The 288358-nt window shown below is 34.8% G+C and overlaps 1 protein-coding gene, 1 non-coding gene and 1 pseudogene across 4 annotated transcripts; 2 read left to right on the plus strand and 1 right to left on the minus strand.

Moving 5' to 3' along the window:
- Window positions 1–84116: 84116 nt before the first annotated feature.
- On the minus strand, window positions 84117–84226 carry LOC141510571 (U6 spliceosomal RNA). Its single transcript, XR_012475033.1, has one exon. It is a non-coding gene; the product is annotated as a U6 spliceosomal RNA (small nuclear RNA).
- An 8352-nt stretch (window positions 84227–92578) lies between these two features.
- On the plus strand, window positions 92579–217336 carry PRKX (protein kinase cAMP-dependent X-linked catalytic subunit). 3 transcript variants are annotated; one of them, XM_074213617.1, is made up of 10 exons: window positions 92579–93050; window positions 152954–153122; window positions 169331–169594; window positions 191439–191558; window positions 198853–198948; window positions 204208–204265; window positions 205395–205490; window positions 207668–207745; window positions 209245–209394; window positions 211484–217336. In XM_074213617.1, exons 1-9 carry the CDS (start codon window positions 92594–92596, stop codon window positions 209368–209370), a joined length of 1464 nt encoding a protein of 487 aa, XP_074069718.1. In that variant the 5' UTR covers window positions 92579–92593; the 3' UTR covers window positions 209371–209394; window positions 211484–217336. The 3 variants fall into 3 exon arrangements, with proteins under 3 accessions (XP_074069718.1, XP_074069717.1, XP_074069719.1); XM_074213616.1 differs by having other exon boundaries at window positions 211552–217335; XM_074213618.1 differs by lacking the exon at window positions 205395–205490 and having other exon boundaries at window positions 211552–217334.
- Window positions 217337–251505: 34169 nt separating this feature from the next.
- LOC141519856 (peptidyl-prolyl cis-trans isomerase A pseudogene) lies at window positions 251506–252257 on the plus strand (annotated as a pseudogene).
- The last annotated feature ends 36101 nt before the right edge of the window (window positions 252258–288358 follow it).

The following is a 288358-nucleotide window of genomic DNA, read 5'->3' on the forward strand; positions in this document are numbered from 1 at the left end:
AATTAAAAAAAATAATAGTAATAATTGTAGGTATGGCCAGGTGGCGCAATGGACAAAGCACCAGCCCTGGAGCCACAAGCACCCGAACCCATATACAGCCTCGTAAACCCAACAATCACCCAGCCTTGTAACATGCAAGCCACCAGATCCCCACTGCCCTGCAAAAACCAAAAATAAGAAAAAAAAAGACCCAAAATAAAATAAAATAGTAGTAATAGTAGGGGTGGCTGGGTGGTGGACAAAGCATTGGCCCTCGAGGAAGGAGCACCTGGGTCCAAATCCGGCCCCAGAAACCCAAAGATCACCCTGCTATGTGACCCCAGGCAAGCCACCCAGCCCCACTTGCCCTGCAACCTCCCCCAAATAATAATAACAAAAAATGTGCTTCAGTCTTTGTTCCAACACCACCAACTCTGTCATGGGTGGATCACACTCTTTACGATAAGTCCATCATAAAAGTTACTTCCATATTTTTCCAACGTAGCCATTGCTGATTGCTACTCCCTCCTTTCTTATTTCTCCACTACCATGTACTCTATTTTCTCTCTCCTTCACTCTGACTCTGCTGTAGGGTCGCTGAGTGGCACAGCAGACAAATCCCTGGTCCTGGGGCCAAGAAGCCCTGAACCCCCATACCACCCCTTAGGCCCAGAATCCACCTGGCCCTATGGTCCTAGGCAGGCCTTCAAATCCCAGCCCCTTGCAAGAAGTAAAAAAGAAAATGTGTTATATCTGACCACTCTCCCCCCATGGTCCATCCTCTCCTCCTTTATTCACATCCCCACCCCTTCCCCCTGCTCCCCCCTCCTTCTCCATTGAGTATATTTGCTGTTTCCTCTCCTAGCCATCTCTGATGAGAGCAAAGGTTCCCTCATTCCCCCTTGCCTCCCCCTTCCATATCATTGCAATAGCTCATTGTAATAAAAAAAAAAAACTTATGTGAAATATCTTGGACTATTCCCCCTCTCCTTTTTCTTTCTCCCATTCCATTTCCCTTTTTTCTATTGACTACATTTTTACACCATATTTTATCTTCAAATTCAGCTTTCTCCTGTTCTTCAATTATAAAAGCTCCCTCTACCTGCTCTATTAACTGAGAAGGTTCATATTAGTATTATCAGTGTCATTTTTCTATGCAGGAATACATGCAGTTCATCCTCATTAAGTCCCTCATATTTCCCCCCTCTCCTCCAATCTCCATGCTTCACCTGAGTCCTGTATCTGAACATCAAACCTTCTGTTCAGCTCTGGCCATTCCAAAAGGAACCTTTGAAATTCCTCTGGTTCATTGAAAGTCCATCTTTTTCCCTGGAAGAGGACATTCAGCCTTGCTGGGTAGTTCATTCTTGGCTCTTTTGCCTTCCAGTATATTGTATTCCAAGCCCTATGAGCTTCCAATGTAGTTGCTGCTAAGTCCTGTGTGATCCTGACTGCAGCTCCATGATATTTGAACTGTGCCCTTCTGGCTGCTTGTAATATTTTCTCTTTGACTTGGGAGTTCTGGAACTTGGCTATAATATTCCTAGGGGTTGGTTTTTCGGGATCTCTTTCTCTGGGGGATCGGTGGATTCTCTCCATTTCTATTTTGCCCTCTGCTTCTAGAATATCAGGGCAATTTTCCTGTAGTAATTCTTTGAAAATGATGTCAAGGCTCTTTTCCTGATCATGACTTTCAGGTATTCCAATAATTTTTAAATTATCTTTCCTTAAGTCTGTTTTCCATATCAGTTGTTTATTCAATGAGACATTTCACATTTTCTTCTAATTTTTCATTTTTTTTTTTGGTTTTGAAGTATTGTTTCCTGATTTCTGGTAAATTCATCAATCTCCCTGAATTCTATTCTTTGTCTGAAGGATTTGTTCTCCTCAGAGAGTTTTCTTATCTCTTTTTCCATCTGGCCAATTTTGCTTTTTAAGGCATTCTTCTCCTCAATAACTTTTTGAACTGTTTTATCCATTTGACCTAAGCTGGTTTTTAGCATGCTATTTTCTTCAGCATTTTTTTGGATTTCTTTGACTAAGCTGCTGACTTCATTTTCATGTTTTTCCTGCATCTCTCCTTTCTTTTCCTAGTTTTTCTTCCAACTCCCTCATTTGATTTTCAAAGTCCTTTTTGAGCTCTGTCATAGCCTGAGCCCAATTTCTGTTTTTCTTGGAGTCTTTAGATGCAGGAGCTTGTGCTTCCTCATCTTCAGACTGAGTATTTTGATCCTTCTTGGGCTCATTTGCAAAATATTTCTCAGTAGTCTTCCTCTTATTTCTCTGCCTGCTCATTTTCCCTGCCTGGTCCTGGTTTGGGGGTACTTCCTGAGCTTTTGGGACACTCCCACAAGGGTCTCAGTGTGTGAGGCTCTGTACTCCTTCCTGGTCTGTAAATGATCATATGCACCCCCCTCTGCCAAGGGGCTGAGGTGGGGGGGGGGGGGCCTGTTGTTCAATGGCGGGGGGGGGGGGGGGCTAGACTGTGATCAGGATCTGAATGTGGTCAGGGCCCCAGAGTCCTGTTGCAGAGGCAGAGGACAGAGCTCTCTAGTCTCTCTCTCTTCACTCCCCTCCCTCAGCTCAATGGGCTCATGCCCTGGGCGCTCCTGCTTATTGGTTCCGCCTGCTTCTGCTTCCAGGTCTGGGCTGCCGAAAGACCAGGCTTCTGGCTGTGTGCCCTGAGGGCTGGGCTCCATGTGCTCACTCTAGCATAGGTCCCCCGCTGTTCCCCCACTTTGTGCCTGGTGCTACCTGGGGTGCAGCTCAGGAGACTCCCCCGCTACTGCGAGCCCCAGCTCCCAGCACCCTGGGGCTGCCTCCTGGAGACTGAAGTTCTTTCTCTCTGGTGGGCCACCCCTCTGGCAGGCCGCCCCTCCGACCCAGGGAGCAGAGCCTTTCTGCTGTTTTCCGGGTTACCTTGAGTAGGAGAACTGCCTTACTGGGTCCCTTTGTACGTTCTGTCTCTCGAAAGTTTAGTTAGAGTCCTTAGTTTATGAGTTTTATCAGAGAGCTCCTAAGACTCGAACCCTTCTTGTGGCCATCTTGGCTCCACCCCTCATGCTCCCTCTCTGTGAGTCATCCAAACACATCTTTTCAGATCCAAAGAATAGGCAATCCTACTTTGCCCAGAAAAAAAAAAGGTGTCCTTCATTTTCAAAGAAGATCACAACATCATGGAGGTGATACCATGACAAGTACATGAATTAGATTTGAGTGAGGGGGTGCTATGATGAATCACTTGCCTCACTTTCTCCTCCAGAGTCATCTGAGTCAAGACAACTGGAGATGGCCCTGGATGCAAGGCAATCAGGGTTAAGTGACTTGCCCAAGGTCAGGCAGCTAGGAAAAGTTAAGTGTCTGAGACTGGATTTGAACTCCTGTCTTCCTTCCAAGGTCAGTGCTCTATCTACTGTGTCACCAAGCTGCCACACAGAGAAAGATACTACCAAGAACAGCACCAATTTAGTAAATAAAACAAATTATAAAATTTTATTGAGAATGAGGGATACTATGATCAATACTAACTCATAAAAAGTCAGAGACAGAAAGTATAGGTTCATGCTATAGTCAACAAAATATTAAATGTTGAGTGATCAAATTAAAACAGGGAAGGATGATAAATTCATGCAAAAAATCTCAGATCATAATATTAATGAAAAAATAGTCTTTTAGAAAATAACAATAACTACTGACCTCTATCTCTGCAAACTCTTTGAGAGAATAATTGATATTGACATTGAAAGTATGATTGATAGAAGTATGAAAATCAATAGATAGGCATTTACAAATGGTAGTCTCTACTAGAATACTTAACAGTCAAAGCAAATTTGATTGTAATGAATAACTATTTTTAAGAGTATTTGATTTGTCTCATATGCATATATGAAAAATATTTTGATTGCTATTTAGACATAACAACAGATATATTTGCAGAAAATTGCATAGCTAATAAAATCTGTCAACACCATTTCTATAAAGTGGTAGAAAGTGACAGTGTGGACAGACCTGGCAAAATGAGTCTTAAGATTAAATTAATTTGTGCATGAAACCAAAAAAATTTTTGAGAACCCCTCTGACTATTCATTTTAAATAAAAAATAAAATAAGGAAATGAATGAAGACATTTATTTTCCTGAGCAGTAAAGGATAGAGAGGAAAAAGTGAATCCTTTATATATGGTAAGGTCCTCCAGATTTTGCTATTTACATGACATTATATTAATTGCATCAAATTCCAGAACATTTCAGAGGTTAAATAAGATTCAACATACCTCCAAGAAGTTTAACCTAAACATATATAGTGGATAAAAACTGTGTATTGTCCAGACCCCAATATGCAGTTCAAAGGACAATCCAGTGAAGAGGTACAAGGTGATAGTAACAAGCTGAAACACACTACTAATGGATAGGAGAAAAAACATAAAGAAACTCTCAGAGAAGATAGTGGTGTAGAGGCAAGAATTCCCAGAAGCTCTCTTCCAAAATACTCCAAATGGCTAAAAATTAGGACTCTAACCAAATTCTAGAGTGGCAGAATCCACAGAAAGATTGAGTGAAACAATTTTCCAGCTCAAGACAACTTGGAAGATCCACGGGCAGAGTTTGTCCCATTGGGACTGGAAGGGGCCACAGTACAGGACAGGTCATGCCATGCCAAAGCAAACAAGTTCCAGCCTTCCAGGAACATCCTGCAGGGTTCCTGGGTCCCTAAGGGCACCTGGGTCCGTGGCAACAGACACAGTTTCCAGACCTCTCAGCCCAGGAATCACCAAGGAAAACTTGGAAGGTCAGACAGACCAGAATGAACACAGAGCCCAGGCTAGCACAGCCCTCCCAGTCAGGAATTGGAAACAGGCCTGTGGAGCCACTCCACCAATTGCTTCCTGAGCATCAGCCCACAGACAGTAAGGGAGTAGGGGCACACTGTCGAGGTCTCTCCACTATCCCTAGGATAAGACTCTATTGTTTTGCCCATACTCAGATACTACCATAGTGAAGCAGGGACCCTCCTCACAGTTCTAGGACATAGGGGAATGTTTGTGGTCGTCCACAGACCAGAGCACAGGCCAAGAGAACAGTCAGAACCCTCATAAGATCTTGAAGGAATTAAGGTCCCTGGATCCCCAAAATATTCAGAAACTTGAGAAATACATTAAAACCAGATCAAAGCCTGGGAAAATGAGTAAACAACAGAAGAAAAAGAATTTGACCATAGATAATTACTTTGGTCCCATGAAGGATCAAAACACACATTCAGAAGATGATAAAGTCAGAGCTTCTGCATCCAAAGCCTCCAAGAAAAACAGGAATTGGTCTCAGGCTATGGAAGAGTTCAAAAAGATTCTGAAAATCAAGAAAGAGAGGTAGAGAAAAATTGGGAAGAGAAATTAGAGTGATGCAGAAAAATCACAAAAACCAAATCAGCAGCTTTGGTGAAGAAGATACAAAAAATACTGAAGAAAACATGTTAAAAACCAATTTAGATCAAATGGGAAACACAGTTCAAATGGTCAAGGAGGAGAAGAATGCCTTATAAAAGAATTGACTAGATGGAAAAGAAAAGTTCTCTGGAGAAAATAACTCCTTCAGATATAGAATAGAGTTAAGGAAAGCTGATAACTGTGAAAAATCAAGAAACAATAAAATAAAACTAAAAGAATGAAAAACTAGAAGAAAATGGGAAATTTCTCATTGGAAAAACAATCGACCTGGAAAACAGATACAGGAGAGATAATTTTAAAATTATGGGGTCTAGATTTCATTTTAAGAGAAATTCTCCAGGAAAATTACTTTTATATCTTAGAAGCAGAGGGTAGTAAATGACTATAGTAATCTACTGTTTGACAAATCCAAAGGCATTAGCTTCTGGGATAAGAACCCACTATTTGACAAAAACTGTTGGGAAAACTAGAAAATAGTAAGGCAAAAAACTGGGCATAGACCCATATCTCAACACTATACCAAAATAAGGTCAAAATGGGTACAAAATTTAGACATAAAGAGGGACATCATAGATAAATTAATAGACCAAGAAATACTCATCTATCAGATCTATGGAAAGGGGATAAATTTATGATCAAGTAAGAAATAGAGTATAATATAAATTGAAAAATGGATGATTTTGACTATTACATTAAAAAGTTTATGCACAAATAAAATCAGCTGTCAAAATTAGTAGGAAAACAGAAAACTGAGAAACAATTTGTACAGGTAGTGATTCTGATAAAGATCTCAATTCTAAAATATATAGAGAATTGCATCAAATGTATATGGTTACAAGTCATTCCTCAATTGATAAATGAGCAAAGGATATAAATAGACAGTTTTCAAATGAAGAAATTAAAGCTATATATAATCATATGAAAAAATTTTTCCAAATCATTGATTAGAGAAATACAAATTAAAACAATTATGAAGTATCACCTCACACCTATCAGACTGGCTAAACTGACAGAAAGGGAAAATGATCAATGTTGGAGAGGTTGTGGGAGGATTGGGACATTGATGCATTGCTGGAGGAGTTGTGAATGGATCCAACCTTTCAGGAGGGTAATATGAAACTATGCCCAAAGAGTAAAAAAACTATTCATACCCTTTGACCCAGAAATTCCAATTCTTTGTCTATATCTAGAAAAAAAATCATTAAAAAGGGGGGAAAGTCTCACATGTACCAAAATATTTATAGCAGTTTTTTTTTTTTGTAGTGGAACAATTGGAAATTGAGGGGATGCCCATCCATTGAGGAATGGTTGAACAAGTTATGGTATATGAATATCAAGGAATACTATTGTTCTATAAGTAACCATAAATGGTTGGACTCTAGAGAAGCATGGAATTAATTACAGGATCTGATACTGAGAGAAGGGAGCAGAACCAAGAGAATATTCTACACAGATGATCAACCTTGATGGATGCAGCTCCTCTCAGCAGTTCAGAGAGCTAGGACAACCCTATTAGATGGGCTATGGACCATACTATCCCCATCCAGAGCAAGAAAAGCAAAATGAGGCAGCTAGGTAGCACAGTAAATAGAGCACTTGCCCTGGAGTCAGGAAGACCTGAGTTCAAATCTTGTCTCAGACACATAATAATTACCTAGATGCATGACCTTGGGAAAGTCACTTAACCCCACTGCCTTATAAAAACTTAAAGAAAGAAAAACAAAACAAAATTTAAAAATATCCTTTAGAATCTGAACACTACATTCACTTTTTTAAAAAAATTCTGTTATGTATTTCTTTCCCTTAATCCTAATTCCTCATACTGAAAATGACTTCTGTAAACATGTTTAACACAAATGTGTATGTACAATATTCACCTGACTGCTCACTGTTGAGGGGAGGGGGAGTGGGAAGGGAAAATGGAAGAAAATGATGTAACTTAAAAATATGCATAGGTATATAGATGAATGTTGAAAAACTTTCATAATATGTATCTGGAAAAATAAATTATCAATTTAAAAAGAATTACATAAAAAAAGAAAATCATTCAGAGAGGAAGCAATATACACACTCAATAGGGTATAGGAAATCTATCTCAGCCTAGAGGGAAAAGCAGAGGAAAGGGATGGGAAAAGGGGATAGAGGGAGGGGAGGGGAGATGTAGGTGACAGAAGAGAGGGAAGATCATGGAGAAGTTAGTTGATACAACACACTTTTGAGGAGGGACACAGTGAAAGGAGAGAGAGAGAGAGAATAGAATAAATGGGAGTGGGGAGGAATAGGATAGAGGGAAATACACTCAGCAATAGCAACCATGGGGAAAAAATATTGAAGTAACTTCTCTGATGAACTTATGATAAAGAATGCAATCCACCAAAGACAGAGCTGATAGTATCTGAACACTTTTGTTTTCTCTAATTTTCACTTTATTTTTCTTGAGGTTTCTCTAGCTTTGTGGGGGAGAGGAATTATATTTATTTTTAAAAGACTTTTGTAGTAATGTGAAAATTAACAAATTTTTTTTAAAAAGAATATCATCAAGAGCAGCTAGGTGGCGCAGTGGATAGAGAACCAGCCCTGGAGTCAGGAGTACCTGAGTTCAAATGCGGCCTCAGACACTTAATAATTACTTAGCTGTGTGGCCTTGGGCAAACCACTTAATCCATTGTCTTGCAAAAACCTAAAAAAAAAAAATCAGAGATGTAGGACCAGTAAAGCAGAAGGCCAGACATTTAATAAGAGTGAGGGACAGTCCACAGGCTCCTTTAGTATATACACACAAAGTCAAGGGATAAAAATTATGCATGGGCAAATGAAGATTGAAAAGGAAGATGGGCTGTATTATCTTTCAAAATCTATATATTATTTTCTACTGGATCTATACCATGAGAGATTATGAAAAAGAGTAAGATTATCACTTGTACAAAAAGATTCATAGCAGTCTTGTTTGTGGTGGCAAAGCATTGGAAATTAAGTGAATGTCCTTCAATTGGGGATTGGCTTAGCAAACTGTGGTATATGCATGTGATGGAACACTATTGTTCTATTAGAAATCAGGAGGGATGGAAATTCAGGGAAACCTGGAAGGATTTGCATGAACTGATGCTGAGTGAGATGAGCAGAACCAGATAAACATTTTACACCCTAACAGCAACATGGAGGTGATGGTCAGCCTTAATGGACTTGCTCATTCCAACAGTGCAACAATCAGGGACAATGGGGGGGGCGGGGTTTGTGATGGAGAATATCATATGTATCCAGAAAAAGAATTGAGGCATTTGAACAAAGACCAAAGACTTTTAATTAAAAAAAAAAACTTCTTATTATGTAACTTTGCTATCTCTTATAATTTATGTTTCTACCTAAAAGATATGATTTCTCTCTCATCACATTCAACTTAGATCAATGTCTACCATGGAAACAATGTAAAGACTAACACACTGCCTTCTGTGGGGGGTGGGGGGGGAGGGAAGCAAGATTAGGGGGAAAATTGTAAAATTAAAATAAATAAAATCCTTTTAAAAACTATATAGTATTTTAAAGATCTTAAGCTTTTCTCTGAAAAAAACTATTTTTAATATCAATATTCTTATGATGATATTGTATGTCTGTAAGTATTCCAGTCAATAATGAATTTAAGTAATATATCACCCAAGACGATGAAGAGGTATATAGTTGTCATGAACAGCATCTAGAGGAAGAAGTCCAGTATATTCAGCTTATTCTCTATAAAGATTTATGGTAAAAACATACACAGACATGGGTATAGGAGAGAAGGAAAAGGGAACAAGCATTTTTTTAATTTATGTATTTTTCCAATTATATGCAATTATAGTTTTCAACAATTAATTTTTTTGTAAGATTTTGAGTTTCACATTTTTCTCCCTCCCTCCCTTTCCCTACCCCTTCCCCTTGACAGATAGCAATCTAATATTGGTTATACATATATGACTATGTTAATATATTTATATATCAATCATGTGAAAGAAGAATCAGAACAAAAAAGAGAAAAAACATGAAAGGGGAAAAAATCATAAAACATAACACAATTTTAAAATTGAAAATAGCAAATTTTGGTCTGCATTCAGACTCCATAGCTCCCACTCAGGATATGGATAGTATTTTCCATCACAAGTCCTTTAGGATTGTCTTTGATTATTTACTGTGGAGATGAGTAAATCCACCACAGTTGATCATCCCACAAACACACACACAATGAACATTGAACAACACAATGTTGCTTTAAATGTATTCAATGCAACAAGCATTTATTTGGCCTCTACTATGTTCACATATAAGTTCTTTATTAATCACTTAATTTTCACAACTGCAATCTACAAAGCACAACCCTTCAAGGTAGGATATTATTATTCCCATTCTACAATTAGGATATGATTATTCCCATTCTACAGTTGAGTAAAATGAAGCAGACAGAAGTTAAATGACCTGCCCAGATCAAATGTGTCATATAGGTTATAAGTCACATTTGAACTCATGTCTTCCTAATTTAAGGTTCAGGGTTCTACCCACTGCACCATCTTGGAAATCAAAATATAACACAAGTTATGCTATTTTTTTGAAGCACATTTAATAGATAAGAAAACAGGAGAAGAAGTTAAAAGTAACTATAAAACACTCTGCACAAATCCCTATCAGAAGCCGGACTAGAAGGCATGAATTTTTCATCAGTTCATAACACATAGACTCAAATTAAACTATTCAATCTTTAAACTGAACCTCACTTTATCATGCCTGTCCTCAGATTTACTTTCCACTGCTTCACAGAAGTGGCCTTGATAGACTTATTAGCTATGCAATTTTCTGCATATATCTGCACCCCCTTCCACCCCCCATGCCATCTCTCCATATAGCAGTATATTGTTTCAATGATTAATGTTGCCTGCTTTGAAGTTGATTGGGGAAGGTAGGGTAATTTTACATGTTTCAGTCTTCATCTATGAATATACAGCATCATTTCCTGGACTCTATTAGTCCTCTTGCTAATTTTGACATTAGAAAAGAGGCCCAGAAAAATAGTTTCAATCAATAAATGTTGGGGATGGGGTAAAATGAGAAGTATCTTGTTCTTATTTGAAATATAATTTCACTTTTGAAATGTCTATCAAATGAAAAATGAAATTCAATTTATTTTAAATAAGAAGATGCTTCTCAGTTTACTTCATCCTAAATTGATGGAAAATTGTTTTTCTAAACCTCTTTCCTAAAGTCAAGATTAGATAAAGTCTTTTTTAAGTTTCCAAGAATCTTATTTGAGGAAATACTGAGAACAATATCCCCAGTGGCATCTCAGTACTTTCAGTTTCAAATAGGACTCAAACCAAAAAATTAGACAAAATAAGGAAAGGGAACATTTTATTAAAAAGTTATAACTTTACAAAATGGGCTTTTTTCCAGTTTGGCTTTAATTTGGAAGAAAATAATTAAAATACAGTTTTATTGTATGTTGAAGTTTGACATTTGAGGAACAGGTTATTTTACAGGAGAAAATAATTGAATTCAAAAGTAAAGTAACACCACAAGATAAATAAGACTCTAAACTTTGAAGAAATCCCAGTGTTAATCTCAGGACAATTATGAAATAAGGAAAATATTATGAAGGAGTGAAAAGGAAAAAGATTGGGCATTTTGTCTTAGAATGGGTCTAGAGACCCACAAGCCCAGTGGGTGTTTGCATAAAGCATAAATCACTATATTTAAAACATGTTTTCTTTTGCTTATATCTTATGTTTCTCCTCTTTCTGGCTTCACATGTCTGCCTATAGCACAGCCATTCTTCCAGATTCCTCTATTCATTGACTTGAAGCTACCTTCAATTCTTCTCTTTCCCTTACTTCTCTCAGTCAATTTCATTATTAAATACTGTTGTTTTTTTCCCACCTCTGCCATATCATTCACATTTTTTCTCTCTCCTCTAAACCTATTGCCATCACACTCAAACCCTCTGTTTTCATAGCTTTTTTAATTATCTCCCCATTAACAAACAGGTACTTATTAAATGCCTACTTTGATTCAAGCAATTGTTGATTTGAAGTAAAGACTGGAGATGAATAAAGAGATCTGTGAGTGATTTGCAAGGAGATGGGAACTGATAAGATTATCCCTATTAATTCGTTTTTCATATTATTCCCAGAATAAACACTCATATTTATAGACTGCTCACAGCATCCTTCTGTTCAATAATCTTGAGGTCTATATTGCTTTTCAAATCCTGCTCAAAATCTTCTGCCTGGCATTCAAGATCCTTCCCAATCCAACATCACTTATGATGACTCCATTTTTTTCTGAAGATACCTAGGCCAAAATCAAATTCTGAGGTTCCCAAAGGAAATAATGAATTGATGGTGCATACAAAAGGGAAAGAGAGATATGCACAAAATTCTGTAGCTAATTAAGTCCCTGAAATAGTGGAAAGTCAAATTTTGAATAAGCATGACAAAGTGAGGTTTAATTTAAAATTGAATAGTTTGAAATGAATACATCTATCACAACCTGGGAAAAAATTTATGTCTTCAATTCCTGATTCCCTTATTATTAAGTGTTCTTCAAAGAATAGCAAAACTTAGATTGTTTTTATTTATGTATAATGTATTTTTGATTACTTCAGTGACCAAGAGAAAAATCTATCCATATTTCCTCATACCTTATCCAAGTTTTACCATAGCTCCTCCTCTACTCCTAAAGTACTAGAGTTCTTCCTTTAAATCTCTTGACTTTGTCCATAAACCAAAGGAGAATACAAACTGTCCTTTGATGATCCCTTACTACATGACTGGCCCGCAACCTTTTCTGATACTTCATCAGAATATCATTTTTTTTAGGTTTTTTGCAAGGCAAATGGGGTTAAGCGGCTTGCCCAAGGCCACACAGCTAGGTAATTATTAAATGTCTGAGACCAGATTTGAACCCAGGTACTCCTGATCCCAAGGATGGTGCTTTATCCACTGTGCCACCTAGCTGCCCCCAGAATATCATTTTTGATGACATTCTTTATCCTACTTCTCCTATATGTATATATAAACATTGGTAATGTTTCAGCACCAGCTCATAGGAGTGGATCAAGCCAGGACATGACATTTGATCAGAGCCTTTGATGAATCAAGACATTCTTTTTTTTTTTTGGTACTTAAAGATTTTATTTATTTTGAGTTTCACAATTTTCCCCTTATCTTACTTCCCTCCCCCTACCCTCCCCCGAAGGCAACTTGCCAGTCTTTACATTGTTTCCATGCTATACATTGATCCAAATTGAATGTGATGAGAGAGAAATCATATTCTTAAGGAAGAAATATAAAGTATAAGAGATAGTAAGATCAGACAATAAAATATCAGGGTTTTTTTTCTAAATAGTCCTTGGACTGCATTCAAACTCCACAATTCTTTCTCTGGATACAGATGGTATTCTCCATTGCAGACAGCCCCAAATTGTCCCTGATTGTTGCGCTGATGGAATGAGCAAGTCCATCAAGGTTGATCATCACCCCCTTGTTGCTATGAGGGTGTACAATGTTTTTCTGGTTCTGCTCATCTCATTCAGCATCAGTTCATGTAAATCCCTCCAGGCTTCCCTGAATTCCCATTTCTCCTGGTTTCTAATAGAACAATAGTGTCCCAAGACATATATATACCACAGTTTGCTAAGCCATTCCCCAATTGAAGGACATTTACTTTATTCCCAATTCTTTACCACCACAAACAGGGCTACTATGAATATTTTTTTGTACAAATGATGTTTTTACCCTTTTTCATAATCTCTTCAATGTATAGACCCAGTAGTGGTATTGCTGCATCAAAGGGTATGCACATTTTTTGTTGCCCTTTGGGCATAGTTCCAAATTTCTCTCCAAAAAGGTTTGATGAGTTCACAGCTCCACCAACAATGTAATAGTGTCCCAGATTTCCCCCAACCCTTCCAACAACAATCATTATCCTTTCTGGTCATATTGGCCAGTCTGAGAGGAGTGAGGTGGTACCTCAGAGAAGTTTTAATGAAGCAAGAGATTCTAAGAGGCATAGGGTGACTCTGGAGGAGAACTCTAATGGAAATACAAGGCATCCCAAGGATTCAGTTCTTATTATATTCAATGCATCAGATTCACTTTGCAAATCTTTTTATCAGTTGAATCCTTTTAAGGAAGCAAAGCATGTTTCACTGGCCTATATCCTCTGGGCTGATCCACCAATCATGGACAGCCTATCCATTACTTTAGATGCAAATGACAAATATATATCTTGCCTAGTATCATCACTCCTAATTTCCCCCAGTCCTACTCTATAACTCATCATTTATTCTCTAGTTCATCACATGGTGACCTTTGGAATCTTTGCCCTATTGCCCCAACTTCTCAAAATTTTTTATCTCTTCTTCTTCCTTCTCTAACAGAAGCCTGCATCTTCACTAAGAATATCACCATGATTATTTGAGGAAGAAACATTATGAATAAATAACTGTATAAGAGAACTAGGATAAAGAACATCATCAAAAATGATATTCTAATGAAGTATCAGAAAAGGTTGTGGGCCATTCATGTAGTGAGGGACCATCAAAGGACAGTTTGTGCTCTCCTTTGCTATAGGAACAAAGTCAAGAGATCTAAAGGAAGAACTCTAGTACTTTAGGACCAAGGAGGATCTATGGTTAGACTTGGATAAAGTATGTGTTGGCTTCGTTTGGTATTAAGTTCTTCTCTGAAGATCCCCACCTCCATCTCCAGTTTATTTTTGTTTTGGCTTTTGGAACTTAGAAATTAAAGTAATTATTGAGTGAGTGAAATGAAACAGGGTATAAGAAGAATAGAAGTAGAACAGTGAGCAGTGAGAAATATTTCTTAATTCTTTGCAGAAGAGCAAGAATGAAGAGCATACAATCTTTAGAGAAGGCACAGGTGAATTTTAATCATTGGAAAGAGTACCCACATCAATAAAATAAAAATACATCAAAATAATAGAGCATTGAAGGTGAAAGGAAAGCCATTATAATGTTGATTCTTAGATTTGATTACATATATATATATATATATATATATATATATATATATAGAGAGAGAGAGAGAGAGAGAGAGAGAGAGAGAGAGAGAGAGAGAGAAAATTTGAGTATCAGACTGTGGAAGGTAATACTCTGAATATATTACTATGTAGAGACATTGTAGATCCTGAGTTCCAGGGGAAAATCCCAAGATGACTAATCTCTGCAAGATGTTAAGTGTCTAATGGAAATAACTTGGTGCCTCCCATTAATCTTTGTATTGGGGAATGGAGGAAAAGCTGGCCCATCAACTCAGTTCCTGAATAACAACCAAGTAGTAGCTGAGATTTGCTTTTACATGTGTGTCTGTTCAATTCAAAAATTTAATATGAAGTTATTGAGCATCACATCTCTAGTAGGCATTGAGCTGGATGCTGGGTATATCTACAAAGACAATAAAACAAATTCTATTCAAGGATCTTGCTTTAGGGAAGAAGGGACAGGATAAATACAAAGTAATCTGACAGGGCTGGGGAGAGCACCAATAATGAAGAAAGGCTAAAGAAATTACAGTCATCCGTTCCACACTGGGACTTTCCCTATCCCACTTTTGATATACCATAGGTCAACATAAGGAATTAAATGTGAATTTGGGGGTAGTTTTGCTAAAGTCGCACATAACACGTAATCAGCAGACATTTGAAATGAACTTTAAAAATTCAGAAATGCATAAATTATGTGTTTGGTATTATACAATATCATCATATTTTATCTTTTAATACCATAATAATTCAGACGTCTTCTCTGGTATGAAGAGGGGGGCCAAAAAATTCTACATGGACTCTACAGATTGCACGGGAAACTGGGAGCCCAAACCATGCAATGTGGAGGGGATAGCTGATGTCTCATGGGAGATATGTACCTGATCTGTGGCAGCCTACAGATTATACAAAGCAGAGGTGAAGGAAGACAGGCTTGGGAGATAGCATGCATAAATGAATGCATAGGGCAGGAAAGGGAGCTTTCTCTTGTGCAGAGAACTGCAAGTTTGTGAAGAATCTCAGTGTCTTGCCAAGTCAATTCTAGAGGAGGTATAGCTACCAATGTTGGCTTTATAAGTTGAGGGACAATTTGGCTAAAACATAGAGTATGTTAGAGGAAATGATGCAAAATGCTTCTGGAACAAACTGAAGTCAGATTTGGAAAGACTTTAAATACAAGTATAAATACTAGAGGCAAAAGGGGATACTAGAGTTTCTTGAGTAGGTTCATGTCAATCTATCCCATAGCAAATATTTCAAAACATTTTATTCTTTGCTCTCCTCATCAACTGCATCTCTAGCTCTAACATTTACATAGTATGACCTTTGCCTCCTACTTGCTACTCCATTGAGAAGATAGAGAGCACTATACATTAACTGTTTTGGACTCTTTAAACCTTTTCTTCCTCATCACTCCTCTTTCCCTATGGTTCAAAATGCTAGGCAAGCATTAATTCTTTGTGCAATTCATATATCCTTCTCCCTTTGTATATTTAATGAGATTTACTTCACTAAAGTAATAGAGAGATGAAAAGACTGGTTATTAAAATGCAGGATTCTTTTCAAACCACGCATCTCCTGTAACCAAAGGAAGTCTTCTATGTTGATTATAATAGGGTCTAAACAAAAAATAATAGAAAATGAAAAATGAAAGGCTTGATTTGTGTTGAGTTGATAATATCCATTAAAGAAACAATGAAAAGATTCATAATAGCTATGTTAACTAACACAAGTAGCTGGTAGCCATTCATCTCAATTTCTATGGCCCTCATTGTGCAAGATTTAACCACTAGCTAAATGAGTAAAAGAAACTCCTCCCAATCCCCTGTCAACTGTATTATGGGGACCAGTTTAAAAACCAGGGAAAATGACAAAGTAATTTACACTGAATATTAGGGCTCCATTGAAGCATACATCAAAGTAAAATAATGGAAAGCCACTAAAGTACAGAAAATAGTGTGGCAAAAACATTATGTGACTATCATATTTTTACTGCCTTCCGGGGTTTTGAAGAATTTCTTATGTAAGCATGTTTATGTAAGTCATTCTAAGGTCTCAGGAAACTGTTTTCTGGATCTAGATGCAGAAAGAAATCTGACCTGGAAATGACTATTTTAAAATATTAATATAGACCCAAGTTTCTTTCATGAGTTTCCAGAGGGAATAGGTATTAAGTTCTTTCATTTACCTTGTTAGCAAACAAGTTTCATTCCATTCTAGGTAGCTCATTTCATGTGTCTCCCCACAACCAAATCTGAAAAAAATATTAGTTTAATTCAGGACTATCTCCCTCTTCTTCAATGACTTTTAAAACAACTAAGACTTTCATTGAATTTTTAACTAGATTTACCAAATCAAATAGTTTCTATAGACACACCCACTAAGTCAGTTTTATGATATTTGTTTCTCTGTTTGTGGGAAATTAATTATCTTCCTAGAGATAAATGATAAGTAAAAGGAATTTTCTTTGACAAAGAAGTGCAAAATTATGGAACAACAGAGGATAGCATTAAAACAGAGACCAAATCATTATGTATTCTAACTGATCAGGACACTGAACTTTTGGGTTATTGAACTATCAACAGATAACTGTTCGAACATCTAGGCTGTTTTCTCTATTTGCCTCTACCATTTGAAATCCTATCCAACCTTCAAAATAAAGTTAAAATGTCACTTCTTCCATGAATCCAAATCTGATTCCCTTGCCAAAAGTGATCTCTAACTCCCCTGGACTCTAAGAATACTGTCTCAGTACTAGACCACAAGTTTCTTGAAGGCAGTGGGATCCACTATGTCTTATTTCTCATTGCATCTTATTAACAGTGCCTTGCATATAGGAAATGGCTACTAAGTGTTTATTAAATGGTCAGATTCAGTCAAGGGAAAGACCAAGAGGAAAAACAAAATGATCCTTTAAAAAGTATATTTTGGGGGGGGGGGGCAGCTAGGTGGTGCAGTGGATCGAACACTGGCCTTGGAGTCAGGAGTACCTGAGTTCAAATCCAGCCTCAGACACATAATAATTACCTAGCTGTGTGGCCTTGGGCAAGCCACTTAACCCCATTGCCTTGCAAAAACTAAAAAAAAAAAAGTATATTTTTACCTTCTCCAGATCTAGAAGATTCTTAAGAAGTCATCTAGTCCAAAGACTACATTTTATGGACAAAGGGAAGAGAAATTAAGCGCAAGATCATACAACCTCAGAAAAAAGACAAGAACCCAAGTCTCATGATTTAAATTCAGTTGTTGTCCACTTATACTGCTGTCATTAAATGGTTCCTTGAGATTATGAAATGTTTAGGGGTTTTTTTCCCTTTCAAATATTTAAAAACATTATTCCAAGAAGTACATAAGTTTCACCATAATGCCAAAAGTGTCATTGATATAAAAACATTTTTGAAAACCTGCTTTAAAAGATCTCCAACACTTTCTTAAATACAGTCAGATTATCATCCTGCCCACCATTCCTAAAAAGCGACAAAGAAGTGGAATGCCTTCTTTAAAGAAGTCAACTAACCTAAATATTGTTGATTTGATATGTAACTTTTCAAGATTCCCCAAGTACTTTTAGTCTAGTTCTATTTACTTTAAATTATACTGAAGATATTACATGGCCCTCTATTTCTGTTTATGAAAATGTTTTATGTAACAGTGCTCATATTACAGTGAACTATCATATTGCTTCATTTTTTTCTCAACCATGTCAAAAATTAATCAGTATGTAAGGAAAGAAAGGATATTAACCAAAAAAATCAAGTCATAAATAAGAAAAACAGTGTGTGTTAAATTGGGGGAGAGCTGCTGTTTAGAAGATAGAATATCAGCTCATTAAAAATACATGGAAGTCTTTCTGATGCTTGGTGAAGTATGATCATACAGTCACTAGCATTTTGTGTTTTGGGATCTTTCTGTCTTTTTAGACTCACTCCCATTTCAGAAAAGTTTTCCTGGAATTTCTCTCCATGTATTCAAGATGAACCATTCCAGGAATTATATTAAATATTTATTTTTATTTATTTTTTTCATCCACATGTATATATATATATATATATATATATATATATATATATATTTAAATTACACAATTTCCTTCCACCCTCTGTTCCCACCCCCTCCCTCAGTGGTGAACAGTCAGGTTATCATTGTACATACATATTTTTGATAAACATGCTTACAGATTACTCATTTTTGATATGAGAATTAGGATTAAGGGAAAGAAAATTTTTAGGAAGTGTCCATCAGATTCTGAAGGGTGTCTTTTTTGTGCTGCTTTGTTTTTCTTCCTCTGGATTAAGATAACATAGTCCATTGTCTAATCTAGTCCTAGCTCTCTGAACTACTGAGAGGAGTTGCTTCCATCAAAATTGATCATCTCACAATGTTGTTAATGTGCACATTGTTCTCTTGGTTCTGCTCCCTTCACTCAGCATCAGATCCCATAACTCATTCCATACTTCTCTAGAATCCAACCATTCATAATTTTTTATAGAACAATAGTAATCCATAATATTCATGTACCATAACTTGGTTAGCCATTCCCCAATTGATGGGTATCCCCTCAATTTCCAATTCTTTGCCATTACAAAAAGAGATGCTATGAATATTTTGAAACAGGTAGGATTTATCCCTCTTTTTGATTTGCTCTGGATATAGGCCTAGAATTGGAATTTCTGGGTCAAAGGGAATGAACATTTTTATTGTTCTTTGTGCATAGTTTATATATTGCTCTCCAGAATTGTTGGATCCATTCACAACTCCACCAGCAATGCATCAATGTCCTAATCCTCCCACAACCTCTCCAACATTGATCATTTTCCCTTTTGCTCATCTTGGCCAATCTGATAGGTGTTTTAGTTTGCATTTTTGAATCAATAATGATTTGAAGCATTTTTCATATGATTATGTATAGCTTTAATTTCTTCATTGAAAAACTATATGTTCATATCCTTTGATCCCTTATCAACTAGGGAATGACTTGTAACCTTACAAATTTGATGCAATTGTCCCTATATTTCAGAAATGAGACCCTTATCAGAACTCCTAACTGTGAAGATTACTTCTTAGCTTTCTTCTTTCCTTCTAATTTTGGCAGCATTGATTTTATTAGTGCAATTTTTTTTAAATTAATATAGTCAAAATCATTCATTTTCATTATTCTTTTTTGGCCATGAATTTAACCCCTTTCCATAGATCTGATAGATAATTTCTTTGTCTATTAATTTATCTGTGGTATTGTCCTTTATGTGTACCCATTTTGACCTTATTTTGGTTAGATCTACGCTTAGTTTTTGATATACTATTTTCTAGTTTTCCCAACAATTCCTATTCCAGAAATTAATGTCTTTGGGTTTGTCAAACAGCAGATTGCTATAGTATTTACTGTGGTTTCTTTTGAACCCATCCTAATCCACTGATTCATTACTCTTATTTCTTAACCAGTACCAGACAGTTTTGATGATTGTTACATTATAGTATAGTTTTAGATCTGGTAGAGCTAGGCTACTTCCTTTATATTTTTTTCCCATCTGTCTCCTTGTCATTCTTTGTCTTTTCTTGCTCCAGATGAAGTTTGTTATTATTTTTTTCTAGCTCGGTAAAGTAGTTATTTTGTAGTTTGATTAGTATGGCACTGAATAAGTAATTTAATTTGGGAAGAATTGTCATTTTTATTATATTAGCTTGACCTGACCATGAGTAATTGACATATTTCCAGTTATTTAAATGTGACTTTATTTGGGTGAAGAATGTTTTATAATTGTGTGAATTTGTGTGAGTTTGTCTTGGGAGGTAGATTCCCAAGTATTTAATGCCATCTATAATTGCTTTAAATGGCATTTCTCTTTCTATTTCTTGCTCTTATATAGAACTATATAGAAATGCTGATGATTATATTAGTTATTTATTATTAGTATTAATTATATTAAATATTAGATTATGTTAAATTACATTGATCATATTAAAATATTAGATTATATTGAATTATATTAAATATTGAATTATATTAAATATTAGAATTAGATTTTTGTATCTTATCACATTTTATCAAGTACAAATCAAATGCATATATGCACTGAACAACTTTCTGAGAAAAGCTTGATGATGTTTGTCCTTCATTCTCAAAGAGGACCATGACATTGGGGAGGTGATAACATGACGTGTATGTGAATTAGATTTGAGTAAGGGGTGCTGTGCTATTTCACCAGTCTCACTTTCTTCTCCAGAGCCATCTGGGTCCAGTGGTCAGGTGTAAATCAGGATGATCTTGGATGCAAGGCAGTCGGGGTTAAGTGTCTTACCCAAGGTCACACAGCTAATAAGTCTCTGAGACTGGATTTGAACTAAGGTCCTTCTGAATCCAAGACTAGTGCTCTATCCACTGTATCACCTAGCTGGCTAAAGTAAAGTTTAATACTTGAAAGAAAGGAAGGACTATGATACCCTGGGCCCACTTTTCTTCTTCAAATAATCTCATGAGTTCAGATAATTATTATATAGACAACTTATAAATCTACTTATAATCTGTCTCTTGAATGCCAAACAATCAACCAGAACCAATCAATAAACATTTGGCAAGAACTGCCCTATTCTGCCCTATTCTTTGTTATTGTTCAGATGTTTTAGTTGGGTTCACCTCTTCACAACCCCATTTGGAGTTTTCTTGGCAAAGATACTGGAAAGATTTGCCATTTCTTTCTCCAACTTATTTTACAAAGAGGGAACTGAGACAAACAAGGCTAAATGACTTACCCAGGGTAACACAGCTGGTAAATATCTGAGGCCACATTTGAACTCAAGTCTTCCTGACTCCAGATTAATACATCCATTAAACCACCTAGCTGTCTCCAGTTCTATTCTTGGTGCTAGGGGATTCAGAGCCAAAAGTAAAACAATTTCTGCCTTTAAGAAGCCTGAATTCAACTAAGGAATAACATGAAATTTATTTTTTCTTTTTTATAATTTTAATGTTTTATTCATTTTCTTTTGTAGTCTGCTGTGCACTTTTTTCTCCCTCCCTCCTTCTCCACCCTGCTGTCCTTCTCCCCACAACCCATTCATTTTCTAAGTCTTGTTGATTCTCTGAAGTAAGAAACAAACCTGGCTCTTCCTAACTCCAAGTTCAGTGTTTTATTACTATGATGATAGTTGACATCCCCATCATTATAAAAGCTCCCACTTATTTTGAGATTTGAAAAGTATTTTAAATATATCACCTCATTTTATTTCCTTTTTTTTAGGTTTTTGCAAGGCAAATGGGGTTAACTGGCTTGCCCAAGGCCACATAGCTAGATAGCTATTAAGTGTCTGAGGTCGGATTTGAACTCAGGTACTCCTGACCAGGGCCAGTGCTCTATCCACTGTGCCATCTAGCTGCTCCCCACCTCATTTTATTTTCATAACACCCTATGAAGAAGGAAATAGTATTAACCCTATTTGTAGATAAAGTAACTGAAGTTCAGAGGGTAATTTCCCTGGGGTCACACAACTGGTTAGGGTCTGAGGGAGAATTTGAATCCAGGTCTAACAATTTAATAGTTAGACAAATGACCTGAAAGCAAACATTGCAGTAATCATAACTTCTTAATTTAGAACATTCACTTGTCTTACACACAAGAAGATTCAAAAATATTGATAAAAACATTGTTGTAAGTAAAAATGGATTGGATTAATCTCTCTGTATATTCTTTTAACAGTGTATTTCACCCTATTTCCTCTGACTACCTTCCCTTTCCAGAAAAGATTTGACATTTCTATCCTTTTGTCTTCTGTTTCAGACATTCTGACTATCAACTTTTCAATAGGAAGACTATGGATTTTTATTAACTGGATTTCATTTTAAATATGCCTTCTGTAGACAATTTTTTAAAACCAAGGAGCATGCTATAGCCAGTTTGATATACAGACACACTGTTAAATTTTCAGTGTGGTTATTGCCTCAGAAATTTCAAAAACTACAAATCAGGTCTTCCTTTATTATTATTTATTTTTTTATTATAATTATTGATTTTTTAGACTTAAGAGCATGATGGAAATAAACATGAATAACATAGATTAAATTTAAAAATATGTCTTCAAAATATTTTTCTTCCCCCTTTGGAAAGCCAATTGTTAAAATTCTATCTCAGATTGCTGAGTGTCCAAGTAAAGCTATATCAGTCAATGTGCTTACACAGTGAGAAATGTATTTTGAGCTAGGTAAACGTTTCTATGCTTCTAAACCATATTCTATATTCTGCTAATTAAGGTCCATTCTGCTGATCTCTACTTTCCTGACATCATCTTAAGTCTATACTTACTCCATTTATACAGCTATAAATATAGAATGTAAATGTTAATGATTGGAAAGATAATCAAAAATCAAAATGGGGAAAAAATTTCTCTGATAATACTCTCTAAAATTCACAAGTCACTCATTTACAAACAACTGAATATCACTATAATTATCATGCAATTGTAGGGTGACATTAGGAATTCCTCTCTTATTGAAGAAGATGCTTCTCTTATCTAAAAAACTGCCAATTACACAATAATTAGACTGGGAATTGTATAGCTATTATGACTCATTGCATGGCGACTATAATTATAGTAACTATTTAAATCTGTATTAATAATCATATAATTGCTTGGAAGTTGCTTAAATAAATTGAATGATGTTTGATGCCTCCAAAATATAGATTCCAAATAAATTATACACTGAGAAAAAGAGAATCTTTTGTATATGTATATATGTATATAGGATCTGAAAAAGAGGTTTTTTAAAAACAAGCAATTTATACCAAGGCAGGAAAAAGCATAAAATAATTATTAATCAATCAACTTGAACTTATTAAATACCTGCTATTTGCCAGGCACTTTGTTTGGAGTGACAGAGAAAGGCAAAAACAATCTCAGCCTAAAATAACTCACACTTTACCAGACCACACAACATGTTAGATATAAATGATACCTGCAGAGTTGAAGGAATGCCAAACATATTAATAATCCCTTTCCTGGTCAAAGTTGGTAAAAGATAATGACTAAATTATACCTCAGTACTTCAAAAGAATCATGATTTATTGATTCATTTTCCACCAATTCAGATCATAACTGTTCCTTGATTTTTTTTTAATTTTTTCATTTTTTGCAAGGCAACAGGATTAAGTGACTTCCCCAAGGTCACACAGTTAGGTAATTATTAAGTGTCTGAGGTCACATTTGAACTCAGGTTCTCCTGACTCCAGGGTTGGTGCTCTATACAATACGCCCCAGTAGCTGCCCCCTACCTACCCCCAGCTACCCGCTAGCTGCCCCTTGTTCCTTGATTTTGTAGACAGTTTTCATGAAATCCTGCAGCCAAAGAAATGAATCACTTGGTGGCTAATCTTTAGGTAACAATCATCTTCTTCCCATTTAGCCTGATTTTAAGACATCAGACAGTCTGAACCTGTGCTTAAAGCTTTTCTGAGTAGAACCTGATAGAATTTGTACTCCACTGAAAACTTTTCAGATACAATACTCTATCAGCAATGATACTAAAGCACATGTCTAACAACATTATTCCCCTGCTATATAGATTTTGCTAGCTCCCAATTATTTGTAGGATAAAAATCAAACTCCTCTGTTTAGCCCTTTACAATCTAGCTCCAGCCTGTATTTCTAGGTTTATTATACAATGCCTCCTTTCTTGAACTCTATGGTTCATCCAAATTGATCTTTCTGTTGTTCCTCACATTGGTATTCATAACATCATTTCCAAAGGTTGTCCCCATCCCTGGAATGCTCTCCCTCCTTATTGCTTTTAGAATTTCTAGTTTCCCTCAAAGTTCAACTCAAGGATCATCTTATACAGGAAGACTTTCATGATTCTTCCAGCTAGTAGGGATGGCCTCTCTACTTCAATCATTCAGACAAATTTGCATCTACACACATATTAATATATGTAAATATGTGATTATATATATATATGGATATATGTGTATGTGTAAATGCATATGTGTCTATATGCATACCTATGCATATAGACACACATATGTATATATCAGTAAATAGAATATTATGTTTAGTTATGTTTAGTTACATTTAGTTATCAACAAAAAAAATTTTATGTGCAAAGGAAAACGAAAAAATTTATCAAAATGCAAGCTTCTGTTACATATAGGTTGTTTTTAAGGTAAATTAAATTTAACAAGGTAGTAAGAAATTGTATTCCCTGCTTTACTTCTTTCTGTTTTCCTCCCCACCTTTTAACAATGTTTTACTGATTACCTATTATGCATCTCTGCCACTACTCACTAACCCTCTTTCCCCATATAAGACCTTTCTTGTAACATGTAATATAGTAAAGCAAATAATGCTTTTCTCATTAGAAAACAAAGTCCTTGGTAATTGGGACTATTTGATTTTTTTAAATTTTATGCCCAGTATTTAGTTTATCATCTGGCACTTAATAAATGCTTGTTTTTGATTGTTTGAATGATCAACCACATAACAAAAAACTTTGACAAAATATATCTGGGGAATATTCCTGAAATAATTAGTACAAATTATACACTATAAAACTTAACCCTTCTTCTATTCCCACCAAACCAAATATAATGAAAGAATATTTTATCAACATTGCTTTTTGTCTTTTAAAAAATTGTTAGGAACTGCAAATCTCTCCAAATATATATAAGTGGGGTGGGAGAAATAAGAAATCAACAGCTAAAGATCAGTCATTTTGCTTCACAAATTCACAGAATGTTACAGGTAGAATGGTGAAGTAGGTCATACAAAGTCACAGGGTAAATAAGTGGCACCTACTATGTCAAGATTACTGTTCTTATCCTGAAGATGCAAAACTAAAAATAAGTGCTGCAGGAATGAAGCAATTCTAATCTAAAACAAGATAGAACAAGAGTCCATTTGAGAAAATACTAGAAAATGCCATGAAATGTCCATGAGGAGTGGGGGGAGCAGCTAGGTGGCACAGTGGATAGAGAACTAACCCTGGAGTCAGAAGGACCTGAGCTCATATGTGACCTCAGACACTTGATACTAGCTGTGAGACCTTGGGCAGATCATTTAATCCTCACAAAAAATAAAAACAAAAACAAAAAAGAAAACAAAAAATATCTATATGGGCAACAAAGTGGCACAGTGGATAGAATGACTTCAAATGTAGCTTCAGATACTTACTAGTTGTGTGACAAGTCTCTTCACCTGCTATGCTTTGGTTTCCTCATCTGTGAAATGAGCTAGAGAAGGAAATGGCAAACTTCTCCAAAATCTGTGGAGAAAACTCCAAATGCAATCACAAAGAGTCAGATATGACTGAAAACAACTGAATAAAGAATGTTCAGGAAAGAATGCTTATTTGTAACTAGCATATCTGAAAAAACTTTACAAAAGAAACTCAAATAAGATGTGAGCTGACTTTTGAGAATGAGTTTTTAACTGATAGAGATGAAAGGAAGACATTTTTAGGCAGAGGAACTGGTGTAAAGGCACAAATAATAGAGGCAGGGTAGAATCTGTATAATCAGCTTGCTGTAACAGAGGCATTGTAATATATAACAAAGTTGGATGTTGAGTTTTAGGACCCAGGTCCAAACGTTAACTGCTTCTTAGCCTGAGGAATCTTGATCAAGCTTTTGGGTCTCACTTCCTTCTTCTATAAGATGAGGTGCATGGTTTATGAAGTCTGCTTCCATCTTTAAGTACTATGTGATAGTGACTATTGTGCAATAATGTTGATTAGATAGGGCAGCACATTCCTTTGCAGGGAAGAACTTTGGATAGTAGACCTAGAGCTAGATGAGACCTTAGACATCATTTAGACCAATACCCTCATATTACAGAAAATTAAGACCCAGATTGTCCAAGTCATATAGGTAGTAACAGAAGCAGATCTCATTGTAACTTGACATCCTATATTCTTTCCATTATGTAACACCACCTCATAGTAACCATTGCCAGAGTTCCCTTAAAAGACTCCAGGCTAGAAAACAAAATGTCACTACTGTGGTTTCTTTCTTAAATTGCAAAGTCCTAGATTATTATTGGACTGGTGATATTTCTTGAAGAAATACCTTGACACCTTCTATATACAATATTTCTTTTGAAATTAGAGTTCCACATAAATTGGAATAATAAAAACAACTCATATTAAAATGGAATTTTACAAAACAATTCTGAAAACAAACAGTAATACTTGTGAACTAGGAAATACCTCTCCATTTTGCAGGGGAGGAAATTTGGTAACAAGACAAAGCGAGTGACTATCAAAGTCAAAACTTGAAGGAAGATATTGCAAGTTCATGACTTCTTCCACCATACCCACACTGCCATTCAAACTTGGTCCAGGAACAGTAATCACATTGTTTCATTTTGATAATTTTAAAGACCTTTATAGCTATCCTTCAAAATAATGAGATTTGGGTGGCTGGGTGGTACAGTGGATAGAACACCAGCTCTGGAGTCAGGAGTACCTGAGTTCAAATCTGACCTCAGGCCTTGGACAAGCCACTTAACCCCATTTGCCTTGCAAAAAAACTATAATAATAATAATAATAATAATGAGATTAAATTCAAATTCATTTCTGAATTCATTCATTACCTATATATGCATGTACATATATGTATATACATGTATGTATGCATATATATGTATATGGATGTATATAAAAAACAGAGGCAGTATGGTATAATAGATAGATAATGGTTTAAATTGAAAGTCTGACACATACTAGCTATGTGACCCTGAGCACATCATATAACCTCTCAACAATCTGCGCAGGGAATCTAAGGGAATATAAGACTACAAATTTCAGATAAGATGTTAAAGAGTATCAGTAGAGGGACTTGAAAGTTCTCTATGCTAAAGAAATCACAGATTTTCCTCCTTATTTCCTATATGCTGAGCACCTCAGTTCTACTTGGGGGCAGTGAAGAGTCTATACAAAGTAAAGGGCATTGACCTTCCACTTGAGGAGATACTTTCTTCTGGTCAAAGAGTTTCCACTATTTCTGTAGTGAGAACAAAAGGGAATAGAACAGATTAAAAGACCTATTTGACAGACTATTTGTGGTGGCAAGGATCAAACTTCTACCCGTAGAGGAGAATATTAGCCAAAATAAAGATTACTCCACCAAGTGTAAAGTATTTCTGCTTTGAGCCAAACATTTATTAAGAATCCAAATGTTTTCTCCCAGGGACATTTTTAATAACTACCTTAACTTTTCATTTATAGAACTATGATTTAGGCTTATGAAAAAGCATGTAATTAAAAAGAAAGCAACAGGACTATACTATCTTTTGTCCTGTCTCATACAAGGATCACTGCTCTGATTCTAAAAATATTACCAGAAACATCTCAAAACTAACCATAGTTCACAGTGACATATAAGCAGCAGATACAGTTTTCTTTTTGAAAATCTCTCTGTTTCTATATCTCTTTTTTCTCTTTCTGCCAGTGTCTTTAAAACCAAGTATAAGAAAATGCTATGAAATGTCCATGTGGGCAGTGAAGTGGCACAATGGATAGAATGCTGGGCCAGAAGTTAGGAAGACTCATTTTCCTGACTACATACCTGGCTTCTCTCTCTCTCTCTCTCTCTCTCTCTCTCTCTCTCTCTCTCTCTCTCTCTCTCTCCTACATAGACAACCATAACCTTTATTTTTGTGTGTTTCTATTTTGGTGGTTTCTAAGCACCATTTTTCTGCTTAAGCTCAATTGTCATATTATAAATATATATATATATTCAATTATATATTTTAATTTATTATTGTATTCAATGTATGAATGTATATCTTGGGTTATTAGTGTATGTGATATTACAGCGGCTATATAAGACATGGAATTGCACCTTTCTTATTTCCCATTTGGCTTCCTTGCTTCCAATCTCTTCCATCTAGAATCCATCCTCCAACCAACTTATTGATATTCCCAGATCTCAATCTAAGCACATTATTCTGCTACTGATAGAAAATAAAGTCTTCTGTTTGACCTTTTAAGACATTCATAATCTGGCTTTCTCAGCTGGTTATCTATTACTCCCCTTCACATTTTCTGTACCTAATTGATGTTCCCTATGTAAAATCATTCCAACCTTCGTACCTTTGAATAAGTCTATCTACCATTCCTAAAAAGGTTCTTATCTCACCCACACTTCTTGGAACTCCCAATTGTTATCAAGGCTCAGCTAATGGTTTTTACTTCAAGAAGTGTTTCCTGATTCTCCTAGTTATCAGTGCCTTTTTAATCCTTTATGCTAATATTATATATGTATATATATGTGTGTGTGTGTGTGTGTGTGTGTGTGTGTGTGTGTGTGTATGTCTTGTATTACACAACTGTGAACATCTTGTACCCCCTACTATAAACTGCATAAAGGTAGCAATGGCCTCATATTTTTATTTGTATTTCTACTGCCTAGAAAAGTGCTTGATACAATTATTTGATTAGATCAAATAATTTATTGAAGAGAGAAGGAGTAGATTGGCATTTCTTCAACCTTTCTGTTTCATTCACTCCCTTGGCAGTCTAGTGAAACATAGGAAACATTCCTCAGAATAATGTTTGTAGCTTAGAGTCATAATTGAAGGCAATACTAAATTAATGGAAAGAAATAATAAAATTTGTCCAACAAAGTTAATAGATCCTCTAAAATCTCAAGTTAAGATCCCCTGGAGTAAATTTTTTCAAGATCACATGCTTTTTTTGATTCAAAATTTTAAATCATTTAAATACTTTTTGTCATATCATTAACTAGATATATACTACTTATTGGTTAGGTATAGTAGTGGACAGTGACCTGAACTTAGAATAAGGAAGAGCTGAATTTGAATTCTTCCTCAGATATTAATTCTATGACCTTGAGCAAGTCATTTCACTTCTTTCTCATCCTCAGTTTTATCATCTGTAAAATGGAGATTAAAATAGCACCAACTTCACAGGTTGCTCTGAGGATCAAATAAGATGAAATGTATAAAGAACTTTAGTGCTAAATAAATTCTATTATCATTATCATTGTTATTATTATTATCATCATGATGACTATTATTTCTTTCAAGACATGCATGTCATAAATCCCGTTCAAATAGTCAGGGCACATTATACCACTGCCTATCATTCAGACATAAATTTAAAGTTCCTCCATTTAGTGATTATGGGCTTGTGGTTTTTCTAGGCATAGTTTTTTGCAATACGTCTCTTTGTGAATAGCCAGTAGAATACATTTTTAAATAGATAGCAATAGCTAGGAAAGAGATATAGGTATCAGGAATAAAGAGGAAAGGTAAGTAATTTATAAATACAGAAATAGAATCCACAGACTTGAACTTGTGCTCCCCAAAAAGTATATGGAGTACAAGGAAAGATGGGAGGGGAAAAGTATAAAAGTGAGAGGGTATCAGTGACTTAAAAGGAAAATTTACAATATTTGAACCTGAATAGAACTTTTGCTTGCAGACATCAAGGTACAAAGTAGTGAAGGGAGCTAAATTGCGATTGTAACTTTGTTGCATCAAATATAGACTGAGATGTATTCTTTCCTATTATAACACTAAGGTGTTTTTGATATTAAGCAAAATTTGGAAAAAAACTGAATAATCACTTTAAATAGAATAGTTATACTAATAACAACAATAACAAATATATCAACAGAAACAGTAGATAATTGGAGTGAGGCATATTGGCATACCTTGTCTTGCTTGGACAGCATTTGTAGTACAGTTTCAACTCCTTGAAGGTCAAGACTGTCTTTTGCCTCTTTTTTGTATCCTTACAGTTTACCACAGTATGGTTAATAATTTTTAAATTGATTTTAAGGGATCTTAATAAGCTGAAGAACAACTGAAGTAGAACAGCTAGGATGGTAAAGAACTTGAGGATATCTAAAATAGAAAGGGGTAAATTTAGGGGAAACTGGGAGCATTGGCTTCCTTCTTGTTTTTGAAGAGCTATCATGGGAAAGAGATTTTTATTACACATATTCAGCCCCAGAGGGTAGAATTAGATGCTATAGGTAGAAATTGAAAAAAAAAAGAAAATAAAGTTGAGTTTTTCATAAGGGAAAACTTTTACTAATAGAACTCTCTAAAAAGTGACATCAATTGCCTTGGGAAATAAGAGGCTGGAGACTTCAGGGGTGGGACCAAGATGGTGGGGTGAAGCTGACAAGCTCCAGAGCATTTCCCTACCAAAGATACATGAAACTTCTACTCTGACATTCACACCTCAGATCTCACCAAGAAAAAGAGAAGACTCAAAGATATTTTCAACTGCAGACATCATGGAGGATTTCACTGAAGGTCTGTCTCTTTGGGGGAAAAGGAGAAGTAAAGTCCAGGGGGTGGGAGAGCGGGAAAGCCAGCAGGAGGCTTTTAGCCACAATGCAATCCTTATCTCAACACCTTAATAACAACAAAGGTCCCAGCAACTGGATAGCAAGCCAGCAGGGAGGATCCCAAACCCAAACAAAGTCTGAACTCTGAAAACACTGGGACAAAAAGGACTGGGTTGGAAACAATAGCCTATTAAGTCAGAACCTGGACATAAAGCAGCGGGGACTTCGAAAACCTCTGCAAATGCAAAGCCTGGACTGCATAGGCAACATCTTGGCCAACAATAAGCCAGGTATCAGACACACCAGCCCCAGGAAAATAAAAGCTTGGTTCTATACTCCATATACCCCAGGAGCAGAACTACAACAACAAAGATGAGCAAAAAAGCTAAAAGAGCTCTCACTATAGAAAAATACCTCACATTGGACTCAAATACAAAAGCTCATCAGAGACTTAAAAAAGAATTTAAAAACCACGGGAGAGAGAAAGAAGAAACATGGAAAAAAGAAATGAAAGTCATGCAGGAAAATTGTGAAAAGCTGACCAGAGGATTCAACACCTTTAATAAGGAAATACAAAAGATAATTGAAGAAAATAAAATCCTAAAAACTAGAATTGAACAGTTAGAAACCAATGAATCTACAAGACTACAAGATTCCATCAAACAAAATAAAAAGTCTGAAAAAACTGAAGAAAATATAAAGTAACTTCTAGGGAAAACAAATGACCTGGAAAACAGATCCAGAAAAGACAATTTATGAATCATTGAACTACTAGAAAGCCTGGATCAACAAAAGAACTGGAAAACATCTTGCAGGAAAATAAGAGACTTACCCTCCCTGGGAGGTCTTCAAACAGAGGTTGGTTGACTACTTCTTGGGTATAATTGCAGGGTAGATTTTTGTTCATGTATAGTCTGTCCAGCCTCATTGATATTCCTTCCAACTCTAAAGTTTTATGGTTCTGAAATGAGGTAAGGATCCAGATTAGAAAATAACAGCAGAAAAAGTGAGTTTATCTAGATGTTACTGAAAAATTCCAAAAGTATGGAGCTGAAATCTTACAGATATTCTTTGACAACTTAAATTTTTCAAAATTATATCATCTCAATGACCCTATTTTGTTTGTTATAGTCTTCTGGATTTAATAGCCAATGCCATGGATTTTCATTTAAATTAACTTTTCCCCTCACTTTGGGGCATGAAAATTATATTGAATCAAGAAGACCAATATATCCTTTAGGAGACAGATGCTATATAACACCAGTATAGAATCATAACTGCTCATATTTATGAAGTGCTTTGTAATTTACAAAGTTTTGTGTATTTTTGGAAAAATTACAAAGTAATTTACAAATTCACAAAAAAATCACACAAACACTGGAGATTAGAAAGGGAAAGTTTTCTTTTAATTATTCCTAGCCCTCTTCCCCCACTTAACAGATAAAGAAACTGAAGCTTGGACAGCTCAAGTGATTTGCCCACAGTCATACCACCTGTAAAATGCAGGAATTGGAACTTGAACCCAAAACTTCTAATTCCAAATCTTTTGATAATTTCTTTTGTTGAATCACAGATTTGTAGATCTACAAGTTGAAGGGTCTGAGAGGCCATCAATACAGATGAACAAACTTAAATATAGAGATTTCTCAATGATACATATTATTTTTAATTTTTTAAATATAATTTTATTTTATAGGTGACAAATATTTTTCTGCATTCACCAAGATTTAAGAATCTTAGGAATAAGAAAATCTCAATAAAACTGATACTTTTCTTCCCTATTTTTATTTTTGACCTTGAAAGATGAGCAGAACTTATATATTTATTTAGATTTTATTTTTCAATTATATATGAAGATAGTTTTAAATATTATTTTTATAAAGTTTTCTCCCTCCAATTCTTTCCTCCAACCTAAGATAGCAAGTAATCTGATATGGGTTATACATATAAAAGTATATTACACACATTTCCATATTAGTTATGCTATGAAAGAAGAATCAGAACAAAAAGGAAAACCTCAAGAAAAAAGTGAAATGATTTTTTTTAAAAAGTGAAAATAGTATGCTTTGATCTGCATTCAGATTACTTAATTCTTTTCTCTGGATGTGCATGGCATTTTCCATTATAATTCTTTTAGAATTGTCTTTGTTGTATTGTTAAGAAGAGCTAAGTCTATCACAGTTGAACATCATACAATGCTGTTGCTACTGTAGACAATATTTTCCTGGGTCTATTCACTTCACTCAGCATCAATTCATGTAAGTCTTTCCAGGTTTTTCTGAAATCTGCCTGCTCATCATTTCTCATAGAACAATAATATTCCAATATAATCATATACTACAACTTGTTCAGTCATTTTCCAACTGATGGGCATATCCTCAATTTCCATATCCAATTTCCACAAAAAGAGCTACAATGAATTTTTTTGTACATGTGGGTCTTTTTTTTCCCTTTTTTATGACCTCATTGGGATATCTACCTAGTCATAGTATTTCTGAATCAAAGGGTGTGCACAGTTTTATTTATGCCCTTTGGGCATAATGCCAATTGTTCTCTAGAATAGTTGTATCAGTATTGAGACAGATTTTAAGAGTTGAGATTTGGACACAAGTTCAATGACTCCAAGTTCAATACCCTTTAGTTCTATTTATTTATATATAGATATAATATAGATAATAGTGTATATATATATATATATATATATATATATATATATATATATTACATTATCCAATTTGAAAATGCATCTTGGTCCCACTATATTTCTTATTTTCATATATTTGAGAAATCTAAGAGTTCTACAAGACATTAAATTGTATTCCATGAAATTTAGCCAGTCCATTAGCATAGAAAAAAATTCATAAAAATACAAAATAAAGGATAACAGTATAGCTGCTAATTTGTGAGTGGTACTTTCAAGACCACTGACAGGATGATCAGAGTAAAACCCTGACAGGAAATACAATGGGAAGAAAATGGAGCAGATCTACTATCTTCTAGAGATAAGTAATAATAGAGTAGTCTTTCCCTCTCCCTCTCCTTCCCTTTCCCCCTATTAGTTGACCTTCAGTGATTTCATGCCAGAAATAGAAAGAGATGAAATTTTAGCACATGAATGGGGTGATGCAGATATTTGGGAAGAGGATGAGTTTTTAAGTACCATTCAAATCCCTCTACCTAGGAAGTTTTACCTAGTTTACTCTTGGGAACTGAAAGTATTGCAATCCCAACCTTCATCTGGCAATCAGCAATTCAAGATGGACTCTTTCTTCCTAAAAAACTCTGATTTGATCACATCTTAATAGCAAGATGACTAATAATTTGTAAATGCCACTTCAACCATCAACCAAAGACCCATCTCTGAATGGTGTTCATGATGATGGCAAGACATTACTCATGATGTAGACACCACTGTCCTCCTTCCCAACAGTTTCATCTCTGTTGCAGTGCTAGAGATGGTAAAGATAATGTTATAAAAAGAAAGAGGTTAAAAATGTATAGCTATATACATATATGTGTGTGTACATATAAACACATACATTTACATGTATATTTCAGTCAGGAAGATTTTTGTTTCTACTTCCACCCTTAACCTCTATGGACCTTGGTTTCCTACCACATAAAATAGAGATGATGATAAAACTTTCCTCACAAAATTGGTATGATATATGAATATGTGTGATAGGTATACATATACATATACATGCATATATGTATACATATGTACATATATGCATATATCCACTTGATCATCACACAGGTCCTGTGAAGTAGATACTGTGATCATCCCCATTTTATGTGTGGAGTAATTAAGAATTACGGAGAAGAAATGTATGGGGAAGTATCTATATAAATGCACACATGTGTATTCATATGTATATATAGAATATAAATGTATATAGTTTTACCAACTTTAAACTGCTATATAAACCTGAGTTATGACTACATATGATTCTGTGTTTATGTGGAAGAGAAAGTAGGAACCCTGGTTAAAAAATGATAGTATGAACTGGATTGTCAGAAGTCTGGATATAAAAAAAAATGAATGGGTCTATGTGATTTGGTCTAGACAGAGAATCCAGTGCAAGAATAAAATACCTAACTTATTCAGGGAACTAGATGAAGAAACAGAAAGAGGAGATGAAGGACTGGGAAGAATTTTATTAAAGTGATCCATTTCATTCTTGTTGAAAACATTTAACTGCTTAGTGTTTTGTAAAATGAGGGATATATGTTTTGATAATTGATATTCATTCTAATATCAACTATGGGTGGTAATGATGGATAGGTATAATATAAATATTTAAAAGGCATATAACATCAGCAGACCATATTTTACAAAATCCCTATGAATGCTTCATTCTTTCAGCCGCCTGACAAAATAGCTAAACAGTAGCAAAACTAGATTAGCTGAATTTCTTCTGAATAATTTATAATTTATAATAGAGAAAACTGGTAAAAAAAAAATCAAAGCAATAACCAGAGACCCAGCAGTAAAGAATGAAAAGAGGAAAAAATTATTCCAAGATGGAAAAAAGTTAATGAATTATCATGAATTGATTGAAGTAGCCTTGAGTTAGCTACTTACCTACCTAGCCACAATGGGCAACAACTTGTTTTTTGTTGAAATGAAATGAAAATTCAACATCCATGAACTTAATGACTTGCACATTCTTGACAGGAGAGAAAAACAAGTCAACAATAGTGGGTAGATATTTTAAAAAATATTTATTTTAATGCCAACTTATATAAACTAACTAGTAAACTTGCTTATTACATATTTTGCAATGAAAAGTGCTAAATTATCATAGATTGGCATCAAAATGCTGAGGGTACTTGTATTGTAAGAAGTCATCTGGAAATCATTTAAACTCTGTCATGGGAAACCATTTCTAAATGGACTTTCTTTAAATGTTGGACTAGCCTGGGAAATCTCTCAGAAGTGCAAATCAGGAACTTTTCCAATGTTCAGTGGTCATTATAATGTCCTGAAGTGACCCTGTTGTTGAGGCAATACTTTTTGAGGGAAAAGGGAAATAAGGGAGGTGACTATACAGGATTCCAATCTGGGAAAGGTGTTGGTATTTTCAATTGGGCAGGTGGCATCAATGATCACTAAAGCTGCAATTAAGAACCCCCAGTAAGTGGATCTTATCAACTCCATGCCTTTATAATTCAGTTGCTTCATTTTCCTATCACATAACCAGTAAAACTTGAAATTGAATGGTGGGTGGACAACCCAGATGCTATGCTATGTCTCTTGGGAGTTGCCAGATGTCAGACCAACTTTTATGTTGCTAATTCAAATTTTAAGCTAAGAGAAGGCTACTTGCATTTAAAAAAATAATAATGATATGGACAGGCATTGGATTGGAGTATTGTTTCCCCTTTATAAATCTAACTTGCTATAGTTCCCACATTTATTCTCTCTTTTCTCTTCTAATCCCCTTTTACACTACTGCCTAAATAATGTGTATAAATCTGATCATGTCATTTCTTTTCTCAGAAATCTTCAATAGTTCCTATTCTTCACAGTATTTTATCTACAGTTTAAATTTCTAGCTCCTTTGTATTCAGTGCTCTTCACAATCTGGCACCATCCTACTTTTCCAGCTTCATTTCATATTACTCCCCTCCTCACACACAGAGGCCAAACAATGCCTTCCACCTCCAACATTCTCATGTCTGCTATCATAGACTCTTTTTATTACTATAAAAATTGCATTTTCTTGCTTACTTTAATACTGTCAGTGCTTAAAATGGAAGTATTGCTTTGCAATCTGGAATTTTACAAATGAAGTGGCTAAAATGTCCATTCTCCTTGACTCAGAAATGGCTAAACTATACCAAATCACTGTCAAAAATACAAGTTTTCATATATACCAAAATATTTATGGTAGTACTCTTTGCATCAAAAAAAGAGTTGGAAAGACTATAACAAAAATGTAGAGGAATACCACTGTGATATAAAAAATGAAGAAATGTGATTAATTCAAAAAAGCATAGAAAAATTATCATGAACTGATACAGATTGAAATAAGGAGAGTCAGAAAAAATGCACAATGATTATAACAATGTAAATAGAGCAAATACAAAACAATTGCATTTGAATGTTGCAAAAATATAAAACAACCTACTTGACTCTAAAGAAGTAATGCAAAAATATATCTTCCCTCCTCCTTCTTCACAGAAGTAAAGGATATACTGGCAAGAAACATTACATATGATATCATATTTCTTTATCTATTACTTGATTTTCTCAATTTTTCTTTTTCTTCTTTTTTAAAAAATATTTTTAGAAGAGATGTTATGGGAAGGGGAGATACAGGAAGAAATTTGTGTGACCAAATCTATTAAAAATAGGTACTATTTTTGTTTTTTATGAAGTAAAATAATGTTAGTCCTTAAACATGAACACTAATGGCCTAAAAAGATGAGCTATTAATTAACCCTAATGGAATATTCAAATAAATCACTCTATTTCTAAATATACAGAGTCCTGGGGGATCCCCCTCCAATCCTCCCACCTATCTTCATTCCCCGTTTAGTAACAGAGAAATAGTTAACACAACAGTACTACTTTTAATCATGAGTATTTATGAAAATGATAGTATTCCAACTTTGGTCTCCTACAACTTAACTGCTAGCTTCCAGTTATAGATATCAGTATTAAGCCAGAGTCAATCTTTCATCATCCTTTCACTAAGATGGATTGGGTATTTGATTATTTCATTAATTTAGGAAGCATTAGAAAACTTATTTCAAAATATATTATTTTATTTTACTTTTGCTGAGTATTCATCTACTTGGTTTGTTTCCTCTTTCAAAATATAGATATTCCTAGTAGAGTTAAAACATTAAGCTAGTTATTGATCGTTTTCACTTTTTTAGTTGATCAGATTACTTTTTTTTTAAGGTTTTTGCAAGGCTAAGTGTCTGAGACTGGATTTGAAGCCAGGTACTCCTGACTCCAGGGCCAGTGCTTTATCCACTGCACCACCTAGCCACCCCAATCAGATTACTTTTCTCCAAACTGGTGAGACTCTCAAATGAAAATAGCAGGTGATGGAATATAGGTTAGAAGATCAGATTAGGGCAGGAAAAAAAGAGATGAGTTCCCAATGTGATAGCACTGATTCTGGAAGACAGGTCTAAAAGGACATGGTGTTGGAGGAAGGAGTATGGATATTCAGACAGTTCCATGAAGATACTGAGTTTTGGGGGAGTGGGAAAGCAAGGAAATTCTAGTAATGGGATGCAGAAAGAAAAAATTATGAGTTCCAAAGACAATATTTGCCTCCTTCACAATTTTTCTTAACTTCCAAACAGCCCCCTCCACTCTCCACTGAACAAAAGAGAAGAAAAATACACCAACTAAATTTGGGTAATTTTTCTCTATGTTTTGAGAAATAGAAGATTTGGGGCTCAATTTGGCTCTTTTAAAAATCAAGAAGATATAGAACTTGACTCAGTAACTATTGAGTATAATATATGTTTCAGTAATGTGTTATAATAATACTTATTACTTTGTAATAGGATGCATTTGGGACAGCTAGGTGGTGCAATGAATACTGCACTGGCCATGGAGTCAGGAGAACCTGAGTTCAAATCAGGTTTCAGACACCTAATAATTACTTAGTTGTGTGAACTTGGGCAAGTAACTTAACCCCATTGCATTGAAAAAACCATAAAAAAAGATGAATTAGGATGAAAAATGCAAAAAGGGAAAGAGGGAAGTAGAGAAAAAAGAAAGAGTTTACAGGAAAAGAATAAGAGAAAGGGAAAGAAATAAAGAAAAAATACAGATGAGGGAAAGAGAAAAGAGGCAGAAAAAGGGGGGTTGAAGGAGCTAGATGTGAACTCTTTTTATCTTTAAACCATCAAAGACTGTATTCTATGTAAGAAGACCATAGCAGCAGACCAAGACAAAATTATGGTTTGTGACTCTGGCCAAAAATCTAGTATTGTATTTTTGTGGATTAAAAGATATCAACCCGAGAGTGAGATACAGCCCTCAGGTCAGAAGTTCCCTATTCCTCCTTCAACCCAGCTTACTTCAAACTTGTCTACAATGCAAGGTTATGGATCAGTGCTGTTCATGTGAAGAAAGAAATCAACAAGCCTTTGTTCTTTCAGAATTCCTATGCTGACTTGGTATTCTGACTTCCCAAACTTGCATTGTTTATATTCTTGTTTTTGTTTTTGTTTTTTTCTCTTTGGCATAGACCCCAACTTCATATTTTGACCTTTGTCTTCCATTATCCATCTCCTGGACTCTGACCCTGGCATGAAATTTGAGCTCTAATTCCCTTCCTGTTTAAGACACTTAACCCTTTGTCTTCTGGTTTTGACTTTATCTTTATCCTGCCCCTGAATCTACTACATTGTCTAGACTCCTGATGCTGGCTCTCAACTTGATTGGCTGCCAGTTCATCTACCTCTCTTCTGTTTGCCTAAAATTGTCATTGCTTACTGCTCTAGTTAGTATTGACAAAAGTCAAATAAATGCCAATGGTTGTGAGTGAGCCCTTTATGTAAGACCATTGATTTATGGCTTATAGGAACTTATCTGCTATTTAGTAGAATTTACTCATTCAAAGATGAGTAACTGAGACTTAATGAAGTTATGTGCCTACAGTCACATAGGTAATAAGCAACAAAACTGAGATGAAAAACTAATCCTCTGATTCCAAATTCAGTGTGCCTTTTATTGCACCATACCTTTGACAAACCTCTAATTAAAATAAAGGGGATTGTGTTGTCAAACAAGCAAATATATGAGCTTTCAGATAGATTGTTGGGAGAGAAAGATGTTATTTAAATGATCATATTGAATACAAAGTTCAAAAACTGCTGAGTCAATCAATATATTGTGACTAAAGCCATCTCCATCATTGGTCTTTATTTGTTGTAAATGATGAGGTATTTATCTGATTGTAAGCAAAGTTTGTCATCTAATCCCCCAACAGATTCTAAATTCCTTAAAGACACAGATTATTTTTTGGTTTTTGGTTTGTTTGTTTTTTTTGGTTTTGTATCCCAGTCTATTTATAAAGATTGGTACACCAAAACTATCTAATCAAACACTGTCAAATTAAATTTGACATATATACACACAGACAAATAATTTTGATGTGTGCTTATATGTATGTATGTTTATACAGGCAAAAAAACTTCTACATAGGCTAAAAAAGTCATATATTGAGAGTATGCACAATGGTTTTACCTTTTGGAAAATAAAAAATTCTCACAGAAAGTTGTTATGACTTTCTGAGTCACTCTTAGAAAGAACGTGAGTTTGGACAGCTTACATAATACCATGTTCACTAGGGCATTCCATGATATTTGCTGATCATTGGAAACTGCATGAATCATTTTTGTGGTAAGTCAACATATAATCACTCCATCATAGATAAGGAAGTTGAAATTCAGGGACATTGAGACTAGCCCAAAGTTACATAAAAAGTGAGTAATGAAGTAAATAATAAAACGTTATGGCTTCTGAATCTCTGAGTTTTTTTTAAGTAAGTATCAGAAGGACAGCTAGGTGGTGCAGTGGATATAGTACCGGTCCTGGAGTCAGGAGGGCCTGAGTTCAAATTTAGCCTCAGACACTTAATAATGGCCTAGTTGGGGGCAAGTCACTTAATCCCATTGCCTTGCCAAAAAAAAAAAACTGTCAGAAACTCAGTCCTTGAGGCTTTGCTATCCAATTCTGGACATTTGAACCTATTTCCCCATAGTCTAAGAATCAACATTCTGAGATCAATTCTGACTTTTGGTGGGGAATAAATAAAACAATCATATTTCATGAGGTTCTTAACTAAATATTTAGTTCTATTCCTTTAAAATACATTAAATGCCACTGTTGTGCATAATCATTTCTCTTTGTGACCTTCTTACTTCTCCTTCTCACCCCCACCCCAAAGACATTCTGTGTCTGTTCCTGATCTTCCAAATTTATCATTTATAGTAATAAGATCTTTAGATTTAATGTTGCATTTAGAGTTCATTTTTTATGAACAATTATTGATATTATTGTAATCACTGTGTATTTTTGTTGTAATACTTCTATGGGTATCACTTTGAATAAACCTCAATTTTTTCCTGAATTCTTCATAATGCAGCATTCATCAGAGTCAATGTACTTTAAAAGACTAGAAAGCTGGCCTTGATCAAGGAACATCTGAGTTCAAGTCCAGATTCTGACACATCCTGACTTTGTGTGCTCTAGGTAAGTTGTAATTTCTCTGTATTCTAGGTAACTAAGACCATAAGTTGACAAAAAGCAATCAACTTTCATTGCTAGAGGGAATTCCCTTACCTAAGGGGCAGCTAGATGCCTCAGTGGATAGAGTATCATGCCTGGCATCAGGAGGACTTAAGTTCAAATCTGACCTCAGAAATTTACTAATTCTGTGACCTTTGGTAAGTCACTTAACCCTATTTGCTCATCTGTAAAATGAGTTGTAGAAGGAAATTTCAAGGGGCAGAGCCAAGATGGTGGCATGAAGGCAACATTTCCCAGGAATTCCTTCCCCCCAAAACTCCAAAAGCCAACAAATTATGACTCTAGCCAAAATTTAGAGGGGCAGAACCCACAAAAAGACTGAGTGATACATTTTCCCAGTCCAAGATAACTTAGAAGTTCTGTGGGAAAGGTATGTTTCACCAGGACCAGGAGTTGGAAAAAGCCCGGTCGCAGCACAGCCCTGGAACAGCTTGAAGTGGTGGGGTAAAAATTCTGCTACACCAGAATGAGTGTGGAATGAGGGAGCACCAGCTGCAGAACCTGTAGTGAGAATCTGGAGATGTCAGTCTGCATGACCAGAACACAGCACATAGATCATAGGGGGATCAGGGAAAACTGCAGAGGTTTCTCTGCTCTCCCTTGGCATGGGACTCTGCTGTTTGCCCACACTCAGATCTGGGTTGCTGTTTGGGCTTCCATGCTAGGTATCCAAGCAGGACCCCTCCTTACAGCTCCAGGGCAAAGGGAAGTGTGGTGGTCATCTACATATCAAAGCACAGGCAAGAGAGCATAAGACCTTGGAGGAATAAAGGTCCCAGGGGGAGGGTCCCAAAAAAAAAACCCAAAGCCTTGGAAGTGTTGTAAATTAATCTTGGGCTGAGGAAACAAGTAAACAACAGAAAAAGAAAAATCTGACCATAGAGAATTACTTAGTCCCATGGAACATCAAAATCTATACTCAGATGATAACAAAATTGAAGCTTCTGTATCCAAAACCTCCAAGATAAATAGAAAATGGGCTCAGATTATGGATGAGCTCAAAAAAGATTTTGCAAAGCAATTAAGGGAGATGGAGGAAAAATTGGGAGGAGAAATGAGAGCGATGCAAAAATATCATGAAAATTAAATCAACAGCTTGGTGAAGGAAATATAAAAAAATACTGAAGAAAATAATATGTTAAAAACAACTTTAGGCCTAATGGAAAAAAGCAAAACAAAAAGCAAATGATGAGAAGAATGCCTTAAAAGGCAGAATTGGTAAGCTAGAAAAGGAGATAAAAAAAGCTCCCTGAAGAAAATAACTCCTTCAAAAGCAGAATGGAATTAAAGGAAACTGATGACTTTTCAAGAAATCAGGAAGAAATAAAGCTCTTCCAAAAAAGCCAAAAATTACAAGAAAATGTGAATTATCTCATTGGAAAAACAACTGACCTTGAAAATAGATCCAGAAGAAATAATTTAAAAATTATTGGGCTACCTGAAAGACATGACCAGTAAAAGAGCCTAGACTTCATTTTTCAAGAAATAATATGGCAAAATTGCCCTGAGATCCTAGAAGCAGAGGGTAAAATAGAAATTGAGGGAAATCACTAATCACCTCCTGAAAGAGATTCCCAAAGAAAAACTTCCAGGAATATTATAGCCAAATGCCAAAATTCCCAAATCAAAGAGAAAATTCTAAAAGCTGCCAGAAACAAACAATTCAACTACTGAGGCTCCATAGTCAGTATTACACAGGATCTGGCAACATCTACATTAAGGGCTCATAGGGATTGGAATATGATATTCTGGAAGGCAAAAGATCTCGGTTTACAAGTGGGAATCAACTACCCAGCAAAACTGAACATCCTCTTTCAGGGCAAAAGATGGACTTTCAGTGAAACTGGAGAGTTTCAAACTTTCCTATTGAAACAATCAGAGCTGAACAGAAAGTTTGATTTCCAAGTACAGGACTCTGGTGAACCATAGAGGGGGTGGATGAGAAAGACTAACTATGAAGAACTTAATGATATTGAACTGTTTGTATTCCTGCATGGGAAGAAGATAGTTATAACTCATATGAACTTTCTCATTTATAAGAGCTGTTAGAAGGAGCATATATAGACAGGACACAGGAAGGAGCAGAATATATTGGTATAATATAGTAAAAAAAATGGAGTCAATGGGTGATAAGGAAAGTACTAGGAGGAAGGGGAAAGGACATGAAGAAGAAGAAGCTAAGAAATTTCACATTACAAGTCAAGACAAATCTTTTTTCAATGGTGTGGAAAGGGGGAAGGCAAGGGGGAATGAGTGAGCCTTCATTCTCATCAGAAATGGCTCTGAGAAGAAATAACATACACACTTAATAGGGTGAGGAAATCAATCTTTCCCTAGAGAAAAATGAGAAGAAAGGGATGGGGAAAATGGGGAATGGGGGGAGGTAAGGGGTAAATAGGTGATAGAAGAGAGGGAAGATTGAGGGAAAGGGTAGTCAGATACAACACACTTTTTGGACAGGGCAAGGATGAAAGGAGAGAAAGAGAGAGAGAAATAGAATAAATTACAGTGGAGAGGAAAAGAGTGGAGGTACAGCTAGTAATAGCAACTGTGGGAAAAATATTGAAGCAACTTCTCTGGTGGACTTATGATAAAGAAAGCAACTCACCCCAGAGATAGAGCCATTGGAATCTGAACACAGACTGAAGTACATTTTTTTCATCTCTCTCAGTATTCTTGAGGTTTCTCATCTTCTTGGGGGGGAAGGGGGTTTATGTTTACTCTTATAACAAAATTATTGTAATAATAGTAATAATAAAGTTCACTTGCAAAAAAATAAATAACTATGTAATATGTAATATGTTTTTTTTAAAAAAGAAGGAAATTACAAACCACTCCAGTATCTTTATGAAAAACAAACAAAAACCAAAGAGATCCTGAAGAGTCAGGCACAACTGAAACTTCTAAAGAACAAACCTCACCTAGTAGTTCTCTTTTCCACTGCTCTAGTTCCTAACCCTATCATTTGTTACAGTGCAATAATATTCCAACTACATTGATAGACTATATTTTCCCAAACATTCCCTAATTAATGGACACTACTTTGTTTCCAGTTTGGTGGCAGGGGTGGGGGGAGGATGTAAGGGACATTAAACCACAAAAGTTGATGCCATGAATATTTTGATACATGGGAGACTTTCCTTTTTGGGGGTTTAATTTCACTTGAGTGTATGCCAACATCCATCTTACTTTCTTGGACTACTAGATCCCCTTATAGACTCCCCAGTGACAATTTTTGGACTCCTTTACTTCATTTATTCTGCTACTTACATGTTTATTCTGCCCCAGTCTCTTGTCTGATCTACCATGGTTTCTTTTTCTATCTATGCTATTTGTCTTTTCTGTCACTGACCAGTGGCATTCAATGTACTCACTTGCCCTGCACACACACCAAAAGTCACTATAAGTTAGATGCTCACAGATTGGAACTGTAACTTTCTGAATATGTATGTCATTAACTTTAAAGAAAAGTTGTTTAGATTTTTCAATAAACAGAAGAACAATTTGAAACTAACCCAAAAGGATATAAAACAAACCCTTTGATACAGCACTACTACTACTGTCTGTATCCCAAATACATCACAAATAAGGGGGGGGAAAACTAATATATATGAAAAATATTCACAGAAGCTCTTTTTGTAGTGGCAAAGAATTAAAACTTCAGGGGACGCCTGAATGGAGAATGACTAACAAGTTGTGGTATATTAGTCATGTCGTGAAAGAAGAAACAAAACAAAAGGAGGGAAAACTAGGAAAAAAAAACAAAGAAAGTGAAAATAGTATGCTTTGATCTGTATTCAAACTCTATTAGTTCTTTCTCTGGATGTGAATAGCATTTTTCTATCATGAGTCCTTTGGAATTGGTTTAGATAATTATATTCCTGAGAAGAACTAAGTCGATCATGATTGATCATCATACAATGTTGTTATTACTGTATGCAATTTTCTCCTAGTTCTGCAAAATGCTTCAGTGGATAGAGCACTGGGTCTAGAATCAAGAAGATTTGCATTTAAATCCTACCTCAGGAATTTACTAGTTCTATGACCCTGAGCAAGTCACTTAATCTACTAGAGAAGGAAATGGCAAGCCACTCCAATATCTTTGTCGAGAAAATCCCATGGCCAGAGTTGGACAGAACTGAACTGGTTCTGTGCTAGGCCCCTGGAACATAAAAGAAAGAAAAAATCCCTGTCCTTTATCTCAAGGAGTTTGCATGCTAATGAGGGAGACAACATATAAAAAATTATGTATTAACAAGATATATGTAGAATAGATCAGAGGAAAGATATGAAGCGTAGGGAGTACTGAGGGAAATATTTCCTACAAAAAGATTTGAGCTGAATGATAAAGGAGATACAGAGAACAGGGAGAATATTTGAAACATAAGGAATAGTCAGTATAATAGCAGAGTCTGGAGATGGAGTAGTTCTTACAAGGAGTGGCGATTAGCAGTGTAGCTTGTTTGTAGAGTACATAGATAGGAATAAAGTAGAAGAAACTTGGAAAGGTAGGAAGGTGTATGTATCAAGGGCTTTAAATGCTAAAAAGAAGCTTTTTTTATTTTTGATCCTCGAAGTAATATAGAACCAGTAAAGTTCACTGAAAAGGAGAGTGATGTGTCAGATCTGAGTTTTAGGGAAATAAACATTTTGATATTGAGCTGGAATTGGAAGAGACTTAAGGCAGAGAAATCAATCAGAAGACTCTTGCAGTAGTCCAGGCAAGATAAGATTTTGCAACTGAGGATTTGAGGAAGACCATCAAGGTTGGGAACCTGGATAATTGGGAGAATGGCAATATCCTGAAATAGTAATAGAAAACTAGAAAAGAGAATTTGGCAGTGGGATTCTGTTTTGGACATTGAGATGAAATTCTATGAGATGAGGACTGAAAAAAAGCACATTAGATTTAGCAATGAGATGATTGGTATCTGTACAGAGGAAAATAGGTCAAATAATAAGGTTGGAAGAAATACTTCAGAGAGTGTTTAGAAGAAAGTGAAAGGAGAGGTGGAGGCATTAAGTTTACATGACTTTTTCAAAGAGTTTAGATGAGAAAAGGAAGAGACATAGAAGGAGAAGAAGCAGAGATGGTTGGATCAATCAAGAATTTTTTTTAAAGGATGAAAGAGACATGAGAATCTTTGGAGGTATCCAAAAGAAGAAAAAAGAATTTAGGGAAATGTTGAAGATTAGATATAGAAGGAGTGTTGAATTCAATAGAAATCTTTTGGAGAAGAGGGCGAAGAGATAGGATCAAGGGTACATGTAGTGGGATTTGCTTTGGTCATATCTTCATCAGAAATAGGAGTGAAGGGAAGATAATGGAGAAAAGGTCTAAGTGATATGAGATGAGGTAGGGGTGGAAAAGTTCTTCTCAAATGTCCTCAATTTTATCGTTGAACTATGAGATTCTTATCTAAGAAGGTAGAGTGAAGGATGCATTGGGAGGTTAGTTCAAAAAATGTTTAATTAGCCACTATGGTAAATAAAATAACCTATTTAATTTCGTTGTTGTTCAGTCATGTCCAACTCTTTGTGATTTCGTGGGCCATAGACTGCCAATGCTGTCCATAAGATTTTCTTAGCAAAATTACTGAAGTGATTTGTCATTTCTTCTTCAGGAGATTAAAGTAAATGGAGGCTAGGTGTCTTGCCCAGTACCTCACAACTAGTATGTGTCTGAGACCACTTTTGAACTCAGGTCTTCCTGATTCCAGACCCAGAACTCTATCCACTAAGCACCTACTTGCAAATTAATTAGGGAGAGATTAAAAAGATTGTCTTGTTGCAATGATACCTAATTAATATAGTTAATATACCCAGGAACAGAGTAGGCACTTAAAAATACTTTTTTATTGACTAATATATATTTCTAATAAACCCAATAAGCAGTTTCAGATTTTTCTATAGCTCCATTCTAAAGTATATCCATTGACATGGCCTTATGGAATTTAATTCAACCAATGGCTTTTTGAGTACTGAGGATACAAAATCAAAATATGTCCTTACGGTTACATTCTACTCAGAGGAAAATGTTTATAAGGACAAGTCACTATCAGACATGCTAAGTAAATACAAAGTGATTGGTGAGGGTCTTATATAGGAATTAATACTTGAACTAAGCCTTGAAAGATGAAAAAGTTTCAAAGAAAGGGAGGTGAAAAAAATAGCATTCCAGGTAGCTTATTTCAAGGTGATAAAAAAGGTGAAAAAAATGCCATGTTCAGAAAACATCAGGGAGGCGAATCTACCTCAAGGAGGAATAATGTTAAATCATTTGATAAATCATAGAGTCAAACCAGGTTGTGAAGGATTTTTAAGGTTGAACAGCAAAGACATCTGCATTTTATTCTATAGATAATCTTGAGTCACTGAAATTCTGTGAGCAGGGAAAAGAGATGTTTAAACCTGTATTTCATCTATATCAATTTGCTAGCCCATGTTGAATCTCAGAGAGGAGAGACTAGAGGTAATGAGCACCTTCACTAGCATGGAGGCTGTGTGAATGGACAGGAGGAGGCATTTCTAAATATTGATTAACTATTAGAGAAGAATCTTAGTATAAACATCATTATCTATATATTAAGTGTGTAAGGAGCAGGGAAGAATGAAAAAGATAAAACAGAAATTCATATGATAATTTTATTATAAATTTAAAAGAAATAAGTTGTACATAATAGATTTGCAGTGTAAAATTTTAAAAGAAAATTATAAAATACAATTGAAGATGAACATTATTTGCCTAATTATTTTTTTCTTTAAAATAACTGCAGTATGCTTCCTATTCCATTGAAACTGAAATTATAATAAAGCATCCTTCAAGAAGATAAATTTGATTTAGCTTGGTAGAATATGTTTGGAGAACTAGCTAAAATTAAAAGAACATACTGATAATATGACTTTTTAAGACATCTAAATTTGTACATTATGTAATCTTTTTTAATTTCAGAAAGGTTTTATTTATTTTGAGTTTTACAATTCCCCCATCTTCCTTCCCTCCCCACCACAGAAGGCAATTTGTTAAACTTTACATCAATCCCTTAATATGCATTGATCTACGTTGAACATGATGAGTGATTATGTAATCTTAAAAATTTGGTAACTTATAATAACCAAATTCCAACTTAATAGTTCAAAAATATATATCCCTAACTTAACTGAATATCTAGGTTTTCAAAATGCTCATTCAGCAAATTCAATCATTGAGCATTTACTATTTGCAAGACTTTGTGGCAGTTAGAAAGAAGTAATAACATGGTCCTTGCTCTCAAAGAGTTTCCTGAAGTGTATTTTTTTTTTGTATGAAACAAGTCCTGTCTTCCCACTAACCTGAATCATAAAATCGAACATGAATTTCTAGGGGGGGGATGCTCCCCATAGAATAAATTTCAGAAAGGTTTAGGTGTATTACTTCCTGTCAAAAACTAAAAAGAGCAGTATCTTAAACAAGAAATATTACTTATTGACAGTCAATTTTATTTTTCATTCAATTTGACATGTTTATTAAATTTTTAAGTGCCTTCAAGGAGTTTATGCTTTAGTAGGAGGAGATAATGATCATAGGACATACAAACACAAATATGCATATGCACAAGCCCCCAAGTGCTATAATACAAGTTACATGAATAATAGGGATCAGATAAAATAACATGAAAGATTCAAAAAAGGGAATTATTTCATGTTGGAGCAGAGAAATATTGCAGTTCTGCCAATATTTCTTAGGAATCAGGACTTGGGCCAAAAAAAAAATACTTCTACACAACACAAGCAGGTTAAAAGCAAGCTATTTATTAGGCAAAGGATAGAAGTTAAGAATAGGTGTAGTACCAGACATGCAGTAATCCCTAAGAATAATGATTCTTGAATTCTGGGAAATAAAAGCACAAGATATGATCGGAATATTTGCCTACCAGGTGCTTGCCAGACATTGCTTCAAAACAGTAACTGTCCAGATGGTAGACTCAAGGAAATGACCATAAGTATCAGGTTTTTATGAGTAACATAAGTTTGCCAAAAATCATGAATCGTATACCAATGTGTTTGTAATGTCAAGGAATACTTCAGTGGGAGTAAAATATTGCAGCATGACCAATTGTGGGTAAGCAATTAAACCCAGCCAAAGAGTGCTGAAGAATTAGACACTTTCTAATTAGGGAAATACTAGAATAAAAAAAAAACACAGAAAGAAATAATTCCAGGAATATATTACTGGTTGTTGTTTATTCTTTTTTTTCCCAAGAGGACCAATGACAGGATATCTTGACTTGCACAAATTTTTCAACTTAACTCTCTGTTCCAGAGTTATTGAAGTCCAAAGACAAGACAAAAATCAGGATGACAGGTAATGTCCTAGAATACGGTAGCTAGCCTTGACATCTTTGATGTCTGACCAGAACTTCACAGTGTCTGTTTCAGCCTTCATGGCTTTTGAAACAAATTGTTTGGAACAAATTGTTCCAGTGGAAGACATCATATGCTTGGAGTAGATCCCCCTGCCCCCAACTCACTAGTGAGTTTGGGGCCTGTTTGTTACCTTCAACCTGATTTAGTAAGATGTGTGGAGTGTATGTGCATTCAAGGAGGGCAAGTATCTCTGGTGTGAGGGTCTGCCAAATCCTTTTCAGGATTGCTCATTCACCTTTGGTGTCCACCTGAGCCTTAATACTGCCTGTGGCTCCAAGAAGCTTTAGGATGCATATTCCAGTAAAGTCATATCCCAGGAAAACTACCTAGTATATTGAGGTACACATTACAAAATGAAAAATGTTAAAAATTAATCTTGGGGGCAACTAGGTAGTGCAGTGGATAGAGTAATGGCCCTGGAGTCAGGAGGACCTGAGTTCAAATGTGACCTCAGACACTTAATAATTGCCTAGCTGCGTGACCTTGGGCAAATCACTTAACCCCATGATCTTAAATAAATAAAAAATTTTAAAGATCAATCTCATAGGCTTTCATGGCCCTGATAGCTAAGACTTATGGCCCACTATAGGGGTCTTTTTGGAGAAGGTTTCATGACAGAGGCATTACAGCTAGTAGTCCCCAAATGCAAAGGAGAATTTGTGTAGCTATGTGGTAGATTTCAGGATCGGACACAAGGAACAGAATACATACATGCAAAAGATATTGAAGAGGGTAGAACTGTTCTGGGTGTTGAACAACTATCTACTTTTCATGGAGCATAGAGTACTTGAAGGGGAAACTGTGAAATTCAACTGAGAAGGTAGATTGAAGCCAGAGTCTTCTATTACTTATCTCTAATAGTCATCCATCACTCTCTCTCTCTCTCTCTCTCTCTCTCTCTCTCTCTCTCTCTCTCTCTCTCTCTCTCTCGTAAGCCCTCAGTCTCCACTGGTTCTCTGCCTGAAGATAAGCTCAGGTTTCAACAAATGTGAAACAAAACCAAAAACAAAACAAGTACCCTTCCCTTGACTCTCCTCACTAACACAATTATAATACAACTAAACTATTTCACTCTTTCCCTTTCCTCTAAATTTCTTCAAAAGGTTGTCTGTAGCTTCAGTGGTCCTTTATACTCAAAAGCCACTCTCTCCCTGAAATTTTAATTTTTATCTGTATCAATTAATTCTCGAATTATCATGCAATACTTTATATTCGAGCTACCAGAATTAGTTTCTTATTCTTCTTTTAGACTATAGTTTCTTTGAAGCAGAGGCATTGCCTTTAAATTCTCCCACAGCTCATACTTTTCACACTAGCTAATGACCCTTTATAATATCTAACTGAGGAGGGAAAAGTCAGTAGATATTAAATTTAAATCTGCCTCCAATTCAAATGTTAAAAAAAAACACCTAAATAACTTCTATGTACAAAGAATTCTGTTATGCTCTGTAATGGAGGGTCAAAATTAAATCACACAATGTTTCTGCCTTCCAGATGCATATAATGGAATATTGGAGATGACAAACACAGAAATTAGAATGTGAATTAGAATGTGAGTTCCTTTGACCTTTCTTTATATCACCAGCATTTAGCCTAGATTATAATTTATACTAACTGGCATATTGTATAGGAAGCCTGGCCTGAAGGGAGGAAGATCTGAGTTCAATTAGGACTCATACTCTTACTAGCTGTTTGACTCTGGGCAAGTTACTTAATCCCTTTTTGCCTTTAGTTTCCTCATAATAGCACCCAGCTCCCAATATTTTTGTAAGGCTCAAATTAAAAAATAATTGTAAAGGGATTAGCACAGTGCATGGCACATTGTAAGTGCTACATAAATATTATTATAAATAATAATTATTATTCAGATGTAATCCATATAGAAATAGAATATATTTGTTAATTGTATTTAATTAATGCATAAATATTAAACACACTGTATATAATTTTATATTATATTGTAATAATTTATATATAAATTATATTAAAATTATTAAAATATACATTTAATAAGTATACAATGATGGACAGATGAGAAGTAGCTAAGATAACCACAAGTTGCAATAATTGTTCAGAGAAAGAAAATAACTTTTCTGTCTTGAGAAATAAAAGGGGATTTTATGGAATTGGTCATTTTTGATGTAGATCTTAAAAGTTAGTTATCAATAGACAGAGTGATAACATTTCAAATTAATCAACTAGGAAGTATCTATTAAATACATAATTTGATTTAACAACTATGTAGGGAACCACATGAGTGAAGAAACAGAATTAGAAAAGGGAAGGACATATTCATGGGAAACTTTGGCTAAAAGAGAATATCAAGTAGAGTGGTATATAATAAGCCTTCAGTGGAAGATTGATTAATGACTGCAGAAAGAATTGAACACCATGTTCAGGAGAAATATTTATTCAATAGACATTGATAGGATCTGATTAGAGGAATGACTTAACTATATATGTACATAAGGAAGATTAATCAAGTTTATGGCATTCTTAGTATAATTTTTAAGGTGGAGGAGGGTGTGGGTGGGCACCCTTTAGGAAGTTATTGCAATGGTGCAGTCACCCTAAATTAGGATGATAGAGATATTAGATAGTTAAAAGAAAAAAAAAAGATGATGAGGGAGTTGGAAACTGTCATATATCAGTTGAATTAATTTGGAGGTATTTAGCCTGGAGAAAACTTGAGATGTGATAGATACCTTTAAATATTTCAAAGGTTGTCATATCTAAATGAAATCAATTAATCAATGAGTATTTATTAATAAGTTCTGAGTTAAGCACTGGGGACACAAAGAAAAACTGTCCCTGTCTTAAAGAAGCTTGTCATTTAGTTGTGTAAGACTACACAAACACAGACTTCAGGCCTCTTCTATCCTCCACTGTGAGAAACCCTCATTGTTTTCATGATTCTATCTTGTAATCCTCAGTCATTCCTTTTTCTTTTTACCTTCAATCTTTCCCAAAATCAGGATCTTTTCCAATGAGTTCTGCCTTCTCTTTATGTGATCAAAGTATTTAAGATTCAACAGTATTTGAGCTTCCAGTGAATAGTCTGAATTAATTTCTTTAAGTATTGACTGATTTAATCTCCTCACTGTTCAAGGGACTCTGAAGTCTTCTACAGCACCACAATTCAAAAGCATAGATTCTGTTGTGTCCATCTTCCTTAAAGGACAACTTTCACAGCCATATACTGGCATTGAAAAAAACATAGCTTTGACCACATGACTTTGTCACTATGTTGCTGTCTCTGCTTTTTTATTATTATGGTGTCCGGATTTGCTATAGTTTTCCTTGCAAGGTAAAAGTATCTTTTTATCAGATGAGTACAGTCACCATCTGCAGTGATCTTTGAACCCAGGAATATAAAATCTGGCATGGTTTCCATTTCTTCTCCTTTTATTTTCCAGGAAATGATGGGATTATATTGCCAAGATTTTAGGATTTTTGATTAATTTTTTTGATGTTGACAAGACAGTTTTTACATTCTCCTCTTTCACCTTTGCCAAGAAGCTACTTAATTCCTTTTTATTTTTCTGCCATCAGAACTTACATTCTAATAAGAGAAGACTAGTACATAAATAGGTACAACTGGGAACATACAACATAAATTCAGAGGAGTTAGAAATAATCTTGAAGGGGAAAGTGTGAGAAAGTGGAAAGACAAGGAAAGGCTTCCTGTAAAACAGGGACAGGGAAAATCAGTCCAATTAACAAAATCATTTCATCTTGTGCTATCCTGGTAACTGTAGGTAGGACTCAAAATTCGATAAATCTAGAAGATTTTTAGGGGTGAATTAATTAAATGTTTGAACAATTTTTAAGTTCATAATTTTGTATTACCTGCAAATGATGTCATAAATACCCAAATGGCCCTTGGCAGAACAAAAGGTGCCCCACCCCTACTGTAAAAGGTAATGTCTGGGGATAGCTAGTGGATAGAGCACTGGCCCTGGAGTCAAGAGGACCTGAGTTCAAATGTGGCCTCAGACACATAATAATTACCTAGTTGTGTGACCTTGGGCAAGTCCCTTAACTCCATTGTCTTGCAAAAAATCAAAACCAACAAACAAAAAAAGTAATGTCTGAGCTACCTTTGAAGTCAGGGAATTTGGGTGAGAAGGGAAATTATTCCAAGCACAGGGAACAATTAAGACAAAACACTGGACACAGGAGAATGAGAATTGTGTCTGAGGAATGTCAAGTAGATCATTATAGTCTTTACTGTTAAGTGTGTGGAGGGAGAAATGTATAAGAAGAAAAGAAGGCTAGGAAAAGGGCAGGTTATGAAGGACTTTGAAAGTCAGAGAGGCTAATATTTGTTTTAGGTAGCCATTGGAATCTTCTGAATGGGGAGTGATAGTAGTGATGAAAAATTATTTTGGTTTAGATTCAGTTTAGAAAATTATTTTGCCATCTGTATGGAGAATGCATTAGAGCCAGAAGAGATTTGTGGTAAGGAGGTCAAAGTAGAAAAATATTGCAATAGTCCAAGTGAAAGGTGATGAGGGTCTAAACTAGTTTGTTGAATGTGTTAAGAGGAGAGAAAGATGGCATATATCAGAGATGTTGTGGAGGAAGAAATAATAAGATTTGACTTTTGCTTAGTATCAGAGGGCAGAGGTAAAAAGTCATGTTGTAGAATGGCAAAATTAGGTTTAGTGCATTGAAAAACTAGGAGTATTGCAGAGTAAAAAGGATACAGCAGATTCCTTATTGTTGGCTATCCTTTAGTGGATGCTGGATGATCCCTTCTCAGGGATGATGGTGAGGAGATTTCTGTTAAGGCATAAATTGATTACAAGACCTCTGAGATTGCTTCCTAATGAAATTCTATGATTCTGTACAATGAATTGCGAACTTTTTGAATTTGGAAGATGAGGAAAAGAATCAGAAACCATGATGTAAAGATCTGGAGCATCAGTGACAATATAAACATGGAAATCTAGAGGAAGAGAAGATTCTGTGGGAAACATTATAAGTTCACTTATAACTATTTAACTGTGGACTTGAGATGTTAGTAAGACCCTCATTTGGAGAAGCTCAGGTAATAATTAGACATGTTGGTATGTAACTTAGAAGAAGAGTTAGTTTTTCAGGGCCATAGGTTCTATAAAAGGTAAAAATATATAAAATAAATATAAGGAAATAAAAGATATTATAAGTGCCATAAAAAATAAAGTTGAATGAAAAATAGAGAAATTATATAAATTACTATTTAAAAGCAAAAATAAAATTCAATTATGAGTAGGCAACCAGATTGCAAGGGCTCATGCTTTCCCAACTCCATAAAGGATGTGATACTCTGCTTTTCTACTATTTTTTAAGAATTTCTAGTATATATTCCTGTGGATATATTCCCTCTCCACCACCAGTAGGATCCAACCACTCTGAAAGCAGGTACTGTTTGTTTTTTCCTTCTTTGAATCCCTTAAATATTATCTAGCACATATTATAGGAGGCAATTAAAAGATACTTGTTAATGGAATTACTGAATAGTAATTTTTCATGAATACGAATCATTTGGATGAAAAACACAAATCCTCAGAAGGAACAAGAAAAATTTAAGTCACCAAGGCATGTATATTTTTTTTTAGGTTTTTGCAAGGCAAATGGGGTTAAGTGGCTTGCCCAAGGCCACACAGCTAGGTAATTATTAAGTGTCTGAAACCGGATTTTAAGTGTCTGAGACCAGGTACTCCTGACTCCAGGGCCTGTGCTTTATCCGCTGCACCACCTAGCCGCTGCCGGCATGTGTATTTTTTGCAGCAAATGGTACTGTCAGCTAAGTGATATGATGATCAGAGTGCTGATCTTGCATTCAGAAGTCCTCAGTTCAAATACTACATCTGATACCTCCTACTTGTGTAATCCCATGCAAGTTGCTTATCTTCAAAATACCTACCACACAGTGTTGTTATTAAGATCAAATGACCTATTAGATGTGAACTACTTTGCAAACCTAAAAATGCGAAAGTTATTATTAGTCTATGAATATTCACTCAGATATTACAATCTGATATTGGTCTGATATTCTTCACTACTTTCTGCTTATGTGAGTCTGAAGGAATTAAATCATCATTTAAAAAGTGTTTAATGAATTTTAAAATTTACTTTTGAAACATGAGAGCTGGAAGCAAACAAATCTTTCAAATACTATACTGAAGAAATTCTGACAAGGATGGAAAGTGTACTAATTGACATTAGTAATGAAAACTTGAGTCTTTATAAATAAATAAATATAGTCATCCCAAAAATGTCCATTTAAATTGTTATATGAGTTGCATGTTTGTTTACCCTCACCAATATAACCAATATATAACCATTAGACAGCATTAGTCTTTTCACTTGTCAGAAGCTGTCAGTTTTAGATGGTGTTTTAGCATGGTAGAGTGTTATGAATGGCGTGCTGCTGGAATAGCAGAAAGTCATTTCACATCCAGTAAAATCAATGTAACATGTAAGAAAATAAGCAGAATTTGATTTCTCTGTGCTAGCTTTTTTTTGGCTAAATGCTGATACTGTAGAGTTGTATGTACAAAGTGAAAATAGCTGTTATTTTCTCCCTCATTTGCTACACTTCAAAGAAAATTGTTTGAATCATAAGCATCTTTTCAAATGGAACATCTAAAATATATCTTTAAGCATGAAAGATTTGAACTATTTTACATTCTCTAGAACTTTTTATTCCATTTAAATATTCAAAATGTTCTGGGCTCATGTACATGTGGAAATTTTACTCTTTCTATGTCTATGTATTTATTTTATTTTTTGCTGTACTTAGGATTTCATTGGCTAGGGACATCCTGAAGAGGAAATTCCTCTGCTAACAGCATCACTTTAGCCTTTAAGATATAGTATAATGAAAAGGTAAAGTGAATAGCCAGAATCACACAGCCAATATGAAGAAGTGAAACTTGAATCCAGAACTTCATGATTCCAAGTCCAGCTTTCTATTTACTTTATACAGACTCTCTTTTTCTTGCTAAGTACATTGTATATGTATATTTATGCATACATATATATATTGTCATCTTCCTCCTAGTTACATCATTTTAGCAGTTAATACTTCGCCACATACCAAAAATTAGAAGCTGGGTGGATTTGGAAGAGCACAGGATTTGAAATCAGAAAACTTGAGCTCTAATCCTGTCCCTTTATGACCTTTGATAAATCACTAAGCTTCTCTTTGTTAAGTCACTAAGCTTCTCTTTGTTAAATCACTAAACTTCTGTAATTCTCAGTTCCTTATCAGCATAATGAGTTGTACTAGATGAACTCTAAAGTCTCTTCTACATCTAAATCCATACTCTCACCACTCAAATACATATTTTATTATAAAAATCCTTCAATTATTAATAATTTGTTGCCATTGACCTAATAACAATTCCAAAAGTTTTTCAAACTCATGGAAGGCAACAAATTGCCATTTTACTGTTCTCTTCTTTATCATGTCCTAAATTCCCTAATTTAAAGATCAATCTCCATGGGAGAGAAAATTCAAAGTAATAACTTAATAGTCTTCTCTTTTTTTGTTATTATCATCACATCCAACCCAGATAATATTTCTCTTCTTTGATCCTTATGTTATTCCCAACCTAGCCAATCATACACACACACACACACACACACACACACACACACACACACACACACACATAACTTTGTTGGTATATATAAAAGGCAGTCTTCTGTTTTCCTGAAAAAGTTGTTAGGACTACCAGGGATGGTATCCCTGACCCTTTGGAAATTGGATTGACCAACTTCTTCCCTGTTTTCTAATCTCTGTATATGTGTTTTTAAGTGTATGGTATAGTTTCATATAGTTTACTATAGTATAGTATAGTATAGTATAGTATAGTATAGTATAGTATAGTATAGTATAGTATAGTGTAGTGTAGTGTAGTGTAGTATAGTGTAGTATAATGTAGTAAAGAGTAGCTAAGTGATACAATGGATAGAGTGAAGGGCCTTGAGTCAGAAAGATTCATCTTCCTGAGTTTAAACCTGCCCTCATACATTTAATTAGCAAGTCATTTAACCCTAAACAAGTCATTTAACTCCATTTGCCTCAGTTTCCTTATCTGTAAAATGATATCAAGAAGGAAACAGCAAACCACTCTAGTATCTTTGCCAAGAAAACCCCAAATGAGATCACAAAATGTCAAACATGACTGAAACAACTGAACAATGTATGATACAAGAGTAATAGCCTTAAATTAACCAACTCTTGTTTTCAGAGAAGCCTTAGTTCTTTAATGATTAAAAAGAGGAGGGAAAAACAATAATAAGTCTCTTGTGAAGTGTCTCATTGATTAACATGGATATTTTAAAGAAAAAATGTCAAAGTCTGTCATCTCTTTTAAACACATTAAAAGGGAATCTATTTAAGACACATTTTGTTACTATGTATCTGCAAAGTTTAATTAGGACAAAGTAGAAAAATGCATTTGGAAGAGATTGAGAAAAAATAAATATTTAAAACATCTTTTTTTATGGTGGGAAAGAGAGAGGAAGGTTCAGACCTGTGATTTCATCAATTTGGGAAACTTCTGATATGGAATTCCCTTCATCGGTGCAAATGAGCAATTAATCTGTAATCTTAAGGAAATGAGAAGTCACATAACTTTATCTGGCATGTCATAAACTATACCTTGTTAGGGAAAAGCAGTACTTGAACCCTAGTCCTTCTGATTCTAAGGCTAGCCTTCTATAGTGTAGTGTAGTATAGCATAAGATAACAGCATAGCACAGCATAGCATAGCATAGCATAGCATAGTATAGTATAGTTTAGTATAGTATAGTATAATATAGAAAGAAGAAACAGTTTAGCTAAGTAATTTAAATTAATTGTGCCTCTTCCTAGAAATCATGACTTATTTATTTCAGGTTTAATCTTATGAGATTAAGGAATCAGACAATGCTTCAAAACTGACAAAAGAAGTTGAGATTCAGAAAAGTTTTTTGATTTGCCTAAGTTCACATAGCTAATTAAAACAAAGTCATGAGGAGTAACCACGTTTCTTGACTCTCACATTAGTGAGATTTCTTCCAGATGCACCTCTAAATCATAAATATATTAGTCTTTTAATGACTATATGATACTTAGAAAAGTTACTGGGTGGCACAGTGAATAGAGTTCTGGGTCTATACTTAGGCAGACTTCTCTACCTGAGTTCATATCTGGATTCAGACACTTAACTAGCTGTGTGACCCTGGAGCAGTCACTTAATCCTCTTTGCTTCAGTTTCATCATCTGCAAAATGAGTTGGAGAAAAAAATGACAAACCACTTCATTATCTTTGCCAGGAAAATCCCAAATAGAGTCACAAAGAGTCAGTCAGACACAACTGAAAACAACCAAAAATACTAAGAAACATGATAGTATTTTTATAATGGTAAAATAAAGTAGTAATAACAGTAATATTTAAAACTTATCCACCACAAAAAAAAAATTAGTGTGGGATGGTAATCTACTCCTCAGGACAGGGGTCTAGAGAACTGAATTATATTATGGACTAGGTTACTTAATTGTTCTGTGATCATGATTAAGTCATTTCCTCACCTTAAGTCTCATTTTCTCTATCTATTAAATAAGAAAACCACAAGATGATTTTAAAGTTTCCTTACAGCTTTAATGTACTATGATTCCATACCAATCTTGATTTATTCTTTATATTCCTTTCTAAATATTTTTGAATAAGCAAATATTTAGAATGCCTTTGTTGTATGGAAAATTAGAGCAGTATATACATATTAAATTAGTTCTCAAATTGCTTGTATATATACAAGCAATTTGAGAACTAATTTAAAACACATTTAAGTCATTTAACCTCTCATTTCATTAAGCGGTAAAATCAATAGATTATATATATAAATTGCTTTCCTAAATCAGTAGAAAGAAATTCTATACCAGAGATACTTAAATTGATAAAATCACAGGTCTGAATGATTTCCCCTCCTCCCATAAAAAGCTGTGTCTTAATATATTTCAGATTCTTCTCATCAGTCTCTTTCAAATGCCTTTTTCTCGTTGGTAAATTCCATTTTACAGATATATGATATGAAAATGTGTATTATATTGATTTCACTTTGTACAAAAATAATTCATTCATTGTCATGATTGTCATTTTAATGCCATCCTACTTCTTTGTACAATAATCCAAGTTGCTTGAAAAAAGTAACTTTTAAGTGTAGAAAATGTAAGCTTTAGACTGTAAAGTTTAGAGTATTTCAAAATTACTTTAGAGTATTTTAAACTATGTAAAATGTCTTTTTTTAATCAAAGTAGGAAAAAAGTTTGTTATAAATTACTTCCTTTCTTCCTCCCAGTCATATATGTATGAAGCATGGGAAAGTTTTACTCTGCATTAATGCTTTTCTGATATACCTAAAGAGAGTAGATCTGTATCACATGAATGTGTCATTTTTCTATAAAGAAAACAAAGACAAATGATAGTTTTTAGTTTTATTCCATCTGTTCTTTTTTTTTTTAGTTTCATGGATGTCTTTTTTCTGCTCATCACAATCATTTCTCAATATCCTTACCCCTCCTCCCTTTCCCTACACACCCTAGTCCTCTGTGGTAAGCAAAAAAAAAAAAGTTAAGCAATATATTTATTCTACATATTAGGGTTTTTTAAAACCAATTTAGCACTTTTATCAAAAGTACTTGACAGAGACATTCTAACATCAAATGAAGAACTGAAAATCATTCCTCAAAATTGTTTCATGTAAGTTTTTAAACCCCTTCAATTCATCAACAAGCACGTTCCAGGCACTATGCTAAGAACTGGTTATACAAAGAAAAGCAAATCTTCCAGCCTCAAGAAGCATGCATTTTAATGAAAGAGACATCTAAATAACTAAATATGTTTAAAAAATACATACACACACATAGAGATGAAAGATTGTAGTTAGATAGTATATACAGAGAGAAACAGAGATAAAGAAAAGGAAAGGGGGGGGGGGATGAGGGAAAAGAGAGAATCAGACCAGAAAAAAGAGAGGGAGTAGATGGTGTAATCTCAGACAGATAGGTACTAGCAACCGGAGATACTGAAAAGGTTTCCTGAAGAAGGTAGAGTTTGAGCTGAGTCTTGAGAGAAGCCGTGGGAAAAAAGGGGGTAGTCATGAGGGGATAGAGCATTACAACTCTGTGCAAAGACACAGAGATGGAAGCTGAAATGTCATATATTTGAGGAGGTAAAACTAAATTGTGTGGAATACTATAATTCAAAGACTATGATCATTTTTGTATTTTCATTTCTCCACATTTTCTGCAAAAAAAGAAAAAATACATTCCTTGCTACCAGTTTTCTGATAATGAGTCTCACAATTTAGCTAGTTGGTTCCCTGAAGAACTGGCAGTCTATTTGAGGAATTCGCCACTTGGTAGATGATACTGGAAAAGGCTGCAACTTGGAAGAACCTACCAGAACATCCACTCTCCTGGAATAGGAGCTGACAACACAGAATCATCATCATACCATCATGCGGCCTCCAAGTAGGGCCTTCATGCAAACAGATCTGTAGAAATTCCATTTCACTGTCTGACACCTTAAGCATCAAGGTTGAGAAGAATAATAGTGAGGTGGAAAAGGTTCTGGATTTAGAATCTAAAGAGCTCCAATTATTTTACAAATTTCCATTCCTAAAACTTTCTTTTAGAATACATACCTGCAAAGTATATACTAACTCAGAATGATATGTTGATACCTTGACTCTAAATTGATGTAGTACTTAGGTCATTTTGAGATATGAAAAAAACTAAAAGAGCACTTGGCAACCTTCCAAAGCAACAGCAGGGAGACCAAGAGGGATTTCTCTATGGATAGGACTATCAGCATTGTTCGAGGGTAGTGGTGGAGGCAAGAAATAGAAAGATGAAATGCATGTGGAAATACAATTTTGCTGGTAAGGTAATAATTCGATGATAATGCAAAGAATTCTAAAAGTTTGAAAACCAGACATCACTGCTTCAGAAAAGAACCTTTAAAAAGGTTAGGAGGCAGGTCTTTACTCTCATTAACTGATTCTATTCAGTACAACAGAATATTTTGTTGGAGATTTGGAATATTAAATTTAAAGGTGGAAGAACTTTAGAGATCATTTTGTTCAACATCCTCATGGTTTATGTACTGGAGGTTTAATTGACTTTATAGGAGATCACCTAAAGGACTGTGCATCTGACTTCCCTGGAATCTTACAGGGAACCAGGGGACATGATGACTCAGCATTTGGGCATGTAGGAAATGAGGCGTTTCCTGGCTGTTTCTGGCCATGTGGTAATTTAGGACTAAAGAACGTAGGCACTTAGAAATGATGAAGCAATTCCTTTATTGGCTGCTGAGTCAAATGAACCAATGACTCATTGGTTCTTTTAAAATAAGATTTTGGTGAACCCAAAGACTTTAACATAAATCCAATATTTAAATAATTTGTCTCTGGGGAACCTCACGGGGTTTTTAATGAGCTGAAGAGGGTGAGAAAAAACAAAAGAACCTAGTCTCCCTTTCCCTCTCTCCTAATTGGAGATCAAACTTCCACAGTCCTGAACTCAATTATTCAGGCATACCTCATTTTATTGTGCTTCACTTTATTGTGCTTTCACAGATTTCTTCTTCTTCTTCTTCTTCTTCTTCTTCTTCTTATCAAATTGAAAGTTTACATCTATTCTGCAGTTGAGCAAGTCCACCATTGCCATTTTCAAACAGCGTATGTATCATGGAACTGTGTTACATTTTGGCAATCCTTACAATATTTCAAACTTTTTCATTATTATTATATGATGTTTCTATTGTTTTGGGTGCTTCAAACCATATCATATAAGACTTGATATATGTTCTGTGAATTCTGACAACTCCACCAATCTGCCTTTCCCCATCTCTCTTTCCCTTTCCTTGATCCTCCCTAATGTGAGACCCAACAATACTGAAATTAGATCACCCTGCAATGACCTCTAAATGATCAAGTGAAAGGAAGAGTCAAATTTCATTATTGTTTTAAGAAATTGACACAGTCGGGGGCGGCTGGGTGGAATAGTAGATAAAGCACTGGCCTTGGAGTCAGGAGTACCTGGGTTCAAATCCAGTCTCAGACACTTAATAATTACCTAGCTGTGTGGCCTTGGGCAAGCCACTTAACTCCATTTGCCTTGCCAAAAAAAAAAAAGAAATTGACACAGTCACCCCAACCTTCAGTAGCCATCATCCTGATCAGTCAGTAGCCATCAACACTGAGGCAAGACCCTCTACCAAACAAAAAGATTTCAACTCACTAAAGACTCAGATGATGGTTAGAATTGTTTAGCAACAAAATATTTTTAATCAAGGTATATACTATTGCACACTTAATAGACTAAAGTGTAAACATAACTTTTATAGATACTGGGAAACCAAAAAATTCTTGTAACTCATTTTATTGCAATATTCATTTTATTGCAGTGTTCAGTTACTGAACCTACAGTATCTCTAAGGGATGCTTCTATCATATTCCTAGATGCAGAATAGTGGAGAAGGGAGGAGGTACACTACCTTAATCCCTGGTAGGTGCAGCATTAAGTACTATGACATTTTTAAAAGGAAACATATGAAGTGTTTTGCCAAGTTCACATTGATAGTATTCAAACCCCCTATCTGTCAATTTTATATGCAGTACTTTTTCTATTAAAGAGAATAGGAAAACTGTAAAGGATGATTCAAAAATTTTAATGCCCTTTTATATTATTAAAGTTGAAAGCTGTTTGTGCTACTAAAACTTAAAACTACACTAAGAATTTGGGGCACCAAATTTTTTTTCTCAAAAAAAAGATTTGCTTTCCTTGCATGGAGGAAGGAGGGAATATTACTAAGTCTGAAATGTTAAATGTGTTTTCCCTGTTATCCTGCTATTGTTAATAGTTATGTAGCAGCCTCTTTGGTACCAATATGTCTCCACATTCATAAAAACAGAGGCTTAAACATTGCATGTGATCATCCAAGTTCAATTCTAAGCATGCAAATTATATTTATTTATTCATTCATTCTTTCATGTGAAATGAATGTTTTTATTTGTTGTGGGTATGAAGCCACAAAATTCAGGATCAGAATTGAAGAGTAAATGGCTCCAGAATTTTCCCAGGGATTTAAGAAGCATGCTGGGTAATTTTATTACCTCTCCAAAAATTACAGTTCTGGATGAAACCAGAAAATAAAATGGTAGGGGGGAAAAAAGAAAAACAGATACTTCAATGCAAAAGTAAAAAAATTTATTTTGATCAAAACATTTGGAAGGATCTTTTATTTATTCCTTTGCATATATCTTCAAGAATATTGTTATTTGTGATAAAAATATGACAGATTATTTTAGATTTTATAAGACATTAAATTTCAACTGGAGTCATATTTAACAAAGTATATTACACGCATAAACACAATCCTGAGTGTTTTTTAATCTTTAACACATTATAAATGAAATATATATTCTTATAAAGAAACCATGACATTTCTGTAATCTTCTTTAATATGATTTCACAGCGCCTTATGCAGATCCCAGGTATGTGAAGTAATACTATGAAATTTTCAAGAAAGAAATATCACTTTATTTTACTTAAATATACTTCTCTAATTCTATATCTTTAAAATGATACATAAATAACTTTTGAGAAAAAGAAATGACATTTATTTTAGCTCAAAAGAATTATTTTATGCTTAGATATATAAATAATTTAATCACAGGCACTGAATTTCAGAACTTAAAAGGGTTGCTGAGATCAAGGGGAGAGAAGAGGTTTTTAATCTTTTCAGATACCTATATCCTTTGGCTTTTAGTAATTTTACCATATCTTATATTTAATATGAAAGAAAATATATTCTAGAATGTATCATGAATATACATATAAAACAAATTAGTTAATATTTTATAAATAATAATTTATTTAGTACATAATAAAATTCCTTAATATTATAAAGTTGAAGGGAAGCTAGGTTGCACTGTGGATAGAGCACCGACCCCAAAGTCAGGAGTACATGAATTCAGATCTGGCCTCAGACACTTAATAATTGCCTAGCTGTGTGGCTTTGGGCAAGTCACTTAACCCCATTGCCTTTCAAAAACCAAAAACAAAATTATAAAGTTGTTCTGTCCAGTCCACAATATTTTCTCTAACACTACTTTCAGACTATTTCATTAGGAATACATATATATAAATATAAATATAAACCTCAACAAGCTTCTTGTGTTCCCTCTAGTTAGGTATAGGTATATGTATATGTGTATGTATATGCATGTGTATATGTATATGTATGTGTATGTGTATGTGTATACGTATACGTAAATGTGTATGTGTATGTGTATGCGTGTGTGCATGTGTGTATATTTATATGTATATGTATGTGTGTATGTGTATATGTATATGTGTATATGTATATATATATCAGATTTGGATCCCTTGATCTATTTCAGATATGTATATGTATGTGTGTATGTGTATGTGTATGTGTATATGTATATGTGTATGTGTATGTGTATATGTGTATATGTATATGTATATCAGATTTGGATCCCTTGATCTATTTCAGATAATTAACCTTATTTGTATATTTTATTTGAATTCTGTAATTTTTCTCTTCAAAAGTATTTATTTTGGAAAAAAAACACACCAAAAAAACCCAACCCTTCAGAATCTGATGAACTCTTTATAAAAATTATCTCTTATGTATTTCTTTCCCTTAATCCTAATTCCTCATACTGAAAATAGATAATCTGTAAATATGTTTATCAAATATGTATGTACATTGCTAACCTGATTGTTCACTGATGATGGGAAAGGGGTGGGAAGGAAGGGTGGCAGGAAATTTTGTAACTTAAAAATATCCATGTGCATATGGATCAAAATAAATAAATAAATAAATGAATAAATAATTTTAAAAGTATTTATTTTTCTCCCTTCTTCCTATTGAACAACAAAATGAAAGAAAGAAAACCCCTTATAAATATGCATAGTGAGGCAAATCTGGTTCCCAGAAATGTATGTCTCATTCTGCATCTTGAGAACATCAGCTCTCTCTCTCAGGAGATGGGTAATATCAGTTGAGGACAAACCCCAAAATGCAAAAAAAAATTTTATAAAGAAATTCAGCTGGAAAAAGGTATGACTCTCTCTTGAATCTCCATTAAATTTTACATTTTATAGAGTCCAAATAAGGATGCATACTAAATGGCCTGCATATACAAAGGTTGCTTGAGATGGACATCAACAGGTAAATATAAATAGTAAATAAAACTTGGGGAACACTAAAACACAAACATTTTGAGTGGACTGAAGACAAGACCTGGGTATTATCTAAATATTCCTTATAGTGTTCACTAACTTCCCTGGAGGGTCTCTGAAATCAACATAACCTAGACAATTTTATCACACAAAATTAGATTCAAACAATGTTAAGAAATAATATATAATAAAATATTTCCCCCATAGAAGCATTAATCACCTTCAATCCACTGGATTTTGGTTCGTCAATGCGGTGATACTAATCACAAAACCTTGAAAGTTGCTTTTCTTTGAAATGATGTTTTTATTGTATAAGCTGCATTCCTATTTTTGATCATTTTATTCTGCATCAATTCATATAAGTCCTTTCAGTTTTCTCTGAAACTATTTGACATTTTTTTCATTGCACAATAATATTTTATATACAAATATTTCAAAATCCATTTAGTCATTTTCCAATATGTGGGTATCTCCTCTCTTTCCAGTTTAGTGTTAGTTTAGGGCAGCTAGTAGGTAGAGTACCAGCCCTGAAGTCAAGAGTACTGAAGTTCAAATCTAGCCTCAGACTCTTACTAGCTGTGTGACCTGGGCCAAGTTACTTAACCTGGATTGCCTTGAATCCAGTGTCATCTCCAATCATTCTGACTCATATCTGGCCACTGCACCCAGGTGGCTCTAGAGGAGAAAGTGAGGCAGGTGACTTAGCACAGCACCCCCTCACTCAAATCTAATTCGCGTGCATGTATGAATAACCTCCCCTGATGTCACGGTCCTCTTCAAGAATGAAGAACAAACATCATCATCAAGCTTTGCTCAGAAAGTCACTTCACCCTAATTGTTTCATATCCAGGGCCATCTCCAGTCATTCTGATTCAGAATTGGCCACTGGATCCAGATAGCTCTGGAGGAGATAGTGAGACAGCTGATATAGTACAGCATCCCCTCACTCAAATCCAATTCATGTGTATGGCATAGCATCACCTCCCTCTTCTTCAAGAACTAATATTTTGAACACCATCAAGGTTACTGCAAAAAATTTCTATGAATATTCTTATACATATTGATCTTTATTCTCTTTCGTTGTTTTCTTTATGCTATAGGTAGGGTTATGATGGTAAATGTTTCTCTCAAAAATCTGGTTCAGGTTGGTTCTAGCACACCCCTAGGTAAGCCTAGTAGGGATATTAGTGTGTAAAAAGATATGCATAGAATGGCATTACTATGAACAGTGTAATTGTTTTCCTACAGCATCTCCAACAATTTTCATTTTCCTTGTTCCCCTTTACCTTTACAGATAAGGCTCTGAAAGCCAAAGAGACAACAATTTGATTAAAGTCACTAAACCAGCTTTTGAAAGAAGAACTAAGACTTGAATTACTGAGAATATTTAAAGTTGTGTCAACTTTAATTTTCAGTTATATTAGTGAAGTGTGCTATGCTCCAAAATTATTGCTGAATTCTTTATAGAAATTCTGGAGTGTCCAGAGATTTCTAAGTGGTATGTAAATTGAAAAAGAAAATGTCAGTACTTTGTATCCCAAACAGGTTATGATACTTTTCTTTGAACTGACCCTTTTTTATGGCATAGGATTAACTGGACTACCTTGTCTGTCCTCAAAGAACCTTAATTAGGAAAATATTAGTTCCCTAATTTAAAAAAAAATCAAAGCTTTACCTTGATTATCAATGGTTGAGTCTGGCTCCTAATTAGTTTTCATGTACAGGAGTTAAGGTCTTGTCAGAAGAGCCACCTTTCTCCATAATATTTAGTTGTGACCAAAGACACCAGTCCAATCTTTTTATATTCTCTCTCCTTTGAACTCCTATACTGAAGTGTAGCAGAAAATGGTAACCTGAAGGAGAAGCACACTGTCAGCAGTCTGTGCTTACCTAAATGACTTTGAGAGTGATGCATTCTTGGACCTCTGATCCTTTGATGGCTTTTTTTTGCCTTTGTTTCCTTTTTCCTGAGCATAGGATAGAATCTAAAAATTCCTAAGAGGTTCCAAGAAATCTAGAGTATCTGAGTTCAATTTTTCAGATATCAGCCTCCTAGCAGAATTTAGGGATCCTCAACAGAGGATTATCCTTCAAGTTGAAGAACTAAAGTCCTGTTATAGGAAGGCAAGAGATCTATCTGGACTTTGTTGACCCTACTGTGGTCATGAACTGCTCAGATTTTGTAGCTCTGAGGTGAAGACTATTTGCTCAGCAGATTTCAAAAGTATATTTACCTTCCAAAGGAAATCTAATGGGAAATTTGAGTGCTTAATGTTCCTGTATCTCATGGACCCTTTTGAAATAATACAGTAAGTTCCAAGCTATTAAAACTTAAATGTACTTAACAAAACTTAACGTTTTATATAAATATTAACTGTTAATATTTTCTGTGATGGATAAAATGAAAATAGTTCCATAACTGCACTTTCTGTGTGGAGTGAATTAAATCTTACTTGTGCTCATTTAGACTCATTGAGTGCCTATACAGGATTTATAGAGATATTTTTTCCACTTTGAGGGAAATCTAAATTTTTGTTATAATATCTAAACCTTTGTTAAAAGATTCCCACTAAGATTCTTGAGTGGAAGCAAGAGAAAGAAAAGCAAGAAAAAAAAAGTGATCCTTGAATCCAAGCTAACAAATATGAGCCCAGAGTCCTGGGGGAGGGGGGCAGCAGAAAGGGTCCTGGGATTAAGTTGAGGAAGGACATCCGTTTTCTTGTTTTCACTGTGATTTGACCTAATAATCTGATTTCTCCCTTCTTCATGAACAGTGGTGACTACACCTGTGTGTGACTGAGGTGAAGTGAAAAAGTAGGTAATGAAAATTGAGTAGATTGAGAAACTGAGAAGTCAGGATATTTGAAGGAACACCAATATAAATCTAAGTTATCTCAGTATGAGGATAGAATTGGAATTGAAAGGGATATTTCAAACCAAATCCTGAACTCTCTGAGAAAGGAGGGCAAAATATCCTGGAGATTCATAGATAGAGGCCATCAGGAACTGAATTGTCTGATAAATTTGGATAGAGTACACCTCAACTTGAAAAAGTTGCTGAATGACAGCAGTACAAAGAGAGTATGGAAGTAGTATTAGGAAGGAAAGATTATTCTGAAAGTTCCATTAGGACCAGAATGTATGGAAGAAAGTGTAACAAATACCAGAAAGGATAGCCAGGGATACAGTCTCATCTCAATGAAGCCAGATCTCAAGGAATACCACATCATGGAAGGATCAGAGGAAAAGGTCTAAAGTGGAAGAGCTTGCTAATGATTATTAAGATCCTTGATTCTTAATTTTATTATCTTTAAAGTATATGTGTACTATTTATTCATAGAGTTGTAGAGAAAGCAGTCTATGGATCTTTTAGTATTATAAGAATATCATATAGTATAAAACTTACCAGTTTAATGATATAAATCCACTAAATAGGATGAGGAGTTAGGTAGGGCTACATCAAATTTAGGAAACTTGTACTTTACTTCCAACAACTTGTCTTCAAAGTCATAAAAGTTCATTTTTAACAAGATTTTCTGATCATATCATATACACATAAATACCAAGGAATTAGATTCACAATTGACACTGAACCAACAGCAATAATTATTTTATATAATGAGAGTAAGTAGACTAAAGAAATGTTTAAATTGAAAAGAAAATCATGTAATAGGAATAAAAGCTAATAGAGAGGTACCTGATTAAGCATTATTATCTACAAAATATTAAAAGAGGTACAGTGAATAGAGCACTGGCCCTGGAGTCAGGAGGACCTGCATTCAAATTTGGCCTCAGACACTTAATAATTACCTAGCTATATGACCTTGAGCAAGTCACTTAATCCCATCTTGGGATGAGAAAGCATAAAAGGATTGCTGTCTGGCGTGGCAGAAGTATTAAGTTTGGTGAGTTCATGAACCTATTGAAGAGTTAAAAAAAGGCTTTTCTTGCTCTAAATTGATTTATTTTCTAATGTTTCTCCTTGCTCTAGTATTCTATGTATAAAACATCATTATTCTTTGCTCCTTTAAAAATGTAAGGATTCTAAAACCTGACCCTCAAAGTCCATGACTTCTAACATAATGTATAAAGCCATAGTAGTACTCAAGAAATCAATTCTGTAAAAAAATATAGATTATGTACATTATACTTCTTCCCAACATTGAGTTGTCCTGTCAAAGTCTGAATGACTTAATGTGCAAAGTGTATTGAGGGTTTTTCAGCACTGTTAGCACTGAAAGAAACTTAGGAATTGTGTAGTCCTATGCTTTGTTACTGTGTGTGTATGTGTGTGTTTGTGATAGGTTCCTTTGTTACTCTGATGATCAGATCTGCTGGTGCGTTTGCTTACCTCAGGTCTCTTCTCATTTCAACTCCTACCCAGTTCTCCAAGATTCATCTACAAAAACTGACTTTACTAAAGTGCAGTTTCAACCATGTTATGCCCTACTGAATAAACTCCAATGGGCCCTTATTACCTCCAGGGTCAAGTAGAAAATCCTATTTGATGGTCTAAGTCTTTTGTAACCTAGTCCTTTCCTGCCTTTCTAATCTTTTTTATACTTTACTTCCAACAACTTGTCCATGATGCAATGACACTGATCTCCTGGTTGTTCCTTGTAGAAGTCACGCTGTCTCTAAGTTCTGGGGATTTCCTCTGACTGTCCCCCATGTCTGGAAGGACAATTTAGAATTTACTTATTAATTCCACCTACTGACTTCTCTGGTTTTCTTTAATTCCCAACTAAAAAGTCATCTTTTACAGGAAGCTTTCTCCAACCTTCTTAATTCTAGTGCCTTCCCTTTGTTAACTACTTTCTATTTATCCTCAATATTGTTTCTGTATATTTGTTTGTTGTCTCTCCATTAGATTGTAAACTCCTCAAGGGAACAATCCTTCTTTGTCTTTCTTTGCTGCCACAATGCTAAAACTCATTGCCTGATATAAAGTAAGTAATTTATACACATTTATTGATTGATTTTTGAAGCCTATGAATACCTTCTCAGAATGATATTTTTAAAGACATAAAATAAAATAGATTATCAAGAAACTCAATGATATGGAAATATCATTGTCAAAATATTAAAAAATAAATTCATAAACTCCCTAAAATCAGCCAATGGACACCAGATTAAGAACCTTGATTCTAGTCTCTTTTTTATAGATAAGAAACTAAGGTCAAAAGAAGTGAAATAATTTCTTGAGGTTTTACAAGTTAGTGGCAAAGTTTGAATTAGAACCCAGATGTTCTGACATAAAATCTAATATTCTTTCAGTATTCATTATAATTCTTTCAATGTAGTTTTCTGAACTATATCTGAGATTCCTTACAATTCTGATATTATAAGATTCTCTGAGATTCTAAATTAACATTCTTATATTTATTCTGGTTGAATTCTTAGAAGACCAGAAAACCATTAATAATCTCCTCCTACATTCTATAATTCCACTCCTGCATTGTACTTTTCATCCCCATTCTCTGTTTAAAAGCATGCCACCAAGAGTCATGTGCAGATGACAAGGTTTAATTTTAAGATTCTCAAGAGGATTTTGCTTTGGGGTTTTCATAAAGAAGGAACTTAGTAAGATTCTAATTCTTACATTAGACTATATGGTTTTTAACAATATTTATTATTGATTCCTCATGCATTTCCAACCAGAAGTCAAATAGAGAAACATATTTTGCTACTCTAGAATTAAAACACATCTCAGCTATGCCCTGGAACCAGAAGGGTAGGAGCCCCTCTTTTGGTAGGGAACATAAAAGCAAATTGGGCAGATTTCAGGTAAAAGGATAGGTTATATCTGGTTGATAGTTTCTCAAGTTTAACTTAGACTTTCCTCAAAGTACATCGAAAGTTTCATGTGAAATGTTAGGCTATGTCTATTTTCTGGAATAGATTAACTTAATGATGCATAGTTTTCATGGATGATTCAATTTAGAATTTACTTATTAATCTTGTAGATTCTATTAATTGGGTGGGGCTGCTGAGGAGATGAAAACAGAATTCAAATAACTGTAGCCAATTTTGTAGTAGTTTTAGAAGAAAGAAACTTCATAAACTATCAGGATTATTAAGTACTTAGAAATAGTTTAAAAATTAAGGAAGTATCATGAAATCTTTCCTGGAAATCTTTTTTAAAAATGAGAAACTATTCTACTTGAATGGTTCAAGTACAGATCTGCCTGGAGAAAGGAATCTGGACTAGATGACCTCTTAAATTCCATTCTGCAAGCTTGCCAATTATCTAGATACACACACACACACACACACACACACACACACACACACACACACACACACAAATAGATTTAAAGCATGCTTAGATAACAGAACACAAATATTTGTTTAACTGTTTGATGAGCAATGAGAGAAACAAGAAAACAAAGAACAAAAGAGAATAGAAGGAAGAGTGATGCAACTAGTTGACTTAATGGATAAATAGCAGGTTAAATCTGGAGTTGTTCTTTCAAAAAAAGAAAATAGAAAGAAAAAAGACAGAGGGTCATGAAGGTCCATACCTTGTATTAGGAGGGACAAGAAAGGTATGAGGTTATTGAGGGAACATATAAACATAAGTACAGTTATAGGAGGAAGATAGGATAGAGGGAAAGTAGTACTCATTTATCATTTTTGAAAGTTCTTGTTCTGGAACAATAGAATATTCAGGATGTCATAAAACTTTTTATTTTTTTCCCCATCTGAGTATAGGCTCTCCTTCCCATCTTCTGCAAATGCTCCTTAAGTCTAAAGCCAGAATCATCTTCTCAAAATCTTTCAACTATTGAATAACTTAAAAACGCCTTTGTACAGCATTCAAGGTCTCCACACTTTGGTTCGAGTCGATGAATTCAAATCTTTCAGTTTCCTTTCATCCTAGTCTCTCTATGTGATTTCTTCTTTCACTACTCTATGTTTCTTTTAAACAAGCCTAGTCACTACACCACCATAATGTCTCTCATTTTCCCATCCTCATACTTTTAGCTCATACATTTGGGGAGCCTTGAACTCAAATAGAGACCCAGAATCTCATTAGCTATTTGACCCTAGTCAAGTCACTTAACCTGTCTACTTCAGTTTCCTCTTTTATAAAATAGGAGATGCTTATAATATCATCTCTCAGGACTGTTGTGAGGATCATATGAGATCATATTTGTAAATCATTAAAGAAATGCTAGTTATTATTATTAGACTGAATAACATGAAACAGGCAGACAAAGACAAGATTCAACTGGGACCCCAAAATACCACTCTGGAGAAATCACAACTCTCCAGTTAATCTTGTTCAATTAGAGAGGATTGATTTAACAAGAGATGACTTTAGGAAGAGTCCAAAGCCTTACCTCATGAATAGAAATGAGACTATGAGAGTTGATAATCATTATTATTTATATCCAGTTTCCATGGATGGGCATTTTCTTCTTTAGGATAGAAACTGGTGAACTCATTTGATAAAATTCAGGTAGATAACAATATTATTATTTTTCTAAAATTTAATTTTTATCATGTGCCTCAAAAAAACCTCAAAAACCTCCAATGATTCTACATCATCTATAAAATTAACTCCTAAATGATTTGCTTGGCATTTTGCTCTTTGGATTTAATTCCACTTAATCTAAACAATTTTGTCTGCTTCCACTCTCCCAAATAATACCTATGTTCTAGTCAGATTGTTCCCTTAATTCTCCCCCAGGAGAGATCTGCGGATCTTTGTGTCTTTACTCCTGAGGTTTCTTTGTTTTAGAGCATAGAGAATTTCTCCTAACCCCTTCCCCTCTCCCATCCCAAACACAGGTACCTCTCTTGATTTGTCAAGGCAAATACTACCCTTCCTTCTGTGTCTAATTCAAGCTATACAGTACTGAACTTTCTTGATTCTGGCCTCAGGCATTTATTAACTGTAAGTCTCTGGGCAAATCATTTAACCTCTCAGGGTTTCAGATTACTCATCTGTGAAATTAGTGGGTTAATATGATATCCTCTAAAGTCCCTTCTAACTCTAAAATTTATGATTCTATGATTGTTTCCTGGTTACTATGACTAATAAGACTTTCTTCCTTCTCTAGAGCCCTACAGTGGACTTGGAGCCAGAAGCTTTGGATTCTGATCCCAGAAATGGTCAATTACTAATTGTTTGAATTTGAATAAATTATATCAGTTCTCTAAACCTTGGTGATCCTTTGTGGAAAATAAAAATAAAAAATACATACTCTGTTTATTTAATGGAATTGCTCAAAAGCTCAAAACAGAAAACAAATCAACCAACTAATACTTATTAAGTGTCTACTACCTCCCAAGAACTGTGCTAGGTTGGTCTTAGGGACACAAGTACAGAGAATGAATAATCTCTAATCTCAATAAATTTACATTCTAATGGGTAAGACAACAAGTACAAATAAAAATACATATAATATAAAATGTAAGGCTAATAAATACATGCACATACACAAAGTCTTTTGGGAAAGATGAAAGTCAATATGCATTTATTAAGTGCCTAAGCAATAAAGTGGAAAAATAAAAGTTTCTTGTAAAAAGTTAAATCTTAGCTGGGATTTAAAGAAAACCAAGGAGGCCAGGAGACAGATGAAGAGGGAAAGAATTCTGTCCATGAAGGACAGTCAGAGAAAATACATTATAGTCCAGAAATAGAGCATCTTGTTCAAAAAACAGAAATGAGACCAATGTCATTGGATCATAGGGTACATGGAGAGGAGTAAGGGAGAAGACTAGAATGGTAGGAAGGGACAAAGTTATGAAAGCCTTGGAGATATGGTTTCAATCCTAGATAATTTCTAACTCAAGTTCTGTCTTTGCATCATAGAGTTCACAGATCATAAACCAGCACAAATTTTCCAAGTATTAAGTGAGTCTGAATAGAACAACCAGCCAAACAACTAATTTGGATATTTCAAGGTACATTTTTTAAAAAATCAATTACTCTGGGAATTTAGAAAAAATCCACCCACTATATCTATCAAGTAAGGATAATACTGGCTGTCTCATTCTGGGGTGTTTGGATAGGTAACTAAAATAATATAAGAGAAATGCTTTGATATCTTTAAGGAGATTAAAAATTTTATGAGACAAATTTAATATTCATGGTCATAACAAAAAAATCTTTAAATATTAGAACATTCTTTAGAAGAAGTGAAATGTTTATTTTTAAAGAAAAATAAATATTTTCTATTAAATGAAATGAATACTTTATATCTCTTTTTAATATGATAATTTCAAACTAGGAAATAATAATCCTCATTAATCAAGTCCTTTCCTTTCAAGTTTGGCACAAGTTTACAAAATTTTATTTCCTTCTTTCAGCCAGCAAATACTTGATCTTCCTGCCAAGCAAAGAGATATGGCAGCCAAGGGTAACACTAATTTATAATATGAATTTGCTTGTAAGATCTTATTTAGGAGTGTGGCAAAAGATTGTAAGCAACATAGTTTCATAAAACAGAGAGAAGTATTGGAGGGGAAAAAATGGATTTGCATGATAGAAATGGTTCTACAATGCTATGACCTGGAAGTTATATAATGAAGGAGAAAGAAATGAAATGAAATAAAATGAAATTCAGAAAAGATAAATGTAAATTCTTATACTTAGTTTACATTTAGATTTTTATTTTTAAAAAATGAACTTCACAAATATAAGATGGGAGAGGCATGACTAAATAGAAAATTTTAGTTCACTGTCGGTTCAACATAAGTCAACAGTGTCTGTTTATTTAGTCATGCCTCTCCCATCTTATATTTGTGAAGTTCATTTTTAAAAAATAAAAATGTGATCTTGATCTGGTAATAATAATTTATTGTGGGATGCAACATATGGAAGCATTGAATCAACTCTCTTTGAGGGAAGTACAGAAGTACACAAGTCTAATGAGTTCGTACAAGTCAGACACTGTGCTAATACTATACAAATACTAACAAAAGAGTCTCAAGAAGCTTATATTCTAATAGGGAAGGCAATATACAAAAGGCTAAAGATGGTGTAAGGGGGGAAAATGAGATGGTACTGGAAGTGGGGTATGGTCCAGAAGTCAGGAACAGGGTCTCTCCAAAAAGTGTGATGATGAATGGTGATCAATGTACAATCCAAGTCATTTATGGGGCAAGTATTTACTTCCTACAAACAGAAGAATAACAAAAAAATTCACACATATAGTCAAGAATTCAATAACTTAAAATAAGAAAATTGTTATATTTTCTCACATTTACAGAAACATAAAAAAATAATGAAAGTATTAAGTCCTATTAGAGGCAGCCAGAAGGTTGAGACACTGAAACATCCTCAGAATATCATGTAGTTACCAAGCCATTGATCAGGTATTGTATCATTACTACTACTACTACTACTACTACTACTACTACTACTACTAGAACTACTAGTAGAACTACTACTACTACTACTACTACTACTACTACTACTACTACTACTACTACTACTACCACTACTACTACTACCATTACTACATTTCTCCTTGATTCTGTTTTCTGGCCAATCAGACCAGGATTTGACTCCTCCTTTAGTTGGTGATTTCATCCCTAGTACAGAAGCATTCCCTGCTACCAGTCTTTTTTGTCTCCTCTGGACTTCTTAGATTCACAAATTGACTTTCAAGATCAATCCTCAATTATCTAAGGAAAGAACAAGCATAGAAGATGCAGTTCAAAAACCACAGATTTGCCTAGACAGTTTGCTCTTCTCCTAATCCCAGCCCCTTTCACAATAAGAGGGAAGGAATCATTCCCTTTTTGAAAGGTTACTGCATCATTAGTACTTTTAACTACATGATCTGAAGGGGGTTTCTTTGTCATATTTAATTGCTAAGCTTCCTCAACTCAGAATCATGATAGGTCAGAAGCTTCTGATATAACTGAGGAAAAAGGAAGAAATAGTCTCCTTGTAGGTGGTAAAGTGGATAGACTCACATTCCTGGGTTCAAATTCAGAGTCAAATGTATGATGCTAAGCAATTTATTTTAACACTGTTTGCTTCCATTTCCTCATCTATAAAATGAATTGGAAAAGGAAGTGGAAAACCACTTTGCTATCTTTGTCACAATTCAAATAGGGTTATGAAGATTTGAACACAACTGAAAAATGACTTAAGTCCCTTTCATGGAAAGATCAGTTGAAGGAACTGAAGATGTTTAATCTGGAGAAGACTTAGGGGTACATGATAGCAGTGTCCAGAATTTGAAGGGTTGCCATATGGAAAGAAGAATCAATCTTTTTCTGTTTGGTATCAAAAGGAGAACCAGAAATGGGCAAATGTAATCTTGATATCTGGGAAAGGTAGCCAGGAATTAGAATTGCACAAGGAGGTACTGTTATAGGTGTTAAGATCTCAATGACCCCTTATGAGGTATGTTCAAATGACAGTTGCTTTGGGGTGGGGGGGAATGTGCTGTTGAGCTCCCTTCCATTTCTAAAATTCTGTGTTTTGGTGAAATCAACCAAGTATGGTTGTTGATAGGGCAAAAATGTAATTGTGGCAATTCATGTTTACATTCCATTCCATAAGCATTTAGTAAGTATCTCCTGTTTTCTAGGCACTAGGGAGACAAAGACAGTGACTCATGTATCAGAAAACTGAAGAGAATAGATAACTACATGGTGAAAAGACAGAGATAACAGCAATTTCTGATGCTGTAGTCTATAGATATGCCATTTTTCCTTTTTTCTTATGCTGACTTATAGCTCAATGTTACCATCTCTAGTCTATATAAAAATATTTGCTTTTTATAAAATATAAGCACAATATTTCACTTGCTCATAGAGTTTTCTCCAATATGTAGTTTTCTTTAAAGAGCTAATGGGGATACAAACATTTTTCAAATTATTATATTTTCAAGTTTACCTTAAAAAATTACACTGCATTTTCATTTTTCTAGAGAGGGATTCCCATCTTGCAGAAAGACTACAGTTTAAAATCGTGTCACTTAATTTAAGAGACCAAGATAAGTAACCTGTATATTTGTTGTCTTGTTTAGTTAAGGCACTATTAACAAGTTTTTAGTTGGAAGAAAATAAGCAAAAGGTTTAAGCCCTGGGCTAATAGAGTCTTTTTTTTAACTTTTAACTACTCTTCATCCTTTCTTCCTTTGTATATGCAGAACTGAGAGAAGATGGCATATAGTAAGCACTTAATAAATTAGCCCAGGGACTTAGATTAGTTAGGTTAATGTAATTAGTACTAGTCTTCCTTAAATCCCACTTCCTCTTATTCCTGACCTGTTGCACTAAAGTTAGTTTATAACTTAAATCCTGTTACTACTCCACTACATCCTGAGTTTAACAATTCTTAGGGTCAAAGGATTTTAGATCTGTAAGGAGTTCACCTAGTCCAATCCTTAAGTTTTTCAGTTAAGTGAATTGAAGGGACAGATGAAGTAATTTGTGTGAGGTCCCACAGGATTTAAATAGCAGAGCTAGATTCACAATTAAGATTTTTGGTTTTTTATTCCAAATTCAGTGCTCTCAGCTATTATAACACACTATCCTAAAACTTCTGATTATGGTTTCTGGTTCAAGATAGAACATGCAGAAAACAGAGTAAGTATCATGGACAATCAAGTGGATTCATTAATTTAGAATTTTAAAAAAAAAGGATAAAGAAGCATATTAATAGATAATCTTAACCTGCCAGAAAGTCAGCTTAATCATTTATGATATAAGTCAATCATTCATATCTAAGGAGATATGCAGAGTAAAACAAGTGGGATTTAGGGTGTCTTTCAAAACACAAAGCAGATGAGTAAATGGTGAAAGTAACAGCTAGAACAAGTCTCAGTGCACTTTATCAAGTCTTACGTATATAAGACAGGTTACATAGTATTCAGAAGATGAAACCATGAGAAGTTTATGAGATTTATGCCAGTATACATAAGGAGCAGAAGTCAGAGGGGAAAGAAGAAAAAGAGAACGAATATAACCCGTTGCAGGTTTAGAGAGAGATAGAGAAGAAGCTATCAGGTATTCAAAGTTTCTAAGTAGAGGGAAGGAAAGTGACTCATTGTTTGGACAATCCTTTAGGCCCTGAGTGGAGAGCTGGCTTTCCTCACTTCACACCAGCAGTTCTGATCATCAATTTTTTTTAAGCTAGAAAATAAAGAATTTTTCCCCAGAGAATTTTATGCTGATCTAGTTTTTCAGAATGTGATTGAGGTTCCAGATAATCTAACAGAAACTGTAAAACCTCATAATTTTTGCTGAATTTTTATATTATAACCTGCTTTATAATGACCTCGTTTACAAAAATGAAAGATTTTTCAGGGTCATGGAATGGTCAAAGAAATCCAAGTTTATGAAACTCAGTCAACAAGTCAACCTTTTAAATTTCTTTGAAATCAGTCATTTTAAAATCCTCTTTAATTTTCATACTTGTCCTTTAACTTTATCTTACGCACCAGTCAACAACTGCAATCTTGTGTCTAAATCTGGTATAAAGTGATTTTAATTCCTCAAGTTAATATTGTGTTCAGTGATATTTTTGTAAGAGCCCTACTAAAACTATTTCCATGTCAGGAAGGTTATTTTTAATTCTATGATTAACTTCTGTGGAGCTTGCATCATTTTCTTCTACTCAATATCTAGCCAGCAAAATAAAATGCTATGCATCACAATAAAAAGATAGTCATTAATTTGACTAGAATCATAGATTTACAACTGGAAGAGACATTTATAGGTCATCCAGTCTAGACCTGTGATTTCCTGTGTAAGGAATTCTCTCTACTGTTAAAGGTCATAGGATCATAGATTTAGACATAAAAGGATCTTATAAGTCATCTAGTCCAATTGTCTCACTTTACAGATGACAAGATGAGGTCCAATGGGATTAAGCAATTTGCACTTAATAACGAGGTAATATATGACTGAACCAAAATTCAAATCCATCTTCCCTGACTCCAAAATGCAGGACACTTTCTGTTTTATGGAGCTGTGTCCTCTTCTCTTATCATTTTATGACAAAAATCAGTCACAAAAAGTTACATAATTAGCCCAAGGTCACACATATGCTAGCATCCATGCTGAGATTTGAATCTAGAATTTATGACTTCTACTCTAACATTTTTGGGGGGAAGGGTGAGGGGGGGAAAAGGTGCTGTTTGCCCAACCTGTCTAAGAAGCTTCATTATTTGATCTTTTTAAAAAGGAACTGCTATAAATTCTTTCCCTTGGGAAAAGTTTGGGGCTTGACTGGGGTCTCTTATCTGTTAGTAATCTGGTGAAGGGTGCTCTCATTTTTGGGGCAGTACTATAGGATATCCAATTATTTTAAGGATTCTAACCATAGGTAATTAGATATTACTAAATTTTAAGTGCCCATGTAGATTCTGGGGCACTGAGGTTTTCAATATTGAAAATAATGCTTCTTAGACTATAGTTTTTTAAGAAACTATTTCTTTACACCAATTTTCCAAAGTCCATCTAGGAAGAGAGAAAAGAGCTGAGGATATGGAATCTGATGACTTGAATGTTCTCAATAAGCACTAAATATTAATAATAAGAACTAAGCACTCTGCTGAGCCCTAGGGATGTAAAGGAAAGCAAAAGGCAGTCCCTGATTTCAAAGACAGTCTAATGAAGAAGAAAAACTAAAACAACTCTGGACAAAAAAGTTATATACAGGAAAAACTGAAGATAATCTCAGAGGAAAGGCATTAGTATTAAGAAGGATCAGAAAAGGATTTTTTTTTGTATAAAGTAAGATTTTTAAGCTGGGATTTGAAGGAAGCCAGGTAAGAAAGGGAAAGACGTGAAATGGGAGAATATTCCAGGCACTGGTAGATTCTTGTGAAATGCATGGAATCCAGAGATGGAGTGTCTTATTCAAGGAAAATGTCAAGTGTCACTGGATCACAGAGTATATGGTGATAGAAATATAAAGTGTAAGCAAAAAACACCAAGAAGAGGATTTTATATTTGATCCTAAAGGCAATAGGGAGCCAAAGGAGCTGACTGAATAGGGCAGTGATATATCAGATTAGTCTTTAGGAAGATTAATTTTACAGATGAGTGGAAGACAGACTAGAATGGAGAGAGACTAGTCAGGAATTCCAACTAGCAGGCTACTGAAATTATCCAGGTGTGAAGTGAGGAAAGTCAACTCTCCACTTGGTGCCTCAGTTTCCTTATCTGTAAAATGAGAGAGTAGAATTAGATGTCTTCTAAGGTCCCTTTCAATTTTAAATCTATGATTCTGTGAATTTATGAAAAACCAGTTTGATTGGGTACTGATTTTTTTCCTTAATTAGGTACTGTTATTTTTCCTTATACTGGAAGTGTATAAATTTCTTCCGATAATGCCATATTAGGAAAAAACAAACAAATAAGCCAGCAGTACTTAAAAACATAGATAAAATGGAAAGTAAGGCAATACAGATTTATTTAGTTTTAGATGTCCTTAGATATGTCTGAATATATGTGGAGATTTTGACTTATCCAGGCAAGCACATAAAGGCAAAACTTTTCTTCATTTTTGCCAGAAAGGTATTCAAGGAATATTTTTTTTTTTTTTTGCTGCTTTTCTCATGTATAAAATGAGAGGAATTAGATTACCTCTGAGATCCTTTGCAATTTGAAATCTATGATCTTATGATCCAACAAAGATATCATGGTTCAGTTTTACTGGGTTCTGAAATAATGTTTGTTTGGTTTTTCTCAAGGAATCATACTCTAGAATTGTCTAAATTTCTGCTGATTACCCCATGTTGAGAAAAGCAAACAAATAAACAGACAAACCACTTAGTACAAAGATAAAATAGTTGGGTGAAGTATTACAGATTTATTTAGCATCTGGTGACTATAATAATCTTTGAATATATTTGGAAATTTTACTTTCCCATGGACAGAATACACATACCACACACACACACACACACACACACACACACACACACACACACACACACACACGTTTCCATTTTGTTGTTATACAGACATTTCAGTAGTGTTCAATTCTTTGTGACTCAATTTGGCATCTTCTTGGCAATGATACAGAAATGGCTTGAGAATTCCTTCTCCAGCTCATTTTATAGATAAAGAAACTGAGGCAAAGAGGGTTAAGTGACTGCCACTGAGTGACACAGCTGGTAAGTGCTTGAGGCTGGATTTGAACCTAGGTCTTCCTGAATCCAGGCTCTGCACTCTATCCACTATGTGTGTGTGTGTGTGTGTGTGTGTGTGTGTGTGTGTGTGTGTGTGTGTGTGTGTGTGGATATAACACATACACACATACACACAAAAGCTATTACTTTTCTCTTGTTTGTGTCAGATAAGTCCCTGAAAAACACTTCCATGCCTTATATTAAAAAGAACCATATCTGCAGATTAGATTTGTGATACCTTGAATTTTTAAATATAAATCACTAATGACCTAAAACTATTATCCAAAGAAAACTGTTTTCTTATCTCTACTTTCTAATGCTGATAAGATTTCATGCTTTGAATACAATTTTTAAAAGAATTCTTTGTTCTTTGTACTTGCCAGTCTCTTCTGGCTGATGCAAGGACCTGAACGATCATGTTACACATCATAGGTATGTGTACATACCTCTCATGCAACTTGTTCACATGTCATAGACACATAAGACACTCAGTTTTCCCTTCACAGAATCACTGAATTTCATCTTATCTACCCTCAGGCATGTTATCTGACCAAGAATCTCCTTTATAGCAGCTCCAATAAATAATCATCCAGTCTTTGCTTTAAGACTTCATGGGGGGGGGGGGCAGCTAGGTGGTGCATTGGATAGAGCACTGGCCCTGGAGTCAGGGGGACCTGAGTTCAAATCCTGCTTCAGACACTTAATAATTACCTAACTGTGTGACACTGGGCTAGTCACTTAACCCCACTGCCTTGCCAAAAAAAAAAAAAGACTTCATGAGGGCAAAGTAGTCTATATCAGTTATGGGGATATTTCTAATTATTATAGGACCTCAGAGTCTGTAGGGTCTTCTAAATCAGTTTGCACTCACTCAAGAGTGTCCTCTATGATGTCCCCAACAAGGAATGACCCAGGCTTTACTTAGCATCAAAGAATCATAGATTTGGATCTAGATGGGACAACATGATTTGCTGGAGGATGCAGCATATAAAAAAAGACCAGTAGTAGTCAAGTAGGGACAAATAAAATATTTAGAAAAAGCGTTCTACAATTAATAGTTGTAGAACTTTTCTTAAAGTAATTTCCACACAACTTGGAGAGCTGGGTTCAAATCTTTTTACTGCTCCTGTTAGTTACTCTTTATGTGACCCTGAGCAAACCCACTTATTCTCTGACCCTTGGGAGTGAAAGCATAAATAGCCTCATTTTACTGCTATGGAAACTGACTCAAAGGAGCATTAATGACTTGCTCAAGGTCACTCAAGTAGTGTTCTTTTCACTATTTTATAGGTCCTGGGCAATGTTTCAGGGCAGTCAAAGTGCTTGTCCTGAATATACCAAGACAATTGTTTCTTTGCTCTCTTTAATTTATTCCTTTTTATTCTTTTGATATATTCCTTGGGACATATTTAGTATAATCAAGGCATTCACTCTACTATCTGTTTGGGTTATTTTAGGATGTTTTATCCTGCAAATTATTTAGAACTCTACCACAAGCTATTAGCTTCCAAGGCATTCATTCTTGGGATCTTTAGAAACCTCCACATCTGAAATCTTCAGCTGGTACAGAACACAGACACTTATGTAATAAGTTAATTGTAGATTCTGGTGGATCATAGGTCACAGTAGCAGATTTGTATTGCTGTTTTTTTTCCTGAGAATCAAGTTATCGATTTTTTTTTTTTGTGCATAAGAGATAGTTATCTGTACTGAGAACATACGGAGCCAATAACAATTAAAAGAAAGCGTAGCAAGGCTAATAGTAATGGTTGACATTTAAGGAAGTTAGATGGCACAGTGGATAGAGAACAGGACTTGAATTCCGAAGTTTGAATTCAGCCTCTGACACTTACTAGCCGTGTGACCTTGGGCAAGTTACTTAATCATGATTGCCTTGCATCCAGGGCCATCTCCAGTTGTCCTGATTCATATCTGGCTACTGAACCCAGGCTGGTTCTGGAGGAGAAAGTGAGGCTGGTGACTTAGTACATGTAGCACCTCCTCACTCAAGTCAAATTCATGTGCTTGTCATGGTATCACCTCCCTGATGTCATGGTCTTCTTTGAAAATGCAGAACAAATATTAATGACTGACATTTATAATAATATTTTATAGACATTAACTTGAAAAGACATGTATTGAAAAAGAACTGGATTTGGAATCAGAGAACAAAAGCTAAAATCCAGGTTCTACTACTTAGTAATTTACCTTGGGCAAATCCAATTTATTTATTTTTTCTCTGTCATACAAGGCAGAAAGATGGCACAGTGGCTAGAGAGTCGAACCTGGAGACTGGAAGAACTGAGTTCAAATTTGCTTCATGAATTTGCATAACATCCTTGGGCAGAGGCCATGCTAATCTCTGTATCATTCTAATTTTAGTATATGTGCTGTCAAAGTGAACACTTCAAATCTGACCTCAGATTTTTCCTAGCTGTATGACCTTGGGTAACTACTGTCTGTCCCAGTTTCCTCAATTGAAAAATGGGAATTGTAATAGCACCTATCTCACAGGCTTGCTGTGAGGATCAAATGATATATTTGCAAAAGCATTTGGCATAGACCCTGGTTAGTAGGTGCTTAATAAATCCCTTTCCCTTCATTTTTTAAAACGTGAAAAGTTGACAAGACGATCACCATTACCTCTTCCTGTTCTAAATCTAATGATACTTATAAGAATCCTAAGAGATAGGGAACATAAATATCATTAGGTCCATTTTAAATATAAGGAAATTGAGATTGAGAGAAATAAATATTTTGATCACATTCATATAGTTAGAAAGTACTAAATCTAAGACTCTATCTAGGTTAGGTTCAATGATGAACCAGTGCTTTCTCCTCTATATCATATGAGAATTGGTCCTTTGAGTGGGTCAATAATTTTCTTTAGAATATTATTGACTTAGGTTTATGACTTTTGACACTTAGTGGTTTAAAACTAGACTGGTTTATTTTTCCTCTGTTTATTTTTGTGTATTTTCTTTCTCTTTTGCATCTTGAGGCATTTCTCCAATGAGAATGTTCTTGTAAATTCTAAAAATAAACAAATAGTCATTAGTGGTGTGAGAGTTGCATACAGCCCATAATTTTTCATCCCACTTGGGTTGGTCTAATTATACCTAAGAGGCCATAAAAATAAGAGTGCTGGGAGATCTTTAACTCCACAGCATCCAGAGTCCATAAATTGTTGAAATTGATTATTTCAGCATGAATCAGACTGATGCATGTAAGAAAGAATGATAGCAACAATAAAAAAAAATCATCACTCAGTAATTGTCCAACTTGCCTACAGTTGGTGTTGAGTTCTTTATTTTAGATTGTAAGAATTGTTTCGATATGGCAAATTCTACCTCCTCCTGCCAGTAACAACATACTCACTCAGGTATAACATGATACTATTTTTTTTTGTTTTTAGTTCTTCTCTAATGCACTTGTAAACTAGTTTTCTAAGCATATTAACTTTCTTCTTCAAATAGGAACCATAAGGTCAGCTTCCATGCCTTATCTAAATTTTGTATCTCTCCCAAGAAAATAAAAAATTATGATATATGCAGTAGGTGCTTAATAAATGCCTCTTGAACAAAATTGTTGAATACAATTAAATGGAAAAAGCCCTAGCTAATGATGCTGATGGTATATAATGTCATGTAAAGATAGATGCCATGGGAGCATTACTGAATCATTTAATCAGTATAGATATATATTTGTGTTTGAGTGTTTTTTTGCATCAGAAATTATAAATTTCTACTTCTTCATCCTAACTCCCTGGTCTAATCCCTGTTGTGACCATTAGTGCATATTTTTCCAGACAACTAAACTAACCAAACACTGACATGTACTAGCTGTTAATTAGGATTGACTTTAATTAATTCTTTTTAAAGCATGGAATATATGAATTTATTGAGCTCACATATTTATATAAACATCAAGGATTTCAAACAAGCTTAATGAACACAAAAAATTAGACAAATATTCATTAAAAGGAAAAAAATGCACAACTCCTAGGCACTATGTAAAATTTCAAAGGCAAGATAGGAGTGGGAATGGTTATTAAATTCAAGGAGAAAGAAATGAAATGAAAACGTGTAATTAAAATAGTTTTTATTTATATTATTGTTCAGTCATTTTAATTGAGTCATGACACCATTTGGGATTTTCTTGGCAAAGATATTGGAATGATTTCCTCTTCAGCTCATTTTGCAAATGAGGAAACTGAGGCAAGCAGGGCTAAATTATTTACCCAGGGTCATATGACTGGTAATTATCTGAGGCCAGTTTTGAACTTAGAAAAATGAGTCTCCAGATCTAGCACTCTATGACCTAGCTGCCAAGGCTTTATAACATATTTTACCTTCATTATCTCCTTGATTATCATCACATCCCTATAAAATAGGCAATACAAGTGCTTTTTTAGTATAAGTTCTGGAGATGGGGGAAACTAGCTCAAAAGCACTGTGGCATCATAAATGGTTAGGGATTTAGAGGAGATATCTAAGGGCATCTAGATCTAATGACTCAGGAAAAATTCTAATCTTCACTGTAGCTCAGGCTTCATTTCCAATCTATTACTATATTGTCTTTTTTACCTTTGTGACATCTCTTGTATATAGCCTTTCTCTACTTCCATAAGACTCCACCATAGTGTAGGTCCTGCATTAGACTACTGGAATAGCCTTCTAAATGCTCTCCCTATCTCAAGTGTCTTTCCACTCCAACTTATTTCTCACCTTACTAAACTGTCAAAATCATTACCCTAAAATTCAGGTCTGACCACATCACTCTCCTGCCTATTAAACTCCAATGGCTCTATATTAACTTCAGGCACAAATATAAAATCCTGTTTGGCATTTAAAGCCTTTTACAAACTTGGTTTAATCCTCCCTTTCCATTCCTCTTGTAGCTACTCTCTATTTATTCTTCAGGCTAGTTTATACTGGTCTATTTAGCTGTTGCTCAGTCACAATACCATCTTCTGACTTCTTTTTCAGTAGCAGTCTCTCCATTTCTGGAATATTCTCACACTTTTCCTTTGCTCCTTGGCTTCCTTCTAGACTCAGATAAAATCCCACCTTCTACAGAAGAACCTTTGAGGTTTCCTTCAACGTTAATGCCATCCCTTTGAGATTACCTTCCATAAAAATGGTGTGTGTTTGTGTGTGTGTGTGTGTGTGTGTGTGTGTGTATTTGTATGTGTGCATGTGTCTTGAGAATGATATTTGGGGGGAAAATTTTAAAAAGAGGAAACAGTCTTAGGATTTACTGAGAAAATTAACAGCTACTAAACTACTAATACGTTGAAGGACTGCATGGTCCTCTGGGGGTCAAAATTGAACATTTACATCTGGGGGTTGAACATGGAAATTCTTTGATTAAAGAGATGAGCTTACAGGGAATTATCAATGGGACCTTTGATTTGTCTGGTGGAGGGAATGGGCATGCTCCTTGGTATACCTGGAGGATGAATGCCAATGATTAAGGATAAACAGGTTGACACAGGTTCCTGTGGGACAGATTATTTGTTTAACCCCAATCCACTTCTTTTCAAGTCAACTACCTTACTTCCATACTGACCTTAGGGTCATTCTTGACTCCTCAGTCTTACTTGAACCATATAACCAATCAATTGCCAATTCTTTTTGTTTTTAACTATGCAATTTTTTCATTTTTTTTCTATACACTTAGTCACAACCCTAGTTCACCCCAAAGACATGAATCTGAAGCTTTAATTTAGAAAATCTCTGATTGATCATTGACTATAAGGGTTTTAAATAAATTAATGAATTATTGATCTTTTTTTAACATGTTTTTGAACTTTTACACAGCTAGCTCAATTGATATTTTGTTAAGAAAGTATGATTGGGGGCAGTTAGGCAGCACAGTGGATAGAGCACTAGCCCTGGAGTCAGGATAACCTGAGTTTAAATCCAGTATCAGATACTTAATAATTAATCTAGCTGTGTGACCTTGGGCAAGTCACTTAACCCCATTGCCTTGCAAAAAATAAAAATTTAAAATAAAATTTAAAAAAGGAAGTGTGATAGACAAGAAACATGCAGTTCCTTTCCTTCCCTCCCCAAACAACTTTCACATCAGTCTTCTTTCCAGTCTCCATATGCACACGCACACACACACACACACACAGCAATTATAAAGAATACAAGATGCATTTTCAAGGAATTGGGAGTTAGCTAATACAAGTACTATGGTATGTGAGCATATGTTGTTTTGTGTATAAATTCATGAGAAAGGAGTTCTATTTTTTTCATATAACTAGAACATGCTGGGTCATCATCAATTCATAAGTATAAAGTTCTATTTAAAGAATTTATCATTAATTTCTGTATTTTTATACAGGTTATCATATAAATATAAATATATATATATAAACATGAGGGTACTTTAAATATTTTAGGTCATGATGACAATTGTAACACCAAGTTTTAACTAATTACGCTCCGATTATTTAGAGTATTGTAACATTAATTATAAAAGTAAACAGACCTTCGTACTTTCACATTTGGTGACTTGAGAGATTTTATATGCCTTGATTTCATCAATAGAAAATATTTCTTGAGATTTCTAGTTGCCTACAAGGTGTGTGTGTATATATGTGTATATATATATGTGTATATATATATATATATATATATATATATATATATATACACATCAACAGGAATGAATCAAAATGAAATTGGTATTTATCAACAAGAATATGTAAATCAAAGAACTAGGAAGTTAATTTTTTTTGTCATATATTATGTTTAGGGAAGATATTTTATTTGATCTTAGTATTTTAAGAGAAAAGTTGAATACTGGAAATGATCCAGACAAATGGATTAAAATGTTTGGGAAATAACACTTATGAACAAAAGTTAAGAGAAATTTAGACCAAGCTTAAGATTCAAAGAAAGTGGTATAAGTGGAAAGATTATTTGATTTGGAGTCAGAAATTCAGCATTTGAAACTTGTCTTTGTCAACTATTGTATGATCATGAATAAGTCTTTCCACTTCTCTTTGGTAAATTTTTTTCTTTTGGAAAATGAGGATATTAAATCAAATATCCTCTAAGGTTCTTTCCACCTCTAAATCTATAATTATTTAATTTTAGTGAAGATTAGGTTTCTATTCTACTAAAGATAGAATTTTGAAATTTACTGAAATTGCATCAAGAAAGTCTAAGTTTGTCAAAAGGAAGATTTCTCATATAGGATAGATGACAAGTTACACATTCCTGCATATCTTCAAAAATTAGAAATGTAGTTATATAATTTATGTCATTGTCTTTTCATCTAATCTGTATCTATCCTGTGTGTCCCTAGTTATTTACATATTGTTTCCCTCATAACAATGTGACCCTGAGAACAGTTTTTGTCTTTCTTTATATCCCCTGTGTCTACCACACAAGAAATATTGTTAATCTGGACTCAGACATTTGATATTTACTAGTTGTGTGAACTTGGACAAGTCACTTAACCCCATTGCCTCACAAACAACCAAAAAAAAAATTACTGAATGAAAATGTTCAGGCCACATCTCTTCTCTTATGGTGTTCTAGGTAGAATCATTTAGTTTCAGACTTTTCTACATTTGTGTACATAGTTAGATCCATCCTTGACAATTGAACCAGTCTCAACACAGCCCTTGCTCCAGCATCTATTCTAATTACTCACCTAATTCCCATCTAATTATCCACTAAAATCACTCTTCTTCTTCTCAAAAAATCTTTAAAGATGCAATCTTTCTTTTTATTAAATTCATGTTTCTTTGTTTGGCATTTAAAGCTCCCCAAAATATAGCTCTCTACCTTAGCCTGTTACATTATGCTACTCCTTGCTATGAATCTTTCTCTGCAAAGTAGATTATTTTGGAATGTTTTTTCCTGCCTCCTTTCCTCCTGTCCCCATGTCAATAGTATCATTACCCACCCTCTTCTATTGAATTGGGTCCTTTTTTTTTTGCCCAGCTTCACTTAGCACTTTATTTTTCATCTGTCTAATATACTTTACACATATTAATTTACTTATGTATATATGCCTTTTTCTACTAAAATATTGCCCTTAGAGATTTTAGGCATCCAATAAAAGTTGAATTGAATTTGTTGAATGAGGGCATGGACCAAGTTTTACTTAAACTTTTTATCTCCTCTCTTACTATTCTTTGTACCCAAGAGAGAGTTAAGAAGTTTTTTGCAGAATCATTTGTGGAACATGCTGAAATATGTGACACTGAACAAATAGCAGAATATTTCCAAAATCTGTTATCTTTAGTTCAGCAAAATGTAAAATGGGATCCACTGAGAAAGTTTTTAAATTATTTTTTTATATCTAGTGACATATAAAATAGATGTTGTTTTATGTATGATTTATGTTGCTTTTTTTAGAGGAAAAAAGTTAAGCATTCAGTCTTCAGCTATTACTGTAAATATTTTTTTAACTTTGTAATAACTAGTTATAAAGGCAGAAAGGAAAATTGAATGTTATTTACAATAATTTTAAAATATTTAAAATCTTATAATGTGAATATCAAAAATATTTAATGATTTCTTGGGATGAAGGCTGTTTTGTAAAGATACTCTAGCATATAGTTACAATTAACCTAAAAGTATACCATCCTAAGGTAAAGCAGAGGAGATTAAAGAGGGGAAGGAAATCCCTTTCATGCACAGGGCATGCTCAAATCTGAAGGCCTTTCTGTGGTAACTTCCCACCTTACTAAATACAGTTCAAGACAATTGTTAAGTAAAATATAAAACTTTGATTGCACAAAATGATCACATATTCAATTTGTTGACAATTTAAATTTATAATGGGTAAAACAATATCTATGCCAAGCTAAGTGGCTTTAGGAAGGTTTATTCTTATGCCAAATTGTCTTGGAAAACAACAATTTTTGACATTCTTCCTTATCTATCCCCCCCACCCCCAATTCTTCCACTCAGAAAAAAAATCAGACTAGGAACTAATGTGCCAGCTCAAGTATGGGTCTAAGGAATAAAAGTATTTTCTCTAGTCCATATAAAATAATTAACAAGCAGTGTACATTTTTTAAATATATTGTTAAACTTGAAGGTAGTCACCTTGCCATCCAAAAAAAGAAATGAGAAAAAAAATGACTTGCTGCCCATGAGGCATTACTTGATTAGATCAGCTAAATTTTCATCACTTAAACAGCATGCAGCAGGTGTGAATGTGCACATACGTGCCTCGTGGATCTGTTCACATATACACATATGCCTTATCGATCTATCAATCTATCATAAATAGTCTGTCAGAAGATCCAATCTAAAAACTGTCAGAAATGGGGAATATTCCTGTCCCAAAGAAATGAAACAGGTACTCTCTGGCCAGGAGTTCTTAACTGTTTTGGTGTATGTATTGTGGACTCCTGCGGCAGTCTGGTGAAGCACAAGAACCCCTCCTCAGATTTTTATTCTTAAAATAATGGAAGGAAATGCTAAATTTGAATCGGAGGTGAGTGAAAATAAAAATCATTTATTTTTCCATCCAAGTTCACGGAGCCCGTGCGTTCCCTGGACTCGGGGTTTAAGAATTCCTGCTTCGGAGAAAGAAATGATTTTTTTTCCCCTAAAACGTGGCCAGGAAAAGAAAATTACTTTATTTTATGCCATAGATGACAGAGTTCTAACCCACTCAAGGAACTCGACTCTCCCGTGGACCAACCGGCGCCGGTTCCGAAAAGCGCGATGAACCCCTAATTGTGTAAGCCTGAGAGCGTGGATGACACGTGGAAAGGAGAGCCGTGTGCGCGGATCCACGATGCGCGAAACTCCCGTGGAGGGTTTCGGTCTTGCTCTTCCCCACCCTTCACTTCCCCTTCAGTGCGGTCCCGGTGCCTGGCCGCCCCTCCCCGCCCCGGCCCCCTTCTGGATCCCAGGCGCTCGCAGCGCACCTCCGGCCGGCCGGCGGGAAGGGAAGCGCCGCACCTGGAAGAGTCAGCAGTCCAGTGAGCCCCTACCAAAACCCGCTCGGGACCCGGCTCGGGGAGCCTGGGAGTGACAGACCACACCCCTTCCCGGGTCAGTCCTAGTCTTTCAATTGGCTGATAGCGTTCCCTTCTCTCCCTCCTCCCCGGGAAGAGAGCGCCAATTGTGAAGCGGAGATGGGAAGGGAGCGACTAGAGCGCCGCTTCCCATTGGCCGCCGCCGCCGTCGCTCACGACTCCCGACTCCTTCCTTGTTGTCCGGGACGTGCTTGTCTTTTGAATTTGGAGCTGAGGGGAGGAGGCCGCCTCTGAGTGCGCGAGGCCGGCGCTCCCCCGGCGCGTTGCAGGAAGGTGTCTCGGGAACTTGGCTCGCAAAGTCCCCGTCCTGCGCCCCGCGCCCCGCGCCCCGCGCCCCGCGCCGGCCTGCCCTGAAAGCCCGGCCGCTTCAGTGAAAAGATAGTCTGTGGGGAGGGCGGGAAGCGGCAAAGCCCTCTGCCCCGGCCAGGCCCTCCCTTTGCCGGCCACTTTCGGGGCTCGGGGGCTCCCGGCGCGGGGCCCGCGCTTCGAGCCGCAGCCGCAGCCGCCCGGGACTCGCCTCCTGCGGCTGCTGCACGGCCGCGCGGCCCCCGAGACCCCTAGTGTCACCTCCTCCTCCTCCTCCCTCCGCCACTGTGGGGCGGCCCCGGGCCGGCTGCGGGGAGGAGCGAGCCTGCGGGCCACGGGCCGGGCCGCCCAGGGCCCCCGCGGCCGCCCGCGGCCTCTTCTGGTCCGTCCGCGGCCGAGGGCGGAGGGTTACTGAGAGCGGGACGGAGAAAGTTTGTGCGTGTATGTGCGTGCGTGTGTACGCGCCCGCGTGTCCGTGTGGTGTGCGCGCGCCTCCCCTCCCCCCCCGCGCCCGCCGGGCGGCGGGGGGGCGGGAAGCCGGCCGCGCCCCCTCCATCATCCCTCTTCCCACCCTTCCCCCAGATGTGCTGAGAGGCACCAGGAGGGAGGAGGAGGAGGAGGAGGAGAAGCGGGAGGACCCGGCTCCTGCCTGGCGCGAGCCGACTCTGCCCATCCTACCACCCATGGAGGCTGCGGGGTCCTCGGCCGAGGTCGGGGCAGGAAACGGGGGCAGCGAAGCGAGTCCTCCTCCTCCTCCTCCCCCCCCGCCCCCGCCCCCGCCGGGGCCGCCGGGGCCCGGGGACTCGGAGCCCGCCCGCTGCTCCAGCCCCGCGGCGGGCCCGGGCGCGCCGGAGCTGCCCGCCTACAAGCTGCAGGACTTCGACACGCTGGCCACCGTGGGTGAGTCTCCCTCCCCGGGGCGCGGGCCCCCCGGGCGCCCGATTCAGACAAAGGCTCGGGGTGCGCGGAGCCGCGCCGCCCCCGGCTCACCTGCCCGCGCCCGCTCCTCCCCGGGCGGGGGGCATCGCGTTCGCGCCGCCGGCCCCCGCGAACTCAGTGGGCCGAGGCCCGGCCCTTCCCGAACCGGCGTCCGCTCGCAGTAAACTTGCTTTTGTTTTGTTTTGTTCTGCCTGGTGACAAACTCGGGTGAGCACCCTCGCGCTGCCCTAATGTGCCAGCATGCCTGGTAGAGGCGTGGGCACGCCAGAGAGTCAGCTGCATGCACCAACACTTTTTAAACTCATCTCCGTATTATAGTGAAGAGGTGAGAAACTTGTAAGTTTTGAAAATGCTAAGCCGAAAGGGCCGGGTGGCACACCCTTTTATTTTAGGTTTTTTTTTTTTCCTTTGCCAGCCAGTGGGGTGAAGCGGCTTGCCCAAGGCCACACAGACAGGTAATTAGGAAGTGTCTGAGGCCGGATTTGAACTCGGGTACTCCTGACTTCCGCGCCCCCTAGCCGCCCCTACACCCTTTCTTTTTTTTTCTTTTTTTGAAGGGGCATTACACCCCGACTAACATGTCCTGGACTCTCCCGTCAGCTTGTTTATATTAGCCTGCTCTTATTTGTGCTTGGTATTTTGTTTATGCCCCGACTGTGTAGCACGGTATCGGCAGCTCATTTCTTTTTCGGAGAAGATTTTGACCCTTTGAAAACATTTTCAGTCATGCACCTAGGCTAATTCCAAACCATGTACACAAGTTTATTGTATCCCTCATGATGCTCGTTTTTTGCTGAGGTGACTGGCCCAAGATGTTGATAGATACAAGTAATTTATCGTTGCTAGCAACTCTTCTCAATCTAATCTTGAACAATGTAGAATGACAGGATTTTAGAGATCACCTTGTCCCATGCCTTTTATTTTTCAGAGGAGGAGTCTGCAATGAATAGAAAGATTGTGACTTGCCCCAAATCACACGCAAGCTAGTCAATAGCAGAGCCCGGACTAGAATTCATAATATCAGATTGTCACATCAGCATTACTATACCATCCTTCCAGAGAGCTAAATGATAAATCAGTTTGGAAGATATTAGACAAGGCTGAAAGATACTCATAAAAATGGTCATTTAGGGTTCCAGGTTTGAGGGCAGATCTTTGAACAGGATGTGTTCTATTGTTCTATTGTGCTAAGAGACAGAAAAAAGTTGCATGTATCCAAAAACTAGTGCTGGTGGCAGCTCAGATTTTTTCTTCAGTTTGCTTTCCTCCAAGCTGATTGAAAATATGAACGACAGTTTGCGTGGATGAACAAGACAGCTCTGTGGATTTGTAAGTACAGGGCTCAGAGGATAGAAGGACTTATGAGCAGAAGTCAGAGATAAAGGTCTCTGAGTGATTAGTTAAGGGAGCATTGAAAGCATTAAAATGTAACATTAGAGCTACAAGAAATCTTAAGAATCATCTGGGTTTTTTTTTTTGTATTTGGAAAAATACTCAGAAATGTGGATTATGAGCCCAACAGTTCACTCAGTAGTGGTGGAGCTGAGGATCAGAACCCAAGTCTCGTAATACCTGCTTCAGTGAGCTTTGCCACTATTCCACCGTCCTTTTTATTGTAGCTGTTTTAAGGTGCAATGAGGCTGAACCAGGGTGATGTGGGTTGCAGAGTTAATGTATTCTGTCCATGATATGTAATCACGTGGTGTAGAACAGGAATAAGTCAGCAGAAATGTACCCTGAAGAAGGATTTGTGTTTGGAACCCTTTGAAACACTAGGGGCATCTCTTCTACTTGTGTATAGGCTAGCATTCTCCTCCACCTTCCAGCTTTTGCTTAGCTATCTGTACATATGTAGTTTTTGTCCAGTAAGGCATATACTCTTTGGGGTCAAAGATTTTTGATTTTTGTTTTTGTATTCCTAACACAAACCCGACATATAGCAAGGGCTTAATAAATGCTTGTTGAATTATGTTGAGTAGCATAAATACTTTTATTTTAAAACTTGGGTTAAGTTTGATATGAAGGTTAATGATTCAGGAGAATCTTGTACAAAATCTTGGCAGTTATTGGAGGTGAAGGTTAGAGACTGACTTAAAAGTGGGCTTCAGAGTGCTTAGAATACTCATTTCATACACATAATAACCAAGCTTAGAAGAGTATTTGAAGTGTGTGTGTGTGTGTGTGTGTGTGTATATATATATATATATATATATGAATATATAAAATAAACATCAGTTGACTTTCTTGTCTTTTTTGGTCCAGGAAAACAACATTTCCTAAACAAATTTCCTCTTTCAAATGTTTCCTTCTCGCTTACTTAAAACTTTCCCTGTTTTAAAAATATTTTGGTCACATAAGATATACTTAAGTGAAATAATGAATCACTATCAAGTATATTTTATCTAAAATTGTAAACTATCTTAAGTACTATTTCAGGAAGTTAGCTGAATTGTAAATCAGTATTAGACTAAGACAAAATAACTCCTAATTTAAGTTACAGAAAAACAGAGGTCATAGAATGCTGGAATCAGAAAAAACAAAACAAAAGTCAGAGGTTGTAAATCATTCGATTCAACCCATATTGGGAAAGCTTTTCTCCATAATCCCTGGCAAATGATTATCCACCTACCTTCTTGAAGCTCTCCAGTGATAGAGAGCCCATAATCTTCTGTAGTAGTCTATTTTAACTAGTGCCAATTTAATAGACACTGTTTACATTTTGAGCCACATTCTCTGTCCTCCTCCTTGCACCCAATTCTCATAAGTTTTTCCCTCAGGGGTTAGGCAAAATAACTCAAATTCAATTTCCCTGTGACCGCTTTTTAGATTAGTCTCTCTGAATCTTATTCTATATGCTAAACATCTTCAGTTCCTTCGATTATTCTATAGGCATGATCTCCAGTTCTCTCACCAACTTAGTCACCCTCCTCTACATATGTTCCACTTTGTTAATGGTCTTTGAAGTCCATTGACCAGTTTTCTAACATGAATTCATTTTAGTGAACCTAGTTTCCTTAGGCAATTTATGGTTATAGGGATTGGCCTATGACTTTGAATAGGTTAAATGGTTTGCTAAAGCCAAGATGTGTCAGTTTGCTCTTGAGCCCTGGTCATCCTAGTTCTAAGGTCAGTTCTCTACTGTTTCGTTTGAATTATTATTATGGTCTTTGAGTCCTTTTCTGTGTCTTCTTATTGTCTTATTTTTTTACTGGTACTTTAAGATTAGTATTCATTTTATGTTCATAGGATCAGAGGTGTACTGTGTATAGTGAATAGAGAAACTCTGACTAATAGCTGGTGTGAGGATGGAGATTTAAACACTGACTCCAACTGGTCTTTTTTTTCCCCCATTATTTGTATCACACCTGCCTCCTAAGGGTAGGCTTATTATAGAATTTCTGAAGACTTGAAGGATCGGTGGAATTTGTTTAGGCAAACAGATAGGCATTGCTTGGAAGAGAACAGCATGAGTCAGGTACCAGAGTCAAGATTAAGTATGTTATATGTAGAGGTTGAAGTCTGCCTTTTAACACATACTGTCTTATGTGTTAAAGTGTGCCTATTTGACCCTGGGCAAAGCCCTTAATCTCCCATTGGTAAATGTTTGAATGCTTTAAGTTTTAGAGAAGGTGGGCATCTGCTTTGATAGATGGAATTTCCTTGCCTGGAAGATCCCTTTACTAATGAAATCCCTATAGCATCATAGCTCTGGGGTCTTTATCCTAGAAGCCATCTATCTAGTAATTACTATCTCTGTTTTACAGATGAAGGAATTAAGGTCTAGGGAAGATGACTGCCTTGTCCAAGATCATGCAGGGATTGAATTTTGAATTGGGATTTGAACTTCAGAATCCAGATTGCCTGCTTTTATTCTCTATGTCCTTTCTCACATAGACTAAAATTCTTGAGGCGAGCTAGACACTGAATTATTTATATTTTTTATATTTACTGAACATAATTTTTCATAATCAATACTTTTAAAATTGATTTTTGAGAGTTATTGGCACACAGAAGGGAAGTGGCATAAAAAGTGTCATTAGACTTGTGTGTCTGGAAAATAGCTGGGATAAATGTAATTCAGAAGATTACTGGTCACTTTGTGTGTAATATTTATGTGATAGCAGAAATCTAAGAGGAAGATTGGTTAGCTCTCTCTTGTGCCATCCCATTCTCACCTCTCTCCCTGTCCCCTAACCCTCCCACCCTCAGCTTTAGAGGATATAGGTGAGAGAATCACAGAATGAAAAAGTTCAATCGAGTTGCTCCCTGACTGTTGGAAGAAATGCCCACAATGAGGAGATCACAGATTCATCCAAGTATTGAAACCACAGTTTACCTTGGCACAGCTAGTCACACAGATCTGCCAGTGGTAAATTTTGTTTGTTTTTTGTTTTCTTTCTGCTTCATTAGTCAGCCAGGCTAGAAGGTAGAATTACTAAAGGAGCTAAAGATAGCATTAAGGTTAGAAAAGGTTACTTGTAACTCTTCACTGACATCTCAGTCTCCATTCCCACATCTTTTCAGTTAGATAGAACATAAAATGGAATTTTCTCTTATGTGGTTCCTTGCAATTTTTGTGAGCTGAAGCAAAAAATTTTATATGTGTATATATAAACAATTATCTATCACATATATATATAATATATAAAACACAATATAAATATAATAAATGTTTATTGATTTCTCTACATGGTTGCTATTTTGTTTTTGTGGTAATGGCTGCTACCTTAAGCTAAGCTCATATACAAAAAAAATAGTTAAGAGCAGACTGAAAATTTTCACAACCTTGGCTTCAAGGTACTTAAAGTTTGGAGGGGGAAAACATCACACTTATGGACTCAGGATTTTGATACCAAACCAGTGCCTTTTTTCTGCTTTATCATTCTTCAGGCATATGCTTTTTTTTTTTTTTTTTTTTTAGGTTTTTACAAGGCAGTGGGGTTAAGTGGCTTGCTCAAGGGCACACGGCTAGGTAACTATTAAGTGTCTGAGACCGGATTTGAACCCAGGTACTCCTGACTCCAGGGCTGGTGTTTTATCCACTGTGCCACCTAGCTGCCCTAGGCATATGCTTTTTACATCGCACTTAGGGACTTAGGATTTTGATACCAAACCAGTGCCTTTTTTCTGCTTTATCATTCTTCAGGCATATGCTTTTTAAATCAATCCCTCCTCAATCTTCAATAAATTGTACTATTTGCTTATAGAGTATAGATTTGTTATTTCTAGTTTTGAGTTGAAAAAAGGTAATTTTTATTTTTTTAATACATGGTGTCTCTTTGCTTTGCCATATGTGCAGATTTAGTTGTGTAGGATAGGAAAGATGTTTGTATGTTTGTGATTTTTGAGAGTTTTAAAGGCAAATATTTTGCTCCCAAAGATCCTACCATTGGAGAATCACTTCTTTTGTTGTGAATATTTTGTTCATTTATCAGCTTGTTTTTAAAAGGTATACTTTTCTGGCCAGGTGATACCAATACTTAATGTTTTGGAGTGAATTAATCAAGAATTTATTACACAATTACTATATACCACATCTCTGAAATACCAACTCAGAATTAAAGCAATCCCTGCCATTAGTTAAAAAAAGCCTATGTTCTGTCTAGAGTGACATGCACATATTTAACTATATATCAAATATATATATATATATATATATATATATATATATATATATATATGATTTTTTTGGGGGGGGAAGACACTAGCCATGGACAAGTGGCATCTGCTCTGTATTTTGAAGATACCAGAGATTTTAAGTTCAAAGAAGGGAGAGCCCCTTCCAGGCTGGGAGATAGTATAGGCAGATACATAGGGATAGGGGTTTGGGTGTTCTGTGTGATAATCAATAATCAACAAAAAAGTCAGTTCAGTCACACTGTAAAATTTAGGAAGGAGTGTAATGTATAATCTTAGAAAGACTTGGGTATTTTTTTCTTTCTTGGAAGGAATCAGGATAGTGCAAAACATAAGCTGGATGATTGACAGTGGGAAGGAGAGTTCCAAATGCTATATGAGTAAAGGGAGATAGCATGGTTTAATAGGGAAGAGTTTTAGATTTAAAGGATTTGGGTTTTTGGTACTTTATTATTTGACAGTTTATGGCAGACACTTACCTTTCTAAGTCTCAGTTTGCTCATTTTTAAGGTTTTGGACGAAATGACTTAAAGTTCCTCCAGCTCTAAATTAATGAGGAGTTTTGATTATTGCCTTCAAGATACTTACTAGTTTAGATAAAGACCTCAATACAAGGGACCAATATAATGGAGCCAAGGAAGTCAGGTGGCTAATTTAGGAGGGTATGATATTTTAGATTTGGGGAATGACATGAATAAAGACACAAAATTGGGAATGAGAATGTTATGTTTATGGGAACAAACCTATATGACTAAAGAAGATCATTCATATTGGAGAGCAATTGCATTAAACTGGACGGAACCTAAGAGGTCATCTAGGTCATTAGTGTCAAACGCAAATAAAAATGATTTCTCAGGTCTGCATATTGATATAGAAAAATCACAAATTTAATATCTATGTTGTATTGTACTTTAGTTTATTTTATTAAACATTTTCCAAATTACATTTTAATCTGGTTCAGGACACTCTTGGGAATTTTGCTGGCCAAATTTGATATCTCTGATATAATACACAAACTCCTCATTTTGTAGATGGCAGAACAGAGGGGAAAGGATATTAAATGACTGAGTTTTTTTGTTTTTTATTCTAGGTTCTCCATCAACAGGGCCTCCCATAGACTGTGAATTTTGGAGGGAAGTACAGTCAGAATCAGAAAAATAGATGCTAATAGTAGTTATAGTATTTCAGATTTTAGAGCTGGAAAAGACCTTAGGTAATTTACTACTGTAACAGCTTACATTTTGTAGATGTGGAAACTCAAGCACAAAGAGTACTATATTTCCAAGGTGTAAAAGCTTGTCTGGAACCAAATTCTTCTAACTCATCTAGGTGGTTTAGTAAAGGTAAGCATTCTGGGCCTGGACTCAAGAAAACCTGAATTCAAATATGACTTCAATACTTTATTAGTTGTGTGACCCTAGGCAAGTCACTTAACCTCTGTCTTCTCCAATTTCTTTAACTGTAAAACTGGATCCGTAATAGGATCTATCTCCCATGGTTGTTATGAAGATCAAACAAGATGATAATAATAATAATAATAATAAAACACTTGGCACTGTGCCAGATAAGCACAATATTTAATACATGCTTATTCCTTCCTTCCCCTCTGCAAGTTCAGCACACTTATTCATATACTGTATTTTTAGGGAAATGTTGTCTTTCTGTTTTAAAGTGTATAAAGGACCAAACTGTTAGTCTTTTAGAGGTGGGAGCATTTGCATTCATGAATAATTGATATTATACTTATATTAGTGGTAAATTTGCAACAAAAAAGTTTGCATTGACAGCCTTTCTGACATACTTAAAAATAGTTCTTTTTTATAGTTTAACAATCCTGCCTTACACATTTGTTTTGGTTTAATTCTTTTATTATCAAATAAATTGAATTTGAAGTTCATCTTGGCACTAATCAAAATTATTATAATTTCCCAATAATGACTTTAAATTTTTGAAGTTTTATTTTATGTGTGTATACATATATATATATATATATATATAATCAGCTGACATATCAGTGTGTGTCATAGAAAAGAGACAAGTTCAATTTTGCTGTAGCTATTCATTGCTTATGTAACATTAATTTATCGCAACATATAACCTCATCTATGTCTTTTTTCCTTGTCTGTTAAATTAGGGAGTTGAATCTGATATAATGAACTATGATACCAGTTTGGCTATAAAGCTTTTGATATCAATATAGCCTTTGATCTGAGATAGGATTTCAAAATATTTTTACGTAAATTATCTATTTGATGATTGGATATTTGGTGTAATAATGTAAGCTGGCTTTGCCTCTTACACAAACTATATTGTCCCCCTCAAAACTTTGATATTTTTAATTCTGAAGCAACTACTGATTTATATTGTTATGTTGTTACTCCCCAAAACAAATCAAAATGTTATTTGGTGCAAGTATATGTAGGTTATGTGTGTGTGTGTGTGAATATATGAATGTACATATTTATGTATATCTCCATAATGTTATAAAATGATTATATACCTAAGAGGTGTTAACTGCTTAGAGCTTAACTTTTTGTTTAGTCTGGTGGTTTTCCAGATGATGAAATATTAAGATAGCTGATGTTATATGAATGGATATCTAATTGAGTTTTCTACTACTTATATCTAATATATATTAGTACAACAGAAACAGAGACCTTAGAATATTTAGGCAAAATGGAAGACTCAAAAAATAGAAACCCAGCAGTTTTAATGTTACAATTTCCTCTTCCTTCCTCTTTTCTTGTTTCCATTCCTACTCAAAGGGAAGATGGAGAAAATAAGTAAGAGAAAAGGGAAATGCTATTTTCAAAAGGAATTTTAAAATGGAAAATAGTTGCTTAAGATGATAGTGAGATCTTCACAATCAAAATCCTTCTTCTCCCCCCCACTCCCAACTTCTTTTGCTTGGAGAGCATGCCCCTAGTATGAAACTCAGAATGTGTTTTCCCATTGAAACAGTGGTATCAATGATGGTTAGATACTAATAAGACCTTCTACTAATGATATTCTATAAATTAAGTTGATGAATTATAACAACATGCTTGGTTTTTGGAAACTATCAATACAAATAAAAATTGCACGTTTCAATCGGATATCCTAGAGCACAAACTTCCTTCCCCCATTTGCTGGGATGCTCGTTCTTGTCCCCTTAGAGAAAGTAAGGTGGTTTGTGGTTTTTCCTTTGCTCACACTTAGGAGGGACCTCTGCTTTTCTCAGGACTATCACCTACCAGGTATCTTGATGGTCTTGGTTGGCCAGGGCTCATCTTTCACTCCTACTATGTGAACCTTGGTAAAATGTTCTTTCCCTAAGCCAAGCCTGGACTCTGACCCAGTTTTGAGAACTAGTATTTTGAGAGAATGCCATTCCTGCCTTTATAGTAGACTCCACTTAAGGTGACCCAGTGCTGTAGGAGCTGGCATCTGTATTATTTTTAGTATACTTAAGAATGGAGGAATAAAAGGAAGACCATGCTACAAGTGAAGAATGTAGTAGTGAGGCTTTTGTGAACTAGCCTAGTAACCAAACCATATAATAATGGAGTTTTGCATCCATTTTCCTTAAAAAGTTAAAAACTTGCTTATAAATTGGGAGTTACCTTTATATTAAGTCAAGCCAGCAAGCATTTATTATTTACCTGCTTTGTTCAAAAATAATTCTTTTACTGTATTTTACCTCTAAAGTTTCATAGACAGGGAAGAAAGTTGACTTTATTATATTAAACTATTTAATTACTTTTTTGCAAATTGAATAGTAAATACTGGTATAGATCAATCTTCTCTCTTTCTATTTCTCTTTATTTGGTTGTATATGTTCTCTTATAGTTTCTGTTAGCTTCTAATCACTGAATCCTGGTCATTGAATCCAGTCTCTACCCTAAGCATGAACTTGTTCCACAGTATCCATCTACTGGGGTATTATGGAGAAGTGTGGAGATTTTAAAGTTAGAGTACTGCACTTGGACTTACGTGACCTCAGGCAAATCATTTCTTTCCTCTGGAGTGTACTTTTTTCATCTGTATGAGGGAGTTGAACTGGATGACCTCTGAGGTTCCTTCTAGCTATTAATTTGTGATCCTATGAGTGCAGACTATCATCACCTACTTTTGGTTATATACCTGCAGTAAGAAGGGATTTACTACCTATCAAGGTAGCCCATTCCATTTTGTCCTTATAACTTTTATGGAAAGGGAGAGAAAAAATGTCCCTTGTACATATCCTATGCCATTTTTTTTAATGGTCTTAGGTCCTTTTGGCTCACTATCTTTGGAAAGTGGAGTCTGTTTCAAATTGCTGAAGAATATTGTAGAAGGTAGTATTTGTGCCACATATCCAATTATCTCTGTCCTCATCTTCCAATCTTTTCTTTCTCTTCAAATTCATTCATTATATTGACTTAGAAGTTTCTTTCTCTAGAAGTGGTTAGGTGGTGCAGTGGATAGAGCACCGGCCCTGGAGTCAGGAGTCCCTGAGTTCAAATGCGGCCTGAGACACTTAATTACCTAGCTGTGTGGCCTTGGGCAAGCCACTTGAATCCCATTTGCCTTGCAAAAAAAAACAAAAAAAAGTTTCTTTCTCTTCCATTCACTGATTACTTTCACTTTTCTATTCAAGTGGCAGAACAGATGCTCCTAGACTTTTAAGTCTTTTGTTTTTGGAGAACGTCTAGTAATTATTCAGATACTAAGTTTATTTTCTTGAGGGAGGAAAAAAAATCTTAAAGTGAAACTGATTTCTTAATTTCCTGAGGTGTGGTTAGAATTGCAATTCTGAAGTGCTAATATTCTATTCAGAACCAAATTTAACTATGATACTAACATGAAACTTTGGCATGTTGTTGTATGAGAGCTGTATTGTCATTGTGGGTAGATGGTTGATCCTCCTGAAGTAATGAAAACTTGGGTTCAACTCCTGTCTCTGACACATACTAGTTCTGTGACCACTGGTAAAATCACTTAACTTTTTACTTAGTTTCCAAACCACTTAACTTCCCTGGTAGCTCTCCAATACCTTTTTAAGAGGAGTTATTGATCTATACCAATTTCCACATTGGGAATTATTTAAAGAAATTTTCTTTTCAGGGAGCAATTTTTTTTAACACAGAAATCATAGTAGTAGTGCTGGTTAATAATATTTGAAAATAGGTTTTGATTGGTATCTTCTGTTTTGTACATCATCATAGTTTATCCTAAATGTCTCTTCCCCTCCCAGAGAACTACCCCAGGAAAGAAACAATTTTTTTTTTGAGGAGGGGAAAAAAAATCAACATAGTTGTCATTAAAAAAGTCTTTGCAATATGGAACACCTGTGAGCCTTTCGCCTCCTGGAAGGGATGAGTGACTTCTCATATCTCTTCAATTGAGTCCTGCTTGGTTTTTATACTTTGGTTATATTCACTTTTATTTTTGTGGTGTATAGTTCTTTCATTCATATTGTTGTAATTACTAGGTATATTGTTTTCTTGCCTCTGTTTATTTCACTTTGCATCAGTTCATATAGATCTTTCTATCTTTGTGTTCAACAATACATTATTTCTTGCTGCACAATAATATTTCATTATATTCACGTACCACAGTTTATTTAGCTAATCCCCAGTTGACTTTGTTTTCAAATTTTATGTAAGTTAAAAAATGGTAGAATAAATATTTTGGTTGCATATGGGGACTTTCTTTTTACTTAAAATTACTTTGGAGCATAAGCCCAATAATGGAGTTTCTGTTTCAAAGAGCTTTCAAATATTTTAAATAAAGTAGTCATTTTATTTGCATAATTTCAATACAGATTGCTTTCTAAAATGATCATACCATTTCATAGCTCTACCAAAAGTGAATTATTGGACCTATCATTCTACTTTCCCTCCAATATTTATTATTACATTTTTGTCATTTTTTTCTAATTTGCAGGGTGTGAAATGAAACCTCAGTATTGTTTGGATTTGTATCTTTTTATTATTAAAGTATTCTTTCAAATGTTTATGAATACTTTGCTCTATTGAGCAAAGTTCCTATCCTTTGACCACTTATGTATTGGAGAATGGCTATTGGTCATATCTATGTACACACATATCTTTCTATAATATATACACATATAGGCATCTATACTCATGAATTGATTGTATGCATTTTTTGGATTCTAAACCTTCTCAGAAGAATTTGATATAAGAATTTTCCTCCCTTGTGTTCCTTCTTATCTTAGATCCATTAATCTTGGCTTTTTAGTTTCAAGTAATTGAAATTATTTATTTTATCTTATGCAATTGCATCTGTTTCTCACTTGGTTAAGATCTCTTGCCCATAACTCTGCAAAGCAAAAGATATGTTTTTAGTATAATTTTTTTAATAACATGTTTCATTTAAGGTCACATTATCTACCCACAATGCATTGCTGCATGTGATGTGTAAGATATTGGTCAAATCCTAATTTCTGTTTGACAGCTTTCTAACAATTTTTGTCATATAAACAGTGGGTTATTGAATTCATTTTGTTTTTGATTCTCCCTTTTCTATTCTGTTCCATACTTTGTGTATTTTTTAACCAAAACAAGCTGATTTTGGCGACATCTGCTTGGTCATATAATTTGAGATCTGGAAGTACTTTTCCTTTCTTGTTCCTATGTCTTTATATCATTTCTCTTGATATCCCAGGTCTTTAGTATTTCTAAATGAATTTTATTATTATTTTATTAAGTACTATAAAGTATTATCTGGGTATTTTTATTAGTATGGCACTAAAATGCAAATTAATTTGGATAGTATATTATATTGATATAGATTCACCATGAGCACTGCATTATTTTTCTAGCTATTTAAGTTGTTCTTTATTTCTTCAAGGAAAATGTTGTAATTGAACTTATACAAGTCTTTTTTGTGCTCTGATAGTCGATCCCCACAAATGATGTGTATTTTCTAACTATTTGGAGTGAGATTTTCCTCCTATTGCTTCTCTTGTTTTTGTTGCTGTATAGAAATGTTGCTAATTTTTGAGGAATTGTTATGTAGCTTAAAACTTTGCTGAAATTTGTCTTGACTAGTAGTATCTTTGCTGATTCCCTAAAAATTTTCAAGAAAACCATCAATCACATCATAAGCAAATAGGATAGATTTATAAGCTTTTCTTTACCTAATTTTATTCCTTTAATTTATTCTTCTGGTCTTATTGCTATTGCTAGTATATCCAGAACTATATCAAAAATAGTGGGAGAGTGGGCATCCTTCCTTTACTATTGTATTTCTTGGAAAAGGTTCTAGTCTATCTCCATTGTATACAATGTTTACTTTTGGTTTTAGCTACTTTTTATAGTTTAAAAAAAAGGTCCCTTTTCCCCCCTGTCCTTTGTAAGGTTTTAGCATGAAAGTTTTGTACTTTGTCAAAGCCTTCTTGTTTGGTTATGTAGTTTTGGATATTTTGATTTTTAATAAGATTGGTTATGTTGTTTCCTTGCATTCTTGGTAGAAATCTTGTTTATAATGAATGATTTTTTTTTGGATAAATCTCTATTGCCTGTTTGACAAGTTATAATTTAATGCTTTTGAGTAAGTGTTCATTAATGGTAGTGGCCTATAATTTTGTTTTTCTCTTTTCTCTTTCCCTACTTTGGGTATTAGTATTATATTTGTCTCATAAATAGGGGCTTTCTCAATTTTTGAGAATAATTTGTGAAGTAGTGGTACTAATTGTTCTCTAAAAATTTGATAAAATTCTCCAGGGAGCCTCTATGGATGTGTTGCCCCCCCCCCCCAATAGTTTCTATAAAGATAGATTTATTTCTCTTTGCTGAGATTGGGTTAAGAGCTGTAGTTGGTCTTCTGGACTGGGTTGTGGATCTGGGTTTTGCTGCAAGCCCCTACAGGTGTTTCTAGTTTGTGTGTCTGCTAAGTGAAGCCTTGCTGCTAGTAGTGTGGGATGTGGAGGAGAACTACTGAGTGTATTGAGGGGTCAGTGAGCACCAATTCATTGTGGGTTTTTTTTTAATTCTTTGAAGGATTCTGGGTGTTTTAGAACAGGGAGACAGCTGAAGTTATTTTATCTTTGCATAATTACTATTTTGGAAAGGTTTGAGAGGTGTAGGGTAATAGAAAATATCTAGTTTTGCAACTTGTTCAGATTAATCCCTCTTTTTTAAAATTACTGTGGTAGATTTCATAAAATTTTGCAATTTCAGAACTGGACAGATCCTTGGAGATCATCAGTCTGACTATTTAATCTTATGAATGAAGAAACAGACTCAGGAAAGTTGTGGGTTGCTCAATAATTAATTGCTAGTTAGTGAAAGAACCTGAATAAAAATTTAGGTCTTTTGAAAAAAGCCTTCCCAGTCAGTTTTAGTTTTTCCAGTTTACCATATTGTAGAGCCAATACTATTTGTGTTGTTGTTGATTATTAAAGATTTAGAGATTGCAGACTGAAAAGGCAAAGGATTTTGAAACTCTCTGGGATGTTAAAACTACTCAGAATTTTATTATGGCAAAATATTGTTACAAAGTTCATTGGCCAAAATTAGTAAGAAAAGCAGTAAGCACCCTGAGGACAGACCAGGTGAGAGAGAGAGAGAGAGAGAGAGAGAGAGAGAGAGAGAGAGAGAGAGAGAACGAGAACACAGGAGAGAAAGAAAAGGACAAGCAACCAAGTGACTTCATGTGGATTAAGGAAGATCAAGAGAAAGACCCTTCCTTCTGGATGGGAGCCCAGAAGAAGTAAGAGCTGGGAGGGGTGATGCTTCCTATTAAATTACCCTTCTATGGTAGGTTGGACAGAGGTTGGCTTTTGGAGAATGGTCTTATACCTTGGACTAGGTGTCTTCCAATGGCAAGCTACCTGCTGGCCCTTCCTATCCCAAGGTGCTCGACTCCCAAGTTCAACATGTCATTTCCTGTTGCTCCATATTTAGGCCAAGGTTAAAATGAAGGGGGGAAATGGGGGACAAGATACAAAACAACTGGGTCAAGGGGCAACAGGATACATTCAGCAATCAAAGTCAGTTTACATCTCAAGGGCAAACAGCCTTCCACAAGTACAAGATTTTAACATCATTAAGGCTAACTTATAATTCTCTACATCATTTCCCTGCATCAGTATGTTGTCTAATTACCATACAAGAATGTTTTAATTTGGGGTGGCTAGGTGGCACAGTGGATAAAGCACCGGCCCTGGAGTCAGGAGTCCCTGGGTTCAAATATAGTCTCAAACACTTAATAATTACCTAGCTGTGTGGCCTTGGGCAAGCCACTTAACTCCATTTGCCTTGCAAAAACCTAACAAAAAAAAGTTTTAATTTTAATTAATTTAATGTTTTAATTTAATTTCATACAAGAATATTTTAAAGGTGTTGCTCTAAAATCTCATGCCGAGATTTTGAGCAGTATTATTCACTTACCATATATTAGTATCTTTGTGGATAATACTTTTTTGACCACCTTCCCCCCATTTTTTGATTAATCAATCACTGGCACTATTAAGAGCAAACTATTAATTCCTGGTTCTTTCATCCCATTGTCTTCAACTCTACCCTACCCATACTCCACTCAAGCCCTTGCCCACTCTTGGAATTCTCATTATATATTAAACAAACTAACCTTCATTCTGGATCACTGTTTCTTATATTCCTTCCATCTACTAGCTGTTTTTGAGACCTGGCTCCATGCTGCTGAAACTGCATCCCTAGTTCTTTTCTCTAGCACTTCACTCAAAACCCTTTTCTGGTCCTGGAGAAGGTACTTTTTTGTCCCCACTGCCACTTCTAGATCTTCCTTTTCTGAAATCACTTCCCATTTCTCTTCTTTGGAAGTTTATAGTATTAAAAATTTTCCACCAAATCTAATGCCTTATTGTGTCAAAGATCCCAAGTCATTTTCCTTCTTTCTCTAGAAGTTTAACACCTTGACTTGTCCTTTCTCCCTCTATCCTCAACTCTTATACTAGAGAATGTCAATATCTATATTTATGGCTCCTTCAAATTTTCTAATCTTCTTCAGTCTCCTTATCATACCACTCTCTCTCTTCAGTCATACACAGGGAGAATCACACCCTAGACTTTACTCACTAAAGTTCTACTTCCTTAATTAAATAATAAGGGTAACAATCAAAACATTTCCAAATATTACTCAGTATGACTAACATCTTGTTATTCCTTCTTGCCCCGCATCTATGATCCTTCATCTTTTCCTATAATCAGTTCTTATCTGAATATATAATTTACATATATCTCTGCTTTAACTATAATTTCCTCCTTTTCTAATCTTGACCTTTACTATCTTCTCTTAAGTTCCTTGTCCCTTTTGCCCTATGATTTACTAGTCTATTGCTAAATCACAGCTGTGGATTACTACTACATTCACCTCTTCAACTTCTACTGACATGTGGACTGGAGAATATAACCATGCAGAATGACTATTAAATTGTAAATTTAACTATCCTAGCTCAGATGTGCCCTCACTGCAATATGACAATCTTTTTATTCTTTAGTTGATACCCTATCTCACTTGGATACTTGGACCTATTCTAGACCTTCTCATCCCATACTGCTATCCCTGTCTTACTTTCTCTCAGCTGAGGGCCTGGCCATTTAAAATGAGCCCCTTTGTTTCTTCTTTAGCAAAACCCCTAGACATCCCCACCCACCCTTAGGCTTGTTGTCTAGGTCAGCATTTCCTTGTGCCCTTTATCCCTTCTGCTCCTATTGTCTTTGTCACTTTGCAGCCTCATTCCCTTTGTCTCTCAAATCTTCCACCTTTTACTAGTTTCTTTTCCATGTCCTTAAAACTTACACAAGATCCAGTCATCTTTACTCAGCTTGACTTCCAGGGAAAAAATAACAACAAAATCCTAGCTCCACTTTCTTTATTCTCACTCTTCAACCTTTTCTGGCATCTTTTAATTCTGGGCATCTAATCCTTATTATTCAACTAACAGCTGTATTTGGTATCCTTGAGCAGATTCTCCTGGATACTCTTTTTCCCTCTGGGTTTTAGTGATAATATGCTTTCCTATTTCTCTGCCCTAACAGTCCTCTCTCATTCTCCTTTGTTGGCTTACATATTTTGTTCCTCATAACTGTGGATGTTTCTTAAATCCATTAAGCCCCACCTCTTCTCTTTCTTATCTTAATGACATCATCACCTCCTGGAAGTCTTATCATCTCAATGCAGATGACCTCTAGATCTGTATAACAAACATTTTTGTCAAGGCCAGGTCCCAATCTACTGAATGTTTTTCCTAATTTGAGGGTAGTACCCTTAAATTTGGTCTACCCTCCCAAATATATCTTCTCCCAGAGGCCTACCATGGCACTAGACCCTTAGCCATAATCTTGAAAAACATTAGTATTACTCATTTGATAATTACAAAGAATTTGAAACTATTGTCTCTAAAAGGCTTCTGTTTAAGCTTCATTTTAACTAGAAAAGAGAAAGGTTTTGTATCCTTTTCTCTTTAGAATTGTCAGATCCTCTATTTGTTACCAGCAAGGGTATAATCTGGCATATAAGTGACATAATAAGTCTCATTTTGGGATAGAGTGGGGCATGGTTACAAAACCTTATGTGATCATAGAGAGAGTGGGGTGCTTAAGTTGTACACCTCAGTCAGAACCTTGGAACTTCAGATAACGATAATATCAGGAAAATTGCCTGGAAATGAATTCACTGTAGAATTAGATATTGGGGTTGAAGTACTAGAAAACAGAATTTTCAATCTTGTCTGAAGCTGGACTTGTAGAAAGACATTTATAATGGTTAGCAGTTTATTAGGAGAAAGTTAGTTTTAAAAAAAAAACAACTTCCCTCCCCCCAAAACCCCCAAACTCAAACTTTTTAGCTCACTAACAATATACTTGAGTATGAGTCTCAGATTCTTAAATATTAAGATTTTGAGAGAGCTGATCTGGAGTTGCAAGAGCCTAACATTCTTGGGGTAGGAAAATATTACTCCTTCTGACTCTGAAATAATTGAGAACAACTTTGTCTTTCTTCTCCTTATAATTTCATTGCAACACAGTTGTGGTACCACCCCCTTTTGATTATTTGATGATCCAGTGTGTTAGAGATGACTGTGATTTGAACTTGATTGCCTTTTGTCCCTTTTCCTGAGTCATAATTTTTCTTTCCATGATTGTTCTAAGGATAGATAACTCTATTGTACACAACCCCTTTCTCTAGAGTACTCAACACTTCCAGACACACTTCAAGCAGTTGTGCCCATCTGCTACAGAACAGCTGTTAGCAGCAAGTGTTGGGAAAATAAGGCAGCTGTCACCTGTTCTTGAGTTCTCTATTTTTGTAATGCACTCCATTTGAACTACTCTGAGAATTAAAAGCCTACTTTCTTTGAAGTATAGAAGTGAATGAAAATTGAAATTAAAAAGTAAATAGTAAAGTTTGTGTAGGGATCAAAAGTGAAATCTTGATTCAATACTCCTTGAAACACCCTATGATTGTGATTTATCTTCTTTCATTTTGTGGTTCAGTAAAGTTCATTCTTTCCTGACCTCTGTGTGTGGTATGCAGAGTGTTACCACTTCCAAATAAATATCAAATATCAAATCATGCATATAACCTTTAAATGCCAAGTTAAGGGATTTGTATTTCATCTTAGGTAGTCACTGAAACATAATATTTCATCAATATTTGTTCTCCTTCCTGTGATAAAGTTCACAATCCCATCATACTTTATCCTTTGTGACTCTTTTCCATGTCCTCCCATAAATCTTCCACAGGCCATCCTTATAACATTTTGAAGACCCTCCTTCTAAGCCTCATGATTTATGGGTACTAGTGCAGTACAGCAACTATCAATTCATTATGCTTTTTCTAGACATCTGCAGTGTGACAGATAAATAGACAACAGGGTGCTGCATAGCTAAAGACAAAAGTTGAATAGTCTCTTGCTCATCATACCCCTAATTTCTACTGGGTTGGCGGAGCCCTATGCACACATTCAAGTAAATACAAAGTAATTTGCAATGGGATGTGGGTGGGGATGTAGCAGGGATTAAATTGAGTTTGAATTGAGTTTTTGGACTAGGGATTACAAGAAATGAAGGTATGGTAGAGGTGGGAGGTGGAATGAAATGTGTGGAATTGCAAGTAGACCATTTTGATTGGAAAATAGAAAATTTTAGGTAGATTAAGGTGAGACCTTTAAATATCAAGTTAAGGGAGTTGTATTTCATCTTATAGGCAATAGGGGGTCACTGAAACATCCTCTGATATAAGAATATCAGTCTTGTAAAAGATAAATTGGAGAGGGAGAGACTTGGATTGAGAGACTAGGAGATGGATCACCTAGAGGGATAGAACTATGGTGGTGATGGTGAGAGTGAAGAGGAGATAAAGAGATTTGTAGAGGTAGAGCCAAGACCCAGAAGTTGACTAGATAGATATGAAATGTAAGAGAAAGTGGAGAATGTGATTCTTGGGTTTGGAACCCAGGGGACTGGAAACTTGGTGCCTTTATCAGACAAAGAAGTTAGAAAGATGGGTAGCTTTTGTGGGGAGAAGAATGAATATTGTTTTGGATGTGTTGAGTTAGGACATCCAGGTTGGGTATATGAGGCTATATGGGACTAGTGCTTGGAAGAGAACTGAGAGCTATGTAGATTTTAGAATCATCTGCCTAGAGCTTAAAGTTGAACTCATGGAAACTAATGAGATCATCAAGAGGGAATATAAAAGAAAAGAGAGCTCAGAATCTTTTTTTGTATACATCCATGCAAAAAGGTTTAGACATAGATGATGGATGATACAGAGAAAGCATGATTGAATATGAAAGAGGAAAACAAATTGAGACTGGTCTCATGAAAACTCAAAGAAGAAAGAATTAAGGAAAAGTAGGTGGTTAGTAGTGTTAGAGTCTATAAAGAGATCAATTAGATAACCTATTTAGTAATTAAGAGATTTGGTAACTAACTTGAGAGAGACCAGTTTGGAAACCAGATTGCCAGGATTTGAGAAGTGAGTAGGAAGTGAAGAAGTGAAGGTAGGGAGTGTATATTATTTTTTTTTTCCTAAGAGTTTGACAGTGAAGGAGAGTAGCTATGAGGTGATTGTAGGAAAGAGGATGGCAGGGATGAATGAAGATTTTTTTTTAAAAGGAGATGCAGGCATTTTTATTGGTAGTAGGAAAAATCCAGTGGATAAAAAGAAGGATGAGGGTAGGGAAGGAAATGATTGAAGGGAACATGCTGCCAGAAGAAGAGTTTAAATGGGACTAAGGGAATAAGTTAAACGAGTGAACCTCAACAAGGACAAGTATCATTTCTTCTTCCAAGGTTGACAAAAAGTAGAAGAGACTTGAGAGGGGGATATAATGAGTTCTGAGATATAAAATTGATAAATAGAGAAATTCCATAACAGATCACCTCAATTTTCTCATGACGTATGACATGGGTTCTTCTGCAAAGAGCCAGTGGAACAATGGTGAGTGTAAGAATTTAGTATATGGCAAAAAAAAAGTGCTTTATTAATATTTTTTTGTTTGACTTAATGATTTGAGGAGAAAAAAGGAATTGAAATGGATGCTTTGGAAGTTAAATAGGGAGTTAAGGGAAAAGAGGAAGGATTATGGTTCAGTGGTTCTGGCCCCTTTTGGAGATCATAGATCAAATTTGTAGTGGACTCACTAGCAGGGTTGTATGACTTCCTTCAGATACATTAGTAGTGGTAAGATCTAAAACACTAGGTGGAGGTATCCATCTGTAATTCTTTACTCTTGTTCTATGTTCTATGGAAATATGCCTGTGTATGTCCACTATTTGCCATTTCATTGTCCTTTTTGTTCTCTAGAGATTGTGATATTCTAGATTTCATCCCAGAAATTGTTTGAAAATGATTTTGTTTTAAGGAAACTTTAGAGTGAAAGAATTCATTCATTTTTTTTAGTTTTTGCAAGGCATTGGGGTTAAGTGGCTTGCCCAAAGGCCACACAACTAGGTAATTATTAAGTGTCTGAGGCCAGATCTGAGCTCAGGTACTCCTGACTCCAGGGCCAGCGCTCTATCCACTGTGCCACCTAGCCGCCCCATTATTCATGTCTTTCAAATGTAAGTAAACTTACTTCCTTATTTCTGGTCTCAATTAACACACACTTTTTAATATTCTTAAATTATCTGCATTAAATATAACTTGTTTTTGTTCATGGATAAAAAAACTTTATGTCCCTCAATATTGCTTTCAGGGAGTCATTGAGAATAAGTGAATATACACTAGAATAATTGTCAAAAAAATCTGACTTCTATTTCTTTTCTCCATTTAGAAATCCTGTCACCATGGGCAAAATACTGAATGTCTTTCAACATTAATTTTCTTTTTTGTTTAAAATAGGAATGATAACTTCTCTAAGTATTTCTTAGAATCATTTTAAGTATCATGTACAATTGCTGTTTAAATACGATAATTTTTCCTGTCTGAATACAGTATTCCATTTTTAAGTATCCCATATTTAAGTAATAACAGAATTCTGTTTCCTCCCTCACCTTTTTCCCATTTAGAGAAAGAGATGGAATGCATTAGAAGAAAAATCTTTCCTGTTCATGAGCAGTATGTTGATAATAGAAAGAATACTAGATTTGGAGGTAGGAGAGATTTAGATTCAATGTATATAACTGAGTAACTCACTTCATATGTCTGAGGCTCTATTTACTCAGGTTGAAAAACAAAGGTAAGGATAGTTATACCATCACATTAGATAATGTGTTTTAAAGCACTTTGAAATTCAGAAAGTCTCAATACGTTTCTCTTTCTTTGATTTTAGATTATTATTAGCACTATACTTGCACTATCAACTGTGATTAGAATTTGGCTTTGATTCATAAATGCAGCTAAGATAGAGAAAAATAGATTTTTCCAGGAAAGCAGGAATTGAAGGGGGGGGGAGAAAGCTAATAAGATGTTCGTCATTTGAATTAAACTGTGAGGTTTTTTTTTAAATCTCCTTTGCTGGATCTTCTTCCAAATCATCCCTTCTAACTGTAGATGTTCCTCAGGATTCTCTCCTGGACCCTTTTTCTCTTCTCCCTCTATACTATTTCATCTAAGCAATCTCATCAGATCCCATTAATTTAACCACCATCTCAATGTTGATGATTTCTTTAATACACCTATTCAGATCTAATTTTTCTGCTGACCTCTGGTTTCACATTTCCAGTAGCCTTTCAAATATTTCAAACTTGGTGTCCAGTAGACATCTTAAACTCATACATGACTGAACTCTACCTCATTATATTCTCTCCTGTTCCTAATTTACCCCTTATTAGAGAAGACAACACTATCCAACCAATCCATCAAATTCACAATCCAGAGGGCATTTTTGACTCCTCAAGATCTCTCCCCCTCCATATACAATCTATTTCTAAGCTTGTCAACATCTCTCAAATATGCCCTTTTCTCTGTCACTGCCTTCACTCTATCACCTCACACCTGCCCTGTTGTAATAGCTTGCTGGGGGTTTGGGGGGAGGGTCTGCCTGCCTTAGGTCCCTCTCAAATTCAACTTCCATCTGCCATTCAGTCACCAAAGTGGTTTTCCTAAAGAGTAGATTCAACCATGCCACCTTCTATACCTTTTCACATACTTTTCAATCCAATGACACTGACTTCTTTGATGTTTCTTTGAACAAGTCATTCCATTTCTTAGTTCCCAGCATTTTCTTAGGATGCCCCCCAAGTCTGGAATGCTCTCCTTCCTCATCTCTACTTTCTAGACTTACTTTAAGCCTAGGAAGACAGTAAGCATAGGAAACTTTTTCCAACTCTTCTCAATTCTAGGGTAAAGACCTTAATTATTTTGTATTTAGTTTGTTGTTTTCCCCATTAGATTGATTGTGAGTTCTTTGAGGGGCAGGGATTATTGTTTACTTTTTTTTTTAAATCCAGTGTTTAGCACAGACACAGAGTAATCAGTAAATGGCTGAGTTTGAAGTAACTGTATTTTGATAGTTGAGTTATATAGTATCTTAGGGAAAATGGAGAAAGAAGGAAGCTAGGAAGAGTTATTGTTGGTTACCAAATGGTATTCTTGCTCCAGGATAGCTCTTATTGTTCTTTTTGGTTTGGAATAGGAATGGGAAAATAATCCAAATTATATTTATAATCCAAATTATAATTTAAAGTGCTGAGTTCTGGAGGAAACTTTAGAGAACTTAATATCACTATTATTTTTGTAACTGAAGAAACAGGTAGTACATAGTAGATCCAGAATTCAGATTTGCATACCTGACTCCTCGATATCTAGTGTCTTTTAACACTTAGGAATCTGTAGTATCTTTGGTACTTAAATTTCTTAAGTCAGTTCTTCATGAATTAGGGAAGTAACTCTTCCCAGTCATTTTGTTTCCTCAGTGATGGAATCTAAAGAAGTGTTGTGTCCAAATTTAGAGAGCTTTGGATTAGAGAACTGAAAAAAAAATCTACTTATAATAATGAAAATAGTGGTATAAAAGAGATACTGACAAGATGGAAAAAATGTGATGACCTAAAATGTCATAAGACTTTAAGGGTTCAGAATAATAATTTGTTATCATATATATATATATATATATATATATATATGTATGTATGTATATGTCCCATAATAGTCATAAAATTAGTGAGGGGTGAATAACAGACTATAGAAGTGGCCTTGAATGTTTTACTTTGTCTCTAGGAATGTGTTGAGAAGAAAATTGGCTTTCTGGAGATAATGGAGACCAAAGTACCACATCCTCCACCACTGCCTTAGCTGTCAACTTGAATAACTTTCACCTTCTAACAGAATCACTTTCTGTCTAAGTATATTATTAGCAGTTCAGAAGCTTGATAGACAGTTACGGAAATTCTGAATACTTTGTGAAGAAATAAAAATAGGAATCCAGTCCAACACAATAAGAACTTAGTAAGCATCTACTTGTGATTTATTTCTTCAGTAATGTACAATGTCTTTAACATGTCTTCATTTATTTTAGAGTATCTTTTACACTTGATGCTTCAGGTGGTGGTGATTTTACAAAGTAATGAGCCTGAAGAAATCAGTCTTCCTGTTTGTGATCTCTAGGGTCTTTATCACTTGCTTTAATTAGATACCCCTACATGGATATCTAATCCATAAATTTCCTTTTTAATAATACAAATCTACATTTGTCAAGACTGTGTGTAATGCTTATAACTTGTTAGCCGTAATGAATTTTCCATTTGAAAATCTTTTTGCCCCCATTACATAGTACCTAGTTCTCAGTATTTGTTGACTAATTGTTTGATACTTGAAACAATAGTTTAGAGAGAGGCACTTGCAAGGAGTACAGATTTAAAGTCATTGGAGCAGGATTGGAGACCTTCCTCACTCAAGATCCTTCTGTAACAAGATCTAAAGTTTTTCATACTATAATGTTATCTAAATAGTTCTCCTATCTTTGCTCTTTTTTAAATTCATATAAGTCATTCACTTTCTCCTGAGATCTATACATATAATCATTTTTATGGCACAATAATATCCCATTACATTTATATACCATAATTTGTTTAGTCTTTTACTGGTAGGAGGTCCTCATTCCCACCCTTCCCCTAAATTTCAAGCTTTTTGGCAACTACAAAAAATGTTGCTACAGATATTTTTTCCTTACAGGTCCTTTTCCTCTTTGATATTGTTGGATACTAGGATTGCCTAATACTGGTAGTTTAATATATATGGGGGAAAAAAGGTTATTGACAGTTTTATATACCTTTTTGGAAGTAATTGCTTTCTATAATGCCTATATTCATTCATAGTTCCTTCATTAGTATACTTGTTTTCCTGTAGCCTTTCCAATATTTATCATTTTCAATTCAATAAATATTTATTAAGTTTTTTGTTTTTATTACATATTATTTATTATACCATGCTAAGCACTAGGGATTTTTTTTTTAAGTACTGGGAATTAAAAAAAAGAAATAAGGAAGTTCATGCCTTTAAGGAGTCTATAATTTGGAGGAAGATAACATGCAAAAAGGAGTGGGGGGATGGGCAAGTTTGAGTTATCCACTTGAGGGCAGGGCATCTTTCAAATCAAGCAAAGCTGCAGATGGAAAGTCAAGAGCTGACAGGAGGGTCCAGATATGGCCTTATATAAAGGAAAGCTTTGGGAAGAGTTTAGTGTTCCACCATCCAACTCTCTTGTAAGAAAGGAAAGGGGACTAAGGGAGTTGGGAAAGTAGTGAGTATTCAAAACTGAGTTAAACCTCAGTAAGATGAGGTTTCTGGTGATCAGATTATCCTGATTCCTTGGAGTTCAGACCAAGTAGTGTACATTTTTGGCCGGTCTGAGAGTGAGGTGGAACCTGAAAGAGGCTTTAATTTTCAATGTTTTATTAATGATTCAGAGCACTGTTTGTGTTTTTTGACTTTATTTTTTTGGGAATCACTCTTAATCTAATCAATTTGAATCAATTCTTCTGTGGAATAAACTTGCCTTTTTGCCTTGCTAATTGAATGAATGAATGAATGAATCATTTGTTAAAGACTTAATATATGCAAAAAAACTTTTAAGTGTTGGAGATAGGAGTAGAAAAATAAGATAGTCCCTGTGTTCAGGAACTGACATTCTTGTGAGACAACATATATAGAAGATTTCAGCTGTAAGTTTGATGGAAAGGTCCCATGGTCCTTGGTGTGTAGCAGCAAAACTGATGGTAATGACTCTTCTATAATGTCATTTTTTCACTGATAAAGTCACATGAGTTTCTGATGATGAACCTTTTTAATAATGCAAGGACTTTAGTAGCAAGAATTTCTAAAGCTTCCCAGGATGAAAGCTGAGGACTGTGTGCCAGAAGAATTGCTTGTTCCTTTTTTCTGTCACTTTCAGTTTTATTGATGTGTTTTGGTTTTACATTTACTATATTTATACATGATTCTCACTTTGTGAGAAGGCTCTATAAAGCCAATAATACAGTGACCTTGCTTGAAAGTACATGCAAAACTTCACATCTTTATCACTTCTCTATTTTCTCTTCCTCAAGCCATCTAAAAAAGAAAAAAAATCTGATAATAACTATGATTAGTCAAGCAAAACAATTTCATCTAATGCCTGTATACAAAAATATGTCTTATTCTGACTCTAAATCTATTGCCTCTCTGTAGTGGATAGCATGTTTAATAATTGGTCCTTGGAAATCATGAATATTAATTATATTGATTGTCTCTTCATCAGGCTCTGAGGATATAGTGGTCAAAGTGGTAAGGGTAGTTTGATTTGTCCAGAACATGCTGTCTTCTGTCTTTCTCTGGAGACCTTAATTGCTTTGGTGACTGTCTTGCCTTCACTTTGGGTAGTAGGAATTGCTTCCTTGGCTTTGAGGGCTAGATTGGGGGCAGGATTGGTGGTTGGGGTATTGCTGCCATTTTGGGGGGTACCAGTTTTCATTCAATCATGTCAGCTTTTCATGTCGTATTTGGGATTTTTTAGCAAAGATACTGGGGTGGTTTGCCATTTCCTTCTCCAGTAGATTAGGGCAAGCAAAGGTTGAATGATTTTCCCAGAGTCACACTATTAGTGAGTGTCTGAAGCCAATTTTTGAACTCAAATCTTCCTGACTCCAGGTCCAGGGCTCTATCCATTGAGCCACCTAGCTGCCTGTGGGGCTGCTCCAATGTCATATTTCAATTATTTAGAATTGGACAGTAGTTGCTGGTAATGAGAGGACTATGGACCCCTTCTCCACAATGATTTCTCTTCTCCAGGGGTGCTGTGGAATTGGACTGGAAACAAGTCCAGTGATTTAGGAGATACTGCTGTTCTATTAGGGTCTGAGGTATAATTGTCAAGATGTTTGTAGTGGTGATTTGACTTGACCTGGAGCATGATACTTTATGTCCAACATCAGAGGGGGAAAGCAGCCAATCACATCATTTGAGTGAGATTTTCCTGTAGAAACTCAGGGTTCTAACTGATTACATGATGACAGGTGGGTGGATGACCTGTTTCAGTGGTTAACAGATTGCCCTACTGTGTTTGTTGTTCTTTTGTGAAGTTGGTTCATTGCACCTGTTTTGGAATTGTCTGTGGGTATGCTGCTCTAGTATTGGAGGCATTGTAGTCTATAGCAGTATGAGGTATTAGCATACTGCCCCAGTCTTGAAGGTTTTTGGTTCTTGGTATATTACTCTGATTGAGGAGATAGGACCCCTGCTCTCATACAGTGATTTGAAAGAATCTTATTGAGAGCAGCAAGGTTACAAAAGCATATCCTCAGTAGAATTATCATTTAATTTCCAGATTCTTCCTGCTGGGGTTGAGACCATTTCTTTTTTTTTTTTTGCAAGGCAAATGGGGTTAAGTGACTTGCCCAAGGCCACACAGCTAGGTAATTATTAAGTGTCTGAGGCCGGATTTGAACTCAGGTACTCCTGACTCCAGGGCCGGTGCTCTATCCACTCCACTACTTAGCCGCCCCTGGTTGAGACCATTTCATGTAGGTAGTTATTCAGTTTTTGTTGGCCATGATTCCAGCTTTGGGTTTTCCCAAAGTTTCAAAGCTTCCCTTTGGTCTAGTTAGGAGATGTCAAATAAAGATCTGCTATTTTCAATTTTGTCTGATTCTTCTCTAAAGCAGCTTTAACAGCCTTGGACACCTTCAGAGTTTGAAAGTTATTGTGGTGTGTATTTTTGAACTTGCAGACAGTCTTAGTTTGTATCTTGCTCCTGACATTCACTAATTAGTTATGTGACCACAGAAAAGTCATTTAGCTTCTTGGAGCCTGTTTTTTTTTTTAAATCAGTGGGATAAAAATACCTGGGAAACTTACAGGGTAGTTATGGGAGTTCATTTAGGCTATGTATGTGAAAAGCATTGCAAAAGGTTTTTTTATGCATTAGTTTTTTGTGGTTTTTTTTCTGTTACACTTAGGATTAACCTTTTTATTACTATTATTTAGCCTGGGACGTGTACATGCTTCCTATTCTTCCTGTGTTGCTGTTTCTCCCCCCCCCCCCCAATAGTTTGTAAACATACTGTTTTGAGCAAAGGTTACATCTCGTGTTTCCTTTGTAACCCATCAGAGTTCCCAATGTACTATTAGGCCTATTCCTTGTGACTGCAGCATAAATGTTCTGCATAAGTTAACAAGAAAAGACATCCAACTATATCCTTTTCCTTTAAGAAGTTTCAGAATTAAAAGATGTTTCATTAAATGGTATGCTTTCAAATTGGCTAATTTTCCACACTTTAAAGATAATTCAGGTTAGTACCAAAAACCAGATCAATGAGGGCTGAAATTAAAAGACTAATATTAAAATCAGCTGAAAAGTATCATGTTTTATTTGTTACAAAGGCCACTTGATGTGATGAAGAGTAAGTACTGAGCTTGGAGTCAAGGAATTCTGAATTTGAATTCTGCCTCTTATTTTCCATGTAAAATGAGAATGATTACCTCATAAGACTATTGTGAGAGTGAAAAAAGTGTTTCAGAAACCTTAAAAATGCTTTATAAATGTTATTATTTTTTAGGGATATCATAGTTCTGATTGGTTGAGGAAATTATATTTAAATTAAAATTAAAATTGAAGAGTCTTGGGAAATAATCCAGTCTACTCCCTTAATTATATAGATGAGGAAGCAGTTTCAGAATGGGTAACTTTATACATAATAGCTAATATTTGTATACTATTATAAGCGTATCATGAACTCTTTGCCTTATAGACATATGCAAAAGTGAATCCATGATCTCTATCTACCCCACCTAAATATTCTTCCTCTCTTCCCCATTTCTTAATTTTTAAGAAAGAATTAAGGGTATAACCATTCTCCCAGTCACCTGTTGTCATTGACTCCTCATCCAATCTGTTGTTAAGTCCAATTATTTCTATTTTCATAATATCTCTGGAATATACCTTCTTCCCTCCTTGGACACAACTACAACCTCTGGCGCAAGACCTTATCACCTCATTTCTGAAATATTGCAATAGTATGCTGTTGGCTCTTTCTGCCTCACATCTATTGCTGTTGTAGACTGTCCTTCACTAAGCATAAGATTCTTACACTGCAAATCTGACCATCCCACCCCCCCATTTATTTAATTCCAGGAACTATTTTTTGTCTCCAGGCTCAGGGTTTTTAAAACCTTTTGTACCTTTTCACTCATTTTTCCCCTTCTTCACCTCTACTTTTCTATCCAGTGACACTGATCTTGCTGTTCTTCATACTTAACTTGAGATGTTCAACTTTTTCACTTCTATCCTCCATGACTGGAACTCTTGCCTTGTCTTCACTTTCTGTCTTCCTTCAAATCTAAGCTAACTTTCTAAAGTTTTTCCTGATCCTCCTTAATGGTAGTACTTTCCATTTGATTATTATTTCTAATTTATTCTGTATATATCTTGTTTGTAAATAGTGATTAGTTTGTTGTATCTCCCATTAGATTGTAATCTTGAGGACAGAAACTACCTTTTACTTTTTTCCTTGTATTCCTAAGGCTCAGTACATAGTAGGAACTTAATAAATGCTAACTTGCTTGATTTGTCAAGCATTTAATGATCACAACAGCCCCGTGACGTAGTTATTATTATTGTTATACTCATTTAATGCTTTTTTTTTTAATTTAAGGCAATTGGGGTTAAGTGACTTACCCAAGATCACATAGTTAAGCAATTATTAAGTGTCTGAGGTCAAATTTGAACACCTGACTCTAGGGTCAGTGCTCTATCCACTACAGCACTTAGATGCCCCCTCATTTAATACTTTTGTTTATTAGAAGGGAGATCTGACTTATAAAAGTCAGATATTTCTAACTTTGTTGAAATAAGGAAATTCACTCATTCCTCAAACCCCCACCTCTCCAAAAAAGAAAAACAAATAATAATCTGGCATCAACCATTCCAGACTAATTTCATATTATTCTACCTCATGCACTCTGCATTTCAGCCAACTGATCTACATGACTTTTTGCAAAGATGAGATTCTTGCTTTAGTTTGTGCCTTTACACTCAAGAAGATTCCTCTTTCTCCTTGCCAAAGCCTTATAGAATCTCAAACTCCCATCAAACCTCAGAAACTCCTCCCCCTGAAGTTTGGGGACTTTTCCTAATTATTGATTATTATTCTCTTTCCTGCCAAAATTATTATTGCGTTTACTTTGTATTAATTTTTACTATCTGGGTACATATTCTTTTCCTCTAGGAGAATGTATACTCAATGAGAACAGGGATTCTTTTTATTTATTTAGACTTCTATCTCCAAGAGCTAAAATAGTGCCTAATAAAGAGTTACTTAGTGCTTGGTGAATTAAATTGATTACCTAAGAAAAAACTTAGGCCCAAGTCTAGTTCTGGCTTTTTTTACTCATTTGTGAGTTTTGTCGAATTATATTACCTCTTATAAGCCTGTTTCCTTGTATATAAAATGAGGTTTGGACTGTTTGATTGGATGAGGTCCCTTCTTCCCCTAAATTTTGTGATTTCATTTTAATTAGAGGGAATGAAGGCTATAAGCAAATAGACAGAAGGAAGGGACAGGATTAAAATAAGGTTTCTTAATCTTTTTTTTTGTGTGTGTGTGTCATGGATTCCTTGGTAGTCTGTTAATGTGTAGGTAACCTCTTCTTAAATAATATTTTTAAATGTATAAAATAAAATGTAAAGGATGATAAATACACTGAAATACAGTTATCAGAACATATTCTTTTAAATTCATATACTTCAGAAGAAACAGTTTGCTAAAAAAATCCAATTCTTAGTCATATCCCAGAGTGCTTGAGAATTGGGTCATATCTTTCTTCTACATGAGTGATCCTTTTTCCATGTGTCCCAATGAGGCTGGATGGTACCAGTATATAGAGTGCCCAACCTGGAGTTAGGAAAATCTGAGTTGAAATGACTTCAGACACTTAACTAGCTGTGTGACCCTGGGCAAGTCTAAAAAATGGGGTAATGACATCACTTACTTCCCAGGGCTGTTCTAAGTATCAAATGAGATCAATATTCTTCAATGTTGTTCATGGATCACACCCACTTAATTGGCACTATATAATTGCTTATTCCCTCTCCCAATAAAGCAAATCTACACATGCCAACAGAAATTAAATATCTTTTAAAATGTGAATTTCCATGTCCTGATAGTGGATTAAATATACTTTGGGACTGGTACAGATACAGAAGTGAGTAAAGTGCTTGGTGTGTCACTCTTCACCTGATGATTGAGCATCTGCCTCTGACCCTGTTCTGATCAGCACTTATATTGGAGACTTGGCTAGAGACATGAATTGGGGAAGTTCCCTGCCTCTGGAGATTATGAGGCAGAGGCAGAATGATAAATCATGACTTCTTGTTTCTGTAAAATCTTGGATTAGATTTATCTACCTTCTAATTCCAGGGTTCTGTTAGGCAACATTTAGAAGTATTTTTAGAAAAGCCAGTATGTGTATGAGTCAGTTATAATGTGTTTGCATAAATTTTTAAAAATTAAAATCAACTGATAGTTTTTTTAAAAAGAGAGTGTAAAGGAGTTCCTCCAGAGTGGATTTGAGTGAAATGACTGATGGTAAATCAACAAAACTGATGGAAAATATAAATGAGCGGAAATCTCAGTTACAGACCTAGTCACCTAACTATTCAGAAGTGTTGGATAAATCCACCAGAAGAGATTCATAAAAAAAAAATTGACTCTATAAAGATTCACATATTACTCAGGGAAAACGTTAACATCAGAGGAGTATAGGTAGAATATATCAATGGTTCCCTGACCATAGAGTCATAGATTTAGAAAAGGAAAGAACCTCTAGTCAAAACCTTTCATTTTATATAGATAAGGAAACTAAGCCCCATGGAGGGTAGTCAAAAATCATTGGAGGCAATATTTGAATGCAGATCCCCTGACTCCAGAGCCAGTGCTTTTCATTCTTCTACACTATTATTTTGTTTTGCCTTATTTGCCAGGAACCCCAGATGCTCTTTACCATACCTTTGAATCTGTTCCCAAGTGCATCTCTAGTTTGTGCTAAGTGTCTAAACAGGAAACCTTTGAAATGGAATAAACTTTTCAAACTGTGAGGGATGGAACTGGTTTAATCAAAAGATCTCTTTCTATTATATAATTCTTTCACCATTGTCCCTTTCTGTCTCATGTAGTTAGTGGTAATGACTTCTTACAATGGTAATTTGATATTCCAGTATCTTACATCATTTACTTTAAGATCTGTAATTACCCTGTGCAAATACATACATTCACATAGAGCCCTGTAATGTAGATTGATATAGAGACCATTTCCTTTAAAATATTTGCACTATTCTTAGCATACTGTAAATAGGTGCTTAAGATTTAGTGTTGCTTGGCATCAAACATATGAATGTAGATTTAGTATTTGTATAATATTTGGGATAAAGTAAAATAATTTTACATACAATAAGCCCTACAACTTTAAAATATTTTATTATGTATTATGTCCTTTGATTACAGTGTGTTCCCTTTTTATTACAATCCCTTGATTTTCTACTAAGTTCACAAGATTGTGTTCAACATTGTTTCATTTTTCATCTTTAAAACACAATTTTGTCACATTAGTTAATAAGCATGTCCTTGAATAGTTCATTTTCTCCCAAGTCTAGCTTTGATTCTAGTCCCTAAGTATTTGGAATTTAAATTGGGGAATTCCCAGGTCATCGAAGCATGTTCCATATCTTGATGTCTGGGATGGCCTAACCTTTTGAGATGTAAAGCATAGTGCAAGGTCATATTGAATTATTTCATGTTCATTTGAGAATTTTTATAATATGGAACCAATGACCACATTTTATACAATTTAACTCTGAATAATGTGAATTCAAATATATTCAACACTTCATGGAATTCATTATTTACACTAATCAGGACCCAAATGTAGATAACTCCATATCAAGATCTGATCTGAACATTCTTTTTTATTTTCTCAAGAATAAGCGTCTTTCACAGAAAGTTAAAAATTGTACCATATCCCTCTTTGAAAGCTAGTCACTGAGACCTAGTTTCTTTTCTTGCATGTGGCTTTGGAATAGTTAAAATATCAAAGTAAAAACAAGACAGGTCACAATTATGGGTTCTGGAAAATTTTTAGACTTTGCATTGGGGTATGCTTAATGTTAGATATGTCTCAAAAAATAAAGAGAAAAAGATGTGGTGGTATGTTTAGTAAGCAAAATATCTGGGGTCTAATTCATTAACTAGGCTAAATATTCAAGTTCAGTACCACATTGTGATTTAAAATATTTTGTTCTAAAATTCATTTTAAAAACTAAAAGGTAACTGTCAGTTACAAAATCTCTGGAAACAGGAACATTTGTTTTACTTTCAGAATGAAAACACAAGAGGTTTACTTGAAGTAAATTCATTTTGCAGATATGAGCTTTGCATTTTAAAAAAAACTGAAATACCTGACTGATTAGTGTTTTTAATTTTCTGTTTTATGATACAATATGAATTGTATCTTAAAGCATAATCAAAAGGATATTAAATAATTTACAAATACATTTCATGAAACTATATTATCATTTGAGGATTAAAAAATTATTTTTGCTTGAATGAAAAGCAAGAAACTTAGATTATGAAGTAAATATATATATATATATAATATTTCTTTGTTACATTTTGCTTTTCATGATTTTCTACATATATGAATGTGAATGGGAGCAGCTCAGAATAGACTAATAATAAGTTATCTCCCAGCATTTTTTTATCTTTAAGAAAGATTTTATTTATTTTGAGTTTTACAATTATCCCCTATTCTTGCTTCCCTCTCCCCCAACCCCCCACAGAAGGTAATCTGCTAGTCTTTACATTTCCATGGTATACATTGATTCAAGTTGAATATAAGAGAGAAATCATATCTTTAAGGAAGAAAAATAAAGTATAAGAAATAGCAAAATTATATAAGATAATGGGTTTTTTTTCTGAAATTGAAGTCTTTGATCTTTGTTCAAACTCCACAATTCTTTCTCTGAATACATATTTTATCCTCCATTGCAGAAACCCCAAAATTGTCCGTTTGTTGCACTGATGGAATGAACAAGTCCATTAAGGTAGATCATCACTCCCATGTTGCTGTTAGGGTATACAGTGTTTTTTCTGGTTCTGCTCATCTTGCTCAGCATCAGTTCAGGAAAATCCTTCCATGCTTCCCTGAAATCCCATCGCTCCTGGTTTCTAATACAACAATAGTGTTCCATGACATACATATACCACAGTTTGTTAAGCCATTCCCCAATTGAAGGACATTCACTCATTTTCCAATTCTTTGCCACCACAAACAGGGCTGCTTTGAATATTTTTGTACAAGTAATGTTTTTACCCTTTTTCATCATCTCTTCAGGGTATAGACCCAGTAGTGGTATTGCTAGATCAAGGGGTATGCACATTTTTGTTGCCTTTTGGGTGTAATTCCAAATTGCTCTCCAAAAAGATTGGATGAGCTCCACCAATAATATATTTGTGTCCCAGATTTCCTACATCCCTTCTAACATTGTTTGTTGCCCTTTCTGGGCATATTGACCAATCTGAGAGGTGTGAGGTGGTACCTCAGAGGTGCTTTAATTTGCATTTCTCTAATAAGTAGTGATTTAGAGCAGTTTTTCACGTAACTATGGATCACTTTGATTTCCTCATCTGTAAATTGCCTTTGCATGTCCTTTGACCATTTGTCAATTGGAAAATGGCTTGTATTTTTGAAAATTTGACTCAGTTTTCTATATATTTTAGAAATGAGTCCTTTGTCAGAAGTACTAGTTGTAAAAATTGTTTCCCAGTTTACTACATTTCTTTTGATCTTGGTCATAGTGGTTTTGTCTGTGCAAAAGCTTTTTAATTTAATGTAATCAAAATTATCTAGTTTGTTCTCTATCTCTTCCCTGGTCATAAACTGCTTCTCTTTCCATAGATCTGAGAGGTAGTCTACTCCTTGATCATCTAGTTTGCTTATAATTTTGTTCTTTATGTCTAAATCCTGTATCCCTTTTGAGCTTATCTTAGTATGGGGTGTTCCCAGCAATTTCAAGACTTCTCTTTAAAAGCTTATTGTTGGGGCAGCTAGGTGGCACAGTGGACAGAGCACTGACCCTGGAGTCAGGAGGATCTGAGTTCAAATCTGGTTTCAGACACCTTGGGCAAGTCACTTAACCCCATTGCCTTAATTAAAAAACATTTTAATTAAAAAAGAATAAATTAAACTAAATTAAAAATTAAAAAGTTTATTTTTATAAGACTACTTATTTCTTGGTATCAGTATTAAGTGATATAGAAATTCCATTTATATGATCCTACAAAGAATTTCTGCCCACTGTTGTAAAACTTTTCTTGTTCATGTCTTTCAAAAAATTTATCATAAAGGTATAACACAATGCAAAGATCCTGAAAGGATCAAGAGCTGAAATTTATCTTAGAAATGAGCTAATTGGGGCGGCTAGGTGGCATAGTGGATAAAGCAGCAGCCCTGGAGTCAGGAGTACCTGGGTTCAAATCCTGTCTCAGACACTTAATAATTACCTAGCTGTGTGGCTTTGGGCAAGCCACTTTAACCCCATTTGCCTTGCAAAAACCTAAAAAAAAAAAGTTTCTCTTTTTTTATTTCTTCTTTGAAGACCTCTGAGTTACAGGTTTCTCAAAATATGCCTTTTTTTTAAGATCAGATATCTTTGTATTCTTTTACTTTTTCCTTTTCAGACTTAAAAAACCACTTTCCCCTTTTCCTTCTTCCTGGTGGCCATCTCTATATTTTTCTTTTTAAAATTTTACGTTCGGACAGTATGATGTGTAAAGATATATTGAAGCAACTTAGTAATTACTTAGCCTAAAGAAGATAAAAATTGTGTGAGGAGCAAATGATATGAGTAAGACACAAAGCATTATCTGTGAGCTGTCTATATGTATTTGAAGGACTCTGACTTGAAAAAGAAATGAAATATTCTGGGTGTGTGTGTGTGTGTAGGATTTACTTATTGAAGAAACAAAATCCACTCTTTTTAATAACAAGATTGTGCTCCATGGAACAGAATAGAAGTCCATGTCATAGAATTCTAATCTCTGAAAAATTTAAGCTGAGTATCACTCAGGAGCCAGCAAAGAGGTGCATTATGAATATGAGCAAGTGGCAAGACATAACAATAAATTGCAATATAAGAAAACTAGAGTAAAGAACATCATCCAGAAAATGTAGGGAGGAGACAAAAGTGGTGGGACTAGCATTTTCCACTGAATCAAGAAAGTAGAAATTCCAGACCCCCATGGATTATACCTCAATGTGAATTCATGAATTGAACCAAAAGGGGGGGGTTATGCAGGATGAGCAACAAGAAGATAGGTTATAATAACTATCATTGAATAGTCCATCATAGACTTTGAATTTTGGGGCATTTGTTAGTGAAAAAACTTTTGAAGTACAGAATCAAATGCAGTCTCTCTTTGGGACTGCCCTTTGTGACCAGGTCAACATGGCTGCCATATTGTTTTTTACATAGGACTTGCCATTTCCATTTCTGTGCCTTTGGCCTGACTACCTCTCTTTCCCTATGTCTGAAATGCACTTTCACCTTCCCTTTGCCTCTTAGCATCTTCCATTTCTTCCATGTGTTAGCTTAAATGCCAGTCTACCCTAGACCTTTCCTTTCTTCAACTGCTGTGACCCTCATCAAAGTAATTACCTTTATTATTTTTGCTATAACTATACTGCCTCACTTCCTCAAATCTTTAGTGTATTGTATCTGTCTGTAAGCTGTAGACAGCTGTTTATAAAGTTTGGTGTTTGTATGTTTATGTATTTATAGATAGAAAGGTCAGGAACTACCCAGCCTTCTAAATTAATAAATGTTTATCTTGTGTCACTGGGGTGTAGGGCACAGAGCTGTTGTTTTTTTTGAGGGGATATTAATAAATGGATGTTGATCCCTACTCTGAAATCATTATACTTAGGTCACTGAATAAATTTTTGCTCAGTAGTTTTTACTGGTAGTTTAATTTTTATTAGTAGTTTGTTAGTTACTTAGGAGAAAGTTATAAAAGTGAAAAGAGATCTTGGCTAATGTTATCTGCTGTGCATTGGTGAGGACTAAATAAAAAAATGGATTAAGACTATCAAGAAAGATGCATATTTTCATGCTGTTAGAAGAAAGGATAAACTACATATTTGTAAAATTGTGAAATAAAAGACATTCCTTTGTTAGAAATTATCAATGAAATAAAGAGCTTTACTGCATTTCACATGTATCCCTGAAAAAAAAGTTTAAAAAGCATGTTGTCACTAAAAATTTATAACATGTTTTTTCATCTTTCCTTTAATCCTTAGCACAGCCAATTTAGTTATATGTGTCATGTCTGTGTTATTATAATTTTATCTGTCCTGATAAAATAGATCTTTTTAATTTGTTGCTAAGGCTGAGTTGCTTTGGGAACCAGAGTACAGTACTTAAAAGTGCACTCATGCTTTGATTATACATTTTAGTACTCTTTAAAACAATGGCATGGAATTTGGACATTCAAGGAGGATATATTGTACTATATACCATGCTTTCTATTTTTAGTTAATTCTATGGCTTCTCAAGAATCAGTCCATTTGCTCCAGAGCTGAAATGTTAAGAATGGAAATAAAGTTTTGGAAACTCTTAATCACTTCCCTTTCTTCCTTAGATTTATTTTATATTTAGCTTTATTATTTATTAACAAAATTTATTTTCTTTCTCATACATTTCCTCACCCCTCACCGGAAAAGTAAAACTTCCTAACAAATATCCATAGTCAAAACAAGTAAATTCTTTCGTTGGCCATGCCATTCTGTATTTTGAGCCTGTAATCTCTTAGTATGCTTCATCTTAGGTCCTTCAGTGTCATAGTTTGCCATTGCATTGATCCACCTTCAAAATTATTTTTTTCCTGAAGTTATTGTATAAATTGTTTTCCTGTTTCTGCTTCTTTAACTCTTCAGCTTCCTTAAATTTAAAAGATAATTGGAAGTTATCAGACAATTTGCTTTTCTTTATACTTAAGTATTCCCATCTGTAATCTGCAAAGGTTGAATTTCTAATAATAATAATAATAATAATAATAATAATAATAATAATAATAATTTCTTATAATAGGGGTTTTTATCTCTAAGAACTCTTTAAATTTTGACATCCTCTATGATTTTAATTTTGGATTTTGGCATGACCTGAAATGCATTGGGTTTTTAAAACATTTTTTTCTTTATTTAAGGCAGTGGGGTTAAGTGACTTGCCCAAGGTCACACAGACAATTATTAAGTGTCTGAGGTTGAATTTGAACTCAGGTCCTCCTGACTCCAGAGCTGGTACTCTTATCCATTACACCACCTAGCTGCCTTAAAATGCATTGTTGATTGCATAGTCATTGCTTATGTTAAGTCGCCCCCCCCCCCCCATTGGGTTTTATGTTCCTTAAGGTCAGGGGAACTGTCTTTTCTCTTTTTTTATATCCAGAGATTAGTACAGGACCTGGCACATTTTTTGTGTTTGTGGAGGAGCAGATAGATGGCACAGTGGATAGAGTGCCATCCCTGAATTCAGGAGACTTATCTTTGTGAGTTCAAATGTGGCCTCAGACTAAATAGCTTTGTGACCCTGGACAAGTCATTTCACCCTGTTTGCCTCAATGCCTGATCTGTAAAATAATTTCCAAGTATCTTTGCCAAGAAAACTTCAAATATTGTCATGAAGAGTCAGACATAAGTATCTCATAAGCATTTAATAAATGTTTGAATTGTATTGAACATTTACTCAGCACTTCTAATTGTCCCAGGTAAATCTTTAAGACTGAAAGTTATATGTCTCTGTGTGTGTGTGTGTGTGTGTACATGCACACACATACACACACATATACATTTTGCTGACTTACTTCAGTGGACGAAAAATATTCACCAGAAGACAAACTGAAACACCAGTTTCCCATATCACTTCAATCACAGATCTGGACCAGAAACAAAAAACAAAACAAAACCCAATATTACCTATAAACAGTGTAGAAAAGAGAGGGAAGCCCTTTCCCACTGCCATAAACACCTGATGAATTTTTGTATGAAGGAATGATTTCTTTTTGACATTCCTGTTAACATATCTTAGATATTATCTAGTCCATTTCCTGCATTTTAGAGGTGAAACAATAAGACCAGAGATTTAATGACCTTCTCTACTTAGAGGGGAAAAAATGTTTAGATAAATTGTTCAGATATACAGGATACATACAAAGAATCTTGAAAATGGAAATTTTATAATCATTTTGTTTTGATGATTTAAAAAATAGTTTAGTTTGTAACATAAGGGATTGACATATTAGGTCACTCCTCTGTAGGTATCATGCTTATGAGCAAAATTGCCCAGAGTAACTTAATGATAGAAATGAACATATGTATTAAATTATAATTTATTTTAAATAAAACTTTAGAGACATGATTTCCTAATGAGTGTGAAGAACCATTACTTGGATGCTAGATGTTTCCAGTTAGTAAACTTTAATTCCAAGTTTAATTTTTCATTAATTTCTTTTTCCACATGAGATGTTTATACTTGAGAAAGGCAACATGGAATGAATCATTTATTATACTTTACTGGCTAGGCTTACAGCATCCATGGCAGATGGGATGCCATGTTGCCTTAAGCTTTAAGTACATACTTACTACTGATATAAACTACACAATTAATGCTTCATAATTTTCTTGTAGAGTATTATGAAATCTTTAGCCTATATTTCACTTTTCTATATTTTCAATGACCTTTAGGGAATTTTGGTATAATAAATAGAATTTTTTTCTTCCAATCTTATGTCTTTAAACAACATCATGAGGTGCTTTGCTTTATATAGTTACCCCTTTTTGTCCCTTTCCAAAGTATATGTGATGAAATAAAAATGTTTTTCAGGGGCAAGGCAAGATGAACAAGATGCGCTGAAAAAGAAAGTTTAGAAAGCACTTTGTCAGTAAAAATTTACAACATGTCTTTTCACCTTTACTTTAATCCTATGAAAAAAAAATGACAAAACAACCATTGCCCACAAATGTTAGCCTTCTTTATTGTGATCACTTTTCTTGTTTCTCCTTCTCAATCAGTAATTAAATACTTAAATACACTTACCAAGTCCTAGACACTCTCAATGCAGAGTGGAAAAAATTGGATAGCCCTTATGCCCAAGGACCTTATATACTACCAGGAGAGACAGCATATACACCTGTAATTAAATACTTATAAAATAAATACCAGGGAATTCAGGAGGGTCAGGTACTAGCAGCTATGGGGATCAGGAAGGACTGCAGGATGTGAGTAGAGGTCAGGAAGGAGTCTGAGAGTCTATGGAAAGGAATAGTGATTGAGATGGAATGTAGAATATGGGGGCAGTGAAAAGGCCATATAGCTTAGCAGTGACTTACAGAAAGGGAAGAAGGGAGGGGAGTTAGGAATAAAATTATTATTAATCAGGAATAAATTTATTATGTATCTATTGTGTGCCAGGTGCTTTGCTCAACCCTTTACAAGTATTATTTCATTTGATGCTCACAATAAAATCTGGAGGTACATCTGTTACGATCACTAATTTACAGATGAGGAAACTGAAGCACAAGTTAGGGGTCACACAGCTATTATGATTTTAACTTAAGACTTAGTGACTCCAGGCTTACCCTGGAGTCTATCCATTAAGCCAAATAATTGCCACCTCCCTGGGGAATAATGTATAATACAAAAAATATAAATTGTAGTCATATTCTCTTTCCAAGTTTTCCTCTTGTGCTCCATAAAGGGCCTTATGATTTTTGGAATGCTGTTAACATCAATTCTTAGCACTGGATAATTCAAATTCCTTATCAATGAGGAAGCTTGGGCTTATAGTAGTTAAGTGATTTGTCCAGGGTCATCTGAAAAAGCCATTTTACTAATGTGAATATATCCCTCTGCTTAGAATATCTTTACTATTTGTAAATAATTCATGTAGGCAGGAGACTTGAAGGATTAAAAAGTGTTAGATGAATATTTAAATTGTATCATGTTCTTTGTTTCTTTGAAAGGTGACTAATTTATAATTCTTTTGTGAAGTTATGAGCTATTAAGTCAGTTACTTTTAATGAGGACCAATATTGCTGGCATTATTATTAGGGAAAAGATGATTTTGGAGGGCATAAATGTGTAGTTAAACTTATTAATTTTCATCATAGTATTCATAAAGTATCCTATACGTAGTATCTTTTTGTCACAATTGCTCGTTGGCTCACATGTGCTTATTATGGACATGGACTTATCAATACTTAATTTCATATTTTAAGTTATTTGATTGGACATTTTGCTTTTATTGAAGACCTATGCATATTCTTGAAAAAAGTTCATTGAGATCTATTCTTTCAACCATTAAAGAGAGAAAATAATACTATTATTCAGAGGAGAGATGGGGCTGATTACATTTGGGAGTTGTCACAGACCTGAGAGATGCTTTCACTTTTAGAACATGGGAACAAAATGAATTCTGACTTTGCATGTTTTGTGAAATTTGTTATAATCAGTTATCTAGGATGCAACATTTAATGTAGGTTTGCATGGAGCGCAAGTTTCAAATTCTTCTAGATAATTAGAAGTCTTCCAGAGAAAGTTGTGCAACTAACAACTGTGCTAAGCAATAATCATCTTATTTGATCCTCACAACCACCCTGAGAGGTAGGTGCTATTATTAACATTTTATGGATGAAGGAACTGAGGCAATGGTTAAATGACTTGCCCAGGGTTACCCCGGCTAGTAAGTGTCTGAGGTGGAATTTGGATTGTGGTCTTCCCAGTTCTAAATGTAGTATTCTATCCATGTGCCACATAGCTATTTATCTGAGGGGAATACAAATTGAATACATTTTATTCATTTGCTTATGTTTATTGAGGGTATATAATAAAATAGTTTAATAATTATATATGAAACATGCAAATAATACAAATAAAATTTAAAAAGCTAAATGGTGGTAAAAATTATAAAAATTTTTATATAAAATGTTGATAAACATTAAAATTATTTTTAAGTATTAGGATAATATACTTCCTGGGTTTTTACTTTTAAGAGTTTGAAAATTCCTTAAGGTTGAAATAATTTGAGAAAGCATAAACATTTAAGATGATTTCAGGGAAAAAAATCTAGTCAGTGTATTGTAATATTTATTTTCTACTTTACAGTTTACAAAGTACTTACACATTATCTGATTTTATTTTTACACCGTGACATAAATATAATTGAATAAACAAACTTTTTTAGTTAATTTTTTTCCCTTGGAAAATCATTATTTCCTCACAGTTAGGATATAGAAAATGGCCATAATTAGGCTTTGGCATGTTCTTTTCTTTTCTTTTTTTCTTTTTTCCTTTTTTCTTTTCTCTCTCTCTCTCTCTTTTTTTTTTCCGCAAAGCAGTGGCATAAGTGACTTGCCAAAGTTCACACATCTAGGTAATTATTAAGAATCCGGGGCTGAATTTGAACTCAGGTCCTGCTGACTCCAAGACTGGTGCTCTATCTACTGTGCCACCTAGCTGCCTTCAGTTATTTTCTTTGAGGAAGAGAGGATGGAAGCTACATTTTTCTGGATCTTGTCTCTTCCAGTCTTCTCCTTTTATAAATGAGAAAGCTGCCTTAGGGAGGTTAAGTGACTTGCCCAGAGGCACTTAGGTAGGATGCATCCTGATTTTGCAACTGATTGTACGTTGGTCAATTATTTAAATCAGTCATTTTGATTTTTTTGAAAATATATACATATCTATATTTAAATATAACTATCATCAGAACAATGTGATCATTGTCTCCTAGATCATTGTTTAATTTTTTATAAGTCCACCACTTTTTAAATGATATTAAAGAAATACTGCGTAATTACATGGAATTTGTTAGTGATATGTTTCTAAAATAAACTTGGGAAAAATTTATTCATTTATTCTTAGTAGTTTGTTTCAGTAAGAGTACCTACCAGTGTGGTAGAAAGGCTTAAATTTAAGTCCAATTTTTGTGAAACTCGGAAAGAAAATTATTTGTAGAAGAACATTGCATAAGAAACTTTCATTTATTTTTTTTGAACTTATATTTGCCTTGATTTATATCTCTGTATCACTATAAATGTGTTGTCAGTATCAGATTTGTGATTTCATTTCTGTAATGAACTTCTTGGGAGGAAACTATATCATTGGAGACCTCTATAATTTTATTTATAATTCTTTTTAATTTATAGTCTTGTATTTGGGGGGCACTGAGAGATTACATGGCCTTTCCTGAATTACACAACCAGTTTATTTCAGAGATTAAATTGGAATCTAGATCTTTCCACCTGAGTCTTTCTAGCAACTACATCATATTACCTCTTAATTACCTTAAGTTATTAAATCTTTTTGGGAAGAAGTGTCACCATTTATTGGCAAGAATGTCTAGGAGATTTAGTGCATAGATATGTTTTCACTCTTCTAAAATGTGTTAAATTGCTATTCTAATTGAGACTTGGATGGTGATTTTTTTCCTTTTGCCCATCTTCTTAAAATATCTTTTCCCCCTGTTGTCAAACTAGACGTGTGTGTGATACAAATATACTTGTACTTGCATACATGTTCATGTATGTGTTCTGTACCTATACATATATAGTAGATATATATATATATATATATATATAGACGTATTCCTAATAATGTCATTTAAGCAAACTTGTCTTTAGACACTTGTGTGCTGAATAAAATCTATTCTAGCAATTCCCCAATTCTTTTTCTTTTCTGAGGACTTGAGCTTAGAGTAATCTTGCTAGTGTTTACAGTTGCTAGCATGTTTTTATGAACAATAAGGGCTGTTTGTTTGACTCTAAACCTTTCTGCCCTTAGTCCTTCCTTGGAATAATAGGAATCAGGAGTATTTTCTCCAAGATTAGTTGTCTTGTGGTCTTCCCTGGGAAAGCCATCATTATTTCTAAATAGTGTACTATAAGCCTCATTGTGAGGATGATTGAATCACAGGGATGTTTGCTTGGCTGCTTGAAATATTCTGCATGTGTAACATTATTAACTTATTAATATGTCAAGGAATACATAAGTTCTGGAAGTTGTTCTAGCATTTGTATTGAAAAACATAAATTTAGTCTAATATATATCAGGGAATAATTGGAGCACAGAATTTTGCATGATTTTTCCATGCATAGAGAAAAACTCCACCATGGTGACAGAGTGTACATGAGAGAGGTAATTGGGGTGATCTCTGTGGGTTGAGCAGGGCACTGCCAGCATCTGTTGGGTTCTATAGGAAAAAGCTGTCACCAATTGGGATGTAGTGTTTCAGGGGTTCTTGACAGGGTGAGTGAGAGCTGATGGGGGTGAGAACTGTCATAATACTCAAGTGAAAGAGGTTGGGGTCTGGGAAGATAGGGGGACCCAATGTGTCTCCCACCTTAAAAAAGACACTACTATTAAGTGGCTTCTTGGACTCTTGCCAACCTCTAACCCTCTGCCCTGGGAATGGCAGACCTGAGGTGTCCTGGGCACCTGCCTGTAGAGAGAGAGACAGACAGAAAGACTGTGTGTGTGTGCGTGTCTGTGTGCACCTGTGTGTGTCTGTGTCTGTGTGTCTGTGTGTGTATGTCTGTGGGTCTGTCTGTGTGTGTGGGTCTGTCTGTGTGGGTGTGTCTGCACTTTAGTGATGATGGTGACAGTTACAGTATCAGAATTTAAAGACCAGTTGTCACTGCACCACATTATGTTTTACATCTATTTGCAAAAAAAATACATATTGAAGGGGAAGACAACATATTTCATGGACTATACTGAGTTTTTCCAGTATTCTCTTTTGTGTTATATGTTTTAAAAGTTTTAATTAAAAATATTGATTTTCTTACATTATTGCCACTACTTACATTACTTGTATGTGTGCATACCTAATATTATTAGTCTATTTACTATGTAATATATAGGTAAATAGATGTCTGGAATGAAATTCTGGGATTTTGTTTTTTGGGGAGTTTCTTTAATCTTTTCCCTCTTGCATACTTCCTTTCTTCCTCTGGGGGAAGGAAGAGTTGAGGCTTAGAAGAATATTAAAATTGGAGTCAGGTTGATCTAGGTTCAAGATGAAACCTGTAGTACTTACTTAAGTGTTATCAGGAAATGCAATTGTGCAATTGAGATGACTTGCATGTGGTCAGTTCTGCTAAATCTATGTGTATGTTGTTTTTACTGCAAAATGTGTGTGTATATACACACACACACACACACACACACACATATATATACAAGTAAAATGTATTAAAAAATACTACAGAGTTATGGGGAAAATGGGATTGTTGCGCAATGCTCAAAAGCTTTGATGGCACAATTTTTATATAAGTTAAATGATGGTTAAGACAACATAAATACTACAATAAATAGTGACTCTAAGGCCTCAGATTGCTACTTGGCCTTGAGCCCTGGGCTGTAGCAGCAGTTGGATAGGCCAGGATGGAGGGAGTGGGGGAGTGGAGATGGTTCAGATCAACCATTCTCTACTCCTAGCTCTTACTGCACCAAAAGATATAATAATAAATATGACACTTCAAGGATAAAGGGAATGGGCATCTAAAGGATCTAAGCTTGTGAGTTAATGTAAATTGATGCATTGTTTCTAGTAAAAGAAGTTTCATCAAAGCAATCTTAAAATTTGCATTATACTTGACATATTCCCTTCTTTATCAATCACATTGGAACAAATTCAAACTTTAGAAACATTCTGTACTATTTTTAAAACATGCTATATATAGGTGCTGTATATAGGCCATATAGATTCTTTTATTTTGTGTGTGTGTGTGTGTGTGTGTGTGTGTGTGTGTAGACACACATATGCATATTATTGACAGGGGCTATGCTGTCATAAAGATCTTACTGTGAGAAACTTCTTTAAGTAGTACAGATTAGCATCTTCCCTGCAACCTGCAGACTTAGAGAGGCACTTGGGCTCTTAGAAGTTGCCCAGAATCATGTATCTGTCTTCCACATTTTTATGTGAACTTGGCAAGCTTCTCAGAATAATGTTTTTAAATACATAAAATGAATAGGTACACAAAGAACCAATTTTTTTAAGTTTACCAAACCGAGATTAAAACTAATACAAAATGGTATTTTTCACACACACACATACGCGCGCGCGCGCGCGCACTCATATGCACATACACATAGAGAAAGACACCTACACATAGACACACAAAAATCCCCCAAGAAGATGGTGAACATTCTTGCCTGGAGGGTGGGACCAGTTTCTTTTTTATTATTTGTCATCTTTCCCATCCCCCAATTCATTTAAAACTGTGCCATGTGTATAGATTTTGTTTTCAAGTGTATAAATTTTGCTTTTGTTTTGGGGGTCCTGGTACTATAGTAATTTTTTTCCTTCTTTGAACCATTTCCAATGAGAATGAAGGCTTATTCATTCCCTTTCACCTTTCCCCCTTCCACTCCATTGCAAAAGCTTCTTCATGACTCCTTAACATAAAATATCCTAACCCATTCTACCTCTCCTTTACCTTGTCCATTCCTTTTTGCCCATTGACTTCATCTTTATAATAGATATATTGTAACTTCATATTCAGCTCTCTACTGTGCTTTGTCTATATATACTCCTTCTAACTGCTCTAATTAAATGAGGAGGTTCATATAAGTTACCAGTATTATCTTCCCATACAGGAATATAAACAGCTCATCATCATTAAATCCCTCATAATTTGCCCTTTCCATGAACCCTCTCTGTGCTTTACCTGAGTCCTATTGTTGGAGATCAAACTTTCTGTTCAACTCTGATTGTTTCAACAGGAAAGTTTGGACATCCCCTGTTTCCTTGAATCTCCATCTTTTCCCCTGAAAGAGGATGTTCAGTTTTGCTGGGTAAATGTAAGGTAGAGACTGAGCCTGGGAAGAAGCAAAATTTTTTGAAATTGTCAAACTCGGGGGGAATGAGGTAAGGTTTAGAAGGAGAAATGTATAGGAGATTGATTTCTAAACTTTCTTTTTCCTTTTTCTTTTTGCTTCTAGCTGAGAGTTTCCATTAAAACAGCTTTTCCCTGCTTTTCTATCTTGTTTTTTATGTATTTTTTCCAGCTGTTGTACTTCATACCAGATAAACTCAAAATTATAGGTAGTCATTTTTGGCAAAATCAGCTTGTTTACAGATTAGTCATATAATCATATTGCTGTGTTAAGGGACCTGATCATATGATGAATTTCCCAGGGTAAAGTGCTGATATGCTGCAATGCATCAATAACCACTTCTGAACTGTTTTTTCTATTTAGTTAGCTTGGTAAATGTATCAGCTAAGTTGTGAACAGAAATAGAAAAACTGAATCTATAGCTCTTAAACTGTATTTTAATTAAAAAAATTCAAGCATTAATAAAGTCAAAACTTCAGCTGAGAGAAAAAAATAAAAGCTACTTTTTTCCTACTTTTTTAAACTAAGAAAAAAACCAGAAATGATTCAATGAATGAGGCAAATATTAAGTAGATTTCTATATTATTGTCAGGGAAACTTAAAATATATTTTTTTATTTATGTGCCATTTTCTCCTCCTAAGTAGTGAGCTTCTTAAGAGCAGGCAGGGACATTATCTCTTAATCTTCATGTAGTGGAGTCACATCATAGTGTCATTTTATTTATTTTCATTCAACTCTAGGAGCTTGGCAAAAAAAATAGGAAAGTGAGGAAAAAATTAGGTGGATATTCTGATTGCACATGTCATTTTATTCAAATATTATGTTATAGTAATAATGGCTAGTCTTTAAGATTTGTGAAACATTGTATATATGTCATCTCATTTAATTTTCAAAACAGGTACTGTCACTCCCATTTTACAGATTAAGGACATTGAGGCCAATGGTGGTAACACTTTGTCAAAGGTGATACAGCTAGTCTGATACAGGATTCAAACTTTGGTCTTGATGACTTCAATTCTATCACTCTCTAAACTCTATTCTATTACCTAGCTATCCAACCAGTCTTAGGTTCTTTGGTCTCTAATGTTCTTTGGTCTCTAATGTGTCATCATTAAAGCACATCTTGGATTTTTATTTTTGCTTTTTTTCCCCCACATTTCTTCATCAGTTCTTCATTTGATAATGTATATTTCCTTTCAAGAGAAGACCATAACTGTGTTGTAATATGGTAAACTATTGTGGGCTAGAAAATTTGATTAAAATAATCTAGGCTTTAGGGTGGCTAGGTGGCGCAGTGGATAGAGCACCGGCCCTGGAGTCAGGAGTACCTGAGTTCTCAAATTCAGACTCAGACATTTAATAATTACCTAGCTGTGTGGCCTTGGGCAAGTCACTTAATCCCATTGCCTTGCAAAAACTAAAAAACAAAACCAATAATCTAGGTTTTTTTTCTTTCCCTCTATTGTTTCTGATCAGACTACTTCAGTGAATTAATGAATTTCATTTCGTTTGCAAAGTAGAAATGTGATTTCATTTCAAGAAAATGCTTAAAAGTAATATTACTTAACATTTTTCATCTTGGCTTAAGATTTACAATAAATATTATTTGTCAGTTTAAACCATTGTAAAACAGTTTGCCTAGCTTATTGTTGTAGCCATGCCATTTGCAGGATTTTGTTTTCTTCTCATCAATTTGTTTTTCCATGACAAATTTAAAGGTTTTCATTAGAGATTTTTTTTTGTATGGTTGTGGAGCAGGGTATATAGATAGCTATGTTTGATATAATATGAAAGTATAGAATATACTGGCAGCAGGAGAGGTAAGATATTTGGAAAAAAAGTGAAAGCTGGCCAAATTCCCCCTTGGCCTTATTTAGTGGGAGTTGCTACTCCTGGATTTCATATCTGTCACTCCCTTTCTGTGTTGGACATCAAGGGTGGGTACTAAGCAGTCTAATCTCCCTCAGTGGACTTCTGTAGTCACTGTTTCTCAGATTGAACACATTTATAAATGGTTGACATGCTCTTACCCACATCAGATTCTGCCAATTCTAGTGATCACAAGCCCCATACTTTCACAGTACAAACCTTGGCCTCTTTCCTCTCCCCTCTCCCCCCCTCCCCCATGCCAACTCCCTTACTCCCACCCCTTTTCAGATTTCCCCCTCTGTGCTCCCTGAAATGCCTTCCTTGTAGCTGACACACTGACAGTCACTTTTATAACCCGGATCCCATCTGATACCAAAGTCTTCCTGGCCTCCCTTTCTAGTACAGTTTGTACTTAATCCCTATTTTTTATTAACTACTGTATTGGTTCACTTGGAATGCACTCCATTGCCATTTTCAAACTCTTTACCACCACTTCTCAATAATCTTTCTTCATTTGAAGTTCATTCAGTCCATATTCATCACAGAATCAAGATTTTTGGTAAGTCTTAAAAAAAACTAATTCCCACAACCTTCTTCTTTTCTTAGTGGGTTCCAGATCTGACTACTACTTCCTTTCTCTCCTTTCTAATTTTTGATATTCCTTAAAAACTCTATCCTCTGCTCTTACAGTGATGATCACACTCTTGATCTTACTATCCCCTTCCATCAGGAACTCTGAAATTTTTTTATCTGATCATAATTTTTTGTCATTTCACTTTTTTCCTCCTGCCTTATGACTTCCAATACTTTTATTCCTCAAATCTTTCCTAAGTAATCACTCCTGCTCTCTTCCCTTTCCCATCTATCCAGTCCACTCTGTTCTACAGTATTGTGTATATGTTTGATGACTTTATCCCTTGATCTGTTTTTTTAGTCATGCCCTGACACAGCCCAATTTTGGATTAATTCTATTTCTTCTTCTTCTAGAATATGAGCTCCTTGAGGGCAGGGACTGGTTTTACTTATTCTTGGTCCTTAGCTCTGGTACATAATAAACACTTGATATTCATTGACTTGAGGGTAAGGACAAGATAACAATTTTAGCAGGGATGAGAGCTGAAAAAATTAGTGAAATTCAAAAAATTGTGCTGATTGACAGTCAGATGATACATTAGATGAGTGTTAAGCCTAGAGTCTGGAAGATTTGAATTCCAATCCTATCTCTCACATTTTACTAGCTGTGTTATTCTAGGCAAGTCACTTTACAAGTCTCAGTTTTCTCATTTGTAAAATGGTGATCATAATAGTTCTTTTCACATAGGATTATTGTAAAAATCAAATGAGATAACATATAAAAGGGATTTCTAAATTTTAGAACATTAGACTTGGAGTCAGTAGAGATATGATTAATTCTTATTTCTGGTACTCTGCTCTTGGTCTTAACTCCCTTAACCTCCCTAAGCCCCAATTTCTTCATTTGTAAACTAATTTGAATCTTATTTACACTGTCTATCTCAGGGTGCTCTTTAAATATGAACCAATATTATCCATTTATGTTTCTACACAAGAAGTCAATGGGTATGTCTACATAAAAATTAAATTTGTATCTCATATAGTTTATAGAATCTTCAATCTTAAAAGAGAGTAAGAAGTATTCTCCAGCAGAATGAAAGATAAGACCCAAGAATACAAATCCTCCAAGGTAAAGAGGCAAAGATATCTCTCTCCCACCATACCCTTATAGTGGTTAGCATCAAATCTATTTGTGTGAGGCTACATGAATTTTTAAATTCAATTTTTAAATTTTATATTATTAGTATAAGTATAGCTTTTAGGAAAAAATATGGGTTTTGGGAGTTGAATACAAATGAAATTTTTAAAAATCTAATAAACTTATGACTTGAAAGGAGACTAAGAGGAAATGAGTTTAGTCTCTTCTTGGTCACTTTTGACCATAGACAAGTCATTTAATTTCTCTGGATCTAATTTTCTGCAGAATGAGAGATTAGATGCTAAGGTCCTTCTAGCTCTAGCTCTTCATTTAAAAACTCATTTCTAAGTCGATAGATCATTTTTTGATGAAGTCATATATTCTTGAATTGTGGGCATATTAGTTGTGACCATAGAATTATTTCACTGATGCAGATCTCTGCTTCATTTTCATAGTTTAATGAATTCTAATAAGATCAGTACTTCCATGGAGGTAGATGGACACTTAGTCCTGGGATAGCCCAGTTAATCCACAATCTTACTTAACCACTTGTTTTGTAGTAAGCACTTCTTCAGCCACCTTGGATAGAAAGACAACTCCCTGCCCTCAAGGAGTTAACATTTTTTATTAGAGGAGATTATTTTTCCCTTAGGATTGTGATTGGATCTGTGATTTCTTTGGTATGGAAAATTTCCTGCTGTGGAAACTCCCTCTACAAAAGCAAGGTAGAACATTTTTTGCTAGCTAGAAAGTTGTCTGGAACACTTAAGATGAAATACAGGATGTTTAATATCATCTGTATATACTTGTAAGAGAGGCAGCATAGCCGATCTTGACTTTAAAATGTTAGGTGATTAAGTGGCAGTTGAGGAGAGTGCTAGGCTTGGAGTCAGGAAGAGTCATCTTTTTGAGTTTAAATCTAGTCTCAGACACTAGCTATGTGACTGTAGGCAAGTCACTTTTCTCTGTTTGCTTCAGTTTCCTCGTCTGTAAAATGAGCTGGAGAAGAAAAAGAAAAACTGCTACATGTAGTATCTTTGCCAAGAAAACTCCAAGTGGGGGCTGCATAGAATTAGGCATAACTAGGAAAAGTACCAAAAACAAACTATATTGAATGCCTCCTGGGCCTAAGGGGATAGAGAAGATCCCAAGTCAATAAATTATTAGGTAGAATAATGGTCCTGAATCAGAGATAGTAAAGAAAAACTTCTCTGTATTGTGCCAGAGAGAGAGAGAGAGAGAGAGAGAGAGAGAGAGAGAGAGAGAGTGTAAATTGTACACAAATTTTTTCAAGAACAGAACAGGTGGATTTGGACATTGAAAAAACTTTTTGTGTTCATCAAATTTCCTGCTATCATGGTTGTAATTCTCTAGATTCTAACCTCTTCTCCCTCTTCACATAGTTTATTTGTCTCTATTCTTACAGGTTGCTTACTTAGTTACTGCTCTGGTATGGATTAGTGCAATAATTTCCTAATTGGTCTTCTTATCTCAAGGCTGGGGAAACCTACTGAGACTAAATATTTTTCAGAGATGTTCCTTGGTAGAAAATCCCTATACAGATAATCAAGAGTTTATAATACATATTTAATTATGAGACTGTATTTCAAGATGATCAAATCTGCAAAAGAATACTTTTTAAATTAAGGAGATTTTTTTTAACTCTTTACATATTTGTTTCCAGCAGTAAATAACTTAGCACATTCCTTGTTCAAAAAAAGACTAAGAGAATTCAGTCTAATGTTGACAAACCTGATTATGGCCTTACATTCTACAATCCAAGAAGCAACCCTATTTTTATAGGAAGAGGGAGGGAAAGAGACCATAGTCTCTTCCTTGTGTCAAGTTCAAATATATGTTTTCAAAATTCAGTTTAAGTCCTGTCTTCTTAATCATCTCAATCTACATTGCTTTTCCCAGTCTCTGGATTCCTATGGTACTTGTCTTACAGGTGATGTTGAATGCAACAACACATTTTTATAAGCCACATATAATTATAAATTCAGGAACTGGAAATAATCTCAGAGCTAATCCTATTCAGTTCCCTCATTTTATAGATGAGGAAACTGAGACTCATCCTAGTCAAATGCTTTGTCCAGGCTTATAAATGTTCCAAATAGTAGAGCTGGTATTTAAAATGAGTCCCCTGACCTCCAATTAAATGCTCCTTCTTCTGGATTGAATCTTAAATATGATCACAAGTAGACAAAATTATAATGTTTTGTGGAGAAGTTATTAGGCATTGACATATGAGCAGCATATTATTTCATAATATGTCTGTCACCTTATTAGACTTGAGGGCCCTTGAGATCAACATCTGTTGTGCCATGTTTACCACTTTTTGGTTTAAGACACAACACCTTGTTTTTTTCCTCCCTCTTTTTCCTCATTTCTTCTCCCTCAACAGTTCTTGCCCAGTTCTTTGAGATGGGTGCTAGTTTGTTGAGAAAGGAACAGGTGGGTCATTGCTTGGGCAAATGTGTTCAACAACTTAATGGCTTCTTCAGTTGATCACTCTTTTACCTACCATGTTTATTATTGGCATTCATGTAGTCTGGAGCAGTCCACAGACATATAAAAGTGTTAGTAGGTTCAATGATAGAGACTCAACCGTTTTCCTTCTTTGGTAGCCACTCATTTAGGAGAAATAAGGTTCTTATGACTTAGTATTCCTTTCTTAGAGTTCTTTGCCAAGTAAAATGTAGAGGTCACTGGGTGGGTCACCAAAGGGGATTAGCAACAATTGAGCCCTAGTTGTTTCTGTAAACAAGATTTCTTTTTTTAACCCCAGTGGCTAACACTTCCAAATGGAATTCTCAGCAGGGATATAATGAGTAGTAGTCATTTGCCGCCCCCTGACTATAAGGTTATTTTCATCTCAGTGATTATGTTGCCTTAAAAACTGGCTTCAGAAATCTTGGCAATCTGCAGAAATGCTTTTCTTTTCCTTTCCATAACAAACTTCATTTTACCTTTGGCAAATTAGTTTCAAGAATAGGGATGGATGACCTGACAAAAATCTACTTCTAATATCCCTCCCATTTAATAACAACTTTCTCTTTATTTCCAAAGTGACTATTCTTGTTGAACATAGTAACATTCAGTAAGAATTAGGCTTATTATCTTGCTATATTTCCCTATTTAGAAAGGTGAGCATTACTTGATTCCCACCAAGGAAACCTTATTTTAAAAGTTTGCTGTGATTCTTTGATGGAATCTGTGTGAGCAACTTCTAAGAAAAGAAACTCCCTTTACTGGTTCAGATGACTTACATCCACAGTTAACAGAGAGTTGTATAAAGCTGTAAGAGATTAAGTGACTTGCCCACAGTCACATAGCCATTAGATATCAGAGATAGAACTTGAATCTTTAGCAAAGGGCAGGCCCTCTAGCCTCTAAAGCAGTAGTGTCAAATTCAAGTAGCAAAGGGAACCACCAGTCCATATACAAGAACCCCTCACTGTCCATACATTGATTTAGTTTAACATGTGATGTAATTTTTGTTTTATCTTTTTATTTATTTTGTTAAATAGTTCTCAGTTATATTTTTATCAAGTTCAGAGTTTTATTTGGCACCTTTGCTCTGTATACTTCTTTGCATGCATGTCATTTCAAATGCCTTGGACAGTACAATAATATTTCAGATATATATGATACATATCACATATCATTCATTCACTTGAGGTACTTGAATAGGAAAAGAACAATGGGTAGAATCAAATAATTTTGGATTTGGAAATTATCTCAATGGTTATCTATTTCATTGGTGTTTACTTGAACAGGAAACACTGTTTATAGCAGCTCTGACAAGTGTTTATTTAATGTCCTTGTAAGAAGAACCTGCTACTTCTTAAGGCAGCCCATTATACTTTATGATAGCTGTAATTGGTAGTGAGTTTTTCCTCTATATCTCTCTCTACTTTTTTCCTTTGGGGCCAGACAAAGCAAATTTAATTCTGCTTTTCCTTAATTTAATTAAAAATCAAACTCTGCTCCCCTCTAAAAAAGAGCCCTACATCCCCAAACCCTACAAACAATTTTTGTCCCCTTTATACATTTTCAGTGTCCTAAGTATCTCTAGTGTTTTATATATCACAATCTCTACAACCTCTCATTGATTTACTTATCCTACTTTGAACATATTCTAGTATATCAATATAACTTCTTAGAACTGAACAGACTAGTCCAGGTAGAGTCAGAATAGTGGTACTATCGTTTTCTTTTTTTATATATCATCTGTGGTTGTATTAGTTTTTTAGGCTGCTTTTTGTCATACTCTTTACTGATACTGATACTATAGCACTAAAAAATGTTTTCAGATTCACTTATCTAGACCATACGCTTTTTTCTGCATATTTTCAATTTTTTTCCCCCTCAAACTTTAAAGCATATGGTCTTCATTTGTACTTTTTTCAATTTACTAAATTTAGCATCATTTCAACCTGGTGAGAGCTCTTTATGTTCAGATTCTCTTGCCTAGGTTGTTAGTAAATATGTTGACCACAGACACATTATTGGGACACTCCCTTAGTTTTCCTTCAGGTTGGTAGCTATTAGCCAAAGATAAAACAGTGATTTTTTTTATGCAACTAACTATATTATATCTAACTCCAAACCCTATAACTCCAGGCTTCTTGATCATTTTTGTGTTTTGGACCTTTCTGAAGTTAGGGAAGCCCCTTTCTCAGAATAATATTTGTAAAGGAATAAAGTAAAATACATGAAATTAAAAAGAAAACCAAAGATAAGTGAAAATAAAGTTGCAATTTTTTCCCCATCAAATTCACAGAACTCCTAAAAACTATTCATTGACCCTCAGGTTAAAAACAGCCCCTCTTTCTTAAATTGGACAGAATTTCATTCTTGAAAACATAGCATCCTGCCTTCCTTGAAATACAACTTCCTAGCTATGTTGAATTTTATGTTATATGTGCCTACAGATTTTTTTTCCCTTGAAGTCTTAGAACCCTGTTGCATTCAAATCTAGGACACAAGTATTTCTTAGACCCAGATTATGTAGAAATTATTGAGCTTTAATGTAATTTTTATTTAGAATTACTCTTTTGGAAAAAGACCATACATGTGGATAAACTTCTCCATTTAACAAGTATTGGGACATATTTCAGAAATCTTTCCAACAAAGCTTCATGTATTAACTCCTAATGTTTTCAATGCTATTAGGAACCTTAAAATCTAACTGGATTGAGAGTACAGATGTACTTGACTGTTAGAGAACGGTCTGTGTGTGTGTGTGTGTGTGTGTGTATGTGTTAGAGGGGTGGGACTGGAGGGCTAATGTAGGAATGAGTTGTCTCCTTGCTTTAGACTTACCTGAATTTCAGCATAGATGAAACTAATTGAAAAAAAAAAGGAAAAACTCAGGAGGCCCAAGATAGGAGTCATTAAAAGAGCTGGTCCTGTGACTTCGGTGTCTGGCTGAAGTTAAAAGCCTTCTAAAAGTAGGATTTGAGCACTTATTTTAATAGCTCATGGGGACAACCCTCTCATTGTTAGAAAACCTGCACTTCTGGCTGGAGCCAGGGGAATTAAAGTGTAATTCCTTGTAGATATGCTAATCTTTGTGCTGATTGTTGGGAGAAGACTATTAAGGTTGGAAAATGCCAACAGGGTCTGATTTCTCTAGTACCTAGGTGGTTTGGTAAGTCTAAGTGTGAGAAGGTAAGGGTATCCCAAAGCTTTAAAGCCATCTATGCATTCAAAAGCTGTTGGGCCCAATTTTTTTTTCAGTATATTAAGTAACTTGTCATTTGTGATGTGACAGAAGAAGTAAAGGATTTGGGGTCTGGAATCCTGGATTTAAATTTACCAGTTCAGCTATAAATTTAACCTGTGACTTGAAACAAGTCAGTTCCTTCTCTGGGTCTCATTGTCTTCCTTTTCAAATACCACAAGCATTCTTTCTGTTTATGGAAGAGATTATGAGAAGCAAGAAGTGAAGGGAATAGACACTGAAAGAAGATACTTAAAAAATATTTCTCCTCTTCTTTTGATTTGCTTTTTCAATTGTTAAAATTAAATCAAAAGTTCTTTTCTTAGAATAAATATCTGTATTATAAGTAACTTTTCATTGCTCATTTAAACAAATTGCATGTGGTAACAGGTTGATTCCTATGATGGTTGAGAATACCCTAAATTTTCTTTATTAAATAATTTATTTTGTTAAAAAATGCACCAATTTCATATGACATCATGAACAAAAATCTTTGATAAATCAGAAGTATCAGAATCACAGAATCTTAGTAGGAAGGATTGGAAGGTTCTGTAGTCTAGATTTTTAGTAAGATATAACTATTTCCAATTGAAGATTGGAAGTCCTCATTAATAGAGGACTCACTTTAAAAACAATAAAAAGAAGAATTTTTCAAGCTCCAAGTATTGACCTAGACATGGGTGATTCAAAGACCGAAGGGAGGTAATCAATTCCTTCTCTCTACAAGAAGATTATATTTTGCTTGGAAGACACTGTATGTTCACTGTAAAGTAAATGTAAACTCTGTACACAGTGATGGGAGAGATAACTGGTAACAAGGAATGATCTCAGTAACCTTCTTCAAAGGGTTGGCACTTGAACTGAACCTGAAAAGCAGGTGTAAAGGGTGGGAGCCTTCCAGGCAAGGGATGCAGACAGTGCAGAAGCCCAGTAGTAGGGGTAGATAAAAAGTTATATATGATAAAGCAGCTTGGCTATTTCGATATAGTATTTCATCACTTTCTGTAGCCAGATTTGTCAAGGGGCTTCCCTAACTTCAAAAAAGGTCCAGAACACAAAAATGATCAAGAACTCCTGAGTTGGGTTTGGAGTTAGATATAATATAGTTAGTTGCATAACAAGACACAAAAATCACTGTTTTATCTTTGGTTAATGTCCACCAACCTGAAGGAAAACTAGGGGAGTGTCCCAATAATATGTTTGTGGTCATCTTATTTGATGTCTAACAACCTAGGCAATAGAATCTGAACTAAGAGCAATGGAAACCCACTAAAGTTTCTTTAGTTAAGAGAAATGACAGGTTCAGACCTGTGCTTTAGAAACGTTAATTTAATGGAACAGATGTCTAGAAGGGAAGGGAAACAAATTCAGGGAAACTAAATTGGAGGATGATGAAATAGACCAGGAAAGAGATGACAAAGGTTTGGACACAGTGGTTATATTGTGAACAAAGTCAAAGAGATTCTACAAATGCTGAGACAGGAAACTTGAAAAACTTGGCAAATTATTGAATATGAGAGAAGAAAGATAGTGAAAAGTCAAATTTAGTTGCTAGACTGAGAACTTTGATGATAACTGGAATAACTGCACCATAGAATTAGGGAAGTTAAAAGGAGGGTTAACTTTTTTTTGGGGGGGGGGGAGATAGAAAGGATAATGAATTCTTTTTTGGACATGTTTAATTTGAGATGCTTATGGGACATTTAAGTGATGACATCAGACTGCTGGAGAGGTGGTATCATAGATTTAGACTTGGAAAGATCTTAGAAGTCTCATAGGCCAATTCTTTAATTTTACAAATGTGGTAGAGTGGTTTGAACATGGCTGCATTCAGTTGATCTCATGACTGAATGTTTTTTGCTGCAACACACTGAATTCAGGAGACATGTGAGGGCTAGATGTGTAAATATGGGGAATCATTTTCATAGAAATGACATTTCTATTAATGGTAACTGAAAAAGTTACAAGGAAAGTATAGATTGGAGTGAGAATCATAGTGTGTATACCCCCACATAGTAGACAGATGTGAATAATGAACCTTTATAGGAGTTTAAGAAGGTGCAGTCTTGACAAACTGGAAGAAAATTGTGAGATAACAATATCAATGAAGACCTAGGCAAGATAGTATCCAGTAACAGGAGGTGGTTAACAGTGTGGAGATAACAAGAAGGATGAAGCCTGAGAAAGCATTGCATTTATTAAGAAAGAGTTGAGCAGTGGTGCTGATAGCTATTTTTCTTTTTTTTCTTTTTTTCTTTTTTGCAAGGCAAATGGGGTTAAGTGGCTTGCCCAAGGCCACACAGCTAGGTAAGTATTAAGTGTCTGAGACCGCATTTGAACCCAGGTACTCCTGACTCCAGGGCCTGCTTTATCCACTAGCCGTCCCTCTGATAGCTATTTTTCAAGGACTTGTGAAGAGAGTAGAAGTTGAGAAAATAGGGTTAATGAGTTTGGACAGCTTCTGTGTTCTCTTAAGTCATTCAGGTTTTGGATACTGTATTTCTTTTTCTTTCTTTTCTTTTTTTTTTTTTTTTTTTAGGCTTTTGTAAGGCAAAAGGGGTTAAGTGGCTTGCCCAAGGCCACACAGCTAGGTAATTATTAAGGTCTCCAGATTCCTGTCTGGTGCTTTATCGACTACTCCACCTAGCTGCCCCAGGATACTGTATTTCCTAGGAAGCTTTTTCTCAATTCAAAGCTAAATTTACTTCATTACAGCTTCTACCCATTGTTCCTGGTTCTTCTCCTTCAAGCAAGCAAGACACATTTAAGCCTTCATTCATGACAGCCCAGCAAGTAACTTGAAGGCATTTGTCATATCCAACTTTCTTTTCCTTCTAACTTCATTCCCACCCACTCTTCTTTTTCCTCCATGTATTCAATACCTTTCACCATCCTGTTTTAAGTCAAATTTCCTTTTGAATATTCTCCTAATTATCATTATTTTTTCTTAAATGATGTCAATCATAATTAGACACTTCAGATATTGTCTGAGTAGGACAGAGTAAAAATGGACTATCATCCTTTGTATCCTGGAAGTGTGTCTCTGTTAATGCAACTAAAAATATATTTTGTTTTTGTTGTTATTGTTGTTGTTGCTGTTGCTATACCACTTTGGTGAGTTTGCATTCCACTGAAATGACAAATATCTTTTTTAGACAAACTAGTCTAACTATTCTATTGTTGACCTTGTCAATGCAAGTTTTGAACTTAACTTACCATTTGTCTCTCTTAAGATTCTCTTTTTAATACATTCATTTTAGTGTTCTTTTTGTGAATCCTTACTGTCATTTATTTCTGTTAGTGGTCTTTCTCATGTTTGCATCATCAGCAAAATTGGAAAGCTTGCTATCTGTGCCTTCAGAAGATCTATTTATAAAAACAATACAAAGTTAAGAACAGATCCTTTGAATACTCTTCTAGATACCTTTTTCCTAGATGAAACGGGTATTAATATCTACTCTTGAAATTTAGTCATTCAACTAGTGCTGAATACATCTATAGTGCACAAGCTCTTGACTTTGGAAGACAATGGATGACCTAGAGTATGTCACTTAAACTTCTTTTTATTAGTTTTCTCCTAAGCAAAATTAAAGAATTGGATTTGGTTACTTTTAAGGGCCTTTTCTGACTTTAAATCGGTCTTTTCTGACTTTAAATCTTTGATACCATGGCCCTACCATATCATCTCATCATATCTTTTCCACACAAATTAGTTTATGAGGAGTTTCAATACCATGTCTCATTGTGTTTATTTTTAAAGGTTAGGAAAATAGTGACTGTTAAAGATAATTTTTGAAAGGAATATGGTATAAATATTATTTCACTTTTTTAGGGTTTTTTATGTTGTTATGATCAGTTTGAAAAATGGGTGACCCAAAATAGTACTTCGCTATATTTTTTTGAAAATTTCAGTTGAACACTAATACTTTCTCAAAGAACTTTTATAGTGATTTTTAAAAAAGTAGATCCTGAATTTAGATAGTAATGATAGATTTCTTACTTAGATTTCATCAACTCACTTCTCACGAATGTGAAAAACTTTACTGATTTTTGCAATTTTTTTCCCTTAAATTTCTAGGCACAGGTACCTTTGGACGGGTTCACCTAGTGAAAGAAAGAACAGCCAAACATTATTTTGCATTGAAAGTAATGAGCATTCCAGATGTCATTCGGCTAAAACAAGAGCAACATGTGCACAATGAAAAGTCAGTTCTGAAGGAAGTAAACCATCCATTTCTGATCAGATTGTAAGTTTTTTTTTCTTTTAGGAGTTCTGTTTGTGTTTTCACCTGTTAATTGTAAATGTAAAAAAATCGATAGTACAGCTGTGAATATTGAATATTGACTCTAATAATAATCACTGAAATAAAATCAACTCCTAGTTATGAATACAGATCTTCAGAGGCCAGATCCCATATACTGATTGGTTACTGCAGACTGGGGTCATATTTCTGTTTTTAAAAGCAGCGAGAGGGAATTTACTTCCTTCTGCATTGGATTTCATTAAAATGACAATATGTTCAAACTAACAAGAAAAGACTTAACTAATTATCTGGTTCATCCCCATTATCAAACAAATAAGTTGACATGCTCCAAGTCACATGGTAAGTTAGTAGCAAAGCAGCTTGGACTGACTCCTGGTCCAGTTCTCACCATACTTACACAATGACTCCTGCAAAAGAATTATTTAAAAAAAATTTTTTTTACTTATTTAAGTAATGGGGTTAAGTGACTTGTCCACACAGCTATGTAATATGAGGCCGCATATTCACTGTGCCACCTAGCTGCTCCTTGCAAATGAATTATATGCATTTTATAGCTATATTCTTTTTGGCTTGTTTCTGCAGCTGGTGATTAATTGAGAGCCATGACTTGACTCCTTGATGTGAGTTTCTGAATTTTCTGGGATATCTGTTGTCTTTATTAATGCTTACTTCTGCTGGCACAGATAATCAAGAATTAATGTGACTAGGCTATATAGTACTTTTCCTCCAAGGAGTTATATGCTGCGTGTTTATTAGGTATGTAAGCGAGGATGGAATCCCCATTTTGAGTCATGGAAACTGGAGCACTGAGTGCTTAAGGGAATTGCCCAAACTCACTCATCAGTTTCTGGATTCCCATTAGACCTTTGTTCTTAAGCATGTCTGGGTTACAGAGAAATTATTGCATCAAAAATTTCCATCAGAAATTAAAGATTCACATTTTGTAGTATTAACATAAAATAACTACTTTTAGAAAGGTCTGCTTTATGCTTGTTAGCTCTACTTTTAAATCACTTAATGTAAAGGATTCTTAAGTCTTCTATATGACATTTCCATTTACTAACCCTTTTGTATAAGAATGTCCATATTATACCTAGGAGTTTGTTGTCTTTATTAGTACTTGCTCTGAAAAAGGGTTATATTTAAAAATTGTTTTGCAGATAAGTGATTTGGTTCTTTTTTTAATTTATTTTTATTAAAGATATTATTTGAGTTTTACAATTTTCCCCCAATCTTGCTTCCCTCCTCCCCCCCTCCCCCCCCACAGAAAGCACTCTGTCAGTCTTTACTTTGTTTCCATGTTGTACCTTGATCCAAATTGGGTGTGATGAGAGAGAAATCTTATCCCTAAAGAGAAGAGAAGTCTAGTAACAAGATCAGACAATAAGTTATCTGTTTTTTTCTAAATTAAAGGGAATAGTCCTTGCACTTTGTTCAAACTCCACAGCTCCTTATCTGGATACAGATGATACTCTCCTTTGCAGACAGCCAAAAATTGTTCCCAATTGTTGCGCTGATGGAATGAGCAAATCCTTCAAGGTTGAACATCACTCCCATGTTGCTGTTAGGGTGTACAGTGTTTTTCTGGTTCTGCTCAGCTCACTCAGCATCAGTTCATGCAAATCCCTCCAGGTTTCCCTGAAATCCCGTCCCTCTTGGTGTCTAATAGAACAATAGTGTTCCATGACATACATATACCACAGTTTGCTAAGCCATTCCCCAATTGAAGGACATTTACTTGATTTCCAATTCTTTGCCACCACAAACAGGGCTGCTATAAATATTTTTGTACAAGTAATGTTTTTACCCTTTTTCCTCATCTCTTCAGGGTATAGACCCAGTAGTGGTATTGCTGGGTCAAAGGGTATGCACATTTTTGTTGCCCTTTGGGCATAATTCCAAATAGCTCTCCAGAGGGGTTGGATGAGTTCACAGCTCCACTAACAGTGTAATAGTGTCCCAGATTTCCCACATCCCTCCCAACAATGATCATTATCCTTCCTGGTCATACTGGCCAATCTGAGAGGTGTGAGGTGGCACCTCAGAGAAGCTTTAATTTGCATTTCTCTAATAATTAATGATTTAGAGCATTTTTTCATATGGCTATGGATTACTTTGATCTTCTCATCTGTAAATTGCCTTTGCATATCCTTTGACCATTTGTCAATTGGGGAATGGCTTTTTGTTTTAAAAATACGACTCAGTTCTCTGTATATTTTAGAAATGAGTCCTTTGTCAGAATCATTGGTTGTAAAGATTGTTTCCCATTTTACTACATTTCTTTTGATCTTGGTTACATTGGTTTTATCTGTGCAAAAGCTTTTTAATTTAATGTAATCGAAATCATCTAATTGGTTTTTGATTTGGTTCTTGAAATGCATTTTTACCCAGAAACATAAAAAAATAGAAAATAATTTTTAAGTTCCAAGACTTGCCTATAAAGTGTTATTTAACCCATGATGTAGTTAAATTTCTAGTATTAATAATGAAAAAGTGAGGATAATGTTTTGGAATATTCATAATTAACTTAAAAGACAAAATAGGAATTTAAATAAGATTTTTAAAAAAAATTTTCCCTTTGGCACTGTGGGAAAAGCAAATTTAATTAAAAGAGGAAACAGTAGATTGTGTCTTTTGTAGAAATTCTGAAATGGGCTAATGGACACTGTCAGGAGTTTTAGAGGTTGATGTTACTAAATGATTTTTATAGTTGATTCCATTTCAAAATGCATTATTTTCTTTTATTTCCTTGATAATTACATGCTGCTACATTTAGCCTGAATTAAGAGACTTTGTTTAGTTTGTTTTTAAAAGAAATCTTCCTCTTTTCCCAGGTATAGCACATTAAAAGTTGAAAGAGAAAAAAAGAACCAGAATGGAGTTAAAACAAATGTGTGTGTGTGTTTGTGGGGCTGGGATAGATTTCACTGAACTTTAAATCATGATTATGGAGGAAAAACATCATGTAGTGCTGCAGAAAGGAGAAAGGGAAGAGGAATTGGTCATGTTAGTAACCACTAGGATATAATTTCTATACAGAGGGAGAATAGTTAAGCTTAAGAGTCCTCAGTGGGAGTGAAGAGATAAGGGTATGTATTACAATTGGTTTTTAATAATAATAATAATAATAATATTTTTTGTCCTTCATTGTCCCTTGACATCAGGGAGGTGAAGTCATGACAAGCACATGAATTGGATTTGAGTGAGGAGTTGCTTTGCTCAGTCACTAGCCCCACTTTCCCCTCTAGAGCCATCTGGGTCCAGTGGTCAGATATGAATCAGACTGACAGCTTGTAATAGTAAAGTTTCTGAGGTTGAATTTGAACTCCCATGCTCCTGACTCTTAAGACCAGTGCTCTAGCCACTGTACCATCTTGTCTACTTCCCCCTTGTTTTTTTTAGGATCAAAGATATAGCTAGAAAATATCTGAAAGGCCATTTAGCCCCCATGTTTTACAGATAATGAAACTGAGGCCCAGCCAAGTGACCATATAGATCACTTTTCTTTGAACCCAGGTGCTTATGCTTCAATATTCTTTGTACAATATCAGATTTTTCTGTTACATTCTTTTTACAAAATATGTGCTTATAGTTGTGATAATTCCTAATTACTTCTGTTTTGGAGCAGTGGAATTTAATGTTTGATTATAGTGTTAAAGTCAGCTGATGAGTGTGGAAGAACACCAGGAAGTAATGGGTTTAATCTCCATCTACTTTAAGAGAACATTTCACACTATTAGAAAACTGGCTAAACTTTTTCTACTTTGAGAAAATCTAAGGGGAATTTGTTTGAAAATGAGAAAAAAAATGTTTTTGGAAATATCCAGGGAAATCTTAGCATCAGAAGAAAACATTTAAGCACTGATGACAAAACTTTTTTTAAGTGATGAATCATCTCTTGATTTCACTTTACTGATTTTGATGAGTATAAATATATAAAAGCAAGCATTTTATTCCGTCATTCACTTCAGAAATGAAATGGGTTGCATTAATATTTAAAAATAGTTCTTTAGTATTTGTCATCATAGGTTATGTTGGAATCTAATTTAGAGATTTATAATGAAACATGATTTTCTGAATAAGTTTTTTAAAAAAACCTCGTATATTTTAAATTTTCATGTAGTTGCTGAAAGCAGTTAAATACTGAAAGTTTACTATAATATAATTTTTTAAAATCAAGTTTTATTGATTACTTGAAAAAATCAGCCATTCCTTACCCATATTATGTATTCATCCAATTTCATGAGCTATCCTTGTAGATATGGAAAATAATTAAGCCAAAAACAAAATAGAAGACAAAAAACAAACAAAAAACCTGACATGTTTCTCCCTATATATCCACCATTCCATACTAATAATTCCTTTACTCTCCAACAAAAGGAGGGAATTACATTTATTTTTCAACTGTGGAGCTACCATTGGCTATGATACACACATTTTAGTGTTCTTCTTAACACCATTATAGTTGCTGTTCATGTTGCTTTTTTTTTTCTCTAGAGGGGAAAGTGGGGCTAGTGACTGAGCAAAGCAACTCCTCACTCAAATCCAATTCATGTGCTTGTCATGACTTCACCTCCCTGATGTCAAGGGACAATGAAGGACAAAAAATATTATTATTATTATTGTTATTATTATTATTATTATTATTATTATTATTATTAATTTTTTCTTTTTTACCTGAATCATGATTCCATATTATCAATTGCCTATTGAACATTTCAAAATAGATGTCCTGGAGGCATTTCAAATATAACTATAAGAGAGGGTAGTATTTTCCCCCCATAATCTTCCTTCTTCTAAATTTCTGCAGGAATGCTGAAGGCACCACTATCCTTTCCTTCTCTTAGGTTATTAAATTCAGCCTTGTCCTTGACTCTTAACCTGTCTTGCCCTGACATTTCCATCCAGTTACTTGCCAGGTCTTGCCTTCTCTTCCTCCACATCATTTCTACCATTCAACTATATCTCTTATTCACACAACTACCAACCTTAGTTCAGGCCCTCATCACCTGTCACCTTGTTTATTGTCTCCTAAAAGGTCTCTAACATAAAGTTTCTCCCTATTCCATTCCATGCTGCTTAAGTGATTTTCTTTCAATATAGATCTTACAATGTCACTCCCCTTCTCAATCAACTTTAGTGGTTTCCTGTTTCCTCTTGAATAAAAGAGCAAACACCTCTTTTTAGCTTTTAAAGTTCTTCAGAACCTGCCAGCTTTGTTGAACATTACTGTGAAATTACAAATTGCTCCTCCTCCTCCTCCTTCCAGGTTTAGTGATTTTGCAAAATGGTCCTCTTTTTGTTCCTTCCATACTATGGTCTATCACATTTCTCCATGTACTCACCTTCTGCCCATCCCTGGTATGTGCTTTTTCCTCAACTCTGCTTAGTAGATAAATGAAATCTTTCCTCTTCTTCACCAAATGTTTAGCACCCTCTCTCCCAATCTACCTTGTATTTTACTACTTTATATTGTGTGTCTACTCTGTTAGAATATAAGCTCATTGGGTGCAGCTTGGTGGCACAGTGGATAGAATATCAGCCCTGGAGTCAGGAGGACCTGAGTTCAAATTCGGGTTTAATAATTGCCAGGCTGTGTGACCTTGGGCAAGTCACAATCCTATTGCCTTAAGTAAAAAAAAAATTTAAGAATATAAGCTCATTGAGAACAGATTATAAGCACATAGTAATTAATCATAACTCCTCAAATGATGGGAACCCACTATTCCAGGACTGTTATTTTAAAAATTTATGTTACTTATTTTGCTTCCACAATGCTGCTTTTGATAATTTTGACATTCTTGGGGTTGTTGTCTTAGACCTTATTAAGGCTTATATTTAGAAGTTTGTGATTATTTGAATAGTTTATTGATTTTTGTTCCATATAAGTTGCTTTCTAGAATGGTGAAACCGATTCATAGTTCCACTAACTGTATTAGAAGCCACAACTTCACCACTGTTGATTAGTTATATTTTTTGCCATCTTTTTTTTTTTTGCTATTTAACTTTTATGTTGTTTTTGGTTTATTTATTTTATATTACAATAATCTTGTTGTGATAGTAAACATAACCCCCCCCCCCCAAGATGAGAAACCTCAAGAATAGTGAGAGGGAAAAAAATGTACTTCAGTCTATGTTCAAATTCCAAAGGTTCTGTCTCTGGGATGAATTGTCTTTATCATGAGTCCACCAAAGAAGTTGCTTTGATATTTTTCCCACAGTCATTATTACTGGCTATGTTTCCCTCCACTGTATTCTTCTCATTTATTCTATTCTCTCTTCTTTCACCCTGTCCTTGTTCAAAAGGGTATTGTATCTGAGTACCCTCCCCCATGATAGTCCCTCTCTTCTATTACCTATTCTCACATTCCTCCTTATCCCATCCCTTTTCTCTAGGATAAGATAGATTTCTATACTCTATTAAGTGTGTATGTTATTTCTTCTCTGAGTCATTTCTGATGAGAATGAAGGCTCACTCATTCCCCCTCACCTTCCCTGTTCCACTCCTTTGAAAAAGCTTTTTATTGACTCTTATGTGAAATTTATTAGCCCTTTCTTCCTCTTCTTTCTCTTCCTCCCGGTACTTTCCTTTATCACCCATTGACTCCATCTTTTTATTATACCATTATATTCAGCTCCTTCCTATGCCTTGTCTATATATGCTCTTTCTAACTGCTCTTATTAATGAGAAAGTTATGAATTATCAGTATCTTCTTCCCATGCAGGAATACAAACAGATCAACATCATTAAGATCCTCATAATTAGTCCTTCTCATCCACCCCTCTATGGTTCACCTGAGTCTTGTACTTGGAGATCAAACTTTCTGTTCAGCTCTGGTTGTCTCAGTAGGAAAGTTTGAAAGTCCCCTGTTTCATTGAAAGTCCATTTTTTTCCCTGAAAGAGCATGTTCAGTTTTTGATGGCTAGTTAATTCTCAGTTGTAGACTAAGATGTTTTGCCTTTCCAAAGTTCATATTATAAACCCTACAAGCCTTTAATGTAGATTCTGCCAGATCCTGTGTAATCCTGACTGTAGAGCCATAGTAGTTGAATTGTTTGTTTCTGGCAGCTTTTAGTATTTTCTCTTTGACTTGGAAGTTTTGAAATCTTGCCATAATATTCCTGGAAGTTTTTCTTTTGGGATCTCTTTCAGGAGGTGATTGGTGAATTCCCTCAATTTCTATTTTACCCTCTGCTTCTAGGATCTCAGGGCAGTTTTGCTGTATTATTTCTTGAGAAATGAAGTCTAGGATCTTTTCCTGGTCATGACTTTGAGGTAGCCCAATCATTTTTAAATTATCTCTCCTGGATCTGTTTTTGAGGTTGGTTGTTTTTTCAATGAGATATTTCACATTTTCTCCTACTTTTTTTTTTGGAATAGTTTTATTTCTTCCTGATTTCTCATAAAGTCATCAGCTTCCTTTAGTTCTGTTCTGTGTTTGAAGGAGTTCTTTTCTTCAGAGAGCTTTTTTTAATCTCCTTTTCCAGCCAGCCAATTCTGCTTTTTAAGGTATTCTTCTCATTTGCCTTTTGATTTGCTTTTTTCCATTTGATCTAAACTGGTTTTTAACATTATTTTCATCAGGTTTTTTTTTTGTATTTCTTTCACCAAGCTGTTGATTTGGTTTTCATGATTTATCTACATTGCTTTCATTTCTCCTTCCAATTTTCCCTCTACTTCCCTTAATTGCTTTTCAGAAATTTTTTTTTTGAGCTCATCCATAACCTGAGCCCATTTTCTATTTCTCTTGAGGATTTTTGGATACAGAAGCTTCGAGTTTGTCATCTTCTGAATCTTCCATGGGACCAAAGTAATTTTCTATGGTCAGATTCTTCTTTTTGTTTTGTTTGTTCATTTCCTCAGCTTATGACTGATTTACCCCACTTCTAAGGCTTTGGGGAGTTAAAGGGATCTTAATTCCTCCAAGGTCTTATGAGAGCCTCTGACTGCTCTCTTGCCTGTGCTTTGGTATGTGGATGGCCATAAGCCCTCCCCTCTTTCCTAAAGCTGTGAGGAGGGTCCCTGCTCGGCTATGGTGGTGTTGTGGGGGCCCAGACTGTAACCTGGATCTGAGTGTGGGCAAAGAGCTGAGTCCTGCCCCAGGGAGAGCAGAGAGACTTCTGCAGTCTCCCCCTACCCCCTTCTCATCTGTGGACTGTGCTCTGGAGGTGCAGGCTAGCTTTCCCAATTCCTGCTGCAGGTTCTCGCTGCAGGGCTGCTCTGAGGCCAGCACTCATTCCATACTCACTCTGGTGTGGCAGAGCTGTTTCCAGTGATCACTAACCCAGGAGTGGAAACCACCCCCTCTGCCATGGACCCAGGCACCCCCAGAGATCTAGGCTGTGCTCACTGTGGTTTTTTCCCAACCCCCGGTGCTGGTGAAACACTCCTTTCCCATGGAACTTCTAAGATGTCTTGGACTGGGAAATTGTATCACTTAGTCTGTGGGGTTGCCCCTCTAAATTTTGGCCAGAGTCATAATTTGATGGCTTTTAGAGTTTTTGGGGGGAAGAGTTTCCAGAAATTCCTGCCTTCATGCCACCATCTTGGCTCTACCCTTCCATCTATCTTTTGCCATCTTTGACAATTCTCTGAGTATCAGTATCATTTGTTTTGTTTAGCATTTTCCTTAGTAGTGCTTTGAAACAGCTTTCAAGTGATTGTTGTTGTTTTGCAATTTTTTTGAGAACTTCTTTTCCTTTGACCACTTCTCCACTGGGGAATGATTGACCTATTGGTATTTTATAAGGATGTGACACAAATATCTATCTTGGAAAATAAGTTCTTATCAAAGATAATTGACAAAAATATTTTCCCTTTTAACAGTTCTGTGCAAAAACTTTAATTCCTTTTGTTCTTCCTTTCAGCATGAAAGATGATGAGTACAGTTCCTACCCCACACCTCTCCTACCTTTTTGCAGAGAAAGGGTTTTGGGAGCTGAACTCTGGAAATTGAACCTGAAGCTAACACAGCAATTGATGCTTTGAAAGTCTCCTTTTTGAGGAGGAATTATATATGTCTTTGTAGGTCTTTGTAAGAGACTTCTTTATCATGTAAATTTTAACTTGAATGTTAGCTAGCAGCAGAAAGAGTAATGCAATAGAGGAGTTGTAACATCAATAGGAGTATGTGTTTTAAAAATATTAACTTGTTTATCAGATCTCTATTTCAAAATGATCTTGACATGTTTATTGGATTTAGATTTCACTCTGTACTCAATTGTAAAAATTTGTACTTTGTAAAGTATGTGCATCAGTCTTTGAGTTGTATATTGAGTTGTATAAAGAACTTTGGGTGAGAGGAAATTACTGAATCATGGTAGATTAACATAAATTTAAAAGGTAACATGCTCATTTTATAGATTAGTAAACTGAAAAAGATAAAGTGACATGCCTAACATCACACATATGAATGGGAAGTATTGATATTTGTACTAAGATTTTCCTAAATCAAAGTAAGATTTATTATCCTGATATTTAAGGATGAAAAAGGGATTTTTCTTCAATGATTTGATTAGCAAGCAAATATGTAAAAGATAGCTCTGGGATGGCGAAGTGAATACAGGAGAAAATGTAAGCAATGTAAAAAACAATTAAAATAATAAATAAAAACAGGCTAATGAATAGTTAAAATGTTAAAAGTTAAGATGTTTAATTTAATATTTTTATTACCATAGAGTGTCACAATAGGTCTGTTAACCTAGATAGCATTTGATGATAGTGGTATTTCTTGTTCAAAAGATCTACATGATTTTATAAAAATGAAACTACAAATTGGAAATAAGTTTTTTGATGTTTGTCAAGATTCACAAGAAATGTCCAAATAAAAGATGTTAATTTTTATAGTTTTGTTGCAGAAATTAAGTGCTTAGCAAGCATATCATTCAAATTTGGAAAATTATAATCCAAGTTTAGTTTTTATAAGACCTTTTTTTCTAGGTGAAAACCAGTGTATTTTTAAAATTTGTCACCCCACCCTTCCTAAAGCATATGCATCTGTTGGATTTTGTTGTGGTTTGTTTTTCTCTTCCCCTTCTCTGATCTCTCTTCCTGTCTCTGAGCTTAGCCTTAAAAAAGTGTCTCAAAAGTTCCTCTACTCCTGCAAAAGTTCAGAGGCCTTCTCCTCAGACCTTCTCTTATCACTTATTCTCAGGTCTAGAATAGAATTTCCATCATGTCATTTGCTGTATTGTATTATTAAAGACTTTTAAAAAAAAGCTTTGTTCTGTGAAATGATTTAATTATTTTACATAAACTTGATCATAGGACATCAAGGATTTGAAGGAAGAAAGAAGTAAAGTCAGCTACACTTTGCAGAGGGTCAAGGGAAGACAACTTGACATTGGCAACTATCCTTGGGATATGCTTTAAGCTACTAAAGAATTTTGCAAGGAAGAAAATTTTCTTATCCTTTCCAATAATGTCTTATCATTTTGAGGAAGGGAGGACTTCTTATTCTGTTCTTAATTTGTTTTTTCTTGGCTGAAATCCACTTCAAATTCTGATTTGATTGACACATAGCCAGTTCTAACAGGAAGTAGTACTAAAGCTTTATTTCTTATAGAAAGATTTGTTTTAGAAAAATGAAAATTTGTTATTTTCAAGCAACTTTATTCTCCATGAAAATGTGCACACTTTGTAGATGAGAGAGATGTGAGGAAGAGAGCATTTTATTTATTGCTTTTATGGGAGATAGGAAAGAAAATTCTCCCAAGTCTATTTAAAAATATATCATTTTGTGTACTTCATGGAGGGCTTCCCTATTTGGTGTTTATGCCACCCTTGCCTTAAGGAAATCTTCTTTTTTAATATTTTTCAAGATGCAGGTATTATGATTTTTCATCTTTGTTTAGGGCTACAACTTAATGAAATTTGGAAATGTATCTTTATTGGCCTTTATTATATTTTAAGAGGCAACCACAGTGACTTACCATAACTACTTAAGGCAGATGGTTTAAACATATTCTTTATTGGAGCAAAAATGCATATTTAGTTGAGTTCCTTGTCTTTCAAACATCCACATATCAATTGCTTCCCCTTGTTTTTCTAATCCATTCCCATGATACCTGACCCTTTCACCATTTTCTATACGGGATCATCACCTTGTAACCAAAGCAATTAATTTAGCGCCCTTTTTGACTCTTTCTGCAGGAAATCTAGTCTACAAACTACCAGATTTAAACTGGACCCCCAAACTATAAAATAGTTGTGTCCGGTTAAAGGACTAGAATTGAAGAATCCACAAGACTTTTTTTTTTTAAATCTTAAAGCAAAATAATCCAAGATAGGGTAGAAAAAATTTTTTTTTAAGTTGTACTCCCTTAATGAGCTGATGATAGGGCTCAGAAGAGACATATATTGTGTTTCCATATATTTGAATGTAAGCAAGTTTATCCTTGAAAATACAAGTTTCCCATTGTTTATTTTTGTTTACCTATTTATATTTCTCTTCCTTCTGTTTGAACTTTAGAGTGTCCTTGCAGCTCTGATTATTTCATCAGAAATGTTTGAAAAGTCTATTTCTTTAAAAAGTCCTTTCCCTTCCTCCTTTCCCCATGGCATTATTCTCAGTTTTACTGTGTAATTCTTGACTGTAAACCCCATATTGTTTGCCATCTGGAATAACATAGTCAAAGTTCTTGTTTCCTTTTAGGTGATAGTTGCTACATCAAGGCTGACTGCAGTGCTTTTGATACTTGAATTCTTTTTGGTTTCTTGCAGTATTTTTCTTTCTCTTGGAAGTTCTGGATTTTGGTTATGATATTCCTGGGAATTTTCATTTTGGTGTTTCTTTCGAGAGGTAATTGGTAGCCTTTTTCTATTTCCACTTTGCTCTCTGGTCAATTTTCTTTTAAATTTTTTTGAAATATGATGGGGTTTTTTTTTAATCATTGTGTTCACATAGTTAACTCTTAAATTTTTTTCTCCTTGATTTATTTTTTGCAGCTCACTTTTTTGCTGTGATAGATTACATTCTTCTTCATACTTCTCATTTTGACCTGAATTTGTGACCATAACTGGGTAGCTAGTTGGTTACAAAGCTAGGTCTGGGACCTCTTCTAGCCCAGCTGCATAGCCTCTCCCTGGACTGGAGAGTTTACACTTCAGACTTTTGACTTGACTTATTCCCAGTGTCTTCAGACATCTCTGTCTTTCTTTTTATGCTGATTATGTATACAAGGTTTGTGATTTTTTTTCTTTTGATTTTCCATCAAGATTGTCTGGTCCATTTTCTAGATCTATTTGGAGGAGTTTGTGAAGGAGATCTCATCAGGATTGCTTCCTATCACTCATTCTCTCTCCTCTCCCATTAGACTTTCCTTTCTAGTGTTTAAAGAAGCTTAAGTAAGTCATGGTCTCTACTTGGAAAAATTGTTTTATGGATCTCTTGAGAGAATAAATGACAGTTTTAGGTGAAATGAAATGTTGCTATGGGGGGGGTATCTGATAAATATTTGTCCTCTTTTTTTGTTCTGCATACCTTTCCTAGCATTTAATATGAGAAGAGATTCCTAGTTCAGTATTTCCCAGGAAGCTGAAGATAATCTTCTTTCTACTTGTTTAAAAAAAAAAAAGGAAATAATTTCCCCCCCCACCCCCATGACCCATTTCCTGCCCTGTAGTAGAATTTATGAGAATTAAGAAAACTGCAGCCACCCTAAGGAACAGAATAAAGAAATTATGAAAAATGTTTGTGGGAACTTAGGGCAAAGAACTTTGTGGATTTCAGTGGCAGAAAGAAACATACATCTTTTATTCCCTGAGATAATCTCCTTGATCAATTCTAAATTGATAGAATTTTAGAATTAAAAGTGCTCTAATAAATAATCCGGTCATCTCTCAGCTGGTATACACATTTTGTTTACAGAAACTCTTAAAATATTAGTTACTTGAATTTTTCCTACTTTGGATATTTGCCTAATATTCCCTTATCTTCATTGACTAATAGAAAATCAGAGTTAGAAGAAACCTTAAAACATTATTTAATTTGACCCTTTACTACCTAACCCCAATGATATTTCCAACCTTATTGGATATTATTCTCTCTGCTATACTTCTATATGCAACAAAACTGACTTCTCTTCATTTCTTACTCTCCCCATCATCTCCCATCTATATGTTCTTATATTAGTGGTCTCACATACATAATCTCCCTTCCTCCTTGTTTCTACCTCTTAAAGACTGTTTTCCTTTAAGATGCAATCTAGGTACCATCTTTTGCCCAAACTCTCATTCTGATCCTCTGAAATGCTACTCTCATGCTTCCCAGACTATCCTAGATATTTAGCTACTTTATGAGTATAACCCTGTGTAACTTCATGATATACATGCATATGTTTATATTTTTATATGTGTGTATATATACACATACACATACATGTAATTGTTGTCCCCATTAGAATAAAAAGGCCTTTTAGTAGGAATTATTTTTTCCATTGACTCCTCTGCCTCAGATCTTTCCTTAACCATATCACCTCACCAAAATAAACTGTTAAAAGTAGAGATAAAATAGTACTATCACCCATGACTAAAGCTGAATTTTAAGTAGTATGATATATAGGGGAGGTGAGTGAAAGCCATAAAATTTTAGAGGTACAGAAAGGAACCTCAAAGATTTTTCAGTTCCACTACTTCATTTTATAGGTGAACAAAGTAAGGTTTACTGGGATTATAAATTAGTTCAAATCACAGTTAGTGCCACAGAAAAAACTGGAATTCCTTGGCTGCATGTACCAATATGTTTATAATAATGATACCCAACATTTATAAATTTCTGTAAAACTACTTTTAGGTGCATTTATTTCATTTGTTTCCCAATAATCTTGTTAAATATCCAGGATGTCTATTATTCTTAATTTTGTAAACTAGGAGTCATAGGTTTGAAAAGTTTAATTGTCTTTCTCAAAGTCTAGTGACAGAGCTACAACTCAAACCCTATACATTGGAACTATAGGTCTACTGTTTTTTTTCCCTTCCTTGGCCATGAGTTTAAGACTTGCGTATATAGTTTGATTCAGTATCATGAACAGTAATCAAATATTCCTGTTATTCTTCTGATCTTGAAAACTTAAGAACTGTAATTCCATCCTCCTAACTCACATTCATGGTTTCTTTCATTAATGGTCTTTGTAAGATACTTTACCTTTGTCCATTATCTCTTTTCTGCCCTTGAGGCATCATGTAAAGCCCAACTCTGAGAATTGGGCTTTACAGTATTGTTTTTAATAACTGACAAAAGGTAGAAATATTCTCCTACAATACTCAGATAATTGGCTCCACATTGTAAAGATTAGACAAGGCTGAAAATAACAGGCTTTTTTAGACTTGCACCCTCCTAGTCTATTTCTTAGTCATATTCATAACAAATGAAACTACTAACATTTGGAGATAGTCTTTGTCATAAACAGCACCAGGAGCTGCTGCTGCAAGGCCAGTTATATTGAGGAACTCCTTGCTTTACTTAAAATAATAGTAAAATGGTTATAAATATTATACTGTACTAAAGAGGTTCAGGAAGACCCTGCTTTGCAAACTTGGTTTTCCCCAGAAGTCATGTGTACATGTTTTTGTAAAACAGGGAATTATTCCTTCCATAGAAACTACAGTGTTGTTTACACTGACTCAGTTTTAGGCCCAAGCACAAAAGCTTTAATGCTGAAAGATGTGTTTGCAACTTTAAAAAATAGAAAATTATTCTTGCAATTTTAATACTTAAAAAAAATAAAACAAAACCTTCTCTGCCTCTGCACAAACAAGTGTAATGTTGCCAGTAAGATGAGAAAAGGGATAGTTGTGATCTATTCACTTTATCTAATTACAAATGGCAGGGTAGTTTGATTCCTTCAGTGAACTGAAAAACATACCAAGAATACATTTCTCATATCCCTTTTGCCCTTCATCCCCTCAGTCCATGAATTCCTGTCTTGGTTTGATGAAAAACATTGTATTATACTAAAGGAACAGTAGCCAGATGCTTTTTAAATCTGTCCTGAGGTTAGGAGTGGCAAGTGGTGAACTCTAGTAATACAGAGGCATCTGAGGATCAAGTACAGAATGGGAGTCCTCTAGACAGATTAGGGTGAGGGGTACTAAGAGTATAAAACTCCTAGAGCAACTTTATGGCTCTAGAGATAGAGCATTTAAATATTTTTAATCTCACAAAATGAAGAAGAAATTTTAGTTAGAATAGAGAGGGAAATAGAGGTAGGAAGGTTATATGAACATGCTAGACATTGACTTGAAGTGTAATTTAATAAAGCTCTAAGTAGTTAAAGGAACATGTAGGAGCTCTGTAAGAAAATATGATATAAGGAGGATGAGATAAGAACAAAGTACAGATGGGACAATGACTCAGACTGTTTCCCATGGGTAGGTAACACCACTGTGCCAAGATAGGTTATTGCTAGACTGACAAAAACTGGTAAGATAGAAAAACCTTTGGTGGTTGGGGATAAGGGAAAACATTTGTGTGTAAAGATGTACCTCACTCAGAACTCAGGGTGTGAAGTATTTCTTTTTTTTTTTTCTTTTATCTAAGAAATGATAAACTTCTTCCAATTTATCATTGTTGCTTTAAGAAATGATTTTACTACTCTACTTCACAGATTTGTGTGTGTGTGTGTGTGTGTGTGTGTTTTGGCTTCCTTCTTTTTTTCTGCATGAGAGAACATCACATTTCTTAGAGTACAAAAGAATTATTATTTCTGAAGTTATGTTATCCTGGATGAATCACTTTGCTTGTTGGGACCTCGGTTTCCCAATTTGAAAATTGAAAATATAGGACTAGTTGTCTTGAGAACTTTCTGATAGGTCTTTCTCCATCCCTATCTCACACTTGATTTTTGTTCTCTAAACATAAATATCATTAGCTATGACTTCATGCTACCCAAACTGTTTCTCTAATGCCACCATGTATAGGAAAATATTTAGAAATTCTCTATTTTTTTGTGCCTTTAGACTCTTAGTTTTATTGTTTTTTGTTTTGGTAAAATTCTTTTTAGTGAAGTATATTACAAATGCCTGCCTTTGATTATTATCATGCTAATCCAAATAATGTCATTCTTACCTGGTGTCTGTATGACAACATGATATCTGTCAAACACTTTTTGTTTGTAATATTTAAACTTAAAATGATTTATACCAGTATGGCTCATGATTTACTAACAAAATATATAATTATATATTGCAGATACTGGACCTATCACGATGAAAGATTTTTATACATGTTAATGGAATATGTTCCTGGAGGAGAACTTTTCAGCTACTTGAGAAACATGGGACGGTTCAATAACAGCACAGGACTATTTTACTCTGCAGAAATTATCTGTGCAATAGAATATCTACACTCCAAAGAAATAGTTTACAGAGATCTAAAACCTGAAAATATATTATTAGATAAAGAAGGCCATATAAAGCTCACTGATTTTGGATTTGCTAAAAAGCTAGTAGACAGGTAAGATAAAATCTTTTCATTTTTTAAAATTATGTAAGTTAATGATTGAAAAAGTGTTTACTTAACCTCTTAGATACCTCTTTTGATTAATAAGATTTATCATTTTTACATGACTAAAATTACATGTAAATTTTATATATATATCATAAAGTATGAATATACATAATATATGTGCTTCTACATGGACACAAAAACAAACACACATAGACTATGTGTATTATACATGTGTGTGTATGTGTGTGTGTGTATATGTATATAAAATTTCCTTCACAAATAATGAGTGGTTGAATTAGCTATCAATATCATATATTCTTGCGAATCAGCATTACCATCCTTGGTGTTTTTGGTCCCAGAAAGTAGAACCAGGAATAATGGTTGAGAGCTTAAGGAAGAAATTTAGTCTTGACATAATGTAAAATTTAGTAGCCATTCTTTCAAGGAATTAAAAAAATTGCTTTGGGAGGTTATAGTTTCCTCCTTATAGAGACTGTTCTTACTCAGATCAGTAGTTGTTCAGATTTCTTTTTGGTCCAACTCTGATTCTGAAAAACCCTATGAGAAGTACTGTTACAGAAGTTAAATTTGAAATAGAGGGGAAAAAATGCCTTATTGAGGAGAATGAGGTTGAACATTGACAAATCTAGAATTGTAGCACTTGATCATCTAGCCTGTACCAATTTAATTTAAGTTTTATGCCCTTTTCCTCTCCAAGTGCCTAAACTGATTATGTGCCTTATCCTTGGTAAATTAGGAATGTTGTGAAGAATATCAGAATGTACAGCATGCTCTAAGTTACTAGAAAGAAAACTTAAATTAACAAAAATTTATGGAGCAAAGCAGGTCTGCAAAGCACTTATACACGTTATCCCATTTGTTCCTAACAACAACTAGGAGGTAGAGGACCCATGATTTTATTAGCCTTCATTTTGCAAAGAAGAGGCTGAAATTGCCAAAGAGGCTAATGGATTTGCCTATGACTGGTAGTAAATATTGGAGGTAGGATTTGAATTTTCTGTTTTCCCTATACCACATATAAAAAGAATAGGTATACCTAAAAACAAACAAACAAACAAACAAATAGGTACTACAGAATTCATTCAAATGAGGCAAAATATTATCTTAACAATATACTAGACAGATGACAGAATGACACTATTAGTTACTATAAAATTATGCATTATGACTATAGAAATGTTCTGCTCATTAAGAATTTAGGTATTTGGAAACCTCAACTATTTAGATTATAGTTGGGAAACCCGGAAGTAAGCTACCAAAATAACTGTTCCAAAGCTTTTATTCTCCAAATGAGACATCCAGAGATTCCTACTCAAGTCACTTATTCTTAGTTTTCCCCAATTGGAAAGAGTTTAATTATTTAGCTTCTAGCCTTAGAAACAAGAGAAAAATGGATCTTTGTAAGACAGGTAACCTTTTAGCTATGGAAAGTTATTTTGATAGGAGAGAGAGTGAAAAAAATATAAAAAGTTGAAACATGTTATGAAACAACAGTCTGGGATTATTTAGTATTTGTTCCCATACAATTCAGTAGATCCTGAGAGCATTACTGATTTATAGCTTAGTATGATAATTGCTGTTCATAATTAAAGCATGAATAATCAAGAAAAAGTTAAATTTATATTCTATATAATTCATATATATATATAAAATGACAGTGGATAGAGCACTGCCCTTGGACTCTAGAGGATGGAAGTTCGAATCCAACCTCAAACACTTGATACTTACTAGCTGTGTGACCCTGGGCAAGTTGTTTTACCCTGATTGCCTTATGCCCACAGTCATCTCCAGTCATTCTGATTCATATCCGGCTACTGGACCCAGGTGACTTTGAAGCAGAAAGTGAGGCTGGTGCCTTAGCACTCTTATCCAATTCATGTGCTTATCATGGCATCACCTCCCTGTTGTCATAGTCTTCTTTGAGAATGAAGGACTGAACATCATCAAATAATAATAGAGTATATCTTGAAGATTCAAGAAAGAGAACTATGTAAGAACATTCTAGAAAGAATTATATAAAAAAAATCTTACAAAAGTGTTTAACATTTAGTTATAGAACAGATCAACTATGTGGAAAACTTTTGCCAGTCTTTATAGAGTTTTATAAATATCTATCTTTCTACTTTGGTAGCCTATAAAGTGTTTGACTTTCTCAGGAAAATTTGACACTGCTTTCAGGAAGGAATTAATGCTATTTTTTTCTGTTTATTCTCCCTCAGTCATTTTAATTGTTGATAGGCTATAAATATTCTTTAAATGAAATGATTTCTCAGTTAAATGTACTATGAACTGGATGTCCCCACCCTTTAAAAGTTTTTTTAAGATCCATGAGGATAAAACAAAAGCAGTACATTATGAAGTGCAGTCTCAGCTAAAGATTTAATCAGTGACTTAACAGATTTTAAGAATCTGGTTTAGAGCATGGATGCTGCCACACCGTGGCTGTTATGAATTTGCATCTGTGAAGACAAATCAATTGCAGACCTGCTTTGTCTATTTCAACCCTCTCGTGTAACAGATGAGGAAACTGAGACTTTATGTCTAAAAGTTTTTTTAAAAATAGTTTCTATGGAAGCCTAAGTAGCATAGAAGTAATGGAAATATCCCTTTAAGCTATTGCTATTTTCTTTTTGCTTTTATACTTCAGTGAATCTTATCCCTGAGAAAGCATGGTTAACACAGAAAAAAGTAAAACTATTTTGACTGAAAACTGGAAGTTAAATATTAATTGCCTGGAGATACTTGGTACTATATTGATATAACCATGTGAATTTAAAAATGGGCTTAAATATTTCCTGTTTTGCAATTCATAGTTTGATGGGAAATTCTTTTAGTTCTTTCTTATATCTCTTTAGTGTCCAATACTATCAATAGATTTAGAAGATAACCAATTTTTTAGTAGCCTCTTTTGGTTCTGTTTCTTTACATGGTAGCTGACCTCTTTAGTATACATGATTCTTGGATAAGGTCTGGACAATAAAAATGAGATAGAATAATCTGAGGTGAAGATTAAATATAATGTCTACTTTAGATTTTCATGGTTATATAGACATAGTATTTTTTTTAAAAAAAGAAGAAAAAACAATTATAACTTAAGGAAACAGAATTATGTATATTTATGAAAATATTTTAAAGTATTTTCAATATGTAAGTAATACAAGCAAAATTTTGTTTTTTAATAGTTTTACATGATACAAGTCACATTTTAAAGTTGATTTAAATGTATTATTCACATGGGACAGCTAGGTGGCGCAATGGATAGAACACCAGCCCTGGAGTCAGGAGGACCTGAGTTCAAATGCAGCCTCAGACACTTAATAATTACCTAGCTGTGTGGCCTTGGGCAAGCCACTTAATCCCATTGCTTTGAAAAAGCCTAAAAAAATGTGTTATTCACTTACTAAAATATATTTTAGCAATGGTGTTTTATTAAAATGTTTCATATTACTTCATTGATTATGATTATTTTCTTTCACATGGTTTAATTATTTTTTACATTGCTTTATGGTGTTTTGAAGACTTAGGGTTTGAAACTAATAATTAGATGTTGCTTTTTCTAACTTTCTATGTTATTCAAACTTTGTTTTATAGAGAAACAAATTGCCTTACACCTTATGTCCAAGAAGTTACATTTAGTTTTAATTGAAGCTTTGTTCTGAAGCACATTAAACATAATTGTTTGGGTATGAATTTTATAATATGGAAATAAGTATATTGAGTATAACTTTTAATTTTTTTACTTCTTTAAACTTACTGAACAAATTGCAAGTATACTGGTCAGTATTTTTTTTAATGTAATTTATCAGTTTAACTATTTGGTATATTGGCTTAGTAGATTCAAATTTGAGAGAACATTTTTCTATTTAAGACTGTTTAGGAATGTATAAAGAGACTGAGGGATTTTAAGAGCCCTAGGAATAGATACAGTTTCATTTTTTTCCCTCTATATCCCTTTACCAAGGATAATGCTTGTCAGTAGTAGGTGCTTATTGAATGTTTGTTGATTGACTGCTGAGCCCTAGGAAGGAAAGAAGACATGAAATATAAATCCTTGTTTACTCTCAGGTAAAAAAAGTATTTTTATTTAGTGACCTGTGTCTTCTGTATTGTAGAATAAATAGGCAGAGCCTAGGCAAGAGTCACAGAAGTATAGAATGTTAGATTCAGGACTTTGGAAATCTAATAAAACCTCAATCTTCCTAAGATTGTATTTATTTATTAATTTGGGGTTTGTTTCTTTTTGGCGAGGCAGTGGGGTTGAGTGACTTGCCCAAGGTCTCCCACCCAGCTAGGCGATTATTAACTGTCTGAGTTCATATTTGAACTCAGGTCCTCCTGACTCCAGCGTCTGTGCTCTATCTACCTAGCTGCCCAATTGTATTAACTTTTGTGGCAGTTGTATCAGTTGGTAATGTGGACTTGTGTTAACTAAAAACCACTAGATCTTTTTTTGAAACACTATTTACTATAAAACTAAATGTTGTAGCTTTGGTCTAATTCAGACTACTCTGATATATCCTATACTTTTGAAATTGATATTAAAAAAACAAACCCAAAAAACTCGGTGTAGGATTTGACATTGAATCCTAGTAAATTTCATTATGTAGACTGGGTTTTACACAATCAAGTCTGGAATCTTGATTTTTTTTCACCCCTTGTATTTTCCTCCTTGCTTTTTTTTTTTTTAAAGATTTTTCAGGGCAATGGGGTTAAGTGGCTTGCCCAACGCCACACAACTAAGTACTTATTAAGTGACTGAGGTCAAATTTGAACCCAGGTACTCCTGACTCCAAGGCCGGTACTCTATCCACTGCACCACCTAGTTGCCCCCTCCTCCTTGCTTTTTAAGGGTCCCTGTACTAACTAGATAAAACTTCTGTGGAGAGCAGGGCCAAGAACAGATATATCCCTGTGGCATGACAATAGAGGTTTCCTTCAAGGTTGACACCAAACCATTAACCAATAATCTTTGGCTACAATTATTCCACTGTATGATTCCATCTATGACCCCTCTGGATCTCAGCTTCAACATTTATAAAATGAAGGGCATTGATTAGATGCTCTCTAAGGACTCTTCAAAAATTCTGTTAAGTATTGACTCTTATCTAACCATATACTTACACAATCTCTATTTTTCTAACTTACTCATCAGGCTATCATGAATGACCTTGCCATTGTTTTTCTGTAATAAACCTAATAATACTTTGTAAATAACAATATAATTTTACAAAGCACTTTGGTAGAGTTGTGTCTGTGTGTGTGTGTGTGTGTGTGTGTGTGTGTGTGTGTGTGTGTGTGTGTGTTTGAGACAGACAGACAAAACAGAAAGAGAAGTGAGAGGGGAAAAGAAAAAAGAGGGATGGAAGGAAATGCAGAAAATTCTTGTGGCAATCTTGAGGTCAGCCATTATTATCTCTGTTTTAAAAAAAAAAGAAATTGAAACTCTTAGAGATTAAATGACTTGTCCAATATCACCTTGCTAGAAATTTATGAAGGAAATCTTGACTCAAATCTGCTTGGTCTTATTTATATTGCTTGTCAAGATATATTCACCAGTCTAATAATCCCATCAAAGAGATCAGACTAATTTTACATGATTCAGATTAACATTACGTGATTCAATTCAACATTTATCAAATGCCTGTTCTTAGTATTAACTGATTTATCTGGCTTTTTTTGATTCTTCCTTTCTTTTCTAAATGATCGTAAGGGTTATGCTTTGTTAAAGTTTTTTTTTTTTTCCCTAGAATTTGACAGGCCAGTGTTGTTAGTTCAGAAATGGTTTGCTTTCTAACTTTGAAAGTTGGAAACTAGTCTTCTTGGCATCTTCTTCACTTCAAATAATTAATGACTGTGATTCTGCAACCCTGTTAATGATGGATTCCATTCTGATGAAAAAACAAATGGAAGAACCTAGAGTAGATGCTGAATTGTTTTTAAGTCTTCAGTTTCCTCTAGTAATGGCTTCCTCTGATGCATTCATCCCCTTAGGCAGGGGTAAACCTTGATATTTCAAGATTATTCTTGAAAAGCATATTACATCTTAACAGACTAGAAACTCTTTGAATAAGACATGGGCAAAATTCAAGTGTAATATATACAATAGTGTGTATAGTTCAACAAGTTTATCAGTCTGTTATAAATCTTTTTTTTCACCCACATCTTTGAGAAAATATTGAACAGAATAGGGCTAGAAATAGACATAATGGCATCACTTTTCTTTTTTTTTTTAGGTTTTTTGCAAGGCTATGGGGTTAAGTGGCTTGTCCAAGGCCACACAACTAGTTAATTATTAAGTGTCTGAGGCCAGATTTGAACTCAGGTACTCCTTCCTGACTCCAGAGCCCTGCTCTATGCACTGCGTCACCCAGCTGCCTCATCACTGTTCTTTACATCTGTTTCTTCAATAGGTTTTGAATCTGCATTTTTAATCTAACACATTAATGGCATTCTTTTGATCGTTTGTGTGTGATCTTGTAAAAAAAGAAAATAAGGCTTAGCTACTATGAGACAGAAAGATGAATTACTGTTGGGTATTAGTGAGCATCACTTCTTTAAGTGCTTATAAACTATCCTTTAACTAATGTGTTTAGGAATATTTCCAGGAATTAATCAAACTGGTTGATGCTTTAAAGAATCTCCCTACAATTTCTCCTTCAGTGGTCTCCTCTTTTCAGTGAAACTCAGACCTTAACTTTAAAAAGGCCTGGGTCTCCCATTATCCTGGACCATCTCCAGCCCTTTGTAAATAAGATCTCTTTCTAGCCACTGGATCCAGATGGCTACAAAGTAGTGGGTGGAACTGATGATTTTGGTAGTACTTCGTCATTTAAATCCAATTCACTTGCAAATTTACCTTTCTGCTTTGATAAAGAAGACTAACTGCAACAAAAAGGACACTCTCATTCACTTTAACAGTGTTAATTTTATGACTATTAGGCCAAGTGTGAATGTTACTCTTCAGTCTTCTTTTATCTCTCCCCTCCCCCAAATTTGAATCTTACCCTGTAGGCTGTGGAGAGTAGTGGGGTGCTTTGAAGGGCACTTCTTTGAAAGAACAGGGGAGTAAAAGAATGAAAGTGATATTTTAGAAATTTTAATTCAATGGAACTGTGTTATGTGGTATAGAATAGGGTAAAATTAGAATACAGAGTATCTTTATCAGGGGCTCTTGGAACTTGTTTTAAAAACAGATAACTATATATAATGGTTTCCTTTGTGATCTTATGTATTTTAATTTTATACATTTATCATTCTGAAGAAAGATCCATACTTGTCCAGATTGCCAAATAAGTTGTCCATGATACCAAAAAAAGGTTAGTAACCTCTGAACAAACAGCAGGTAGATAGTGAGCAAGGTACTGACTATGATAATCTCGAAGTGGAATAATATAGATTTGGTCTATAGTGATTGTAGTGGAAATGGAAAATAAAGGATATCTATGGAAGACATTTTCAAGAAAAAATTGGCAGATTAGGTAAATTTATAAAATATTTGATGAATTAAAGATGATTCTATCTAAAACCAGCAGAATGTTGTGTTGACAAAAATAATTTCTAAAGGGGGAATTTGTGATTGATTGAGAGTAGGCTGTGGTAATTTTGAACTTTGTTATAGACAAACAGAATCTGAGGACTAGAATTCATCCAAAATTTAGATCTGGAAGTATAATTTGAAAATAGTGATAGTAGCCACTTCATAAATTTTTTCATTATATATTCTCAAAGAGGTTTTTCACCATTATAGAATGATCCATGCAATTTAAGTATGCCTCCACCTGCCCGATTTAAACAGACTTTAAGGTATTTTGTTGTCCCTGAAACTGAAGATGATAGTTTTTCATCCTAGCTCATTCAGATTGAATTTTGATTTTCTATACCTTATTTGTGTTAATAATAATTATATATAAAAATAAATTCTTAGTAGAACAGTTTAATGTATTAAGTTTTATGGGCGATTTTTGCTTCTGCTCACACTTAGTTCCCAAAAAATGTTGCTGCCAAAAGAATTCTTTCTTAAAACAAAGAAAGCAAACAAAAAGAAATAATTAGCTTGTTTTATAGACCATCCTCTCACCCTCATCCCCATCTTAAGAAGAGGGAGATGTGTTTCATTCTATCTTTAAATTAAACAAATCTTAAAAATTGTTTAATCATAACTCTTTAAAGCAAGCTTATAAAAATGAACTTTTAAGTATTCATGATTCTCTATTTTTCTCTCCTAAATCCTCTTAAAATTCATACTCTCACCCTTGCCCTTTTAAAGTACATTTTGACTCCTTTGTTTTATCTACAAAGTTTGTATCAAAAGTTCCTATAATAGTTTTTTCTTTTCCCTATCTCTCAATCTATCATTCTGATCAAATGTCAGTTCTTCTTCTGTTTCCTGATCATTTTTTGAACTGTGAAGGAGAAAAGAATCTACCAGGGGAAGAGAAATGGTTTTCTATGCCTTACTCTCTCAGCTTCTTTTGCAAAAATTTTCTTTCCTCTTTCACTAGAAAGGCAAAAAATTATTTCATTTAGGAAGAATAATACCTATGGCTTTAAATAGAAACAACTGTTTTGTTTCCATTCCATTTCCCAGAAGACAGGAGTAATAACTACTAAACTATTTCTTCCCCTTTATTCTTTGACTCTTTAAGGATAACTCTGTGTGTGTGTGTGTGTGTGTGTGTGTGTGTGTGTGTGTGTGTGTGTGTGCCTTTTGACAATTTCACATAGTTATATTTTTAGATACTAAGGCTGTATTTTAACTTTTTTTTCCCAGTTTTGCAAGGCAATGAGGTTAAGTGACTTGCCAAAGGTCACACAGCTAGGTAATTATTAAATGTTTTAGGTTGGATTTGAACTCAGGTCCTCCTAACTCCAGGGCCAGTGCTCTATTCAGTTTTTATAATTCATGGTTCATGAATCAAGAATTTAAAAAGTGTGGTTCCATCTTTTTTACTATAGAATAGTTTGAAAAGACTTCATTATCATCAGTCATGTTATATAAAAAAATGTATGTCCCAAGTAACAGACCTTAGGAAAAAAAGTGTTACTGCCTTTAAAATTGATTAACCTAAAATTTATTAAAAATTAATTTAAGGAATTAGATTAATATATACTACATTTGAGAGGAGTTAATACACGTGTGGTCGACTAATAAGCTTAATACACTAATACAAATCTTTGAGATAACACTATAGAGAAATAGAAATATGGCTTACAAAATGTATTGTATAGAAAATTTCATGTCCTGCAGATATTCTGTCTGAAAATTAATACTATAATGAGAAGTTCTGCTTTGAGACAATAAGAAGTCTAATATTAAATGTTGTTAATTGAGTGAGAAATTCTACAACAGCTTAGAACCTAAGATGCTTGTCCTATGTAGGAAACAGTTATTTAATTTTTCTTAATAGTTAAAATAGAGCTGGGCTTCACAGTGTAAGGGTGGGAATTGAATTAGTACTGTCCATTTCGTATTGATATTTTTAACATGTAAGAACACACCTCAACCATATGAGTCAATAAACTAGATGTGAAGAAGGTTTGGGTTTTTCCTCATTTCCAATAGAATATAGAGAGTCTGTTCTGATTTTTTGAAGGATTTGGTCATAAAGTTTGGGGCTTGTCTAAAATGAGCACAATCATTTGGAATTGAGAATTATTTTTACTATTAGAAGATAATAAATGGGAGGAACACACCAGTAGGGAAATCATAAAATAGATCATTCCAAAGATGTCCCCAAATATCTTGAGGGCACCCTAAAACCCTAAGAGGATATTTTACCTTTAGGCACCCAACCTACCAATTTGAGTTAAGGTTGGGGTAGTAATTCCAGGGCATGTTCTCTAGCGTAAGAAGTTAGGGAATTAAGAGAAAGTGAATGATGAGAAATGAAGATTATTCAAGCCAAGAAAAACCATACTTTTGAGAAAGGGCATGGAGGCAGGAGATGGAATATCTCAGTGTCCACTGATGGACAAAGAAATTATCATAGTGCCTAATCTTCATCTCTGAGCTGATTGGTCCTCATCATATAAAAGTGAACTCTGCTTGACCATGACAGTCTCTGTGCAAGGAGATGTTCTTTTGAGGTAGATTAGTCAGATATAATCCATGGTCTTGGTATATAAAGTAAGAATCCTGTTGCTGCTACCCTTGATGGAATGTGAGGAGTTATGAAATTTTCTTGTGGTTACCCCTTCTCTTTGCCTTGTTTGTCAGATTAAGAGAACTGAAAAATCGATTTTCCCCCAGTCTAATGTTATTGAATTCGTATACTGAAATGATCTTGTATCCGCAGATCATGTAACACTATCATTTTATGGATTAAAATGTCATGTTTGATACTCATTCGATGCCAAAGGATACACTAACTTTCTTAATGTGTTGCTATTTAATGCACAGATATGGTATCATTAATTAAAAGTGCTAATGAGATGGCAAAAATTTGTTAATGTTATCATAATATTATGCAGGGGTGCTAAATTCTGTGATTTTCTTGGGGGTAAATTCATAATTAACTTTTGAATGAGTTATTTTTGTGCTAGACCTATCATCAAGCTTCATCTCTTTGATGTCAAATAACTTCTGGGTCTGACAGTTTAACATAATTGATGAAATCCTGTAGAAGTGGTTATCAGTGCCTTCATTTGCTTTGTCCTCATATCTTCAGTTGTTGCTGTCTAGAGAGTGTTCATTAGTGCCTTTTGCAGAATTACCCTTCCTTATATCTGAGATAGCCAAGAAAGAGTTTTGAATAGATTATTTAATTAACAGAGTTCATATACCTTGTTATTACTTTCTAAAAATTATGAAAACATAATTTTTAAAAAAATCCCCAAACAGAGGCTTTTTGATTTATATTTTCCTCTTATCATCTCATTAAAATTATAAATGTTAATCTGATCCCTTTATTTCAGGCCCATTTGGCTTTTAGCCCTGCTTTTCCCCCACTCTTACTTAAGGGAATATTTATTCTTGCTTGTCTGCAAAGTAGGAAGAAGATGAAATACTTTGGTAAGCTAGGTTGAGTTGAAAAAGAGTTCAGAGGGAAAAGCACTACATTATGTATTCTTGATGCTTACTGGAAGTAGTATGGCTGGGAATTCTATATAGAAAATTGATGAGAACATTGATCTATTGAAACTATGTTTTTCAAAGTTTTTGAAGACTACTTTCTTATCTAATTCTATTACCTGTTCTCCAACATCTACCTGTGATAGTGCTTGCTCTCTGTTCCTTCCTGGTATAATCTTTTCCTTTGATCTTTTCCTCTCCCCCCCCCCCCCCAGTTCTCTTATCACATTGATTGTTCTTTATCTGCTATTTTATGGGAACTCTTTACTACTCTCACTCTTTAACTGTGAATGACCTTTGAGTCTCAGTTCTCTTCCAAGACCTATAGTGCTCATAGAAATGCCTTGATCTACTTGTAACAATGAAAAATGGAATAATACTATTCCCAGAAATTCTGTGATTTGTTCATTTTAAAGGAAAGGAAAAAAATCTTTTAAAAAAATTCATCCATTTTAAATTGTTCTTTAAGCACTTACAGATATCATACCACTGTGTTAAGAAAAGGGAGATAGTGGGTGCAATTAAAAAGATCACCAAGTTTGGAAACAAAATATTCAGGTTCAAATTCTGACTCTAGCCTATGACCTTGAGCAAACCTTATACAGCCGCTAAGCTTCAGTTCCTTCATCTGTAAAATGAGACTTGATGGATTCTAAATTCTAGGTATAAATCCATGCTCCTTTGTCCTCATGGATCTTAAGTGCTAAGATGACAATGAAAAATGCATGGTACAGACAAATATGATAAAATATATGGACAGGAGATGTGCAAATAAAGTCAAGTTCAAGGGAGGGAAGCTCATTTCTATTAGAGAGCAATATGGAAACTTCCTGGAGGTGGTGGCATTTGAATTGGACTTAAAATCTTTTAAAAAAAAATTTTTTTTGTTTTTTTATAATTTTACACTTTTTCCCCTAATCTTACTTCCCTCCCCCCACCCCCACAGAAGGCAGTCTGTTAGCTTTTACATTGTTTCCTTGGTATACATTGATCTAAGTTGAATGTGATAAGAGAAATCATATCTTTAAGAAAGAAAAATAAAGTGTAAGAGAGAGCAAAATTATATACTAAGATAACTTTTTTTAAAAATTAAAGATAATAGTCTTAGGTCTTTATTCAAACTCCACAATTTTTCCTCTGGATACAGATGGTATTCTCCATTGCAGAAACCCCAAAATTGTCCCTGATTATTGCACTGATGGAATGAGCAAGTCCATCAAGGTTGATCATTACCCTCATGTTGCTGTTAGGGTGTACAGTGTTTTTCTGGTTCTGCTCATCTTGCTCAGCCTCAGTTCATGCAAATCCTTCCAGGCTTCTCTGAATTCCCATCCCTCCCGGTTTCTAATAGAACAATAGTGTTCCATTACATACATATACCACAGTTTGTTAAGCCATTCCCCAATTGAAGGACATTTACTTGATTTCCATTTCTTTGCCACCACAAACAGGGCTGCTGTGAATATTTTTGCACAAGTGATGTTAATCTCTTCAGGGTATAGATCCTGTAGTGGTATTACTGGATCAAAGGATATGCACATTTTTGTCGCCCTTTGGGCATAATTCCAATTGCTCTCCAGAAAAGCTGGATGAGTTTACAGCTCCACCAACAATGTATTAGTGTCTCAGATTTCCCACATCCCTTCCAACATTGATCATTGTCCTTTCTAGTCATTTTGGCCAGTCTGAGAGTTGTCTGGTGGTATGAAGCTAACATTTTTAATACAATATTGAATAGTAGTGGTGGTAATGGGCATCCTTGTTTCACCCCAATCTTATTGGGAAGGCCTCTAGCCTATATCCCCATTGCATATGAGGTTTATCATTCTAAGGAACAATATGTTTATTCCTACACTCTCTAGTGTTTTTAGTAGGAATGGGTGTTGTATTTTTCAGCATCTATTGATATATGATTTCTGAGAGATTTGTTATTGATATAATTAATTTTGCTAATAGTTTTCCTAATATTGAACAAATCCTGAATTCCTTGGATAAATCCTACTTGGTCATAATTTATTATCCTAGTGATAACTTGTTGTAATCATATTCATTAGGGAGAAAGGCCTATAATTTTCTTTTTCTGTTTTAACTCTTCCTAGTTTAGGCATCAGCACCATATTGCTGTCATAAAAAAGAGTTACGCAGGGTTCCCATCTTCACCTATTTTTCCAAAGAGTTTATATAGAATTGGAGCCAATTGTTCCTTAAATGTTTGATAGAATTCACTTGTGAATCGATCTGACCCTGGAGATTTTTTCTTAGGGAATTCAATAATGGCTTGTTGAATTTCTTTTTCTGAGATAGGATTATTTAGGTATTTAATTTCCAATTCATTTAACCTGGGCAACTTATATTTTTGTAAATATTCATTCATTCCTTTTTTTTTTTGCAAGGGATTAAGTGGCTTGTCCAAAAGTCACACAGATAGATAATTATTAAGTGTCTGAGGCTGGATTTGAATGCCGGTGCTCTGTCTACTGCACCACCTGTATTCCTCCATTTCACTTATATTATTAAATTTATTGACATAGAGTTGGGCAAAATAATTCTGAATTATTACTTTAATTTTTCTCCTCATTGGTGCTGAGTTCACCTTTTTCATTTATGATACTAGCAAATTCATTTTCTTCTTCCTGTTTTTAATCAAATAGAACAGAGGTTTATCAATTTTATTGGTTTTTTCATAAAACCAACTCTTGGTTTTATTTATTAGTTCAATAGTTTTTTGCTTTTGCTATTATTAATTTCACCTTTTATTTTTAGAATTTCTAATTTGGTATTTAATTGTGGGTTTTTAATTTGTTCTTTTTTCTATTTTTTGAGTTACATATTTAATTCATTAATTTTCTCTTTCTCTAATTTATTCATGTAAGCATTTAAAGATATAATATATCCCCTGACAGCTGCCTTGAATGTATCCCATAGGTTTTGATATGTTGTTTCTTTATTGTCATTATCTAGGATGAAATAAGTAATTCTTTCTATAATTTGTTGTTTGATAACACTCCCTCTTTAAAATGAGTTTATTTAGTTTCCAATTAGTTTTGGGTCTATATCTCCCTGGCCCAATACTACATATGATTTTTATTGCATTATGATCTGAGAAAGATGTATTCACCATTTCTGCCTTTCTGCAATTGATCATTAGGTTTTTATCACTGGGATTATTTTTATATAGATAAGTCTTTTTTTTTTGCCTAATATAATTTTATTGGATAGAAACCTAGTAGTGATATTACTAGGCCCAATAATTTCCTAGTTTTAATTATATAATTCTATATGGTTTTAAAACTGATTGCCCCAAATTATAATTCTAGCAGTAGTAACTTTGTCTGTTTTCACATGTTCCTATCAAGATTGAAATTTTCCATTGACCTTTTAGAATATTATTTGCTAAATGTATGGTAGGTATTTTAGAGCCATTTTCTTTCTCTTATTAATAGTCATTTTGAATGTTTTTTTTTCCTCCAGGTATCTGCTGATAGTTTGTGTTTCTTCTTCTTTTTACTACTGTTTATCAGGAAAACTTCATATGCTTATATGGAAAAGATGTTTTCTTGACCTAATGAAAAGAAAGTGCTATACTTAAACACAGAAGGCCTAGACCTAAAAACTAAGTTCTGCTACTATGAAATTGCATCATCTTGAAGATTTCTCTCAGATTGTTTCTTTATATGTAAAATGAGGACAAAATCCCTATTTTCAGGATACTGTCTGAGAGAGTGGAAGGCAGATTGTAAACTGTAACATGCTATATTCATTAGAAAAGAAGTGAAATTATTTGTTTCTCCTGTAGCTTTAACCATCATCCCTATGGGGAAGATCTTCAGTTTTAGATCTCAATTTGTAACCCCTCAACTGATGTCTTTTAATATATTTTCATTTTACATAGGACATCTTCATTTAGATGTGCTATCTCAAACTGATCAGCTTCTCCTTCCCTTCTCAGCCCACCTATCACTATATTCCCCTCCCCACTATTCTCCCTTTAAGTCACTTGAAAATGGCCATTTTGTCCAAGGATAATAATGTTTTTTAAAGAAAAAGTTGAAGAAGAGACTGTGTTTGCATGGAAGAATACTCAGCATAACATGATCAATGTGACAAAATGTTTTGGACTTTTTTTGTTGAATATAAATCCCATTCATTCTTTTTAATATTTATTTTTATTCTAAATTTAACACCCAGTAAGATAAGCATTTCTTTATACAAAACAGACAAGTACAAAAGGAATGTACATGCCACAGAACATCTGCACCACATAAAACATTTCTCCCTCTATATTTACTGCAAATTGTTTTCAACACTGTTTTGTTTGTTTCCTACTGAGTTGCCTTCTGTTTTCTTTTGTAATCATAAACAAAAAATCCTTAAATGACCCTCTTTTTAATTTTGATAACTGTCTTGCTAATCCCCAATTCCTTCCTAATTCTTCCCTTCTAAAATAATGAAAGAAAAACAAAATACTTATCAAATATGCATAATCTAGAAAATAAAATCCATATGTTGACTATGTCCTAAAATATATATTTTCATTCCACACTTTGAGTTTATCACCTTACTGTTAGGAGCTGGATAGCATGTTTCTTTCACCGATCTCTTAAGTAGAGTTCTTAAAGTTTTCTTGGTTTCTTTCCTTTAGTGCAAAATGCTTTCTTTATTGTTTTTCTTTTCTGCATTATTGTTGTAGTGTAATTTTTTCTGGGTATGCTAAAAATAAACATTTCATTATTTCATATAGCTCAATAACATTTCATTAGATTCAAATACTGTAATTTATTCGACCATTCTCAAATTAATGGATATACTCTCTTATTTTCCAATTTTTTCCATTTTTAAGAGATCTGCTGTAAACATTTTTTTTTAAATACACATGAGTCATTTTCTTCTTTATTTCATCTCTTGAGTAGAGACCTTCTTATGTATTACAGGTCAAAAGGTATAAAAAATTTAGTGCCTTTTTGATTATTTCCCAGAGTGGCAGAATCAATTCATATTTTCCCATAGTCTCCAACAAATTTCCTTTTCCATTTTTGACATTTTTGATTCTTTAAAGGTGTCTGTGAGAGAATCTCAGTGGTCTTTTAATTTGTATTTCTCTGATGATTAATGATTTTTGTGCATTTTTTCAAATGTTTATTGATAGCCTAGATTTCTTCCTTTGAGAAGTTTTTCATAAAATTTAACTAATTGTCTATTGGGAATTGACTTTTATTCTTATATTTTAAAGTCAATTCTTTGGATATCTTGAAGTATAACATTTTAGCAGGGAAAGTTATTGTAACCCCCCCCCCCATTTCATTGTTCCATTTCTAATTTTAATTGTTTTCCTTTTTGTTTGTGCAAAAGTCTTGATTTTATGTAATAAAAATTATCCATTTTACTTTCAGTGATCTCTGTTCCTTGTTTGGTCAAACAACCTATCCATAGTAATGATAGACATTTTTCTTCCTTGTTTTTCTAATATGTTTATGTGCTTTTATATCTAAGTCATGAATTCATTTGGAAATTTACCTTAGTTTTAGGAAAATAGTCACCTCTTCCCTGTGCATATTGTTTTCTCATATTAGAATGTAAGCTTCTTGACTATCCTAAAATGCTTATTATAAACCCTTTCCTCTTCAAATGACAAGATTTGGTAGGTGACTGGATATATGGGTAAAGCTTTCTTTAAGATCAAAAGTATTCCATCCTTCCAGTTTCCCGTGTTTACAAATTTAGCATCATATTGTATATATCTTATCATCTGTTAAATCTTGCCATTTCTACCTTCAGGACATCTTTTGCTCTGACTCCTTTTTCAACCAGTACCTTAATTAGGCCCTCAGAAACTCTTACCTGAACTCTTTTGGTAACTTCATAGTTTGTTTCTCTGTCTTAAGTCTCTCAAGTAATTTTCCTTTAAAAGCATATCTGACTAAGTGATTCCCCTACTTGGTCAATTCCATTGCTTCTTATTTCCTTTAGTCTTGTATTTAATGTTTTAAAGTCTAACAAAGTCTGGCACCAATATATACTTGGTGACCATTAATCCTCAGCCTACACCCTGTGATTCATACAAACTGGCCTCTTTCTAATTCATGCTGTTGTTGTTGGTGTTTGTACTTTGTTTTTGAAGAAAATCAATGACATCACAGGCAATGTCCAAACACTACAGTTCCCATCTCTGCCTTTGCCTGGATTATTGTAGTAGCTTCTTCTCTGATCTTCTTGAGTTTAGTTTTCTTATTACTAATTCTTTGGGAGTTAATGAATGATAAAGTAGAAAGCACTGCATTTAGGAGACAGACTTTAGTTCTAATTCTTTCACTAACTTGTAGGGTGACTTGAGGGAAAGAGTAAGGTATGCACCTACCTTACTAAAGGTAAGTTTAGCTAAAATTATATGGTGGGACTAGATGTCCTAAGGTCTTTTCTAGCTCAAAAACTTTTCTCCTACCCATGCTAATTTGCCTCTTCTTAATTGAAAACAAATTCTGCATTGGTTTAGCACACATTTGATATACAATTATTTCAGGTGACCATTTTCTCCTCCCACCTGAACCATGAGCTCATTGAGGGTAGGAAGGATACTACTATGTTCCTTTTGTATTAATTGAACGTTTATCTGTGTCAGATACAAGGTAAAAAAAATGTTGACTTGATAATGGTAACATCTCAGATGTTATCTTTCTTAAATACTTTTGTCTTTAGAGTACATTCAGTCAAATATTTATTAGGTTCTTGCTTGCTATTTGCTAGGCATTGTTAGGTACATATGATACAGAGGCAAAAATATAAACGTTCTTTACCTCAATATGCTTACATTCTTTGTGGGAAATACAAAGACAGTGCAGGCTTAAATAAGTGAATGTTGTTTACAGGTCCAAGGACTCAAGATAATCTCAGGGTTGAATAGTGGATATTGTGTTAGACTTGTAGAAGAACTGGTTTTGAATACTGGCTTAGTCACTTATTAGCTGTGTGACCACAGGCAAGTCACAACCTCTCAGAACTTGTTTTTTCATGTGGGAATAATACTGTTTGTACTGTATGTTTCACAAAGTTGTGGGTAAAGAAGTCCTCAAACTTTGCAAATCAACGAGCATTTATTATTAATATGTACCAAGCATAGAGTGATAGTTTGTGTGTATAATTCCATAGAATGAGGAAATCAAACCTTAGCTAAGAATTAAAGGAAGCCAGGAAACCAAGAGTTAGAGATGAGGAGGGAGGGGATTCCAGAAATGGGAGTCAGTTTTGGTTAAATATGAATAATTACTGTTAATATTTTTGGTTTAGTTTTCATGATTTCTTCAATAGAGACCCTCTTTGCACAGAAACTCCTTCCATCAGTGAATATCTACACCACATCTGTCACTGTCTTAAGCTTCTTATGGCATTAAGAGGTTGTTACTTATCCATGGTTATTCAGTCATTATGTATTAGAAGCAGGAGAAGCAATCTTCCTTACCCTCACCTGTATCCACTACATACTATCTTTCATCAAACTTCAAAGCATCACTGCCAAGATATGTGGAGTCTAAGTGTATCATATTGTGCTTTAACTGTTTGAGAGTAGAAAAGTGGAATCCTTGAGTAATTTAGAAAGTTTCACAGGTGCAAATGAGATTTCATGAAGATTTAAAGAATATAATGAACCCTAACATGGAATGGGATAGGATAAAATGAAATTGGACGGTAGAGAATTAGTTCTTTAGAGTGCTAGAAGTTGTAAAGTATTGAAAGGTTAGGTAGATGCTGAGCTTATTGTCTGCCTAAAGGTCATTGACAAAAAGAAAAGCTCTATATGTTCTGAAATATTTGTAACAGTTTTTGTGATAGCAAATCTAGAAACAAAACAAAGATACACATTGATTATGAAATGGCTAAATACATTGTGCTTTGTGGTTGTAACCAAATATTGCTGTACTATAAGAAATAATGAATTTAGAGAGTCAAGGAAAGAAATAAATTGATACAATGTAAATTAAATAGCCAAGAAAATCAATATATATGACTTTGACAATGTAAATAGGACAACCACTATAGTGTAATTAAAAAAAAAATTCTGCAGAATTACAAAGAACATGCCAGCCAGGCAAAGAAAAGATATGAGGAGACATCTCCCTCCCATTCCACCCCCACCCCCACTGTTTTACAGAGGTGGGGTCCATAGTATTTAACATCATGGTGTCATCTTTTCTTTTGTTCATTGATTCATTCTCTTTCCTCTTTAAAAATTTATAGAGAATATTAAGTCCTCTGAGAGGGGGGGAAGGGATAAAATATAGGTGATGCAGTAAGAAAAGATGCAATTATAAATGTTTTTAAAAGAAAATAAATTTTAATTTTTTTTTAAGGTTTATAGAGTGAGGTCTTCCCACTTTATTTCTTCCCTTTGCAAAAAGAACTGGGTAAACTATAAAATGATCTCAGCTACTTTGGTAAATAAATAAAAGTAGAACTGGTGAAATAGCTTGGAGACATTCTGTAATCCATATAAGTTTAAAATTAAAATGGTATGTAGTGGGATTTGGTAGATATAGGAAATTAACATTTGATTCCTAAAGGAAGAATACCTAGCTATAGATATTTGATTATATAAGACAGGAATCAAACCTGCATCTGAGTGTGGTCAAACCAGAATAATTTGTAATTGAGAATATTTAACAAAATAAATAAAAAATACTATAGAACATAGATATTAACATTTGATTTCTTTTTAAGTAAATATGTGGTCACAGAAAGTCTTAGGTATTGTTTAGTGGCCCTGGTTTCCAGAGTTTGACACCACTGATGTAAGGATCCCTCATATAAATTATCCTCATCTATAGCTCTTGGAACACTTTCCCAAATAATACTGTATGTGTTGATGCATGTGTGTTTATTTTTCTTTCTGAAAATGTACTATATTTCATATTCTAGTAGTTTGATATGATTTGTTAAAAAATGTGGGAAAATTCTTTAGTGAGAATCATTATCCTTTCTGGAGGAACTGAGACATGGAGCCAAAATATAATGTGAGTAGTGAAGTCTGTTCACCCCCCCCACCCCCTCCCACCTCCTCAATTTTCAGATAACTATTCTTTCACAGGAGCTGGGAAAGTTGTGAGAGGTTTCCTAGTCCAGCTTTCATTTTTGAAATCTAGATCAGTCAGTAAAGTGATTTAACCCAGGTAAAAGTAAGTGATACAACTGAGCCTTGATCACAAGTCTACTGATTTGAAATCTAACATTATTTACACTGTTCTATAATGCCTCTATTTTATATATGGAAACCACTGATTCTCACCACTTGTTTATTCATCAGTAGACCTCTGTAAGCTAAGAGATACTAGCTTCCTTAGCATGGCTCTCTTAAATACTCTGGCAGAAATGCTGGTACAGCTAGTTGCCACTGACTTCATCTATTTCCCTCAATTTTTGAACTATGAGAAGCATAGAATTGTAGATGGCACCAGAATCTTATTTCTGCTTGCATTCTCTCATCTAATTCAAGTGCCCTCTTCTCCCCTATTCAGTGATTTGGTCCAGCTACTTGCTTTGATGTACAAATAAATTTATACTACATCCCTTATAAGTAAGCCCTTTAGCTTTTTAAACACCTGTAGTGACAGGGAATCTTAACTGGGTATCCCCTTTCATTTAGAGCATCTCTCATTGGTACAAAGTTCCTAAAAATAGACTTAAAAATTTCCCTCTCTGCTTCTTCTGCTCTTTGATCCTATTTCTTTACCAAGGTATAGTGCAGAATAAATCTTTTAGACTGAAAAGATTACTTATCTCCCCTATAATATTTAAACATTTTAATGGTACCAATTGATTTCAAGCAAGTCGTTCTATGACTGTTCTGAAACTAGACATTGGTATCTCAGATTCATCTTCATTTCAGGAATTTTGCATAAAATTAGCCAAAGTTTGCATTAGAATAGAAGTTTTGAGTTTACCAAAAGGTCACCTGAAAAAGTCAAAGAAACTGTAAAAGCCAGATCCTTCACAACTGAACATTTTAAAAAAATAGCATTTTTAGATTGTACATGATTTAAAAATGAATAATGTTTAATTTTAGTACTTGCATTCATTATGCTACTTGATAGTACTAGAGATTAGAATTGTATCAGACTTGCTCATCTCTTTATGTTTCAAAAAATTTAGGCCTGTTCCCAGTTTAAACTAAGAATATATCAAGTAATCTATTGAGTTTAATAATCATAATAAACTAAAGATGAAATTGTAATAAACTTTATTTTGCTCAGAAGATACTTCTGTCAGCACATCAATATTTGAGCAGTAGCATTTTTCTAAAGAGTGATACTTGTTCTCCAAGCCAAAATTTTATTGGGTATTTTTACAAAAAATCTCATTAATGTCAACTAATATCAGATAACTTTGATACTTGGTGGGATGTAAACTGGTTAAGGAATGGCTCAGAAGTATTGGAATTTGCCTTTGAAAAAGTCACTTAGGCTATTTAAGAACTAGGTCAATTAATTCCTTTAGCCTAACATGCCATCATAAGGATTATGTAGCCTATTTTCTGTTTGTATTACCCTGCATTAATAGCAGTAGATTTGTAGCCTGTTCTATCTCTCTCTTTTTGTAAACTTAATGAAAACTCCAAAAGGAAAAGAAGTATTCCTTTCAATTTCTGTATTGGTAAATCATATTCACACCAAAATGTAGCATCTTTGGATCAATGAGCATATTTGAAATTTTGGAACTGAGAAATATATTGGAAAATTGATGATTCTTTATCTGTCTTTGTTATTTTTCCAGAACATGGACACTATGTGGGACACCAGAATACCTTGCTCCAGAAGTCATACAAAGTAAAGGTCATGGAAGAGCAGTAGACTGGTGGGCTCTGGGGATTCTAATATTTGAGATGCTGTCCGGGTAAGAGCTTCTTTATAGGTCAAAAAATTCAACATATTTATAGATATTTTTCTCCTTTCTTATATCAGATTTATGAAGAGTCAATCTATCAGAGATGATAAGGGCAGCTAGGCGGTGCAGTGGATAGAGGCATTGGCCTTGTATTTAGGAGTGCAGGAGTTCAAATATGACCTCAGACACTTGCCACTTACTAGTTGTGTGACCTTGGGCAAGTCACTTAACTCTGCCTCACATCCAGGACCTTCTCCAGGTGCCAGTAGACCCAGATGGCTCTGGAGGAGAAAGTGGGGCTGGTGACTTAGCATAGCATTCACTCAAATCCAGTTCATGGGCTTCTCATGGCATCACCTCCCTGATGTCATGATCTTTGAAAATGAAGGACAGACATTATTGTTGTTGCTGTTATTATTATTATCAAAAATGATTTTGAAAAAAGGTCTTTTGGCTATGAGGCCAACTCTGTATTCACTATAGTGCATTGCTTCTTCTTATGTAACTACTATTTTACATTCAATTATAGTATGAAGACTATTCCCTTCAGTTAACTGAAACTCATAAGATCTTTGATTTCACTGGTAATTATACTTCACAGACGCATGCAGAGAGGAACTCCTTGCTGTCTTGCTATATAATGATAACTTGCTGTTGCTTATCTCCCCAGTCCATCACTTAGTGGCCAAACTTCTGATAAATAGCTTCTGTGAACTTAGCAGTTTGCCCCTCTGTAAGTTTTTATACAGTTTTATATGGGGCCCCATTTCAAGTTTTCAGTGAGATAGGAGAAAAACTTAGTCTTGAAATTAGAAGAGATCTGATTTCAAATCACACATCTGATAACTTGCTGGCTATATAACAATGCACTACACATTAAAACTCTGTACCCCAGGGTCTTCATATGTAAAATGAGAATGATGTGGGAATCAAGAAGACCTTGTTTCCAATCCTGCCTCCAGCATTTTCTAATTGTATGATCTTGGACAAGTCATATAATCTGTCTGCCTCAGTTTTCTTATTTAAAAAGTGGTAAGGTTAAACTTGATGACTTCTAAGATCCTTTCCAGTTCTAAGTTTGTGATTTTATGCAATTTATCTGAATTTTCTAGCAGTCATTAATATTATTCTGTATTTGACTTTGTAAACTATACAACTCATTATCAACCTAAGCTTTTCATTTCTTATATTTTATGTAGGGAAATTCATCAATTTCTGTCTTATATCATGGAATGCATCCAGTGCCCACAGAAATGGATATATAAAAGACAATAACTAAAAAATGATCTTTAATGGAGAAAAATTGAGACATTTTTTGTCCTTTGAAAGTTCTGTAGGACTTTGCAACAAAATCACCTTAAAAAAAGGAAATAGTACATTCTTCTGGAAGAACCACCAGTTAAATTTACCTCTTTTCCTCTGAAATGACATAGATTTCTTTCCTTCTTTGATAATATTTTTCAGCACAAGGTGGCAGCATTTTCTGTAGATTGGCACTTGTGGCTCATGATTTTGATCTTCCAGTAAGGTCATAGGATTTTAGAATTTTAGAACTGGTCCAGACCAGTTATTTTAGAGAAATGGAGCATTGAGAAGTATAAATGAAGATAATGTTTTCAGTCTGGTATGGTTAATAAGAGCAATGAATTTTAGATCATTCTTACTTAGGATTTTATATTAATGCCTGTTTTTTTTTCTCCAATTCAAAGAATTTTCCCTTTAGAAGAAGAGAATCAGTCATAGGAAGGTATTATAAGATCACCTTTTCCAGGCTCCTCCTTTTAGAGATGAGAAATCTCAAAGATATGAGATTAAATTATTTGCCCAAAGTCATATACCGATGTTTTCTTACTATAAATACAGGGTTTCTTTTATCACACCATACTGCTATCCTTTTTTTTATTTAAATAATTTCTATAAGCACAATATTGTGTTGTTCTAGGCATTATGGAAAAAATAAAGAATTTTAACACACCCTTATCTCAACAAGGAGTTTACCCTGATTCCAGTGGGGTTCTATTCTTTTTTTTCCCCATGATCAAATCTCAACAGTAGAAAGTGTTAAGAATGATGGAAGTGAAAGTTTTTCAGTATTCCAATATTAGACAAACACTAAGTACAGAGTCATCAATTGGAACTATGGCCCACATTGGTAGATTTACATTTACTCATGCTAATTGCTCTCTGTCATTAGTATTGATTATCAAGAATGACTTTAAAGTATAATTGAAATTTAATATATGCAACCATTAAGCCATTGTAGCCTAACTATATCATAGCTAAGACAGGGGTTTGGTTTTTTTTTTTTGGTTGTTTTGTTTTTATTATCATGAACTTTAGGTCAGATTTAATATTCAGGAAATAAAGCTTCTGAGCATTCTTTTCTAGTAGAGGGCTTTTGATTCCTTTAATCACCTTATGTGATTTTCTGATCTCATATTCTTAATTTACCTAGTGAATTAAAATGTTGGCATAATGAGTTTGCTTCCTGAAACTCTCATAATACATTTCTTTATGGTAAATTGTTTGTAGTCAGAAAACCAGCTCAGTTATTTTTCATTATGTTTGGCCTTGGGCAAATCATCTTTGAGATGGAGATTTCTCAACTCTTTATGCTAAGCAGGATTCAGTATATTGACTTTGTTTTTCTTGACATAGTAAAATGATATTAAATATACTACAATTTGGCAATTAAAAATATGAGCATTTCTAGTGTAGCCAGCATAATATTATTTCTCAATAACTACCTAGTGTTGACTATTGTTACTCCTTCTGACATGACTACCAGTTTTAACTTTGGTATAAGAAATTTCCACTTCCTGTTTCAACTGCTGCTAAAATATTTTTCCAATAATAACTGTCATGGAATCTCTTGCTTACCAAGAACACTTTGGTTAATATACTCAATAGCTGCTTTTGGGTATGACAAACTTTCTCCTAGAGTTTAATGTCTTACCTCTTAAATTGTTTCCACTATGTATTATTGCATGTGAATGCATTAGAAAAGGGAAAAATTCTAACACCTCAGGGAAAATGTCTTGTAGACACCAAAAGAATAAATCGACATTTAATTATTCTTTGAGGTGCTTAAAACACAAGATTCTGGGCACTGATGCCTACAAAAAAGTAAATAGTAAAATTGGAAAAAAAGCATGATTTTACTACCTCAATACCATCACAGCTACATGAACCCCTTTTCCACACACACACACACACACACACACACACACATACACACACACACTTTAAAGAATCTACAGTTTATTCAATGAAAACTTAAGGACAAGGAATATATGTACTTAATCATATGCATTTCCATTTTTTTTCTTTTGGCAAGGCAATCAAGTGTACTTTTGCATTTTTAAAAAATTGTTATTCTTGATTTACATTTTCTCATCAAGCTTGTCTTCCCTCTATGATAGTTAAAAAAAAAAGCAGGCCTATTTTGTTGCTTCCTTTTTTTAGTATTGCACTGTTCTTGGTTTTTTTAAATTTCTTTCTACTCTAATAACCCTTAAATCTCTCTCTAGAGATATATATGTATATTTAGAGCTGAAAGGAACTTTAGAGATTATCTAGTCCAATAACTTCTTAATTTTACACATGAGGAAACTGAGACCTAGAGAGGTTAGGTGATTTAACCTACTTAATGATGGAACTGGGTTTCTGATTTTTTTTCATTGAGTGCTAAAAAGAACATTTCTCATTAAGTCTGGAGTTTTTACCTTTACTGCAGATTGATATTAAATCTGGATTTGGTCGGGGAGTGTGGAAAGTAGCGCAGGAAAAAACTGTTTTGTAGACTCTTCCTTAATCCTTGCTTGTATCAGATATTTAGCCATATTCCAGGTCTCTGAGGGGTTTTATCCTTCTCTAATAATCCTTAGTGAATGGCTAAGGAAATCATATTGAAATTGGTCTTTGCAATTTTAATTTTGTTCCTCTAGAGTTATTTTATCCCTCCCCCCCATCTCAATTGCTAATTGCAAACAATAATAATAGAATAGTGAACTCCTTTCCCCACCCCCCATTCTTGAAAATGATCATTAAGGATTCCTTCTCTGTATAGCATGAACATAGAGGTATTCTACAAATCTGAAGTGTATTCTCAGTCTAGTTCTTGCTTCTCTTGCCATTTTTCTTTAGGGCTCTTTGTTCCACTGTGACACGATCATGGTGCTGCCTTGCCTATTTGAAGTCACTGTGATCATGGAACCCAACATTTATGCCAGAGCCCAAACTCTATTAGCTAATACAGGCTATCCTACCTGATGACTGGAAATTTCACACATAGCCCTTTCCACTGCCCACTCCTTTTCCTTCTCATAACGTCATTAGAAGTGGTGGAGAAGAGTGGGTTTTGGCAGACTTCTCTTCCATCTTAATGGCTCAGGGCTCAGTGACATTCCTTGCCACTACTGTATTTATATACCATAGGGACCTTTGTACACCTGGACTTTAACTCATGGCATGAAATAAGGCCAAGTGCCAAATAGAGATTGTGTTTTTTTTGTTAAGAGCCATGTGTGGAAAAACTTCCACTCTGGAATCCCATGTATTCTACAAAAAAAAGAAAAGAGCTTGAAAGATGAAAGAACCCTCTAGCCTTCTTGAGTTTTAAGAGCTTCATCTCTTCTGAACTCACCTTAGTTTTTCATGGTCTTTGGAGGAGAAAAATAGCAGTAGCAGAAACAATAACACTACAATTAATAAAAATTAGCATTTCTGTGACACCTTCTATGTTCCAGGAACTGTGCTTAAAAGCTCTACAAATAGTGTATTTGATGGTCTTTATATCCCTGGGATGTTGGTGCTATCATTATCTACATTTTACAATTGAGGAAACTGAGAAAGTCAGGAGTTAAGTTAAATGTGCATAGTCATACATTAAAACATCTGAAACTGAATTTGAGTTAGTCTTTTTGATTCTGGACTCAACACTATCTAGGCTGTCTATTATATGGTCCTTGGCTAACAGTTATCGCTAATTAACTCTTGCAGAATATTTTACATACATTATAATTTATTTGATTCTCGTAATGGTGAGGTCAGTGGTGGTGTGTTCTCCATTGTAAGGTGAGACAGAGATGTGACTGTCATTACAGGGTTTACTGTCAGAGCTGGGATTTGAACTGAGATTCCTGTTTTGGATCAAAGTTCAGCCTCCTTCTCCTACCCAAAAAACTTAAGGACATTTACAGTATAAGCTCCTAAAGGTTAGAAATTCTCTCACTTTTGTAGTTTTATCTCTGAGTTCTAGTGTATTTCTATTCCCTGGTAGCAAACACATAGTAGATGCTTAATAAATATTTTTAAAATGATTAGATTGTTTACATCTTGAATATGTTTCAAGTTTCCTTCCCAATTCAAATTTCCAATCAAGAACCACAGGGACTTTAAGATGTCATTTAGGCCAGTCTTCAAACATTCTCCAAGAAAGTTTCAGGCAAACTAGATTACAAAATCCAACTTCTGTGACTCAAAACCATCTCACTTCACTGCAAGCATAGTGCTTCCTATAATCCAGGGTGAGGAACTAGGTATACTTTAGATAAAAGGATCAGGACTTTACTTCCTATAGGCTAGTCATTGAAATGTTTGTATGGAACAGGACCACCACCTTGTGGGCACTTTTGAGTATAACAATATTCAACTCAGATCATAGTTTATGAGAAAGTTTAGACCTTCCCAGCTTCTGTATCCCTAGTTTATTTATGCTCTAATTTATGTACATTTGGTAATTTTCCTTTCTTTCCCATGGATTCTTCAAATCCATTGGTGGTGACATCTGTTGTAGCTATCTCTGGTGACAGACAAGAAAAGGTCTTCAGAGGCTAGAGGAGCAAATTCTCCTCCAGGAATATTTCACTATACTTTCTAGGTCATGCTCTAATTCTTCTGACCTTTAATAATTTTCCTCTTTTCCTTCTGGCTCTAATGCTTCAGTGATGCTGGAGCTTTATTCCTAATCTCAGGCCCATCTTAATCTTCACTCCAGAGCCTGTACTATAGAACTCTGAACTCTGACCCATGATTGGGTCATAATTAGAGCTCCCTTGATTGTCTTGCAGTGACCTCTTGAAGCTCCTGCCCTAGGCTACAGGAGCTGACACCGGACTCATCTCTTGAGTGTAGAAAGAATGCAGATGGGGAAAGGGTATGCGTAAAATCATATCATTTTGGGAGGAAAAGTACTAGGATTTGGGTTAGTTGGAAAAGTTTTGTGTAGAGAGTGATGATGAGTAGGTAGTACATTTCAGAGATGGACCATCCATGTCCAATGGAAGGCATAGAGAGGGAAGATGAAATGTTAAATGTGGTTTAAGAAAGAATTCAGTTTGACTGAATTGCAGAGGCAGAAAATAGTAATATACAATGAAGCTATAAAGATAAGTTGAGGCCAGATTGTAGAAGACTTTTTTTAAAAACTAAGCAGCAACTTTTTTTTTTCCTACAAGAACCACAATAATTGATTGGGAAAGGGAATTATTGAAGGTCAGATAAAAGAAAACTACTTTGGTAGCACTTAAGATAGATTGAAGTGGAGAGAGATTTGAGGTAGAAAGATCAATTAGTTTGCTGTGGTAATCATTTAGGTAAAAGGTAATGAGGTTCTAAAACTAACAGCTGCCAAACTGATCTTCCAAAAAACAGATTCTAAGGTATATTCCCCTGTTAACTTCAGTGATTCCATATTGCCTCTAAAATAAAAATCAAAATGCCTACTTTTAGTTTTTATTCCTCTTAATTTTTACTCCATCTATCTTTCCAGCCTGATTGTGTATCATTCTCCTCTCACTGTCTTTTATATCGGCTGCCTTACTGCTCTCACAATACTCCATTTTATTTTTGTCCTTTATATCATTACTCTTATCTTGATTTTGCATTATATAGATTTTATAGCTTGGGTGACAACTCCTACACAAGACTTACTTGGATTTCCCTTCCCCCTCCCCCATGCCAAATTGCTTTGAATGTAAGTTTTACTTATTTGGATACTTGTTGTTCACTCTCAATAGAATCTAAGTTCCTTGAGGTCAGGGACTGCTTCATTTTTCTCTTAGTATCCTTACTGCCTAGCATAATTCGAGGTATATCATTGGTATTAAAAACTTGGTTTGTTGAATTGAATCATTATTTAGACCATTTTTTAATGGTATCTTTTCTGTGTGTTTTGCCAACTAGAGGCAACCATTTGCAGCACTTCTTGGGATATAGATCATTTCAGTTTGTGATGAAAGAATGCATGTGAAATAAATTACTTCATTTTTCCAAACTCTTTTCTGTTTTCTTTTTTTAACAGGTTTCCTCCATTTTTTGATGACAACCCATTTGGCATCTATCAAAAAATTCTTGCAGGCAAAATTGATTTCCCCAGACATTTGGATCTCAATGTAAAGTAAGTAAATTGGCTCTTTTGTCATTGGCTTGTTTATTTTAAGAGTCTCCTAATTAAAATCAACAGTTAAAGCATATGTATAACAGGCTACCATATTGCAGCATCATATGTGCTGTATTCAGAAATATCTGGAAAGTCATCTTTTCCATACAAAAGAAATGTTTTTAATTATTCAGTTTAATGAAATATAACAATTTAATGACCTGCCATCATTTATTTTTTGCACTTCAGTTTTTCCTGGTCTACCAAACAAAAGATATTTAATACATCACCAAACAAGGACAGGTGTTGGTATAACATTCATGGATTTTCTTAATAGGTATATCACTTGACAATATTGTATCTCCTTCATATAATTGACTTGATCACTTTGCAATAATTTAAAAATAAAGTGATATGTTAATTCTTTTCTAGAGATTTAACTATTGGATATAAATGATATTTAGTTTGGATATTTAGACTAGATAGTAATGATGATTTGTTTTCTTTGCTTCTGTGTCTTAAAGGATTCAATGGTGATCTGGCTATGTTTGTATTCATAAAATGGATATAAAACTAGCTTAAACTGTAGCAAAACTAAGGGTTTTTTTTCCCTTTTCCCCCTACCTCCCCCCTCCCTGAAGGGGAAAAAAGTTTGAAATGGTCTGTGGAAATTAACTATAGAAAAAATATTTTTTCATGAACAAGGGCCAGGTTGGGATGCCTTTAACAACTGTTCTTTTCAAAGACTTCTTCCAGGATTGTTAAGGGTTAGTCATTTTCATAAGGGTGAATATTTCTAAACTGACAGACCTGGAGCATGAAGTTCTCCATCTGAAAACCAAGTAGAGTGTTTTCCAAGGGTTGTATAAGCTTGTTCCATACTTCTATGGCCCTGGACTCCCTTTGAAACATATCTCAACATTTAATGGAAGCTAACATTTAAAGGGAGAGGAAAAAAGAGGAGAAAAAAGATTTCTTGTCCTGGAAAAACAATAGAAAAGGGGAAAATCAGTTAATTTAAGTTAATACTGTTAGTTAAGGATTCAAAGAAAACTTCATTATTGCTCTTAAAATGATCTCTTTTCTCCCAGAATGATATTTCTGGTTCTTAGTTGTTGATGAAGGTTCACTTTGCAAATGAATACATGTATGTTTGCTTTGAAAATAAAGAAAAACTATGATATGAGCAAATATTTCATATATTCTATGGAAGATATTTCATATATATTGAAGGTAGTTGTGAGAAACAGTATTCCATTTGTTATAATTTTTAAATTTTTATATATGTATGTATACATTTACATAATATATTTGAAAGAGTTAAAAATAGACAACATACTGACAGCTAAATTTATGATATCAGATCACCTTTGGCTACTTCCAGATTCTTCCTGACATCTGGATTAAGACAAAAAGATACTTAACTGATGGGTGAGCAGCTGTTGTCTTAGTCAATATGTAAGCTGGCAGAGCCTGCGCCAGAAAGGATATGCTTTTGTACATGCTTTAGATTTTTCTGTTGGAAAATAAGCTTTGAATTGCATGGAATCAGACATACCAGAAATTTAAGTTTTCTGCTATATTCCTGTTGCTAGTATCTCATTTCATTGAATCATAAATCTGTAAAAACAAGTCAAGTATCTTGCAAAAAAATAATCTTTTTCTATGCCTTTGACTTGTTTTTCATCTTTTACTTTTTTTCTAGATTATGGCATTATGGAATATATTATATTTTATTAATATAAATGAAATTTCTATTTTAGTTCAGTTTAGAAACTGAAAATGACTAAGAATTGCTTCATAAACACATCCTTCGAATAATATGCATCAATAAGTACAATTTTTTTGTATGCAGTAAAAGTGCTGTACCAGTGCTAGTTTGAGGTATTCATTTGGAGTTAAGCAGATATTTATTTGATATTCAAAGAAATTGGTGAATTTTGTTTTTTTTTTACTTATAAAACTTGTATCTAGAAAAAAGTTTCTTAAATTAAAAAAAATTTTGTTTATTCCTTTAATTTTTCCTAATGACCAACAGAAAATGGTAATATTCTTCCTTTTCCCTGATTGTTCTTGTACACAACTACATTATTATAAGTTTCAATAAACAACCTTTGATATATTTTTCAAAGTAAAAAAAAAAATCAAGAGATCATTTAATTCATTACCATCTCCAAGAATAAATTCATTCAGAAATTATATTCCTCAAGTTTTCTAGAAAATTTATTCTTGTGTTGTAGAATTTCATCATTAAAAAAATTCTTCAAAGGTTCTTGGGGAAAAAAACCACATTCTATGAATAGAGGGAATAGCAATGAATATGTGATGATCTCTAAATCTCTTCTGCCATTTAAACTTTTTTCCCTTATCTTTAATGTAAATAGAAGATAATCAAAACTAGCTATTATATATTCATAAGGTTATGAAGTTTTAAAGCTACAAAGGTCATTTGAGATTATTTGTTCTAACTTCTTTTCACACATGTGGAACCCGAACCTTAGAGAAGTCCAGCATTGCATAGTATTCAGAGGGCCGTTTCTAAAAACCACATCTTTCATTCATAGTTAGGCTTATTTTAAACACTGGACAGTTAAAACATATAACTGGAGCTTCATCAAAGTAGCCCTTCAATCTTCTCCCCCTGAGAAGAATTAGTAATGTCCAAGTCCTTTAGTTTTTCCTCAAAAGCCAGAGTCTTAATATTTTATTTTTTAACTGACCTCTCTCTCTTATCACTGACATGATTCCCAAATGGACACATTTATTCTTGCATAATGGCATTATTGTTATCTGGTTGTCTTCTGTTCCATTATTTTATAATAAATATTTATATTTTATTATATGTATGTATGTATCAAGAGGTACCATCTTTGTATTATCATTACTATTGACACCTAGGTGTCAATGGATAGAGCACTGTGCCTGTAGATAGGAAGACTTGAGTTCAAATATAGCCTCAGATACTTGCTAGCTATGTAACCTTGAACAAATCACTTAACTGCTAATGTGCCTCAAGTTTCCTCAGCTATAAAATAGAGATAATTATGACCCTATCCCCAGATTCATTATGAGGATCAAATGAGAATATTTGTAAAAGTGATTGATCCAGTGCTTGGCACATTGTAAGAAATATGAAAGCCATTCCTCCCTTCCTTCCTCCTTCTGCCCTTCCCTCATGTCCCAATATAAAATAGGTGTGACTTCTAGACCTATAGATTTGGTTCCTATACACATGGTATTTTGGTAGACCATAAACTAGTGTCAACCCTATAGTTTCTATAATGTCTTCCTATTTCTCCTTTCTCACAGAAGTATTTTCCTGTTTTAGCAGCAGATTTACTTATTATTTATTACAATAATAACCAATTTTCAAATTTTTACATCACAGGAGAAAGTTATAGCTCATATAAGGAAAAATTGAACTTCTAATGAAATTATGGAATTGTATAATCCCTGAATTCACATATCAATAAAATAATGATGAACTCTATAGGTATTAAAAGTTTTCCCATCCATCTATCCATCCCCTATCTTCTTAGAATTTTATTGAGTTCTTAGCTACATGATTGAGATAGTTTTACCTCTTAGACCTGTCTTAACACGTCTACCTCAATTTGTCATATTTATTTTACACACCTTTGGGTCAGGATATTGTTTGGTCTTCAAGATATCTTGCTATACTGCAGGTTTTAAGCCTCTCTCTTTCTCAGAAAAGAGATAAATAATAATTATGGCCTTTAAAATTACCTTTCTTATTTTATAAATAGAATCTTAGAGTTAATAGAGACCATGGTGATATTAGAAACTAGTTTCCACATGCATGTTATATTTGTGATATATGAAATTCAAAGGGGTTGTTATATCTCTAAGTCACAAAACTTAATAGCAGAGACCAGAGGACTACCCAGCCTCTCCATTCTCAGGTGATTAGTCTTTCTATATCTTCTTACTTTATATTTTTTGGGGGCAACTTTTGTCATAGATATTTAGGAGTCAGATTCACGATAGGAATTCTAAATGCTAGTTGTTTAAAATAAAACCACAGATACTGTTCTGTATCTGATAATAACCCAACTTTACACAGCAATAGGTTGTTTACCAAACATTTTCCTTAAAATGATTCTGTAAGATATTACATGCAAGAAAACTGAGGCTCACAGGATAAAGAACTTCCTCTGGAAACTAGTCAAATCAATATTATTATTAATGCCTCTGGAAAAGTCTATACTAATTGGTTGTTCTGGTTTTATTTAGCCATTTCTATGGCTTCCCAGAGCAATACTCATCAGTATTTATCCATATCTATATTTATATCTCTATCTCTATCTATATATCTATATCTATATCTATCTATCTATCTATCTATCTATCTATATATATATATATATATATATTACATTCCCCCTTTAGAAAGTAATTTCCTTGAAGTCAGATAATGTCTACATATTATAGTTGTGTACTAACACTTTGCAGCGTATAAGGGTTTAATAAATATTTTTTCATTGATATGTCCATTTATTGTCACAGTTACACACCTAGTAAATATCAGAGATGGTTTTTAAAACCAAGTTCACTAACTACTGAGTTTCCTTTTTTCCTGTGAAGCTATTTTGGAAAGGAATACAGTTTTTGATCCATGTACCAGTTTGATTCAATTCTCTTACTAGTTCATCCTTTAAAGTTTCACTTCCTATTTCTGTCAGAATTAACTGCATCTATCTTGACATTATTCAGAATATTTATTTGCAACTTTGAAACATATAATAAAACATATAGGCATAGGTTTACTTTGTTTTCAAAAATTTTATAATGAATGTTGAAACTATGGAAAGAGTAGTTTATATTTGGAAAGTCAATCCTATGAATAAATAAATAAATAGACCCATGAGTAAAAGGCTTATTTAAAACAAATGTTTTCAGTTTTGCAAGCATATTTTGATAGTAGGTATGTTTACACGAAAAGAGACCTTTCAATGTATTATATGAAGGGCAATAGTGACACTTCTGATTTTCATATTTTGCAACATGAAAAATCATTTCTGTTCCTCAGTCAGGCCAAGTGCTTTCAGTCTAGCAGTGAATAAATTATTTATGACCTGTAGAAGATATTCCTAATAATAGAAAATTTTATACTAAAAAATACCCACAAAGAGTAACAAATCCACTCTCTGCTATTGTGTGCCAATTTTTATCTTGCATCTGTATGTTAAAGTGTATTGTGTTTGTTTTGGGAGATAAAAGTGCCAATTCTGTTACTTTTTTTTCTTATACTAATAGAGACCTTATTAAGAAACTTCTTGTTGTAGACAGGACAAGGCGACTAGGAAACATGAAGGTCAGTATTCTGTTTTTCATATATTAAATAATATTCTGCATGAGAATAATTTGATTGAATATCCTACTGTTTATAACTATAAATGTCAAATAAATGGATGTTGTTTCCTTGATCATTTTCATCACTTCCTGACTCTGCTACAAGGCAATAAGGGTCATGGAAAAAATGATGTAGAATGGTCCCAAGAAATATTGATTTATGTCAATTCTCTATCATTTTAAATTTCTAAGGCATATCATTTTTAAATTATGATTTCACTTCAGAGAGAATGTATGAATTTATGTTGTTTTTAAAACTAAAATTATAAATGAAGTGGTATATGTGGATATATATTTATATGTTGTGTGTATGCATGTATTCACACACATATACTGTTAAATCATATTATGGTCAAATCTCTTCTAGCTATAGAGTAACTGTAGAACAGTGATACAACCTTGAAATCAGGGGGTCTGAGATAAAATTATATGACTTAATGGGCAAAAGACAACCCTGCTTACTTCACATCTAGGGTCATCTCCAGTCATCCTGAGACATATCTGATGACTGAACCCAGGTGGCTCTGGAGGAGAACGTGAGACTGGTGACTAAACCCAACGTCCCCCTCAACTCTTAATTCACTTGCTTGCCATGGTATCATCTCCCTGATGTCATAGTCTTCTTAGAGAATGAAGGACAAACACTGTCTTCATACATAAACATGTATGTGCACACATGTGTATATACATATGAAATGCATACATATGCAGATATATTGGTGTATTTACATAAAATATTGTCCAATATCATTCATTTTACATTATTTCATTGCACGGCTGCAAAAAAATTTGGGCAAACTTGAGATGAACTGAATGTCCAAATGAAATTGATAGGAATAAACATAAATGACATTTTTGCTCAAAAAAAACAACTGTATCAGAATAGGATACAGTAAAGTATACCGTAGCTATGTGCAAAAGCTTTTATGTATACAATCAACATATGATGAAGTGGTAGACAAAAGAGTTAATGAATTTATAAGTTACTTTAATAGTAGTATATCATCTGGAAAGGGCAGCCCTAGTGTACTCTGCCATGGTCATGCCATGCCTTGAGTTTTTGTGTTCAGTTCTGGGTTTCACATTTGAAGGAGGACATTGACAAGATAGGATGTGTACAGAAGAAGATGACCAGAATGGTGAAGGGACCTGGAAACCATGCTATGCAAGGATCAGTTGAAAGAAAGGTTGGTTAGCCTGAAAAAGAAATGGGGGTGAGGGGGAGAACAATAGTTGTCTCTTAATATGTAAATTATTACGTGGAAGAATAATTAGATTTGTTATGCTTGGCCCCAGGGGCAAAACAAGTACCAATGGATGGAGAAATAATACAGAGACAGGTTTTGACTCAGTGTCAAAACAGACAAACTTTCCAACATTTCAACTCTGGAAAAGATTTTGTCCTGTCTCATGGGTACACAGTGAGTTCCTCAGTGCTAGAACTCTTCAAGTAGAACCTACATTGCTGCTTGGGGATTTTTGTAGAGTCAGAACAAGTTGATTTCTTAGGAACCTTTAAATCTCAGAGATTCTAGAATTCTATGGAAGCTAAACTATTATTTTAAAGTTACTTTTATTGATAAATTCAGGCATTGTAAATTTAGAATATATACCATTTGAAGAGATTTTTTAAAAATTTTCAGAAAAATTCTGCATATCATTATTTAGGAACTTTTGGCTTTTGAAAATAAACCATTTATAAAACATTCACGTTTTGATAAAAATTTATCAGTAGCTTTGATGCTGCCCTTTCCCCTCAACTTAGTATTGTATTTGTTTGTCTTTTTAGTTCTAAACATATATCTTGGCCCTTTGAAAATGATGTTTTTACAAATGCTAATAAGTTTGATTGACTTGTTACCCATTTAATTCAATATGAATCTATTTACCACTTATTCTATGCAGGGCTTTCCAGTTATCTTTTATTGATACTGCATATATTTTCCCTTAATTGCATTTGTTTCTTGAGGTTGAGAACTATTTCATAATAACTCTTAGCATATAATAGTTTCTTGATTGATTGATTGATCTGATTTCTCCTGAGGAAGGCCAGCTATCTCTTAGAGTTTATGAAAAACTGAAAAACCATATTACTAATTCAGGGGTCACACTTCTTTTTATGCTTCATTTTAAGGCTTAATGTTAACCATATATCTTATGCCCTAATTAATAATATTTCTTTAATGAGAGTGGTGACTAGGGTAACAATTATTTGTTAAGAGTATTCATAATTGCAATGTAATCTAGACAGGTTTAGTAATAAAAAAGAATATTTTCTGTTATAAATAGAGGACAATGCATGAATTTGCTAATTGTTCTTCCACATCAGGGGTTATAAGGCTGAATTTACACACACAACTTGGAGAATAAAATATCATATAGTTTTTTTAAAAGTGAACATAGATTAATTCTGCTGTTCAGTATTTACCTAGATTTTCTAAATTTTTTTTTCTGAAACCTGCCTTTGTTAATGCTTTTGATATAACTTGCAGGGGTTTTTTAGAGAAGGGAGGAAAGTCAATACATTGGCCTTTTTGACCTAGGTACATTAATATTAAGATAATAAAGGGGTTTCATGCTTCATGCATGTAGACTGAGTTGGCCTTTTTAGATCTTTAATTGCTCTGAAGTTATGAAAACTGTTATCAATATGGCCTTTTCTGACATCCCATTCATTTTTAAGTACAGGTGTCCCTCCTAATTTTCTCCCTTTTGCAAACCTGTATTTTGTTTGTGCAGCAGCAGGAAAGGTGAAGGTACAAAACTCATTCATAGAATCAAGCACAAAGTGATTGTGTCTCAATCCTACAATTAATTTATAAAGTGTGGGGGGGGGGCATTTTTAAATCTCTGAGCTGTGAAAAAATATACTATATTGTTGTTTGTTGGATTTTTAAAATAACAGTTTTCTGAAATAATTACTTTGAGATAAATATCCACTCTAGGTTTGTTGTCTTAGAAGAGACTTGTATATATGTTCTATTAATGAACATATTATTTTAAGAAAATAGTTTCAGCTCTCTCATCCAACCCACTCACCCCCTACTTGTTTCTGTGGCCTTTGTATATTATGGATTGGTGAATTAAGTCATGGGGATTGGAGCTGTGAGGGTCTAACAGTATGAACTAGGGGAAGCATAGCCTTTCAGATTTACATCATATATTGAATTTTTCATATTCCCACCAGAAGCTAAAGGAGGAGCTAATATATGCAAAAAGAATATGGACTTTAATTTTCAGTTTTTTGAGAGTTTTCTTAATATTCTATTCTTAAATTAAGAATTTAATTTCACATCACTACTTAAAATTAGTGATAAGATATTATTAGCTTGTTGCATTTATGCTTTCTCTACTTCTTTTGAAGAATGGAGCAGATGATGTGAAAAGACACCGCTGGTTCAGGTCTGTGGACTGGGATGCTGTACCCCAGCGAAAACTAAAGGTAAAAAAATTTGGATTTAACTGACACATTTTTAGTTAACTAGTTTTAGTTACCAAGATAGATCAATAATAAATACTTTATAATTCTGATTTTAGTGTCACATGGTTGAATTGAATAGGCAAAATTGACTGGAAAAAAAATTGAGAAATTCTCAAAAAAAAGAAAAGACCTAATATACTCTCATTGTTGAAAAGCATTTAGTAATAATTTCTCCTACAGGGAAATTATTAATGAATGTAGTTGATAGGATCTCTAGAGAGTCCATGAAAATTACTTCATTTTAGACATTTCATAGTACTTAAAGTACTGTTTTGAAAAGAAATAGTTTATCTAAATCAAAATATATCTTTATATCTGAATAGGAATAATTTTACAATAGAGGGAGTATTACGTCCAACAGACAATGTAAATCTTATTGTATGGGCTTGCTAAGGATGAATACCCAAATCTTCAAATGCACCACTTAATTTGCTTTTAAGGGACATCTATATCTTAAACTTTCTTGCTTTACCTGGAGGTTCTAGAGCTCATACTTTCTTAGTTGCATGAAATTCTGTTATCAAGTTTTGTGTGTAATACATGCCTAAATATGTATCAGTATTAATTAAATGTGCCACTGTAATAGATTTAAATATTTGGAAAATGTATATTTATATCTGTACATATAAGTGTACACACACACACACACACACACACACACATATTCATAATTGCAGAAAATGATCTGACATTAAAGAATTCCAATGGTAACCATGAACAATGTAACAAATTTTGATGCTTTGAACCCTATTGTCATATTGCCTGTTGCCATTTTGAACCATATTGTCATGTTTTCTGCTCAATATATTTGTAAGCTTAGTTTTTAGAGACATAGAAAATGTGTCGAATGTTTAATTAAATGCATAGAATCTTAAAGGTGATCAATCTTAATGATTTAATCTAAATCCTTTATAGTCTATAATAAAACAAAAATGGGAACCCAAGCAGTTTTAAGTGAATTGTTCAAGGTTTCCCAATCAGAATCAGGATTCCTAAGAACTGCTTAAGGTAATTATTAGAAGTATGCTTTAAAGTAAAATTCTTTATGCTTGAGTAAACTTTCTTCCTAACAACTGTTTAATGGTATCAGTAGTGTACTCCCAGTAAATGTAAAACTATCATTTTCATTTTTTGGTTCTGCTTACATTGTTACTTCCAATCTTGAAAGGTTTCACATGTGTGCAACAAAACATTTATTGAACACCTGTTATGTGCAAAAAAAATGTGCTAGGTACTGGATATACATACAAAATTAGAAAATAAATAATTCCTGCTTTATGCTGTAACTATGTATTGACTAAATCTGCTTTAGAAAGAGAAGCCATATAGACAAGTCCTTGAAGGTTTGAGGAAGACTACCATGTTTTTTTTTTCCAGAACAGCATCAATAAACTAATTAAGATAATACCTGGTTATAAATTAGTTTCCTTTTCTTCTAAAACTCTGGTTTGCTTCCTTAGCCTCCTATAGTACCGAAGGTATCCAATGATGGTGATACATCTAATTTTGAAGCTTATCCTGAAGATGACTGGAACAAGACACCACCTGTGCCTCCTAAAGACTTAGAAATTTTTAAGAATTTCTGAGTACAGGGAACCACATATGGAAAGGTATACTTTTATTTGCCATATTTTTTAAAAAGTATTGCTTTTTATATTTTAGACCATAAAACAATGGGATAGAATTTTGTTTTTCCTATCAAGTTGTTTAAGCAGCCATTGAATATGAGGGTAAGAAATATATATGAAATAAAATATTTTGATATGCAAACTCTCCAGCATGAAACTGATTGATTTTAAAGCTATCCAGGCTTGCTTTTTTCACTTGATCATTGTTTTTAGATTATTCTTATGTTAATGGGAATTGTGAAACCATTTCTACTCTTATGTAATGCATAAATTTAAAAAGTAAGATTTGTTCTTTTATTTACTCAATAATAAGCACAGGTCAAAATATCTTCTGTCACATTTCTAAATCCTAAACTCTTCTGCAATAGTTCCTTATAGATTGTATTAAAGTGCAGTCTTTTGAATGAGCATTAACTCAACAGCTTTTATTATTACTGTGGAGATTTTATACTATTATTATCCACTTTCCAGTTTGCTCCATTTTTACCAATCCAATTATGTTTATTGTAACTGTGCTTTCTGGGCAAAATAATATGAAGCAAAGGGTAGGAAAATCAGATCTAATCTTTACTTCTTTTAATGGTTAGCCTATTATCTCTTGATAAAGTTTGATCATTTTATAGTGCTAATTGTAACTTAAAATGAATAATAACTTGATTGTGTGTGTGTGTGAGTTTTCTTAAACTGTAGAAAACTTGGAAATTTTAAAGTGTTAGTATTGAAATCACAAGGTAGTCTTAAAATCTATATTTTCTGTGACTTTCATTTCTTCTGTTTGCTTCAATAGCTTATTCTTTTGACATCTGTTAAATTTTATTCATATTTTTAAGTCAGAAAAAGTCTAGAAAGATTAAAGTTCTTTATATATATATATATGTATATTTAGTGATACCTTTTGCATAATGCATATTTGATAAATCCCTGATACCTACTCCTGCATATTTGTTACATCAACTCATTGTTATGAGAATGAATCCTATTATAATTCACAGACAAATACTATCCTCATTATAGTGATATACCAGTGTATTTTGCTCTACACATTGGATATGTTCTTTGAAAGTTGGATAATAATAAATTTTTGTACAGAATTATTTTAAATAAACTAAATGAATTCCTGTTGAGTTTCTTTAAGAAAGAAAAGAACCAACTTTCATTTGAATTCAGAATATCCTTCTGTAGAAGATCATTAGTCCTAAATCAGTAAATATGAATTATTTTGTATTTAAAGTAATTCAGGAAGGATACCATTTTATTATAATGTATGTACATAATTTCTATAAAGGCAATATCCATTGTTGAGCTGAACAACCCCATAGAGTCAGTTTTACATATCCAAAAAGTTTAGGTGAGTTAATGTTTAAAATTTTTATAAATAATAGATTTTTTATGGGGGGAAAATGGCTAGGATAGGTTAGGAATTAGCCCTGTGATTTCTTTGATGTCTTGAGTTCCCTCTTTTCAATACAGAAGAGCCCCTTCACTTCAATTTAGAGTTGCAGTGTCTCTGCAGTCCACATTCCTTAGAGTTGCCTAGAACACTAAAAGGTTAAGTGACTTGCCTGGGGTCACACCAATATGTGTCAGATGGAACTTGACTTCAGGTCTTCTTCATGCCTCCATGGCCAGCTCTCTATGCACTATGTCATGATGCTTCACAAATAGGGAACCTAGAATTAAATGTCAATTACTGTTTTTAATGCTTAGTTGCTAAATGTTTGAATAAACTGTTCCTCTTGCTTCTCTAAAACATTTCTCATTTCCATTGTAAGTGATGGGGTAGGGAAGGTCAGGACAGGAAAGAAGAAGAAAAAAAGTTCAAATCAAATTTTGTATTTGATTTTAAAAATTACTAGCAGCTCTTGTTGAATTGTTAGAAAAGACAAGACATTGAAACATTATAAAGCATGTATGCTATATCAAATTTTAAAACCTATCCTTTTTTTAGATTCATAATTTTGCTTTGATGGTTTTTAGTTTTGGTTTTAGAAGTTTTTTTTCTCATGTTAATAGGAATTGTGAAAATAATTCTGAAACCTTTTGCCTTTCCATGTTACCTCTTTGAGAAAAGGAGCTCAAAGATTGGCTGATGATTGGAAACTAACAAAAATTCTTTGTATTTGTGCCATTGAATGTCAGAAACTGGAAGAAGATTTGGAATGGTCTGAGCACATTTGAGAAAAAGAACTGGGCACCTGCCAACATGAAGAAATTCCTTCACATGACTGAGGAAGTTTCCACGTTCATATATGCACATATTTATATCAAATTAAATTGGCCGGTAAAGTTTAATTTTTAACTGTATAAATCTGGCATTAGTTTAGCAGCTATTTCTGCAGAAGGTCTACTCGGAAGTAGATAATTTGGTTAAATTGGTTTGTTTTAGATCCTTTAACTTAGTGTTATTTTTATGCTATGCCAGACTTTTTTTTTTGCTTTTGCTTTATCTCATAGACTTAACTTTATAAGTTTATACTAAACTTGTGATATTCTAAGCACAAATTAGTATATATGTATATAAAGAAAACAAAATCACCTAAGCACATCGTGCAAAGATGTAAATGTTTGTACTTTGAAGAGTCTATGATTTTTATTTTTCAGATTTTTTTCAAGAATCTCTTCTTTGAGGAGATAAAACTCTTAAAGAATAAATGTTTTTCATTATCTTAAACATTTTATAGTTCTTTGTAAAAAAAAAGAAATTATGTTAAGATTTGTAATTAAAATGTCCAGTGCTTCATGTCTGTAAACTATAGTACTTGAAAGCCTGAGGAAAGAGGAGGAGGTACAAGATTCATCTTTGGTTCATGAAACTCCCTTTGATTCATGAGAGTTCAGAAAACAAAATATCTTGGAAATATTTCAAATGCTATTATGCTCTATGGTGTCCTGCTGTGTACTGGGACTTCTACTTATTTAAAGTTGAAGTATAAATCTGGCACATAATACAATACCCAAGTCCTTGACCTCTATTGTTTTTGGCCACATGTAGATATTTTTCCTTTAATTTAGAAAGGAGAGAAGAACTACAGAACTGACAGGATGTAAACATCCAATGGACCATGTAAATTGCCCAGAGATTGAACTTCTATTCAGTTTTGCAGATCTCTCCCTCTCAAAGATTACCCAGAGTTTTATAGTATTATTGGGGAGTGAGGGGGTGAGATTGAGCTTCTAGATATCACAACAATGTATATAAATAAAAAGTTTTCATTTTCTTGAATGTGTACTTTCTGGTAACTAGATGTTAAGGTAATACATAGGGCTAAACTGCAAAATATGAATTTAAACAGGTGTTCATCCCAGCAGCAAGGAGCTTGCAAAATTTCTGGGAAGTAGCATGTGGACCCCTGCTCATAGTTCATTTCATTTTAAAGCATTCCCACTTGCTCCTACACTCTTTCTCCCTCTCTTCCTGTTCTAAAATTCCCTGGAAATGTCCAAAGACTTCTTTCCTCAGCAAGAAATAATAAATCTAGTTTGCAAAATCCTGTTATTTAATGTCAGTGATTGTGTATTTTAATTATGTCCTGTCTCTATTTAAGAAATAAACCCAACAAGCCTTCCCATGAAGAATCTCTCAGTGCTAAGGGTGTTTCATACACATATATGTATAACATATACATAAATACAGCCTACATTTACATACTATATATCTATATCAATATGCAGTGAGTATGTGTTTGCTTATACACATACACACAAGCATATGTACATAGCATTTAAATAAGATAAGAGCATGCATTAATTGGGCTCAAGTAGCAAAACAGAGCAATTACTCATTTGAATAAGTTCTATATAATGGACTACATCCAGGAAATGAGCTGATTATTCTTTGAGTATTGCATTGTTTTTCCTTCCCCACTCCCACCACCAAATATTTAATTTCCACACCCTGAAGAAATTTACAAAATTTCAGTATAGGTGAAAAATGAGAGTGTGCCTCTCAATTTGCTTTCCCCTGAAGTGCCTAATTCATTGTGCATTTAAGAAATTATTTAGTAAACCTGTTGGATTTGTATATTATGCAAAAAAATTTTTTTTTAATCCACAGGAACTGTTTTGTAAGAGTGCACCGGAAGAGATGCATTTTTTGTGGGTCTTCCTTGTGATCACAGATATATTCAGGTCCAGCGATTTTTGATGGTTTCCTGTGATTCTCATTTATCATAGATTGGTTTCTGAGTAGCAAAATTTCAGGAAAAAAACACAAACACTTCTTATCATATTTCAGTCCAGTGGTTGAGATAGTATTTTTTAGTGTACTTGGAAATGAACTAACTTGAGTTTCCTAATTGTCTTCAAAGAAACCTGATATGCCATGGAAAAAAAGTCATTGTCCCACTCTCATTCACATCAAACTTAAAGATTCCAAATAAGCAGTACCAAAAACATGGGATCTACATTCAGCAAAATTATATTTAAAACAAATAGCCCAGTGAGAAAAATTATTAAATACTTTTAAAAAGAGAATATAAATTTCACCATAGAGCTGTGTAGAAATTAGTCTTTACCTCCTCTAATATTAGGTATTAAGATGAAGGCCAAAGGTTGCTAGGATAACAATAATCAGTTTCTGAGGTGAAATGTGATCTAACATTAACAGATCAGTAAAATGACTGCCATAATTTACTGAGATAAAAACTAAGAGCTACCAGAAGTGATAACCCAAGTCTAGTGCCACTTGACTTTTTAATCATATTTATTCTTAAGGAATTTTTTCCTTTTAAAAACCTTATACAGAACAGCTTGATTTCAGTACAACTTTAAAACTGTACATAAGTTTGGTGTGCTAGTGTGTGTGCTTTTTTCTTTTATTATGTTGTTACCTTTCAAACTTTAATATTGATATTAAATTGAAATAGTATAGAAAGCATGAAATTTAGTTGCCTTATTTCTGAATAAATATGCAGGAAATACAGATGTGTTACATTGATTACATTAGTTCTTTTGAAGAAATGTAATCAGCCTTCAGTAGGAAAAAAAAGGTGGGACATTAAAAAGGAAATTCAGACATTTGATGGTGTTAATAAGTTCAGAATGAACAGTCGAGCACATTTCAAGATTTTATTTAAGTGCCACATGTTAACTGTTCATTAATAGGCCATAAATTATCACCTCATATAGTGTGACATTACATAAAGGTTGGTTGTAACTCATAATAAACCTGGAACAATCATTAAAAGTAGCTATGTAGTTGAATATGTATGTATAGTTGGACATTCGTATTTATGTGGTCAGTTATAATTGCAAATTTTTAAAAAGTTGTGGGGTACATATCACAGAGATTGTACACCATTTAAAGTACCATTTTGATTTTTGACTTGCTGATATTCATGAGTTTGCAGTATTTTCTGGAATCTGAGTACTACAAAATTTCTTATTTATAAAATGCAAAATTGCTACATTGAGGATTTCATTTCAAGTAGTAAAATTGTCATTTCTGTCTTAATTTATATGAATTAAGAGGAGGAAATAACATGAACATTTACTTTATACTATATGTGCAGTGATAGTTTTTCATCCTTTCATGTCAGAAATTGGATTTGTTTTATGCATAAGTATATCCATTGCTGGCAACGGATATACTCTGACTTCTGGTACCAACCTCATAGTAAAGTAAAGAGTAAAGAGAAGAAATAGAAGTAATGGAATGTTTGCAAACATCCCTACTTCTGTGATGTGTGTGTACGTATACACTCCAGATCTATGCATATGGAACCACAAATAATTGGTTTGTCTATATGATTTCCAGTACAATTCTTTATATCAAAATTATTTTAAAATCCTAACTGAAGTAATCCTGACTGAGAGATTTGAGAGCATGAGTAGTCATTTAAGTATATGGCCTAGGTTGTGGGTCTTAAGGTTCTATACCTTTCTCATGTTGTTAACTGAAGAGCAAGGGGCACAGACTCCCTTGGTACCAAGGACTGATGCTAGAAACATGTCTACAAAATGAAGTGAAAAAAGTCAATAGGATTTAATGATTTATTATATTGTAGACTGACTAGCTGATGGAGAATTTTATATTTTCCACCATCTGTTTTGGAGTCACAGAACACAGTCCCCATACCTCTTTTTTTTTTTTATATTGGTTTGAAATGTATGATCTCAATAGTCTTCATATTTGGTTCCCTTCCTTAGCATGCATTTTATACATGTTGAACGGTTATAGAAATCTATGTATTATTCTCCTTGTCCCACAACAGTGCGAAGGGTCTTGTTATTACTTCAGCTTAAGTGAACAATATGGATCTCTATTATAAAAAGAATTTTTAAAGAAGGTTATGAATGTCTTTATTTTTTAGAGTATTTATTCATTCAAGAATTTATTAAGCATCTAGACTTAATAGGTTCCTATCTACCAGAGCTCATGCTAGGCACCAAGAATGCAAAAGGCAAAACCAAAACAGTCCTTGCCCTCATGGAGCCTACTTATTATGGGAGTTGGTCATTCTGTTTATTTTTAACTAAGCATAAGGTTCTAAAATAAAACTTGCAGCACTGTGAACACCATGGAAAATTACTTGATGGAGTACAGATTTCCACAACTCACCATGACCTTAGCAAGTGACTTTTTAACTAATATTACCTAACTTGATCTTCCACTTTCTAAACATCATCAATTGAGTAAAAACTCAATTAGATACTAAATTCATGGTTAATGGATGAACCAGGACTTGAAGGCTTAAAGGTAATGAAAGATATGTCACACTATTTAGTCCATTGCCTTGTGGTCCTGAAGAATTGTAATGTAAAGTTTCTATGGCAAACCTGACTATTTAATAAATAGTAGGAAATAACTTTCCACAAGTTTGTGTACTTAATAGATAGTTGAAAATGAGAAATAGGCAAGGTTATTTTAGACTCGTTAATATTGTTGGTCTTCAATCATGTGTAAAAGTACTGTCCAAAGTCATGTCAATTCATTGCACAATAAAATCACTGTGATCTGTATATAAACCCTAGTGAAATGTTACTGCTGTTTAATTTATATAATGCCTGTTGATTTCTGGATTTGTTTAATAAACCTTTGTATCTTTTAAAATGTTTAAATCTTGTTTGCTTCTGCTTACATTGGGGAAAACTCTCTGTGTACAAGGAAATAGAATTAATTAGGCTCAGGGGTGGGAAAAGAAGTTATTTACTTAAAATAGGTAATACTTTTTGGCAGCCACACACTTAACATCCCCAGAAAGAGGTTCACCACAGATAGCATCAGTTTGTAAGAATCAATCAAACAGGAAGCAATTATTAAGTATCTGTTATGTCAGCACAGCCACTATGTATTGAAGTTACAAAGAATAAAATAATTCCAATTGAAAAGACACTCATGATAATGAGTTTATCTTCTCTCTTGAGGAGTAAGGGGAAAAAATGTTTAAATAATATAAAGTCCTTACTTGTAGCCTAGGAAATGCAACTTTTTCTATGCCCCAAGGAACAGTCATAGTACTAGACCCAAAAGTAACTAGAAATCTTTTTTTTCTTCTTAAATAATGACCCTAGTATGATTTGGAGGTATGACATCTAAAAAGTTAAAGAGACATAATTTCTAGGTAATTTAATTTTATTGATCATGCTAGCATAATTAATGTGAAAGTGAGAATCTTGAATGCCAAAGCATCCTCATAGAATCCAGTCAGCACTTAAATGGTCTTGGAAGGTGGCAATCAACTCTGATTGGATGGCAAATAATGAAGAAAATGAATGAGAGGAGGGTCTATTCTAATGAGGAGCTGGTGGAATGGGATAGGAAATGTGATGTTGATCTTATCATTTACCTCTAAATCACCGAGAGCCTTGGGCAATCTAGACAAAAGATCTACACCCCCTGCCCAAACCTGTCTGGAACACAATGGACTGGAATTCACTTTAAATTCTTTGCATAGTTTTTCTTTTTTGGGTGGAACAACAACTGGATTAGATTAGATGATCTAAAGGATGGTGGGGGGGAGGGGTAAAGACATAGGTTTAATCTTCTTTAATATTAGTACCATTCCATCCATTCTTTCCTTTTAGTTCCTTCCTCCTGATGCAAGGAAAAGATGAAGAGAATTGTGAATGTAGAACTTGGGTGGAGATGGAAATTGACCACCAAAGTAGAGAATTATGATTGAACAGAAAGAATTGTAATCTTAAAGGCTGCTCAAATTGGGTGAAAATCCCCATTCTTGAGGTTTTACCCTCTACCTAATTCTGGGTCCAGGTACAGGATAGGGGAAGGGAGTTCACCCTTTTGCCCTCTGGATGAGAGGCAAGACATAAAAACCTGGGTTGGACCCTGACTCTGCCCAAAGTCTTGTGTACCAACCTCTGTGACCCAGCCAACTCTGCTTTGCTGTTCTTTTATCTCTCCCTCTCCTTCCCTAGGTCTTGTAATCCTTTGTAATAAATTTTTGTTTTATTTCCACCCTTGCTTTTCCCGAGTCTGAATAATGATTCCTCATAGGCAGAACCAAACTCAAATAGCCAGTGGCTACATAAATAGCAAGCCAGCCAGGATACTCTGCCCAGACTTGGAAATTAGATCGAGCTCTATAGGTGAGAAACAACACCCCCCCCCTTTTTTTTTAGATCCCAAATTTTTAGAAAAGTAGGAAAATTATTGGACCTATAGCCCTTCTTCTGTGTTTCCCTTCTTCTGGAAAATGAGAAAAGGTTGAGTTTTGTGGGGAGCCCATGTGTAGCCCTGGTGTGGGCCTTTCCTGTTTTCAGACTGACCAGAGCAAAGGCAGATCTGAGGTGTGTTTGGTTAATATCCCACTATGGAGTGAGGGTTGTTATGGAAGGATGTTTGGTGTATGTACAATTGACATGTTTGCCTACCTGTAAATTGATGGAGAATTAAAACATGGGGGAAGACTTGATACCAATACTCCTCCCCCAGATGTGTGCTTGCCCCTTGAAAGGAATTAAATTTAACAAAAGCAAAACACTTGAGCTCCTGGAAATTATCTTTGGGTGGTACTCTCTTTTTGAAATGCTCTCATTCTTTGCGGGGGGGGGGGGGGGGGGGGGGGGGGGGGGGGGGCAAAATCTTCCTTTTTAGAACTTTGAAACACAAACCTATGTCTCAGATAAAATGCATACTTCACTGAGGAAGGGTAAGATCCCCCAAAATTTGTTTTAGAAATCAGGGGGACTCCCATACCTTCTTCCTGATTGGGGGGGGGGGGTTGGGCAACAGCCATGTTTTCAATTCCAAGCCCCATTCCCTAAAGATAGTAGCTGGGCTGAGAAAGTCCCATTCATTAGATTCCACTGACTTAATACAAATTTTTCTGGATTTTAAAGTCCATAAAATAACCCCTTCCTAACTTTTTCTGTTTTCATGCAATTCCTTTCAGGTACTCTGAGCTAGAAACACTGGTCTCCTTGCTATTTCTTTTTTTTGCAATGGGATTAAGTGGCTTGCCCAAGGCCACAGGGCTAGTTAATTATTAAGTTTCTGAGGCCTGATTTGAACTCAGGTACTCCTGACTCCAAGGCCAGTGCTCTATCCACTGTGCAACCTAGCCACCCTCCTTGTTATTTCTTGACAAAAACCTATATCTCACAACTCTGTGCATTTTCATTTTGTATTTCCTATGTCTGAAATACTCTTGTACCTGCTGGCTACTTGAATTCGGTTCTGCCTATGAGGAATTCAGACTCAGGAAAGCAAGGGTGGAAATGAAACAAAAATTTATTTAAAAAGGTTACAAGACATAGGAGGGACTAGGGACAGAGACAGAGACATAAAAGAACAGCCAAGCAGAGTTGGTTGGGTCACAGGTTGGTAGAGAAGACTGTGACCCTGAGTCAGGGTCCAACCCAGGTTTTTATGTCTCGCTTCTCATCCAGAGGGCAAAAGGGTGAACTCCCTTCCCCTATCCTGTACCTGGACCCAGAATTAGGTAGAGGGTAAAACCTCAAGAATGGGGATTTTCACCCAATTTGAGCAGCCTTTAAGATTACAGTTTTTTCTGTTAACAATCATAATTCTCTACTTCTAGTCATTTACATCTCCATCCAAGTTTTGCGATCACAATTCTCTTCATCTTAGCCCTGCATCACTCTCTCCTTATCCCAATATTCTGTTTTCCTTGACCTCCTTTAAGTCCTTTTCTACCTGATCTCCCATAATGCTAGTGTAATTATCTTCACTTTCTTGGGTATATATTTTGCTTGTAAATATGTTTGCATTTTAATCTCTTATTTGAGAATCAAAATCATTTTTCTCCTGACTTTGTTTCTCCGGGACTTAGTAGAATTTCTGGATATACACTTGATTTAACTCTGCCTTTGATAACTCTCTCTTCCCCAATATAGCTTTTTTTTAAAAAATAAAGTGTAGACCTTAGCTTTTATCCCAAACCTCAACTCATTATAAGTTTTAGCCCTCCTGACACTATTTTTACAAATACCATATTTTTCAGACATCCTTTTACCATTCTTTGGTTGCATCTTCTATAATAGCTTTTTAAAAATTTAAGAGGGTTGATAAGATCTCTATGAATCTTGAGTGGTTTCTTTTAGTCAAATTCATGTTGTGCTCTCTGTCTGTCTGTCTGTCTGTCTCTCTCTCTCTCTCTGTCTCTCTCTCTCTCTCCCTTATCCCCCATTTTTATAAGAAATAAGGGATAGTCTCTGTTCCAGTGGAGTGTCAGATTGGAAAAGAACTGTAAGCATATACATATGTACTTAGATTCTAATAGTTCCCTCTTCTCTAATTCATATTGCCTTCCTTCTACTCTGTATATTTTATATGTACCTAATTATTTACATAGTGTTTTCCCCAATGGAATATAAACTCCTTGGGGACAAGTACTGTTTGTTTTTCTTTTTTTTTTTAATTTGTATTCCTAATGCACTAATACAACGTATCAGAGAGGTATAAAGTGCTACTAGAATTCAAAAAGGGAAAAATTATTTTTCCCCTGGGAGAATCAGATGAAGCTTTGTGGAGGAGATAGAAGGATCTGTTTGCACATTTTTTTTTATTTTATCATACATCAAGGTTCCCTAGTTTTTCCCTCTACTTTTGCATTTTGAATATAGAAACTTTTTGTTACAATTTTCACGTTCTATATTTAAACATCCCTAAAGCTTATTTTGCCTGCTCAGGTAGACATTTTTATCTCTTAGCATCTTCATCTGGTGGGTTAAGTGTAACTTGTGCCTCTGGAAGGATTCCTATATTCCAAAGGAGAGCTCTTCCACTAGGTCTCAGATGGTTGACATTCTTTTAAAAAGGAAAAAGCCTTTCATTCAACAATTAGAAATAATATTTGAAGTAGAATCAATCACTTATAGAAGAGATAATATTAACTGATCCATCCCAAGATATGAATGACTAATATCCTCATACTTTCATAAGTTTTTTTTTTTAGGTTTTGCAAGGCAGTGTGGTTAAGTGGTTTGCCCAGCTAGGTAATTAAATGTCTGAGGCTGGAATTGAACTCAGGTCCTCCTGACTCCAGGGCAGGTGGTGCGCTATCTACTGTGTCACCTAGCCACCCCATGAGAGATTTTGATAAACGGAGAACACTCAGTATCAGAACTGGATGAGAGGTCTCCAAGAGGGGAAAAAGAAATTGGAGGCTATTGTTTTTTCCTCCATTCTCGAAGAGGAACATGACATCAGGGAAGTAATGCCATGACATGCAAGTTTCTCTGGAGCCTCCTGGGTCCCATGGATATACAGGTTTTAGCAATTGAAATTTACTATCCTTTAGACAGCACCTGCGATCTGGAATGGGTCTCAAAGGGTATGATTTTTTTTACAGTTTTTCACTAAAGCAGAATCAGGCAAAATGAGAGAAATTATAAACTTTCATAAATGAATTAAAACTTAAGGAAAATTGTCTCTAAGTTTCTAAGTATGCATTTTTAGCCAAGACAAGACATACATTTTTTTTAAAAAAGATTTAATAGTTTGTATACCAATTACTTCCTCTTTTCAACACAGAATGTTCAAATTTAAATTTGGTCAATTTCATTTTCTTTCTGTTACTTAGCTTTAAAAAATACTAAGAAATTTAAAAATTTTAAATTAAGTTGCCTTTAAAAATTAAAATAAGCAAAGGAACAAGGATTTTACTTAGTGGCAATGTCAGCTGTTGGTGTTTTGCAAGTCAAGTAAGGAAGATAGAAAGTTATAAATACAAGGAAGAAACCAAATGTAATGAAAAGAACTTTGTATTTGCAAATTCTAATCCAAGTTCATTGATTATGTATTTGACCTTGGGCAGATCACTTAGCTTCCCTGTACCCAATTTCCTCCATTCAACAGATATATGTTAACCTCAGTTCAAGACAAATGAAAGATCAGTAAATTTTCATCTGTAACATGGAGATGATACTATAGATTATATAGATATAATATTTGGAAATAATAACATTATATATTTTGAGTAATCAACAGGAACATGCTATTATCTCAGAAAATGCTAAAATAGTGAGGATTTTAATGGGTAGTTTATTTACATGCTGGAAAACAATTTTTAGGTTTCCACTGAAAGCCTCTAAGTGCTTTGTGATCAGGTGACAAAAGACCAGATTTAATGAGCTTTGTCATTCAGAGCTTGTATTTTTAAATCATTTTCTGGTCCAGATTCTGGTTTCTGGGTCAGATCTGGGTCAGATTCTAAACCTGAAATTTGACCAGTGCCCCCTTCATTCCAGGAACATTGAAAATTGAGAAATAAGCAAAAAAGGTACTGACCCTAGAAATCTATTTTGGCTACAGGGAAGATCAAAAGACACACAGAATAAGACAATAAAACAAAACAACTACTTGTGAAGCCTCAAAGGAAAATGTGCATTGCTCCTAGAAGAACTCTAAAAGTATTTTTATTTTTTTTTTGTTTTTTAGGTTTTCTTTGCAAGGCAAATGGAGTTAAGTGGCTTGCCCAAGGCCACACAGCTAAGTAATTCTTAAGTGTCTGAGACAGAATTTGAACCCAAGTATTCCTGACTGCAGGGCTGGTGCTTTATCCACTGCGCCACCTAGCCAATTGTAAAAGTATTTTTAAAATCACATATGAGAGGTAGAGGGGGAACAAAATGAGAGCAGTGAAAGTGATGAAAGAAAATCAGGGGAAAAGTATCGGATTAGTAAAGGAGGCATAAAAATATGCAGAAGAAAACAACACCTTAAGCAGAATAGATCAAATAGAAAAAGAGGCAAAAAATTCCACTGAAGAGAAGAACTCCTTAAAAAGCAGACTTGACCAAATGGAAAAGGAGGTACAAATGTTTTCTGGACAAAAATTATTCCTTAAAAATTAAAATGGTGTATGATTGTTATGGAATACTTTTATTCTACAAGAAACATAAATGGTCGGACTCTAGAGAAACATGAAAAAAATTTCACAAACTGATGCTGAGTAAAGTTCCTCTCAGCATTTCAGAGACCAAGGCAACACTGGGAGACTTGTTATGCACAATGCTGTCCATCCAAATGAAAAAAACCAAACCCCAAAACCACAGAATTTGAATGAGTTCTATGTTTACTTTTTCAAAATTTCTTTTATATTTTTCTCTCCTATTCCCTGTTTTTCCTTCTTTTCCCTTATTCCTAATTCCTCATACACAAAATATGTAAATTTATGTAATTTTAACAGAACTGTACATGTATAACATTCACTAGATTGTTCACCATTGAGGGGAGGAGATTAGGAAGGGAGGGTGGGAGAAATTGTATAATATATATGTACAAGTAGCTGAATGTTGAAAAGCTTTTATAAGAAGTAATTGGAAAAATAAAATAAAATATAAATAAAAAAAATTATTGGGCTTCCTAAAAGCCATGATCAAAAAAGAGGCTAGACAATAGTCCAAGAAATTATGAAGAAAAACTGCCCCAATATCCCAAATAAAAATAGAATTTTATTTCAATATTTTCCAATTACAGATGAAAACAATTTTTAACATTTAAAAAATTGAGTTCTGAATTCTCTCTTTTATCTCACATCTATCATATTGGCTAGTATGATAGAAAAAGCAAATGACAAATATTGGTAGGAATGAGAGGAAATTGGGACATTAATGTAGGAACTGTGAATTGATCCAATTGTTTTGGAGGGCAATTTGCAACTACATCCAAAGAGCAATCAAACTGTATATCCTTTGATCTGGCAATATTATTATTAGTATCCCAAAGAGGTAAAAAAATCCTAGAAAATATTTGTGCAAAAATATTTTATCAGCTCTTCTTGCTATAACAAAGAATTAGAAATCAAAGGGAAGATTATCAATTGGGTAATAACTGAACAAATTGTAGAATATGATAGTGATGGAATACTGTTGAATATAAAGAAATGACAAGCAAGATGCTTTCAGAAAAAAACCTGGAAAGTTTACATAAATTAATGCAAAATGAAGTTAAAACTAGAACATTGTATATAGTAATAGCAATATTGTACAATGATCACCACAATATTCTAGGACAATTCTGAAGGACTCATGATAAAAAGTGCTTTCTTCCTCCAGAGGAAAAAAACTGATAGAGTCTTAAAGCAGATTGAAGAATATTTTAAACATTTTATTTTTCTTGATTCTTTTTTTCTTTCACATCATGACTAATGGAAATATTTTATGCATGATTTCACATGTATAGCCTACATAAAATTGTTTGCCAAGGCAGGGAAAGAGAAATACATGTTAAAATTGTTTTTACACGTAATTAAAAAATAAAATATTTTACAAATACACTTTAATAAAATTGTTTTCATTTATAATCATATATATGTATTTGTACTTAAAGTCATTATTCTGAGGAAGGGTCCATAGACTTTTTCAGACTGCCATAGGTGTTAGTCACACACACACACACACACACACACACACACAAACAGAATTTAAGAGTCCTTGGAGTGGATGGTCTCTTAGTTTTCTTCTGACTCTAGATTTATGTTCTTTCAAGTGATAAAACCATCTCAAATTTCAACATGCAATTTGAGGCTCCTTACCTCAAGACTGTGCTGAGAAATAAACCTTGTAGTTGGCAGATATCCCTGTGAACCAGAAAAACATCTCTGAGGGGTTCATTTCAAGTTATCAGTCTTGTCTTGTATTCTATCATAAGAAAGTATATTTCTCCTGCAGGGTTTAATTTTAAACATTGAAATGAAAATTGAAATGAAATAAACTATTCTACATAAAGTTAAGCATACCAAAGGGAAATTATAGAAAATTTCCAGGGTTCATTGCAAGTCAACTTCAGAAAAGTGAGAAATGGATTAAAGTAAAATTGTATTAACTGCTTAATAAATTCATTTATTAAGAATTTACCTCATTTGGTATAGATTAAAAACAGCTGAGGGTCAAAATATTTACAGGTTCATAGAATTTAGTGTAGAAAGCCTCATAAATCAGAAATGGTGGAAAATAAATACTATATAAAGAATCCAAATAACACCTTTCAAATAAAGGAATAAAATAGAAGCTATAACATTTTGTTATATAACCAGGTAACACTAGGTATTCACTAATGAATTTTTGGCTCATTGAAAGGACTATTATTTTCATTGTGTTTCTTCATATTGTCTTATATGTAAATAAATCTTCCAGAAGTGAGTTTCTGGACATTTAGCACTCCATAAATGTCTGATACTCAAACATGAAACCCTTAATTTTGAAAGTATAAATGGCTCCTTCAATTCTTTATTTCCCTTGCTATACTTAAGTATTTTGATTTATTTTATTGAAAACTTGGCAGTTGAATTTAGCATTTACTTCTAAAAGAAATCTTAAGTCAATGGCAAACCTAAAAGCAGGCTTTGCAGAATTCAGTTTTTATTTGCCATGTCATTTTGATAATACAGCCCGGTTTTAAGTTGAAAGCCAAGTTTCAATATTCGTTTTTGCAGAGATTTTAATTGACTCCATATTTACTCTGAATATAGAGGGAAAACAGTTTGGGTATATAAAATACCAAAAAATAAGGTTGTGTAATTAACTAATATTTGTGGTGAAAAAATATTTGGACACAGAGAATCTGGACCCAAGCAATGGTTTTACTACATGTTAACTATATGACCTTGGGCAAGTTATTCCACAGCTCTGCATGGGCCTTTATTTCCTTCTCTGTTCAGTAAAAATGAGATATATGACCTAGGGATTCTTTTAGTTCTAAACTTTCTGATTCTATGAAATGAGTAGTTGGTATCTTTTCTGAATTTGACATCATGGCACACAATCCTGGGAATGTAACCAATAAATCAACTCTGGAACAAAGGCCACTTAAGAAGTTTTAATTTATGCAGAACATATGGTATTCAGAATGTTTAACCACAGCTGAATAATTCTAAGTCCTTTTAAAAGTAATCCCAATGTTTTTATTTTCTACTTATCTAGTAGATTTTTTTAAAAAAGGAGAAATCTCAAGAATCAACATTTTTTTTCTGAACCCTAAAAACAATAAGAAGGGGATAAACTAAGTGTAAGCCATAAAATTATTCATTAGTAGTTTCTATACCATAAAGAGGCCTCATCTACTGTGTTAGCTTTATGAGTATCATGAAATGATAGAACCTTGAAACAGATTATCTTGTATATAATTGTTACACATTAAGCAGGAATCCTTTTAGGATGATGATATGCTTATGAATTTTACTTTTATACCTTTAAAGGTTTTGGAGATTTTAAGAGTTTGCTATTAACATTCTAATATCCTAGGGAAGATGAACACCTCAAACTCCTACATTCATAGGCTCAAATGGTAAAGCAGGAAAGGACCTTTATAGGTCATCTCAGGACTCTATTCTTTAAAAACAAACAAGCAAAAAAATTCACATTCCTATGCTCCTATTATCCCCTTTAAACAATCATCTCATCTTCCTCCTTTGCCAAAAGTTTGAATGTGTAGTTTAAATTCTCTGCTTCCATTTCTTTGTTCCCACTCACTTTTCAATCCCTCAAAATTGGACCCCCAAGTACTCTAGTTACCTCCTAATTGCCAAATTTAATGATCTTTTCACAATCCTCACCCTCCTTGACCTTTGCAAATTATGATCCTTTTGGCTGATTTGCCTTTATAATTTCTATTCCCTGGCTTCTAGTGTATTACAATCCAGTGGTTCTCTTACTTCTCCAATTCCACAACCCTCATATTCTTTCTTAAATTATCTTCTTCCTGCAACCCCTTTACTTTTAGAATTCACAAGGCTGTGTCTTTGCCCTCTCCTCTCCTTTCCTTTCCTCTCTCCTGTTCTCTCCTGTCTTCTCCTGTCTTCTCCTGCCTTCTCCTATCCTTTCTTAACCTCTCCTGTCCTCTCCTGCTCTGTTCTTTCCAGTTCTCTCTTTTTTTCCTTTCCTGTCTTTGCTCTTCTGCTTCTCATTCTCTTCACTTTTCTTCTCTCCTCTTCTCCTATTTTCTCTTTCCTTTCATGTCTGTTTCTTCCTCAGTATTTTTTCATGATCTCATACATTTCGATATTTTAAACTATTTCCTCTCTGTAAAAAATTGCCAAATCTATATTTCCAGTCTGACATCTCTTTTGAACTTTAGACTCATATTTCAGATAGTCAATTGGACATTCCCACTGTACATCCAACCTCTCTCAGCTGAATTTGAAACATACTTCAAAGCCCCTCATTTGCATTCAGTTGTATAGCACCTCCAGTCCATCTATATTTTCCTGCTAAATTAACATTCTATCCCATGGTATACTCATATCATACCATTGCTCAAAAAATTTTAGTGAATCCTTATTGCTTACCAAATACAGTACAAACTACTATCCTAGTATTCAAAGCTAAGAATGTTAAATTGATTTTGTATCATTTTTGTTGGTCCTATTTATAGTTCATTGATTTTATCTTAAGTCATGATTCTTCATTTCTGACTCTATTTCAGAAATTCAACTGGCCTTAAATGAGTTAAGTTTAGAAATCCAGTTCTGCTAATCTCTGCTGCCTTGGGTATATCTGCAATCCTTGAGAGATGTGGGGGAAGGGCATGTGGTCTTAGTATCTTTACACCAGCCTGTTATCTTTTTACGAATATTTGATTTGGGGGTGGCTAGGTGGCACAATGGATAGAGCACTGGCCCTAGAGTTAGGATGACTTGAGTTCAAATCCAGCTTCAGATACGTAATAATTACCTTAGCTGTGTGACCTTGGGCAAGTCACTTAACCCTATTGACTCGCAAAAACCAAAAAAAAAAAGTATCTGGTTTGCTATCCAAAAATTTCTGACCTACTATCAGTAACATGGCAAATGTACTCAGACAATGAACTTTTCTTAGTTTCAGAAAGGAAGGAGTTGCTGCCAGCCCTTCATTCCCATCCCATTCCCATCAAATCTGTGATGGTATCAGATCTATAACCAATTGTTTCATTTCCTCAACTACCCTGTTCTGCTTTTGTTCTATGCTTATAAGGATTTGCATCTTGATCTAAGGATCTTTGCTTAAAACTGAGGCACCCATTGCCTTGTTTTATTATCATGTTTGTTCCTGCTAATAAACAGTATCTTACTTGGAGATTGTGTATCTTAGTTGAATTTTACTTGTGACAAGGCCCTTCATAATCAGGTTTCATACTATAATCTCATCTCACACTATTCTCTTCTGTGAAGTCCATTAGTCAGTCAAATTAGCTAGCTTGTTTATCCCCAAAACATGCCTAATTTTGTATCTCTATTCTTTTGCTTATACAGCTTGAAATTCTTTCTCTTATTGCTCTATTACTCTGTATTCCTCAGCTAGGTGGAGTAATGGTAGAGTTTCAGGCCTAGAATCAGAAGACACATCTTCCTGAGTTCAAATATGGCCCCAGATACTTCCCAGCTATTTTTCCTTAACCTTGTTTGCCTCACTCACTTATAAAATTAGTTGCTTAAGGAAAAACCATTCCAAGAACTTTACCAAGAAAGTCCCAAACAAGGTCACAGACTCAAACATGACTGAACCAACTGAACAACAAAAATAACACCTGTACCCGCATGTACTTATTTTCTAATTTTCATTGTAGTTATTTTTATACTTGTTTCATGCTTTCTTAAGAGACTAAGTTCTTTGAGGTAGGGACCCTGTTTTAGTTATCTTTGTTTTTCTCTAAGTTCCATTTTTAGTAAATATATGTAAAATCTACAATAAATGAGAGATGATACAAACATTTTGTAAAGATTTTTTATTATAAAACAAAAATTTGAAAAAGGGGTAGAATGAGTTTCAGAAGAAAGAAAAAGAGTTGGAGATTGGGGAGAAAAGTGGGGATAAAAGGCAAGTTGGAACTGCGCAAATATCAATTGCTCATGGATAGGTAGAGCTAATATAATAAAAATGACAATTCTACCAAAACTAAACTACCTGTTTAGTGCCCTACCAATCAAAATTCCAAAAAATTACTTGAATGAGTTAGAAAAAATTGTTAAGTAAATTCATATGAAGAAATAAAAAGTCAAGAATTTCCAGGAACTTAATGAAAAAAAGTGCAAAAGAAGGTGGCTTATCCCTACCTGATCTAAAATTATATTATAAAGCATCAGTCATCAAAACTGTTTGGTATTGGCTAAGAAATAGAGTGGTGGACCAGTGGAATAGACTAGGTGCAAAAAAGAGGAGACAATTATAGTAATCTGCTGTTTGATAAACTCAAAGAGTCCAGCTATTGGGATAAAAACTCTCTCTGATAAAAACTGCTGGGAAAATTGGAAGAAACTTAGATTAGACCAACACCTAGCATCCTTTACCAAGATAAGATCCAAATAGTTACAGGATTTAGACATAAAAAACAATACTATAAGCAAATTAGAAGATCAAGGACTATGGAAAGGGGAACAGTTTATGACTAAGGAAGAGTTGGAGAACATCACCAAAAACCAACTAGATAATTTTGATTACATTAAATTAAAAAGCTTTTGCACAGATAAAACCAATGTAACCAAGATCAAAAGAAATGTAGTAAATTGGGAAACAATCTTTGCAACCAATGATTCTGACAAAGGACTCATTTCTAAAATATACAGAGAACTGAGTCATATTTTTAAAACAAAAAGCCATTCCCCAATTGACAAATGGTCAAAGGATATGCAAAGGCAATTTACAGATGAGGAGATCAAAGCAATCCATAGCTATATGAAAAATTGCTCTAAATCATTAATTATTGGAGAAATGCAAATTAAAGCTTCTCTGAGGTACCACCTCACACCTCTCAGACTGGCCAATATGACCAGAAAGGATAATGATCATTGTTGGAAGGGTTGTGGTAAATGTGGAACACTATTACACTGTTGGTGGAACTGTGAACTCATCCAACCTTTCTGAAGAGAAATTTGGAACTATGCCCAAAGGGCAACAAAAATGTGCATACCCTTTGACCCAGCAATACCATTACTGGGTCTATACCCTGAAGAGATGAGGAAAAAGGGTAAAAACATTACTTGTACAAAAATATTTATAGCAGCCCTGTTTGTGGTGGCAAAGAATTGGAAATCAAGTAAATGTCCTTCAATTGGGGAATGGCTTAGCAAACTGTGGTATATGTATGTCATGGAACACTATTGTTCTATTAGAAACCAGGAGCGATGGGATTTCAGGGAAACCTGGAGTGATTTGCATGAACTGATGCTGAGTGAGATGAGCAGAACCAGAAAAACACTGTATACCCTAACAGCAACATGGGAGTGATGTTCAACCTTGAAGGATTTGCTCATTCCATTAGTGCAACGATCAGGAACAATTTGGGGCTGTCTGCAAAGGAGAGTGCCATCTGTATCCAGATAAAGAGCCATGGAGTTTGAACAAAGTTCAAGGACTATTCCCTTTAATTTAGGAAAAAACCCAGATATGTTATGGTCTGATCTTGTTATCTCTTAGACTTTTTGTCTCTTCCTTAAGGATATGATTTCTCTCTCATCACATTCAATTTGAATCAATGTACAACATGGAAACAAAGTAAAGACTGACAGATTGCTTTCCATGGGGAGGTGGGGGAGGAAAGCAAGATTGGGGGGAAAATTGTAAAACTCAAATAATATCTTTAATAAAAAAAAAGCAAAAGCAAAAAAAAAAAGGCAAGGTGGGAGGCATCAAAAGTGATTTTCTATGTCACCATTTTAGCTTAGATCTAGTCCTACAGTAGAACTTCCCGCAATTCTAGAGAGTATCTGCAAAGTTACAAGTCTGTCAGTTTTTATGGCCTTATGAACTCAAAAATTTATAAAATTTAGAGCTTGAAATATTTTTAGCTTCATTTCTAAAAAGCCCTCTTTTCCCTCACTGTCTCTACCTGTTGATATCTTGATCTTCCTTCAAGTCACTGCTAGGAATATCGTCTTCCATGAAATTTTCCCTCATCACACCTAGCTGGAAGTGAACTTCCCCTCTTTGAATCTTTCACATCACATTGTTTCTATGCATGAAATCATTTTTTAATGTGTATTATAATTATTTTTTTTTTACTAGTTCAACTCTCTACCAGATCATAAATTTGTTGAGGTCAGCCCTTATTATTTTCCTAGCAGAGACATGCACAAAGAAGATCATTAGTAAATGTTTATGGAGTTGAAGAGGATTGTACAGGATGAGATAGCGGCCCCGCTCTTTTATTATAGCACTTCCTCCCCCCCCCCCCAAAGGGAATGGCCAATACATCTAAAAATGAATTTAAAAAATTTCTTTAGGAAATAAGAGTCTCCAGTAGGGGATTGCAGTAGTATAGTATGACCTGTGAATTTCTGAGAAAATTTTTTTTAGTTTTTTTGGCAAGGCAATGGGGTTAAGTTCAAGGTCACATAGCTGGGTAATTAGTAAGTGTCCGAGGTCAGATTTGAACTCAGGACCTCCTGACTCCAGGGCTGGTGCTCTACTCACTGTGCCAACTAACTGCCCCAGATAATATTTTTATTTCAAATATTGTATTTAATTATCCACATACTCCTCACCCACCTACAGGATTTTTTCTAATTTGTTAATAACTGAAGATGAATATACACAGTGACTACAACAATGTAAATAAAAAGAACCAAAACCCCCCAAACAACTGAAAATGAATTCTAAAACCATCCTGACTTCAAAGAAGAAATATAAGAAGCCATCACTGTTTCCTGAAAAAAATTGAAGCTATAGGTATAGAAGAGTTCATATGTTGTCAGATATTTCTGATGTCTGATCATTCTGATTAGTTTTATGAACTATTTTTCTTTTTTTTGTTCATTGTTTTAATGGTTTAAAGGTTTTGAAGGACCCTTTCTTTTGGAAGGGGAGATATATAATGGGAAATATAAGTGATAAAGAAGCAGAACATATCTCTAGCTGCCTTGAAAGTTATTCTACTTCGAGAACAGTTCTGTCCCTATAATTGACAGAGAAATCTCTAGAACAGATTTTTCTTACTTTTGAAACTATGGCTGTCACAAAGGTATTTTTTTAAAATACATAACCTCTATATTAAATCATTTGCAACTTTATATAAGCTCCAAAAGTTAAAGTGTATTTTAAAACAATAGAATTTGCTAAAATAAAAGCTCAGTAAAAACAATTACAGATGTACAGTTGAGATATATCTAGTTTTGAGTAGTGACAAAGACCAGGCTGGATATCATTTGGGAATCTGCAGAGTTCCTAGTGATCGCAAATGACAAAAGCTTATTTCTTGGACATAAATATTCTCTCAGTGATGATATGTAACTATGAATCATAAAATACCATGATCTCAGAAGAGTTAAAATTAATAACCCAAAGGACAGTGGAAAGACATATGGCAGGCAAAAGCATGCTGCCACATGTTTCCAAAAATGACTTTCATGAAAGAAGTGATAGAAAATATATTGTTGGGGGTGACTAGGTGGCACAGTGGATAAAGGAGTGGCCCTGGAGTCAGGAGTACCTGGGTTCAAATCCAGTCCCAAACACAATGATTACCTAGCTGTGTGGCCTTGGGAAAGCCACTTAACCCTATTTGCCTTGCAGAAACCAAAAAAAAAAAAGAAAGAAAGAAAGAAAAAAAAAAAAGAAAAAATATTGTCAAACATATATGGCCAGAAAAGAAAGCAAGAAGAAGTCATGAATAAGAATGAGAAGCGATTTGGATAATCCAAAATGTATATTGGGACTCCTTTCATATCTTTCCTCTGTTGATTATCTCTAATTTTTATGCTGAATATGTCTTATTTGTACAAAGTTGTTTTTATACTGTCTCCCTCATTAAACTGAGGTCCTTGAATGGAGGGACTGTCTTTTACTTTTTTTCATGTCTCTAGTAGTTAGAGTGCCTGGCATGTAGATACTTAACAAATGCTTTCTATCCCTGAAATGTTAAAAATTAAAGAGGAAAGACTCAAACACATTGGTTATATCCTTTATGGCTGTTTTTCTAGAAAACATGGAACAAAATTGTATAGTATGAAGAGGTATGAAAGGGTTATTTGCTTAACAGCAATCTTAGAGCAGCAAAATTAATAATACACAGAAAATCTGTGAACATTCACAGCATCTAGGGCCCAGGACTATTGCAAACTAGATAGAACTCTGGATACAGGGAGATGAATTAGGAGGTTGTTGCAATTGTCCAGAGAGATGTGAAGAGTGCTTAAACTAATGAGATTTGGGTGTGACTAGAGAGAAGAGAAAAGGTGTGTCACTGAGTTGAAGAACATATGTCATCAACCTAGGGATAATAGTTATATCCAAGGGAACTGATGAAGAGAGTAAACAAAGATGGAGAAAAGATTGCCTAAAGAAATGAGCATTCCATCCTCAAGTTTATAATAGATGAGAATAAAATAGAACATAGACTTTAGCACCCTTTGGCATAGATAATAGACATAGTACCTTAGACTTCAGAAAAGTGGATTTAATTTTGCTAAGAGGAAAAATAGGTAGGGCTTCAAACTGAAATGCTTCAGAATAGTCAGCCCAAGAGTACAGGAATGCTAAAGCAACAGATTCTGAAGACACAGAAGAAAAACAATTACAATGAAAAGGAACATGGTTTTATTGTAAAGAAATCAATGTAGATGTATAGAGAACTCAACAACCAATCTCACACAGGTTATGTACCTTGCTTGAAGTGCTTACCCTTTTTGCTTTCACTAAATTCCCTCACATGTTTCTTCCAAGAGACTATTCCTGATTCTCCCAGATGTTAGTCTCATCCCTCTCTCTACTATTGTTATTGCCATTATTTGTCATTGTTGTTGTTATATCTTCTCTTTACTTATATGCAAATCTCTTCTATCCCTTTGCAAGAAGAATAGAAGTCCTTTGAGAGGAATTTCTATCTCATTTTTTTATTTTTTATTTTTTATTTTCCTAGGTTTTTGCAAGGCAATGGGGTTAAGTGGCTTGCTAAGGCCACACAGATAGGTAATTATTAAGTGTCTGAGACCAGATTTGAACCCAGGTACTCCTGACTCCAGGGCCGGTGCTTTATCCACTGCGTCACCTAGCCACCCCATCTCACTTTTTTAAAAAAACTGGGAAAAAATTGGGAATTTAATGACTGATATTGATTAGTTGATTGTATGAGAAAGACATGATTTCCTGAAAAAATATCAGAATATGTTAACAACACTAGGTAACATGATGAATATAATAATATGACATAATCTCATAAACTTGTATTAGGAATGCTAAAACTCAGGATGAACTGAAGTCAAGGGAAATTAACACTAGAACAAAAGGAGCCTTGTGTAGTTACATTGCATGAAAAATGAGGATCATACTATCAATGCAACCTTGTGGAATGATAATGTAGAAAGACAGAGATGGCAAGTTTGCTCAATTATTATTTTGTTTCTGTTTTGACCATTACACTAGAAATATGACAGAATAAAACTAAGTAATGGGTAGTTAAACTCAAGATGAGTAAGAATATTATAAAAGACCACTTAGTTGGACTTGATAAATTCATCTTACTGGCCTTGAATGAACTATATCCATCTCCAATCCCGAAAGAATATGCCAGTATAATTACTGAGCCTGTATGTGAGAAGCATTGCAAAACTGGAAAAGGGCAAATTGCCCCATTTTAACAATAGCTAAGTGAATAATATTAAAGCAATAGACTAATGAACTTAATTTTAATTCCTGGGAAAATTATAGAAAGGATCATTAAAGAGATGGTTGGTCACTATAGAAAGGAAACTTGATTACAATGAGTTAGAATTTTTTTAATCAAGAACAGGTCATGCTAGGCCAATTTTATTTGCTTTCTTGAAAGGATTACAAAACTAGTAGATGAGAAAAATGCTGGCAACCTTTATATTTTAGTAAAACTTTGGAAAATATTCTTATTTTGGAGTTGAGGAATTAGATAACACAAACCTAAGGATTTAGAACTGATTGGATAACCAGACTCAAGCACTAGTTGCTAATAGTTCATTATCAGCTCGGTAAGTGATCTCTGATAGAGTGCCATGGAAATCTCTATTCTGCACTATGCAGAATATAGTGACTTTGGAAAAGGTGTGGATAGTATACCTATCATATTTGCAAAATACACAGAGCCAATAGGGATGGCTAACCATGGGTGACAGAATCAGGATTCAAAAGGTTCTTGATAGCTAACATTTAGCATTGTACTAATTGCAACAAGATGAAATTCCATAGAGATAATGTAAAATCTTAAATGGGTGCAAAAAAGCATCTCCAAAAACATAAGATGAAGAACCTATGGATAGATTATAAGTATTCTGAAAAGGAGCTGTGGAATCTGACTTTTACTAAAACGTAGACTCAATTAATCTACATTTTAAAATTCCTTATGGCACAGTGGATAGAGCACTGGTTTTGGAATAAGGAGGACAGGAGTTTGAATCTAGCTTTTGGCACTTACTAACTGTGTGACTTTGGGTAAGTTACTTAACCCTGATTGTCCAGCATTCAGGACCATCTCCAGTTATCCTGAATCATATCTGGCCAATGGACCCAGGCTCTGGAGGAGAAAGTGATTTTGGTGACATAGCAGAGCACCCTCTCTCTCACTCTAATCCAATTCATGTGTTTGTCATGGCATCACCTCCCTGATGTTGTGGTCTTCTTAGAAAATGAAGGACAATACATTATTTAAAATTTAGCTATAGATTCACCACTAGAGTTCAACCAAAGGAGAAGTTGAAAAGGTTATCAGTGTACAAAATTAACAAATTTTGGGACAATTTTATTTATTCTATATTCATAAAAGGAATACTAAACATAGTGCATTCATAAATTTGCATTCAGCAAATACAAATTTAAAACAGGATTCGCCTACAATATGTAACTACTGTTATAGCCTGGGTATTGATATTTAGAACACATTAGAATATAAGACAGTTTTTAGGGTTACTGGTTAGGATTTTTACATCTTACTTTGTATACTTTCCAAACCATTCCCAATGTATGCATCCTAGGCCAAGTTGCTTGTCAGTTGTCATCTTTTCTCATAAAGAAGGTTTAGGGGCGGCTAGGTGGTGCAGTGAATAGAGCACCAGCCTTGGAGTCAGGAGTACCTGGGTTCAAATCCAACCTCAGACACTTAATTACCTAGCCGTGTGGCCTTGGGCAAGCCACTTAACCCCATTGCCTTGAAAAAAAAAATCTAATAAATAAGGTTTATTTGCTAGCTTCCAGTTTAACTAATTTGGATCCCAAATTTTGAATTTAAGAAGTCTCTTCCAAGCCTTGACTTGTTCTCCACAAAGTTGATATTCATTTTTCTAAAATTAGGAAGGAAGGAAAGAAAGATTTATTGAAAAGCCTGCTATATGTCAGACACTATGCTAAGTATTTTGCAAATATCCTGGAAGGCAAGTGCTATTATTATACCCATTTTACAGTTGAGGAAACTGAGGCAATGTAAAAAAAATATAAGAAATCATAATGTCCTCACTAAAAGTTGCCCATTATCTGATCTCAAACTGAGAAAATAAGCACAAGTCTCAGTACATAAGCAGATAGGGAAATGATTAGACTTGGGGAGAACTGATAAATCTGCCTATGTATAAAATTTCCCTTAAGGTGTCTTCTGGATGTCCAATTTCTGGGACCCTGAAAATCCACCTGAAGCAGATCATTCAACCTGGCACAGAGTCAGCTTTGTTTGAAGGCTGATTTAACCTGGGGGCCCAGGGGCTGTTCTTTGGAATTTCTCCTAAGGTATGAATGCATAACTCAGGATATTTTCCCTGTAGGACTCTGGAGGGCTGTTCCTGGGATTCCCCAGCCATATGAATCCAGACTTTTCTGAATCCTTGCAGTTAATGACTGATTGTGGTAAGATAATTTTATTGTGACTTGTGATCTTATTCTGATTTTTGATCTTATTGTGACTAGTGATCTAATTGTAATTTAAGAATTTTATTGTGACATGATTTTACTGAGACTTTTCATTTAATTAAAACATGATTTTATCCATTTATTAAACTTATTAAATTTCATAATCTGAGACTCATGGTCATTTCTCCTTTGATCTGAACTGAAATTAAATTGTAGCTGCAGCTACCAATGGTTTTGCAACACAGGTAATCAGAAATTAAGTGACTTGCCTAGGCTCACACAACTACTAAGCGTTTGCAACTGGATTTGAATTCAGGTCTCCCTGACTTCAGGCCCATTGTTCTAACCACTGAACCATCTAACTATCTATGTTTTCAAGAAAGAAGAATCTCAAAAGAGGAAGCTTAAAACCAAGCACTAAAGAAGGACATATTTTAGTGCTATGGCAATATGGGGGCTAGGATTAAAGATGGAGCAAGTTGCTTCCTCCTCTACCCAATCTGTTTCCAGAAGCTGCACAGAATAGTACTGATATAAAACAATTCTTTTCCAGCTGTAAAGAAAGAGGAAGTTGAAGGTATCTTCCCTTTTAGATATGCACTGAGTTATTAACTATTCTTGATGTATAAGCAATAAGGAAATCTTCATCATCTCAAAGTTCAAGTCCTTCATTAATGACCAACACATGGCTATAAGAAGGCTGCAAGGCATTCATGTAGTTGACCAGAGTCAGGGATGTCATTCTGAGTATTGTCCAATGAGATGATACTTGTTACATGTTAATGAACACTTAGAATAATGTCTCAAAAAGTGGCAAAAGAAAACTAGTATTTTAGATCTGATTGCATCTTAAGAAAAATAGTTTCCTGATAAAGGAGAAATGATAGGAATCTTGGAAATTACCATTCCACTTTAACATTTGGACAAATAGAGACAGGAAAGGTATAGCCCTTGATCTGGAGAGAGAAAATTGCAAAGAATTTAGAGATTAGGAAGGATTAAAATTCTAAAGGAAAAGTTGATCTAAGAGGAAGATGATGATTTCTAGAATGATTGTTTGAGGAAATAAACTCAAGCAATTCCAATGAGGAATAAAAGGAAGAGTTAATTAGAGAGACTGATGTACAAACAGAGGAAAACAATTTATGATCTTAGACTTTAAAAAGATAGTCATAGAAACAAGAGTAACTGGAGAAGTATTTAAATGGGTAAAGAATAGTGTCATTTCGGTTAAAACTTGGCCTGAGCTGATGATGAAAGTTAAGGAAAATGAAATGAGATTTTATAAAACAAACTTTATTGATACATCTTGTGTTCACATTGGATATATCTGCCAATGCATTTTTCTTCACTTTCTACAACAATCCTTTATAACAAAGGAGAAAAAAAAGTTCAGCAAAATTAACTAACTTAAAAAAGTCTGAATTTGTCAAATTCAATACCAATACTGAGCCAATCTCAGTTCCTGATCAGAAAACAAAGGAGGTGGGGGCAGGGTATTTTATTACTACTTCTTCTGTACCAAATTTGGTTATTTCAATTTTAAGGCATAAAGTTTCTATTATTTGTTGTTATATACATTGTTGTCATATATTTTGTTTTACTTTTCCATTTGTTTCCATTTTGTATCTATTTGTTTAAGTTTTCCCTTTCCTCTTTGTGTTCATGGTATTCTTAATTTCTTACTGCACAGTAATATTTCATTATTTTAAGGATTGCCATTCCCAAAATAATCAACTTCTATTTTATTTCCACTTCTTTTTGTAATTAATTTTTATTAAAGATATTGAGTTTTACAATTCCCCCCATCTTGCTTCCCTCCCCCACCCACCCCCCAGCAGAAAGCACTCTGTCAGTCTTTACTTTGTTTCCATGTTGTACCTTGATCCAAATTAGGTGTGATGACAGAGAAATCATATCCTTAAAGAAGAGAAGTCTAAGAGATGACAAGATCAGACAATAAGATATCTGTTTTTTTCCTAAATTAAAGGGAATAGTCCTTGAACTTTGTTCAAACTCCACAGCTCCTTATCTGGATACAGCTGGCACTCACCTTTGCAGACAGCCCAAAATTGTTCCTCATTGTTGCACTGATGGAATGAGCGAGTCATACAAGGTTGAACATCACTCCCATGTTGCTATTAGTGTGTACAGTGTTTTTCTGGTTCTGTTCATCTCACTCAACATCAGTTGATGCAAATCCCTCCAGGCTTCCCTGAAATCCCGTTCCTCATGGTTTCTAATAGAACAATAGTGTTCCATGACATACATATACCACAGTTTGCTAAGCCATTCCCCAATTGAAGGACATTTACTTGATTTCCAATTCTTTGCCACCACAAACAGGGCTGCTATAAATATTTTTGTACAAGTAATGTTTTTACCCTTTTTCCTCATCTCTTCAGGGTATAGACCCAGTAGTGGTATTGCTGGGTCAAAGGGTATGCACATTTTTGTTGCCCTTTGTGCATAGTTCCAAATTTCTCTTCAGAAAGGTTGGATGAATTCACAGTTCCACCAACAGTGTAATAGTGTTCCACATTTACCACAACTCTTCCAACAATGATCACTATCCTTTCTGGTCATATTGGCCAGTCTGAGAGGTATGAGGTGGTACCTCAGAGAAGCTTTAATTTGCATTTCTCCAATAATTAATGATTTAGAGCAATTTTTTCATATGGCTATGGATTGCTTTGATCTCCTCATCTGTAAATTGCCTTTGCATATCCTTTGACCATTTGTCAATTGGGGAATGGCTTTTTGTTTTAAAAATATGACTCAGTTCTCTGTATATTTTAGAAATGAGTCCTTTGTCAGAATCATTGGTTGTAAAGATTGTTTCCCAATTTACTACATTTCTTTTGATCTTGGTTACACTGGTTTTATCTGTGCAAAAGCTTTTTAATTTAATGTAATCTAATTGGGTTTTTGGTGATGTTCTCCAACTCTTCCTTAGTCATAAACTGCTCCCCTTTACATAGATCTGACAGGTAAACTAATCCTTGATCTTATAATTTGCTTATAGTATTGTTTCTTTATGTCTGAGTCCTGTAACCATTTGGATCTTATCTTGGTAAAGGGTGTGAGGTGTTGGTCTAATCTAAGTTTCTTCCATACTAAGTTCCAATTATCCCAGCAGTTTTTATCAAAGAGGAAGTTTTTATCCCAATGGCTGGACTCTTTGGGTTTGTCAAATAGCAGATTACTGCAATCATCTCCTGCTTTTACACCTAGTCTATTCCACTGGGCCACCATTCTATTTTTTAGCCAGTACCAAACAGTTTTGATGACTGATGCTTTATAATATAATTTTAGATCAGGTAGGGCTAAGCCACCTTCTTTTACACTTTTTTTTCATTAAGCTCCTGGCAATTCTTGACTTTTTATTTCTCCATATGAATTTACTTACAATTTTTTCTAACTCATTAAAGTAATTTTTTGGAATTTTGATTGGTAGGGCACTAAACAGATAGTTTAGTTTTGGTAGAATTGTCATTTTTATTATATTAGCTCTACCTATCCATGAGCAGTTGATATTTGCCCAGTTATTTAAATCTGATTTCATTTGTGTGAGAAGTGTTTTATAATTGTTTTCAAAAAGATTCTGAGTCTGTCTTGGCAAATAGAATCCCAAGTATTTTATATTTTCTGAGGTTACTTTGAATGGGATTTCTCTTTCTAGCTCTTCCTGCTGTATCTTGCTAGACATATATAGAAAAGTTGAGGATTTATGAGGGTTTATTTTATAACTTGCAACTTTGCTAAAATTGCTAATTGTTTCCAGTAGTTTTTTGGATGATTTCTTGGGATTCTCTAGGTAGACCATCATGTAATGCACTCTGCTATTTGCTTACGTTTTAAGGGAGAGTTCATCCCATTCACATTCAAGGTTATGATTACTAATTCTTTATTGCCCTTTGTGCTATCTTCCCTCTGTTTGTATTTTTCCCCCTTTCCCCCCTTTTATCCATATTCCCCAGCATTTTTTTTGAATACCACCCCCTTCAGTGTGTTTGTCCTCCTATATCACACCCTCCCCTTTCTTTCCCCTTTCCCTTTTTCCCTTTTCCCTTCCCTTCCTTTTGTTATTTCCCCTCATTTCCCCAACTCCCCTGCCCTTTCTCCATCCCCCTCCCCTTTTCCCCTTTTAATACTTGAAAGGTTAGATGTTTTATAAGTTAACTGAGTATGTGTAGGTTGACTTTAAGCCAAGTCTGATGAGAAGAATATTCAGGTGTTTCTCCTCTTCTCCCTTCTTCCCCCCATTACCATAGGTTTTTTGTACCTCTTAGTGTAATGAGATTTGTCCCATTCAATCCCCTCCCTCCTCCCATCTCTTTCCTGTCCCCCTTTTTTAGGGAGGTAGTGTATTTTTTAATTTAATTTAATTTAATTTAATTTTATTTTATTTTATTTTATTTTCCAGGTCATTTATTTTTCCTAAAAGATTATACATTTTCTTCTATTCTTTTTTTCAGTCTTTTGGTCTTGTTTGATGGAATCTTGGTGTCTCATCAAGTCATTAGTTTCCATTTATCCATTTCTAAATTGGGGGGGTTCATTTTCTTCAGTTAGTATTTGTGTTTTTCCATTTCCAGTTGGTTAATTTTACTTTTAAAGGAGTTGATTTCTATGGTCAATTTTTCATAATCCTCCTGTTCATGGCTCTCATTTCTTTTTGCCATTTTTCTTCTTCCTCTCTTCTTTGGTTTTTAAATTGCTTTTAAGCTTTTCAATGAACTTTTGGCTTTGAGGTCAGTTCATAAACTCCTCTGAGACTTCCCTTGTAGGTAATTGGCCACGGCTTACTTCTGAGATGGTTTTTTATCATCTCTAACCAAATGGTGGATTTCTTTGGTTAGTGCTCTTTTTGTTTGTTTGTTTGTTGGTTGGTTGGTTGGTTTATTTTGATAGTTGAGCTCAGCCCTTGAGGTCCAGGGAGTATTGTCCCAAGCTTTTCTTTTTTTTAAAATTTTTTTTTATTAAAGATATTATTTGAGTTTTATAATTTTCTCCCAGTCTTGCTTCCCTCCCCCCACCCCCACCCCACAGATAGCACTCCATCAGTCTTTACTTTGTTTCCATGTTGTACCTTGCTCCAAATTGGGTGTGATGAGAGAGAAATCATATCCTTAAAGAGAATAGAATTCTCAGAGGTAACCAGATCAGACAATAAGATATCTGGTTTTTTTTCCCAAATTAAAGGGAATAGTCCTTGTACTTTGTTCAAACTCCACAGCTCCTTATCTGGATACAGATGGTACTCTCCTTTGCAGACAGCCGAAACTTGTTCCCAATTGTTGAACTGATGGAATGAGCAAGTCCTTCAAGGTTGAACATCACTCCCATGTTGCTGTTAGGGTATACAGTGTTTTTCTGGTTCTGCTCATGTCACTCAGCATCAGTTCATGCAAATCACTCCAGGTTTCCCTGAAATCCCATCTCTCCTGGTTTCTAATAGAAGAATAGTGTTCCATGACATACATATACCACAGTTTGCTAAGCCATTCCCCAATTGAAGGACATTTACTTGATTTCCAATTCTTTGCCACCACAAACAGGGCTGCTATAAATATTTTTGTACAAGTAATGTTTTTACCCTTTTTCCTCATCTCTTCAGGGTATAGACCCAGTAGTGGTATTGCTGGGTCAAAGGGCATGCACATTTTTGTTGCCCTTTGTGCATAGTTCCAAATAGCTCTCCAGAAGGGTTGGATGAGTTCACAGTTTCACCAACAGTGTAATAGTGTTCCACATTTACCACATCCCTTCCAACAATGATCATTATCTTTCCTGGTCATACTGGCCAATCTGAGAGGTGTGAGGTGGTACCTCAGAGAAGCTTTAATTTGCATTTCTCTAATAATTAATGATTTAGAGCATTTTTTCATATGGCTATGGATTGCTTTGATCTCCTCATCTGTAAATTGCCTTTGCATATCCTTTGACCATTTGTCAATTGGGGAATGGCTTTTTGTTTTAAAAATATGACTCAGTTCTCTGTATATTCTAGAAATGAGTCCTTTGTCAGAATCATTAATTGTAAAGATTGTTTCCCAATTTACTACTTTTCTTTTGATCTTGATTACATTGGTTTTATCTGTGCAAAAGCTTTTTAATTTAATGTAATCAAAATCATCTAATTGGTTTTTAGTGATGTTCTCCAACTCTTCCTTAGTCATAAACTGTTCCCCTTTCCATAGTCCTTGATCTTCTAATTTGCTTATAGTATTGTTTTTTATGTCTATGTCCTGTAACCATTTGGATCTTATCTTGGTAAAGGGTGTGAGGTGTTGGTCTAATCTAAGTTTCTTCCATACTAAGTTCCAATTATCCCAGCAGTTTCTATCAAAGAGGGAGTTTTTATCCCAATGGCTGGACTCTTTGGGTTTGTCAAATAGCAGATTACTGCAATCATCTCCTGCTTTTACACCAAGTCTATTCCACTGGTCCACCACTCTATTTCTTAGCCAATACCAAACAGTTTTGATGACTGATGCTTTATAATATAATTTTAGATCTGGAAGTGCTAAGCCACCTTCGTTTGCATTTTTTTTTCATTAAGCTCCTGGAAATTCTTGACTTTTTATTTCTCCATATGAATTTACTTACAATTTTTTCTAACTCATTAAAGTAATTTTTTGGAATTTTGATTGGTAGGGCACTAAACAGATAGTTTAGTTTTCGTAGAATTGTCATTTTTATTATATTAGCTCTTCCTATCCATGAGAAGTTGATATTTGCCCAGTTATTTAAATCTGATTTCATTTGTGTGAGAAGTGTTTTATAATTGTTTTCAAAAAGACTCTGAGTCTGTCTTGGCAAATAGACTCCCAAATATTTTACACTGACTAAGGTTACTTTGAATGGAATTTCTCTTTCTAGCTCTTCCTGCTGTATCTTGCTAGACATATATAGAAAAGTTGAGGATTTATGAGGGTTTATTTTATAACTTGCAACTTTGCTAAAATTGCTAATTGTTTCCAGTAGTTTTTTGGATGATTTCTTGGGATTCTCTAGGTAGACCATCATGTCATCTGCAAAGAGTGAGAGTTTTGTCTCTTCCTTCCCAATTCTATTCCTTCAATTTCTTCTTCTTCTCTAATTGTGGATGCTAACATTTCTAATACAATATTGAATAGTAGTGGTGATAATGGGCAAGCTTGTTTGACCACTGATCTTATTGGGAATGCCTCTAGCCTCTGCCCATTGAATATAATGCTTGTTGATGGTTTCAGATAGCTACTGCTAATTATTTTAAGGAACAGTCCATTTATTCCTACACTCTCTAATGTTTTTAGTAGGAATGTATGCTGTATTTTATCAAAAGCTTTTTCAGCATCTATTGATAGGATCATATGATTTCTGATAGGTTTGTTATTGATATAATTGAGTATACTAACAATTTTCCTAATATTGAACCAACCCTGCATTCCTAGAATAAATCCTACTTGATCATAATGCATTATCCTAGTGATGACTTGTTGTAGTCATTTTGCTAAGATTTTATTTAGGATTCTTGCATCTATATTCATCAGGGAAATAGGTCTATAATTTTCTCTCTCTGTTTTAACTCTTCCTGGTTTAGGGAACAATACCATATTGGTTTCATAGAAAGAGTTAGGCAGAGTTCCATCTTTCCCTATTTTTCCAAAGAGTTTATATAGGATTGGAACCAACTGTTCCTTAAATGTTTGGTAGAATTCACTTGTGAATCCATCAGGCCCTGGAGATTTTTTTTTTAGGGAGTTCAATAATGGCTTGTTGAATTTCTTTTTCTTAGATAGGGTTGTTTAGGTATTTAATCTCTTCTTCATTTAACCTGGAAAACTTATATTTTTGTAAATATTCATCCATTTCACTTAGATTATCAAATTTATTGGCATAGAGTTGGGCAAAATAATTTTGAATTATTACTTTAATTTCCTCCTCATTGGTGGTGGATTCACCTTTTTCATTTATAATACTAGCAATTTGGTTTTTTTTCTTTCTTTTTTTTAACCAAATTGACCAGAGGTTTATCAGTTTTATTGTTTTTTTCATAATACCAACTTCTGGTTTTATTTATTAATTCAATAGTATTTTTGCTTTCAATTTTATTAATTTCTCCTTTAATTTTTAAAATTTCTAATTTGGTATTTGATTGGGGATTTTTGATTTGTTCTTTCTCTAATTTTTTTAGTTGCATGTTTAGTTCATTGATTTCCTCTTTCTTCAATTTATTCATATAAGCATTTAGAGCTATAATATATCCCCTGAGAGTTGCTTTGAATGGTTTTGGTATGTTGTTTCATTATTATCATTATCTAGGATAAAATGGTTAATTCTTTCTCTAATTTGTTTTTTGGTCCACTCATTTTTTAAGATGAGGTTATTCAGTTTCCAATTTGTTCTGGGTCTGTATCTCCTTGGCCCAGTGTTGCATATGACTTTTATTGCATTGTGATCTGAGAAAGATGTATTCACTATTTCTGCCTTTCTGCAGTTGATCATTAGGTTTTTATGTCCTAGTACATGGTCAATTTTTGTATAATTTCCATGTACTGCAGAGAAAAAGGTATATTCCTTTCTATCCCCATTCAGTTTCCTCCATAAGTCTACCATATCTAATTTTTCTAACAATCTATTTACCTCCCTAATTTCTTTCTTGTTTATTTTATGATTTTATTTATCTAGATCTGATAGTGGGAGGTTGAGGTCTCCTACTAGTAGAGTTTTGCTGTCTATGTCTTCCTGTAATTCTTTCAGCTTCTCCTCTAAGAATTTGGGTGCTGTCCCACTGGATGCATATACATTCAATATTGAAATGACTTTATTGTCTATAGTACCTTTTAGGAGGATAAAGTTTCCTTCCTTATCTCTTTTAATGCTATCTATTTTTGCTGCTGCTTTGTCTGAGATAAAGATTGCTACCCCTGCTTTTTTTACTTCAGCTGAAGCAAAATATATTTTGTTCCAACCTTTTACCTTTACTCTATATGTATCTCTCTGCTTCAAATGAGTTTCTTGTAAGCAGCATATTGTAGGATTCTGGTTTTTAATCCACTCTGCTATTTGCTTATGTTTTAAGGGAGAGTTCATCCCATTCACATTCAAGGTTATGATTACTAATTCTTTATTGCCCTCTGTGCTATCTTCCCTCTGTTTGTATTTTTCCCCCTTTCCCCCCTTTTGTCCATATTCCCCAGTATTTGGTTTTTGAATACCATCCCCTTCAGTATGTTTGTCCTCCTATATCACACCCTCCCCTTTCTTTCCCCTTTCCCTTTTCCCCTTTTCCCCTTTTTCCCTTTTCCCTTCCCTTCCTTTTGTTATTTCCCCTTATTTCCCCCACTCCCCTGCTCTTTCTCCGTCCCCCCCTCCCCTTTTCCCCTTTTAATACTTGAAAGGTTAGATGTTTTATAAGTTAACTGAGTATGTGTAGGTTGACTTTAAGCCAAGTTTGATGAGAAGAAGATTCAAGTGTTTCTCCTCTGCTCCCTTCTTCCCCTTTATTACCATAGGTTTTTTGTACCTCTTAGTGTAATGAGATTTGTCCCATTCAATCCCCTCCCTCCTCCCATCTCTTTCCTGTCCCCCTTTTTAGGGAGGTAGTGTATTTTTTTAGATCATTCTATCTATGTCATAGAAAATTCTGAGTGTCTGTCCCTTCTATTTCAGTATATTCTATTGAATAGAGTCAAAATTCCTGAGAGTTATTAGAGTCTTTTTCCCAAGTGGGGTTAAAGTCAGTTACATCCCATTAGATAGGTCATGGATGTCCATCATTTCTGGCTAGGTATATTCTCTCTGTTAGAGTTACATTTCTCAGGATTTATGAGAGTCTCTTCCCCCCGCCCCATACTGGGATATAGCCAGTTTCAACTTAATGGATTGCATTTTTTTCTTTTACCACCCCCCCTTTTTTTTTACCTTTTCATGTGTCTCTTGAACCTCCTATTTGACGTCCAAATTTTCTGTTTAGCTCTGGTCTTTTCATCAGAAATTTTTGGAATTCTTCCATTTCATTAAATGTCCATCTTTTTCCCTGGAAGAGAAGGCTCAGCTTTGCAGGAAAGTAGATTCTTGGCTGCATTCCAAGCTCCCATGCTCTTCGAAATATCTTGTTCCAGGCCCTTCGATCCCTTAAAGTTGATGCAGCCAGGTCCTGCGTGATTCTTACTGTGGCTCCTTTATATTTAAATTGTTTCTTTCTGGCTGCTTGCAGGATTTTCTTTGTTATCTGATAGTTCTGGAGTTTGGCCACAACATTCCTTGGTGTTTTCATTTTAGGATCTTTTTCTGGTGGAGATCGATGTACTCTTTCAATAACTACTTTGCCCTCTGATTCCATGATATCAGGGCAGTTTTCCATCACTAGATCCTGTAATATTAAGTCCAGGTTGTTTTTCTCTTCAATGTTTTCAGGAAGTCCTATAATTTTCAGGTTGCCTCTCCTCGATCTATTCTCGAGGTCAGTGGTTTTGTTGATGAGGTATTTTACATTTGCTTCTACTTTTTCTATTTTTTGATTTTGTTTAACTGACTCTTGCTGTGTCGTGGAGTCATTAGTTTCTGTAGACTTCATTCTTTTTTGGGGGGAGGAGTTTTCTTCATTAACCTTTTGCAACTCCTTTTCCAATTGGTCAATTCTACTTTTGAAAGAGCTTTCCATTTGACTAATTGACGTTTTGAGAGAATTAATTTCTTTTTGCATTTGCTCATTTGAGGATCTGAGAGATTTATTCTCCTTTTGTGTTTGTCCAATTGTACTTTCTAAGGTTTTGTTTTCTTGTTGTAAGGTATTAATTGTCTGTCCCAAATTTTTAAGCTCCTTCCTTATTTCTTCAAGGAAGTCTTTCTGTGCTGGAGACCAGATTGTATTCTCCTCAGAGGTTCCAGGTCTCTTTGAGTTGGGGTCCTTCTCTTCCAGGAATTTTTCTGTGGATCCACCTTTCTGCTAACCCTTCTTCATTATGCTAAGCCCTTGAGTTGATGGGGGGGTTGGTTCACCTGGGCTTGGGATCGCCAAAGTCTTTACTGGGTGCAGTTTCTCTGGATGGCCAGTAGGAGGTGCTGGTTGCTTTCTCTGGAGTGTCTGTGACCTTGGTTGGGAGGCCTTCTCCCTTTGCTTGAGTGAAGGAATTGGAGCTATTGAATTCTTTTGCCTTCAATCAATGGTGGGCTTTACCCTGGCCTGAGGTCATTCCTCAGCTGGGCTGTTCTTTTGCTCACACACCTGGGCCTGAGGCAGAAGTAGTTTGCAATTGTTTGTTTTGGAGGATGCTTCAGTGCAATGGAAGTGTGGGCTCAGAGTTTCTCTGACCTGAGGAGACTGGGGATGGCGTCCACAGCTCTCCTGCACCAGACCTCTCCCTGCAGCCCCTTCCCCAAGCTTCAGGGGGACAGCACCAACACCAGTGCCTCTGCTTCCCCGCGGACCCAAGCCCCTTTCATCCAGCCCCACCACTGATCCAGCAGGTCCGGCTCTCAGGCCCTCAGTCTCACGGTTCCAATTCAGCTGTTAATCTGGCTGATCCGGGGCTGTTCCTCCCTTAGAGCCCAGACTCACCCGCCAGTACTCAGCCAAGGCTGCTGCGGGAGACAAATCCTGAGGTAAATGTTCCTCTCCTGGCTTTTCTTTCTGGGTTTCCTGGTTCAGATTTCTTTTAAGAGGTTTTTTTTCATGTGATAGATAGGGAAGAGATCAGAAGACTTTAGAACTGTGCCTGTCTTCTCTCCACCATCTTAGCCAGAAGTCGAGCTGTCCTTCATTCTTAAAGAAGACCATGACATAAGGGATGTGATAGTGATACCATGACAAGCATATGAATTGGATTTGAGTGAGGCAAGTTTGTACTAAGTCACTAGTCTCAACCATCTGGGTCTTATGGTCAGATATGAATTTGGAAGAATGGAGATGATCCTGGATTCAAGGCAATCTGAGGTGAGATTTCAGCTCCTATCCTCTTGCCTCCAAGACCAGGGCTTTATCCACTGTGTCATCTTGCTACCCTACTTTTACATAAAAAAACTTTAACAAATAAAATAGTGAGCAAAACTTTTATCAAGCATTAAACAAAGAAAGGCAAAATACTTGATCTCTGTCCTCAAGGAACTCATATTTTAATGTGGTGAGAATAAGTTAATAATACCTAGAGGATTCTTAGAGCAAATAATGGTAATCTGAAAGGAAAAGATTTTAGTAAATGGATGGATTGTAAAAGGTTTCCAGCTGAAGTTAATGATTTGAAGAAAGCCATGGAAACAGGAGGCAGAAGTGAAGAGAGATGTTCTTTGTTCTAGTGTATTTTTATTTATTTTGTTAAATATTTATGGCATTCTAGGCATGGGGCAACTAGTGAAAAGTACACAGAGGAAAGACAAAATGATGTGTTGAACAAGTAAGAGATAGTGGAGTAAGAAAACTGGAAAGGTAGGAAGGTGCCAAGTTATGCAGAACTTTAAAATGATAAACAAAAGATATATTTCATCTTTGTTATGAGAGTAAAATACATAATATTTTTGAGTTATATAAATACTAGCTATTATTATTGCTCTCATCTATTGTAGGAAACTAAAGCTTATTAAACAGGCAGGATGGTTGGCAAAGTCAGAACATATTTTGATGAGTGAAGGATGGCTTGGAGTGGGGGAAAGATGCTTTGTTGTTATTCAGTCATGTCCAACTCTTCATAACCCTGTTTGGGGTTATCTTGGCAAAGATAATGGAATATTTTGTCATTCTCTTCTCCATCTCATTTTACCAATGAAGAAAGAAGGCAAACAGATTTAAGTGACTTGCTCAGTGTCACACAGTTGCTAAGTTCCTTAGAATGAATAAGAACCCAGATCTTCAGATTCTAGGTCTGATGCTCTATCCTCTGTACCATCTAACTGTTATGAAAGATGAGAGACATGGAGACTAATTAAAGGGCTCTTGAAATAATTCAAATAAGTGAGGAGGGACTGAACTAGAGAAGTGGCTGTGTTACTGAAAATCAAAGAGACATACAAAAAGGTAAAAATAATAAGATTTGACATTGGATTGGATATATGGTGTGAATGAAAGTGATGTATCATGAATGAAATTAGTAAAATCAGAACAACTTATACAGTAACACTATAGAGACAAACAACTATGAAAATAAATGATCAATACAGTGACCATCTATGATTCAAGAAACATAATTATGAAATATAATTTCAGGGGATGCATGCTAAAGATGTTTAACAATGTTTTTCAGAAAAAACTCCCAAACAATAATAACAAAGCAAATATGCCAATTTTAATTTTATCTGCACCATGAACAATTTTTCCACTGCTTTGAAATAGTCTAGAAAATCAGTGAAACAATAAATCAAGTCTAATTTTATTTTCTACAATTTCTGAGGTGTAAATAAATGCTAGCTCTTGAATTCCTACAACAGAAATGTCAGTTGCATGACCCACATTGACACTGAGGTAGCAACGCTTTAAATTGCAGTCCAATTAGATGAAAATGTAATTCAGAAATAGGCAGCAAAAGAAATAAAAATGCAATTCAACAAAGATAATGCTAATATGTGATATTCTAAATCAATATGCTTTTGCAGGGATCCTTATTTACTCTCTAGTGGTCTTCATTTCTATTTGAATTTGATACTACTGTCCTATGAGTTATTCCAGCTCTTATGACCCACTTCTGTTAGAAAGGTGACAGATTTAGGATATAGGAAGAGACATATACATTTGTATATATAGTCAATGAGGAAATTAATTTTCCTTTACTAAATTAGAAAGTATTTGTTTTCCTTCTCTCTCTCTCTCTCTCTCTCTCTCTCTCTCTCTCTCTCTCTCATTTTTAATACGATTAAAGTGAAAAGGAAAGAAAGCAGTAAAAAATGGAGGGGTGTAGAATGCTATAGGTTTGAAACATTGGTTCATGTTCAGATAAATCTCTGTATTATAAATTTTGATCAACTGTATTACTTTCTTGCAAGAGACTTCTCGTGCAAAGGTAAATGTTGTGAAAAAACTAAACAAATCAATAAAACTTTTTAAAATTTTTATTTTTATTGAATTTGACAATATTTCCCCTAATCTCTCCCCCCCCCGAAAGCAATCTGATAGTCTTTACACTGTAAAATTTTTTTAAAAAGAATATTACAGGTTATAGATTACTGAAAAAGTTGTGGTGCCTTGAGAGTAAGTTGAGAGTAACAAGGAAGTTCAAAAATTGCAAAATTGTGGAGGAGGGATGATATGTTTTGATTCTGTTGACATTGTTTTTACTTCTTCCCTAGAAAGTTTTGGTTTACATACTTTGGACTTTATGGAGATTTTCTTTTTTTTCTAGAAATCTCTTTGGGTATATTCCTTCCAATAGACTATCTCAGTAAAAGGCTATGGACATTTTAGTGAAGCTCTCTTAATTCCATCCATCATTCCAAATTGTTTTCCAAAATGACTAGGTCAATGCATAATTCCATCATTGATGTATTAGTGTGCCAGTCCTTCAAAACCCCATAACTGATCCCACGCTTTTTTGTTAATTTTGTCAATTGTTGGTATGATGTAGAAACTTCAAGGTTGTTTTTATTTTTATTTCTCCTATTATTAGAGATTTGAAACTTTTTTGGTTATTAATAGCTTACAATACTTCTTTTGAGAACTTTCCACTTATTTAGTGGTGAATGACTTCTGCTAGTGTGTATTTCTGTTATTTTCTATATATCTTGGATGTAAAACTCTTGTAATAGGTATGTGAATTTTTCCTGCTTAATTATTTTCCTTCTTTTTTTTAGATACATTAATCTATTTTTGGAAAAGCTTTTCAATTTTTGGTCATTTAATATTTACTGTGTTAAAAAGTCATTTTGAGGCTTTGCAGACGCCGCTGCCGGGAGTCCTTGTCCCCGCTCCGCCCTCCGGACGCTGACCCCCGCCGCCGACGCCCGCAGCCCAGGCATCCGTGGCCATGGCCAACCCCAGCGTGTACTTCAACATCGCCGTCAACAACGAGCCCCTGGGCCGGATTACCTTCGAGCTCTTTGCAGACAAGGTTCCAAAGACAGCAGAAAATGTCCGTGCTCTGAGCACTGGAGAGAAGGGATTTGGTTACAAGGGATCCTGCTTCCACAGAATCATTCCTGGGTTCATGTGCCAGGGTGGTGACTTCACACGCCATAATGGCACTGGTGGCAAGTCCATCTATGGGAAGAAATTTGCTGATGAGAACTTCATCCTGAAGCATACTGGTCCTAGCATCTTGTCCATGGCAAATGCTGGACCCAACACAAATGGCTCCCAGTTTTTCATCTGTACTGCTAAGACTGATTGGTTGGATGGCAAGCATGTTGTCTTTGGTCAAGTGAAAGAAGGCATGAACATAGTGGAAGCCATGGAGCGCTTCGGTTCTCGGGATGGCAAGACCAGCAAGAAGATCACCATTGCTGACTGTGGACAACTCTCATAAGTTTTTTGTTTTGTTTTCTGTCTTAACCACCAAACCATTCCTCTGTAGCTGGAGAGAGCACCACAATTCAATCTGCTCTTATACCCTGTAATCCTTGTGCTCTCACTTGCTGCAATTCTCTTGGGATTTCATTTCCTTTTTCCTTCCACAAGTCTGGCTAGAAACAACAGAGTTAAGTTTATGATTATGAAATAAAAGCTAAACTACAAAAAAGTCATTTTGAACTTTTCTGGAAATAAACATTATTTCTCTGACAAAAAATGTCTCAGAGGAAAAGTTGGCTAAATTTGTTTTTATTTCCATGCCAGCTACAGGGGAAGATAACTATAATATTAATAAAGGATAAGGATATTCTATTTCCACCAGAAATAGAATCATTTGCTTCTCATGGTGAATACTCCAATATTGCTGATTGCTAAAAGTTCAACCTATTATTGACACTAATGTTTTGCTTAATAATTTATAATAATGCAGTTGAGATTCTGAGAGAGCCTAGCTGATTTAAATTCTATATGGTTTATTTATTCAATGATTTATAATGTAGAATGCTGCTATTTGAATAAGGAAATACCAGGGTTCAAGCCTTATTTCTAATATACTGGGTGGATTAAAAGACTAAAAAGTACCTGCAACTTAGTACTGGGTACCTACAAGTAAGTATTTAATATCATACAATTAAGTACTAAATTCTTTTATTTCCTTGATACCTCCAACACTTATGAGTTGTGTGACAACAAGGAAATGAGTTAACTTCACTGACCCTCAGTTTCCTCCTCTGTAAAGTAAGAAAGAGGGATGCTATTTCACAGTGGATACAAAGACTACTTTAGAACCAGAAAGATCTGAGATCAAATCTCATCCCTAATAAACAGGGTGGTCCAAAAATTTTAGTGCATTTTTAAGCTATTAATTGTTTAATAACAAAAATAAACTATTAGAGCATTAATACTTCAAAACAGCATTAAATATTTTGGGTTACCCTGTAACTAACTGTATGACCTTTAATCTTTCAGTGACCCTAAGGAATTCTCTATGCCTAGAATTTTTGTAGTAGTTGATCTGCACTGGTACATTGGTTCACTAGCCCAGACAAAACAAAATAGGAAAAACAATACTTATGCCAGGCTTCCTGTGAGGGTGAAATGAGATAAGGCTTACAAACCATAATGCACTAAACAGATGTTGGCTCTTGATATATATTTTAGAAGAAATTTCTTTGAAACTTCATAAAAATCCTATTTTCTATCAATTTAAGCTCAATCATACACTCTTGTGCTTGTTATAGAATTAACTAATATTTCGTTATGAAAATAAACTCAGAATTAATTCCCATGTGTCTATAAAATTTTCTGGTAAAAAAAGTAAATATCCCTCTCAGCTCATCCAATATTTATACAGTTGGTGTTCATTTGCTAGGGAAAGAAAAGTACTTTGAAGGAATAAATTGAAGGCCTTTCAACTTTCTTTAACCTTATCTTTTGGTAACAGAGGAAATAGGAAATGAAAAACTAAATTTAGAGAGCTCAAGTCAATGTCAAAAGGATTTTCATATAAACAACCTTAACAATGAAGTTCAATATAAAGACATTCCCTTAAATAAACTGGCACAATGTTCAACAACTCTTTATTGATTTATTCATTAGTTAATAATAGGTAAGAATATGCTTTGGAAATGAATTCCTATAGTAAATAAAATTGGTAAATATTAATATTGTGTAGATGTATCAATACTTAAGGTAAATTTGAGAATATCTTCAAAATATTTAGGGAAAACAAATATATACAATTATATTTCATCAAGGCTTAAAATTCACCCATCTTTATCATTATTATTTAAATTTTTTAAATTTCATATGAAATTGTTACAATTAGACATTTACATTTAAATATGGGAGTGGAAAGAGTTCTATATTTGGAATGAGAAGATGTGGTATGATTCCTTATTTTGTTACTTTTTATTTATATGATTGTGGTTAAATTGATTATTATCTCTGGGGTTCAGTTTCTTCATCTAGAAAACTAGGAGAATATGGTAGATGATGGCATTTGACTTACTTTATAGCTTTAAAACTATGTTCCTTGAATTTTGCTCTTTTTTTCATACAAAGGTACCTGTAGAATAACTGGTCAAGAAAAATTGTGGTGAAGAATAAGTGAGGTCTTACTGAAATTATAAAAATTATTCATTTAATTCTTCAATGCTTCAGTAATTCATTGGGTCTGTAACCTCACCTTATTATCCACTCCATCTAATCCTGTGTTTTTCTTGCCTGTGACTTCCCATAAATCCTTCATAGAGGTGTTCACCAATGTGATGGAAGCTGTCCCTTAGGCTTCTTAGTATTGCATGAGCACTAAAGGAATACTGTAGTCCACTCATATTCCTTTCTATGTAACCAGTCCTCCCTCCTTTCCACCAAACATTTCTTTAATGAAATCTTCTATAACATTTCATAATTGATAGTATACTGTAGCTTATGTTCATTCCATCATATGTCTCTTTGTTGAACTTTGGGTGACACATCATTTGGATTCATTGGAGATAGAGATATTTTACAGTTTATTGCTATGTAGTATCAAGGGAAGATTATTGATGTCAAGAGGTTGGGATTTTGTTTGAGGAACTTGGAGGTCATTGAAAAGTCTGCACAATTTCCCAAATGCAATTCAAACATCTCATATTCTGCTTTAATTCTGGCTTCTGATCATATCCATCTGCTATGTCCAAATATATTTGAAGGACCAGTTTAATGGCTTATCTATCCAACTGTTTATCATAGTCTTGTCTATAGGCATTCTTCAGTCACTTCTTTTGTAGACTGTAATAGATTGAACTCTTTGAATGATTAGGTCTCTCTTTTAGGAGGTACAACAATGTTCTAGGGATGATGTAATCAGTATAACATCTATCTTAACTATCTGGTGACAGCACAATTTAATGGAAATTTCTTTTCTATTGAGCCTGCACACTGGACCTTCTCCATGAAAATGACAAACATTTTAAGGGAGCAAATAGCAGTTAGGTTCCTAGATTTATATTTTGTTCTAATTTCTCTTGTGAATAGTAGTCATGCATTGCTAACTTCTTTTTTTCTCTACTATGTTTCTAGCTTTCTGGACTTCAATACTTTACCTCAGCTGAAGCCTTATGATGGAATTTCCCACAGTGTTTGAGGTCTACCTCCTCACCCATGGAACACCCCACTGGCTATAACCTTTCCATTATGCAATAACTTTCCACCACAGTCTCTCTTTCTCTCATTGGTAAGTTTCTGTTGGAATATTTTGAAGAGTAGCTTAGTACAGCCAAACTTTATTCTGATTCTATTTGCATGACTTCCCAGACTTCAATCCCTTTTTTATTTATTCCCCCTTTCCTTTTCTACTCTTTCTGTGTTGTCTTTCTCCATTAGATTGTAGCTTCTTGGGGTGGCTAGGTGGCATAGTGGATAAAGCACCGGCCTTGGAGTCAGGAGTACCTGGGGTCAAATCCAGTCTCAGACACTTAATAATTACCTAGCTGTGTGGCCTTGGGCAAGCCACTTAACCCCATTTGCCTTGCAAAAATTTAAAAAAAAAAGAATGTAGCTTCTTGAAAGAATATATATATATATATATATACATGTATATATATACTCTCTCTATATATATGATCATTAAAGTTATCTGAAATTGTCTATCAAAGGATTTTGTATAATTTTGACAAAAATATGAAAGGTAATTTGCTCTAGCAAGAGTCTTTCAGACTGTTATTTCCCCTACCAAATTGTGTTTTTTTTAATGGTTAGAAAATAAATATAGAAGAATCTATATTTAGTTCACAGTTTTCATTCAACTATGAACTTTAAAGTTTTGGTGTATTGTAGAATATTATTAATGAAGGCCTCACTATGCTATTAATTTTTCATTTTATAAAGAATTTTCTAGATAAAAAAGGGAAAATGATCAATGTTGGAGAGGTTGTGGGAGGATTGGGACATTGATGTATTGCTGGTGGTGAATGGATCCAACCTTTCTGGAGAGCAATATGGAACTATGCCCAAAGAGCAATAAAACTGTTTATACCCTTTGACCCAGCAATTTCAATTCTAGGTCTATATCCAGAAGAAATTATAAAAAAAGGGAAAAGTCCTACAGGTTCCAAAATATTCATAACAGCTCTATTTGTAGTGGCAAAGAACTGGAAATCAAGGGGATGATGCCCATCAATTAGGGAATGGATAAACAAGTTGTGATCCATGAATACTATTGAATACTATTGTTCTGTAAGAAACAATAAATTGTTGGACTTAAGAGAAGCATGAATGATTTACAGGATCTGATGCTGAGTAAAGGGAGAAGAACCAAGAGAACAATGTACACATCAACAACATTATGAGATGAACAACCTTGATGGAAGCAACTCCTCTCAGCAGTCCAGAAAGCTTATCCAATTATATTTGACTGGCTATGGGTTGTCCACTTTCCCAATCATTTGTCATCTTCCCTTATTTCTAACCTATCATTTTAAAATTTAATCATATAATTGCTCTTTACTCTTAAAATGGTACAACTTTTAACATAGATTTCCCCTGTGTATACTGGATATTATCCAAATGCTCTGTCCATATTTGTTTTCCTCGTCCTTTCTACTTTTTTCATGTAGCACATTGGGGATTGTAATAGTCGTCAAAAGTTAGAAATTCCACTATCACAGATGAAAGAAACTCTAGTAGAAATCTTAATACATCTTTGTGTTTTTTCTTCAAGTTTATTCTTCAAGCTAAGATTCTTGTCAGAATTCACTTGTTCCCATGCCAATCTTTCTCCATAGCTTCTAATTGTTTTATGAGATCCTATTGTCCTTAGCTCAACATAGAGGACTGTGATATTTTGCAAATAGATTTATACATTAAACTGATAATGCTCTTAGAAAAAATATCAAATACTTTCCATATGAAGAAGTTTTCAGACTTTTTTTTGGTCTCATTCTGGAAATGACACTACATAAGTTAAAGTTCCTTAATGGTGATAGTTCCTTTTTGCCAAAAGACCACGGTGATAGTTTGTGTTTATTTTTGTTCATTTATGCATCATCCATGTTCCCTTCCTCCTACTTCCCAATAACTTCTCTGGTGTTTCAATACTTTCATAAATGTATTATTTCATCTATGTTGGTATTCCCTCCATTGGTGCAGATATCAACCCACTTATTTCTTCTTATTCTATGCAATTATTATCCATATTCTCATAAACTTTCCACAGATGATGCATGCTATTTTTGGATATATTTCTCTAATATTTTTAAAAAAACTTTAAAAAACAAAACTGTTAGTTTATTTTTACATTTTATGAGAACCAATAAAGCATTCAGGCTCATCATTTGTCACATTGTCTATCCCATTTGTAAACTTTAATTTCCAAAGTTATCCATTGGATTATGTTTTGAATGTGAGCCATCTCAGGAAATATTTTTGTGACCAGAATGATGTTAGTAACTTGTTTAAATAGTATGATTATGAAAGATTGTCATTTTGTAGCATATCTGTTTCTCTTCTTTTAATTTTTTCCAGCTTGTTATTGATATTTATTTTTGCCCTAATAAATTGGTAGATTGACTATAAATACAAAACTGATTAGAAAAGACTCCTATATGGGCAATTAGTCTTTTCCTATCCACTAACATAGATTAAATTATGTTTTAAACATTATTAGACATTCCCATGTCCAGTATACCATTTTGAAGAATGTATTGTATATACAAATATGTATAAAACTTTTAGATAGTGTTTGGTTATAAACTTTAGTTTCATGATCTGGATCTTTGTCATGGAAAATGGAATATGCTGACCTTCTGTTTATAGCCCTTGATTTTTTTTTTGTTTTATCATCTGAAGGTCATACTTTCCGACATTTCTTTGCCATCCCTCTGAATACTAATCTTTTCATTGATGTCACCAAGTTTTTTTTAATTAATTTTTGTTAAAGGTATTATTTGAGTTTTACAATTTCCCCCCCAATTTTACTTCTTTCCACCCACCTCTCCACGGAAAGCAATCTGTCAGTCTTTACTTTGTTTCCATGTTGTACCTTGATCCAAATTGGGTGTGATGAGAGAGAAATCATATCCTTAGAGAAGAGACAAGAATTCTAAGAGGTAACAAGATCAGACAATAAGATATCTGTTTTTTCCTAAATTAAAGGGAATAGTCCTTGAACTTTGTTCAAACTCCACAGCTCCTTATCTGGATAAAGATGGTACTCTCCTTTGCAGACAGCCCAAAATTGCTCCCGATTGTTGCACTGATGGAATGAGCAAGTCCTTCAAGGTTGATCATCACTCCCATGTTGCTGTTAGGGTATACAGTGTTTGTCTTGTTCTGCTCATCTCACTCAGCATCAATTCATGCAAATCCCTCCAGGCTTCCCTGAAATCCCATCCCTCCTGGTTTCTAATAGAACAATAGTATTCCATGACATACATATTCCACAGTTTGCTAAGCCATTCCCCAACTGAAGGACATTTACTTGATTTCCAATTCTTGGCCACCACAAACAGGGCTGCTATTAATATTTTTGTACAAGTAATGTTTTTACCCTTTTTCTTCATCTCTTCAGGATATAGACCCAGTAATGGTATTGCTGGGTCAAAGGGCATGCACATTTTTGTTGCCCTTTGGGCATAGTTCCAAATAGCTCTCCAGAAAAGTTGGATGAGTTCACAGCTCCACCAACAGTGTAATAGTGTCTCAGATTTCCCACATCCCTTCCAACAATGATCACTATCCTTTCTGGTCATATTGGCCAATCTGAGAGGTGTGAGGTGGTACCTCAGAGAAGCTTTAATTTGCATTTCTCTAATAATTAATGATTTAGAGCATTTTTTCATATGGCTATGGATTGCTTTGATCTCCTCATCTGTAAATTGCCTTTGCATATCCTTTGACCATTTGTCAATTGGGGAATGGCTTTTTGTTTTAAAAATATGACTCAGTTCTCTGTATATTTTAGAAATGAGTCCTTTGTCAGAATCATTAGTTGTAAAGATTGTTTCCCAATTTACTACATTTCTTTTGATCTTGGTTACAGTGGTTTTATTTGTGCAAAAGCTTTTTAATTTAATGTAATCGAAAACATCTAATTGGTTTTTGGTGATGTTCTCCAACTCTTCCTTAGTCATAAACTGCTCCCCTTTCCATAGATCTGACAGGTACACTAGTCCTTGATCTTCTAATTTGCTTATAGTATTGTTTCTTTATGTCTGAGTCCTGTAACCATTTGGATCTTATCTTGGTAAAGGGTGTGAGGTGTTGGTCTAATCAAAGTTTCTTCCATACTAACTTCCAATTATCCCAGCAGTTTTTATCAAAGAGGGAGTTTTTATCCCAATGGCCAGACTCTTTGGGTTTATTGAACAGCAGATTACTATAATCATCTCCTGCTTTTACACCTAGTCTATTCCACCAACACCTCACACCCTATATCAAGATAAGATCAAAATGGATACAAGATTTAGACATAAAAAGCAATACTATAAGCAAACTAGAAGATCAAGGACTAGTGTACCTGTCAGATCTATGGAAAGTTTGTGACTAAGGAAGAGATGGAGAACATCACCAAAAACAAACTAGATGATTTTGATTACATTAAATTAAAAAACTTGCACAGAGAAAACCACTGTAACCAAGATCAAAAGAAATGTAGTAAACTGGGAAACAACCTTTATAACTGGTATTTTTGACAAAGGACTCGTTTCTAAAATATACAGAGAACTGAGTCAAATTAAAACTGACAAATGGTCAAAGGCTATGCAAAGGCAATTTACAGATGATGAGATCAAAGCAATCCATAGTCATATGAAAACTTGCTCTAAATCATTACTTATTAGAGAAATGCAAATTAAAGCATCTCTGAGGTACCGCCTCACAACTCTCAGACTGGCCAATATGACCAGAAATTAAAATGATCAATGTTGGAAGGGATGTGGGAAATCTGGGAAACTAATCCATTGTTGGTGGAGCTGTGAGCTCATCCAACTTTTCTGGAGAGCAGTTTGGAATTGTGCCCAAAGGGCAACAAAAATGTGCATACCCTTTGATCCGGCATACCTCTACTGGGTCTATACTCTAAATAGATGATGAAAAAGTGTTAAAAAACATCACTTGTACAAAAATATCCATAGCAGTCCTGTTTGTGTTGGGAAAGAATTGGAAATCAAGTAAATATCTTTCAATTGGGGTATTGCTTAACAAACTGTGGTATATTATGTCATGGAACACTATTGTTCTATTAGGAACCAGAAGGGATGGGAATTCACGGAAGCCTGGAGGGATTTGCATGAACTGATGCTCAGTGAGATGAGCAGAACCAGAAAAACACAGTGCACCCTAACAACAACATGGGAGTGATGATCAACCTTGATGAACTTGATCATTTCATCATTGTAACAATCAGGGACAATTCTGGGCTGTCTGCAATGGAGAATACTATCTGTATCCAGAGAAAGAACTGTGGAGTTTGAACGAAGACCAAGGACTATTACTTTTAATTTAGAAAAAAAACCTGATATCTTATTGTCTGATTTTGCTATCTCTTTTACTTTATGTTTCTTCCTTAAGGATGTAATTTCTCTCTCATCACTTTCAATTTGGATCAGTGTATACCATGGAAACAATGTAAATACTGGCAAATTGCCTTCTGTCAGGGGTGGCGGAAGGGAAGTAAGATTAGGGGAAAAATTGTAAACCTCAAAATAAATAAAATCATAAAAAAAATAAAATGTATTTAATCTCCTTGCTTCTAAGGGACTCTCAAAAGTCTTCTCCAGAATCACAATCCAAAAGTGTTCTAACTCATTAAGCTTTCCTTAGAGTCCAAATTTTCCATTTATACATTGCTACTGGAAAAAACCATAACTCTGTCAATAAGGGGATGTGTTTTCTTTTTAGCATGCTGTCCAGATTTGCCAATACTTTCTTTCTAAGAAGTGTCATTTAATTTCATGGCTGTAGTCACCTTCAGCTGTGACCTTTGAGCCCAAGGCCATAAGATTTGACACTGCTTCCATTAATTCTCCCTATATTCACCAGGAAGCGATGGGACTACCTGCCAAGATTTTTGTTTTCTGATGTTAAACTTCTAGCCAGTTTTTTACACTCTCCTGTTTTTTTTTCCTTTTTTTTTTAGGATTTTGCAAGGTAAATTGGGTTAAGGCTAGGTAATTATTAAGTGTCTGAGGCTGGATTTGAACTCAGGTACTCCTTATTCCAGGGCTGGTGCTCTATCCACTGTGCCATCTAGCCGCCCCCTCTTCACTTTTTGTCTTCAGAGTGGTATTGTTTTCATATCTGAGCTTGTTGATATTTCTTCTAGCGACCTTAAGATTTTGATTTCTCTAGTTCTGACAATTCCTGTGATGAGCTCTGCATATAAGTTAAATAAATAAGGTGACAATAAACAGTCTTGTCAAAAAATTTTTTTTCCAGTCTCAAACCAATCATTTATTCCATGCTTGGTTCTAACTTATTTCTTGCCCTGCACACAGTTTCCTCAGGAGACAAGTAGATGATCTGATATTTTCATCTCTTTGGGGACTTACTTCATTTTGTTATAATCCAAATAGTTAAAGGCTTTATTTTAGTTCATGAAGCAGAATTGGATTTTTCTCAAATTCCCTTACTTTCTCCACAATTCATCAAATGTGGACAGTTTGGTTTCTAGTTGCTCTACCTATATGAAAACCAATCTATTCTTCTTAGTTCATTTATTACTGAAGCCTGTCTTGAAGAATCTAAAGAATATCTTTGCTGAGCATTTGGAATGATTGCAGTTGGTGTATGGTTAATACATAAGATATAAGATTTTTCCATGGTAAGGCCTTATAGTTTAGCTACAGAGAATTACTGAACCTCAATTAACCTCTGGTGTGCAGAGCATAAGTGTCCCCCAATTCACCCTGATGTGCAGGAAGGAGAAATGAACAGGATTGTTCTTATGCACATATTTAAAACAGCTTGAGCATTTAAAAGAACTGCTGACTGTCCTTGACTGGTGCTGGCCAGACTCTCAAAGCTGTACTTGATTAACATTGCCTATCTCTTCAGGAACTAGCCATTCCTGAATGTAAACACCATAATTCTTGGGGTTTGGGGAGGGGTGGCTCCCTCCTTGGACAACCTGGAAAATTTGGTTCTATTCTACAAAAAATTGTCAAGAAGCCTTCTTTGTTTTCAAGCTATATAAGATCTAATTAGACCTTAGACTAATTTGTGTCTCACCCTTGAAGAGGATGCTCTGCCTGGGACCTTCCCGATCAGGACTCTGGAGGCTGTACCCTGGAACTCTCCAGCCTGTTGAATCAGGTGTTGAAGCTCCCCTAAATCTGTGATGTTTTCCCCTTAATATTTATGTTTATGTAGAATTTGTTCTTTTTATTTTAATTAGGACTTATTGGTTACTTTTGCTATAAAACTGATTTATTTCTACTTGTTTTATAATCACCTTGTTAAATATACTTTTTAGTTTTGCTGGTGTAAACATGTTGCTTTGTAGGAGCAAATCAAAACTCAAACTCATTAATCAAAAGTTGGTAATTTGAACATGCTTTGGCATTAAAACGATCTTTTCTAGTCCCATGGCCACTGTTGAGTTTTCCAAATTCATTGACATATTGAGTACAACACTTTAACATAATCTTTAACTTTAAGCATAATCTTTTACGGTTTAAAATAGTAAAGCTGGAATTTCATCACCATCACTAAACTTATTGTTATATAGTGCTACTATACAATATTATATAATGTTTTCTAAGGTCAATTGATTTCATTCTCCAGGATCATACTCTATTCAATAAGCACATCATCATAGTTATCATGATGGTAAGATATTTCCTATTTAGTTCTTTGAATTCTTGCCACCTCTTCTCAATACTTTCTACTTCTGATAAGTCCTTATCAATTTTACCTTTCGTCATGTCCATTTCTGAATGGCATAGAGCTGAATGAAAGCTCTTTTGTCTTTCCTATTCAATTGTTTCCTTTTTTTTTTTGCATTGTTCTTTTAAGAAAAACTTTCTTATTTCTCCTTGATATTTTTGGAAATTCTGCATTCAGTTGTATGTGTGTGTATATATATATATATATATATTTACCTTTCCCTTTGCTTCTTTCCTCAGTTAGTTTCCTCTAAAGTTTCCTCTAAAGCCTCATCAGACAATGATTTTGCTTTCTTACTTTTCTTTTTCTTTGGAATGTTTTTGTTGTCATTGCCTCCTAAATGGCATTGTGAATCCTGTTCATTGTTCTTCAGGCTCTCTAATACCTTTAATCTATTTTTTTACTTCTACGTAATATTCATAATGAATGTTATTTAGGTCATACCTATATCAGTTTGATTGTCTTTCCTACTTTCTTCAATTTATTTGAATTTTGCAATAAAAATCTAATGATCTGAGCCACAGTCAGCTCTAGTTCTTTTAAAACTGACTGTAAGCCATATGAAAAATTGCTCTAAATCATTATTGATTAGAAAAATACAAATTAAAATTATCTGTAAGGTACCACCTTACACCTTTCAGATTTGACCAATATGACCAGAAAGGATAACTATCAATGTTGGAGGGGATGTGGGAAATCTGGGACACTAATGCATTGTTGGTGGGACTGTGAACTGATCCAACCTTTCTGGAGATCAATTTGGAATTGTGTCCAAAGGACAATAAAAATGTGCATAGCCTTTGATCTAGCAATACCACCACTGGATCCATACACTGAAGAGATCATGAAAAGGGGTAAAAATCCCACATATACAAAAATATTCATAGTAGCTCTATTTGTAGTGGCAAAGAGCTGGAAATTGAAGGGATGTCCATCAATTGGGGAATTAGCTGAACAAATATATATATATGTGTGTGTGTGTGTGTGTGTGTGTGTGTGTGTGTGTGTGTGTGTGTGATGGAACACTATTCTATAAGAAATCATGAGAGACAGGATTTCAGAAAAGCCTGGAAAGACTTGCATGAATTGATGCTGAATGAGATGAGCAGGACCAGAAGAACATTATACACCCTAACAACAACATGAGCTGATGATCAACCTTGATGGACTTTCTCACTCCATCAGTGCTATATAATCAGGGACAATTTTAGAGAATCCATGGTGGAGATACCTTCTGTATCCAGAGAGGGAACTGTGGAGTTTAAATGAAGACCAAAGATTTTTAACTTCAATTTTTAAAAGTTGTCGTATATATTACGTAATTTTGCTATCTAATGTTTTCTTTCTTCCTTTTGGATCTCTTTCTTCTCCCAACATATTGAATTTTGATTTCTGCATATCATGGAAGCAAATATAAAAACAGATTGCCTTCTATTGTGGGGGAGGGAAGGGAGGGAGGGGATGGAGAAAAAAAATAAAACTTTGCAAAAAAAAATGATTGGTAGAAACTACCATTGTATGTAATTGGAAAACAAATAAAATATTTACATAAAAAACTGACTGAATAGTTTATCCCCATTTGGCTCTGATCTGATATTGACCATTTGGTGATGTCCAAGTGTAAGCTTTTGGGATCTTGATAACATGTTTGCTATGACCACTGAATTATTTTGACAAGATTCTATCAATGTCAAAAAAAAAAAGATTCCATTAGCCTCCATACTGTTTCATTTGCTCTCCAAAGGCCAGCTTGCTTGTTATTCCAATTATCTTTTGATTTCCTATACTAGCATTCTCATCCCCTATTATTAACATGATATCTTTACTTTGTGTGTGTGAGGGAAAGGGGGTATTTCTAGAACATGTTGTAAGATCTTCAAACAACTGCTCAACTTTGGCCTCTTCAGCTTCAGTGGTTACAACATAGTCTACTGTGATATTGAACAATTTGGATTTGAACAGATGTCATTTGATCATTTTTGACTACCCTTTTATAGACCAAAAGAGCTACTCCATTTCTTATAAGGAATTCTTGCCCATAATAGTATTGTATTTATAGTGATCATCTGAATTTACTCATTCATTTATGGTTCCTACATTCCAGGTGTTTTGTTATGATAATGTTTGAGAAATTTCAATTTTCAAGTTTTTTAAAATTAGTTAATATTTTCCAAAATGAATAACATTGAGAAATATAATGTAGTTATGGTACTAGAGTCAGGAAGATTCAAATCCAGTCTCAGACTGTTTGTCTCAGTTTTCTCAATTATTAATAGGATAATAATAGTATCTACCTCCCAGAGTTTTTGTAAAAAACTAATGAGATAATATTTATAAAGAGTTTAGCACAATTTCTTGAAAATAGTGGGTACTATAAAAATGCTAGCTATTATTATTATTATTATTATTATGACTATCATTTGCTTCCATATATGAATTATTTAACTTATGGTTTACTACACTTTCAAATGCAGCAAATAATTAATATTAGACATTAAAGTGGCAGATCATTCCTAACTTTACATGAGGAGATGGACACTTGTCCTTATTTGCCTATACTATATTAAATAATGCTTCAGTGCCTTCACATTCAATTGGTACAAATTCTCTGGACAATCCTTTATTTAAAATTTTTATTTGAAGTATACTGTCATTGAAAAAAAAAGGAATTGTGGATGGTAATTATACTCATAAATACCTAATAATTTTAGTCATTATATTAGCCTTCACTGAATTGGGTCTTATACCTTTTCTGGGGACAATAGGGTTACACTCTCAGGAAAGTTCTGCCAAAGAGAACATGCTATTAAATGGATCTGAACTTACATAGTTCATAATGTCCTTTGTCAGGGTAACACTTTTAGCAGTCACATTTGCATGAAATCTAATTATCTTTTTTTGAATAAGGTAACTTGGATAAAGAAATCAGAAATAATGCAGCAAAAGGACTTTGTGATAAAAAAAAAATACAGTATTCAGGAGGCATTATGGAACAGAAGATATAAAGCAGGTCTTAGAATTACTTCCTCTTGAGTTCAAGTCTGAACTTTAACACACACTGCCTAGGTGGCCTCAGGCAAGTAACTAAACTTGTCAGTATACCCAGACAACTCTGTAAGAGTTCAAATTGTATATATGTATTGGTAGAGGAAATTTTCTCACCAGGAGTTCCTTTCAACATTGGTGAGGACCAAAATAACAAAACAAAACTCTTCCATTATTCAATGTTTCCTCTTTGCTCAATATACCCATAAAAATGTGTGCATCTGTTCTTTATAAATGTGACTCATGAATATGATTTTAATTAAACTAAGGCATAATTCAACCTATTTATATCTTTATGCATCCTCTTGGTAATTCTAGACTAATACAGCTTCAAACCACTAAAAGCACAAAAACTTCAGAAAGATCATGGAAAGAATTGACACAGAACAATTGTCTATTTAGGAAAATAAAACTGCATGCCTTCTTTATATAAGGTAAAAGAAATAGGACAGTTGCTAGAATGGGCATCAAAATCTAGAAAATAGTGGTGGGATGTCAGTATAGGGCAGTTGTTAGAAAACCGTATTTGAAGTCAAGTAGATTTTGATTGAAATCCAGTTTCCAACATTATTTCTATGATCAATATCAATATCTTTTGCCTGTAATATTGAGACTATTTCTCCATACTTTTCTTACAAGTTAAACTGCCTTAAAAATTTCAGAGAACTATGAGTGTCAGTTCCTCCACAACGTCCTACTATGATGCCTCATTGTACCTTTAGCACATTGAATGATTGGGAGGACATGTGAAAGAATTGTTCAAGATGGGCAAGCATGCATCAATTGCAATTGCCTTCACTTGGAGGTACCTTAATGAGAGGTCATTGTTGCTGTTATTAGTAGTAGCAGTAGCAGTATTAGTTGGTAATTATAGTAAGGACCTGTGGATTCTATAGTCATTCAGGAAGGCTTTGTTACCATACAAAACACTGACAAGAGACCACCAACCACTCTATGATTGAGTTATTGACCTGATGGAATTCAATAAGCATTTATTAATTTGTGCTAATCAATAGGCTACAAAGGCTTGCTATAAGATTTGCAAAAAAAAAAAATCATCTATATTTTTAACAAGACATTTTTGGTGCTGCTTTGGAAAAGCACATTTGATTACATTTGATTTGTTGTCCAGTAGGCAATGTTATTCGAAAGTTAACTGACAACATAGGCATAGTCCTAGAAATATTGGTTTCAGGAAATTCTTTGAGTTTATGGAGTCTTTTGGAAAAGAAGGTACAAAGTATTGGATTGAAATTAGTGTTGGTTGTTTGTGTGTATGTGTGTGTGTGTGTGTGTGTGTGTGTGTGTGTGTGTGTGTGTGTGTGCATTTGGGAAGGGGGAAGAGTACTGCTTTTATTCAGTAATGTGCTTCGTTTTATTAATCTACAAAGTTCATTTCAACTAAATAGAGTATAAGGATGATTGGGGCCTATTTTTTCCTTTAGTTCTTGAACAGACTCCAGCATGTTATCAATGAAGAAATGCATAGGAGAGGCAGTATAATTTTATACTGCCTGAAATATTTGAAATATTTATTTCAAATCAGAGATGTGTTGAACAAAAAGGCAAATGGGCTGGTCATGTAATAGAAGTAAGTGATAGTCAATCAACAGTCCATATGCTTCATTGTTATTTAACTTCTCCCAAGAGATCTAGAGAGGAAAGACCCTAGTATGCTATGTATATCTTTTTTGGGTGATTTATGAAACAACATGGACAAGAGCTGCACAGATTGAGAAAATGTACTTGAGTGCCATGATCTGCATAATTTGAGTGTTCTCAGAAACTTGAGATCACTGATCTATTGTAATGTCAAAGTAACTAATAGACCTATTTAAAAATAAACTAAGTTTGTGTTTGAGCTTTTGCTAGTAAAGATTAAGAGGGAGAGATTAAGATTAATTTGCAATGGCATTAGAGACAAAGAAGTCAAGATTTCTTTTGGTCATTCAGGTATTTATAAAGTACTTACATGTATTCTCTGTTAAGAACTGGGGATATAAAGAAAAGCAAAACCAACCCCTGCTCTCACAGAACTGCCCCTTCCCATGGGGGAGATAATATGCAGACCATTATGCTTGATTAAGGAGATAAAGAACTGAGGGAAGGCACTAGCATTAAGGGAGGTCTGGAAAGGTTCTTTAAGAAGGTGGGATTTTAGCTGGAACCTGAATGAGATAAAAGAAACAAGAGAACAGAAATGAGATAGAGAAAATTCCAGACATAGGGGAAGGAGGGACAGCTATTGAAAATTCTTGGAATCAGAAAATAGAATGTTCAGAGCAAGGTTGTCCTTGTGAAATGCAAAGATGGAGAACATTCAAACTTTGCAAAATTTCCTTTTGTTTATAATACCTAAGTCCCTTTGGCTATCTTTCTCCTCACCTCAATTAATTAATAAGTACCTACTATGTGCTAGATGTTATGATAGGTACTGATAAAACAAAGATAAAAAAATAAACAATTCTTCAATTCAAAGAGTGTACCAGTTCTGCTTTTAGGTTTTTTTTTGCAAGACAAATGGAGTTAGTTAAGTGGCTTGCCCAAGGCCACACAGCTAGGTAATTATTAAATGTCTGAGACTGGATTTGAACACCTAGGTACTCCTGACTCCAAGGCCAGTGCTTTATCCACTGCACCACCTAGCCACCCTGGAGGTCTGCTTTTGTATTTATTTTCTTATCCTTCCAGAACTATTTGAGAAACAGATAGCCTTCTTTCTATTCAGGACTAAAGCATTCAACTCTCCTGTCTTCTTTTCTCCTACTTAATCTGTGAATTCTTTGTTGTTGTTCAATCATCCAGTCATGTTTGAGTCTCTGAACCCCTCCCCACCAGACCATAGTACTACAACCTTTTTATCCTTTACTCTTTTGATGTCTTTCCAAGTTCATGTTCATTGTTTCCACAAACTATTCTCATCCTCTGCTGTCCCCTTTTCTTTTTGCCTCCAATCTTTCCAATATGAGTCTTTTCCATTGAGTCCTGTGTTCTCATTATGTGGTCAGAGTATTTCAATTTCAGCTTCATCACTTACCTTCCAATGATTGGTCAGAATTAATTTCTTTAAGTATTGACTAATTTGTTGTTCAAGGGACTGTAAAAAAAATTTTCTCTAGCATCACAATTCAAAAGCATTGAATCTGTGGCACTCAACTTTCCTTATAGTTCAATTCTCACAGAAATATAATGCTCCTGAACAAGTCAGAATTTTTTAAAAATAAATTTATTTATTTTCGAATTTTACAATTTTTCCCAAATCACACTTCCCTCCCCCACCCCCCACAGAAGGCAGTCTGTTAGTCTTTACATTTTTTCATGCTTGACATTGATCTGAATTGAATGTGTTGAGAAAGAAATCATATTCTTAAGAAAAAAATATAAGAGATAGCAAGATTACATAATAAGATAATGGGTTTTTTTAAAAACTTAAAAGTAATAGTCTTTGGTCTTTGTTCAAATTCCACAATTCTTTGTTTGGATATAGATGGTATTCTCCATCACAGATACCCCCCAAATTGTGCCTAATTGTTGCATTTATGAAATGAGCAAGTCCATTAAGTTTGATCATCACCCCCATGTTGCTTTTAGGGTGTACAATGGTCTTCTGATTTTGCTCATCGTACTCAGTATCAATTCATGCAAATTCCTCCAGGCTTCTTTGAATTCCCAACCCTCCTGGTTTCTAATAGAACAATAGTGTTACATAATGTACATATACCACAATTTGTTCAGCCAGCCATTCCTCATTTGATGGACATTCATTCAATTTCCAATATTTTGCTACCACAAAGTAGAGCTGCTATGAATATTTTTGTGCAAGTGATGTTTTTACCCTTTTTCATGATCTTTTCAGGGTATAGACCCAGTAGAGGTATTGTTGGATCAAAGGGTTTGCACATTTTTTTTTTGCCCTTTGGATGTAATTCCAAATTGCCTTCCAGAAAGGTTAGATGAGTTTACAGCTCCACCAACAATACATTAGTGTCCCAGATTTCCCATATCCTTTACAACATTGATCATTGTCCTTTCTGGTCATATTGACCAGTCTGAGAGGTGTGAGGTGATATCTCAGAGATTCTTTAATTTTCATTTCTCTAATAATTAATTATTTAGAGTAATTTTTCATATGACTATGGATTGCTTTGACTTCATCTGTAAATTGCTTTTCCATATCCTTTCACCATTTGTCAATGGGGGAATTTTTTTTTTTTGAAAATTTGACTGTATATTTTAGAAATGAGTCCTTTGTCAGAAATACTAGTTGTAAAAATTGTTTCTCAATTTACTGCATTTCTTTTGATCTTGGTTACAGTGGTTTTGTCTGTGCAAAGACTTTAATTTAATGTAATCAAAATTATTTAGTTTGCTTTTATTGATGCTCTCCATCTCTTCCTTGGTCACAAACTGCTTCCCTTTCCATACATCTGATTGGTAAACTATTCCTTGATCACCTTTATAATATTTTTATGTCTAAATCATGTATCTATTTTGATCTTATCTTGGTATAAGGTATGAGGTAATAGTCTAATCTGAGATTCTGCCATATTAACCTCCAATTTTCCCAACAGTTTTTATCGAAGAAAGAGTTTTTATCCCCAAAGCTGGACCCTTTGGGCTTATCAAACAACAGATTACTATAATCATTTCCTGCTATTGCACCTAGTCTATTCCATTGATTCACCACTCTATTTCTTAGCCAATACCAGGCAGTTCTGATGACTGATCAAGCCAGAGTTTTGATTCTACAGGCAGTATTTGTCAGGAATGTGATGTCTCTGTTTTTTAGTATTTGTGTAGATTTATCATAGCTTTTCTTTCAAGGAGGAAGTGTCTTTTAATTTTGTGGCTACAACTGCCATCTGCAGTGAACTTTGAGCCCAAGAATATAAAATATGATACTGCCTCCATATTTTCTCCCGCTATTTGGCAGTTGCTAAGATCTTAAGTTATTTTTTTTAAGCTTTATTAGTTTTTTTTACTCAAATATTCCCAATTCTCTCTAGTATCCTAGGTCTTTTCCTCTCTAATGACTCTTCTTCTATCTATCTACAATTATAGAGAGTTCCTTTCTCTAAACTGAACTTGACTTTGATGCTTCAACCAGGCTTTCCATTTTTTTCCTCTTTAATCACTTCTCCCACTTTAGAAAGGCAGGGGAGCCTTGGCAGCAGGGACTGCTTTTTGACTTTCTTTGTGTTCTGAATGCATAGCACTGAGCCTGACACATAGTAGGTAATTTATAAATACTTATAACCTGAATGATTGGTACAGGAATCTTATTGTCTCTGATGACCTTGCAAATCATTTTTAAATAAATTTAATTACCAATTCACTCTTTTGTTCCTGAATCCACTTTCTTCTGACCTCATCTCACAACTTTTATTAATTAAAAAAATGTCTTTTCTTAATTTCCTGACATGAAACACCCTGGTTCCCTCTTACCCCTCTAACAATTCTTGTTTAATTTGTACCTCATTTTAGGGCTTCTCCAAAGTTTAGCCTTTAAGTTTTCTGTTTGTTTGAAAACATACTCCTTTCTTTGGCAGTCTTATCTATTTCTCCAATTTCAATGAAAACAAGTTCTTAATTCTTTTTTCCACCTCTGACCAATCTCTAAAGATTAGTCCTAAATCCACCACTGGTAGCTCTGTTTGGATGCTCTATTTTCATTAGAAATTTGATAAAGTTAAAATGTGTTTTGTTATTTTCTCTGAAAAAATAATGTTTCCTCCTGGCACTCATCCTGTACTGTCTTGTATTATTAATTAAGGTGCCACATGTATACATTTCATTTTTCTAAATTAATTATTATCTTCTCTAGGGCAAAGACCTCACCATATTTCTTATATTTCCCCATAGTGCCTAGAGGTCTATAAGAAATAATTATTGCCTAGTTTATTTATTTGGGGAGGTGAATCATTGGCAATTCAAAGGATATTTAGATTCAATTCTGATTCAGCTCATTAACTTTTTGATTTTTTTCTCAATCCCTTAATCCCTACAATTCTTCACATTAAAAAAAAGAAAAAATGCATCAGTATTTGGGCTTTTTGTCTCATTGGTTAAGTTTGAAAACAAAATGAATAAGATGTGTCAAGGGCTTGGTAAACCCCAAAGTTCCATAGAGATATTAAATCACCACTTATACTTGGGCCATAATTTTTATCTCCCCTGCTCTTAACCCCTGCAGTTTTGGATTCTGATGTCAGATAAGTAAGTTTTCATCCTGTGTTGCTTGAAATTAGACCTTTACACCATTTTTTGGTCAACTTCACATGTAACTATATACCGCTATCCTACTTTTTAAGATTTCTTTAATGTGTTATTGCCATTACAAGAAAGTTCATTAAGATCAAGTACTATTTTAATTTAATGTATAGTGTAATCATTTAATTAATCTTTCTCACTTTTCTCTCTTTCCCTGTCTCTATCTCTCATAGTAAATTGTTGAGATTCTTTTGATGAACAGTTAATATTAATGAACATAGGCAAATGTGACTAACCAAACATATTGAAAGAAGAAACAATAAGCTACAAAAGAAAATTCTTCCTTTCTCCAGATTCCCATAGTACAAATATATTTTTGTATATATAAATTTTACACTGTCATTTGCTATTTTGGAACATATAAAGTGGTCATTGAAACTTAATCTTTAAAAGAATTAGACAAGGATTATATTCCTTAACAAAATGATTGTGAACCATATAAATGTGTTTTAAATATTTAACTGTAAACAGCTGTCTTCAACAGCTGTCCTTCTGCAAATTTTTGGCCCCAGTGGTCATGGATTTTCAAACCTGGGGTGTGGTTCATTCAGAGAGGGCGATTTTCCATATTTATTGTAAACTGGGAATTGATGTGACCAATATTGAAACAAAAAGAGTGAGATTCTAAAGCTGATTCCAAATATTTTCTTTCCTTTACTATCCTATTTGCAGAGCTATTTCATTTTCATAAAAATGACTTAAGTCACACCATCTGTTTCAGCATCCATTGTAATACTGACACAAAGTCAAAAAAGAAAGTCTTCCTTCCAATGCTACAAGAGAACCAAATTCTTACAAAGATTGTAAATTATTTTGATATCCAGGAAAGTCTGAAAGTGTAGATGCTGAATCATCTTCAGTTTTGATGGGGAGCTTTCACGATTGTGTGTTTTGAACACTAAAGTGCATGAACTGAATTATTAAAAATGCTATTAGCTTCTGTAGACTGATTTGTCCACTTCAGAGAATATGGTGATCTCATGAGAGATGGAAAGAAACTATGGGAAAAATAAAATCATAATTAGAAATTAATGTTTTCTGCTAATAAAGCAAGAGATTTAGGATCTCCTGACTCTTGGTTCCTATTAGCTCTCCTTTCTCTTCCCTAAGGGGAGCATTCCTTTTTGTATCCCTACTGAGAAACCATAAACTATATCAGTGAGAGTATTATCAACTTTTTATTCAGGATAAAATTAAAAAGGGAATTTTTTTTGGCAGGGACACTCATGCTAACCCATACATATACACCACTTGGATGAAATCCCCATTCTGTTAATATTTCCTTTCATGATATTATAGTTTAAATTTAATGTAAACTGTACTAGAACTTTCTACTTAGATTTTGAGAGACTAACATATGAAAGTCATTATATCATAGCAAATAGAAATAAGATCCATAGTACAAGAGTATGTGTCCTTCCTGTCTCTCTGGGCACTACAATTTATTTTAGAAAATCAAACTCTTAATGTCTTATAGAAAATAAAGTGCCAGGGTGGCTAGGTGGTGCAGTGGAAAGATCACTGACCCTGGAGTCAGGAGTACCTGAGTTCAAATCTGACCTCAGACACTTAATAATCACCTAGCCAAGTGGCCTTGAGTAATCCATTTAACCCCATTTGCCTTGCAAAAATGTAAAAAAGAAAAGAAAATGCCTAATTCTTCTAATATCAGTAACATTTTTTGAACTGTATAAGGCTGTAGAAGTCCCAATTAAAATGTTTATCGACATCCTTGTGAATTGAAGCCATTAGAAGTTTTGAGTTGTAATTCTAGATCTTATTTTAGAAAAGTTTTTAATCCTATATCACATGTATATTATATATATATTAATTATATTTGTTTGAAATCCTAAGAAATTTGAAATATGCTATTTTTTTGTTTCCAGCATACCTATTTCCCAAAAATTTCGATCTTTTTTGTGCTATTTTCTTATATTTGTTTATATTGATTTTTTCATTTTAAAGTGTATATTTAGTTCATTAATCTTTTCTTTTCCTATTTTGTTAATTTATGATTACAAAATATACTTCCCCCCTTCATGACTGATTTAACTGCATCTCAGAAATTTTGATTTGTTGCTTCCCCATTACAATTTTCTTTTACATATTTATTAATCATTTCAGTGATTTTGTTTTAAATTAAATTTGAGGCATGTAGTGCAACAAAGGTTTACTGGTAATAATCTGCAGCACCCAACTTAGAACATCTTCAGTAAGCTTTTTACATGAAATCTTAAGGTGGTCATGTTGCCAGGCTTGTGTGATAGATAGGTCCTTACCCTTTCACCCCAGCTCTATTCTCCTCTCACTCCACACATACTTTGGAGCATGTGTAGATATCTTCTAACAGCTATGATAATTTAGGGTTCATATCATGCCTGGTGAAAAAAAGTCCATTATTTGACTGTTGACTCAGAAATCTGTAGCCATACTAAAAGAGTGGTACCCATGCTTCGGGCCTTTCTCTTCCTTAGAGGTAGCTATACTACCTCTCTTTTGTCAAGTATGTGATCATGAGTCTATAATGCTCTGTTTCATTTTTCCTGATCTTAGGTGATTGATATCCACCAGTGATGGATCTGGAGATCCAACAGAGAGAGGTCACACCAGCAACTGGAGTTGGTAGCAGTGGAAGCCAATTGTGATGAGCAGCCAGCTCAGGAGCAAAGTGATAGGCTTGACCCAGTCCTATAATAGTTCATTGGTTTGGCAGCTGAACTGAGTAAAGAGAGAGAGATTGATCCATTGCCAGTGACATTCACAAGAATCTTACTTTGTGGACAACAGGGAGAAAATTAATTCCAAGGCCCAAGTTCTCAAAGTACTATGTGTTTTGCATGTGAACCTTACTGCTATTGATTTTAAAATTTGATTCTTCTTCCTCAGGTACCTTCTATACACAGGAAAAAAAGATATCACCAAATGTAGACATATCCACATATATGCATATGTATATATCTGTATATAGAAACTTCTGTTCTTGGTCTCCATTCTTAGGAAATATGACTTTTTCAAAAAGCTAATTGATTAAATTGATAGGGGAAAAGCACCAGATAGGTGCTTGTGAGAAATCATATTAGAAATTACATGACCTTAAGGTTACCCCTAGAACCTGTAAAGGAAGAAGTAATTCTCATCTCTGGACCACAACTTTCCACTGCCTGTGAGAATTGGGTGAATGACCTCTGAATGAAGATTATAAGATATTACAAATAAATTTTTAAAAATTGCCAATTTTATTTTCCTTATCCTCTTTGTCAAGAATGGTAGAACAAACAGATGAGAGAATTTAGAACCAACAAGTACTACTCGTAGTTATACCAACTATCTCTCAATTTTTGAATAACCTTCATAACTTCTCTGAAGGGCAGTTAGGTGATCCAGTAGATAGAGCACTGGGTGTGGAATCCTGAAGACTTGCCTTCTTGAGTTTAAATCTGACTTCAGGCACTAATTGTTTGCTTTAATCCTAACCAGTAATCCTAAAAACTGTCTTATATGCTAATGTGTTCTAAATATCAATACCCAGTAGGTTATAACAGTAGTTATATATTGTAGGTGAATCATGTTTTAAATTTGCATTGTTGAAGAGATTATGAAAAAGGGTAAAAACATTACTTGTACAAAAAAATTTATAGCAGCCCTATTTGTGGGGGCAAAGAATTTGAAATTAAGTGAATGTCTTTCATTTGGGGAATGGCTTGACAAACTGGGGTATATGTATGTGATAGAACACTATTGTTCTATTAGAAATCAGGAGGAAATGGGAATTCAGGGAAGCATGGAAAGATTTGCATGAACTGATGCTGAGCCAGATGAGCAGAACCAGAAAAACATTGTACACCCTAACAGCAACAAGGGGGTGATGATCAACCTTGATGGACTTGCTCATTCCATCAGTGCAACAATCAGGGACAATTTGGGGGGTATCTGTGATGGAGAATGCCATCTGGATCCAGAGAAACAAATGTGAAGTTTGAACAAAGACCAAAGACAATTACCTTCAATTTAGGGGGGAGAAACTGTTATCTTATGTAATTTTGCTATCTTTTATACTTTATTTTTCTTTCTTAAGGATGTGATTTCTCTCTCATCACATTTAATCAATGTATACCATAGAAACAATGTAAAAACTAACAGACTGAACAAAATAAAGACTGACAGATGCTTGCTGCGGGGGGTGGGGTGGGGGAAGGGAAGTAAGATTGGGAGAAAAATTGTAAAACTCAAAAACTTAAATAAAATCTTTAATAAAAAAACTAACAGACTGTCTTCTGTGGGGGGGTGGAGGGAGGGAAGCAAGAATAGGGGGAAAATTATAAAACTCAAAATAAATAAAATCTTTCTTTAAAAAAAATGTCATTCCTACACATCTAAATCTTTTCAATGGCAATGTTGCAGCTAGACCCAAGGCAGATTGTCTACATAACAACAACAATGATAATTAAATAATGAAATCTGACCTATTTATAGTGCTTTAAATTTTTTTAAGTACTATGCTTATATTATCTCAACTGATTTTTCCAAAAGTCCTGTGAAAAAGATATTACAGCCTTGCATATCCCCATTTGGTTGTTCCTATTGTTGTTCAGGTCTGTCTGACTGCACTTGACCCCATTTGGAGTTTTCCTTTTTTCCTTCTTTCTTTGCAAGGCAATGGGGTTAAGTGGTTTGCCCAAGGCCACATGAGGTCGGATTTGAACTCAGGTACTCCTGACTCCAAGGCGTGTGCTCTCTCCATTGCACCACCTAGCTGCCCCTGGAGTTTTCTTAGCAAAGACAACTGGAGTAGTTTGACTTTTCTTTATCCAGTTCATTTTACAGATCATTAATAGAAGCAAACAAATTAGGGCCTGAATTCAAATTTAAATTCAAGAAGATGAGTCTTCATGATTCCAAACCTAGTGCTCTATCTACTGGATCCCCTAACTGCCCTTCAGAGAAGTTACAGTAAATATCTGCGGTGAGATGGGGAGTCAAATCTCTCTTCATTTCAAGTCCATTGAACTTTGCATTATACTCTGCTGCCACTCAAGGGCTGGAGGAGAATGTGCTGTATCATACCCATCCCTGATCCCCATATAGAAGACTTGGCTGCCTTTAACTTAACAGGAAAATAATTTTTTCTCATTATTTTAAGCAACTTACTGCCTTTTTGTTAGTAACAATCAATATAACAATCTTTTGAGATCTACTGAATATTTGTAAGTATTGTTGACTGATTATCTGGGATGCTTTCCTTAAGGTTAAGAAATATTTTCATCTGAAGGAGATTCAATATTTCTGTTTATGATTATTATATTAATTCCTTGATTTTCTAAATATCTAAAAAGTCTCCTAAGATTTTTTTTAAACTTACTATTTAATAGTTTTTATTTCTCTTGCATGAAACCATGTTTTGCCAAGGGTAAAAATCTGGAAGAGATTTGAATTTTGATCAAAACAGCAAAGCATGAATTTTGAATGGTTTTTAAACTTGGAAAAAGGAACTTCCTGAATATTATTTCTTTTAAGGGAAAAAAACTAGAATTTGAATTAACAGGTTTGTATAAGAAGTCCTTATTTTCAAGGCACTAGATATGTGAATGGGAAGCATGAAATTGATTAACATGTAATTTTTATTTTTATATAACTCATTTTTTTAGTTCCTTTATATATTTGAAGAAATATAAATAGCTTATATGACTATCTCCATTAAAAACCCTGGCATAGGCAGAACAACTAAAAAACACGTCCTATGATTTAAGACTCATGGGGATTTTCAGGGCAGTTAGATCATTTTCCTTCCAATCAGAATGTAGGAATTTTGTGATTCAGGAGGAAGAGAGACAAGAAAAATAGGTGGAAACTATAGCAGCAATTCTGCATACTTGACTGAGGAGTGAGTTTGGAACAGTGCCTATAAGAGTCTTTAATATTTCCTGGGATCAATCAGTGCTTGGAAAGACTCTCCTTTTCCCCGCTCCATCCCTCCTAAGCTGGTCCTCATACAGTGCTGTAACTAAGGGCATTTATTTTTGGTTGCCTTTAAATGGAAGCCAGATGAACTGGGCAAGAGAAGTTTGAAAAACTGGCTGATGAAACTCTCTATTACCTCCTTTTACTTCATATTATACTTAAAAGTTTTTACTAATGGCTTTAAGCCATCTCCCTTCAGCAGAATGTTAATAACTCATAATGGCTGACATTACTATAGCATTTTAAGAATTTCAAAGTGCTTTCCTCACATCAACTCTCTGGGCATTATAATGGTAATAAAAAACTGAAGTTTTGAGAAGTGAAATGATCTGTCTCTGGTCATAGTACAAGCATCAGAGTACAGCCTCCATCCCATGTCTTGAGTTAAAGTCCAGTGTTCCTTTTACCATGATAATTCCCTTCCTGGCTTTGCTTTTGACTTTCTTGAGTTTGACACCATGCCTCAGCTGCCTTAGTGCCTGGGCTCCCCTCACTGTGGAACATCCTTCTGTCAATCTTTCCTCTTCTTTCACTGATGAATTCCTTTTCCATTTCAAGGAGAGACCCAGGCTTTTATTTTTCAATCCCCTCCCTACTTTGTCTCAGACTTTCTAAATTTTAACCCCATGCTTCTACACCATTTTTGATAGAGGCAATGGGAATTAAGTGACTTGCCTAAGGGCACATAGCTAGTGAATCCAAGTGTCTGTGGCTAAATCTGAACTCCATCCTCCTGACTCCAGGGTTGATGCTCTATACATTGTGCCACTTAGCTGGGCAAGTCATTTAACCCTGATTGGCTCATACCCAGGGCTATCTCCAGTTGTCTTGATTCTTATCTGGCATCCCAAGCAGATGGTTCTGGAGGAGAAAATGAGGGTGGTGATTTAGCACAGCACCCCCTCATTCAAATCCAGCTCATGTGCTTGTCATGACATCAACTCCCAGACATGGTCTTCTTTAAGAATGAAGGACAACATCATCACCCCTTTTTTGAGTTTCTTTTGGGCATTATCTTCTTCCATTAGACTATAAGCTCCCTGAAGATAAGGAAATCTTTCTTTTTGCTTTTGCTTATTTCCTCAGTGCTTGACACATACTAAGCTCTTAAGGGAGTGGAGCCAAGATGGCGACAAGAAGAGATCAAGTCTTAGGCGCTCTCTGATAAAACTTCGAAACTAAGGACTTTAACTAAATAAACTTTTGAGAGACAGAACCCACAAAGGGACCTGGCGAGGCAGTTCTCCTACTCAAAGTAACCTTGAAAAGAGCAGAAAGGCTCTGCTCCCCAGGGTTGGAGGGGCGGCTCGCCAGAGGGGTGGCCCGCCAGAGTGAAAGAACTTCAGCCTCCAGGAGGCAGCCCCAGGGCGCTGGGAGCCCTGGCTCACAGCAGCAGGGGAGCTTCCTGACCTATGCCCCGGGGGAGCACCAGGCACAAATTGGGGGAACAGCAGGGGACCTCTGCCAGAGCCTGCAGCCCTGATCCTGGAACAGAAGCAGGCAGAGCCGGTAAGCAGGAATGCCCAGGGCACAAGCCCATTGAACCTAGGGAGGGGAGTGAAAAGAGAGAGACTGCTGAGCTCTGTCCTCAGCCCCAGGAACAGGACTCTGGGGCTCTGACCACATTCAGATCCTGATCGCAGTCTAGGCCCACCCCGCCAATAGCAGCAGGCCCACCCCCCACCTCAGCCCTGTGGCAGAGGGGGGCGCTTAGGGTCATTCACAGACCAGGAGGGAGGACAGAGCCTCACACACTGAGACCCTTGTGGGAATGTCCCAAAAGCTCAGGAAGCACCCCAAAACCAGGCCCAGGCTGGGAAAATGAGCAAGCAGAGAAACAAAAGGAAGAACATTGAGAAATATTTTGCAAATGAGCCCAAGAAGGATCAAAATACTCAGTCTGAAGATGAGGAAACACAAGCTCCTACATCTGAAGACTCCAGGAAAAACAGAAATTGGGTTCAGGCTATGACAGAGAACAAAAAAGACTTTGAAAATCAAATGAGGGAGTTGGAAGAAAAACTGGGAAACGAAAGGAGAGAGATGCAGGAAAAACATGAAAATGAAGTCAGCAGCTTAGTCAAGGAAATCCAAAAAAATGCTGAAGAAAATAGCATGTTAAAAACCAGCTTAGGTCAAATGGATAAAACAGTTCAAAAAATTATTGAGGAGAAGAATGCTTTAAAAAGCAAAATTGGCCAGATGGAAAAAGAGATAAGAAAACTCTCTGAGGAAAACAAATCCTTCAGACAAAGAATAGAATTCAGGGAGATTGATGAATTTACCAGAAATCAGGAACCAATACTTCAAAACCAAAAGAATGAAAAATTAGAAGAAAATGTGAAATATCTCATTGAAAAAACAACTGATATGGAAAACAGACTTAGGAAAGATAATTTAAAAATTATTGGAATACCTGAAAGTCATGATCAGGAAAAGAGCCTTGACATCATTTTCAAAGAATTACTACAGGAAAATTGCCCTGATATTCTAGAAGCAGAGGGAGAAATAGAAATGGAGACAATCCACCGATCCCCCCAAGAAAGAGATCCCAGAAAACCATTCCCTAGGAATATTATAGCCAAGTTCCAGAACTCCGAAGTCAAAGAGAAAATATTACAAGCAGCCAGAAGGACACAGTTCAAATATCATGGAGCTGCAGTCAGGATCACACAGGACTTAGCAGCAACTACATTGGAAGCTTGTAGGGCTTGGAATATAATATACCGGAAAGCAAAAGAGCTTAGTTAGAATGCAGCCAAGAATGAACTACCCAGCAAGGCTGAATGTCCTCTTCCAGGGAAAAAGATGGACTTTCAATGAACCAGGGGAATTTCAAATGTTCCTTTAGGAATGGCCAGAGCTGAACAGAAGGTTTGATCTTCAGATACAGGACTCAGGTGAAGCATGGGGATTGGAGGAGATGGGGGAAATATGAGGGACTTAATGAGGATGAACTGCATGTATTCCTGCATAGAAAAATGACACTGATAATATTCATATGAACCTTCTCAGTTAATAGAGCAGGTAGAGGGAGCTTTTATAGTTGAAGCACAGGAGAAAGCTGAATTTGAAGATAAAATATGGTGTAAAAATGGAGTCAATAGAAAAAAAGGGAAATATAATGAGAGAAAGAAAAAGGAGAGGGGGAATAGGCCAAGATATTTCATGTAATAAGATTTTTTTTATTACAATGAGCTATTGCAATGATATGGAAGTGGGGAGGCAAGGGGGAATTAGGGAACCTTTGCTCTCATCAGAGGTGGCTAGGAGAGGAAACAGCATATATACTCAATGGGGTATAGACATCTGGAGTAAGAAGGAGGGGGTAACAGGGGGAAGGGGTGGGGATGTGAATAAAGAAGGAGAGGATGGACCATGGGGGGGAGAGTGGTCAGCTATAACACATTTTCTTTTTTCCTTCTTGCAAGGGGCTGGGATTGGAAGGCCTGTCCAGGACCACAGGACCAGGTGGATTCTGGGCCTAAGGGGTGGTATGGGGGCTCAGGGCTTCTTGGCCCCAGGACTAGGGATCTGTCTGCTGTGCTACTCAGCTACCCTATAGCAGAGTCAGAGTGAAAGGAGAGAGAAAATAGAGTACATGGTAGTGGAGAAATAAGAGAGGAAGGTGTTGCGATCAGCAATGGCAACGTTGGAAAAATATGGAAGTAACTTTTGCGAGCATAAAGAATGCAATCCACCTATGACAGAGTTGTTGGTGTTGGAACAAAGACTGGAGCACATTTATTATTATTATTATTATTATTATTATTATTATTATTAGGGGGAGGGTGCAGGGCAAATGGGGCTGGGTGGCCTGCCTGGGGCCGCATAGCAGGGTGATCTTTGGGTGTCCAAGGCCATATTTGGACCCAGGTGCTCCTGACTCAAGAGCCAATGCTCTGTCCGCCACCCAGCCACCCGTACTATTATTACTGCTTTATTTATTTTGGGTCTTTTTTGTTTTCTTCTTTTTGGCTTTTGCAGGGCAGTGGGGATCAGGTAGCTTGCATGTTATATGGCTGGGTGATTGTTGGGTCTACGGGGCTGGATGTGGGCTTGGGTGCTTGTGGCTCTAGGGCTGGTGCTTTGTCCATTGCACCATCTGGCCATACCTACAATTATTACTATTATTTTTTTTAATTTTAATTTTTTTCTTTCCCCTTTACTTTATCGCCCAAGCAAGCCTATATTCATGGGGGAGGGGTATTTTGTTTACTCTTAAACAAGAATATTTTATTAATGTAAAAAAACATTTGTACAAAATGAGAATAAAAAAATAAGCTCTTAATAAATGCTTATAATAACTGATTTACCAATTGGCTAATATGACAGAAAATGATGAATGTTTCAGGGCATCTGGGAAAAGTGGGACATTAATACTTTGTTGGTGGAATTGTGAACTGTTTCCAGCCATTCTAGAGAGTAATTTAGAGTTATGAGCAAAGGGCTATAAAATTGTGAATGCCCTTTGCTCCAGCAAAACAACAAATGGGTTGTATCTCAAAGAGATTTAAAAAAAAAAGGCGAAAAGGACCTACTTGAAAAAGAGTGTAGCAACTCTTTTGGTGATGGCTAAGAATTGGAAATAGAATGTTCATAAATTATGGAATGGCTGAAGTTGTGATATATAATGGAATGTTACTGTACCATAAGAAATGATAGGCAGAATGATTTCAGAAAAACATTGAAAAATTTACATGAACTGATAAAGACTGAAATGAGCAGAACCAAGAGAATATTGTACACAGTAGGAGCAATAATGTCGGATGACCAGCTGTGAATAACTTGGATATTCTCAGCAATACAATGTCTAAGACAATCCCTAAATACTTATGATAAAAAAAAATTCTATCTGCCTTCAGAGAAAAAAAGTGATGGAGTCTGAATACAGGCTGAAGAATACTATTTTTCTGTCGCTATCAGTCTATCTCTTTTTTTGTGTGTGTGTCTTCTTCTTTCACAAAATAATTAACATGATTGCACATGTCTAACCTATATCAGATTGCTTACTATCTCAAGAAGGAACAAGGTGGAAAGGGAAGGGATAGAATTTAGAAATCAAAATTTTAAAAAATGAATATTAAATATTGTTTTACATGTAATTGAGGAAAAAATAAAATATTTTTAATAAATACTTGTAGCCTTGGGGGCAACTAGATGATGCAGTGGATAGAGCACTGGCCCTAGAATCAGGAGGACATGAGTTCAAATCTGACCTCAGCACTTAAAAATTGCCTAGCTGTGTGACCTTGGGCAAGTCACTAAGCCCCATTGCCTTAAATAAAAATAAAAATTAAAAAAATTACTTGTAGCCTTGTCTTACCTTCACTTCCTGTGTAGTCTCTTTGACTAGAGCTAAAAATGGAAGTGAAAATAATATATTGATAATGTCATTAATCCTAGTCACTTGATATAAAAGGGAATGTAGAGGCCTTGGAGTCAGAAAGAACTAGGTTTAAGATTTGTCTTCATCATATACTGGCTGTAATTCTGGGCAAGTCACTTAACTTTTTAATATTTCAAGCAAACTCTATAAGAAATTAAGCTTTAGAGAAGTTGCCAGTTTATATTAGTATGTGAATTACTCAATGAGGACTCCTTATACTGATGAAATAAATCATAGGTTTAGTAAAATAACAGTCTTGTCTTAATAACTCTTAGCAATTACAAATTTGTAATCTCTTTCTAAATCTAGAAGTTACTTTTTGGACTCAGAAAATAACATAATTCAGAATCCTCTTTGTTAGATTTTTTCCCCACAGGCATATTGTTCCTGGACTTCCTTGGAAGATATGACAGTTGCATTTTGGAAAGAAATTTCTGATATTGTTATCTGTATCCTAATGGCAGTTTTCAAGTGCACCATTGTTTTACAGATAGAATATCTCTTTTCTGTTTTCAGTCATAACATGGACATATTCAGACAGTATAAATCACCTTTGACGTACAATTCATAGAACCCTAAAGATTAAATTACCTGTGAAGTCATCTAATCTTACCTCTACCTAAAGCATGATTGTCCTGTAATAATAATCTCTTCATCATAAAGTTATTATTTATCCTTTGAATACTTCTACTCATTTGAAATTCACTATTTATAGGATATCCTATTCTATTTTGGTTTAACTCTAATTGTTAGGAAGTACTTTTTTAACCTTAAAACAAGATCTCTCACTCTTTCCTCATTCTGTACCTTCCATCTACTCTGTCATCTGGGACCAAACAGAATAAGTCAAATCTCTTTTCCATATGACATCACTTAAAATATTTGAAGATAATGAATATATCCTGCCCAAAGTCTTCTTGTTCTCTGTGTTAGCTTATTCTAAAAGATGAATGGTTTTGAGTCCCATCTAGTCACCTTCCTTTAATCAGAGTCCAACTTGTAAATGTCCATTCTAAAAAATGATTCTCAAGACTTAAACAGAAAATTTTAGAATTAGTGTTAGCAAGGGACTCTCAATATTATTTTGGACAGCATAATCTTATTAGAATAGCCTAAGATTAATTTTGACATTTTTGTTTGTACTTTGGACTAATAATTATACTAAAGTCAAGTAAAACCTTCAAATTTTTTTGGTATTATAAACTGATAGTAAACTGTAGAAATTCTAAGTGTGAAATTCTTTATTAATACATATGACATTTCATCTTAACAGATGATTTTTTTAGTTTCAACTGTTGGATTTTATTTCTGTTCCCCAATTTATTATAATTATAGGTCAATAGAGCTAGAACTAAAAAGGACCCCAGAAATAATCTAATCTAACATCCTCATATTAAAGATGACCAAACTGAGACTGGGATAGAGGAAGGAGCTGACTTGATTAATATCACGCAAGAAATAACCATCAGCTATCTATTAGTAGGGGCAGCTGGGTAGCCCAGGGGATTGAGTACTGGGCCTGGAATCAGAAAGACGCAGGAGTTCAAATCTGTCCTCAGATACTTACTAGCTGTGTGACCTGGGGCAAGATACTAAATCCTGTTTGTTTCTATTCCCTAATCTGCAAAATAAACTGGAGAAGGAAAGGGGAAGTTACTCTAATATCTTTCCCAAGAAATGGGGTCATGAAGAGTTGGACATGATTAAAATGACTGAACAACAAAACTATTAATAGTTTGTAATACATATTTCCTGAGAATAATTCTGCTTTCATCTGTCATTTAAAACAATTTTGAAGAGAGAAAGTTCAGTATAAAAATTTGTATTACACCACTAGAAAACTTTCTCCCATGTGAAAATTACCATTTTGGGGGTTAACCAGTTATGAGTCTGTCCCATTGTCTTATCATTTAACCTACATTTCTTTATCTTGTTATTGAGATATTATGAGGAATTTTGTCAAATATCTTCTTGAAATCCAAATGTTTAGTATTTAGAGTATTTTTTGATACTCTAGAATGCAAACTCTGTGAAGGCAGGGATTACCACACTACCCTTTTCCCCCTCTGTTTCATCTCATAGCACTCAGGTACTTTCTGCCACTGCTTTTTTTCACTGTTCTCTCACATGAAGAGGTGGTCCTATTTCTTGCTCTGGTAAACTTCTTTACCTGCATAAGCAAATAACCTTTTCTATCATTCCTACTATGTTACTTATCTTCAATCTTTCTGTCTACTGCTTTGCTTCCTGCATTGTCATGCATGTCCATCTCCTCCATCCTTAAAAAAAACCTCATTTCATCCTTCCATTTCTTCTAAATATATATATATCCTTTACCCTTTGTGGCAAAACTGCCTGAGAAGGCAGTCTAAAATAAATGTTTCCTCTTGCTTTCCTCTCAGTCTCTTCATAACCTCCTTCCAAACTTCTATTATTCTGCTCCCAAGCTTCCAAACTTCTTTCCACTTAAATCATTCTCTCCAAAGTTACCAATGTGCTCCTAATTACTAAATTCAATTGCTTTTCTTCTCAATCTTCATTATTCTTTACCCTTCTTAAACCTTTATTACTGTCAATCACCCCTTTCTCCTAGATATTCACTTATTTCTATGTTTCTACTCCCTCTCTCAGTCTTACTCTTAACTATCCAACTGATCTTTCTCAGTCTCACAGGTGTCATCCGTGACTCATTTTCTCTTCTCCATCATATCCAATCTCTTGCAAAGATGTGTTGATTTTAATTTTATAATACCTCTCTAATATTTCCTTTTCTCTGTTCTGTTAATGACACTATCATGATACAGGCCCTCATTACCTCATACTTGTACTATTGCAATAGCTGGCTGAGTTCTGTTTTCTAGAAATCTTTTCCTATTCCAGTCTACCCTTTATTTAGCTGCCAGTGTAATTTTCCTAAAATACAATTCTGAGACTAAATGCCACCTGCATACTCAATAAATTCCAGGGTATCACTGTTGTTGCTGGAAAATGTGTCCAGCTAAAGGCTTCAGGACTTTGAGCAAAAGTGAAAGATAAGGGAGAGAAAGAGTAAAGTGGAAGCCACTGATCCACTAAGGGGATTAGCAACAACAGTAGCTGCATTTGCAACATTTCCACATCACTGATATCAGCAACATAAACTTCCATGAGAGGATGAGCAGTAAGAAAAAGAAAAGTAGCATAAGAGTTTACCTGAAGGATTATGCTTCCCAAGAGAGCCCTAGTTTCACCAGAAGCAACCAACTCAACTCAATAGAGGATGAGCTTTCAAAGGGGTATATAGAGAATTGTAGAGCTAGGGAAACAGGTGTCTATGTAGGTGGGAAGGCAAGTAGCTCAAAGAGCAGAGATGAGGTAATGAGGGATATGTATTGATGAGGGGCTATATCTCAAAAATGTAGTATTTAATCCTTTCAGACTAGGGCTGGGATTCAGGTTACCTTACTAACAGTGTATATTGCCTTGAGCAATGTTAAATGTAAGATTCAGTGCAGAGGGAACAGATTAATTACATAATATATATTTCTGTCCAATATTTCCCTTACTTCACTATCACCTTCTTTCACCTTTCCAGTCTTTGTTCATCCTATACTTCTCCTTATACTATTTGATCTAATGACCCTGGACTCTAAGACACTCTTCTTGACTCTGAGAAATTTCTCTGTTTCTCTATCATGCCTGGAATTTTCTCCTGACTCATCTCTGTTTCTTAGATTCTCTGTTTCCCCTCAAGTCCCAACTAAATGCTTCATTTTTAGGAAATCTTTTTCAATCACTCAATTCTAGTGCCTTCCCACTTTTCAATATTTTCAATTTATTTTGTATATAACTTATTTGTACATATTTATTTGTGTGTTGTATTCCTCATTAGATTTTGAATTCCTTGAGGACAAAAACTCTGATTGTTTTACAATGAGAGAATGACTATTTCACAAGGGGTTGGGCCTATTCATTGGTTATTAATATTCATTTTTCTAAGCCACTTAGTGTTGAATCTAGACCTGGGTTTCACTCTTATCTAGTTGAATATTGTTAAATATCATTTCCTGAGAAAATGAATCTTAACTTCCATAGAAACCCCAAATGACTCAGCCCCATATAAAACCCAAATAACTCAGAACTGCCACATCATTGATAGCATAAGAATTTACCTGGAGGATCATGCTCCTCAAGAGTGGGCTAGTTTCACCCATAGAGTGAACCTCCATAGAGACCCCAAACAACTTTCAATTCCTATAGAAACTACAACACCCTGCTTCCTGTATTTTATACTCTGTAAAAAGTGTGCTCCTCAACTATCCCACTGCTGTAGTCTCTTCTGACTCCAGCCTACTGTTCCTTCCTTCAATAAATAGCTTTATAATTCCTCCTTCACTTGCATTTCAGTCTTCCCATTTCTTTTGCAGCTAGATACCCCTAACACATATTAGGCACTTACTAAATGTTTGTTGATTGACTGTCAAATTGACTTCACCTCAAAGATGAAGGTTATATTCAATGACCTCTAAGGTTCCTCTTGTATCTAAATCAATGAGCTCATAATAAATGTATCTATAACATTTTACAGTTTCTATCTATAATATGTTATAGATTCATTAAAGCAAATGAAAAGCATACTTAAGATTGCCAGAAGGGAGGCTGGAGTATGACAGATTGTTCAGATTGTTGTCTTAATTGATTTTTTTGTTATTTTAGAAATAAATTGGGGACAGAGGAAGGAGAGTTAAGAGATTTGGAAA

This window comes from Macrotis lagotis, chromosome 1, assembly GCF_037893015.1.
Source record: "Macrotis lagotis isolate mMagLag1 chromosome 1, bilby.v1.9.chrom.fasta, whole genome shotgun sequence".
In the NCBI taxonomy this organism is placed as follows: Eukaryota; Metazoa; Chordata; class Mammalia; order Peramelemorphia; family Peramelidae; genus Macrotis; species Macrotis lagotis.

Coding starts and splice junctions, on each gene's coding strand:
- PRKX (XM_074213617.1), top strand. CDS start 92,594: ATGTGCGTGCGTGTGTACGCGCCCGCGTGTCCGTGTGGTGTGCGCGCG. Junction 191,559..198,852: donor ATATTTGAGATGCTGTCCGG/GTAAGAGCTTCT, acceptor TTTTTTTAACAG/GTTTCCTCCATTTTTTGATG. Junction 198,949..204,207: donor CATTTGGATCTCAATGTAAA/GTAAGTAAATTG, acceptor TTATACTAATAG/AGACCTTATTAAGAAACTTC.